Here is a 220,776-nt window from a genome sequence, read left to right as displayed (position 1 = left end):
CAGGCCAAAATATCATTACCTGGTCTTTGGTTTTGCATGCACCAGCATTTGTGTGCAATTCTGTGCACAAAAGATAGAGGCCCAGGTTATCCCCCCAGGATCTGAGACTTCAGGGAACCCCTTCATATGTAGATCTCACCTGCCCCATGAAGAAAGGAAGCTCAGCCACTGCTACAGTGCCATCCCTAGAGTCGATCCAGGGTGTTCTCTACATCCAGGGTCCACAGTGCATGAGTGGAAGGAGAATGGATGTGCTGGAGGGAGGGGTGGCCAGGCCTGGATAGGGCCAATGGGGATGCACTTTGTTCTTTCTTCAGCCCCATGAAGTTTAGTTAAGAACAGATGATAAATACTGACTAAGCTGTATTATCTTCTCTCTAGAATTCCCCAGGGATAGCCACAGCCAGTAGCACTGAGTTGAATGGAGCCAGAACCTGGACAGAGGCACAGAGCTTCTGTGTGGATGGCCTGGCATTCTTATCAAGCAGGTTGGGGGGACAGGTTTGTTGGCCTTTTGTGCAGGGGGGTCAAACTCCACTCCCACCCAACAGGGCAATGTGAGGGAAAGGGGGATCCCTGTGAAGATAGTCTCATGGAGAGATCTTTCCCTAAAAACTCACTATCTATGAGTTTTCCCACAAAAGGGCTCTGTCATAGGCTATCTGGCCCTTTATGGAGAGTTGGGCTCAGACTTGCCTGTGACATAGCAGCTATCCCCCTGCTGATCTTGATTATAATAGGACCTTAGTTGTGAAAGGGTGGACTACATAGAGAGAGAGAGTTGAACTCAGTCAAAGAAATGAGACTTAGGAGAGAGGAGAAAGGGAGATCCCTCTTCTCTGGAAAAGGCTGGATGTAGTTCCTATGATGGGCCTGTGATGGGCCCTGGAAGGGCAAAGCCCAGGTCCAGTGAGGCAGCCAGTCCAGTGGGCCAGAGTTCCAGAAGAAGAACAAGGAGCTGGAGGACTGATGGAGAAGTTTGGGCACCAGAGGAGAGGCTGTATTAACCACAGGCTACCAGGAAACAGCACAAGGAGCTTGGAGGTAGGAAGAGACCCACGGAAACAGCTGAACGCCTAAAGGAGCAGACCTAGCTGCTTAACATAGGGTCCCTGGGCTAGAATCCAGGGTAGAGGGTGGGGCTGGGTTCCCCTACTAGCCCCAAGAAAGAAGTATAAAAGGCCCAGTATAATGACTATTGGCCCGAGGGTGGAGCTGAGGAATGAGCATAGAAGAGGGTTTGAAGAGTAGCCTTGGAGAGGTGGAAAATAGCTCTTGTTAGGCTGTTTGGACATTTGCTATCCTGAAAAGAGATCTGGTGGACAAGATGTGGCTTAGTCAGATGGCTAAATTGTAGTCAGAAACAAGCCATTGCAGATCCAAAGAGATAATCACCGTTGGCACTTTGGGCAAAGACCCCTGCAATGCTATGATGTGATGCCTGGGGCAACTAGGAGGTTGAGTGGAACTTATGATATGCGTCAAATCTGCATGTAAAAGCATTATTTTTATGTGCATGTGCCATCTTCAAGTACAAATGCTGGTATTTGCACAAAAATTCTAGTAAATGCAAATAATTGTGCACAGCACATTGGAGGCTCGGTTGAGGTTCCTATGAAAAATGCAGCTATTGTGTTTTAGTGAACTGCTGTTACAGAGCTAAGAAAAGAAATACAAGCCACAGTGCCACCTTAGACCCTGGAAACATAGTGGATACGTCTACACTAGAAATACTATAATGGCACAGTTGCAGCTGCACTTCTGTTATGTAGACACTTACTACAACGATGGAAACAGTTCCTCCATCTGTATAATAAATCCACCTCTCCAAGAGGCAGTAACTAGGTTGACAGAAGAAGTCTTCCATTGACCTAGCAATATCTATGCTGGGGCTTATATCGGCTTAACTGAGCCCTGGTCTACATTTACCTGGAAATTCGGCAGCAGTTGATGGGAGTTACACAAGCTACGCAGAGTAGCTTGCATAACTCCTGTCGACTGCTGGGCTTCTCTTCTGCGCGCTGTCTTCACTGCACTGCACCGATGCAGCGCTACGCCACTTGAGAGGGTGGATTTACTGTGTCGACTTCCTGATTGATTGAGCGGGTCTACACTGACCACTCAATCGATCTAGAAAGATCAATCTGACGGCGGCGACTTTGTCTCTCATGGGTATGAATTTTTCACATCCTGAGTGATGTAGCTGGTTTGACCTAACTTTCTAGTGTAGATCAGCCCATAGCAAGCTTATGTTTTTTCTATAGTATTTTTAAATAACCAAGTACATACTTTTACCCACCCCCCAAAGAGTTTTTCCTACAAAACTACAGATTATTTTAGGCAAGTAAAATTTTGGGACTCAAATCCTTAATAGCATCCCATTAAAGATTATTTCTTCATTCTTTTTTATGGCGACATCATTATTGTTCTCTGCACTGGAAGTAAAGCCTGGTCTACACTGGGAAATTAGGTCACTATAACTGAATGACACAATTAAACCTACCTGAACCCGGTGTAGAGTGCACTAGGTGCCCTCCCATCAGTGTAGGTAGTAGCTTCACTGAAGTGCTGTACTGATGCAACTGCAGTGGTGCAGTGTTTTAAGTGTAGACAAGTCCTTAGTCTCAGAAAAATGGACATAAAACCAGAGAAGCTATGCCAAGAGAACAAACATTCTTGGCATTGCAGTGACAAACCTAAAGCCAAGGAGGTTCCGTTTTACAAAAGAGTGACTATACTGTTTTGTGCATATTACTAACCCTTTTCAAATGGCATTTTGCACTTGCAGGGTGGATAAGATATGATTGCTATAGCTATACATTGTTTCAGATATTACTGATCATATAAGAGCAGCATAAACTAAACATACTTTGTTTAGTTTTTAAGAACAAACTTCTCTGATTTTTTATCATGATGCTATAGGAGCAGCTAGCTAATCTTTCTACAAATTATTTACATGTAAGTCAATGTTCTCACCTACTCAATCTTGTTTTTTTAATGTTTGTCAATTGGATTAATACAATTAGCACTTCACTGTCCTTTCTAAAAGCAGAAAGGAATTAAACCTCTATTTTGGTCGTTTTTCTTAGTCTCTTCTGAGCTGAGGCACTGAATCTGATGGTGTCTTTTAGAGGAAATTGGAAAATGATAAAATGTGGATGCAATGTTATGGTGTTATGTCATAATATAACCCACACCCACCCACTGTGGTGCTCTTTCCCCCTGTGGAAAGCCACATATAGAAGTTCATGAGCATGCTACAGTCTTAGCTAATAGACCTGCATCAGAATAATTAAACAGAGACCTGTGGCATAGCTCTCCAGGAACTGCAGAGAAGCAATTTCCTACTGACTCTTATGCTGTAGGAAGTAGACTAGGTTGAAAGCCAGACTTAATTTCTCCCATGTAAAGCTGCAGAGGCTTCAAGTGCTGCAAGAGTAATGTCTTACCTCTTGTGAGGTGAATGGGAAGAAATCTGCCATTGTTCTCAATGGTACAGGACCAAGAGGCCTTCATCAAACAAAACTCCCATTAAAGTCAGTGAGAGTTTAGCTCAATTAGGCCCAGAGCCAGCACAATACTGAAGTATGTGCTAAATTTTAAGCATGTGTTAATTTCCACTGAATTTAAGTGCTTTCTTGGCTTGGGACCTTAAGAACTATGGAATTTTGCTCTGATGAATTATTGTTAGGCCTGGTCTAAACACAGTTGTGTACCAGTACAACTATTTTAATTAAGGGTGTGATTTTTTTTACTGATATAGCTCTACTGTTACAACCCTTAATATGAATGACCAGTCTAAAGATGCTTATTCCTGTAAGGGGAGGGGAATGAGCTTTATTTCTGTAAACCACCTTTATAACAGTATAACTGCATCCAAACTCTGATTTGTACCACTATAACTATATTGGTGTTAAAAAAATCAGTCCCCTAATAAACATAGTTATACCAGAATAAAACTGTGTTTAGATTGGACCTTTAGATCCACTACAAATATATAGTTTATATATACATACATATACACAATATATATGTATTGTGAGGGATACTGGCCATTTCCTTTGCTTTCTCATGTATTCCCATATTTCGAAAACAAGAAGAATGAAAGAAATCATGGATCAAATTGCTTTTGATTAACAGAATAATTTACTATACATTTTCCTCAAAGCACTAATTAATAGCTCAGATATACTAAAAATACCACACGGATTGCAGGCAGGCACAGTTTAAAGATCTAATCAATTGGGGCATCTTAATCATGCTTTGAAAATGTTTAATGTCAATTTCAATAACAAAAAATATTTTTCCTCTAAGAATTATAACAAATGTTGACCCTTTTCATAAATGCATTGATTCACAAAGGTCTTTGTAAACACAATCTCATGTTGGAAAATAACAATATTTACGAAAGGATTCCGACAGCTTAGATGATTAAACCTACCATCCATCCCCAAGGACTATAGGAAAATCAGAATTAGGCTTGTTTGGATGAGATAGCTGGTACTGTATGATAATGAACACAGGCAACTGAAATGCACAACCTCTGTAGATTTGTTTTTTTTCCCATAGATCTTCCATGCACTGCAAAATCTAAAGATGTCATGTAAAAAAATGTTATAACATGGCAAACTTGCTAAAGTGGCTCTTATACTGTAAATCAACTGCTGTTTGGAACTACTTTGCTACTAGACAAACAATAGGGGAACAGAAGCGTGAACTTACTGGGTCTTCTTACTGGAGCATTAACATCAAAGTCTAACTTTGCATATTTAAATTATTACAAATTAGTGGATGTTTGTTTTGTACAATCTGGCCCTGCTCATTGCATTCACAATAATTATAAAACACTGAAGTATTACTAATCTGCTATTTTAAAAGTGCATTATAAATTGTCAGAAAACTATAGTGCATCTTATGCAGTAAATAATGACCTTAGGGTCAAGTTATCCATTTGGAAGCCTGAACTGCTCTCATTTACTGCAATGAGAACATCACATGTTCAGAGGACAGAAAGCATCCTGAAATATGTATTATAGATTAATTGGGGCTAAGTAATTCTATATTTCGGATGTTTTTTTATTTGTGTTTCAACCCAGATATTTTGCAAAGCCAATCATAAAGTGGGGATCAAGGGACAGAAGTTACACATGATTAGAGATTCATCAGGGTGGATGAAAGCCATCCATAGATATCCCAGGCAGTTTTCTGAAAGTCTCTGCTTACCCAAATTCTGTTTGAGCTTTATTTATTCTTCAGATTGTTAAAGTATACTTTTAAATGTCCCTCTTTTTATTTGGCATTATGCTGGAACACTTGGGATAAGTAGGACAAATCAGTCCCCATAGACTGTCCTCAGTTAAATTATGACACTTTGGGTGCTGCATAAATAACAATAAAGATCAGTGTCAATAGGCCCAATTCCGAGATCCTTATTCCAGATTAAGGACAGAGCAAAAACTCCATTGACTTTCATAGGAGTGTAAGTAAGGAATAAGCAAGAATCTCAATATTTGGCATCACACTTTGCTGTTGTTGCCAAAGTTAATATATAAAGATTCTTAGTCTAACATATTCCCCATTGGGACTGGGGCTGTGTGTTATGTGCCTATATTGCAATGGGATAAGATCCACTGGAGAGTTGCACTGATTGTTTGAAATCCCTATTAATGGCTATTTCCTCATATCAAGGTGTGTGCTTGGAAAGAAATATGATACTAATAAAAACAAGGGTCTTGATCCTGCTCCCATCGAAGTCAACAACAAAACTCCTATTGATGTTTATGGTGCAGGATCTGGGCCCAATATAAATAATGAGTCACTCCAGACCTCCAGGTAGCAGCAGTAGCATTTTTTGCAATCTGCCCTTGGCTAGCAGAATACCTTCATTCCTTTCAGGCTTTGCTTAGGCTACCTTCCATTTTTTAATATACGCATTTTACGAGCCAAGTCAAGGCAGACTTTAACATATGCTAAACTGGTTGAGTCAAAATCTAGGGGAAGCCTAGGCTTCAGTTTGACCAGTTTAGCCCGTTAGACATCTCTGCTGCCTTGCCTAACCAGATTTAGAACATGTGAACTCTCGTGTCCTCATTAACATCTTCTAATGATGCACCTTGTAGGAAAGACAAACCCTTAAATTCTCACACCAACACAGTTTACACAATTGCTTTGGGGTCTTCACTAGCTGCCAATACACTTCTGTGAGTTCAGTGCTCTGGTTTTGACCAGAATGCAACATAGTTTCAGGGCTGCTGTGAGAAACAACATCTTTCTACATGTGATATTGCTGCAATTGTGATCAACAAAGTCTAAAGCCCTTGGTTTAAATGGGAAGGAGCTGCTGGCGGGGCATTCTCTGAAGAATCCTTAACTTCGAAATTCACGCCTTTCTGGTCCACCAGAGCTTGGATTTGTTAATTTTGGCTGGGACTTCCAAAGGAGCCTAAAGCAGTTAGGCACCTAAATCCTATTGAAATTTAATGAAAATTAGGCATCTATCTCCTTTAGGCACTTTTGGATATCGCAGCCCTTCTGAGCATACTATAGAATGCCCTTATTTTTTTCCTGATCATTTGGAAAAAGGGTTGGGTTGATGAGGTAGGAGATAGGAGCTGTTATATAATAACTTGGCAGGACTGTGATGATAAGTGAACTGCTATTACATTATTATGATAAGCTCTTGACTGCTGGTGCTGAATATTGCAACTTCTGGAGCATGATAGGTATCGTTAAATTGTAGATCAATCATTAAGGGTTCTATAGTAAATACTGTTCCAGCAATCTTAAAACAAAAATTAGCACCTGATATAAACAAGGGGAAACTCTTTTTAAATGCAGTGAGGGAAATGGCAGTGGAAAAATTCAAACAGTCCCTTTTTTTTAAAAAAAACAAAACTCTGGTATCTATATCATTCTCAATTCTTCTTACCAAAAGCCTTTTACTGTCACTCATGTGCAGGTATGTCTATGCTACAATAAAAGACCCATGGCTGGCCGAGTCAGCTGACTTGAGCTCATGGGGCTCGAGCTTCAGGGCTATAAAATTGCAATAGATGTTTGGATTCAGTGACCATGTGAGACAGGAGGATTCCAGAGCCCAGGTTCCAGCCCAGGCTTGAATGTCTTCACCACAATTTTATAGCCCTGCAACCCGAGCCCTGATTAATTAGGGGATTGCAGTATTCCATTTTAGTGTTCTGCACTAAATAGTATTAAAGTTACTGCTCATTTTGTAGAAGATTGAAGGGGGGACAGTAAGAAAGGGAGAAGTCAGGAAGGGCAAAGTCTTTTCATCCTTATTCAGGGAAGACTCCCATTGAAGACAGTGGGACTTTTTCCTGAGTCAAGATTAGAGAATTTCACCCTTAAGTTCAGATAAAAATTAATTATTTTTTAAAATGTATCCATGCAACATTCTAACTGATAATTTACACACACAAGTCATGAAATTCAAAGTTATGGTTTCCACAACAGCTATAACTTCACCCTTTAACAGAAGAGACTACATATGCGGAAATGTACATGGTGATAACCTTTATGCATTAGCATAGTGTGTTCAGTAAGTGTCCCAGTTATAGTTACTGTGGGACCCATATTTTTGCCTTGATTTTTATGCAATTAAATTCTCAGCCATAAGACTGGCATAATGGTAGGTGTAGGGGGCTTGTTGGTTTTATTTATTTATTCCATTTCCTTGGTTTGGGAAGAAAAAAAGAAGATATTGCAGAATAAAGTCAACACACAATGGTATGTAGACCAGTGTTCCCACGTATTTTTATTTCTATGTCTGGTAACTAAAATGACACAGACAAATCTACTTATTCCATTCTGCACATCCCTAGATACCACACTCAATAGTGAGAGGAAGTAGTTTTAGTAGTTAAAAAGTGGGCTATGAGCCAGGACTGCTAGTTTCTGTTCTCAAGATCAGTGTGTGACTTCAGGTAATTTGGGCGCCTCTTTTCCCTAACAATTGCTCTCTAGGAATGAAAAGTTCACGTCTTGCAGTGGAAGGGAAGAAGAGCTGGCGGAGGAATGGAATCTTGGGTCCAAACAAGTCAGAGGATATTGCCAATTGTCTTCCCTAATTATCTCTGCTGCCAGAGTAGCAAGGAGAGGAAATGGAGAAAGTGGGATAATGGTCTTCCTAAAAATCTAGTCCTGGGAGACAAGGGTGAAGGTCCACTAACATCCTTCTCTGAAGAGCCTGCTGTGGTAAAGCTTGGTGGAAATACTGTCTTGCATATATCATGTGTAAAGAGTTCTCACTGTTATGAGATTTAAAACTAGAACGGATATAAAACATATGATTTTTCATATAGCCTTATTAACTCACATGTCCTGTACCTAGTTCTCAGACAGAAGGCGCTGTCCCAGCTGACTACTTGTATCGAATAGAGGAATGAAAATCATACTTTAGATGGAATTTACAACAATACAAATAAAACCAAGATAGAAAAGCATGGTGGTTAAAAATTGAGAGTGATGGAGGTGGCACAATTTAAGTCTAGATTAGGTTTGATCAGGGTTTGGATCTGAGACCAAATCAAGGATAGGGTTTGAATTAGGCAGTGTCAAAATGTCATGAGCAGCTCCTGTAATATGCATTTATAAGCAGAAAATTTGCTCCTTGTAATTTTGTGCTGAAACCAAAACAGTAGGGACAAGTTTGGAGCTGGAGATTCAAATCTAACCTTCAGCCCCCAAATTCGAAGCATTCAGGTGAGCTGTCATGGTTTTGGCTCATCTCTCCTTAAACACCATGTTGAAAGCATGCTGAAAAGTCAGTAACTAACAAAAGACAATACCAAAAAATAGCCCTATTTTCTCTTAAATAAATAAGCCAGCATTACACAGTAATGGTCTAACACAGCCCAGCTTTCAGTATTGTTGCTACAGTGTTCTGAATCATCAGCACTATAGAATACTGGAGTTATTTTAGTATGATACCACTGATCAACCATTTTACCAAAACTAAGGGCCAGACCACGCACTTTCCAATCTGCCCACTTTGAGGTTGCTGCTGTGTTGAGCTCCAGGGGCACAATCTTTCTCTAGCTTTGTAGTGGGATGGGAGGAGAGGATGGTGTCTCGGGATAGTGTACTGATAGGCCTTATTCCTCTGGAGTGCCTCATCAGTTCTACAGGCTGGTGTGGAGCACAGTGTGCCTCCCTATCCTATGTGCAGTGTGTCAGGTGTGTCCAGGTGCCTTCTGCAAGGCTAGTTAAAAGGTGGACATGTGTGGTGAGGAAGAGGGATGCAACTCTAAACGTAGGTAGATGCACATTGCAATGAACTAACCACCAAGCAAAGAACAGCTTATGCACACAAGAATGTGTGTCATCAGAGGGGGTGTGGAATGAAAAGATATCTGACCTAGAAGACAAATGAGACATTTCAGCAACTGTCTAAGCAGGTGACTAAGTGGCCATGTTCATCCCTCTGAACCAGCTAGAACTTCTGTTCCTAGTAGCTTCCTCAAGATAGTGAGCCACAACGGGAGTAGGTGAACATATTATTGCATAAAGTGTATAATATTAAGACCCAGCCAGATGGTCAAGCTAAGTAAAGAGGGAATACAGACTTTACTCAGCAGGAGGTGAGGAGATGAAAGCCTTACTGACAGTAGTAGGGAAAAAGAAAGGAAAGCAGCTGACCTTTCTGCATCAGCTCTAGCAGCTGGGGCCTGATCATGTGATGAGATGCCCAAAAGCATCCCTGGCAGTAAACCAAGTGGAGGCACCTACTATCAGGGCAGTTTGAAAAAACAAGTAGGATTCTCCCCTGGGGTGAATGCTGCCCTGGGAATTTGAAGAAGCTATAAGCAAAACTAAATATTAACCTAAACCCAGGTACTATATCAATGTACATTTTTTCTGATTTAGGAAGCCTGGTATGCTTAAAACAGCTGTTAATGGGTTTGTTAGTGGCTCACTTTTCTGTCAGATGTCAGTCTGTGAGGGAGACTGCACAGCAGCTATCGGCTCACATGTATACTTGTTAGACACTTAGATGCTCCAGTGGTAGAAATAATGGGCCAAATTCACCCTGGTATAACTCCACTGATTCTGACGGCGATTCACCAGAGATAAATCTTACCCAATAACATTCACCATTCAGTGTCATACACTTCTTTCTCTATCCTGCACTCAGGACTGCCCATGTTTCTCTGCAAGATCAGGGCCCTCACTTGTAACTGATGGGACTGACAGTGCACAGCTTACTAAAGGCTTATCTCTATTCCACTTAGTTGAACTGTTATGCAGAATTCTTAAATTTAGTGATTCATTTTACCAGTCCCCCAAAAAAGGGGATAATGTTATTTGTCTACCAAATAGGGGTGTTGCCAGGCTTAATTTATCTATGTTTGAACAGCTCTTTGAAGATATAAATCGGTAACATTATTATTTGTTTTAGAGTGCATCTTACTAGTAATCTGTAGCATTAATGGCAAATTCTGATCTCAGACTGATATAAATCTGAAGTAAACCCACTTAATTCAGAGCTGTAGGTAATATTTGCCCTTTATGATAGACCAGACACAAGACAAACAAACAAAAAGCCTGTGTGCCTCAAAAGTATTTTAAAAAACACCCTAATAAAATGCATGCAGAACCTTACTCCTATTGAAACAGAAATTGTAACAGTGCATTTTGGCAGAAAATAATTTTTAAATTTTTTAAAATCTGTTTGGAGATGATTTATTCATAGTCTCCACATTGTCTTTTAGCTTTGCAAAGTTGTTACCCAATCCTTGGTGGAGGTTGCCTCAGAAGTAAATCTGCAGTTGGGAGAGAATACAATCTTCCAGGGCTTATAGTCTGTAAAAATGTCTTCATCTTCAGAGGAGTATGATGTGTGTGTAGGCTTGGATCCACTTCATCTTACCTACATTTGTATCTCTTTGATTTTTATTTTTAAAGGACTATTGGAGTTGGAAGGGAGTTCAAGTGTCATTTAGTTCATTCTCCTGCATCACTGTAAGATTGATTTTCTGTATTCCTGAGCCATTCCCCCAGACATCTACTCTGAGAAACCTACAGTGCTCCCACACATTTTTGGTTGAACTCTAGTGATTCTTTCAATCTTACCTTTGGTTTAAGATTTTGTATTTATTTATTTTTTATTTTTTATTTTGCTTGGGACCAAACTACATATTCTATATGTAATCACATGCAATTATCAGCAAGTGTGGTACACTGCACCCAACGTTTTTCTACCGTTGGTTTTGAGAAACTTAAATCCTCTCTGCATGAAACACAATGTATGAACTTGAAATGAGTATGTAATATGGGCTGTAAGCAATACTTAAGAATTATGGACATTTTCCATTATTCATGTTCTCAAAGTCTCTTTAGAAACAGACCTAACACTTGTTCCTTTGCATTTCAAACTAAGGGATGTCTGTGTGGTGACGCTAGCAATTTGGTTAATACTGACACAGTCCAAATGCCAGTTGGAAAATGAGATAACATTTTCATTATCCTCTGTATACTATAAAGTACTATAGCTTATCTCAAATACTGTGTGGTTTCTGTCACTGTGATATGATTACACTTCTCTGCCCAACTAACCATGTTTTAGGAATGGGATGTGCAAAAATACATAACACTAGACAGATTTTACTATTTTTATAAAATGTATTGCTGTTCTTTCTACTGCACATGATATTATTTTCTATGGCCCTCATCATAGTAGTATTTGAGCACCTCACAAACATTGATGACTAGGGAAGTTCTATGTGTAGGGGGTTATGTAAGGCTTCTTTGTGCTGCCTCAGAGGTATAAAAGGGCCTTGGTAGACTTTAGACGCAGGCTCAAAGTCTTGACTCTAATAATCACTCAAACTGTTTTTTTCTGATATTCTCTGCTGTGCACTCTGTATGTTCTTGTTTGCTTCCTTAGCACAGGGCCGTAACCAGTGTGGGGTGAGCAGAGCAACCACCAAGGGCACAAAGCTTCAGGGACAGAAAAATGGGGCCAGTAGCGATGGGGGGGGGACATGTGCCCCCCCCCGAATTTTTGGTTACACCCCATGCTAAGGTTATGCCCTATGCTACTGCATGCCCCTGCTATCCCAATCCAGACAGGCTAAGTGACCTGACATTGTATTGTTGAAGGATTTTGCATCTCTTCTTTTCCTGGTAAATCCAACAGCTTGTGTTTCTTGGGGACTGTTAATTATTGGCCTATTTGTTTTTGGTGTCCCTCAGTAAACCTTACCCAAAGCTTGGCTGAAAATTAGCTATCTAAAATAAAGTGTAGTGTTCCTATTTGATGTGAATCAGCTATCCTTTCTGAGCTGCATATCTTTGATAGGTTTGCTGTTTTTATGAACAAAAATAATCCTTTTTGTACTCAGCTTTAATTTCCCCCACCCTTGCCACAAATTTTCATCTGGCAATTATAAGGAGGTGAAGTAATATCGGAGTAAATTGGGGAGTAAATATCCTTTACTTAGCTAGCCCAGTAAAATGTGGGTCTAAAGAATGGGAGATATTTCAATTAAAGCCATCCTCCAAAGCAGTGCGATGTATAGAGAACACCGTGCCTTTGAAGTTGACAAGTAAGCCAGTTAGTCACAGAGCTGAGATAACTGAACATCTCCCTTTGAAACATCATTGATGTGGCAGAAACTGATACTTGGCAAAGACATAATTTCTTACTTGCAAAGGAAAGATGGACTGGCAGAAATAAACATTTCAGACCTAAAGAAAGGCTCTCTCCTGAAAATTACAGGTTTAAATTGCTCCACTACAGCAGAATGCTAAGAAAAGGTCTGGACTGATGTTACTGTATACGTGTCACTGTAAATTTGCTGTCCCCCCCTAAACTACCTATGGAATTAATTGCAAGTCCATCACCAAACTGAAATATTTTAATACAGTTGAGTACCTGCATTCCTTCAAACAACAAAAAAGCCCCAAGTACACTTACTATCCTGAAAAGTTGTTTGCAACATAGTGAAACTAATTTACAAAAAGCAACCAATTAAAAATAAATGTCATCATATGCATGACGAAATGCTTGTATTTTCCTATCTATAGATTAGGTGTAATTCCCACTTTCTTGCTCTAACATTACATCAGTGCTGAATGCTCTGGGGTAGGCTCTCAATGTTCATAACACACAGAATGGAAGTTAGTTCTTTTTGTTGTCAATGCATTGTATAAAGACAGATGCCTTATGTTTGGAAAAAGATACAGCACCAAGCATGGCAAAGTGGACACAGGGAGCTTAGGTCAGCTGTATAAAAATATGGCACAATCCTAAAGCAATGCAGATGGTTTTGAAGAGATGAATGGTGAGAAGAGGGAGGAGACAAAGAAGATTCTGAAATATTTTTTGCAATTAATGTTACAGCCTGTATTCCATTGGCTAAGGAACAATGGTCCTGTGACAAATGTCTAGAAATGGGAATGAGTAGATTCCTGGCTATGCAACGTATTTCATAGATAACATTGGGAAGTCATATATGACTTGATATTTAGAGGGGCTGAGTGTCTGCAGTTCCCATTTACTTCAATGGGAAGTGTGGGTTCCCTGTACTGTACTTCTGAAAAGTCAGTCTGTTAACCTTTCTGTGCCTCAGTTTTCCAATCTGTAAGGGGAAATAATTCTGACTTACCTTGTTACATTAAACTGATATTTGTGAAGTGCTTTGAGACCTGTGGCTGAAAGGCACGAGGCAAGTGCCAAGCAATAATATAACTAATTAGTCAGGGGATAGATATGTGCTGAGAGCTGCTTCTGAGGAACATTTCCTGGCAGCTAACAAGTCTACAGTGTGACTTCTTTCACTCTCTGGTCAATCATTCTATGTTTAATAAAATTAAGCATTTGGCTGAGAAAATTTAAGTGTGTGCTTTGATTCTTAAATACAAAGAACGTACAGGCCTTAAATAGTACCTGATCTCTCTCTTTCTCTTTCTCTCTCCCTCTCTCTCATGGCATTTCAACACTTCTGGTCTTCATCAGAAATCAATCCAAAAAGGTAAAGGGGAGCTAACTGGAAAAGTGGACGCTTCCAAATCGTCATAAAGGTGTGAATTCTAGAAATAGCTAAAGGTTGAAGGAATGTCTTATTTTTTTTAAATTGTATTTTCTTCATGAGACTTAACACAAAATTACCCAGTTTTAAAGCAAACATGCCAATTGCCTATGTTTTACTCAGTTCCTAGCCATCTCTGATTCAGATTGCTTTTTAGAATTCCATAATCTCACTCCATGCAAAAGTGAGAGCTCCTATTGTAAGATGGATAGAGGAATTTAATACATTCCAGTGAAGCTTATTTTAAAGCAAACTGAAGTATATATATTTCAATCGAAGCTTTTTTCTTAATTAAATGCTGTGACAATTTCATTAGCAGGGAGAGATGAAAGTAGATGGAGGAAGAATGTTTTTTTCACAGTAGTTTTTTAATGTAATGCACTATTTGTGAATGGAATCCTATTAGATGCGCAGGAGAAAATGCATCTAGTAGTTCAACCCTTTTTTTTCAAAGGTAGGGAGGAGGTAATGTGGGGGAAGGTAGTCAGAAAAAGTTATTAACATATTAGACATCCTCAAAATAACAATGAAAGTGTCCTTAAAATAGAGATTACAGGTTCTCTTTCAGCAACCAACTTTTATATTTAAAATTATGTTATCAGTCCACCAGGAAGAAGGGTTAAAACTTTGGATATAACAATGACAATAGAGATGGAGGTATACCAATCTGCTTCTGAGAGCTGGAAAGATAGACACTATCTGTAGCTATCCTGTCTTCATGGGAATTCCCCAGGAACCAGAGCTCTGTTTTGGTTTCAGGAGAGGCTCATATGTACAGAATCACCTATGTTGCTCCCTGCTCCTGCACTAGAATGACTAAAGATATGTCTAATCATGACTGCAGCTCAAGTTGACATTCCTGGGCTAGAACAGGGAGGTGGTGGCAGTGTGAGCTAAAGCACAGGATAGCCCTGTGAAGAATTACTCAGGGTTCTGGTGGGTTTGCACAGCCGACACTGAAACTCAAACTGCTGCGGCTTCGCTGTTCTGGGACCTGAGCTAGCTAGATAAAAGCTACTTGTATGTCAGCTCAAGATGAAGTCACACTTCGTAATTGTGCTCTAGACATACCCTAAGTTCCTTTACCCTCTGTATCTGGTCCAGTGGAGGGGCAATGTTATGAGAGCCATCTTGGTGTTGGCATTAATGTTATAGAGGAATTATGCATGTTTATACTTGAGGCAGTATGGGCTCTGAGTCTGAGGTCTGCAATGCTAACACCAGCTCTTGCATAACAGCAGGTGTTTTCTGTGCTTACAGGGAACCAGAAAGATCAACAGAGAGGTAATCTTATAGGAAGTCATGTAAAAATAGACACAGCCATAAACATACAATTAAATTAGAGTTGGGCAGGAAGTGTGGTGAAGGTCAAAGCAGTTACATTTTAGGCCTTCTCTGCACACAAGTTGTACTGCTTTCACTATACTAGTATAGTACAAACCCCTTAAAGTGGCTGCACTTATACTGCTGTAAAAGTGCTTCTCCTGGCATAGTTTATGCCTATACTGGAAGGGGAATAAGCTATATAAGTATAAGCACATTTATATTAGTTAAACTGTGTCCACCCTAGGGGTTATACCAGTATAACTATATCGATTAAAAAACCCACTCCCTAACCATCCTAGTTAGTCCAGAAGAAAAACTGTATTCAGAGAGACCTTAGGATCAGTACAAGAAAGAATGAAAGCAGAGTATCAGTGAGGTACAAAACTGAAAACACTAATTGCCACCATAAACAGCTCTATATGTGCATCTTGTGGGATTTGGATATTGTTTGTATGTATTTCATTGCTTTCTTTATGTAAACTTTCCACCTTACTCCTGTTTAAAAGAAATGTATTATAAGTATCCAGTCACCACATTACAGTACAGAGCTAATTCATAGAAAATAGGATTTTTCCAATTGCATAACAGTATTTAGTATCTTAAAAGGGGACAGTATTAAAAATATTGACAACTTGAGATGCTTACAAACACAGAGAAGGAATTTAAATAAACACACAGTACTAGTAATAGTACTTTATATTTATTAGAGTAGATCAACATTTTTTCTTTACATTTTTTTTAAATGAACAATGCCTCTTTGACCAAAATGAAAATTAATTTTTCAAGTTTTCTTTTTGGTTGAATTTTCTGATTTTTTATTTTCCCACTGAAAAACCAGAAACCAAACCTGATATTTTCAGTAAAATATTTTGAGATTTGGTTTCCAAAAACTGAATTTTTATTACCCCCACCTCCCAAATTACACAAATACGTTTTTGGTTTTTGAAAACGCAATAAACTCCCATGGGAAAATTTTTTTAATGTTTTTTTTTGTTTAAAGTCCTGCAAAAATTATTAGCATTTTTAACCAGCTCTAATATTTATATAGAAATTTTCATTTGAACTTTTTATTTTCAAACTTATACATACACTGAATGCAGCTACCTCTGGGATAAAATGTAGCAGCTCTTTAACAGTATTGAGCAACATTACCCAAAAGTTTAGTATGGGTAGTGAAGAAACGTACCATATCCATTCATAGCCCTCAAATGCCAGGTACAAGCACTTTTTGAGTTAGATTAGATAGACATGCATCACTCAACTATGAGAATAGCTAAATCTGGAGAATCCCCTATATAAGAGGTGCATACAACTAAACTGTTAATTTTATATTATTCAGGAGCATCTAAGAAGACTGAATGACATGGGACATTTATAATACTGTAGCAAGAAGCTGCTAGCTAGTAGAATAAATCTGACAATCAAGAACATGCCAAAAGTCTCACTGAGACACATTCAGGATGGTTAATTCTTACGATCATGTCAAGTTATTCACCTTTTGTCAAACCAAATGGATCTCCTTCTGGGGACAGCCTGTCTCTCCACTGACATCTGAAGTGTATGGCAGTATCACTGCATCTCAGAATGAAATGAAGGTACAGTACATTTGGTGAGGCATCAGAAAAATGTTGCCATGTCAATTGTCAGCAATAAGGTTTGCTCTAGTGCTCACAACTGAAAAGGTGAAAGACTAAAGAGAGCTGTAAGCTCAGAATACCAGTAATAGCCCCCTTCCTCATACTGTTACGCAATAGAAAGCTAGGCACCAGAAATAATCTCATGACAAATCTTGGTCCCTTTACAAATTTATGGCTGAGTTCTCAAACTGACGACTTAATTAAAACATCAAGAGGCCTTTGGTTAAGGGCACCAGTAAATTAAAACGATTATTAATACACAACCTTGGCAGGTCTTTGGATGCAGATGGGATAGTTGGACTCTTGAGCGGAGTAAGGAGGGATGCAATTCTATATGGAGCAAGGAGCACACTTGATATCTGTTTTGGGGGAAATTCTAAAGAGGAGGGGGTTGGTCGCAACGTTTATGGGTCTAGGCAAATTGTTCCAGAAGTCTGTGCGTGCTCATAAATAGGCTACACCTGAATAACTTGTCTCTTTTTGACTGTCACCTCATCCTCAGATCTCACAAGCTAGGAGTATCTGGTCACATGAGATATGTAGTTGGTAAATAGTTAAGAGGTACAGTCCAGGTCCTCTGGAAAGACACTACTACCTGCTGCATTTCAGAGGATCTACAACTTGACCATTAATGCCATAAGCGACTACTGCATAGCTTTGAACACAGACATTCCTTTCCTTATTTAAAAGAAATTGTGTGTGTGTGTGTGTGTGAGAGAGAGAGAGTGAGTGAGTGAGAGAGAGAGGGATTCTAATGCCTTGTCTACACTAGAACTTATTCCGGCAAAATTTTTGTCACTCAGGGGGTGTGAAAAAACACACCCCTGAGCAACATAAGTTTTGCTGGCATAAGCACTTGCGCGGACAGTGCTATGTCGGCAGGAGATGCTCTCTCACCAACATAGCTACTGCCACTTGTTTAGATGGTTTTATTATGTCAGTGGTAGAGCTCTCTCCCTTTGATGTAACACAGCTACACATGTGCTCTTACAGCAGCACAGCTATGCTGCTATAGGTTTTAAGTGTAGACTAGCCCTAAGTGAGTTAGCAATCTGAAATCCATGAACTTTCAGTGGAGGCTGGGATATGTCATTCATTAATCTCCTTTGAAGACTCAAATGGATTCACTCAAAAATTAGTAATGTTACCTGTTAATGTCACTTGTGAAAAGCTTTCAGTAAGCACTTCCAACATATTCTCTTTTAAAGAAGCCTTACAATAAGGGAAGACACCAGTATACTGGTTTGATATACATTATTAACTGCAAGCCTAAATCTGAGTTGTTGCACCACTTATAGCCTGAAGTCTGGTAACTGGAGGCACTGCTACTCAAATTTGAGTCCCAGCTGAATTCAGAAAATGTAACCATGCTATATAAATACAGCTAGATGTCAATTTATTTGGAGGGATGTCACTTTATCACATAACAAACAAATGAGCCATGTTAATGATAAGGAGTTATATTTATATAGCACTCTTCACGTAGAAGGATCCCCGAGTGCATCACAAATGATGTGTATCTACAACAAATGAATCACTTCACTCACTGGGATTGGAACGTGACAACAGTTTAACACCATCCAGCTACACTACATAACAGGACTAGAGTGGGGGAGGAGGTAAAAAAAAATGGACAGGATGTAATTATACAGATTGGAATCTGGCCATGACAGTTGGACTAGCAGAAAGAATCAAGTGATGGGATCTCTACTAAGCACCTTCAGAAGGGTCTTTGGTTTTACAAAAACTCCTGAGATTCCTAAACTTAGTCTGTCCATTTTGGAAGTTAGTTTGCTCTCTAATTTAGCTCAGTGGTTACTGCATTTCATAAATCTGTGTCTGTTCAAGTTCTTTTAAGCATAAAGTCAAACTGACTTCTGTGGTAATGACAGCTCAGATGTGAGTGAAGGGCCAAGTCAAAATTAAGTAGTGATTTCACATGACAAGGCCATTTCAGACAAAAGAAACATTAAGCACATAACCGTACACAATAGGAAATCTTGAACTTTTGCTGACCCCTGCTAATGGCACTGTACCAAGGGAAAGTTTGAAGCTACCCTAATGCTCTGTTTTGGAAATCTTTCTGGTTCTAATATCCGGTGCTTGTATACTATTATAAGAAGAAAATGAAAAGTTATTAATTATCTTTCCAGGGTACCATAGCTAATACACTAAAATGCCTGCCTAGAGTTGCTGTACTTTAGAGTCTGAAAATCCTGTGTATTGGTAATAACCCAATAAATTTATACAATATTAAACCACAAAATAGATGAGAAAAGAAGGTTTTGCAACGTAACAGCAGTGTCATCCTGCAAAGAGAATGGGAAAGTGCACGTATATCAACTTTGATGAGTATTATACCTTTAGACTGCAATTTGCTACTATCAGTGGTAACAGCCATGATGGCCTAAGACAGATGCTCAGTCTCACCTATCTGGTTATACAATAGTACTGCAATCCCCTTACCTACTGTAAACCAATGAAATCAAGTTGCCAGAAAGAGGCCCTGGCATCCAACTATCTTATGTGGCCTTATCTTCTATCTTATCAACTACCTTACTTGTGGCCTTATCTTGTAATAATCCATAGAGAATTTTCTCCTGTTAAAGAAAAACTGCACTCTGATTACTCTCAGTATTCTAATCACTATTATATGCAGTAATTGCAAAGGAGAGGAAATCACTAAAAGAAATCTACATCTCTTAAAGTATAATTAACAATTAAAACAGAAAGGTGCCATTTTGACGATCTGATGTAGATTAAAGACTCAGAAAATGCAGCTCAGCATTTGAGGGCAAAAGACTCTTGAAAAGAGTCTAATTTAAGTTCTATTAATGATCCTTTTAACTGCAGTTGGTTTGAGCATGAACGATGACACCCAGCTTTGAATGTTCTGAATGACTGAGATGTATTTGGAGACAGGGTTTTGGTTCCAGTCCATCTCCACTCTTAGCAGGATTATTTTGTTCTTCTGGTAAAAGAGTTAGGGATGGTTAAACCTCAAAGGGTTTGCAGGTTTGGTTTTGATGTAGTTGGTTGGACAATTTCCAAAACTTCAAAGTTTTGATGAAAAATGGACAAGTCTCTCTTTCCCTCTGCTGCAAGAATTGTCGCACTGGTACCTTGGGCTCCTTCTATCTGTTTGCTATATCTGTCTCGTAGACTCTAAGCTCTTTGGGATGGGGACCATTTTTTTGTTACATGTGTGTACAGTGCCGAGTATAATGTTACTGATAATACACAGAATCTTGGATTGTATTCTATTTTTGAAGAGTTCTCCCCGAAGGGATGGCTGTTTATCAGAACCACTCCTCTGCTCCATGGTATTCAGCATGGTCCAATACCTAGGACACCAGAGAGTGCTAGGTGCTCTATTCTGTTCTACGTAGGTTTTTATACTGAACTTATCAACATAATAACTGAGTTCCAGTTGTGCATTAAACCAGATGACTACTCATCTGTCAGGTATTGTTTGTTCTCATCCTCTTCCCAGAGTGTACAGAGGAGTACTGTATTTTGTTTTAGTAGTGTGGGCTTTATTTATTTATTTATTTATATGACTTCAATTTACCTGTTGCTATGTGTTTTTACTGGAGAAGGCAAGATCAAAGAAATGCATCTTGCACTTGGATTGGAAAATTGTAAGGTCCCTAGTTCCTCCGAGAGTTCATTCTATAGTCTTGAACCCTCCGGAGAAGGTTCTGTCTCCCACACAGACAAGTTTAACTCTTATAGTTGAGAGTTCCTTTGTGCCGGAGGAGCATAGTTGTTGACCGCGGTCTTTGTCCTGCAGCTTTAGATGGTCTTTTAGCTATCTGCTCCCAGGCCCTGGAGCTCTTTGAAGATAAGGATTGAGACCTTGAACCTCATTAGAAATTCTATGGAAAGCCAGTGTAGAGAGAGAGGGACAGGTCTGATATGCTCACAGTAACCTGTGTTGCTGAGGAGACATGCTGCAATGTTCTGTACTTGTTGGAGTTTTCTAGATGTAGAAGGCTTCAAGCCCACATATATTGCATTGCTGTAATTCAGCCAAGAGGTGATGGAGTAATGAATAACTGAGGCTAGGACTTCCTCTCTCAGGATGGGATGGAGTCTTCTAGCCAACCAGAAACTGTAGAAAGCATTACTCACTGCCGTTGTGACATAAGAGCTCAGCATCAGTGAGGAATCGAAGAGTACTCCTAAACTATGGACTGAATTAACCAATTGTGGATATGAACCTTCAAACAAAGGAGACTGGACTATGGCTGCAACCCCCTCTAAATATTTCCTGTATCTTCCAGCATCACCACTGTCTTCCTCAGGTTTAGCATCAGCCAGCAGCTTATCCATGAGCTGATCTCATCCATGCACTGGACCATCTAGATGGTAGTGGTGTGGTTGGTATGTGGGGAAAGAAAAGGTAGAGCTGTTTAGCATCTGCATTTTGCTGGCACTTGAGTCCACTTCACCTAGGTTGCATGTAGATGTTGAAAAGGACCAGAGTAGTAGATAGACGGTCATGTCCTGTATTGACCAGCAGTAGAGGGCAATGGTACTGAGACACTTTGCCAGAGGGTTTAATAGAAACTTGCGGAGAGCACAGGAATGGTGAAACTGCAATTCTGGGTTCCATTTCGGGCTTTAGATGGGAGCATGCTGTACCCATTCTCCCCAATCTTGAGCCCTCTGTCCCAATCCTGTCTCTGCCCCCCCCCCCCCTCCATCACCCTGAGCTTCTTATTCCCATCCCAGTCTCTTTGCCCCGCATATCTTAGTCTTGCCCCACAGTCATAGTTTTCTTGTGCACACATTCCCAGTTCCCTCCCTGTACCTTGATTCCTTCTCAGATCTGTTTCGTTTCACCCCACCTCCTTTCTCCTGACCCACTGCTTCCCATCCAGTGTCCTTGCCTTGCCAGTCCTACACTCCTCTATCTCCGCATTCAAATTTAATCCTCCCTGCCAAAACTATTGGTTTCCAGTTTCCCCCCCCACCTCAACTCCCAGTGACAGTTTCCCTCTCATCCACTACCAGTCCCAGTCTCTCCCTGCCATCTTGTCTTACTATTCACTTCACATCTCCCAGCTCTGAATCTTATCCCCTCTGCATTTAAATCAGGTAGCTTCATCCATCATGCTGCCTGGGCCCAATGCTGGGAGGAGGAAGAGGAGCATTGAGGGCACAGGAGAGACAGACTCCTTGGTCTCAGTTCTAGTGCCTGGCACCCTCCCGGCTCACAGCAGCCCAGAGCTCCAGTTGCAGGAAAAATCCTGCTCAGCCCCTGACTGGAGCACAGTCAGTGTGGTTGGAATCTTCCAGGAATTTAGCTACTAAAAATCTAAGAAGTCTCTACTGAGCATTTGCAAATTGCAATTTTTCAAAGGCTTATAACTTGGTCAAATTTGAGCAGATTTTCATGGGAACAGCAAAAATCACAAAAAACCTGGTACAGGCCATCCCCCTGCCAAATTTCATGTTCTTGCTGCAAAGCATGGGGTGCTAGTGTGTCTCAAATAAAAGGTCACTAGAATATTTTAACATGGGCAAAAGAACATATTCTTCCCTTGCCTCATTCTCAGAAACAGCTGAACTGTTTAAAAAAATATTTTTTCAGCCTGACACAGTCACCTGGCATGGAAAATTGCAGCCCTAGCAGTTGAAATGTGGAGGTTATAAACAACTGAAAACTGCCTTATAATGGAAGGTGTCAAGTCAATCTTGGTAATGGACAGTGAAACCAGCCCTGCCTATCATAATACACACAGACACCAATCAGTGCTTCCTATAAATAAGAAAGATTATTGAGTAGAACATTCCATGACTTTCACCAGGGCTTTCACTATACAGCTATAATGTACTTATGCAATGCTTATATACCACCGTGGTTATTTCAACAGAGTTATTCTGGCATAATGTTGTAATGCAGAGGAGAATCAGGGTCTAGGGATGTAAGGCGTGGCCACTGTGCAAGTGAAGAATAGACGGGGATAATATGCATAACCTAATCCAGAGCCTCTTGTTTTTGTTTGTACGAATATCTCCAGTTATTTGCCTATTTACCCCCATCAACAGATGTGATCAGGGATCTTCCCTCATTTTTTCCATGATGCCTGTCACAGGCAGTGAAGTCTCAACAATAGCTTGTAAGAGCAGAAACAAAACAGCATTTAAAAACATGTTCTGAAGCCTTGGGGATGAATTTTCTAAAGGCCTTCAAATAAATCCTTAAAACTTCTGTGAGATTTTGACATTTTGCTGTCTGAAGCTGGGACAGCAATGGAAACAGCATAGAAAATTTGGCTGTGGTCTGACTTCAAAGTGAAGTAAAATGAAAGCCCCAAATTGTTTCACTGTATTACAGTTTGCGGGTATAGCAATCGTCTACTTAGAATGAAGTTCTATAAAGAGCAGGATCTGAGCAGAAGAGAATTCTTCTCTGTTCTCTTCTTTGACCATCTGCATCTCTCTGCATGTGTAGATATATTTTTTTCTTTAGCAAAACCATAGCTCGGTAAGAGATTTATAACTGCAGCAATTCATTCCATAAAAGCAAATATTAAATTAAACAGCATGGTTTATCTTTAAAAATGTGAATGAGTAGAAGTGGCTATTCCTCCCATCTGAGCCCTTTACCATCTGAAAGAGCCTGTGTGACATGGAAAGCTGAGATGTTAGGTTGTATAGTGCAGGAGACAGTGAAAAATCCTCTAACGATCTACCCAGAGCTGCGATGAACTCACCTCTGGCCTGCACAATCACCCTCTGATAGAGTAAGAGGGGAGACGCGGTGAGCACACTAGATCTGTTAGTTTCTCTGGGAGCTATCCTGAGCAGTTACTGACAGGAGAGAGACGTTCTGCTGAATTATTCAGAGGTGTTAGCTAGAATCTAGACTAGGATGAGACCACAAAACTCATTTCAATTTAGACTAGACTGAGACCAAAATCTCGGTAGGTTAGGCCAGTGTATTATCCACTGAACCTATTACAGTTCCTCTGACTTGTCTAGACTTTTGGATTCAACAACCACAGATACCCTCTGTCAAAACCTTTGACAAAATATTTGCCTAAAATCTCATCACACCGGCATGTACTTTCATATCTTATCAATGTTACTCAGCTAAAAATGTGTACACACAACTGCTTCACAATCCACTTCCTTTTCCTTTTCAATTCACCAGCTTTTATGACATCAAAGCCTCTTCTGTGGTGACAAATTGTTACATTTCCAATCAAAGGGCTTAGGCAGAAGAGGCTGGTTATAAAGCAGAACACTTCAGTTTGCACAAATATCCTGATAAGCAGCAATAATAGGAAAAAGAATATAGAAAAAATGGCATGATTTCATGGAAGTTTTGAACTGAGATGCGTGTCAGAAGAAATGCATGCAGTGGAAGGCAGGTTGATTTGATTTTTGACTAACTGGGAGTTTAGGGGGGTGGTAATGTTCAAATTGCTGCAGGGGCAGAGAGTGGTGGTGGAGTTTCATAATTTCCCCATTTATATAAGAGAAGCCACAGAAATAAATCTCCCTTTTCCACTGCTCTTGGGATCCTGTGGATCAGTCAGTCAGTCTACTTCTCCCTGTCATTCAACTTAATTTTGAAAATATCACACAGGATCAAATCCTCATGCTGCACCAATCCCAGCAGAGGGTTCTGTTCCTGGCTCTCCCCTGAACGGCCTCAGATTCACCCAACAACCTCTACTGTACAGCTCCTGTCAATGAACTAGACTCGCTGGCTGCACGCCTATTCTAGTGACTGCTTGTTCCCCACAGCAACAGCAACATTAGCTCTACCCCGACCCTCAAAGAGCAAAACTACACCAGTTCCACTGCAACTAGAACTCTGCTCAGGTATGGAGGAGGGCCAGGCTTATAAAGGTTTTAGAAGTGATACCCTGAATTACAAAGGTATTGTTTTACTTGTGTCAAAGTGTCCAACAATTAGAGCTGGGTGAAATTTCATTTGGAAAAAATGCAGATTCAGGTCAACCAAAACATTTTGCAAATTGCTGTTAATTTTGACAAATTTTAGGGATTAAAATGACACCCCCCAATAATTTCCAATAAATCAAGATGTTTTATTTGGACATTTTGAAATTAAACATTTTTATTTTTTATTTGAAATTACTTTTTGGTTTTGAAATTTCCTTTAATTTTATTTTTTAAATAACCCTATAAATGCTTGAAAGTCAAATGAAATGTTTTTTCAAAAACTTTTCAATTTTGTGTCAACCTGAAGCATTTTGCAGCAAGTTGAAAAATACATTATTTGCACAGCTCTACCCATGATCCATATCCCCATGGGGACATAACACATTATAAAATAATATTCTATCAGGAAAAGTTCCTGAAGCAAATAGTTCAACGCAGTATAGAACATCAATCTTGGACTGGAGAACAGCGGCATGGTAAACAGAAGAGTTTGTGATTATCCCAGTTCTACTTTAACCTGGTGGTACTTTAGGAAAGGGCATGTTTCTTTATCCACTTTTCTGGGGGTCTGCATAGCCTTTTATTTCTATTTACTGCTAAGTACAGCTCAGTGAGACACATGCACATATACTATATTTGTTGGGTTTTCCCACTAAGCTTAGAATGCTTGAGACGTTACAGTTAGTATTAGATCTTTCCAGCATGACAAGCATTTTTCCAAGGAAAAAGAAAAGTATGTTTTCACATTTCATAGGCCCTGGGACAAAGCTAAGATACATGTCTGTGTGAATAAGACTTTTTATCAATTAGCAGCATATAATGGGAGTCAACAAGGACATACAACTGATGCTGATCAAATATTATATTTTATGTTTGTTATTCAGTGGATGATAAGATCCCTTTTATTGAACCAAAATTGAAAACTAATCCCAGCTATGTATAGTGATTAGAGCAAAGCACTGAGCAGCAGTTGCTATTTATTAGTAGAAGAGTTCAAGGTAGACTCCCCCTGGCTTAAGTGGGAAAGATCTGTTGGTAGGGCATTCTTGGTGAGAGATGTCATCTGTGCAGTCCAAATTCCAAGGATATGGCAAGGCCTTCCTTTTTGCTTAAGGTGGGATTTTCAGACACACTCAGCACCAACTTATCTCTGCTCCCACTGCACTTAATAATAAAGCTCCCATTGGCTCCAGTGGGAGCAACAAAAATCCAACCCTGTGGCTATGGGGAAGGAGTGGGAGAAGTTGGGCTATGATAGCTGCTTTTATTAGAGAAAGAAAGTTTTGTTGGGGATAGGTGTCTATTTGTGGTTGACTATATTTGTGGCTCAAGGTGTGTGAAAGCTGCCTGATTTCTCTTTCATTCCAATTGTATTTTCAGCTTTTGGTAGAACCCAGGCACTTAGAACCCTGAATAGCACTTTGTTTTGCTTTTTATCAGACCTATTATACATCAAAACATAATGTAATGTGTGTATATATCTATCTTTATATATAGAGAGAGACAACTACATATGTGAATGTGCAAATAATAGCCTAAAGAGAACACAAAGCATATATAATATGCACCATGCTGGAAATTATGTATATCTAAAGATGGTCCCCAAACATGGTGGATCCAAGGGGATCAGTGGAAGGCCAGGGTTAACTCTATGGAGGTTCTGAACCGCTGCAGTGATTCTGCCCACTTATTGCTCCCCTTTGCCCACCTCGCTGGCTGTGCAACTCTAGTGGATCTGCAGCTTTGGGTTTTTCCTGCAGATCCCTATTCAGCTTTCTGCAGTCAAGTCACTGATTACGTGTGGAGGAGGGACTGCTGCATCAGAACCACAGCTCCCAAAGCCACACTTGTATTTTCAGGTAAGTATTCCATTTGGGTCCTTTTATATGTTAGGGGACCACAGAAACCTTAATTATCTAAGAAAGTAAGAGGAGCAAGTCAAATCAGTTTAATGAAGGAACACCTGTTGACGCTGCCCTTTCTTGGAATAGTGAAAGTCCAAACTTCCATCATGTTGATGGTACCTGCAACATACAAGAGGTTTATATGTTTCAGTAAACCCAGAAAACATTGGATGGATCAGCTCCTAGAGGAGATGGGAAACCACATCAGATGGGAGACCCTTTTAGCATTATTCTATTTGAAAGTTCAGAGAAATATGTCATTTAGAGGGAGATTTTCAAGGGCTCCAATGGCTCCTGGGAGTTAGTTGCTGACCTGCCATTTGTAGCTTAGAAAATCTCTCCCATATTTTTCAGCTGTGAAAGCTGTTCTCATTGTAGTAAAGAAACAAATCAAGATGCATGTTAAATCCTTGTTTAAAAAAAGTCACTTACCCTACAAAAAAACATGTTTTATATGAAACTTTAACCCTCTTCCACTGGGCTACATAAATATTTTTAAACATAGCACAAATCTCAGCATATTCAACATGATTCCCAGATAAAATTCTTCAGGATATCTTAACGCTGACCACTGGGGAATCCTAATATAGCTATGCTTTGGTATGCATCTGTATTGAAGAACAAAATCTATGTAAGATTGATGTAGAACTTCCTGATTCATTTTACTCTTTGGAATCATCTGGAGGTAGTCGCTAGGTCTCGTAGAGCATAAATATTGTATTGATTCACACATCTGAAAGGATTCACACATCGGAAAGGATGGGAATATCAACTGCATTCCTCATATCTTTAGCCTGTATAATGTATTTAACAGGGCAGTCAGACACAAAAAGCAAAATTTAATTATTTTTCTCTAATTTGTTGCAACATTCAAGATTCTTAAGGCTGGTCTATGCTGAAAAGTTACATCGGCATAACAACATCCCTCTGGTGTGAAAAATCCACACTCCTGAGAGACTTTGTTGAGCCAACCTAACCTCCAGTATAGACAGCAGTAGGTCAATGGAAGAATTCTTCTGTTAACCTAGCTACTGCTGGAAATGTGGATTATATACAACAAGAGAACCCCTCCAGTTGCTGTAGGAATTGTCTACACTGAAGCTCTACAGCAGCATAGTTGCAGCACTGCAGGTGTACTACTATAGTGTTTTAAGTGTAGACAAAGCCATAGATTCACTGGACAAATAATCAAGAAGGTAAAAGAGAATAATTTTACTTTGCAGCATTAGTCTTGGCTAATGTTTCATTGATGATTTGTGTTAAAAAATTGACACTGCCCCTGCCCCTAATGTTTTCAGATGGAGACTATATATTTCATTTGTTGACCTGAACTGTGTGTAGTGCTACTGCATGCTGTTTAAAATCTGCTGCCTTCTTCATCAGAAATGTGTGCATTTCAGTGACAGGTGTAGTAATCCCAATGTGTAGAATCAGTTTAAACTACTCAAAGGGTCAGCAAAATCAGATTCCTAGAATGCCTCTGTCAACCAAAGTTATATTGGAATCTTTGGGCATACTTTAAAGTGAATGTTTAAGGGAGAAGGATACCTGTTGGATGTGTGCCTTAATGCTAGTTTCTGTGTAGTTTGTAATCCTTTCTGGAATCTTTGGATGACAGATGCTCTTTGTTAAATATACACATGCTAGCCCCATCGCTGTATTTTTTAAGTCTAACCAACCCTGGTACCAAGCCCACAAGGTTGTAACAGAGAGCTCTAGATAAAAATATTTAAAATAAACCCAATCAAGAAGCCAAAAAATCCCACCCCAAACCGACCCTCTTGGCTAAACTAAAAGCAGCCTTTCCACCTCACTATAACAGACTCTTGTCTCCACTGAACCTGAGCTAACCCAATGATACTCTCTATGTTCTAGCCAGCTATTTTATAGAGCTCCCTAGTTTAAACAATTAGATCTTGATTAAGGTGTTAGGCTCAAATCCTCAATGGTAGGGCCTAAATATCTTTGAATATCCGGGCCTAAATGTGGAACACTGCCTCATCACCTCAACTCTTTCCAAAAATAATTAAACCCTTCCTGTTAGTAGGGCAGTAGGAGATTTAGTCTGGGGTTAACTCCCCCATCTGGCAGTATAAGGAGTAGGCCTCTGCCCTCTGTCTCATTGAGTAATGAAGAATATTTGAGGAAACACTACAAAGAATGAGGAAACACAACCATGTCATTTGCATCTTTTGATAAGGGCCTATATGCATTTTTTGAAGACTGCTCATGACCAATGTGCATTTCAGCCAAGACTCAGTTCTTGGTTGTGTGAGAACATCTGTCATTAAAGTCATAGATTAATAGAAGTTTGAATGCAGGATTGTTCGTATAGTAAAGAGGAGACACCTATATCTCTCTCATCCACACAAGTTAAAGAAAGAAAAAGGCTGATCCCAAATGAACATTCCCCCTCACTCAAAGTCTGCAGTTGTCCCTTACTTACACTGCATTATCTTCACTATCATTGCAGAATTAGCATCTGATGTGTATGAACTGTCATAATTCTATGATCATCACTGCCCAGCTAGTTACGTTATATCTGAACTAGGAACGGGAGTTTCTAAAATCTCAACTCTGCATGAGACATTTCTCCTTGGTAGAAGAGGAGGAATGTATGGGACAGTGGAAGTCTGGGAAAATTAGATGAGGGATGGAAAAGATTATAGGAAAGATTTATCCGCAAAATTTTGCAAGAATTTGCCCACAGACTGGAACGATTATTAGCACTGGCAGGGTTAAGTACAGCCAGCACCAAAACAGCAGCATATTGGAGACAGAATACCAAAATAGCATGTCTCTATTCCCTTTAATATGCACACAACTCCCATCATTGGTAATAACAGGAGTTAATCTGTGAACAGAGGTCAGAATAGATCTTCCTGTAAGGAAATAGCTTAAATTATAGTTCACATGTTTGCTACAGATAGTAGCTTCTTAGATCAGTTAAATATTGGGAAATGTGACAGATATTGTCTTCTAGAAGAGCCTCTGAGTCACTTCCAGGTTTCATGTCTCTGTTCCCCAAGGACTCTGGAAACAAATGGTATTTTTCTCCTGATGTTTTTTTAACTTTCATATGCCAGGAAGTGACAAGAAAGATTGAGCACATTGTTTTTAATTTATTATTATTATTATTATTATTTTAGAAACTGTGTCTACAACTGGGAGGCAGCTCTGGACATGAGAAGAATATTGTTTGCTAGCCCATTCAACGCAGCATACCAGAACATGACTGCTGCCAACATTCTATTGGTGATTATTTGTGCTGTTAGGCGCTGCTAATATCACTGGATTCCTCCTACCCTTGCCAACACCATTCATGATCCTGACCTTATGTTCTAGTTTGAGGGCAAAAGGCCCTATTTTTTCCTTTCTGTTAATTGTGAAGTGATAAATATAGCTAGTAAAGTGACCTTCTACTCCCATAAAAATCTACTAAAGTTTAAAGCCCAGAATATGAAATTTAGCAGTACTATCTCTGTAATTGTGGATCAGCCCATCCATTAGCCTGCATTTATATTATGTGACTGTAAATTGTGGTTAATGAGCACAATGTCAACTGCCTCTTAAGAGCAACAGCAGATTTTTTAATTTAAAAACTTTTTCAGAAGTATTTATCAAAAATATTTAGTCTTCAGCACAAGGCATGAATGTTCCCAAATATATATTTTTCTTTAGATTTAAATAAACATTTATTAAACACCAAGGATGAAATTCAGTCCCCACTGAAGTCAATGGGAGTTTTGTCATTAACCTTAATGGGCCTGGAATTTTACCTTGATTACTAAGGGCCATATTCTCAGCTGGTGTAAATTACTTCAGTGGAGCTATGCTGATTTGCCTCCACTAAGAATCTGGCCCTTAGTATTTAGGGTAAAGGCCGAGGTCCTCAAAGGTATTTAGGCTCCTAATTTCTATTGAAATCAATAGACGTTAGTAGCATAAATACCTAAAAGAATCAGACCCAAAATGAATAAAAACCATGTAAGAGTTCTATAACAGGTATGTGCTGTTGCCTGGTGAGCTGGTCTTTTAAGAGGGCTGGGGCACAACTGCACCTGTGCCACACGTCACTCACCTCTTCAGGTGGAGGAAATGAGCAACGCAATAGGTGGATCATGTGACTAATGTAGGCCTGCTTGGGGGGGGGGGGAGACAACATAAGAGGAGTCTGTGGGAAGCCTAGTGAAGAGCAGTTTCTGGAGGGCTTGAATGAAGGTGGATTGCATGGAGAACAGCACTGAAAAGTCAGTGCTCTATAAGAATGAGAGGGTTAGGAGTGTAGAAAGAGGCCCTAGGAAGGAGAGCTAAGACAGGTGAGGCTCTGGTGGTGTGGGTAGGCTAGTTGTTTAGGGTTCTTAGGATGGGGAGTTCCTATAAAAAGGTGGGTGTGCCTTGTGCTGCTACCTAGGCTTAGTGAGGTGAAGCAGGGATCCTTGCAAGCAAGGGGCAGATGGAGATACTGAGCCTAACCTAGAATGGACTAAAGCTGAACCCAGGGGAGTGTTGTGGAAGAGAAACAAGGCCATTGGGAAGCAAGGGCTGTGCCCAGCTGAAGACTAGGGTGGAAAACTCTCTTTTTATTTAACAATCTAGAAGGAGTGGACTTCTGTGACTTGGTTGGAGGGCTAAATCACCTCAGCTGGAAGACTGAGAACACTAGCCTGTGTGAGGAGAAACAGATAGAAAATAGACCCAAAGCCAGACCAGGTAGGTCTTTGTTTCTATGCTTAGCATATGGATTTTAAGTCTCCTAACACTTGTATACAAATTTTAAACTTGCAGAATAAGAGCTAATCTGGATGCCTGTTTCAACACTTGAATAATTTTTAAAAGTTACAATGAGAAATCCTAATCCAGGAAGAAAACTTTGGTTGCAAGCTTTCTGAGCAAGGTCCATCTTTTCACTGTGGTGTACAGTGCTAGCATACTGACGCTGTGATCCCTGATTGGGGTGTCTGTGTGTGCTATTGTAATAAAAATCATTCTAAGAATGAGAAGACAGTGTAGGTGAAGTGAAATTTAGTGGTGACAGCAGCCCTATAACCTGGGGCTCAGGCAGTAGGCAGTGAGCAGCAAAAAAGCGTCTGTTCTGTGTGCACAGTTTGAATGCTGGAATGTGTTCAATATGAGACTTTCACAGTGCAGTAGTTTTGGGGAGGAGCAGAATGCGTTAATCACTCAAGATTGGATGGCAACATACAAATGGAAAGATATTGATGGCTTTTTTTTCTCCAGTAATGTCTATAACATTGATGGAACAAGTTTTATTTATTTTGCAATACAATATTCTAGGGCATCTTCTGGTATACTGTACTCTGTTGCTTTTACAATATGCACTATTACTTAAGAACTGGCTTACTATTTATCTGTTTGTTGAATCTAACTTTATACACTCTAGTTCTCATTTCTTAAAATGGACACTGTAATTGAAGCATAGATGCATCACAATTATGTTGTAGTTTTGCTTTTATGTATGTAATTACCACTAATTCATGTAACCAAAATGTCAACTATGACCAAATTACTACTGATTATCCCTTTAGGTAACTCCAGATAAGTGCTGTGAGTAGCTCTGCAGGTAGGCTTGCCTGCAACAGTCTTTATGTATGCACAATGTGCCTCAGGTGGCACGTGACCAGAAATCATCATTGAATTTGGTCCACTGGTTAGCTTCCTCACCCAGAAGCCATTGTTTCTGTAGTACACAGTAATATCCAGAAGCTTAAGTTCTGTGACTCCACAAGAACGTGATTGGTTTTTCTCCTTGACACAGGTGTCATTAAATGTCCTTTATTAGTCACTACTTAAAGTCTTAAAACACAAGTACACTTTCACAATTGCACAGTAAAACAAGGTTCACGTATCACAGCTGGACTCTCACTTCACTTCAGTTTGTTCTTATATCTCACTGACTGACTGGTGATGCCCCACCCCTTTATATGCCCACAAGGGCATAGCTGAAAACCTTCTGGGAGGTTCAAGGAAAATGTCCTTCTCAAAGTCTGGAAGGTTCCATGAGATTCTAAAAGATCCAGAACATTCTAGGGGGTTAGTGAAAAATGAATCCACATATGGAATCCTGAAATATTTTACTTCAAACATTCATTTTTCCCTTTTGTTGCTAACAACAAAAACAGCACCCTGAGTCTGGCACCCCCCAAGCTCAGCACCCCAGATAATTGCCTGGGTCACCTGCCCCTGAATCTGGCCTTAGGTGGTGTAAGGGCATCATGAGAGTGTTCTGGCATTGTGAGACACTGTAGCATGTGGAAAGCCGAGGGCAAATATCTGCTTGCTTTCAGGGGTCCAGGCTTCCAAAGAGGGAAAACAGTTATCTCCATTCACCCATTTCCTGCTACAGATATGTGGGAAGCTGGTTATATTCCTGATGAGAGCCTGTGAGGGTTCTCAGAGTATCCAGGACTGAGAGTCACATTGTTCTCTCCCCTCCGCCCCCACTTACAGCAAGAGAGAGACTTGCTGATGCATAACTGGGAGCCAGCTCCCAGACACCTCCAGTCTATAGGCCACCCAAACAATCTTCTCTGGACTATGCTAGCCCTTATCTTGCCTTGAAGGTTAAAAATAAGTGCACCCCAGTCCCTGAGTCCCTTTGAAGCATTGCCGTCGGAAGCTGAACACTATCTTCTGAAGAGTGTTCTCAGTAATACCAGGTCTGCAGTATGCAATCAAGCAGTGAACACACCAGCTAGAATGATTCAACCCAGGATCAGCTCCTTGTGTAATACCACAGCAGTGAGTTATGTTAGAGTGAAAGCAACCATAAATTTATTATCAGATTAAGATTTAAGAGATAGTTGGTAAGGATAATGAAAACAAAAGGATTACATAAAAAACAAAATCATAACCCACTTCCTAGAGATTTAACTTAACAGGCTAATCGCCTGTCTAGAGCACTCTTATCTCAGGCAAACCCTTTTGCAGCATTTCCAGTCTAGGCTAGTTGTGATCCTGTTGAATGTGAACACACTGTGTTTACTTCCTATGTGTAGGACTTCCTTGTCCTCCAGTGATAGTCCAGTAAATCTATGAAGTGCACCCCCACTTAAGGCTCTTTCCCTCCTTCTGTTCTCTTCCTGTTAAATCTCACAATCCTTCATCTGCCTTTAACTCAGACTGGTGCTTGTGATAATACACAGTTTATATTTCTACAGGTAGATGGATAAATGTCTCTGCTCTGTCAAGAAACCAGTTTTTCACCTCTGCTGAGGATTAACATCTTGATATAAACTATAAGAGCATACTTCCATTATGTATACAGAATGCCTTAAATAGTAGCAATACATAGATTTTTACAATGGTATTCATAACCAGTGTGAGTTGGCTCTTTTGTCCTGATTCTGGTATATACATCCTGGTTCAATCTATTTACTCCCTTGCCAGTTGCCATTGAGAGTCAGAGTTCAAGACCAGATTTGGCTAGATACTGTTTATTTTGAACCCTTTTATCTAGTTACCTTTGATCATTGTGCCCATGCCTCAGTGATGAGTAAGGCCTCAGGAGAAACGATTGGGAAGAAATAAACTACCTCCTCATTGAGTTCTTTCGTTGGACTCTTGGGGCCAGTCTAAGCATTAGTTTATTTTAGACCTCTAATACCCTGAAAGAGGAATGAAGCTCAATTTGGCTAGAGTGTTTAACAGTTTTTACTTGAAAGAGAAACTGAGGCAGCTGCTGATCATGTTAAGATAAACGATCACACTGATGTATGTGCCATAAGAGCCATCTAGTGAAGTTAACATTGTGGTTAAAAAATTGCTCACTCTTTTAAATCCTCACCTAAAAGGTGTGGGGGGGGGGGGAAAACTATCAGTAGCTCTTTCTGATAGTAGTAAGGGAATTGACCATTCTGTAACTATCTCTTGGAATTCCAGACTTGCAAGGCATAGTGTTGACACTTGATGTCTCATCGGATGAAGTGCTTTGCAACCTCAAATGCCCTAGAAGACATGAGAAATTAAATGCATTTACTACCTCTCGGAGGTGCTTGTCACATCACAGGGTCACGTTCTGAGTAAGGGCAGCAGGACTGCACTCCTAGACTGAATTACTTGGTTCAAGCTACACTTTAGCTGGTGTAAATTGGTATAACTTTGTTGAAGTCAATGGAACGTTGGGGACTTCCTTTTTGAAACAGTCTGCAGATGAGGCACATTGATCAGGCAAACAGCATAAGCCAGTGAATGTTATAATCCTGGAGAAACAGTAAGTGGATAAGATGGTCAGTGTATTGATGTCTTTTCAGAAGAGTTCTTCAGTAAGGTGAAAAGCTAGTTAAGGGTGCAAACTTCAGAGGTCTGCTGATGCTTTCTGTAGTGTTGAAGGAAACCAGGTGCCTATGGATCAAATCCTGCCCACAGAAGCATGTTCAACTCTTTTGAGATCAATAGAAACTAAGTGAACATGGACAGAGGCAGAACTTGAATTCAGTACTAGTTACAAATGCCCTTTTTAAAGCTCTTCTTTTTCCCTAGATCACTAGAACCTGTGATGTTTAGTAACTACCTGTGGTGCCTCATAAATAAACAGGGCTAGATCATCCCTGTCACTTCTCAAGGGAGGAGACTCTGCTTCCTGTTTCACTCTCTCCCTGCCTGCAGAGATCAGTGTCTTTTACAGCATTGTCCCCATTTCCTAACCCCCAGAGAAGCTCTGGTGAGGGTGTTGTGCTGGGATTGGGCTAGAGGCAGAAGGGATGGCTGTATTCTGTCTTTTCTTCTATATCCTTCCCTCCCTTCGCATATTGGTAAGAAATACTTAAGTGAGATAATGACTCTGCATTTCCCCCACCCTCTTCAAGGTTATGGAGCAATCAGCAAGGGAGCCTATGGTATTGTGGCTACTCCTGGAACCTTGATGCCCTGGAGCCCAGTGAGATGTGAATGAGGCTGAGAGCATCTGCATGGATGGCCCTGGCCTAACTCTGAGATCATACAATTTCTGTTCCTCTGTATGGGGAAAAATCCTACAGGGGATCTGGGCTGGCTCTTAGTAAGTGAATTCACTTACTGAGTCCTGTATCAGCTCCTGGACAGTCTCTCTGACTTTCATTTAAATCTTCATGTAGTACACTATTTCCAAAAATACTTGACATTTCAGTAACTCAGTAAACAAATCGCTAACTTTTGTAACAGTTAAAAGCCATTGAACAATGTGTCTCATCCATACTCAGTCCCCTATTACCCACCTCATGCAGATTAAATCTGTAAGCTGTAGACAAGTCGTATGGGTCTTATTAAAATGAGCAGCATGCTATGAGACCCTGAAAGTTCAAGCAGGTTTGACACTTTCTCCAAAAGACAAGCTACAGACACGAAAGCCCAATGCTTGGGAAGCACCAAAGCAGATCTGCTTCTGAAAAATGTGCTTGTAGCTTCTATCACAATGCTGGAAACCACACAAAATACTGTGCATCACACACCCAGAGAGAGTTTATGGACACCATGTCAGGGCCAGCAGGCAATTTTCCTTCACTTCAGAGCCTGGGGCCAAAATCCTGTATTCCCTGTCTGTGTACTTACTGAAATGATGAGGCATATATCTAAATACTGGAGGGAGGATTTGAAGAGGCTTGCTTTCTCTCTAGAACACTGCAGCATGGAGTGCAAACTTTTCAGTATCTTCATGATCAGGACCTCTGGTTGTGTGGGTCTCTCACTCCTTCAGTACATATCCTGACATCCCTGCCTGCAATCTTTTTATAAGAAGTCCTGGGCTGGCTATCGCCCCAGTATAGTCACCTGCAAATCTAAAGAGAGGAGCTACTTGAGCATGCTCATGCAGAGCCTGTAAAACACCATCCAGTAGCTGAGGAAGGCTGCAGGGTGCTCTGCTGGCCTCCACAAACCCAATTGTGTGGGGGAGAAGAGGTCTTTGCATCCAGAGAGGAAGAATATTAGTTAGGGAACTGGCCTGGGTCTGAAGACCTCTGGATTCAACTCCCAGCTTTGCAACAGACCATGTGGCCTTGGCTAAGTCACTTAGTCTCTCTGCCTTAGTTCCCCCACTTGAAAAATGGGGATACCTCATGGGAATGTTGTACTGATAAAGATATTAATATGTTCTTAGTGATCAGATCCTATGCTTGGGGGGTGGGTAGAGAAATATCAGGGCAGAGGAGGAGCTTGCTTGCAGAAAGCTTTGTTCTGGGTCAATATCCTGGATTTGGATCGAGGGCTGTATAGCTTCCTCCATGGCTCCAGGCTGCCACTCAGTTGGAGACCTCACCCCTCATTAAGAGCTAGAAGCAATCCCTCTCCCATGTCATCCCCTCACCTCAACAGCAACAGAGGCCTGGCACCCTAAAATTCCACCTGACGTGCTGGGGGTTTCCTGCCCTGCAAGACAGATTCCACTGGCATTGGATTCCTGCACCAAAGATGCTGTCCACCTGGAAGCCAAGTGGGATTATGAGACTCCAGAAACTGAGGCAGGGCTTGGTTGACAATGAAGCAGCTCATCAGGGGTCCTGTCACCTATGGATCAGATAGCACCCACTGTGGCCAGCTTCCTGAACCACAGAAAAAAAGTGAGTCAGGATTTGGGCCTAGAATTGGTTTTGTGTCCAGTTACTTGAATACCATTGCTGCACATGGTTGATTGGGAGGTTGGTGGAGGGAGTTGGAATCCTGAATTCCCTTTGCTGCTCTAGTAATGACCAGGGCCAACGCTCAATCTCTCAGGCCTCTGTTTATCCCTCTCTAAAACAGATGTACTATACAGTACTCGGAGAGATGTTAAAACTAGTGTGCAGTGCATGCTGAGATCTTCAGCTGAAAGACAATACAAGCAGACTGCAAGGTAGCTGTAAAGTCAATTACTGTAATACAGTACATTTCATCCAGCTGTAAACACTTCTCTCCAAATATTTAATTAAATGAATGACACGTGATAACCACATTAACTGCAAAATTAAAAAATTCTCTGCATTCCCTGAATTCACATAATTATGAATCTGGCAACTTCTTGTCTGCAAGACACTACTCCCGCAAGTGATATGGAGGAGAGGAACTAATTATAACCAAGTGTCTTGGATCAGAACACAGCCCCTCCCCTTCCCCCCAGTACAGTGATCCATGCTCCAGAGAGCTCTGTGGCATGGGGAAAAGATGGCAAACACCACAAGTTTCCTTAACTCCAGCTAAGCAGAGATGAGGAGGAAAGGGAGACTGATGCATTCATAGTTCCTCCACTTCTCCCGATACCCAGTTTCACAGTTCAGGGCATCTGCACTGTTTCCTCTCAGTAGTCTAGCAAGGACACCTGCTCTGTCTTCCAGCTCTCCTGGCCATCATCTTTCTTGGGTGAAGGACTGCATCTCTCTCCCTTCTGACTAAGTTACCTCCAGGCTGCACTGTTCCCTGTCTTCACTCTGTATTTCCCAGCACAGACAGAATACCTAAGGACATCTGCTTGCTTTCATTTCAGAGACAGTTAACAGTCATTGCCATAGTTATAAGGTACCACACAGCACTTCCTATGCAAACCTACTTTATTCTTAAGATAAAAAGCATTAGCGAAAACATAGCAAAAATAAAAACCTATGTGCATGCTAATCTTACCAGAATGAACTCCACCCTAATGTGGATTCTGACAGGAGCAATCTTCCAAACTCCCATCTAAGAGGGATTTCTTGTGGTTATAGGTTCATCACTGCTTCAGCTCACAATAAGCACACAGTCTTATGGGGTCTCCAGTAGGCCCACTCCTTCCTGAAGGATTGGGGCCCTCCATGGACCAGCGATCTTGTCTGTTTGCTGGATCAAGAAGGCAGCCATGAGACAGTTTGAAATCACTATTTATCCAAAAACCCTTTCTTTGTCTCCTGGTCCCTGGAGAATCCAGGTTGAACTAGTGTAAGTATTTCTTTGGGTGGGGTGGCTTCAAGTGTTGATAACAGAGGTACATTAGCATTTCCCTTGCTACTAGAGAAGGTACATACAATGCCTTAACACCTACATAACGTTTTACTACAATGTACCCAAAAGGTATTAATCCTAATCAATAAACTTTATTAAATTAAGTTAAACCTTATCTTGATTCCATCAGGTTTGTTGGAGATAGTCAATAGCTAGTAGTTGGAATCAGCAAATTCTAGCTCCCATGTCTGCTAAAACCTGTGGTTTTCCTTTTAAATGTAGGCCATTCTGTAACGTTCTGCATGGTTTGGATGGTTACTGAAGAGTGTGGTCCCCAGCTAATACTGTATAGAGTAATAGATTAATTTTGGATTATGCATCGTGTTGCCTTCCTAAAATTATCACCAGATAAATGAAGTCCTGAATGTATGGTACATATAGTCTCAGACCCATCCAGTGTCACTTCCCAATAGGCATACCATTGTAGAGGTTTGTTTTTCTAGGAATGGAAAATCCCACAGAGATCCTTCTGTGTGGGTGGGAGGAGTGTGTGTGTTTGTTTTTCTACTGCCCTTGTCCACCCAGTGAAACCTGGGCTACCTAAAATGGGGGAGGGCGGGAAGAGAGTCTGTAAAGCTAGTCTTTCCTGTAGTAGCATTGAGACTGAGCCAGGAAATCCTTTCGCTTAAATGGAGTATCACATTTGTAACAAAAATCTGGCCCATGGTATGCTTGTCCCTATTACAAAGGTAAAAATTCTGCTCTCGATTTCGATTTACAATGATTTAACTGATCAGGTTGTGACCTTAAGTGCCAGTGACATCTAGATGAGCATGGTATATGCCTATGTCTTTTGTCTGTTGATTGAACCTGTGGGAAAATTATCAGATGTGTTCTTCAGGATACCCTTAAATTTCCAGATAAGGCTCTCCTGGAGTATGAATGAAATTATGACTTCAGGGTAGCATAGTTTCTAGAGTGAGGGACTAAGAAAACAACTCATTTCAAACTTTTGCCCAGATAGATGCAAGTCCTTAAACCTCAAGAGACGGCAAGTTATTCAGTTTGCCAGTCCCGTTCCCCACCTCCCAGTGTCCAGAAGTCATGAGTCAGACCTTTAAAAAGGTGTTTTTTTCTTTGCCTTCTGCCTCTGAACTTTCATGGTTCTCATTTCCAAAATTCTCACAACCATAAGGGTTAGAAATCATTTCTTAAGAGGTGAGATTCTCATGCAATCACATAATTCCAGGAGCTGGGCCTCTTAAGAAATTTCAGTCATTAAATTATGAGCTTTGGAGACACTCCCATAGTTAACATCTAAATGTGAAGACATTAATTCAGATTTATATTCAGTATCGGTCCACTCTGAGACAAGCTGGGTTATTCCAGTTTTAAATATAAAACATTGTCTACTGATTCCAAACTAAGCAGGTAGTTACTCTGAGGGAAACAAGATATCAGAAAGAATTCACCAAATGGTGGGCAATGAAAGACTGTGCCCTGCATGCTGCTGTTTTTAAAAAGGAGCCAGACTGAGTTCTGACTGCACACAAAACAGGCTTTCATAAGGGTGAGCCTGGCTTGTAACTAATAAAGATCTGCATTAGAGGGCAAGGCTCCCTTTTTCATGGGGAAGACACAAAGTGGTTATTCTAATCTTAGGTCACACTGCTGCCAAGCTTGCTCTACAAAAAGTAGGAGTCCAAGTTATCTGGAAATTTCTTGGTGGTATTAACTATTTCAGCAATGATGTGTACATCCACTTTTAAAAAATGAGCAGTGCTCCTGACTTACTTCTCCCAGAGTAAGGTTGTATCAAAAGAAAAAATACAGCAGTGTATCAAATAATGCAAATTCTGAATCATCTGATTTGATTGCTTTGTCTGCATGGGACATTGCCCTATCATTGGTACAGAAAGCAGCTGTTAAAGCATGAGGAGACTTGAAAATTTCAAGTAGTCAACATAACCTAACAGGAAGTAATACCTGATTGAGGGTTCTTCACTTTATCCTGGAAAAAACTTATAATTTTAAAAGGTTTCATGCAACACTACCTTAAAGGGACAAATGGATAACTTACAGCATTAATTACATAATAGCAAAGCTGTGTGCAGCTCAGCAGACTGGATCTCTGGGAATGGGATTGTGTTCAGCTGAATCTCACTGTTGATTTAGATCCACATGGAGTCGTATCTACCAGTTTCGTGTTCAAATGAAACCTGAGAAGTTTTACCTGGTTCTGAATTGAGACTGAGATCCACATTGTTTTGAAGTGAAACAATCTCTTGAAGCTGGGCCCGTATATCCTTGAAATGTATGAAACCTTTAAACAAACCTGGGCTCGGCTTCATGTCTGCCGCGAAACTCAAAACCAGGTGAATATTGCTTTGGTTTCAGGTTTCGTTGAAAATATTTTACACAGCTTGGCTCCGCTGCCTTTTTTCTCCTAACAGCTAATCTGTTCCATTGGCAACTGTTACTGTTTATCCCTCTGAACTGATCATCAGTTCCTGAGTTCTCCTACTACTAGGCCAAGATTTTTGACAGGAAGAAGTTCAGATAATTGACTCCAACTACTGAGGTTATATTAAGGCATTTAAACATCTCTCTACTGAATATTAATTCTATTCCAACAAGTGTCTAACCATACAGGACAGCAACCACCTTGTTAGCATTCAGAAGCTCCATTCAACTCCATCTAGAATTAAACCCCACTAACATTTGGCTTTACCACACCTGTATGACGAGGTGGGTGAGTGAGAGAGGATAGGGAGAGCTAACATTAACTCCGGATTTTCTGCACTTCTTTGGTAAATGCTGTTGCTCATTAACATTGCATTTAAACTCTGATGATAGAATACACAATATCTGAAATTCAGCAGCACAACAGGTATGCTATTCCTGGCAATTTCAGGAATAATCAAGTCAACTAAGTGACTTAGTCATCTTCATGCCAATACCTCCATGCCAACAGCCAATGATCCTGTAAGATTACAAACTAGGAAGGAATAGGCTTGGGGTGTAGGCAAGATTTCCATGGAAAAACCAGATGCTAGTGAAAGCAGTGTTAGTGATTCAGTAGGTTGTCCTTAATTGTTGCTGAACCAACTCATGGTATAAGAGAAGGCCTCCCATGCTCTCTCAGATGGGACATAAAACCAAGGATTGAATGTGGGTTTTTGTGGGTTAGGGTGCAGAGGAGGAAGGGATACTCACAAAATAGTCTGTCAACTTCAGGCACCAATACTCTGCAGATTTTCAAAAATGTGACTGTGTGTTGTTGGCTTCTGCTTGGATCCCCTTTATTGAAGTTTGAATACACCCAGGGGTTCAGATGCACTTATTTAGCTTCTCCTGGTGGGGGTCAGAAGGCCTGATGGCTACATGGAGTTTGACTTTCTTGATGTGATGGGGGCGGAGAGGGAATAGAAATGGAAGGTCTTGGAGATGCCACATATTTGTGACATTCAAATATGTTGTCAGTTGGAATAGAGTGTAGATCTTCATATGACGACACTTGCTCATCTTTCTTAGATGCTTTGAGCAGTGAAATGCTTAGCAATGTTAATATCTAAAGCCGGACTGGCATTTAATGCCCATCTGAAGTGAGCATTAAATGGTGCAGTTCATTCCACATCTGCTTCAGGCTCTCTGCAGACTCAGACAGATAGCTGTGAATCAGCCATAAAATGTAAACCAAGTTTCTTTAGAACCATAACAGCTAGAGAATTAGCTTTCTTTTTAAGGAAGACTTTCTGGAAAACATTAAGGCAGCTTGAGAGAGGAGCTGGCATGCCATACCACTCTATTGGCCCTAATCAAGCTTTCATGAAATCAAGTCCTGGACTACAAATAATTGACATATGGTACTTAAGGTCTCCTAGCCAACTTTCAATGGAGTAATTATTAAATTGACCTTAAATTCCCTCCGTAGCTTTAAATGGATATGGTATTCTTTTTCTGCCCTGAACAGTTGTAGTGTGTTGCTGGATACTGCAGATCAGCTCCTGGCTGCTACCCTCCAGTGCAGAGGTAGGGGATATGATTCATGCATGCGCAGCGTGTGGTTTCTAAAGCTTGAGCATTCCAGGCTCATTTAGCTGAGACACACTATGTATAAATGTCAATTATTAGCTGTAGGAAAATTGCTATTTAGATGGCAAACTAGTTGCACTGTTTCCAAGTACGAAATGAGCCACTAGGGAAGAAATTGCCAAAAGTATAATTGAATGGGTTCTGATTGTGTTTGAAACCTCCACATACCTGACAATGTTCTGGGAAGAGTTTACTATAGTGCAGATGTGTAGGAGCTTGTCAACAATGAGAAATTTATACTAGTATAATTATAAGTTTCCTTGTGTAGACAAGTCCTTAAGTAGAGCTGGTTAAAACAACTTCCATTCTATGGAAAATTCTGAGACGTTGAAAGTTTTCATTCCAATTCAGTATAAGCTACAAATTTCCAAAAATTTCATTTCAGAGCAATTGAAATATTCTTGGTTCTTCCCCCTCCTTCTCCCAATTGAGTCACTGAGTTACCTAACTCCATGAGGTGAGGGTAGAGGAGGAGTCCTTTTGCTGCCATGGAGTAAGAAACCTGGGAGCCCTGGCTAGAGATGGGACTCCCAGGGCTTCCAGGATCCTGGCTCTGTGGCAGGAAGCCTGAGGGTCCCCACACCAGGGCTGTCTACATGGTGGGACTGCCAGAGGCCCTGGAAGCACGTGCTCTCCAGCAGCCCACCAGGCAAGCTGACAGGTAAGTAGAACAGAACCCTGCCAAGGTTTGATAGCTGTTCTCAAAATTCAAACACTTCCACAAAATGTTTCAGTTTTGATGAATTGGCATTTCCTGACTCCAGCCCCCCAACATTTTGTTGGGGTGATCAGGAGTTTTCCTAGTACTAAGAGCCCTGAGGCAGATTTCCCCTGCTCCCCCCCCCCCACCACCCTGAAAAAAACAAAACAAAACCCTCAAACATTGAGTTGCAGTTTAACAAAATGTTGCTTGGTAATAAAAATTGTCCCACATTGTGGCACGTTCACATCACTCACCACCACACTGGTGCCTCCTGCTGGTCATTTGGGGATTAGCTTCAAGCTGACTCCTACATCCTCTTTCTGTGCACCCATCACTCTCTTGCTGCAATTGTCCTGTAGACCTTCTCACAGCTGTTAGGACCTGCAGCATCTTCTTTGTGACTGAGCCCTCCAGCTAAGTCACACTCTATTCTCCCCTTCCATAAGATATTTTGGCTTCTCAGTAGTCAGGCCACTTTCAGTGGTAACTGCAGTCTCTCATCCCACCACTTCCTCAGTGGTGCCTATAGTTACTTTATCCTGCCACTTTCCAGCCCCACCCACTACTCCAGGTCCCAACCCAGTCTCCTGCTGCACCTCAAATTTCTCTCCCTGGTGCTATCTCCCTAGGCCACTTTCCCCAACCGTAGCACCTTCTCTTCCCATCCTCAGTGCCTGCTACCACCCACACCCAGCAGTAACACTGTCTCAGATGCCACAGGCCTCTCAGCCTACAAGAGACACAGCCTTCCCTCTTCAAGTTCCAGATAGGAACTGCTGTGCTCTGCTCTGCCCTGCAGCTTCTTTTATATGGGCCTGTTGGCCTTTGATTGGCTGTTACTCCCAGCCTCTCTCCTATTGGCTGCCTCCCTAAGGCTGATTTAACCCCTTAAGTGCCAGTGTCGGGGAGACACCCCATCACACATACACACACAAGTTTTGGTGGAGCATTGGCCATTCAAGAATTTAACTGTTACGACTACCTGTGAAGAGAGATCACTTCTATGCAAGTTGCATGAAGAACCATGTAGCAAGAGTTTATAATTGAAGAAATCTAGCTTCTCTTAACACTGACATGTTTGTTTAAATTATAGTGCCTAGTGTCCCCAACTAAGATCAGGGCCCCAATGTGTTAAGTTCTGTACAGAAACATGATCAGATACAATCCCTGACCCAAAGAGCTTACAGTCAAACTAGTCAAGACAAAGAGTGAAAGAGGAAATGGAGGTACAGAGGGGTAAAGTGGCTTGTCGAAGTGTGAGGTCTTGCTCTGGACACCAAGAACTGGAAGCCACTGTTACCACTCTGCCTCAGCAGAAGTGAGTGCTGCTGCTGCTAAAGCTGTGTGTTGGTTCTCTGACACACCAACTTGTCTGCCTTGCCAACAAACTCTTCAGGACTCTGCTAGTTCAAACCTCGCTTTGCAGGTAACAATCAGTGCACCCCAATTTTCAAAAGTTTCTCACAGATGCCACCCTGCAGTGTGCAGTCCCTCTTACTGAACACTCACAGAAGTTGTTAGATGCCTCCAAAGAGACAGTGCACACACCAGCCTGTTAGGTTTGCTGTGGGCTCACCCCCTGCCATTAATACACAGCATGGAGATATTTTTTTATTGCAAAACTAAGTTTATTAACAAAGAATGAAGATTTAAGTGATACTAAGACAAGTATGGTTACAAATAAACAAAAGTTTTCTAGTGACTAAAATTAAATTTTAGCAAATTACCATCTTTGCCCAAGCAATTCTTACTTATATCAGGTTACCAGCATCTCTTGCCTTTGAGGTCAAGAGGATCTAGTTTTCATAGGTGTCACGCTGTCTGGAGTGGCTCACAACTGTGAGTGCTAACTCAGGGCAGACATCCCACACTGGTGGTGTGTTCTATAACTAGATTTCAGCAAGCCAGAAACAAATGTGAACTGGATCATTATACCAGTCTTACCATGGCATCAAAGATGGTCCCTTTTGACACACTAGTCTATCTGGCCACCCAGACAAACTGGAGTTTGTTATTGAAAAGTCACTGACACCAAAAAATCACACCATATTCAGGTTGCTCCTAGTCCCAAGAGACCAGTCACTTATGCCTGATCAATTGGTTCACCAAATCTTACACCAAAGACAATGCTGGTAGCCAATGCTATAGTAAACTAATTAAAGATTTATTAGCTAAGAAAAGGAAGTGAGAGTTATTGAGAAGTTAAAGCAGGTAAAATACATGTACAGGTGAGTAACAGTCTATAATTCCAAATGCTAGCAGAGATATAGTAAACTACCAGTTTCCCAAAAATCTCCTGAGGGCTACCCAGAATAATTTTGGGGATCTCAGTCTTCTCGTTCAGTTATTCTGCACTGTTAGAATCCAAACAGTCCAGAGATGAAGGATCTTTCCCTGAATCCATACTTACAGCTTCTTCTCAAAGAAAACAAGCTGACGGGGTCTTTACCCCCATGGGCTTTTCCTCTGATGACTGAGAGTGAGGAATGCATTTTGAGTCTTTGACCTCCACTCATCAATGACCACTTGCTTCGAAATTAGCACTTTTCTATTGAAGTTCTTCATTTGCATTCCACAAGGCTTCTTTCTCATTTGATGCGTTATTTAGTTACAGGGGTATATACAATGTAAATGTTTGCTACTACATTTTACTGAGATACAGATAGGTAAAAACAATGCGAGTATTAGTTTTCATGAAGTTTAAATACCAAATACACTCATACATTTGCCATCTGATTATTCAAAATCGACTGTCTGTTTCAAGAGCCAGGAAGACTTCCTGGGGGGCAGATTCTGTCTCCCAGCATGCTTGTTAAATGGTCTTCTGCCCTGCTTGTTTAGCTTGGTTTTGTTTACCTTATGTGTAAATGTACTTCTGTTGTTCTCTGCCTGTGACCAAACCAGTCAGATAGATAAATACACAGATTGCTTGGCTATGGCTCTGCTTTCCAATCACATTTTAACAACATATTTCCAGCACAAAGTTATAACTTTTTGTATACAGTCCAAATATACATTTTACAATGATTTTCAGGACCAGCATGTTACGTGTTTACATCTCATACTTACCTGATGCCTTTGGGATGTATATTATGACAACAGTGTGTTGGGGGACTGAGTGTCAGGCCTCAGGAGTTACAGGAAGGGAGTCCTCTGCCAGTTGGGATAGAGGGACTGAGGGGTCACACCAAGGTCACAGAGCAGGCCAGTAACAGTGCTGGGAACAGAATCCAAGTATTCTAGTGAATACCCTTTCCAATAGGCCAAACCGATGCCTAGTCCATAATATTTGGTTGTGTCTGTACACGGTACATCACAGTGTGTATAATGTAGCCAGCAGGACATATTACTTAGGATCAACTTGGCATTCCCATCTTGTTAGTCCATGGAAGCAGGTTTAATCACATGGCATAAAAACTTACAACTGAGCAGAGCAAAGAAGTGATGAGCTGGGATGGGTAACCATTCCTCTGCTTCCAGAACATTTGCTTGTAGAGTCCAATGAGGTTCTCTATTTTCAATCCTTTGAAATAGTTACATAAAGCAGCAGAAGGAGAACTGACACTATGGTCTCTGCCAGCAGCATATACTGTTCTACACTGTTTCACCACCTGTGCAAACAGCACCAATTCCCTGTGGCCCTGAACTGGCCATCCAACATATCATCTCTGCTGATCTCAATGGTATCTTTTGAATCAAACATTCAAGGAATACCAATATCCCCTTCTGAATGGGTTAATACTGCACACACAGGGATCAAGAACATGAGTTGCTGCAGTGTAGCTATTACAGGAAAAACCAAGCCAAATGCCAAACATCAGATAGAATTTTTACATGAATCACTTACCCATGCCAAAATGACACAATCCCCATCATGTCCCCCATTCCAAAAGGATAAGTGTCAAACTTCATCACAAGAAGCCCAAAGCAAAAGCTCAGTGTTCTTATTGAAGATATATCCTCTCTTCTAAAGCTGGACAGGGAGAACGATGGGAAAGCTGATTAAATTATGTTGTCACTGTTGCCGTGGTCACTTATTTCTTGAGACATTCATTTCAGTAGTTTCAACCTTAAATAAGATGTTTCAGTTCAGGTCAATGATTCAGTTTATCATCCACTGGCAAAGCAATAGAATCAGATGAACAGTGCTTTTCCATAAGCCTTTTTAGTAGGTGAAGAAACTGCCTCTTCTTCTGTCAGATTCCCTTAATGACTTTTTATTACACTAAGTGTGCTGGTATGCAAAACTTCTGGGATAATGCCTGGTAGCTGGAATACCACTGAGACCTTGGGTTCCCTCTCACACTGTGATGCTGTGACAGGCCCACACCACAGGCAGGTTTTGCACTTACACAGCCCTCTACAGGCACTGACCACACCCATCTTAATTCAATGAATGCTTTCCTGCCATTGATGAACCAACAACAGAGAAACTCCAGATGGCACCTCAGCGCAGGATCTCAGGACCACACCTTCTACCCTGATCAAATAGCCTGACCAGTGGAGATTATTATCCAGTCCACCCTTCCCCCAAAGTGGAAAAGGCATGCAACAGTTTTTGTTACTGAGCTCTAAACACGTCACTCAAAGACACCCTAGTTAAGATAAAACATTAAACAAGTTTATTAACTACAGAAAAATAGGTTTTAAGTGATGATTATAAGTGACAAATGTAAAGCGATTAAAAGAAGTTACTAAATGAAATAAGCATAAGGTCACAGTCTAAATTCTACATACTAATAAACTCTTGAATTAGCAATATCTCACCCTAGTTAGCTGATACAAGCAGTTTCTTAAACACAGGCTGGGCAACCTTCCCGGCCTGGAACTCCCCTCCCCTCTTTCAAAGTCCTTTTGTCTTCTAGCCAACCCTTCAGGTGTTCAGTTGAATGGGAGTAGAGCGGAGCCTGCATGACACGCTCTTCCTTTTATAGTCTGTTTCAGCTTGCTAGGACAGTCAATGCATGTGATGTGGCTGCTTCCCATTGGCCAAGCCACCCCACTGCAAACTTGAATCCTACAGTGAAGCCTCCCTGTAAGCAATCCCTGATAGTGGAATTTTTTCTTGGTGGGTCATTAGCACCTCTGGCCACTTCATTGTTGTATCTGAAAGGCTGTTTGTGGGAGTTTCTCACTTTGCAGCCTGTTCTAGTAGCATTTACAACAATATTTTATATCTTCACATACTGTGGTAGCACATACAATCCAACAGGATATTCATGTTCAGTAGATCAAGACTTTTAAAATAATACCAAACAAGGCATATTTTGTACAGAACATATCATCATTATATGACATGGTTAAGATGGGGTTTTGGGATATTGTTTTCAGACACAGGGTGTCACACTAAGAAAACAAGATTTCTTGCATTCTGTCTTCCAGGTGGGATTTTATTTCAAAGATCAGTTACTTATTAGAGCACTGCAAGGTTGGAACCTTTAAAATGGAAGCTCAAACTTTCAGAGAATAACCTATTTTTCCGCACACTTAAAAAAAAAAACAAAATTTGTGAAGGCTGTCAGATTCTCCCTCTCACCTCCTCTCCTGCCAGCAGTGCAACAAAATGGCTCCCAACACATCTCAGCCAAAGACCTAACTAAAGCACTTGACTTTGAGAAACAAACAGTTCCAATAAAGCTTTTTTTTTTTATTAAACCCTCTCAGGCATTCCTAAGCTTCTCCGACAGATATTGCTTATTGCCATGTTCTGTATGTCCTTTGCTCTAGGATCTACCACGAAGCCTGCCTCTTTTCCACATGACATACTACCAGAATTGCAGACAACAGAGGCACCTGAGCTAGAGCATCATGGATATTAAAGAGAAGGACAGCTGTTGGGATGTTCTCAGTTTGGGCCCTTGCCTTTGGAACTCGTGTGTCCCCATTCCCCTTTACTTAGTCCATAATAGCCCAAACTTACTAACCTTCAGAGCATGGAAAGACCCATCTTTTCTCCCTGGTCCAGAGAAATGGGTGAAGGAGGATTTTGATGGTGCTTCTTTCAGTGGAATTTTATCTGTTACTACAAGGGTAACATTATCTGCGGGTAACTGCAGGGGTCCAGATCACTAAAAATGTGTCAAGGCTTCAGAGTTTGAGTGGCTGTTGTATCTGTACTCATTTGGGATGACCTGGAAACCATGCTTGTGACTTCACCCTCCGAGTAATGTAGCCAAGGGTTGGAAAATGAAAGCATCTCATAAATATGAGCTCCCTGGCTATCCATTAACACTAGTAAAGTTAGGATGTCTCCTGAAAAACTTAGCGCAGGGTGTCAAAATGTATGTCTTCAATACATTAAAGTCTCACCACTATGCTCTTGAGGATCCTTAAAGAAGCTTGTAAATTCAGACACGCCCCTGAAAGTGCTGGCTCCAACTCCATCACCCATAAAAGACCCCCATGAGATAATTCTGGAGTTGTAGGAGGCTCTCGTGATACTGACTTAGTTGGTGGGCTTTTAATGCCTGTGGCCATGGGATTGGTTGGATCTTCACTTGTTTGATATCCTTGATTTTTTTGCACGTTCCATTCCTCTTCTTGTAATTCACCTCTCTGCTTTCTGGAAATAAAATGTAGTTCTTACCTGTTGATCCTTGATTCCCTGTTATAACCCCTCTTGGGTATTATAGTTCATTAGTTTATGCATCTGGCCATTAGGTGGAGGTACCACACTTGAACTCAGGGCCCATTGGTCCTGAAGAGGGAGCAATAAAGGGATCTAGCACTCTTGGGGATCAGGGTGCTCCAGGAGGGTATTACATAACAGTGTCATTTCCCTTTAAGATAAATCCCAATCTTTCCTTTTCTGACCATGTGAATTTCCCATCAGCAGTTTCCCTAAGGATCAAATGCATTGGTATATTTTAATTTATAGTGACACTCAAATGCACTAAGCACTCTCATACTATTCAAGAAGGGATGGTGCCTGCTTTGAGGAGCTCATGATCTATGAGAAAGATTAATAAGTAGAAGTTAGGGGAAAGAGAACTCTATTATATAAAATACAAGTCAACAGGATTCCCTAGAGGGAGCACAGCAGTAGTGGATTTGTCTGAGGGACTTAAATGTGGACAGAGTAAGGGCCTTGGTGATTTAGTTCAGAAGTTTATACATGGGTTTGGGGGGGGAAGGACAGCGGCAGCAGTGGCATGGGAAAATGGCCTAGAGGCAATTGTGTGAGAAGCTGACAAATAGGAATCCCTACTCCTCCATTTGTAAGAGATGACCTCTCCATCTAAGTGGCTTCTCCATCAGCATTGTCTGCCTGCTAAGGAAGCCAGTATGCTCAAAGACAGCATTGTCTGTTTAATCTTGCCATTTTATATCCATGTCTGACTGAAGATGTCTCACATGAACCCTTTCTAGTACCTTGGAATGACATTGGCATCAAGTACATGTCTGCTCCACACAAGGTAGAAAGCTCTACTGCACTGTACAGTTGGGCCTTCATATGAAAGGGAATATGGTGTTGCTCTGACAATTGCATTTGGTTGAGTAGATGTGTTGCGTGTTGGATATGTGACTTCTCAGCCTTCTCTGAGAACATGGTTAGTGAGGCCAATTGCACAGTAGGTAAATGTTGTCCTTGCATTTAATACTGTCCAGCTAATCCTGATATGTCTTGTTTGGGGCTGGTTGGTAAATCTGTTTTTGAAAAGCTGATTGTCAAGTGAAAGTTTACTGAGGTAGCTGCAAAGTAAGATGTTATCAGGTCTTGCTCTGAGTGGGCTATAAGTGCACATTCATCTGTAAAGAGTACTCTAATCTCATCCACTTGCATGTGTTAGCAAAGGTGCTGGAAGCTCTCATTAAAGAATTTGCCTGTGCAAAGTCTAAGCAACTTTCCCACCTGCAGGCCACAAATTGCTTCATCTACATTTAGCAAACAAGCTCAAACTAGTGATTGGATAATAACACACCCTGCTTACTTCCGTTTATAATACTCAAAGGGCTAGATATCATTGTAACTGCCAGACTCTGCCAACCATGCCATCATGTAGTTATTGATGAATAGAGGCCACTTTATTTGGGCATCTCAAACTTCTCAAGAGTCTCCAGAGACAAGGATAGTTGCTAATATTAAGGCTTTTTTATCAGGCCAAAACAAAAAAGGACTATTTGAAGGCCTTATTATGTTCCCTGGACATCTGCAGCTACTGATCAGCAGCTCATTAGTATTGTATTGTCATTCAAAACAATGCAGCAACTATGGGAGTGTGGAATCCATGAGGTTTTCCAGCAGCTAATTAAGAATTCATTGCTAATATTTGTATACTGCATTCAGTGAAATAGAGATGAAAAACAATGAGAAAAAGCAAAGAAATGCCAGTTATTTCTACAGTTAGGGTTTTCAGTGTGAGAGTGTTAATACTTAAATTTTGATCAGTAACATAATATAGCACCAGATCTATTTGGTTTTAATGTAGATAAAAAGGTTCTTTGTGCCCTGTTACAACTCCAACAGAGTATTTCTAGGAATACGTAAAGCAAATCATTAGAAGAGCAATTTTCTGTATTATGGGGCTCTGGATAGCATAAATGTTTCTGATATACAATCTTTGATACTGCCCTATTATGACACAATATCTGCTATATATTATAACAGCAGTCTTAGGGGGAACATATGGATTGGTCAGAAGGCTAACTTTTTTCTGCTTCATTCTTCTAACTATAATTGTTTCATAGCAACCAATCTTCCAATCCTTTTTTATGCAAAAATTGAACAATTCTGGTACCAAAAATCTCTGTTCTGAGCAAATGACTGAAAGGGGACATGTTTATATTATAGATTGGAAACTGATTTGTAAAATGGCTTTATATTTCCTGCTATGTCAAAATGTTCTTCAAAACGAAGATGTATTGCAAATTATTTTAAAAGATGGAGGATTTATGAACTAAACATGCACAGGCTAACTTTTCAGTAAAAGGTGATGCCAATAAAAAATTAAACTCTTCTATCTGTTTGATCACACCCAATATTAAAATTTAGTTAACACAACTGGGAGGTGCTGAGTCAGTTGCTCTCTCCCTTCATCAGTTACTCAGTGCAGAGGGTCAGTGAGAATTAGCACATTAAGTTGAGCTGATTTCTAGCCTCAACCTGCAGAAACTCCTCTTTCAAACAGGAGAAGCACAAATCATTCTCTCTAACCCTCTCTTCTGATTTCTATCTTCCAGTGGCTCTGGTGACTGACAAGAGATAATGTTCAAAATAAAAGATCCATAAATAGTCTCAATAAGATAGAATGGTACATCTGGAGATCACAGGATTGAAAGGCCTGTTACATATGGACCCTGACCTTTCATGCAGAGACTGTCACCTATTCTATGACCCCAATTTGCATAATGAATAAGTCTAAAACCAGTGTTGTTGCTGTCCTACTCAGTGACAAGATCATAGAAGTGTTGGACTGGAAGGGACTTTAAGAGGCCTTGTAATCCAGGCCCTAACACTCAAGGCAGGACCAACCCTAGACCATCCATGACAGGTGTCTGTCCAATTTGCTCTTAAAAATCTCCAATGATGGAGATTCCACAACTTCCCTAGGCAATTTATTCCAGTACTTACCTACCCTGACAGTTAAGAAGTTTTTTCTAATGTCCAACTAAACCACCCTTGCTGAAATTTAAGCCAATGTCTTAATGCCTTTTGTCCTATCCTCAGAGATTAACGAGAATTATTTTTCTCCCTCCTTGTAACAATCTTTTATGTACTTGAAAACTATTATCATGTCCCCCGACCAGTCTTCGTTTCTCCAGACTAAACAAATCCAATCTTCCCTTATATAGATCATGCGTTCTAGTGCTCTAATCATTTTTATTGCTCTTGTCTGGACTTTCTCCAATTTGTCTACATCTTTCCTGAAATGTGGTGCCCAGAACTGGACGTAATATTCCAGTTGAGGCCTAATCAGCGTGGAGTACAGCAAAATAATTAGTTCGTATGTCGTGCTTACAGCACTCCTCATAATACATCCCAGAATGATGTTTGCTTTTATTTATTTTTTTTTAAAGCAACAGTGTGACACTGTTGACTCATATTTAGCTTGTGATCCATTGTGACCCCTAGATCCCTTTCCTCAGTACTCCTCCCTAGGAAGTCATTTCCCATTTGGTATGCATGCAACTGATTGTTCCTTCCTAAGTGGAGTACTTTGCATTTGTCCTTATTAAATTTCATCCTATTTACTTCAGACCATTTCTCCACTTTGTCCAGATCATTTTGAATTTTAATCCTATATTCCAAAGCACTTGCTTAATATCATCTGCAAACTTTATAAGTGTTCTCTCTACCCTATTATCTAAATCATTGATGAAGATATTGAACAGAACTGGACCCAGGACTGATCCCTGTGGGACCCTCTTTGATATGCTCTTCCAACTTGACTCTGAACCACTGACAACTACTCTCTGGGAACAGTTTTCCAGACAGTTATGCCTACACATTATAGTAGCTCCATCTAGGTTGCATTTCCCTAGCTTTTTATGAGAAGGTCATGCAAGACAGTATCAAAAGCCTTACTAAAGTCAATATATACCCCATCTATCTCTTCCCTTCTATCCCCAAGGCTTGTTATCCTGTCAAAGAAAGTTACCAGATTGGTTTATTACGATTTGTTCTTGACAAATCCATGCTGACTTTCTTATCACCTTATCTTCTAGATGTTTGCAAATTGATTACTTAATTATTTGCTCCATTATCCTTCTGGGTACTGAAGTTAAACTGACTGGTCTGTAATTCCCTGGATTGTCCTTATTCCCCTTTTTCTTAGATTAGCACTATATTTGGCCTTTTCCAGTCCTCTGGAATCTCTCTTCCCAGGTTGATATTTGTTCAGCTATATCAATGGAAGAAAACCAACCCCAAACAAAACCCCAAATATGCAGTGTAGACAAAAGCTAAGAACATAGTAAAATCTGCTGTAAAATTGCTACTTTTATGGCTAGGAAATATTTTTTGCTACTACATTTAGGGGAGAACAGATACTAGTAGGAAGAATATACAGTACAGTTGGGGTACATCCCTCAACACAACACACATCATCTCCTACTTTAGGATTAAAAACAGCAGACATTGCATTACTTTATGTAGCCATGTCATGTGAAGAGGTAGGAAGTGAAGGTTCTCTCTCATCTGGCCTATCTTTTCCCCTGGGCGACTACAGTAGGGACCATCTATAGATAGAAATTTAGGTTGGCCAAAAAACTGACTTGCTTTTGGGGGGCCCTTCACAAGCAGATAGTATAATACCTTAGAGTCTACTGAAAACTGATCTGGGACCCAGGTTGTCACTATTTAATTTTTGATCATAGGTTCTATATATTAGTTTTTTAAGACTTAATTTCTTTCTCTCCAGTATTATATTGTGGAATCTCACTAGTGCCTCCCGATGTCCCTAGCTGAAATATTAATGCTGTTGAACAGTAGAAAATAAATCTTACTCTGAACTCCGTACAGCTAGGTGTATGACTCACTAAACAGGCTTGCCATCACTCTAGCTATAAATGAGTTCTGACTATCTCTAAAGAGAGCCCCCAAAAATCGATTCCTACTACATGCCTTTTTTTTTTTTCTTCATGTAAAAGTCTTATAGAACTTAGAGGGGACTGCAAGAATTAAGTTATGAAGAAACTAAATAGTCTTCTAATAGGCAAACTTAAAACTGATTTAATTTAATAGAGTATTATTGGAGCTGGCTGGAAAACATTAATTTCCACAAAAAATTCAAAATGAAATCAATGTTCAGTTTGAACCACCTAGTTTGGCTCTTTTTGGAAACCAAAATGCTGCTGTTTGGTGCTGGTTCTTTCTCTCTTCCCTGTTAAGAGATGTGAAGGTGGAAACCTTCCTTTCCCGCTCATTTTTTCCTACTCTTCTACCCCTTTCCATTGGGAGGTAGGGACAAAGACTCAAACAATGAGGGGCTGTTTTGGTTTTTTGAAACTCAAACTGTTATTTTCTTGAACTCTTGTTTAGCTCAAAGCATTTTGTCCAGAAAACCCCAGCAGCTTGACCAAAATTTAGACCAGCCCTAAGAATTCTATCATTGTTATGGAATTCTGTAAGTGGTTTAACAACTCAACTTATCTTTCTCTGTCAATTCTTCTATGAGTATGACTTCATCTTTCAGTTGTGGCAACGACCCTTCTTGTGACATAAAATGCATTTTCCCCAGGATAGTGAAATGGTTAGAAGAGGCCACATGATGATGTAAAGAAGAATCTCCTTCTGTTAGGGAAAGGTTCTCTGATGCTGCACAGATTGTGCCTTGGATCAGCAGCCAGTGTTTAGTGACAGCTGGGACCCTGCATTTCATTACTGGCTGCACCACTGACTAACTGTGTGACTTTGGGCAAGTTATTTAGGCCTAAATTTATCAGCATCTCTACTAATTTTGGGTGCCTGTGCTTCTGGTTGCCTTACCTGAGATATCTACAGCCTCGTATTTACAAAGGGTGAGCTCCCATTGAAGTCAATTAGCATTGGCTGTGTAGTGCTACTGAAAAATGTGACCTTTTGTTTCCACCCAAAAGGGGCACCCCTTACTGGGTTAAGGCTTAAATTTTCAGGAGTTACTTTGTGCCTCAGTTTTCTCTCCGAATCACAGTTTTCTACCTCTTAGAAGATTTGTGAATCTAACTTAATTATAGCACTTTGACATCATCAGATGAAAGATGGTATATGAAAGGCTGTTACGATAGCATATTTTAATAGTGAAAATAAAACTGAGTCTAGTTTTTTATTAAACAGCAAAAGTCAGAAAACAAAAAGCCATAATATTCTTCCTTTTCCTAGCCGAATGGCTGCTTAAATAAATTAGGACAGGAAACCTTTTTCCCCATATGTAGCAATTCTCTTTCTGAATAGATGTTAAGTAGAATGATTCTTAATCAGATTTTCATCTGCACTGTGAAATTATATGGTGATGGTAAGAAAATGACAGGGTAGAAATCCTGAGCAATTAGTAAGAGAGCTAAAGAGACAGAGCTTAGTTTCCCATTGCCACATGAAGTCACAGATAGTCTCGTTGGGCACTCCAGTCTATCTTGCTACTCAGGCAAGCCTGCCTTTGTGATAGATGGTCCGTTACACCAAAAATCACAACAATATTCAGGTTACTTGCAGTCCCAAAGAATCGGTCACTTACCCCAGGTCAATCGTACCTTAGATTTCTCGCCAAGGACCATGCTGGTAGCCAATCCTGTAATAAACTAACTAAAGAGTAATTAACTAGGAGGAAGAAATGAGTTATTTACAAGGTTCAATCAGGTGAACACACACACACACACACACACACACACACACACACACACACACACACACACACACACACACACACACACACACACACACACACACACACACACACACACACACACACACACACAAATGAATTACAGTTTTAGGTTTCAAAAGATAATAGAAGCTGCTGTAATATGCAAGCTCTGTATGTCCTTTAGGGCAAACCCAGACTAAGCAACTTTGGAATCCCTTGCTTAAGCTTGCCCTCTACAAATTCCAAGCAGCATAGTGATACAGTTCATTCTGGGTCGGTATTTTTATTCCCTTTCCCCAGAGTTCAAACTTTTATGGAATGAGGGTTTGTGCACATCCCCTCTTTGTGGGCGTGGGTGGAGCAATGAACAAAGTCTTTTGTCCACTGATGTTCCACAACGCTGTCCATAGGCCTTCTTTTGTTGGCCAGGAGATGACACTTCTTGTGTTAAATTACTAGTTCACACTTGGCAATGCTTTTCTCTTGACTGGGGGTGTTTCCAGTGTCATAGCAAACACTTTTATAGTTACAAAGCAAACACTTAAGTACTTATTACCTTATAACATGGCATACAGATATTATAAGTGACATTAATGCATGCAGCACTTCACAAGCATTTCATAAAGTCCAAATACTAAACACATTCTTATAAACTTAACATCTCTTTTAACAATAGTAAGATGAAGGTGAGCCAAACTGGTTTCCAGCTATGCTTTTGTCTGTGGTCAGTGAGAAGTAGGGGCCTTGGCATGCGCTGGCATTGTCACAGGTACTCAGGGGTGCTGGAATAATTTTTATAGTGGGCATGCTGAAAGCCATTGAACCAACTGTGAACCCAGTATATAAAGGAATTCACTTCAAGCCAGGAGGTGCGGCACCCCTAGACTTCCGGCACCTCTGCAACTACTATGTGTACCGAGACCACACAACTGAAAGTTGTAAGGAGGAGAATGTAATTATATCTGGAACAACTTTTTGGGGAATGAATCAAATATAGATTCAAGGGCTCAGAGCTGCATTTTTTTATATAAAACAACACTCCCAGTCATGTATAATTCAGCAAAGGACTGTCAGGTTAGTTTCTAAGTGTAGTGCTTCTTTGTACTGTGTGGATTTCCTTCTGGAAATGGTCATGAGGGAGAGACTGTTACATCAATACGTTAACTCCAGAGCCATGGCACTTTTTCATGTAGTGAAACTGATTTTTTTGACAGCTAGTGTTGCACTAAGAAGCTACCATTTTTCTCTCTTTGTCTAAAAGATTTTACACTGATGGAAAAAGTTCTATTAAAGACCAGATACTAGACCTTATGTAGATGTCAGTCATCTGGCTGACACAGCTCCATAATTCCATCCTCCAAACTCTGGGTAAAATATCAACTGTCTTTCTGAAGCCTGTCCCCCAATTCAGGAAAGCACTTAAGTCCATACTTAATACTTAAGTCTACTTTTTTCCTGAATCAGGATCCAAATCTGGATGGAACACAGACCACCCTTAACACCTTCACACTTAACATCTACTGTGGATTCTGTAGTGGTTCCCTCTCTGGCAGCAATTAGCCTTTCATTGGTTCACTGTGGAAAGGCTAGCTCAACAGTAACTCTGCTTATCTTAAGCTGACATTGTCACTATCCCCGTGTGCTCTTGTTGGACAGCTCCACAGTAACAGTAGGAGCAGCAGCAGAGGAAGTAGCAATGTTCAGACCCTTTAACTGAGGGTTCAGACCCGGTGGGAGCAGGAGCCATGATAGCGTACACATGCTCACTAATCCTCTTTTTGCACCAAGATTTTAGAGTAGTCTTCAGTTCTGCACCTGTCATTGTTTGCAGGAGCAGTATGGTGTGGTGGGCAGAAACAATGGCAATTAAACACTTCAAGTACTGGTAGTCAAAAATTGGGTAGCTAGACATTAATTGTGTCCATGATTGACTTCAGTCATAAAACTGGAGATACTTTAAAAGTTTGGCCTTTTGTATGTGTTTTCCATTATGTTTGAAATACTCAACTAAAGCTCATAATAAGTTAGACACTTAGAGTGATGGGATCAGAAGACGGTAGTAATACTACTTTGCATTTATATAATGCCTTCCATCCAGGAATCTCAAAGCTCTGTGTAAATCATTAACTAGCTCAGACTCACTACCCCCTGTATGGTAGGCAGGTACTATATCCACTCTTTAGATGGGGAAGCTTTGGTACAAATAAGATAAATGAGTTGCTCAGGGTCATATAGTAACTCTGTAGCAGAGCCCAAGTAGAACTAGAGTTCCTGTCTACCAGTCTGGTGCCTTGACCCTATCAAGGTGTCATGCTTAAGCCTTTATTCAGCAAAACACTTTAACCACATGCTTAAAATATTTGGCGAAATAGGGATTGGACTTCAAGGCATGTGTGACAGTCTGTATCTTTATGTACACCCTTTTTCAAGACTATGATAAATTTTGTACAAATATGCTTTGTAAGGTATCATTTGAAAACTCACAATGTGCTGATCATTACTGTCCTGGTAAAATACGTATAGCAACATTGTATGTAAAATTATAAAATTCTACTCTGTGACACTGCTGAGACATGCTCCAAATTTAGAAAATCAGGCAGAAACCAGTCCCTCAGAGACAAAGGGCAAACTGACGCCACAGCCAGGTGCCAACGAAATCAAATGGACTGTCACCTGGTTAAGCAGCCATTCTTTGGCAGGAAAAAGGGTCTGATTGAGAAATTTACAAAGTTGACAAAGAAACAGCTGGAAGTTCCCATCCCACAGATTTTCTGTCATGTGCACTCCAGCTGGAGATGATTCTCAAAGAAGAGAATTTCTATAAGAAAGGGGAGCAAATGCCCCATATTATCTGTTTCCCTTCATCTCTACTCACGGCATCGACAACACTCGAAAGACAAAGGAAGCATCATTGGACTGGTGAGGGATCCTGGCGGAAGGATTTAGCCAGTAAGACTGCTAGAACATGTGGTGAGAGAGATCCTTTTGCTTTAAGTTCACTTAGCTAGTTCAGTTAGGTATTAGTCTGCATTTTACCTTTTTTTTCTTTGTAACAATTTTGACCTTTATGCCTCATTACTTGTAATCACTTGAAATCTATCTTTCTGTAGTTAATAAACTTGTTTTATTGTTTTATCTAAACCAGCTTATTTTGGATTGAAGTGTTTGGGAAACTTCATCTGAGATAACAGAGTTTGTGCATATCCTTTTCTATTAATAAAATGACAGACTTTCTATGAGCTTGTATTGTCCAGAAAGAGAGAGCTGGGCAGTATTTCTGGGGAGAAGTCTGGGACTGGGAATTTGCTGGTGTTGCTCTGCTATATAACTCAGCTGGGAGTAATTTACGTGCTGGAGGCTGTGTGAGCAGACCAGAAGTGGTTGCTCTCATAGAAAAGCAGTGTAAAAAACACCCCAGGTTGGAGAATTGAGGGGACACAGCTGTGCAACAGTCCAGATTGTAGTCTGGGTAATGTCACAGCATGCCTAAATCTTAACCTTATAGATGACTAATGTTAACAAAGGGACAAACAGGTGCTGTTACCCTCATTCTTTCTTCTCTATTATCTGACTTTTGTAACATCTGGGGTTTTTTGTCTTTAGACCGTATATTCTTTGGGGCAGGGACTGTGTGTTTGTACAGTGCTGACCACAATAGGGGCCCTGATCCTGGTTGGTGTTTCTTGGCATTGCTGTAATACAAATAAGTAAAACATGAGTAAGCAATTCAACCAGAAGAGCCCAGAACTATCTTAGTTAATCTCTTCTGTTGCCCCTTAATCTTAGCTTAAATGATTTGTACTAATGGGTGTGTTCAATGAAGCTAGACTCTATGGAATTTCTGTAGCAAGCGGTGATTGTGCACAGTGTTTGTTTTTTCATCTTGTATGCCAGAGAAAATAAATACTACTGCTCTAGCCTTGGGGTGCTGTTCTTTACATGCCACTGACAAACTGTAAGCTCTCCCAGGCACAACCACAAACCTTAGTGCAGTCAATTTTCTTTGTCTTGAGGAGAAATCTAATTTAGTTTTTATTTTTCTATCATAATATTATGTTTCCTCCTGTATCCTTATCTCCATTCTCCCACAATCCCACATCATTATAAATTCTTCCCCTTATCTCATTCTTTTATAATGTATGTTAGCAGGGAGGGTTGGGCAGGAATTGTTTTTATAAAGACTTCTTAAAAGTTTGCCCCCCTCCCCCAGCTTCTCCTTACACAAACACACTAAATAATCTAGTAGCACTTTCCCATCCTTAACTTTAACTGAAGTTAGGAGGTCTAAGAATTTTGTTCATCTATAGTAGTGCCACTGGCTTCTGCATGGCATTGTATTAACAAGTTTGAAGAGGCAGCATGGTCTAGTGGTGAGCGTTCAAGAGATACATGGAGATCTGAGTTGTTATCCTGATTTTACCACTGATTCGCTTTCTGACTTTCAGCAAAGTACATAACCCCTCTGCACCACAGCTTCCCAATCTGTAACACTTGGATAATGATACTATATCTCCTCTTCTAAACTGTTTACAGGACTAGGGAGGGAAGCCTTTTAGGTAAGTTGGGTTTTTATTATTATTAGATAGTTTATGCACCACAGTTTTTACAACCTAAAGGCCAGATCCTGCAATACTTAGTTATTTACACTGATTTAAACAAGATTACTTGCTTTAGTTAAGGGTTGAAGGAATAGAAGACAATCCCTACACATGGGCACACCCAGAATGTATCTATTTTAGCACATGAAACATTGCCAAGGAGTTAAAATTCTTAAACAACCACTAAAACTGCTCAACTCCAGACAATGCTGCTCTGAAGGGGACTTGCTACTTCCTTGCTGCAGAATCCTGTTTTGTGAAACCACAGCACTTCAAAACTAACCTTATCCTATTTTTGATTCATACGGCCAACCGTATCAACTAGAAGGATTGCTCAAATTGCTGTCCAATGCATTGAATTTGCTAATGCACTTTCATAATACTACTTGGTTGAGGAAAATTTAAGACTTTTTTTCAATTTTTTGCCACTGTTAAATAAAGCCCTGACTCTTTCTTCCTCCTCCAAGCCTTTAGCTGAAAGCATAGCAACATCTCCTGGAAGGGGATGGCTATTGCAAGTTCAGTTATAAAAGTGTCTTCTTTAAATGCCGATTGACAAGTTCAGTTAATACAATAGAATCTCATGATTTCTTCCAGATGTGTAATTAGAATTAACTGCATACGCAGCTACTATGGTACTGTGTTCCCCTTTCCCCACAGTACTAAACTATTGTAATAGTAAATGATTTATTTAAAAGTATATGTTCATGTTTGTGGAAAAAATGCATAAATTTAAGAGTCAGGTTGATCCTAGCAGTACAGATTGCCATATTACAGCAGTATGTGTCATAGCAAAGGATACTAGAGAGAGTAAAAAACAAAGAGCTGGACTGGACTGGTGATTTCAGACCAAGAAGGGAAAGAGCCAGGAGGCATTCAACCTAGCTAGAAGTATCAAATCGTTATCATCGTCAGATACTCAGTCAATTATCAAGGAGGAACAGAATGGAAAGCTATAGGGGACATACCACAAGGATGGTCATTAAGTATGAAGCAAGCAGCTACCAACAGAGGTGGTTCTTCCTAAGAAGATGAACCATCATGATTGACTCAATAATAAGAAGAGCAGACAGAGCATTGAGCAAGGATATGAGCACAACAGGACTGTGTCCTGTCTCTTCGATACGAAAATAGGAGATGTAATCGCAAGATTGGACAGCATTATAAAGTCATCTGACAGATAGCATCTGGTGGTGATCCCCACAGGAACCAATAACTCAGCATCATGGAAAACTACACAGATTATAGAAGTCTTCAGAATCTTGGAAGGGAGCTGAAGAAGAGGGAATCCAAGTAATCCTGTCAGAGATCCTCTGGTCCCAGGGGTGGAGAAGACAGAAAATATGGGAGGTGAACTGTTGGCTGCACAACTGGCATGAAGTTGAAGGTCTTGAATATGGCCCAATATTCCCTGGGTATGGGTGGAGGTGGAGTTGGGAAGGGGATGTCAAGGGAATGGCCTGCATCTCACAGATGGTGGGAGTGGGGGTTAATTTCTCAATCAGAGGCTAGATGGAGTAGCCAGAGGGCATTATACTAACAGCCAAAGGGGAAGCTTCTGAAGAGGCAAATGTGGCTGTCCTTCTGAAAGATATACTTTAGTCAAACAAGTTATTGGGCTCAATAAAGGGATAACAGGGCAAAATGTAATGGCCTATGATACACAGGGGGTCTGATGGTCCCTTCTGGCCATAAAGTCTCTGAATAATGGACATATAGGTAAGTAGTAACACTAGTAGTTGCACTCCTATAGAGTCTTAAATAGGATAATTGAAAGCCACTTCAGCACTCGGGCTGAGATTTTCCACAGTGTCTATGGGAGCTAGGTGATTTAGGAATCTAACTCCCTCATCCTTGTTTGACAATCCCAATCCAATTGAGTAAACGTCAGAACACCTTTCTTTGATATGAAGTATCATTATCCCAATTTGCAGATGACAGAACTGAAAAACAGAGATGAAGTCTGTATTGGGCTTGGGTCTCATGACTCTGAAGGCCTATGCATTAAAAAAGCCACATGCTTAACATTTTTCTAGTCATAATATTGTGCAGTTTTTACTGGGCAGGGAGGTTTCCAGCTGAAGTTGAACCACACTGGCTTTGCTTCAATGGGGTGGGGAGTAGATAAGGATCTGTATCCCTTGAAGCTCCTAGTGCATCCCAGCAAAGCAGGGTATGAAGTGGTAGGATGGGGTAGATTGGTTGAAGGTTAGGGTTGAGGAAAACTGCAACCACACTGGCCTTTGCAAAGCTGAGTACAGGAGTGATGGGGACTACTGTGCTCTAAAAACTATAGGATTAGCCACTGAATGACCCTGCTGCCACCTTCAAGCCTGGGAAGGAGGAGTCTTTGGTCTTAGTGTCTCTATTTCACTTTTGGCATGTCTCTAATCTTTCTCCTATGCGTGTGCGCCAACCTTTCACATGATATCCATCACTTGTTAGCTTTTTAGTATGATTGGATTAGATTTGAGTCATCTGTAATATAATATGCAATAAATGTTCCATTTGCCCTACTCACACCTTTGCACTGTGCCTACTCTGCCCCTATTAGAGAGGCTGTGTTAGTAGTGACTGTTCTAATCAAGGCTGCAGCAAAACAGTCTTGAAAGAACTTCAGAATTGCCATCCTGAATCACACCAATCAATGGTAATTCATTCTAATAGCCTGTCACCCACGGTGGCCAGTATTAGATTCTTCAGAGGAAGGTGCAAAAAGTCCTGCAATAGGCAGTTATGGAATTACATGAATTTTCCCCCTAGCCCCTATCAGTCAGAAGCTAGTTAAAGTCCCAAAACAGGAGTATTTATACCTTAAGCGCACTCTTATTTCATTTCTGGGAAATGGCTAAAGTGGTGGTGGTTGAGGGGGACATTATGGACACTTAGAACAAAAACACTTGCATTTTTGTTTGAATGTTTGGATCTCCTCCCCCCTCCCCCCCAGCAAAACTATTTAAAACAATTTTTGTCACTTTAGCTTTTGGGGATTTTCCCCCTTTTCTCTCCCAAAGGAAAGGGGAAACCCAAAACAATCAATAAAAAAATCTTTGTAAAATTTTTCATGCAAAACCTTGAAAAGAACTTTTTTCTGCACAAAAAAAGGGACATTCTGGCCAATGCACAAGAGACATCACCATTATTGTGCAGCATGTATTCCGTACCGTCAGCCACGCACTGCTGGCAAATGCGGAGGAGGTTATCTGTGATACTTAGCTCAGATTTTATCACTTAATACCCTTGTTTCTTGTGTGCTGTGACCACTAGAACTACAACTGTAGCTGCCCCTTGTGCAAAGGAAGGAAATAGTGCTTGTACGCTTTTCACGCTTGCCCACAACATAGGCCCTGTGTCTGAAGAGAAGTTTTTACTGTCTTCTCTTGTACTAACCCCTAGATCACAGGGTCATGTTGCAGGAAGATATAACAGGGAGAGGGAGAAGTAATGCATGGATTTTCATAGATTCCAAGGTCTGAAGGGACCATTGTGATCATCTAGTCTGACCTCCTGTATGACCAGGCCATAGAACTTTCCCAAAATAATTCCTAGATCATATCTTTTAGAAGAACATCCAATCTTGATTTTTAAAATTGCCATTGATGGAGAGTCCATCATGACCCTTGGAAAATTAATTGTTCCAATGGTTAATTACTCTCACTGTTAAAAATGCACACACCTTAATTCTCTAAATTTGCCTAGCTTCAACTTCCAGCCATTGGATCATGTTATACCTTTCTCTGGTAGTTTGAAGAGCCCATTATTAAATATGTGTTCCCCATGTAGGTACCTGAACATTGTAATCAAGTGACCTCTTAAAGAGAAGGTTAAGATAAATAGATTGAGTTCACGGAGTCTATCAAGACATGTTTTCTAATCCTGTAATCGTTCTTGTGGCTCTTCTCTGAACCCTCCCCGATTTATCAACATCCTTCATGAACTGTGGACACCAGAACTGGACATAGTATTCCAGCAGTGGTCATGCCAGTGCCAAAACATAGAGATGAAATAACCTTTCCACTTCTGCTCAACATGCCCCCATTTATGCATCCAAGGATGGTATTCATTTTTTTGGCTACAGCATCATAGTGGGAGCTCGTGTTCAGCTGGTTATGCGCCTCCAGCCCTCCTATCACTGCTTCCTAGTAAGTATGGCCTACATTCTTGTTCCTAGATGTATACATTTACATTTAGCTGTATTGAAACACACATTAATTGCTTGTGCCCAGCTTTCCAAAGTATCCAGAATGTTCTGAATTGGTGACCTGTCCTCTTCATTATTCACCACTTCCCCAATTTTTGTGTCATCTGTAAACTTGATCAGTGACTTTTTTGTTTTCTTCCATGTCATTAATAATAATGTTAAATAGCATAGGGCCAAGAACCAATACCTGTGGGACCCCACTAGAAACACATGCATTTGATGATGATTCCTCATTTACAGTTCTATTTTGAGACCTATCAATTAGCCAGCTTTCAATCCATTTAATGTGTGCCATGTTAATTTTATATTGTTCTAAGTTTTTAATAAAAATGTCATGCATTATCAAGTCAAATGCCTATAGGAAATCTAAATTACATCAACACCATTACCTTTGTCAACCAAACTTTTAATCTTCTACAAAAAGACCTCAGGATCTATTTCCATAAACTTGACTGGGACTTTAACATGGATCTTGTGTCTCAGTGATATAATGCAAAGAAAGATATTTCTTACAGCAAAGAGTACAACTGACCAAACTATTTGCAACAAATAAACTAACATTTTAGCTTTTCTCCTTGTCAAATCCAAATTATTCTTTAAGTACTTGCCAAATAGTTTGGATAAATAACTTTCAGCTTATCGGCTATCCACAAACTTCTAGCTTTCATTGTTTGCTATTCACTTTTCCATGTGTGTGATCACCTAAGTGACATAATATTGTTTCTCCTTCCTGACTGGGTGAACTGTCAAGAGAACAATAAATAAGGTTATGTCTATACTCCCCTGCAGTTCAGACTACAGGGATGCGCATGGCAGTATGCACCAAAGTGCTGTGCTGTAACTCCCACTTTCAGATGCTGTGGACACGAACTAAAAGGTGCCTTGTTCATGTTTAATGTAATCCTTTTCAAACAGAACTACACTAATGCAACCTAGGAACCTTTTTGTTTGTGGCTGCAGTTTCCACAGAGAGGAATTACAGTGCAGCACTTTGGTGCACACCAGCTATTCATACCCGCATAATCCAAAATGTGGGGCAGTATAGACAGCCAATTAGTTTGTGCTTGAATACTCTTATTTGCATGTGATTAGAGATTTCTTTGAAAAACAGCCATTCCCTAAAGGTTCATGAGAAGAGGAACACATTTGGGTGTATGTTTGCAAACGGGGAATAATGAAGTACAACTGTAGATGATCTGAACAACTGTTTAGAATTATAATGTGTTTTTATACCACACTTCCAATTTTCAGCTGGCTCTGCACAGTAAATATCTAGAAATACTGCTACTTCAAACACATCTTGGAGCAAGAGTAGCAAAACCAAAACTTCCCCCAAGTCGCACACATCTGATGTAGTTTTCATACCAACATTTATAATAAATGGATATTAATTAGATTACAAATGTCAGTTCTAAATTCAACTGGATTACATGAGGGAATCACTGATTCTCTTCACTACTTTTATTGAAATATCAACAATATCTCAATCTACTAAACCCAGAAATGGATCTTTGGATAAATAAGCTATTTTGTAATTGGTGTGTAAATACTGTATCACTTTCTTGTCACCTACAAAACTGAAATATGATACGTTGTCTGAATCAGTCACCAATGACTCTTGATAGGCTCGTCAGTCCGTAATGGAGAATGGTAATTAGTCAATTGGACCAGACCCTTAATTTGTGTAAACTGTCATCATAGCTCTGTTGACTTCAACTGAGATATGACTGCTTACACCAGCTGAGAATGTGACTCAATATTCCGTATGAATGGGATTTCTCGTGAATATAGCCTTTTTTCTGTTTTTGAATATTTCAAACATCTACTTTTTTATTTGAATGTATTGTGTTCCCTAGCTATGCACTGAGTAGCTTAGGAAAACAGTTTTCCATCCTTGTGGTGTTTGAACTCTTCTTCTTTATGAATGAAGTTATTGGTCACCAAAGTCAACTTATTGTTTCTGCTCCCTGTTTGGAAAACTGAAACCCTTTTCAAACAGATGAATAAATAATTTTCTGCACACAAATGCCCTTATTCACACACAGTTATGGTATTTATACCAATTTGTGTGAAGCCTTTTGCACGAGTGTTTATAGATGAATTATAATAAATAATGGGCTTGAACATGGCTGAATTGATTTTGGATTTCAAACAGAGATTCGTAAACATTGCTTTTTAATATTCCACCAGCTCCGGTGAGAAGACATGGGAATGAGAAATGTAGCATTAATCAAATCACATCAAACAAAGCAATAGTGGTAGAAGGTGGTCTAATTTATAAGTGTTCTCTTATCTTGCTCTTTAACAGTTTTAACAGTAGCCATATAAATATTTCCAGGTTCCAGTCATGATGTCACTTTTTGTTTTGAGCTAAAAATAATTCCATAATAAATGGAGTATAATCAGTCTCTATGCCATGTGTGTCTGTGATACTAATTCATTTGATAAACAGCATTTACCATACACGTTTGACCAACCCCACCGTGCAATCTGCCCACTAATACATCTTCTGACATTCCAAATCTCCTAGGAGTGTCAAATGGCTTTTTAAACTACAAAAATATTGCTTTCCTTTAAACAAGGAATTTCCTTCAAAACCATACGGGCCCAAGGCCCAGGATTGGCAATACTCAGTCCTGAATGAGCTAAACAAGTAGCAAATTTAAGGGCTAATATCTCTCAACCATCAACAAACTGGTGCTTTATCCCATGGGAGAGCTGGGGATATGCCATAGGGGCCAAAAGCAATATGGTTCTAAATCACTAACTATCAGATCTTAAAACCACAACACTGGAAAATGCAAAAATTCCGCCCCGCCCCCACTTGGATTCCCAGTTGAACTTGTGAAGCCAGATTTTTCAAGAGACCTTTGCTCCTATTTAAAATCTGTCCACTTGATTTAGGTTCCTAAACAGCAGCTGAGCTCTTTAAATAATCTGGCCCCAGTTGTGGGTGCTGAGCCCTCTGGAATATGCAGCCCATAGTTCATAGAGAGCCTGGCTTTACAGGAAGAGATAAACTAGATAGTATCAGTAAAAAATGTGAAACTCCTATAATAACACATCTAAAATAGTTTCTCCACAGCAAATGTGGCATGTGCAGAATCCTGACGATGAGATGTGCTACAAAGCTTTGTATCAGCATTTATTAGGGATGACTTGCTTTTACTTATGGCTTTGTCATTCATGACTAAAAACATTTATCCCCAAACTCATGCTAACAAAATGTCCTATACCAATATGTATTTCCTTTACAGCATGTAACATAACTGAGCAAATCCACCATGAAACTTTTTATTTGGCTGCCCTTATCCTGTGCTTCTTTATGGTAATGGTGGCCCATCATTCAACAGCAGACAAACATTTCTTTGTTTTCCACCCATTGTAAGGTATTTTTATTAACTGTTTCTCTAGAGCCTGTCTTGAAGTGGCAGAGTTCCAACTGGAATGTCAGTAGGGACTTTCTCTCTCTACATGATATAAGAGACGTGCTTGATTGGCCTTTTCCCGTTCAGAGTCAATTAGTGGTGCCCTATTTGTGTTGTGGACCAGTGTTTCTCAACCTTTTAAGTAGCAAGTACACTCTAACTTCTGAAAATTTTAATAAGTACCCCAACACTTAATTTTCCACAGGATTTTATATTTACAGACTAATGTGAGCCATATGTTGGAAGAAGGGCTGAATATATAAGGCATGATAGGACAGATGTCAGATCAAGTGTGGGTAGGGTTACCATCTTTACACCAGGAGTGCGCAACTCAAGTATGTACTTGGGCTAGAGGTGATGTTGGCCAAAGCTAGGAGGCTTTGAGTGGCATGCCAATGCTGGGGAATATAAAGCGCTGCACCAAATTTTTTGCCATAGATTTGAGAGGAGGAAGGGGTGAGAGAGAGACAGGGAAGGAGGGTAACTGGTGAAATTTGGGGCTGTCATAGTTGTCAATTTCACTGCTCAGCTAGTGCAGTGAAATTGGCAAGTTTTCTGGACACTGGGCTTTGAGCCAGGGAGGGGGGCTGCTGCCTGGCTGCCAGCCCAGAAGGTGGGTGCCTGCCACCCAATCTGAGCTGGAGTAGAGGAGGCTTCTGTGCCGGCTGGGACCCAGGGATGTGGGCAGGTGGCTGCTGACCATCTTCAAGCCGGAGCGCTGGAGGCTGTCCCTCGTCTTGGAGCTGAGGCGTGAGTGGCTGTCACCCAGCTGCGAGCCCAGCTCGCGAGATGTAGGAGGCTGCCACCGGGCTCCCATCTGGGAGCTGGGACTCAGTGGGGTGCTGCTGCCTGCCTTCCCCAGAAGCTAGCAGCTGCCACCTACCTCCCAGCTGGGAGCTGTTACTGAGCGGGAAGTGGGGGACTGCCACCCGACTCCTCCAGAAGTCAGCAGCTACCGCCTGCCTCCCCTTCACTCTGTTTTTCCCCAGGTACCCCCTGCCTGTCTCACGTATCCCTAGGGGTACGCGTACCACAGGTTGAAAAACTGTGTTGTGGACAAAAGCTCCCTAACTGGCTGAACTCCAGCTGCTCAACTCAGATCAGCTGTGGACTCCCCCCACATGGAAGACTTCTGCAATAATCTCGTGTCCTCAAGCAAGGCTATTTCTGTCCCCCAAGCAAGTTTATTTTTGCAGAATCACTGTTGTAAACTTTATTTAAATTTACATTTAAAGTGTGTATGTCAAAATACAAAATATGGGTGTATCTGTATCTTGCAATCTCTTTCCGAATAGACTTTCTGCCACTGTGAGCCACAGACCTGTGTCTCAGGGCTGAATCTAAGGCACCATGGTTTAATTTTTCCCCTACCTGGGGGTGTCTCCTTGAAAGAGAATACCAATAATGTTTTTATTGTAGCCAATTATAAACTTTATTTAGTGGGATGCATGTTTATTTTCCTTGGCTTTTATTGACCTACAGCAGAGATCTGTGGTCTTGCAGAGCAAGAAAACCACTGTGGGCTGATGCCCCCCTTTTTTTAACACTGGCAAAACTGCTGTGGATCTCAATGGGAGTTTAATTTGAATACCAATGTGACTGGGCCCTTAGCTGACTAGCTCAGTCCTAGTGAGCCACAGAAACCAGTGACACCCTAGTACTTCATTGCAATGTCTGGATCAGATTTGACATTGCGTTATCGTAACAACACTCTTGTTTACAACATTGATCTGTGCTTGGATACCAACTGACAGGCAGCTTAGAAGCACCTGAGGATGGAGAGATGAAGGGTGATGGAATAAGCTTAGTAATGAAATACCAAGAGATCATCCTACAATGGTTTGGTGGGTTCTTGTGACTCCATTTCATGCAATTGTGTCTGAAGTTTACTCCTCTCCTGGTTGCTGGGAGAATGTGGAGTGCTTCTTCTCTTTGCATCCTTCTGAGCAGTCAGGAGAGGTGGTTGGGGTAGTGGGGAAGAAAAATCCCAGTGTTTTGGTCTATTTGCTCACCAGTCCTTGTGCTGTGTGTGTGTGTGTGTACGCGTGTGCATACATAAGGCAGGGTTGGGGAGTGCTTGCTTGTTTGCTTTCTCTACCTGATATCAGATCACATCTGATGTGAACTTCATGAAGACCAGCTTGTGGTTTTAAAGCCCCATGTTGAAGGTGCTGGACTAAATGGAAATTATTTGTCTTAATGAAATGCTGATGTTTATATGATGTAAATTCATACCATTCATTCCCTGGATCAAAAGATTTTATTGTAAAAAGGAATAATAATAATGATAATTAATAGGGACATGTAGGGGTTGTAAAGTCAATTGCTTGACAGTGGTGAACTGATGGTTTGTTTTCTTGACAGTTTTCCTGTCAGGCCATAACACTAAGCCTGAGAAATGACAGAAGGAATTAGCATGCGAGAGTCAGAAGATGAATACAACCATGTTCTATCTGTTGAATAAAATGTCCCTTTCGGAGCCATTTCCATGCCAATCATTTGAAGAATTTAGAGTCTACACACTTACGTCCCTCTGATCCCATGTCTTTTGAAAAGGCTTAATGTCCTACAACTGGCCTTATCTAGATTTTAGGGTTAGATAACATCTGAAATAGGCTACTAAGTTCTCAGGACTCCTGGGCTCTGATCATAGCTCTGCAATTACCTCATTGTATGACTGTAAGTAAATTAACTTAATCACTCTATGCCTCAGTTCTCCCATCTGTAAAAGTATGGTTAGTCCCTATAAAATTAGGGTGTTGATGTTAATCAATAATGGATGCAAGATCCATTAAAATAAGCACAAAGTATTATAGGTTCAGTCCTAAACTCTCAACTCAGTCTCTATTCAAGCAAAGCTCCCACTAATGCAGCAGGAGTTGACTCATTCTTAAATAAGGACTGTAGGGTTTTGCCCCTTATATTTTACCATCTCATTCCAATTTTGCACCAAACATTTGTTCAAATTACTCTTTCTTGTTTAAAGCATTTAGTTTACCTTCAATAATAAAAAATATGGGCCAGGCATTGCTTTCGTTTACAGCATAGAGTAACTCCATAACATGCAATGAATTCATACTGAGATCTGAACTGGGCCCATTGTTTGCATCTGATAGGTAGAATGTCTGCTTAATAATCTGGTTTAACTGAAAGGCTTTTCTGACCATGTGGTGGTGGTGGTTATATCCTAAACAAAGAGTTTCACTTTCACAACCAGTTTTAGTGGGGAGAAGATATTCTGTTTCAAGTATTCTAGCTACAAACCTCTTGCCTTATTGGACTACCTTTATCCTTACTCCTTCCCACGCCTCTGATCATTATCTGGGTTTGAGGTTGGAGAGCATGACCCAAGGCTACTGGGGTAAGCTCAGACTAGCAGCAGAGCAAAAGTGAACTAAATAACTGGTGTAGTAATCAGTGAGTAGAGCAGGAAGGCTATGTGTGAACGTTACTGTTTTTAATCAGTTTAAAATGGAGCCTGAGTTTGCATTCATATTATGCTCATGTATGAAAACTGGCTAACAGTAAATCTGAACTACCCTGATTTGGTTGCCATATGCCACTCTCCAGTGCATTCGGTTTTCAGTGACAGACCTGCAAGCTACTTAAATAGCTCAACTACTTCAGAACTCACCCTCTCTGACCTGGCCGATCAGCCTTTTAGATCATGAGTTGCCATACTGCATCAGACCATGGTCCATCTTGCCCACTATCCTGTCTGCAACAAAAACAACGAGAGTCCTGTAGCACCTTAAAGACTAACAAATTTCTGCGGGCACAAGCTTTCATGGGCTGCAACCCATTTCATCAGATGTATTTCATTTCATGCATCTGACGAAGTGGGTTGCAGCCCACAAAAGCTTATGCCTGCAGAAATTTGTTAGTCTTTAAGGTGCTACAGGACTCTCGTTGTTTTTGCTGTATACAGACTAACACAGCTTCCCCTCTGGAACTTGTCTCCAACAGTGGCCCGTATCAGATCTTCAGGAGGAGAGTACAAAACAGGAATGATCTACCTCTGTTTTCCCCTCACAGCTTCTGGTAGTCAGTAGTTAAGGGTAGCCTGGAGCATGGGGTCACGTCCCTGATCATCTTGGCTAATAGCCAATGACCTATCCTCCATAAATTTATCCAGGTCTCTTTTGAACCCAGTCATACTTTTGACCTTCACAACATCCCTTGGCAACAAGTTCCACAGGTTAGTTGTGCATTGTGTGTAAGAATACTTCCTCTTGTTTGTAATAAACCTGCTGGTCATTAATTTAATAAGGTGATCCCTGGTTTTTGTATTGTGAGAAAAGGTAAATAACACTTGTATAAACCTCTTTAGTAGTCCTCTTTCAGTAGTCTCTTTTCTAAGATGAACAGCCCTAATCTTTTCAGTCTATCCTCAGATGGGAGCTGTTCCATATCCTTGATCATCTTCGTTGCCATTCTTGGAAACTTCCAGTTTCACCATATCCTTTTTGAGATGGGGTGACCAGAACTGGACACAGTATTCAAAGTGTGGGTGCACCATGGACTTATATAATGGCATAAGATGTTCCTTCTTATTTTCTATCCCTTTATGTTAGTTCCTAACATAGTGTTAACCTTTTTGACCTCTGCTGCACATTGAGCTAAAGTTTTCAGAGAACTATCTACAGTGACTCCAAAATCTCTTTTTTTGGATAGTAATAGCTAAGTTAGAACCCATCATTGTCTATGTATAATGGAGATTACTTTTTCCAATGAGCATTATTTTGTACTTATCAATGTTGAATTTAATCTGCCATTTTATTACCTAGTCACCCAGGTTTGTGAAATCCCTCTAACTCCTTGCAGTCTGTTTTGGATCTAACTAGCTTGAATAATTTTGTATAGTCTGCAAACTTTGGCACTTTATTGTTCATCCCCTTTTCCAGATCATTAATGGATATGTTAAACTACACAGGGCCCAGGACAGACTTGTAGAGGGACCTCACTGTTTACTTTTCTCTATTGTGAAAACTGACCACTTATTCATGCCCTTTTGTTTCTTATCTTTCAATTAGTTACTAATCCAAAAAAAGACCTTCCCTCTTATCTCGTGGCCACTTGGTTTCCTTAAACTTTCATGAGCTCTGTAGTAAAAATAATCCCAAGCCAGGAGCCAGGTCTCCTGGGCTTTATTTTTGGTTGTCTGTTTGTGAGACAACCAAAGCTTCTATTCTAGGCAGAGACTCAGTGATTTACAGTCACTCAGGCTATGTCTACACTGCCGCCGGAAGTCGACTTTGTTTAATTTGACTTTCAGCAGGTGATTTTTAGAAATCGCAGCAGAGTGTACACACTACAGTGTTTGTGCTGGTCTCTTGCGTTCACGCTGACCGGTCTTAATTCGAATTAGAAGGCAGTGCAATGTGGGTAGCTATCCCACAGTACAACTAGCCACGGTGGCTGTTGGGACGAGTATCTTTGTCCCATGATGCAACGCTGCTTCCTTCACCCTTCCCTCCGCCCCCCAAACAACAGGGCGTTTAAAGGGCAGATGGAGAAGTCTCCTCACTAGGCTGGACATGACTGAGAAGTACCTTCCTTCTGTGATATCTTGCTTGCTGTGTTTTTCATAATGTGTGTGAAGCGAAGGGTGAGCAGTTGCCCCCAGGTTGGGCTCTGGAGGCAGAAAGACTGGCTGCCAGTTATGAGCAGCCAGATGCCAGCACTACACTGAGAGCTAACCGTGGAGTGCTTTGCATTAGGGAAGCTTTGAAAACCAGGTTCTGCAATGAGATGCAGCACTGATTTCTGTTCCTGTATGTTGTTTGCCTTTGGTGTACCCTCTCCTCCCAATGATATCTGTGCCCACCAAATCCCTCCTAAACAAGATATGATTTAATAAAGAAACGTGTTGAAATGATGCAAAACTCTATTTCTGAACATTCAAGTCATGGAGGAAGGAGAGTTCATTCACTGTATCAAGGGGTAGGGTGGTAGCTTGCTGGCCAGCTATCAGCGTGACCGCCGCTGCTTTCTGCTCACCTCCACCGAGGTGGAGGAGAGCACGTACTGCATCTTGGACAATCTCCTTCAAGACCTCTTTGGGGGCGAGGGAGGGTGAGGGGGACAAAGCCCTGTGTTGAGGAGCATTATGGAGGGGCTGCAGCGGGACTGTCCTGCCTCCGCTCCTCCTGAACTCCACAAGCTGCCGGAGCATGTCTGCCTGGTCCTGCATGATTCACAGCATTTCCTGTGTGGTGCTGTGATCATGCTCCATCATTTCTCAGCGACTCTCCTTGTCCATGTCCATGTTCTGTGACAAGGTCAGCCTCCATGCTCTGTGCTGTCTCTGTGGCTGCTGGGGCATTCATGAGCTCTGCAAACCTGTCGTCTCTGCTTTTTTTTTACCTCTTCCTAATCTGAGACAGTCTGTCCGCAGCATTTCTTAAGGGTTGGTCCATTGCCAAGGTGTCCACAGAATGAAAGAAAAGTAACAAGGTAGCCATTGGTAGCATAGTGAAGAAAATGAAACAAATGTAACAATTTTAGATAATGATCCCCTGACAAAAATGTAGCAAATGATTACAGTGAAACAATGTATAGAATGTTTCCGTTAAAATGTTGCAAATGGTTCCCTTGATACAATGTAGCACATGATTCACTCTCTCTACTTGTATTTTAAACCAGTACAGAGAGGAACTGCAGATGGCATGGTGATGATGGGGTGGGGAGATCTCTGCTGGTATTTTAAACCCTTTTCCTGCTATCGTGAACACTGAGCAGCACAACACGACTGTGCAGAGCGGTCAAAACAGGGCATTGTAGCATGCATTCCAGAGGTCAATTAATTCAAACTAAGTTCCGTTGCATCTACACTAACACTAAATCTACTTAACAAATTCAAATTAGGCTCTACGCCACTTGCGGAGGTGGTCTTATTAAGTCAATTTTACAAGCACCTTAATTCAAATTAAGAGTGGTGCCAGTGTAGACGTGGGTGTAATTAAGTCAACTTAAGTGACCTTAAGTCGACCTAAGTCATCAGTGTAGACCAGGCATCAGCCTCTGTCTAGATTAGAAAGTTTGGTTATGTTTTAATTTAAATTAATTCATTTCCCCTTAAAATGTTAACTAACATGATTGGAAATGCTAGTGAAGATGCTCTTCAAATGCTTGCACTGAGCCCTAGGTAAACTACGATCTAGAACAAATATTTAATGAATGGCTATGCTAACATTTACAATGGTTAGTTCACTGAAATGGTAGGCCATTATTTTGAGTGACAACAGGACCAAAGCTTCTAATCTAGATAAATGGACCAAATTCTGCTCATTTGCACCAGTATAAATCTTCAGTGCCACAAACTTCTGTAAAACGATTATACTACTCATCTCTTGGGACCAGGGGGAAGGGCGGCGTGTCTCTAATAAATAGCCAATCTATGCTAAAATATCACAGATTTATCATACTTGGGTCCAGATCTTTACCTGGTATACATCAATGTAGCTCCACCAAAGGCAGCAGCTGAGGACCTGGCTTTTAATTCCTAATCCAATATAGGACAAAACCATGAAATCTCGAATACTATTGTGATAACTGTTGGCAAATGCTATATTTATAATGGCAGCTACTATTAATTAATTAAGTGTTTATAAACTGTTCTGCAGGCCTTAACTAAAAGACAAAATGCAGCAGAATATAACTGAAGTTATGCACTGGGAAGTAGGTGCAAAATGTTGGTACTATATTAAAAGAGAAGACAAACAAACAAACAAACAAACTTCTATAAATTTCCCATAACAACTCTTTTCATTGCTTGAGCGAGAAGCTTTAAGTACAATTTTCCTTCTATTATTACACTTGGTCTACTGCTTACTGCCTCTACAGCTTTACATAAGTATCAAAGGAGATCTATTGTTCCCTGTCAGAACAACTAGACCTGTTCTAATGCTGACAATCAATATTAATCTTTCTGGATAGAATTGCCATTAAAAATGAATTATTGGTTAATTTACCACACTTCTAACCTCGTTGATCATATAGTCATGACCTTTAGTAATTGTGACTGAATATTTTATAACTCATTATTATTATAATGCACTGCACAGGTGTTCTTTTCTCTAGATCAAAATTGTTTTATTTAATTTTAGGGCTGCTCATGCAAAAAGAGTGTGTCTGAATTAACATACATGGGCTATTCATTAGCAGCACCCGTAGAACTAAAAGCGAGGCTCGGAATTCCATGAACATAGTGGTCATGGACTGTATAGTGGTTTAGGAAAACTTAAGTCTGGATCTGTATAAAACTCCGCACTTCAGTAAGGAATTTCATCTAAGAATCACAAAGCAATCTAAAACCACTAATGAACCCACCTGTGAGATATGTATGAGTCCCATTTTATAAATGGGGAAGCTGAACCACAGAGATGACTCAGCTTGTTTAAAGTTGCACAATAAATCTGTGGCAGAACTGGGAATCTAATTCAGATCTCATGCCTCCTTGTCCTGTGATTTAACTGCTAGACAAGACTTCCTCTTGTCTGCGTTTGTCTGCTTGAGAAAATTGGACTAGTTTAAACAAAAAATAAATTTTTATTGAACCAATGCAAAATCCTGTGTAGATACTCAAAAGAACTGTCTACATAGTGATTTGCACTGGTTTAACTAGACAAGTTAACACCTCCTCCCCCTCCCGCACACACACACACTTGGGTGCAAGTTTGCATGCAGATAAGGCCTAGTTTTTTATATGTATGTATGTATGTATGTATGTATTTATTTGGAGGGGGCGTCTTTTCTCTCATTTTTCTTGTTACACTTTAAGGCTGAAAAAATTAAAGATTTTAAACAGATTTTACTAGCACAGATCAGGTCAATTAACATAGTTAATATTGTCCCTAGAGCTGAAATATCTCATTAGGCCTCCCATACAGGAGATGAATAAATGTTCAGGAGTAACTAGATACTGTGGTGATGGATGCATTAAAATATTTGATAGTGACCACAGGAATTCTGTTCATTACAGAGGTGACATATTTAGGCACAGAGGACTGTTAATGACTATTCATCTTTCTCAGCAAGAGATGAGTTACTACCTGAATTCACAGTAGCTTCAGAATGGTCTATACAAAGTGTTCTCCTGGGTGACACAATGAGATATCTGATGGCTCCTGTATACAGCTGAGACATAGCAGTGTTGAAAGAGAGACTTAAAAGAGATGAGAACCATTTAATGCTACAGTGCAGAACTGAACTAGTCTGGAACCAGCCAAGATTAAAGTAACACAGCAAAGTATGTGAGTACTGCAAAACAGGTCCTGGATAACCCATGAATCACAAAGGAATTCTCACTACCTTACTCTTTCATTGTTGAAAGCTTCATTGTGAATTATTCAACAGTTTTGTCTTCGTTTGCTTTCTTGTAGAGAGAAGCAGTTGAATGTCTGTATCATGCTTTTAAAGACTCTTTTTCACTCGAGCAAATAAAAGCATGGGTTGTTTTTCCTAGCCCTTCCAGTGGTCATTTAAAATATCCAGGCATCTTTTCTACAAGTGTTCTAGTCTGAAGTTGGTGCAAAAAACAGTGTAGTTTTGGATACCTGGCACTCTTAAAAAAGAGGGAAAAATGCCATTTTATTTTCATAAGTTGGGTGAGTGCATTCATATTTCTTATAATCATATACTTTGAATAAACCACCCAGTAGACTAATGAGTTACACTAGTAGAGTTACACTACTACACCCAGTAGACTAATGAGTTACACTAATGAGTCCTCACTAGCATTTGAGGAACATGTTTAACAAATCAATGGAGATAAGAGACTTCCATGCTTGTTGCAGAACAAATGCATGAAGGCTAATGGCTTGACTCTGAACACCTGGATCTTTAGAACTAGTGTAGTGCTCAAAAGTACACTAGTGAAGTAACAGTTTGGTTTTTACTTCTAGATACCAGCTTTTAGACCACTCTTGATAATGGCTCCCAAAAATTGGATAACTTCAATTCACTCCATAGCAGACTTTGCTCCGTAGCACTGTTCATTGCACTCTGGCTAAAAGTATAAGGGAAGGAAATACCAGAGTATATTTGCAGCTGTTGGAAGTGGACCAGGCAGGTTCAGATATTTCTATAACTAGATATGGCAGAATTCAGAAGCTTGAGGGGACATAGAACAAATCCTTCAAGTCTCTGACATCATGCCAGATAACTTACATACTGTCCCACCTAGAAATATGACATTCCTTCTGTTGTGTTCCCAATGAACAGAGGTGAAGTTTTGATGCTGAATGAGTAAGATATGCTAAGTGGACTTCCAAAATGGCAAATTGTAGCCAAATCCTACAATCTTTAGCTCTCCAATAGGCAAAATTCAGAAAGAAAACTCCCATGAGCTGAGTGGACAGCTCTGTGTGAGTGAGGGTCCTGGATGTGGCCTGAACCTAGCTAAAGGCCAAATGCTGCTGTAAGGGGCCTTGTATGATCTCATTGTGACCTCTCCCAACTGAGAGAAACAGGGAAATGGGCAATCCAAAATAGTGAAGGTCAACAAGCTGCCCAGAGATGTAGGAACTACTGCCAGAGAGACTCCTCAACAAAAACTGGAGGAAACATCCAGTGCAGAGAAGAAAAATATCAGATGTCACTCGCAGACTAATCTCCAGGGTACAGTAGCTATAGTTGATGGCCAGCTTGGACATCTCACAATATGCATTGCTAATTTAGAGCAAGCTATGGACTGGGTGGAGAACCAGCTGCTTAAAATAGTCTCATGTTGGTGAAGGGGTAATAAAGCAATAGTCTAGATGATGGAAAACACTTATGTGAGGAAACAGGGCTCTGAATCATAGAATCATAGAATATTAGAGTTGGAAGGGACCTCAGGAGGTCATCTAGTCCAACCCCCTGCTCAAAGCAGGACTAACCTCAGCTATATCATCCCAGCCAGGGCTTTGTCAAGCCTCAGCTTAAAAACCTCTAAGGATGGAGATTCCACCATCTCCCTAGGTAACCCATTCCAATGCTTCACCACCCTCCTAGTGAAAAACTTTTTCCTAATGTCCAACCTAGCCCCCCCCACTGTAACTTGAGACTGTTGCTCCTTGTTCTGTCATCTGCCACCACTGAGAACAGCCTAGCCCCATCCTCCCTGGAACTCCCTTTCAGGTAGTTAAAGGCCGCTATCAAATCCCCCCTCATTCTTCTCTTTTGCAGACTAAACAAGCCCAGTTCCCTTAGCCTCTCCTCATAAGTCCTGTGCTCCAGCCCCCTAATCATTTTTGTTGCCCTCCGCTGTACTCTCTCCAACTTGTCCACATCTTTTTGTAGTGCGGGGCCCAAAACTGGACACAATATTCTAAATGCGGCCTCACCAATGCCGAATAGAGGGGAATAATCACTTCCCGCGACCTGCTGGCAATGCCCCTCCTAATGCAGCCCAATATGCTATTAGCCTTCTTGACAACCAGGGCACACTGCTGACTCATATCCAGCTTTTTATCCACTGTTACCCCCAGGTCCTTTTCTGCAGAACTGCTGCCTAGCTCGTCAGTCCCCAGTCTGTAGCTGTGTATGGGATTCTTCCTTCCTAAGTGGAGGACTCTGCACTTTTCTTTGTTGAACCTCATTAGATTTCTTTTGGCCCAATCCTCCAGTTTGTTTAGGTCCTTCTGTATCCTATCCCTACCTTCCAGGGTATCTACCACTCCCCCCAGCTTAGTGTCATCCGCAAACTTGCTGAGGGTGCAATCTACCCCATCCTCCAGATCATTAATGAAGATGTTGAACAAAACCGGCCCCAGCACCAACCCCTGGGGCACTCCGCTTGTGACCGGTTGCCAGCTAGACATGGAGCCATTGATCACTACTCGTTGAGCCCTATGCTCTAGCTACTTCTCTATCCATTTTATAGTCCATTCATCCAACCCATACTACTTTAACTTGCTGATAAGAATACTGTGAGAGACAGTATCAAAAGCTTTGCTAAAGTCAAGGTATATCACATCCACCGCCTTCCCTATATCCACAGAGCCAGTCACCTCATCATAGAAAGCAATAAGGTTGGTCAGGCATGACTTTCTCTTGGTGAATCCGTGTTGACTGTTCCTGATCACCTTCCTCTCTTCCAAGTGCCTTAAAATGGATTTCTTAAGGACCTGCTCCATGATTTTTCCAGGGATTGAAGTGAGGCGGACCGGTCTGTAGTTCCCCGGATCCTCTTTCTTCCCTTTTTTTGAAGATGGGCACTATATTTGCTTTTTTCCAGTCCTCAGGGACCTCTCCCTGTTGCCACGAACTTTCAAAGATAATAGCCAATGGCTCTGAAATCACCTCAGCCAATTCCCTCAGCACCCTCGGGTGCATTGCATTCGGCCCCATGGACTTGTGTATGTCCAATCCTTCTAAATAGTCTTGGACCTGTTCCTTCAGCACTGCGGATGTTCACCTCCTTCCCATTCTGTGCCACCCAGTACAGTAGTCTGTGAGCTGATCTTGTCTGTGAAGACAGAGGCAAAAAAGACATTGAGTACCTCAGCTTTCTCCACATCCTCTGTCACTAGGTTGCCTCCCTCATTCTCTAAGGGGCCCACACTTTCCCTAATCTTCCTCTTGTTGTACTGATTTATGAATGACAAATAGGTGTGCATAATATATACCCTTTGGGGCTGAAGATGAAAATGTGACTCAGTGTTAGTGTTTGGGCTTGTTTGTTTTTGGCTCTTCCCTTCAGTGAGTCCCATCTGTATTCCAATGTAAGAATGTAAGAGGAGGGAGTGTCTCACTTTACCACAGACAAGCCTAACACAAATTTGGGCCAGATCCTCAAATGGTGTAAATCACTGTTTGTTCCATTGACTTCAGTGGGTTTAGAACCAATTGGAAGTTTGAAAAAGGATTATTAAACTAATGGACTTGAGACTGTGATGGGGTGTGCATACCCTGCACTAAGCAAGGAAGAGTTAAACACACACTATGGGCGGCAGAAACCCCACCCCCCAAGCTCTGCCGGTTATGCTCCAACTGCTGCCCCAGTATAAAAGGGAGCAGCTTAGCTCATTCCAGACTTACCACCAAGGAGGAAAGATTCTTGGTGGAGGCTCCAAGCAGAGAGCTGCTACAGCCCCCAGCATAGGGAACTAGAGGCCCCGGAGACCCAAACGGACTGCTCGGAATCAGGCGTCCAGAGAGTTATTGATGCCAGGGAACCTGAAGGCCCCGATGTTACCCAGATGGCAGCGTCAGGTGGCACGGTAGGAAATGGCCCAGGGGGATGGTACGAGTGGTATTTCCTGCCCGAAACAAGCCAGCATCTTGCGGTGGGATCCCTGCTGGCCAGGGTGGGAACCACCCCCACCACGAAAGGGCCCTTAGGTGGGATGTGGTGGAGACAGGTGGGCCCGTGTCCCTCTATCCCGGCCGTCTCTTCCTCCCTTTATGGATGATGGCGACTGGCTCTGGCCACTAGGCCTCATAGGTCTGACCCAAGGGCAGCAACTATCAGCCCTGGCCCTTGAGCCATATGCCTCGGAAACAGCCCAGTGGACTGTGCCTGCGGGGACACCCTGCCTACCCCCGAAGACAGGGTGCGCATGCCCTGTGACAGAGATTGAGGACTTGTCTATGCAGTTCATTCACACTAGTGTGTATTAATATGGGGCTACCTTAATGCACACTAGGGAACTTTTAGTTTGTGTCAGGGTCTATAGGGGCTAGTTAGTTTGCAACATGCTAGTGCACACTAGAATTTATATCCCTTTAATGCAGACTAACACACCGTGTAGACGAGCCCAAAGTGGAAAAAAAACCTTGTATAGTGAAAACTGCCAAACCAGGCCCCATTAACATATCTCCAAGGTCTCCAGGATATTTTTGTTTGACCTGTAGTCAAAGCCCACCTTTACTAAGTAACCAATTATTTTAGACCTTGGATGGTGGCATTGTATATGAAGAGAAGAAAATATTAATTGTGTTTGGATGTGGGCCAGTCATCAGAACAGAAAAAGCTCCCACTTCATCAGGTATTTAGATATGAATATTGAAATGCCAGGAAAGAACTACGGGTCAGATCCTCAGCTAGTGCAAACAAACTTACATGGGAGGAGCGTGTCTGAGATATTTTGGAACCTAGATTCAATCAACACTTTTTAGATATCACTAGATAGTAGTGCTCCTGGGAAAATCACCGAGATTCTGTTAATAATTCTGAGCAGAGAAATGTGCCTCCTGTGGAATGATGGAAATAGCAAAGCTTCAGTTATAGCAGTTATTTTTGAGATTTTTAGGATGTCTGTCTTTGCCAGTGCTTACTATTTAAGTTAAAATTTGGAGACACTATAAAATACTGGAGACATATTATGGCACTGGCTGAAATTAGGACAGGGACACTGATATATTACTAGGTCTATCTATATCCTCATTTGTCCAGTCAAAAACTGGTTAGAGAGCTTCCTTTGCTTCCAAAAACAGATACTCCTGTGCCAAGTGGATTTTGGGAGTTAAAGCAGCTTATGTTTAAAAAGTTACGGTACAGAGTTGAAGTGAAATAGTTACTGAACATCCAGACATAGTGTACAGATTATTGGGGGGTACGGAGTTTGGTTGGGAATTGGGGAGTACAACGAGAGGATAATCTGTAGTATCCTGGATGTGGGGGTGATAGTTTTGATGGTTAGGAGTACAAGGGAGCGATAATGAGGGAACATCACTTGGTGTGGGGCTTACAGGGGATGTAGTTAAGGGGGAGTAGATAGGTCCGTAAGGGGGTTGTCCCTCATCGAGTCAGGTAGGTGGTTAAGTTAGACCATCGAGCCGTAAGTTTCTCACGGTGGCGCTCCAGCCTACTCCTCACAGTACTCCCTGTGTCCGGTGATGTGCTTGATGTAAATGTCTCTCGACCACTGGATCGCGTCAGACACCATGAGGTGCTGCATCAGCTGGGCGTAGCGCTGACCGACCCCACAGGCCCACAGCACGGGCTTGTTGTGGGGGTCCCAGGCGCCCAGGGCCCAGACAATCAGGGTGTGGATCTGCACCTCGTAGCACTTAGCCCTCAGGGTGTTAGCCAGGGGGGTGTACTTCTCCTCCTTGCGGGCTTGGGCTGCGTGGAAGGCACTGTTCTGTCAGCTGCCAAGAAGTGCACACATGGTGCCTGATCCTGCAGATGCATATGCCTGCGTTGTCTTACTCATGTGAGTAGACCCGTAAAGTAATTGAAGCTACCTTTGGTGTAGTGAGCATTAAGCCACAGAGTAAATGCTTGCAGGATCAGGTTCTCAATTATGCTGTGAACTGGAGCCAAATCCTGCATGCCTTACTCACACAAGCAGTCCTATTGATTGCATTTGATCCTGCTGAATTAAGAACAGCAAGCAAAAATTGGCATTTAGCTCCCAGTCCTGCAATTGGATCTACATGGATGGGCCCTTGCGCACACACAGATAACAATGGAACTTTGTGTAGGTGCAAGGATCCACTTGAGTGGATCCAATGGTAGTAACAGGGCCTTAATGGGTATAATGTCTGGTAATTTTGTGCATAAATGCAGCACCCTTGAATTGCATCACAACTCTTAAAATAGGTAAATAGGTAAGTCATTTACATGGAAAACTCAGACTGTACCCATCTGTCTCGACTCAACAGCCTCTGAAAAACAGAGGTCCCAAGTAAGCCCATTTTCCCCACAGGAACAAATTTGAACATGAATATGTTTTCAATACAATTAGCATTCCTGAGTGTTATCACTGGAGGCCATCTTGCTTAAAAACAAATGGGTCACTTGACACTGTGTCTACAAGAGCTCATTGTAGAATCATAAGAATAAGCCTACAGGATGCATGCTACTGATTTAGCAACTGAAACATGAACTTTACTGTGAGATAAATAAACAAAATAAACTTTCATGCTATAGTTACATATGGTCTTGTTCTTGGATGAATGCCATCTGGCGAGGTCATCATAATCGAAATGAAAGCATGTTCCCCAGAAGATCCATTAGCAACACAACTCATGACCATTTTAACAACATAAATGTGGATTTCACCAAGGAGCAGTTGCTTGTGTATATGTGGAGCAGCCTTGCATCCAGGTGCTGTAATTATCATCTGAAGAGAACTCCATTCTGTGAAAATGGGGCCTTTAATTCCCCCACACACTCGATAAATAATTGTATACACATGAAATGTACAAAACATGCCTTCAGGGAGCTTGAGAAACAAAGCAGCAAAACTAGGAACACATGGAAAAATCCTAAGGGTGGGGTTCTCAAAATTGCTCAATGTTGGCTTAACTCCGTTCCACTGAAGTAAATGGTAAAACACCCATTGATTTCAATGGGAGCAGAGTTACCCTAAGGTTTTTCTTAATCTGGAAAATGACTAGGATGTTGATGTACTAGATTGTAATATATCTGTAGAGAAAATATTTTTATAGTGGGGCAGTGTGTCTGAAGGAGAATGAAATCTAAAAAAAAATCAGATCCATAGAGAACTGGATCAAGACAAAAATGATCTAAATAAACAAAGATGATAGGAAGCTGATCCTTCAGGGCAGAATGAAGGAATATACATGCAAATAAGTGGAGTCTGCAAAAAGGTGTAGAACACAGATCTCTGGTGAATTAGATGTGGCAAATGAGTTGAAAATCAGTCATGCAATAACCAAAAGAAGGATTCAGGTCTCTTTTCCACCAGTTTGTTGGCAAAGTAGTGAGATCAGAAATTAATCTGGATTTAACACTGAGAAATAAACCAATTTAGATGATCAGAAAGGAAAGTGGTAAAGCATAGACAACTATTCATACAGTCAGTTATCTTGTTGCTCACCCCTTTTCTAATCCTTTCATTTGTATTAGATCTATTTATTTAAAGGCAAACTACTATATATGAGACATAAGATACCCAAAGATACTTGAGACTATATGGTTTACAATGATCTGGATGGGCTGAAAGAAAAATAGTTTAGTGGGCATCTTGTCTCTTACTAACTGATAAGAGTAATAAAGAAACTTCCCTGATGGACAGCTAAGTATTTCTTGAACCTTCCTCAGAAGCAGCAGATGCTGACATTGTCAGAGACTGGATGCTGGATAGAACACTGCTCTGAGCAGGTCTGGCAAGTTCTACTGTCTCATGCAGTTTTGGCCTAGGGTAGAGAACAGGGAATCAGTGGCATGCAGGAAGCTGTAATCTCCCTTTGTAAACAGGGCTGTAAAGAGAATTGCAAGGGCCAATGTGGGGATGGTGAAAAACAAATGACCTGAAAAGTTCTGGGTGCTGTACCTAAGGTGAAGAAGTGTATTTTAAGAATGTGTTTCCCCAGCAATCGCACCTAGATTCAAAATACTGTAACATGCTCAGACTATGTTCTTTAATAGCATTCTCCTGTCTGTAGCTGTAGCATCTTGGATGAAGTTCTCATCCTGAATCACTAACAGTGATCATTACACTGCAAAGTAACCCCAGGATTAATAGAATTTGAGTTAGCAATTGCTGGGTTTGTTTACCTAGGGCTTGAGTGTCTATACTTGTAACCCCAGATTAGGAATTGTTGAACCCTGGGTTCCAACCTGGGGATCCAGCCGCTATACTGCATGATATGGGCCTTAGTCCAACCACCCACATCCCAGACTTCCCAGCATCCTCCCAAAATGTGGTTGCTCTAGCCCTTTGTGCATGTTGCAGTGTGGGAAAACTTGACTGTCCCAAGAACGAAGAAAGTCAGCCCATAGGATTATGGGATACTCTTGATGGACTCACAGAGCATGAGTCCAGTGTGACTGTCTATGTGGCAAAGCAATAGGGCTTGAACCCTCGGTCCCGGCTTGACTCAGGCTCAGATGCTCCACCTCTGTGCAGTCATGGCTTAGCAAGATTTTTATGTACACGGAAGAGGGGTTAGGTTTGAGCCTAAGTTTGAACCCTGGGCTTACATTGCAACATAGACATACCCTAAATTAGCCAGATCTACTTAATACATATGCTGCAGACAGGTGAGGTAGGTAAGCTGTAGTGAGCCATGACTGCAGCATGGTGCACTGGGTTCCTGTGTTGCTGGAGGTGCAGTATTTCAAGTTGTATGTAAATCCAAAGACTCTGGACAAGTTTGGTCATAAACAGCACCTTCTTATGCCAGCTCTCAGTTAGGATGGAAGACTACTTTGTCAAAAGATATACTGCTGGTGATACTTGATATTCATTAGAACAGTAATCACAGTACTAGCTAATATGCCAGTGAAAATGCTCTGGGAAGGTACCTTCGTATACTGCAGTGTACCTACTACATACTTCAGCCAGCAAACATCCACATCAAACCTGGAGATATTTTGCCCTCATGCAAGCAGGAGAAGAGCGCCCAAAATTTCTACTTTAAACTTACTGCACTAATACATTAATATTTTAGCTGCTTCATTCATTGCTCAAAACTGAGCATGTGGGTATCTCATTGCTCTCTGCTGCTGAGATCTGTCGGTGCAGAGTGACTATCCGGTTATAGCCAGTGCATGTCACTCCAGTCTGAGTACTCAGGTTAGATCACAACATTGTGTACATTAGTGCATGTGTGAAAGCAGCCCAGGCAGCTGCTGAGGGTTAAGTACACTTGTATTGATCAGAGGTGGTGAAACAACAGGAACACAGTGTCCAGACTACTACACAATGCAGACTATGTTTGTGTAGCATCCTCCATATAAAATGCCTCACCGAGAGCCAGGTATAATGCATTCATAGAACTGCATTCTGTAGGCCTGACTTCATTTCCCCTCCCCCACCCCCCATCTCTAGTGATGCACATCAGGAGAAACTACACCAATGTCAATAGTTACAACATCTGAGAGAAAAATCAGGCCCTTGATTTCTACACTGGTACAAAGGTTGGATTAAAAACCAATAATAGGTGAAGTAGAGAAAAATTAAAAGAAGGGCTTGACTTAAAGATGCAAGCAAGGATTTCTTGAAGACCTATTACAGTGCAGATTCAATAGAAGGAAGCTGTATAAAGAAGCATTTGGAACCCATCATGGGCTATCGCTAACAGGAATTATTAAGCAGAGATGGATCTGATCCAAACACCCTGAAATTAGGGAATATTCTCTGAAATGGACTGAAGAAGAACCCTGGTTCTGATCAGCCCCAAATTTGTGGAGAATAAGTCTGGATCTGAACATAGGATTTATTTACAACAAGAGCTGAAGCTGATATGGGAAGAGAGAAAGTGATTTAATAGCTCAAAAAGGGCTCCAAGTGTACCAGGTTGCACATCCTCTGAAATACACTTCCAAACAATGGATAAATTAGTGAAAGTCTGTCCATGGATAACTCACAACGGAAGAAAGGAGTAAGTGTACTGAATGAACTGTTTGCCTTCTCTATTGAACATAGTATGTCCTACATGAAAGTGTGTTGAAGAGAAAATTTAAATTAGGCTTCAAAATGACATTGTCAGGTTAGATTTCAGAAAAAATGGTCCTTATAAATAACAAATATATGTCTTAGTTATTTCAGCTGTAATAACGTAACTTTTAAAATCCAATTAACTTGTGTGTTCTACATCCATTGATTTTTGGCTTGGACACTAATAATATATAACTCAATATTGTATTTGTGTACACCATAGTCCATTTCTAGTCAATCCTTCAGTCCCTACTCAGTGAATGGGACTCTTCTCTGTCTGCACTGTATTATTTGTTTATTTATTTATTATCAACCTCAGATTTTCAGATTCTCATGCACTAGCCCAGCAGTTTCTCACTATTCATTGCTTTTTATGGACCTCCTCATTATAGTGTCATGATTTGGTTATAGGAGAATGGTTATTTTAAAAAAGACATGAGACTTTCCAAAGGATTTTTTACAAAACTAAATTTTAACCCAAATGTGACATTCTAGTAATATAACTACATTCTGAGGCTTCAGCATCTAAATAGTACAAACCTCCTTCAGTTGTCTGAGAACTACAAAACATCTACAAAGACTGCAGCAATACAGATCTAAAGAAACAAGTGTTTGGATGGAAGGCCATTTGCCCTTGACACTGAACCCCTGTCAAATAGCACAAGTGCAATCAACCTTATATCTGTTGATTCAAATCTGTCTCCCTCAAAACGTCTAGCTGTCTTTTAACTTCCATCATTTGTGCTATTTGCTTCAATGGCTTTTTATTTGGCAAATTATTCCATAGGTTTACTACTCTTCTGGGGAAATATCTTAGCCCACATTAAACAGTAACATTTGGGGATGGGAGCCAGCCTCGCAGCAGTATCTAATCCCATTTGTGGAGCTGATTGGTGTGTGCTCCCCAAAATGTGTCTCCTCTCCCACCTCTGACAGTTCTCCTTTGCATAGTCTGGGCTGCAGCTTTTCTCATTCATGCAGACTGATCCAGTCTCATACTTGTCTCATGCAGCCCAGGCTGACTCATGATGAAACTGCATTATCTGAGCATGGCTGTGGGCACTGGTTGTCCTATTTTATTATTTCTATATCCTCCTGTAAGTTTGCATGGCAGTTTACTGAGAGAATAAAGACCTAATCCCTTCCTTAAGGACCTTATAACCTAGGGCCCTGATTTTGCAAAGATTTTTCCCCTGTATTTAACTTGAAACACATGTAACTCAGTAGGACTACTCAGGTATAATTGTGACTGTTTGGGAGAACAGTCTGTTTACTAGTTTAGGATTTTATGAACTCTGTATAGCCCTCAGTGTGTATTGGATCAGCCATTCGGTGGTCCGGACCATGCCATGTATCTCACACCCTGTCTGGAAGCAGCAATAGGTCTATCAAAGATGTTTTATGCAGTCTCGTAGCTGTGAGTATCAGGATATTAGAGAGGCAAAGTGGGTGAGGTAATATTTTGTATAGGACCTACTTCTATTGGTTAAAGGGACAAGCTTTTGAGCTTACACAGAGTTCTTCATCTGTGTAAGCTCAAAAGCTTGTCTCTCTCACCAACAGAAGTAGGTCCAAATCAAAGAAATTGTTAACATGGAGTGACTTTGTTTAGTATATGCATTGCATTGGCAGGGCAGACTGGCCATTCTGCAGGAAAATGGCTCTTCTCCCCAGGTTTTTTGCAGGTGGAGGGATTGGAGCAGTGGAAATTCCCCATAAGAAAAGAAGGAACAAAGAATCAAGGTGATAGAATTGGCTTTTAGAAACAGACTCTGGGAGGTTCAGAGAATACAATGGGGCTGTTCTCTGAGATAGGGGGAACCTACTGATTGCCTGGCCTGAACAAGCAATAGGGAGGTTGTTGCAGGGGCAGAGAGAGAATCTGAAGGCTGGGCAGGAGAAGAGGAGGGTATTGGAATCTTGAAAAGTGCTGACTGAAACCCAGTGGCTCTTGGAGTAGTGAGGTAGTGGAGGAAGGGTTTTGCATATAGATTCTGTTATTTTTGTATGGATCTGTAAGTCTCTGTGCTTTCTCTTGGAATAAAGTTGTGTGTATTTTAAGAAGTTACTCTGCAAATCCTCTGAGTTCCTTGGTATAATTGTCATGTGTTCCTGAACAGTTAAATCCAAACTGGAGTACCCAGGAAGATGGAGCATGGGGAAAAGCTGTGTTTAAGCTACTGGGGAGACTTGGAGAGGGGGTTCAGCACTGGTCCTGGGGCCCAAGGCAGCTGAATCACAGGCTCGCACTTCTGAGAAGGGGTACTAGATGGAAAGCTGCCCCCTGGGAGTGAGCCTGAGAAGCCAGAGCCTGTGCCTGGATACTGCTCAGACTCAGTGGGCTTAGAATCATTCAGGATCTAATATATGGCTCCCAATATAGCAGCCTTGTCAGCATCTAGCATGGGGAGCTCCACTAACTCTGTCACAGGCAATCCCATGTATAACTTTCTGCAAGCTCAGGGCATAGCAGGATACATTCTGATTGGTTGGTGCATTGCTGAGACCTCAACAGCCTCTTTATGCTAAAGAGCTGGGTGACTGTACGGTGATGGGTAGTGGGGGCAGGAAAACAAAACTGCACTCTGGGCCAGGGCAGGGAGGAGAAGAGGGAGAGTCTGGAGAATAAGGCAATGACTCTTACAATCATGTTTAAACGGGGCTGCCTAGAAGGACAGGTTAGGAACTACAAACAAACAAACAAGCAAAAAAACCCAAAGGGCCCAATTATGCAGCCACCTGGAAGTTTGGCTGTTGACTTGAATGGGAGCAGATTGGGCCTTAAAGTGGGAACTGCTCAATATTACAAATTTCATACAAAATGGGTGCTGGGGCATAATCCTCTGCAGAAAGGGCAGCAGGGCTTGTGGGAACTAGGAAGGGGTAATCAGAAGATGGGTGGGGGAGGGAAGAAAGGAATAAGTGAACATCTCTTCCATTATATTCTGTATATATTTCAGGATTGTGGCTTTGGTTCTGGTATTGTCTCCTCTTTCCACAAGGAGCTGTTTGCATATCTCAAAACTCTCTCTGAGTCATACTCAGACAGCAATAAGCCACGTGAGGGCTTGGGTTAGGAAGCCAATAGTTTGCTGCTTGAGGACCCGAACTCGCTAGGCTGAACACATCTGAGTAACATGCTAATATTAAAGCCCGTTGAGGCTTATTGCTATATTAGGGTTTTGAATGACATTAATCTTTTATTCCAGTCCTCCTTTGTGCTTCATTTACCATAGCCATCTGCCTAAGACTTCTCTATTCAGTCCAGTAAAATGTTCCCGTTTTACCCCACACCATAAAACATTTGAAAGGCTTTGCATAACACTATGCTGTTGGGTTTTTTTAAATTGAATAATGAGGTACCTAATAACCCCAAAGAATAGTCAAGTGTGTTGTGCTGATCTGTATTTCAAGGCTGTATTAACCTAACTAACTACATGCTTATAAAAAAGCTCTTTCCTTCACACTACATAAAATTCTGTTGTCATAGTTACTGTCCTGGGAGAAAGATGTTGTGCCAAAGGCAAAATTGGCTTTGGTAAGTAGCGGGAACATGCCCAGAGGGTAGACAGATGCCTTACTGTTGCACTTGATTAAAGTTTCTGAATTGTGCGCCTTGATCTAGTTATGCCAGTGCTAGAAAATGTGTTAATGTGCAGTAATCTTGAGATGAAACCAATACTGATGGATGTTTTTGATGAATATGGGATATAACCCCAGTCCCCATCTCTGAGAGTCTCTGTCCATTGCCATCCTAATAGCAAATCCTCTCCCTAGAAGTGACTAGTCTGACAGGAAGCTGTTCCTGCTCTGTTTTCATGCTTATTATGGGATACTCAAAGCCTTGCTTTTCATTTGCTCACTGCTGTGATATCTGAAGGTACAGCCACCAAACAGATGAAAAACTGCTCCTCTCGTCAAGTTATTGAGCATGCCCAGGCTGCCATCTCCCAGGAAGCACTGCTTACTCATTTTCAGTGGGTGACAAGTCACCAAACACAAGATGAAATCCTTATGGTTCAAGCTGTTTATTAGGCTTCACAAAATAAGTTGGGTGGCGTGGGAGAAATCTGGCCAGTGAAGGCCCCCAAAACACACTTTGCTGGATGGTTGGTAGCAATGTCAGGACATTGGGTGAAAAGTCGAGGATAAATACTTCTGGCAACTGGCTGATTCAAAAGCAGTGGTGGAAGCTCCATTACTTGAGGTATTTAAGATAGATCTGGACAAATCATTAGCAAATGTCCAACAGGGAACACTTCCTTCACTGACAGATGTTTAGATTTATAGAAATACTAAAACAAGGCATCTATCTATAACTTAAAAATACATCCAAAATGGTGCCCTGATGCTTAACATAACTCGCTACAGAGAGCCAGGTGACTTAAAATCCAGCAGCTCCAGCCACTCCCCACCTTTACAATCCCTGAACTCTTCCTTTTTTCAAATGCATGGTGAAAAAAGCTGAGTTTTGGCCGAACAGGGTCTCTTTCATATTTAGATTCCATTATCCCCATTGCTCTGTACTTATATGTACAAAGTACTTATATGGCCACATTCCTATCGCATCTGAGCGCTCCACAATCTCTAATGTATTTTCCCTGACAGCATCCCCATGAGGCAGGGAACTGCTATTATCCCAGTTTTAGAGATGGGGAACTGAGGCACAGTGACTTGTCCGGGATCAGATAGGAAGCCTGGGGTGATGCTGGGAATTGAAACCAGTTTTCCTGAGTCTCAGGCAAGCCCCCTAATCACTGGACTAACCTTCCTCTCCTCATCCCTATTGGAATTACAAAAGCACGGCAGGATGGGCCTTATGCCTTTTAATAATAAACCTGAGGGAAAAGCTGATTGAAGTCCTGTCTTCCTAGTAGCTACCATGCTGACCGTTGTCTACTAGGAAAAGACCATTACTGTAAGCAGAACATGGTATCCCTGGCACCTTAGTGTTCAACTGTTGACACACGAAAAAGGCTATGCTCACAAGCTACTTTCGGTATGGCTGATTTTGTTTTGTACAACGTATGTTTCATTTTCTTATGCACATTTGTGGTTTTTAATGACTAATGCAGATAGTGTTTCCAGGCAGTTAACCAAACCGAAGCACTGAAAGGACCCTTTGTAAATGAGGGTCTTTAACCCAGCTGCTCACCTCCTGAGAGGATGCCATCTCCTTTTGTCATGATTGCTTAAATATGAGGCACGTCTCCGGCACACTCTCGAAGGCCTGATCAACTCCCAGGGAAATCCAATGGAAAGAATCCCAGGGACTTCAGTGGGAGTTGGATCAAGTTCGTCCAGTGCACTTTGATTATGCACAGGCTATCCAAGTTCAAAGAGCCATAGTCCAATAGATTGAGCATGGGACCAAATGATGGAACCTCCTGAGTTCTTGTCCTAGCTCTGAAACCAATAAATCATGTTTCTATAGACAAGTCTCTGGCCCTCTGTGTCTGTTTTCTCATCTGCAAAATGGGGATGTTGTGAGCATTAATTAGATAATACATGTAATGTGGTTTGAACATGAAATATACACACACTAAGTATGCTCATAACTAGGGTAACGCCACCATGCAATAATGTAACTATCAGCACCAGGCAGGGTAGCTGAAAAGGAGGGATTTCCTGAGGGCATCATGGTGTATACTAATAAAAACAAAGCAGACCTCCTACATCCAGTGAAGGGGGGCGTGGGTTTGTGTGAATCAAACACTGCAGTGCTAAAATGTCATGGCTGGAGCAAACCTCTTTGGTTGTGTCTCTCTGGCACTGCGTGCTGTGGCAATGCGCAGATGTGCAAGAGGATAGAGCAGGACCAGATTGTTGTCCTTGCCAATCTGGAACAACAGTTGAGCAGTTTAATAGGGAAGAGGGATACAGTCATTGTATATGCATCTGAAGGATGTAAACACAAAGGAGCTGCAAGGGTATAACTAGGAATTGTGGGATGAAGTTAAGCAAAGTAAAACAGGGAGCCCCGTTATTAGTCACACTTAAAACTGGACTGGACAAAGCATTATATAATATGCACTGTATGGGACAATCCTGCACAGACAAGGAGATAGTATAAATAACCAAATCAAAAGGCCTGAAAGATTACCCATCCATATCTTACCTACACAGCCTTGCAATTTGGTCGGGCTGTGAATAGCAGTGCCTATCAAAGTGCTGTGCTGGAACTCCCTCATGTGGATGCTGTGGGCAGGAACTAAAAGGTTCCTAGTTCACGTTAACGGAGTTCTCTTCAAACAGGACTATGTTAGTGCAAACTAGCTACCTTTTGGTTCATGCCCACAGTGTCCACATGGGGGAGTTGCAGTGCAGCACTTTGGTATCCACTGCTATTCACACCCCTGTAGTCCAAACTTTGGACATAGCCACAGACAGCACACAGTGGGTAGTAGAATGACTGGATAAATTCTGCTGAGTATCTGCAATATCCAAACCATACAGGAGTCATACACTACTGACAGCAACCGACTATCCTGAGAAAACCTTTCAGTAGCATTTTGTGGCTTTTGAGTACATCTTGCTTTTAAGCATAACATTGGGCTTGATCCAGGTTTTTTTTTGAAATTGAGGAAAGTTTTGCTATGGAGTTCAGAAGGTGCCGGAGTTGGGCTCCTTCTCAGTGCAATGACAGCTCCTTGTTGACTTATGTTTTAGGTTGGACTGAAGTTAGGAAGAGTTGCCATCATTTCCAGATCAAGGCAGCATAGGGCTGTTTATCCATGTGTTAGTACAATAATATTGTTGAAAACTGGAGGTGGATCAGCTTCATTAGCATGAAGTGCCATTTACAAAAATACAAGTTTTAAAATATCTCTGCAGAGCAAGCTAAATTCAGTCGTATCGACAGATTGGCCCCCAAAGCACAGCAATTCTTATTCCAAGGAAAGAGAAAATAAATGTAGCAAAAGCAGAGGATCAGTTCCTCAGTCGGGGCAATGCATTGCTATATGGAAGTGAAAGAGAACGTGTCAGGGAGCATTGACCTCACAGGGAACTGAGGGAAAACTGGATTTAGGGACTGCAGATGCCATTACTTGGAGAATGCTAGCTGCTAGCATGAATTATAGAAGTAGAAGAGCTGGTCAACAAATGAAACCCTACTTTTTGTCTTCCCCCTCCCCCAAAATATGTAAATATCAGTTTTTCATTTAACGCCTTTTTCCCAGTCTTCCTCTAATCCCCCATCCCAAATTTTGTTATCAAATATGATTGAAAAAATTATTACATTTTTTTTCTGAAAACCCAGGTTTTGGTAAACAAACTGAAGTTTGATACATTTTTTTTAAAATTGACAATTTTTCATGACACTTCTTTTTAAAACAATCAATTTTTATTAATTTAAAAAAAATTAACTTGGAAAATTTTGACCAGCTTTAACAAACTACGAAGGGCCAATCCTATTCCCATTGACATTAGTGGCAGTGAGGTTAGGCAGCAAAGGGAGGGACGGCATTATAAAGGGAAAAATGGTAGCCCAACATGAAGAGAGGGAGGGGAATGGTTTGCAACTTTGCCCAGAGTAGCCTATTGATACCTTCACCAAAATGGGAGGGGCAAAGCAATTCAAATAACCAGGTTCATTTCACAAGGATAAGTCTCATTTGACCAAGGGTTTAAAGCTACAAGAAGAACAGAACTCTTCATCTAGCTTTACCCAAACAGGAAATCTAATTTTACAGTTACCAGATTGGAGCCTTTCATGTGGTTGCATCAGGCTCTTGATTATTTTAGTCTGGGATAAAATCTAAATTATGAAAGGTGACCTTAAATAATCATTTGTTTCAGCAGTATGTTAGATGTTGGCAAACTCTTCCATAATGTTGGAAGACTTTTGCAAATCACCCTTGTATTGTAATGGGAGACGACACTATGTGGAGGAATAAAAGATTTCCTATCTTAATGTTCTCAGGATAAGAATGTCCTAAGAGCTGGAATGCAGTAACATCAGAATGTAACAATTTCTGCTTAAAAGAGACAAGGGAACAGTTAGAAGGTTAAACAATTTTATTATAGGCAGAGATGGTATTGCTGCCTGTAGTTATGATTGCCCAACACGTCCTATTATTGACCCTGTTTTCAGCTGCATATAGCTTTGCCAGACATTAACTGATTGGACTGGAATTTTCCATGCCAGGTGTCTGCCTCAGGCTGAACTTTTTTGGCAAGCTTTCAGCTAAAAATCCTCAGACATATCTGAGAACAAGAGTAAAGGGGAAATAAGTTTTTTGTCCATGTTAAATTCTTAAAACAGTTGCATTTGGAAACTCTGAAGTGCCTCCATGTTTTGGATCAGAGACTTGAATTATGGCAGGGGAACCACGCTGGTATCTGTATTTGCTTTTGGACGTATTTGAGAAATCCACCCAAATTTGACCAGATGATAAACCTCTCAAAAATCTCAATTTACACACTCAGTGATGAATTTGGCAGCTAAATTATCAAAAGATTTCACTTGCACTGAGCATGCCCCAACCCCGGCCTGCTGGACCAGGTAGTACTTTTCCTGCAAAGGCTCCTTCTGCCTGCTAGGTGCCACTGTGGTGCTGGGCACAGGAACTGAGAGCAGGGAGACTCTCCCCTGTGTTCTGAATGTGGTGCCCAGGCAATGAGGAGGAGAAAGCAGTCACAGAGAATGCAGGGGGTGTGAAATGGAGGGCGACAGCTTGAGGAGCCAGGAGCTGAGGGGTGTGTTGGAGGGAAAGATAGCTGAATAAGAGCAGGGAGGAACAATCAGGGTAGGAGCAGAAGAGTCTAAAAATTGGGTTTCACAGCTGTTTGTTAAGTATGTCTCATCCACATCTCCTCTAGTCCACACAGAGAATAACAGCCTACTTCTGCTGCCACATAGTCCTTTAGTTTTAATGCTAGAAATCTGTGCTGTGGCTGTAAGGGCTCTATACCTGCTGATGATCCAAGTTCATACTCAACATGGTTCCATGTGATGGAATTTGTTTTTGTTTATTTGTTTTTAATTAGGATATTACATTCAAAATCAATTACATTAAAATAAGGCTAAGGTTGCAATGTCAAACACTCAGAAATTAGGAAATGCCAGAAGTAAGTTTGCCCATATAACCTTAATTCATTCCCCTTGTGCATGTGTATTATCATACAGCTTTTAATTACGTGATCACATATGATTTTTCCCCACGACCCAGGCCTCATTCAGTGAATGGATAACTGTTAAATATTTCTTGTTATTCTCCTCATTCCATATGTAGCCCAGTGCATTATTTACTGCACACTATCCGATCCCTGCACCGAATACAGAATTATGAATTTCTTTCTGGGTGTTCCTATACTGATCTCACCAGATTATCCAAGTGCTTCATAAACATTTAGCTCATATATTCACAGTGGCACTGGGAGATTAGATGATGACATTATCCCCATTTTACTGCTGGGGAAGTGAGGCACAGAGATTAAGGCCAAAAGTGTTCATTAATTTTGGCCATCCAACTTGAGACTTTTTAGACTTCGCCGTTAAGCATCATTTTACTAGTTCAAGGTGTTGTAGAAAAGCAACCTAAATTAAGCATATTAGCACCCCTGTGAGTTAAAGTTATTATTCCCAATTAAGAAACTAAACTGAATCCCAGAGAGGTCAAGTGACTTGTCCAAGGCTAATATATATTCCTACTGCTTTGAGATGAGAAAAAATATTTTTCCAAAAATTAGAACAAAAGCTATTGACTCCATCTCAACTTAAATTCACCATATAACTAAGGCCTTTTGCTTATGTGTTTTTTTTTCACCAAGCCATCTTCAGAGCAAACAAAGACCTGAGTCTGCTCAGAATGTGGCATTTTGTTCCCTTCTGTTGCTTTCACTTGGGCAGAGTCTCCACATAACATACTTGAAAGTACTTGTACTTTTTTGGTATCTATTTAAAAAACATGAATAGACTGGCACTTTTACGGAGGGAAGACTATTGTATCACAACTGTCATTGAGAAATAGCTTTTGGAATACTATTAAATCACAAGGCACCTTTTCAGTGGATTGTCAGCAGGGATGAAACCCCAGATCTTCAGCTTCAAGGCACCCATCTCTCCCACTTGAACTAGCCAGTAGACTCTTATCCTGTGTGGACTCAACATCCCACCCTATCTTTATTTGAACAGAAATCTCTGTACTCCCATGAGTGAGGAGATACTGCTCACTTAACTGGACTGTTAAATTTATTCTATAAATCACAACTCCCATCTGTATCAATGTATACTATCTCCATTTTGTTTTAAGTCTTTGAAAAGGGAGGGCAGGAGAAAGTTTGTTGGCTGCTTCCTTCCCTGCTTTTATGTTCCAAAAGCCATCCTAACTTGCACCAGTTCTGCGTGTTGCTGGTTACCATTTTAAATACCTTTCTATTTACGTTATTTTCAGTCTGACTCTGAGAGAGTTAACATCATGCCTATTTTCTTTGCAGGCTTAAATATTTTGCTAGGATCTTTTATCCCTACCACTCCAAGAAATCTGATACATTACATCACTAAAGACTTTTATGTCCCCTCTGAGGCGAGCCCTAGTTCCTTTAATCTTTCCTTCTCTCAAACCTGTCCAGTGTAATATTCTGTTTCCCTGCCCTGTGCTCCTCCAAGGTATCTAAGATGCTCTAAAGGGAGGGGACGTACCATCTACAATAATAACTTTGGGATGGGCTCAAACCAAACCCCAGATCTGAACACTCCCAAATCTAGAACTTACAGAAACAGAACTGGAACCAAATCTGAATTTTGCAAAGGATATGTGTGTTATTTTTATGTATATATTATAAAATAAACTGACCCAAAACCTGAATCAAGGCACCTGTGAACTATAAAGAGCTTACTTTGAATCTGATTTTTTTGAGACTTGGACTCATCTCTAAAAACAATGTAACTTGTTTTGATACCTCCTACAGTAGCAAGCTGTTTCTCTTTTTCCAGTGTCTCCAGATGATATTGAAACCTTTAGGGATTGTTTTTTATTTGTTTATTTATTTATTTATCATATTTAGATCTACATTCTGATTGTGCCTGCACTGGATTATATGTGTCACTTATTATTAATATCAGTGATGAAATTATCTGATTATTTAATTATCTGTTTTCTGGATCTCTTGTCATTCCTCCTATTCCCAATATAATTTACAAATATGTGAAGTCTTTGGGTCAGTATCAAGGTCTCAGTTACATGCATGCAGAACCAATCCCACGAATAATTATTATTTTAGTGCTAGCCTCTTTCAATTGGAAAATGTTTCATTAACTTAATTATCAGTCTAATGCACTTCATGTCTATATTTTTAGAATTTCTTATTGGCATTTTAGGCTCCTTATTCTTAAAAGATATAATCCGTATCTTTGACAGATGGGTCCAGTAGGGTTTGTCTCTACTAGAGATGAGCTTGTATCAAAACCCTTATTCTAGCATTTTTGAAATTTAGAAAAAATGGAATCAGAGCTGAACTCTGGAAATTAGGGCAGTCTCTGATCTCTGCATCTAGTCCAGGTGCGTTTTTCATTGTGGAGCAGTGGTAACTATTCCATAACTAAGGTTGAAGCTACCTTTTCACTAAAAATCCATTTTTAACCCTCTTCCCAAAATAAATCTTCATGATATCTTACATGCTACATTTAAGTCAGGCTAAAAACGTTCTCAGAAGTTTGGTAATAAATGATAAAAGCCTTTTTTTCAAAGTGAACTTCAAATACATTTGCAAACCACCATAATTTAAAAATGTCTGTTTTCTGGTTTATCTCCTAAATGGCTTGGCCTAGAAACACTCAGTTTCTGGTTTTTGGCCTTCTTGAGAAGTGCTTGCTAGTAATTTTAAGGTGTTCATGGAATAATTTACAAAGATTATCTGGAAAATCCAGATCTCTTGGTTCTGAATAAAAACAGGACGGGAAGTCTTGCAAAAATGGGCTTCATTGCAACATTTCAGGTAATTCCTGATTCCAGTCTGACTGGAAATAGTTCAAGAACCTTCCTCATGGTATTTCAGTGCTTACTGTCTGTCCCAGGCAGTGTAGAGACGACAAGAAAAGGTAAACTAAAATTTCTCAGAGGTATTTGAACCTCCACAGTGTGATTAAGTTAGACTCTTCGGTCAAGGTTCAGGAGCTAAAACTATGTTCAGACTGACGGCTGCAAAATCGCCACTGCCAGATCGATCTTTCTTGATCGATTGAGCGGTCAGTGAGACCTACTCAATTGATCAGGAAGTCAACTGAGTAAGTCCACCCCCTCTGTGTAGTTTGTGTAACTCCTGTCGATTGCTGCTGAATTGCGCGGTAAGTGTGAACCAGTCCTGAGTCTTATTTGATCTAATCCAGTTTTCCTCTCCCTATTCCTTATTCATTTTGAAGGCAAGGGATGCCAGCTAACAGTTAAACCACAGGATTGAATATCAGGAGTTCTGGATTCTGATATAATCTGTCACTGATGCACTGCATATCCTTGAATGAGTCACTTAATTTCTCTGTACCTCAGCTACCCATTTGTAGAGATGTAACAGGAAAAAATGCTTGCCTACCTCATGGGAGTCTTCTGAGGAGCAGCTTGGGGTCCTTGGGGATGCTTTAGCAGTGTCAAGTATATCTTCCCAAAATCTGGGATGAAATTCTGGCCCTATTGAAGTCACTGGCAAAACTCCCACTGACTTCAGTGTGGTCAGGATTTCACCCTTGGTTTCTCTGTAAAACACCCTCTCTCCTCCTCCTCCTCCCCCCCCCCCCCCCCCCGGTAAAAGCAAATAAAAATAGTTGCTCATAAATAGACTCCTTCCCTGCATGCTCCACCTTTTGCCATTTTGTGGCATGTTATCTATCTTACGGGGATAATCCTTTTCTGGAATATCCCACTAATATTTTTAAGGACTGATTTGGCTCTGTATGTATATATACCTTGTATGTATATCTTGTTTTTAGTAAGACTTTTGACACAGTTCCACATAACATTCACAGTGGATCACAGCTTGAATGAGTCAATAATGTGATGCAGTTGCAACAAAAAACTAATATTCTTGGGTGTATTACCAGGAGCACTGTATGTAAGACATGGGAGGTAATTGTCACACTCTGCTAGGCACTGGTCAGGCCTCAGCTGGAATACAGTATCCAGTTCTGAGTGCCACACTTTAGGAAAGATGTGGGCAAATGGAGAGAGTCCAGAGAAGAGCAACAAAAATGATAAAAGGTTTAGAAAACTTGACCTTGGAGGAAAAGCTAAAAAACTCCTGGGCATGTTTAGTCTTGAGAAAAGAAGACTGAGGGGGGAATCTGATAACAGTCTTCAAATATGTTAAGGGTTGTTACAAAGGAGGACGATCAATTGTTCTCCATGTCCACTGAAGGTAGGACAAGAAGCAATGGGCTTAATCTGCAGCAAAGGAAGGTTAGGTTAGATATTAGGAAAAGCATTCTAACTGTAAGGATAGTTAAGCTCTGGAATAGGCTTCCAAGGGAGGTTGTAGAATCCCCCTCATTGGATGTTTAAGAACAGGTTGGACAAACATCTGTCAGGATTAGTCTAGGTTTACTTGGTTTCATCTCAGTGCAGGGGGGAGGGACTTGATGACTTCTCAAGGTTCCTTCTAGCCCTACATTTCTATTATTTTATGCTTGATGTAGGGCAGTGATTCCCAGCCTGCGGCCTGGGAGCCAAAAGTGGCCCACGGGGGCTTTCAAAATGGCCTGCGGCTCCTCTCCTGCTGGCTGCAGAAGGGAGCTGCTGCCTAAGGACCCAAGCAGAGCGTGTTTCCGTGGGGCTAAAAGACTAGTGCAGGCTCCTTGCTGCAGCCAAGGGGATGGGAGATCAGTGCTCTCCTCCCCCTGGCTGTAGCAGGGAGCACAGCAAAGCGCTCTACCTGGGTCTGTAGGTGCCAGGGTCCCTGCTGGAGCCAGGGGGAGGGGAGCACTGATTTTCTTTCCCTCAGTTGCAGAAGGGAGCCACTGCCTAGGGACCCAGGTGGAGTGCATGGAGCTACAAGACCCATGCAGTTTCCTTGCTGCAGCCAGGGGAGGGGAAATCAGCGAGCAGGCTGCCTCCTCGCTGAACTCCTTTTTGTCTGGCTGCAGGCACGTGGGGGTGTGCTGGTGGAGACTGGTGGCCCTTCAGGGTAGTAAAAATGATGCCTGTGGCCCTCAAGCCAAAAAGGTTGGCAACCACTGATTTAGGGCTTTGAAGCTCCATGCATCTAATTGCTCTGTATGCAGATCCTTAGCTTGTCAGTGTATTTTTCCCTACACATTTGTTAACATGACCCTCATGCTGTTTAAAATGAGAGATTAAATTTGTCCTTTTTCATAGGGTGAAATCATTCACTGCCTCCTCTATGAAGGTATGCCCACTTCCCTCTGCCTTTTTGCACCAACCTTCAGTCTGCTTCCCTCATTGTTTGGGAACCTCCCAGATCATTTCTGCCAGAATTCTGTAGGGCTGGGGTTCCATGATCTTTGGGGTTGGAAACCAGGACAAGCTGTTCACTGTACCATTGCGCCTAATGCATTAACTGCTGTTGAATCCCAGCTGCATCTCTCCTATCATAGCTGTAGGGATTGGGGAGGTGAATGTCAGATGACAGTATGGAAGATTAATGCATAATTCATATATACTATTGGAAAGGAAAGCAGAGCTAAATCTCTCAAAGTAATAATGTTTATGTTTCTTGGTTTTAAATACAACCAGCAGTTTGCAACCCACTGTGTAGTATCATATTTCTATGGAGAAGAAGTACAGAGGGACATCCCCTTTGTGTTCTCTCTTCTGCAGATCCCAGGGATCTACAGGGGATGGCTCTTGTAGTTTTTATGAGATTGCCTTTGTAGTATTTGTATTTTTCTCATGACTACCTCCATGGGTGTGATACCCTCTGACCAAGCAGTCCTAAGCAATCTAGTCACAATGGGAAATGTGTGTTTAAGCGATGTATATTTAATGTATATTAAAAGTCAAATACTTTTTCATAATGCAGTGCAGAAGCAGCATTCTCACAGCTATTTGAAGCACTATGCTGGGGACCAAGGTGAGATGGGTAGGGAACCTGAATGTGTGGCTTAAAATTAAAAAAAAAAAAAAGTGGCTATTTTTTGGCTAGAAGCAGGGTTTTTTTAATAGTCAAGGCCAAGGCAGATGCCAAATACTAGCATGCCCAAATGAAAGGCGATCAAGTGTATAGGGGCAGGAACAAGTGTGATCAAGAAAGATACAAAGAAGCAGCCATGAAGAGGCAAGTAAAATATAAGAGTTACTGTAGGAGTGGGGAGCTCGCAGCAAGAGGATTAAAACTAAGCAAATTAATCTAGAAAGCATGGTGGAAAACCAAGAGTGATCAAATAATGTCACTTCAAGGAATTCTGCACAACATCTCTCTGCAGGAGAAGAGAATGATTAATCATAGAATCACAGAATCATAGAATATTAGAGTTGGAAAGGACCTCAGGAGGTCATCTAGTCCAACCCCCTGCTCAAAGCAGGACTAACCTCAGCTATATCATCCCAACCAGGGCTTTGTCAAGCCTCAGCTTAAAAACCTCTAAGGATGGAGATTCCACCACCTCCCTAGGTAACCCATTCCAGTGCTTCACCACCCTCCTAATAAAAAACTTTTTCCTAATGTCCAACCTAGACCTCCTGCCCTGCAACTTGAGACCGTTGCTCCTTGTTCTGTCATCTGCCACCACCGAGAACAGCCTAGCCCCATCCTCCCTGGAACCCCCTTTCAGGTAGTTAAAAGCCGCTATCAAATCCCCCCTCACTCTTCTCTTTTGCAGACTAAACAAGCCCAGTTCCCTCAGCCTCTCCTCATAAGTCCTGTGCTCCAGCCCCCTAATCATTTTTGTTGCCCTCCGCTGCACTCTCTCCAACTTGTCCACATCTTTTTGTAGTGGGGGGCCCAAAACTGGACACAATATTCTAAATGCGGCTTCACCAATGCCGAATAGAGAGGAATAATCATTTCCCGTGACCTGCTGGCACGGGATGATTCAAATGCTCTAGCAGTTACAGGAATCAACGGGAGTTTTGCCTGAGAAAGGAATGCAGGATTTAACTCTGTGGGAATAAAAGAACACACACAAATATCACTATCCCGAACAGAATTTTGAACTCTGAAACGTGAGAAGAGCCAGAGACTCCACAAGTTCACTACTGCCAATTTGTTGTACATTTGAAGCACTCAGATTTTGTGATTTATTCATAGATTCTAAGCCCAGAAAGGATCATTATGATCATCTAGTCTGACATCCTGTATAACACAGGTCATAGAACTTCCCCAAAATAATTTCTAGAGCAGATCTTTTAGAAAAACATCTGATCTTGATTTTAAAAATTCAGTGATGGAGAATCCACCATGACTCTTGGTAAATTGTTCCAATGACTAATTACTCACCTTTAAAAATGTACACTTTATTTCCAGTCTGAATTTGTCTAACTCCCAGCCATTGGATCATGTTATACCTTTCTCTGACAGAGTGAAGAGCCTATTATTAAATATTTGTTCCCCATGTAGGTACTTAGAGACTGGTAATAAAGTTGCCCCTTAACCTTCTTAGATTGAGCTCCTTGAGTCTGTCACTATAGGACATGTTTTCTAATCCCTTAATCATTCTTGTGGCTCTTCTCTGAACTCTCTCCAATTTATCAACAATATCTGTCCTGAATTGTGAGCAGCAGAACTGGACACAGAATTTCAGCAGCAGTTGTACCAGTGCTAATTATTGAGGTAAAATAACCTCTTTACTCCTGCTTGAGATTCCCCAGTTTATGCATCTCAGAATTGCAATAGCTCTTTTGGCCACAGCATCACATGGAAGCTCACGTTTAGCTGATTATCCACCACAACCCCCAAATATTTTCAGAGTCACTGCTTCACAGGATAGAGTTCCCCGTTCTATAGGTATAGCCTAAGTTCTTTGTTCCCAGATGCATATGTTTACATTTAGCTATATTAAAACCCATATTGTTGCTTGCACGCCGTTTACCAAGCAGTCTAGATACTTCTGAATCAGTGACCTATCCTCTTTCATTATTTACCACTCCCCCAATTTTTGTGTCATCTGCAAACTTAATCAGAAATTTTGTTTTCTTTCAGGTTAAATAGCAAAGGGACAAGAACCAATCCCTGTGCAATTCCACCAGAAACACATCCACTCAATGACTATTCCTCATTTGCAGTTACATGTTTAGATCTGATAACCACTTTTTAATCCATGTAACGTGTGCCATGTTGATTTTATATTCTAGTTTTTTTAATCAAAATGTCATGCAGCACCATGTCAAATACCTTACAGAAGTTGATTACTCCAACACCGTTACCTTCTTCAACCAAACTTCTAATCCCATAAAAAAAAATCATTAGTTTGACTGAATCTATTTTCCATAGATCCATGTTGATTTGCATTAATGACATTACTCTCCTTTAATTCTTTATTAATTGAGTCCTGTAACAGGTGCTCCCTTATCTCACCCAGGATCAATGTCAGGTTGACAGTCTTATAAGTACACCCGTGTCATCCTGTTTACCTTTTTAACAATTGGCACATTAGCTTTCTTCCAGGTTTCTGGAACTTCCCCAGTGCTCCAAGACTTATTGAAAATCAACACAGATGATCCAGAGAGCTCCTCACTTGCTCTTTTAAAATTTTTACATGCAAGTTATCTGGACCTGCCAATTTTAAAGTGTCCGCCTTTAGTAACTTCTGTTTAACATCCTCCAGAGATACTAGTGGAATGAAAAGAGTGTTCTCACCATATGATGAGACTGAATCATCTGTTTTTTCCCAAATCCAGAACTGGTATATTTATTGAACACCTCTGTCTTTTCTGCATTATTATTGATAATTCTACTATTTCCATCTAGTAATGGATCAATGCCATCATTAGGATTCTTTTTGTTCCTAATGTATCTTTAAAAACTCCTTATTGTCCTTAACTCTGTTGGCTATAGACATCTCCTCGTCTCCCTTGGCTTCCCTTATCAATTTCTTACAGTTACTAATTTCTGATTTATATTCATTACTGTCACCTTCCCCTTTCTTCCCTTTGTTATAAATAATTATTATTTTTATTTTGTACAGCTGCTTTCACTTCCCCTCTAACCCATGTTGTTTTTTAACTAGCACAGCCTTCTTACTCAATTGTGGGATTATGGCTTTTTGGGCATTTAATAAACTTTTCTTAAATGATTCCCAATTATCATACACATTTTTCTCATTAAATTCTTCCTCACAGCTGATTTGGCTCATAATTGTTTTCAGCTTTGTGAAATTGGCCCTATTAAAGCACTGTGTGTATGTGTGTATAATATTACATATTACTAGTCTGGACTTTATTTTGCTTGCACGTTATAAATGTGATCAAGTCATGATCACTTGTATCTAAGCTACCATTAACTTTTGAGTTCTGTGATCAGTTCCTCTTTTTCTGTTAGGACAAGGTCTAATGTAGAATTCCCCCGCGTTGGCTGCAACACTTTGAGTTAAGAAATTGTCATCTATAATGTTTAGAAATTCCAGCAATGTTTTAGTACTGGCAGCATGAGACCTCCAGCATACATCACTCAAATTGAAGTCCCCCATGATCAGAGGGTTTTGTTTTTGGTTCCCCCTCTCCTCCGACACAAACACATGTTGTAGATGGGTACATAGGGAAGTGGTCATCTTGTTCCCTACTGAGATTTGGTGGTCTGGAGCAGACACCACCTAATATCCCATCTTATACTCTATCCGTTAGGACGTTGATCCATAAGCATTCAGGGTCACTTTCTTCCAAGTTATCAATGACTCAGAAACAGGTAATGCCATTTTTGACATGGAGAGCCACTCCTGTCCTTTTCCCCACTGGTCCTTCTAGAATAGGTTGTAAGCATTGATTTTAACATTCCAATTGTGTGAATCATCCCACCAGGTTTCAGTCATACCAACTAGATTGAATTTATGCTCATAAATGAGCAATGCCAATTTCTCTCGTTTGTTACCCAGGTTCCTAATATTGGTGTACAGGCAATTCAAGAATTTTCTTCTCTTCGTGCCCTTTGGTTCCTTGATTTATTTTGTTTTCAGCATCTTAGTATTATGCTAACTGAGTGCGCTAATATCTTCCCTCCTTTTACCCTTTATGTCTTCAGAGACCACTTTAGGACCTCAGTTTTTTAAAGTCTTGTGTAAATCCCACAAACAGTCTACCACTGGGAACCCAACTCATCTACCATAAAGTGGTGAAGGCTGCTTGAATTTGAACTTGTGGGAACAGGGAATCTAGGTATTTCAAACCTGATGATTACGCCAGTAAGCTGTCTGTCCTCTCTAGCTACTACTCCTCCAATTTCCTGGAACAATGGAACTCAGTAGTGAAACCCAAATGCAGATGTTGGAACTTTCTCTGAGGCATGTCTGGGAAGCTGGAATTATTCTCCCAGAAGAGATGGGCATGAACTTGAGTACCTCCAGAGCAACTGTTATACCAGGTACTGCTGCCTGTCGGTTCTGGATACCAGGTAAGGAATAAAAACACACCCACACTGGTTAGGTACACTTATCTTTAATCACGTCTTACGCTCCAAACAGCAGAGGGAGACCCTAGGGCTCTGCAAAGTGGCTTCAGGGGAATGCCAGACACTCCTGGTGAGTTCATGGCAGAGTCTCTGGCATTGCTCGTATTTCAAGCTCTTATACAGCATAACGTATTTACTCTAGAACATAGCGGGGATTGGCTTATTTACAGCAGGTGGCTTTGCTAACACTTTCACTTTCCTTGGCACAGAACACAATTAGATAACGGGAGGACAAACAGGTTACATAATTGTGCTTTGCTTAACCGTCCTGACCAGACCCGCCGCGTCACTATCTCAAACGCGTCACAACATCTTCCGCAGCCTACACTACAGCAACATGAAAGCATTCTTCTTCATCTGAGCCCTCCCATAATAATGACAACAAGAACAAAAAGCTAACTAAATAAAAAACAAAGACAAGTCTCTGCCGGCTGGGAAGAAAAGAGAAAGATGCCTATCTATATTAATATCTGTATTTCTTTATGTGCACACTTTTGTGATGTCTCAGGTACCACAGATGATTATCTGTCTAGGTTCTTACGCCAAGGTCAAGTTTGTTCAAATTTTTAAATAAATTCACTTTGCCAAAAAGATTGATATTGTGTAACTTTCTGTGAACATTCATGCTGTTGTGTTTTCACTAGCACCAATGTTCAGTAATCAAATTTAAGTTCTCACACAGGCCTACCTACTCAAAACACTAAAAATTTTCCCCACAAAAAAATGGAAAATTTGTTTAGTTTCAAATTCAGCCTGTCATTTCTAACTCAACTTTTCACTTTGGATTTTCTACTTTGAGATGGTCCCCACTGCCATCCCACACTGGAAAATAGAGGGAAAAATGTGTGGTGGAGGTAGTATTCCCTTGTGCACCCCAACCCCACTTTCTCTCATTTTTTACTCCCACCCCTTTTTACAATGGGGGAAGGGCTTTTTAAGGGGGATGCCTAAAACAAAACCAAAATTAATTGTTAAATAGTTTTTATTTGTTTTTAATCTTTTTGTCAAATAAAAAAATATCATTAAAGTCAAATTGCTTTTGCAAAAACATTTTGACAACTATATTTGTGATGCACAACATTCTTTGGTCAAAATTTCAACCAGTTCCACTCCCAGCATGAAATACCAATCTCTCTCTCTCTCTTTTCCATGTGGAACATAGGGCCTTTACCTTTCGCCTTCCATCTTTGCCGGACTCCTGCTGCAGTCTTAGATTCTTTCCAATTAATTTTGATAGCTTTCAGTTCTGCTTCTGTTATGTGTTTACATGTTATCCTTGGTCTACCTCGTTGCATCCTGCTGTGGGGGTTCCAGCCTAACTTCTTTCTTATTAGGTTATTTGGGACTTTCCTACATGTATACATATCCTACCCATCTCCATTTTTGATCCATAATTTTCTGTCCTATTGATAAAATACCAATGGTGATCTTTTAAAGCAAGCTACCCAGAAATGTAAAATTTTATGACTTGAAGGTTCCCAATCTAATAGCTGTGCCTTCAGTTTTAGCTCATCCACAACAATCCCCCTTGTCATTCATGTAGAATTTCAAATGACAGGTACAAGTCAATAGCATCAAACACTTGCCTGATAGTTCACATACTTCAGCAATTCATCTCCCTGTAAAAACAACTCCCTAATACCAACATAAGTACCTTATATAAATAGCCTATATGTGGGAACTTGTTTTGTTCATCCTTGCCACCAAAAATGGGGGGGAGGGGAGTGTGCACGCGTGCATGCAAGCTATGGCAGATATGCATTATCTCTACCCAGTTATAGAAATCCTTCTGCAGAACTGAGAGTTAAAGTGTTGGCTGAATAGCCACCCACTGTTATGCTGCTATCTTAGGCTCTTCTTGTACATCCAGGATACATGGTATCTTTGCATCTTGATTTCCTTCATGGAGTCCAGAGAGGGATGGCTTTGACTCCCTATGCTTTGGGAAATGCTTTGGGAAATGGTCTGTCAAATGATTTAGTTGCTGGTGGAAGCCCCTTTGGAGAAGTTTATGCCTTCTCTGTCTCCTCTCATTACCAGGCTCTTAATAGTGGGAGTGGAAGCAACTGTAAAACTTCAACACACAAGATGAAGTCAGACTTGGCTTTGAGCGTGAATTTTTCTGGAAAATTCAAGCAAATACAGTTTGGCTCTTTTTGAGAACAAGAAGGGGGAGGGAAGGAGTGGAAATACTTTTCCTTTTTTACTTTAAAAAAAACCCCAGTGTGGTGGAATAAAAATTCAGTGCTGAAATGGCTAGGAATACAAACATGAAATTTAGCATGAAAATAACCCTAACCAAATGATTATACGTGTTCCAGTGAAAATTGGTTTTGATTTGACAATTAGAGCCTTTGAAAGAAAAAAGAAAAATCTTTCTGCCTATTCATAGAACATCTTTGCATGGAGTTTTCTCATTTGTATGTTAGAAGAGATGGTCTACATATGTGGACAGGGGGATTTGAAGAAGCCCCACACTTATCCCCACAAGTTGTGAGGGCAAGGGAAGGAGGGAAGAGAGGAATATGGCAAAATGGTAATGGAATGAAATGACATAATTCCAATATCGGTAAACTTCCAAGACTAGTGTTTAAAAAACCAAAACCAAAACAAACACCCCTTCTACACACCACTGGAAAGTTTGAGGAGTTGGATTACTTAGCTTTCTTATATTGTAGATGGCTAGTTTCTATCCTACAAGCTCTCATGGCTTAAAATGGTCACTGGTCCTTTAGCATTCCCATTCATTCTCTGCCTGTGTGCTTGAATAATATATGTAGAGCTTTGCAAAGCAAGTTTTGGGTAGCATGAATTTGAATAATTTTTCCATTTCATGTTGTATGGGTTTGATTTCGAATATTGCTCAGTTTGAGATCAGAGTTTATTCAAACTCAGTAAAAACACTATTTTATGCCACTGGTCACACATTTTCCACCCCAAACCATAAACGGGCCCAGCTTTGTTTAAATCCTGGATTAGGTTCCTTCAAAACAAACTTGCTGAAACGGTGTGTGTTTGGGTGTGTTTGTGTTTTTTTTGGAACCTCTGTAAACCTGGCCTAGGCTCCAAGATTATGAAAAGCTGAACCAGGTCAGTTTTCTCTGGATTTGGGTTTCATCATGAATTTTGCACAGCTTTAATCAAGGTGTAAATAAGCTTGCTGGTGGTCATCGTGCTCCTGGTAGATACATTCTCCACATAGTTTGACACAACTGGGTATTTTTATGAAGAAAGACCTAGGACACAACAACATTAATGTTGCCAGTGAGGACTGAGGTGTATTGATGGAGAACAGTGGGTGAGGTGAGGTGTAAGGGGAAAATTAGACCAGTTCACCCACGTATTATACAATATCTGTTCTAAGACATCTATTTAGATTCAAAGCTCTTTAAGGCAAGAACTTAATACATGTCTGTACAGCACCTCACACAATGGGGCCCCTATCTCTGTTAGCACTTCTAGTATACACAAAGTATGATCACCAAATCTATATCCTAAGTCTCTGTTATGATCCATGTACGAAGCCGCTGTGGCCTCCCACGGAGCCAGAGCCTGGGGAAGAACCCGAGAGCTCTGATTGGCCCCACTCACACCCTGCCCCAGAGTCTGCCCGGCAACAGGGGACCTGGGCCGTGATAGGGCCACCCGGCCAGACCAATTGGCAGCCCCGGGGCGGAGCCCTAACAGGAAGGGGAAATACAAAAGCCTGGCCCCTGAGCTCAGTAGAGGGCAGACTGCCGGCAGAGGCAGATGTGCTGCCCCGCCAGCCGAGGCCTAGGCCGGAGCCTAGCTGCCGCCGCCGACGAACCCCGGCCCCACCTGGGCCCGGGGATTGGATAGGGCCCTCGAGGAGCTGGACCAGGCAACCCGGTCAGGACGACTGGGCTGAGTTACCCCGAGCCCGGGGCCGTGCTCTGGGACCACCAGACTGGGCTGAGACCCCAGAGCAGCCCGAGTGGCGGGCACCCCCGGAGGCCGGGCCGGATTTGGAGGAACTGCCGGCCACTGAGCCCCTCCCTGCAGCGGGGCAGGACTTGGAGGAGCTTCCCGAAGCCGACCCGCTCCCCTCCTACAACGACCTGGAGGAACTGCCCCCTGAAGAGGAGTTTCCTGCCTTGCCCCCGGTCGATGAGGAAGGACTCATAACGCTACCCCAGGTGGACCATCCTTGGGACACGGAGGCAACAGGTACTATGGTCAGTGGGGAGGAAGTAGCCCAGGGACAGCCACGGCCTGTGGCTGAAGCCGCCGTATTGCCGGTGTGTTGCGGCGGGAGCCCCGCCGGCACAGTGGCAGCCGCTTCTGCCACTGCTAGGGCCCTGGGCTGGGACGCAGTGGAGACGGGTGGGCCTGCGTCCTCTTCCCCTTTTCCCTAGCCACCCCAGGAGAATTGCTCTCCTGACCCCACCTGAAGCTGTTGCCTCCTCTGCTCACCCTGCCTAAGGGTTGGAGCCATAGACTCCTTGTTCGCTCACCCGGCCTGAGGGCCTGAGCGATCCGCCTGCTCACCCTGCCTAAGGGTTGGGGCCATAGACTCCTTGTTCGCTCACCCGGCCTGAGGGCCTGAGCGATCCGCCTGCTCACCCTGCCTAAGGGTTGGGGCCATAGACTCCTTGTTCACTCACCCTGCCTGAGGGCCTGAGCGATCCGCATGCTCACCCTGCCTAAGGGTTGGAGCCATAGACTCCTTGTTCGCTCGCCCTGCCTGAGGGCCTGAGCGATCCGCCTCTGCTCACCCTGCCTAAGGGCGGACTATTAGGACTACTTACTTGCCAAGTGCGAGCTATTCCCTGTCTGTAGGAAGCCGCTGTGGCCTCCCACGGAGCCAACACTTCTACAATCCACTTATATTTATTTTTAATAAACACAGTAGCATTAGTCTGGCCACTGTATCAACTGACCACACTGAAACTGGTATATACCGCATGCTTTTAAGCGAACACATTTATAAAGGCCTGGCTACTAGTAAGTCTCTTCTTAGAACAAAATAGCATTGTAGTTTGGGCGCTTAAGTTCCAGCCCCATCCTTAGTGTTTTCTCTCAGTACCGCTGTATGAATGGCTCATATGTTACGTACAGTTAATGCAATATTCTTCTTTTTGAGCGAGTAGGAAGCTTTCCTGGGAGACCTACCACTTTTTTGGTTGCCCTGATAGTTTCTGCAGAATTTACAATCACTTTTGGAAAAATTTCTTTTTCTAGCCCTGATGACTGTGCAGGTGAACTTCCAAATATGGGCCAAACCAACACTGGCCTGGGGTAGATGCCCAGATACAGTGGGCTATAGTCATCTCTGGTCTGAGACCACTGCTGGCAATGGAGTCACAGCAGGGATGAGTCAGGCTTAATCAATGGGTCTGAGGCATGAAATACCCCTATTTTTTCTCAATGTGTTGGTGACAGTTGGCTTCAGCGTTAATTGTCTTATAGCTGATCAGTGCTTACATCTGGCTATTTGGGAATTGTTAGTGAATTGTGGGATTGGAGTTTAGTGAAAATATCACCAGTTTTGTTCCCTCTCCATGCATCTCTTCTTGGGGACTACTCTGCCTCCTTCAAGAATTTGACCCAACATTTTGAGTAGATGATGTCCCAGCACAAGACATAACATTTTCTTCCCAAATAAACGTTTATTGGCTGACTGTATAAGGGAAATTGTTAAGGTGTGAGGTTTTTTAAAGCCCCTTGCTAGGGTTAGCTTCATTTTGTTTTATTCTCCAAGGATATTTAGCATAAATGAGAGCTTTCAGTTAAATATAGGTGTCTCTAGCACTCTTATTACAGACCAGAAAGACTATGCCAAAACCAGATACATTATTGTGGTGGGGTATCTGCCCCACACTGTCGCTGAAGGGGTTAAAAGGAACTACGGAGAGGCCAACAGAGGAGGGGCTGAGAGAAACAGCCAGTCAGGACCCAGCAGGCCCATATAAAAGGAGCTGCAGAGCAGAGGCAGAGCAGTTACTGCCTGGAGCTCAAGGAGGGAAAGCTGTGTCTGTTGCAGGCTAAGAGCCCTGCAACACCTGAGACAGAGCTACTGCTGGCAGGGACAGTGGGACCCAGATGAGTTCCTGACTAGCTGCTGATAGTGGATAGTAGCAGGCCCGGAGGATGGGCAAAGAAAGTGCTAGGGCTGGGGAGAAGTGTTCCAGTGAGACAGCAGCAGGGAGAGGAATTTGAGGTGCAGCAGAAGGCAGTGATCCACAGGATACCTGGTCTGGGATCCAAAGTAGTGGAAGAGCCTTGGTCCCTCTTCCCTCTCCCTTCTCCCACCTCACCACTGGGGAAATGGCAGAATAAATTGCTGCAGGGGCACTGAGGAAGTGGCTGGACAAGATACTGCAGTAGTCACTAGGGAAAGTGGTTTGATGACTGAGGAGCCAAAGCTCCTCCGGAAGCGGGGAACACGGATTATGACTCGGTTGGAGGGATGAGTCACAAAGAGGACACTGCAGTTCCTGGCAGCTGCAAGAAGGGCTACAGGTGAATGGTGGGGAAAGAGTGATGGTGTGCAAACCACAGACTGGGGTGTTGGCCTGGAGCTAATCCCCAGACAACCAGCAGGAGGCGCCAATCCGGTGGTGAATGGTGTGAACCATTACAATTATCTTTGTTATAGGCAACTCATCCTATAACACATTGCTACCAAGATTATTATACAGTGGCAAAGCTTAAGGAAGATGTATAGATACCATCCATACCTTGCTATAATAATATAAACTTGACACACACTGAGGAATGTGAGGAATGTGAGCAATGGCACTGCCATTCATGTGAATAGAATTGTGCTTGCTTATACCAAGTCTGGACTTTGGGCCCACACAGCTGTATACCTCCTTACTTACAGTGCCTAAGTGGCTCTTTTGGGGAAGATTTTTAAGGGAAGGGGACCACTATTGGAAAGAAAGGAATTCAATGTAGTGGCTATTTGTTTAGAGCATCCCACAGGATAGGAGAGGTGAAATGCGCTTGCTAGATAAAAGGATCTTTTGTGGAGCTTAGCTGTAAAGCTTGGCCAGGCCTCCCTTGTTGTATACTCTGTTCCCCTCGCAGAGGTGCTGCAATGGAAAAAATCTACTTGGGAGCATAGACAGTTTCGAGGACGCTAAACATTACAGTTTCTTTTATAATGTTCGAAGATGTGGAGAAGCCTCCTGCACTCAGTGTCCCAAACACTGTACTAGGCAGCCTAAGTTAGGCATGTTCTGCTGCTAGAAGCTTCTATGAGGCTATCATTCTTGAGATTACATATCCACATCCTCCGATTGCATTGTTCAAAATTAAGCAGTGATTGGAAGTCACTACCCCAGTCACTCTGTGGTGGCATCTGTGGAATAGTAATATCAGTCCAGCTCTTAGGGGACAAGAGACCCTCATTCATCACAGAAGCCAAGAATTGAAGGGAGATAGGGCTTGTCTCCATGGAGATACAGTACACAGCAAGCGTATGCATGTACAGTGCACTAGCTGGCCGCATACTGTCAGCATGTGGATCTGGCTTTACACACACTAAGTCTTCATGTGGACAAGGTCATAGGCTCCAAACAACCCTCCCCCACTCTCAAAGGTGGTCTCAGTCAGGTTTGAGGCACATTAGCAAGGCAGGGGTTCGGAAGCTTGCCATGCTGCTGCCCTTGCTGTACCTGTTCTGTGGATGAACCCAGGTCTTTCGTATGCTGGGCTGTCAATCTTGCACCTCTCAAAAGCAAACTTCACTTTTCATGAAGATGCAGATTTCAAAGTTATAGGACCCTTACACTCATCTAGTCTGGCCTCCTACATTACACAGGCTGTAGAATTTCACCTAGTGAGTCACCACATCATCAGGATTTGGATGGACGAGCACCCCCCATCGCTCTGCTGTGTAGACCATGACCTGAGCCTGCTCGGCCTCCATCCAGAGAAGGATGTACTGTAATCTGTAGCTTTCTAATTTAGGATTTTAGAAGGCACAGGACTCTAAACATAAAAGCCTTCTGTAGAATAAACCAAACCCATTCCATTTTTAAGGCTAGTAACCATGACTCAACAACTATTTCGTATGAAGAGGGACAGTAGTTTTACAGCTACATTCCAACAGCAGAGAAAGAACGGATACAAGCACTTTACGATATTTCTGCCTTTTTCATTTTTGTGTCTGTATTGGAGATTCCAAAAAATTAATTAAATTGAAAAATAGATTTTTTACAACCCACCAAAATTCCCCGCAAGTTGGCTCTTGTTCTCTGTTAGCTGAAAGCGCCCTCTGGTGTTGATAAGGAATTGGTACTGTGCCATTTGATACAGTGAGTTTTTGTAGCTCTGAAAATCTCAGTAGGTATGTTTGATTTGACTTGTTATAGACTGTCTAGTATTAGACCCAAGCAAAAATAATCAGGCACAGCATGTGGAACAACCTCTGAAGGTAACAAAGATTGGCTTTCTACTCTTGGGTCTTTTGCTTCTAGCCTAAGCTAAGTGCAAACTGTATTAAGGCTGGTGGGGCCTCCGGGAACTAGGCACCCACTCTCACTTGATTTCAATGGGAAATAACATCAGTCCAGGGCAATCCCGGTTTCAAAGAGGGCCCAGAGTTGGAGGGAGCAGGAAATTAAAATACCATGGATTGTCTTGGTCTTTTTAGTGATGGAATGGGCATTTCAGAGAGAGCAACAGCAGGGGAGGGGAGTTGAAAAGCAGGAGGCCTAAAGTGATATGATTGGTGAAGAAATGTGTGGGGAAATGTAAACAGGAACAGCGTTAAGGTAAATTACTCCAGAGAGAAGAGATGGGAGGGCAGAGAATGGGGAGGCAGAAACAGCTGGCAAGATGACTGGGGCAAGGATACTGGGAAATGAAGATGTGAGAAAGATGGGGTGAGGCAGTGGAGGGTTAGTGAGATGTACACCATGGCCAGATGAGAGGCTGATGGATGATTAATTAGGTGACAAATCAACAGGGCAGTATATTGCACAGCTGTAGTTAACTGTAGAGCTCACAGTAAGCAGCATGGAGATAAACAGGAGTTATGCAATTCATCCATTCAGCTGAGAAACACAGGCTGCCATTCAGCATTGCTGAAATTATCATTTGACACCTGCATTAACCAGAAACCGGGGGAGACAAAGGGTCTAAAGGGGAGTTGTGGAATGACATGACTTATGTCCATTTAAAAAAATTAGTTGATTTCAAGTTGGTGTCCATTGTCATTATATCCTTGTAACTCTGAGTCCTGACATTATGCATATATATACACACATTGACCAAGGCCTTACACTTAGGTGACTTCAAGGGGAGGAGCACCAATTCCAAATCCACATGCAAACATTTTTGCTTGCTCAGCATTTAGAAGAGCTCTTGTGGTAGTTATGCCCTGGAGCAAATAGCAAACTGCCTATTTCTCAACCACATGTAGCAAGTGCAGCCCGTCTTCATGCATTTAAAAACAGTTTGTCTGAATGGTAGAAAACAAATGGTATTTTCACATAAGTTTCTGTACACAAGACAGCTGCATTACATGGTCATATAAAGTACATGTTTGGGCGGTGAAGCCAACTCCTGAAAGAATCTGACACTCCATAAACCAGAATTGATACTTACATTAATGAACATCCAATTACAGTGACAAATCCATGAAGAAAAATTGTTTTTCCCACTATTGTAACAACATCTCTCAGTTCTGAGTAGGCCTGAAAGCACATATCTCTCTGAAGAGACGCACGAATTGATATAATAATCTAGTGAAAGTGTACTTTTGTTCCAGAACATTTACTCTATTGGTTTAAAGTAGCCAGTTAAACTGCACTTTGTGTATAAAATTGCTCTTTCAGAAAGCAAAATGTAGACTGTAAAAGTTATCTTGACACCTATTAAAGGTTAACTTGAAAAGCTGCCAAAACAACAGCTCAAGTTTCAGAGTTTCTTGTGCAACTGAGATATTCTCTCAGACACTTAAAGTAAAAGCAAGGAATAAAATATTTTAATGTGGCATGTATAGTGTCTTGGGACCTTTAAATAATAATGGCCAGATCCTCAGCAGCTGTCAATCAATATTGTTTGAGGGACAGTCTTTTCATTATGTTTATACAGTACCTGGTCTGTATATTACATCAATACAACTTTCAGTGTTTACCTTTAACCCTTAGAGCCAGAATGGAAAGCCCAGTGATGCTTCAAAAATAAGTTAACTCAGAAATGCAAAAAGCAAGCTATATTATACAGGGTCTGGATAAAGGCCTATATAGTCATGCTTTAATAGATGTGGCATAAATGTAAGTCTTTTGGTTTTGATTTATTTGGGGGTGGGGATACTAAGTACAGAGGCCGAAGAAATGCAGTTTGTTGCTAAAAGTCAATTTCTGAAGGTTGGGTACTTTTCTATATACAGAGGTTTGAATTACCCTTCATTTGAATAATTTTTAGCTAAAGGAAAAAAGCCAAACTAATTTATTAGTTCTGCAGCAAACCACAAAATACAAGTGCTTTCCTGAGAGCAGGGCAAATGCAAGAGAAATAGCTATGGCGTTTATAGCATGCAGCACCAGTATAAATTCAGCATTGTGCAGAGTATGTTGCAAATTTCTTTACATAAAACTAAAGGTTTTTTTTCCAGTAGATACCTACACTGGAGTTTAAGTATTTAACTGCATATACAAGGACAATTTAACCAATGGTATGTAGCCAAAGGAAGTGTGAGATTTACTTTATGGACTAACAGCAGAGTTAATAAAATATGGGTGTCATAGCCAGATGTAGCATATCAGGAATCAATAAAGAGCTACCTTTTAATGCATTATGGCTTCAGACACAAAAAGAGAGAGATTGCTTTTTCCTCATGAGCAGAGCAAGCTTTAGCATGATAGAAATTCTTGTGCTGCGGGAAAGCTGAGTTAAATCCTCAGTAGATGCTAGTAGATCCTCAGTAAATGTTAGATCCTTCTGTAAATTACTGTAACTCTAATTACACCAATGGAGCTACATTGACTTCCACCATATGAGGATCTGGCCCTAAAAAGCTGTGTAATGCACATGAGCAATGGATATCCCCAGGGGCAGGATTAAATAAAGATTTGCCTTTATTAGCACGTTATAGTCAAGGATTACATTATAGATTGTGAGGTGCTCTGATACTACAGAACATATAGGTATCTTGGATAGACAGGCAAGTATTATTAGCTCCATTTTAGAGGTGAGACACGGGAGTTGCAGAGTTTAAGGCTGATTCAGCAAAGGACTTAAGCATGTATTTAAGTCTATCCCTACACAGCAGAGCATGTGCTGAAGTGCACCTAAGTTGCACTGACTGCAGTGCGGCTTCAGCAAGCGTTTAAGTTCTTTGCTAAATTGGGATCTAACTGCATTGCTCAGGGTCCCACAGCAAGTCCTTTGTGAAGGCAGAGATAGAATTCTGCTGTCCTTATTGTCCCATGCTTTTCTCAGTAGATGCTGCAGCTGCCCTAGCCTGTTTGACCAAGCAAAATTAAAAATATTGAACTCTAAATTCACCATGGATTTCTAATCTGTCATATCACGGCGGGACTAAGGTTTTAATTAGCATTTCCTTCTGAGCCTGAAATTGGATCCTCTCCCATTCCTGAACCTATCAAAAAGCGAGGTCTTTTGCTTGAAGTTTTCCATGTGTGGTCCTTGACCCCAGGTGAACTTTTAGGTGTACCTGACCAGCCATTTCTGAGATATGACACTTGCATTAGAAAGCCAAAAATTCCAACGTAAGGTTAAACTTAAAAGAAATCTACTGTATGAAAGCATGGGAAATTCCCACTTAAGTAACACCAACAATTTTAATCATGTTTCCCTTAGCCTATATCCAGCTGAAACACCATTCGGGCAACTAGGTTAGCCAACAGAGGCTACACTGGAGATACAAATAATGTGGGTTATAGATAGGGTGGGGGCCCTACAGTACTAGGTGCGGACATAGGCGGACAAGGAGAAAATGTTCAGACTGTGTTGAGAGTGGCTGGCAGATGCATGAATTGGCACACCAGCTGCAGCATAGTTTGTGGTATGGAAAAGTGTCTAATTACTAGCTCCTAAGTATTGTCTTGAGCTCCAAAAGACTTTAAAGATCGGGTAATAGAAATCATCTTTAAAATGGGATAACTGAGGCAAAAAGAATAAGGAGCCATTCACATAGAAAAGTTAACTGTGTTAAGAGATCATGTTATAACACAAGAGGTCCCTGAATTTCTCATAAAATGGTTTGTTTTTTACTGTATAGATACAACCAGACCCTATTACTGAACCCTTGATCTTTAACCTGCTAACCCTCCAGTTTTCATTCACGTGGATAATAAACAGCATTATAACTTAACTGGAGGACTAGCTTATTATACCATAATCTACTGACATGGACATTTGCTTACGTAGATTGGACCTGAGTGACTGGCCACCTATCAGATGCAGGATTTGATTGCAAGAGTTGCTGAACTTTGTCTTGGGCTTGAATGACTAGACCATGGCTCTTTTTCTCGTAGCATTAGGAATTATCAGCCATTATAGCAGAGGTCTTCAAAATGTGGGGCATGCTGCCCTGTTGCTTCCTCTGGCCCCAACTGCAGCCCTGCTCCCCGCGTCAGCTAGCGTATACATACGGGGGCATGGACCAGAGAAAGGGTGGGCAAGGGTTAAAATTTGGGGACCACTGCATTATAGTGATGTCGCTTTTCCAGTTGCAATACATTCAAACCCAAAGAAAATAATCCTGGACAAAACCTACTGTTTTACTCTAAATCTGGTGTAAAGTAGTGGGTGCAATTTATATTTTAAATGCTCTTGGCACTATGGTTAGGACAAACTATTGCCTTTTTAACTTTTGCAGATGTGTGTTTGAAGACCTTCACTCCAACCAAACTACACTAAAGAACTGCTTATTTTATTTAAATATTTACCTTTAAAACTTATGCCATAGGTCTTGCTCTATTCAGTCTTTACTTTGCCACAAATGTAAGTGTGTGTGAATAAGGGACAAACTTTGAAAACTACTGCTTCTCAAAAAAAAAAAAGAAAAGATTAGGAAAAAGGCATAAGCTGTGTTGTGTAAAAGTCAGGTCCCTGAAACATGTTACATACCATTTTATTTTGAAGTATACTGCAGAAGTCTGAGTTCTCCAGAGCAAGTGAAGATTTGCAAGGCAGCAGTTAAGCCCCTGTACCTTCTAATTTACATACACACATTACTGCATTTGTTTAGAACTGAAAATAAGGGGCCAAGAAACAGTTCATCTTTGTCTTGGTCATCTCAAAAGCTTCTTTCTTTTCTTTCTCCACTGTTTATTGTCCATGTCTTCAGTATCATCAGGAGGGTCTGGCATTATGAAACCGTCTGTCAGTTTATAATAGACTACTGTGGAATCTGACTCAACTATAGCCAGGATGACTGACAGTGGGGAATCTGTTTTATCTTGTGGGACACATGCTTTCTTCATGATCTCTCTGAGCCTGAAAGGAAAATACCCAGTTAGGAATCTATTCACAATCATTTCAACATAGCACAAAGCTAAAACTGCAACACCACCTATTTCCCATGGTTTATAGGGTTGAGAACATCCCAGCCAGTAAATGATGAACACTTCTGCTGTCAAGAGAATTTTCTACCTTTAAAGGACATTCCCACAAATGCACTGCAGTGGCAATACTGCTTACTGGCTAGTCTATACCACTATCCTGCCTAGAGAACACATTTTCCTCTCTGCAGCAAAAGGCAGAAAGCTAAGAGCAAGCAAGAAAGAGAAACAGTGGGGACAAAACCTTGCATTTTTAACACAGCTCGCTCTCTTTTATCAGCTCTTCTGCTTACAAAGCCTACAGTATTTCATTTAATTTATCCTTAACGTTGCTAGAGCAATGATCCTTATAAAGTCTTTTATGCTCTAAAGCTCATAACTATCTGCCTTCAGTGCACACATGTTTAACGCGATGATTAGTATTAATTCAGAGTAAGCAACAAAGTCCTATGATCCACTCCCACTAGTCAGCCCTGTTAGTGCTCATATTTCTGGAGTTAAAGAAATGCATTTAAATGTCTGAGGAAAAGTTAGCCTTCATTTTGATTTTAAAATTCTCCAATTGCTCAGACCCCTGCTGGAATTGGATTAATCACTATATTAACAGGTAGTGTCCTCACATATATAGCACAGCATAAACCAGCTGACTACATTGTCACCTTATTAATCATTTATAGTACCGTAGTCCCAAGAGGCCCCATTCAAGTTGGGGCCAAATTGCACCAGACACCGTACACACGAGACGGGCCCTGAACTGAAAAGTTTCCAATCTAAATAGACAAGATGGATGAAGGGTGAAAAGAAGCATTATCTCCATCTTACACATGGGTGAATTGAGGCACAGAAATTGAGTGAGTCTGTGACAGAGCCAGAGAATGAAAGCTAAGAGTTAACTAACATTCGCTGTCAACTACTTTCCACTTACTACTTTTTTTTTTTTTTAAATCCAGGACAACATACACAGAAGAAATGCTTCCATCTCCGTTCATTTTAGGAATAACTATTTACTTGTCCACTAACTGAATCAAGGGTGTCTGACTTTTTATTTAAAAAAATAAAATAAAATAAAAGGTCATTTTAGAATCCAAAAATCTCAGCACAAATATACAGGACTCTAACGGAAAACATTTAGTCTCAGAGTTGAGGACGTTCGAGCGGGGACATGTAATGGATAAGAGTGCATAATAGCTTAAATGACTGTGGTGGTAACATTTGTAAATGAATATCACTGAAAACCATCTCTTTTGAGAAAACAAAGCCTTGTGTGGCGAATTTGTCCAGGATATTGTGACAGAGCCTGCCTGTCCTTACAGTATGCATGCCTCCCCCCACCCATCACCTAATGTATCTTTGGGTCCCCCCTTCCAAGAGATGTGTAGAGCCGGTAAGTCAGACACCGTTTCTCAAACTCTGATTATCTTCCTCCACCCCATTTAAAAGGTTAGAAGATCCAAGAGGAATCGAATGGAAAGTGGCAGAGGACAAAGCAGCAGCCTGGAAGACAGAGGATGTTTTAAGCACATGATCCTCCCAGTGCTCTATTAGCAGTCTCAGAGTTTTGCAGAAATCAGTCAGACTTCAGCTTCACTAAACAAGAAAAACAAAGATTTTCTTGTAGGTTTCACAGTTGGGCCCCATGCACAGCAGGTGTCACACAAGGGGAGGCCTGCCAGCCATTTCACACAGCATAGAAATTAAAACAATCATAGTAACATAGGAGCATGAAAATATGGATCAGAAATGCTGATGATGACAAGGCAGGCATGCAAGGAGATGCTGTATGCCTAGGGCAGAAAAGGGCTGCCTTCAAAAGGCTTATAAATCAACCATCTTAAATTAGCTCTCTCCCTACCCCCATATGTTAGTACTATTTTGACTGCCAAGTTGCTTTCAGTTTGGGGTCTCCCTGCCAGTGTGCATGGTGGTGCAGCTGTACATCAGTGGCCCCGGGACACCAGCTGAAGTGCCGATGTCAAGCACAGATCAGCAGGTAGGGGGAAAAATACCAGCCCCATCACTCCAGATTGAAATGCTCATTTATGATTTAAAATGGGTTGGAGCACCTGGAAATAGATTCCATTACAAATTACACCTTCAGAACTGCAGGCTTCTACTCTTCTTTGGCCTTCCACAGTACAATCAGTAATTTTCCATAAGACACACCAAACTGCTATAGGGAGGAGTGGCAGAAGTGTCCTTTTCATAGAAGCACATTGAATAATAAAGTGTGAGAGAGGAGATGAATAGGGTTCTACAGTTAATGAAGGATTCTACACAGTTGCCCTGGCATTTGCAACGCATCTGCCCTGGCGTTTTGCATATAATAGTAAGTGCCCCATACTCTCATCTTTGCTGCAGACATGTGCCCTAAAAGTACTGCACAATTCAAGAAACTGCCCTGGCACTTAAGAATTCAGTAGCAGGTCAGAAGGTAAACAGAGATCTGGTCTACACAAGGCAGCCTACATCGACCTAACTATGTATGTGTCTACAGTAAAATTTCACTGCCGTCCTGCAGACGTAACTGCCCCACTACGCCAACTTAATTACTCCACCTCCATGAAAGGCATAGAATCAACGTTGATGTAATCAGGTCAACACAATGTAGACATCAACTATTACTGGCTTTCAGACACCATCCCACAATGCTCCACACTTGATAGTACAGTTGGTATGGACACGCCCTGCCAATACAAGGAGCATAATGTGGATGCACAAAATCAATTAAAATTACTTTGACGGCTGCATGCAGATAGAACTCAGGTCAACATAATTCTGTATTGCCCAGAGTCCAGTTTGAGAAAGTAAAACAGCATCCCTGGGAGAATTGTGGGATTGTCTCCCTGCTGAGAATACAGATTATGCAGGATGGTGGTAACGTACCTTTGGCTGCAAAAGGGATTTCAAGACCCATATAAATTAAACTAATGCTCATTTTAAGAGTAGCCCTGGAACTGGATTGAAGCCTCTGTTGTTTGTTGGAGTGGCCTTTACTTAGCTCCAAACACAGAAGGAGCTTCTTAATGTATATTCTTGAGTCGTCTGAATCATTTAAACTAGACTAGACAATCCATGGGACTGCCACCATCTAACTCCCTGGGGAGGATATTCTTCTGCTTAGTAGGCCTTAGTATTAGTATTTGTTCCCCTGATTGTCTAAGCTCCCCTTTGCTCAATTTCATGCCTTGGAGAGCCCAATAAGAGTCCTCTCTTTACATCCTTCAAATGTAGATGGTTTTCCATTCATCCCTCCCAGCACCTTAGATACTGTTCAGCCAAGCTATACATGGTAAATTCCTTTTAATCTTTCCTCACATCAATACTCCCACCACTCACATGTAGTTACAAACCAATTTGGAATCATGTTTGGGAAACATTTATGAACATTAACATTGGCAACAGTTCTTGACATGGCCTTAGTCATTTCCAACCTCCAGCCTCACGTTATATATTAGTCAGAACAGTTTTTGCTCAGGAGCTGGGGAAAAGGTTGATGAGAAGGCAAATGAAAGCATTTGGGAGATTGGTATTCATTTGTTTTCGGCTCCTGAACTACGCTAAACATGGCCTCAGGCTCAGTTTGAAATTAATTTTTATCATCAAGAAAATTTTGCAATGCTTCACCTACAGATCAACAGTAGAAACCCACTGTTGTAATGCAAGGTTCAAAAGTAAAAGATTTAACTGCCTCTTGCACGGAAACAGATGCATTAGCTACCCTGCAGCAAGCTCTGAGACCAGCCTTAGAATCAGTTTGACCATGTGTTGCACCTCGATGACATAAGCCATTACAAAAAGCAGCATGAATAGCTCAGCTGAAGAGTTTGAACTTTACCCCCTCCACAGCAACAGTTAGACTTTAAGGATGTAACAACCCCAGGAATATGGTCAGGCATTAATAACATATTCCAACAAGGACTCGACTTCCCACATCCGCCTTTCAACTTGAGTTGAAAATGGTTTGGCCACTTACACAGACAGAGCCAACCTATTTCCAACACTTGCTTCAGGAAGTGTGTTAGTGGACTGTCTAAAACATTTTCAGCAACAGGGCTATTCTTCAACACAATATATTTTACCAGACAAACCATCTTCAATCATGGCTTAAGATGGGTCATCCTGGAGCATCATTGGACTAAGTCATTTTCCTAATTCAGACGGCCAAAAGGAGTCTATTGCATCTTGTGGAAGATACAATGTATATCAACTAGATGTAATGCAATGCAGCACTGTTGGAAATTATCTTGAGGAGAGCCTTTAAAGAAATAAGTCTCTGGAATTCAGGAAGTCCGCATCAGATGCCTGTTTCCTGTTTCCATTCAAGGCTTGATTGTTGGGACCAACATACAGCATTTCTGATTAAGTTCCTTTTCAGCCTTGATTATTCACAAGAGGAGGTAGGAGGATAATCAGACTGTTTATCCAGATTCACAGGGTGAATTTACTGTATATCAGATCTGCAATGAACAGAGACACAAATAAACAGTGCAGTATGGTTTTTTTTGAATAACGTAGATACAAAAAGGATTTTCTACTTCAAAAGGATGCTTGGCCCTAAATAAAGGAATGCCAAAAACTGATGCAGCCTCTCTCCAGATGTCCACTCTGCTCCCGGCCTTCTGAAATATTACTAGATAGGTTTGCCAGATCTGGCAGAGCTAGTAAACCTTCTCTTCGATAACTTAAGAGCCTAAAAAAAGATATTCTTTGAATAAATGCAGTAGTTCATATGGCTGTGACTACAGATTAGATCAGTGCTTCTCAATTTTATTTCCCCCCGGAACCCTTGAGCGCCCATGCCATACCCTCTGCTGAAAAGTCGAGGAAATCTTCCTCTTTTCGGTGGCGCGATTTTTGGTACTTTCGGCAGCGCGGTTCCGCTTCTTCGCGGAACCCTTCAACTCAGCCCACGGAACCCTGGGGTTCCGCAGAACACCATTTGAGAAACAGTGGATTAGATCATAGGAAAAAAGACAAACCACCATCTCCTGTTAAGGATTCACTATGAGGGGTTTCTACTCCCATAAACATCTCTAACTGAAATCACTGGTATATAAATGATAGCTTTTTCTTCTGGGGATAAAGAAATTCAATTATCCACAGCATAACCTAGTAGATCTTTCCGTGTGTCTTCAACTTCATTTGAAAAACCACACACCGGACTGAAAGCATAGCTCAGTATTCAGTTCATTCTTGACTCTTAGCATGAAAGAGGAGACTCACAGATTTTAATACCAGAAGAGTCCATTATGATCACATATTTAGACCTTTTGCACAATACGGGCCACAGAACATCACCCAGTAACTTCATATTGGGGGGGTGTGAAGGACTGTTTCCCTTATTTGCAGTTGCCATATTTCCCATATCCGTCTCCTCTGATGGGATTACTCTTTGCTCTTTCCAATTTAATTTTCTCTTCATATCCAGAAACGGTTCTTCCCCAAGGATTGTTGACAGTGCTCAAGATATACTCTGATCTCTCTCGAGGACAAAGTAGTGTTAAACAGTTCTTGAAGAATGGAGAATTTGATTCTGGAGTATTATCCCCCTGCTTTATCCTTTCAGAACAGTTTCTACTGCCTCCATTTCTCAACATCCTTAGCGGGAGCAGAAGAGACCAGTCTTGTGAAGTACTGAGCAGCCTCAAACATTGTCCCCAGTGAGATCAAAGGAAACAGAGGATGCTCAGCTCCTCTTGAGACGAGGCCCCAAACATCAGAGCTAATATTTTAATTCCTTAGTGCTGAATCCTGCATTGCTGATTCAGATACCTCAGGAAGTGATCCATCACCTGGGACCAGAATGATGACTATAATATTTTAAGCTGAACCAGTGCCAGGAGGCTGTCTTTATTTCCACTGTATTACTGATTTCCCCCATCCTCACCCAGACTCTTGTGTTACAATATTCAAAATGGACAGCAACGCTGCACAGTCTTTCCATCTTTACTGATGACTTGAGTATACATCAGTATCAATGGTACAATGCTGATGGCATGCACTGTGTATAGCTGGTCATTACAGCTATTATTTCTCATTGTTAACTCTTGTGTCTTTTGAAGTTGATAACAACAAACTCTGTGCACTGAGCTTCACAAGCCTGCAGATGTCCTGGCTGTTTCAGCCCAAACCCTCCTCCCAAATATAAAGCTCACTTAGTTCTAGGACACACAATCTACTTGCATGACAACAGATGTTGCAGAAGAACAAAAATTCCAACTCATGAAAGTTAACATAACAATATGACTGAAGTTGTAAGCCAGTCACCTCTCTCCAAAGGACTTTTATAAGCACCCTTTGCCAAACCAGCTTTTAACTTTAAGAAACTCAGTATAATCCACTACCAGATTTCAGTAAAATGTAGCCTATAAGTTCAAAGCCAACGGAGCTGTGGTTAACCTGAAACAAGAGGAATTTTGAATTTTTTGCTATTTATTAGCAACTTTATCCAGTGCCTGTTATAGTCGCTGATGACGTCAGCATTAAAAGCTCCAACATCAGGCTCATAAACCAAGAAACTTAACTCACAATGGTGATATCCTGTGATAGCATTTGAAGTCAGAAACATATATCATGACTTCTGTTTCGCTCTGCAGCATGCAATGTCCCAATAAACACCACTTACCAGATTAGTGAATGCAGTCTTGTAAATGAAACACATATACAATGCCAAAATCATTACAGTGTTTCACCTTGTCATGCTAAAATGAAACTGTGCAATACAAAACATAATTAACTTGGTGCCTGAGGCTCCAGAATAGCCCTGTTCATCCAGAGGTTCAGTGACAACAGATACCCTACACATGCCACCTTCAAGGGATAAATGCCAGTGACTGCCTAGTAAAAACGAAAGGCAGCTAGAGCCCCAAGAGAGCTTATAGAACAATCAAGCATTTGTGCTGCTGGGAGCACAGTGAGAAGTCTGCTGAGCTAAAATATCCTGCAAGGTTTTTTTTTTTTTTTTTTTTTTTAAAGAATAAAGAAAAGTCATTGAATGTTAAACAGAGACTGCTAAAGTCTGGGGTTTCACCAGCAACCTCTCTCAATCTTCAGCAGAAGCACTATGATGGGAAAACCTAGGGACTGAAAAAATTCAGAGAAACTGAAGCACTGCAAAAGAAGAGTCAAAATCTACTGAGAATTCACTCTCATGCAAATAGTCCCACAAAGCAATAAAGATAATCCCACCAAACATTAATTTTTCTTGTAAAAGGGGTGTTTTCCCTTAGATTTTAAGGACCAGATTCTCAGATGCATGAATTCTAGAAACAGAGTTCAAGTTCTTTGACTCTGCATGCTCACAGCAAACAAAGCTCCTATTGAAGTCAGCGTGTCGCAAATCAAACCCTAAATTTGCACACGAAAACCCCCTATCCACTTTCAATCCACTTTGTACAAAATTAATTGGATTTCATCATGAAAAAGGCATTGCTATACAAATATACCACATCTAACAGTTTGCATTTCTAAACCACCTACCCCAGCAGAAGATCTTAGGATAGGTCTACACTACTGTTCAAAATCCATGGCTGGCCCATGCCAGCTGACTCGGGCTAAAGAGGGAGCTATTTAATTGCCATGTAGACATTCAGGATCGGGCTGCAGACCGAGCTCTAGGACCCTGCGAGATGGGAGGGTGCCACAGCGTGGGCTGCAGCATAGACATACTCTTAAAGGACTTTGAACTAAGCCCAATCCCTGTGAAATAGATATTTTCTCCATTTTATAGAAGAGTCAACTGAGGCAGTTGCAGGAGTATTATCCAGATCTCAACTCCCAGTCAAGAATTATAGCCAATAGGCCAATACCCCTGCTCAATAGTTAACCCAAAACAACCATTCTTGCTGCAGCCCAGTCCTCTGATCACTGACCAATAACTACACAAACTGAAGAGGCACCATTGATTTTTTTTTCAATTCCACATTTGTCTGAAGATATTTTACCTGCTCTTATTACAAGTAAGGGAGAAAAGCATCATTGCTGAGGTTAGACATAAGTATTTGCTCAGCTGGCATATGTGACAGCACTTTGCATGAAGCACAGTTTCTCCTGCTGGGGGGGGGGAGGGGGGGGAATCTTTCACACATTAGGAAAACAGGATAGTAAAATCACAAATATTGCGGGGGGGGCGCCTGTGTCACCACATGACAGATACTAGTCATTTCATTTAGTGCACTTCTGGGATATTGTTAGATATTACACCAGTGATGGGCATGATCCCGAATAAAAGGGGCAGGTGTAATGCCTAAGACTATTTTTAAACTCACTTTAACGCTATTAAGATCTCAAGTTGACAGTGTCCTTTTCAGTGGGTTCCCTTTTGAAGGGCAGGGTGGAGTGAGCATGCTTTCTTTGGAGAGGGAGGGACAGAGGAAGACGTGGTGGTACCAAAGCAATAGACTACAGGTCACTGAAGAATTGTTGAGTTGCTCAAACCATATTCAGGGAAATCCTCAAAAGAGCAGGGCGGCCTTCCAGGAATCTGGACATGGGCAGCAAGGGCAACAAGATGAAGAAGATAACGTTTATTTCTATTAAATTCTCTCTGCAAAAAAAGTCTGAAAAGCAAAGAGAAAACGCTCAGCGCTATGAGCGGTTTGTAATAAATGGGAGAGGCATAGGGCTCCAATTAGCTGAAATGAGCCATAACCTTTCTATGCCATGGAAGCTGAAGGTTTTGAATCTCTCCTTTATAGCTGGATGAATAATTCATCAGAAGCTTGACCAAACTGAACAGCTTCCTCCACTCCAAGCATGTGAAGAGGCAAGTCAGGGCTGGAGAGTTAATGTACGTTAGTCTCTGTATGCAGAAATCAGCACTTCACCCAACTCGTGCAGGAAACAAAAGTGCCGTTACTCACGACAACCAAAAGAAAAGTTCTCTACAGTATTGCAGTCAGTGTAGCAGAGCTTTCAAGTAGTCAGCCAGGCAAACAAGTATTACACCAAACATCTGCTCCCAGATGACTGCCTTGAAACCAGAGAGAAGATAGATCTTCAGCCAAGGTGTGCATGAAAAGACAGCCCCTCTGGTCCCCGGCACTCTGCCCTTGATCCAGCTTGGACTTTCAAATTTGGGCAGAATGAGGCAAAAGAGGAAGGTTAAAATCACATACAATAAAAACATTCACGGTCCTTATTGCACATGATAAAAAGTCACTCTCCTGATGTTTGTGGAGGATCCCGCAGGGGAGCCTACAAGTCTGGTTTTTACATTGTTTATTTAAGTCTAATGGACCTCAGAGACCGCCCTCTCCCCCTCCAGGAAATAACTAGACTTCTGCAAACTGTATTTGACTATAGCAACTTTGAAAACATGAACACAAGTGAACTGAGTGGTATAAGCAGTAATTACTGACTTGTTAAAAATAAGTGTTTCTCTCTGGATGCTAATCAAATTACAGTTTTAAGAAGTTTAACATTTGAAGTAGCTTAAATCACAAACTGCCTTTTTAAGAATAGCATCACAAGTGAGCAATTTGCAACTAAACTGACAATTACAGTTGAAGAGAATGTTTAATTTCACTTACAAGTTAAAAGTGAACCAGAAAAATTACAGTGCTATTGTTTCTATGCAAAAAATTCTATAGGTCATTAGAGAAAAACGTGTTGCCCAATTACAAATTAGACAAATGTTTAAAAGGGACATCAACCCACTTCTAGCCCCCAAAGTTTGTACAAATTGTCTGTTGACATAATACCAATAAAACAATTTTTTAAAATGTCTGTGGAAACATAAATTTAGTTTTGAACAAATAAACCCTCCTCTGCTTGAAACCCAAACACTGCAATACTAACAATCTGAGAGTGAAACTGGCTTCATTGCATATAATCTTGGACAGTGAAAACCATAGAGTTAAAGAGCAGTGACAAATCACTTAATAATCAAAGGCTTTTTCAGTTAAAGATGTGTTTGTTTAGAGAATGTTGTTAAGGTGACAGTGTCCCTTTAATTCTGTAAAGTCTGGAAAAAAATCAAAGCTTTTAACAATACCCACAAGATTCAGGCACCATTCCTGCAAACACTTACGCCCATGCCAGTAGTTTCATTGACAGGGACTACCTGTGTTTAAATGCTTTACTGGGCTGGGGCCTTAATTCTGGAACACTTTGACAATTACACACTCAGATCTAGTACACTGGTGGACATAGTTGTTTGTCAGTGGTAAAAAGGGAACATGATAGAGCCAAGGGACCACATGTGCTAAGGTCCACAGGTTCCCCTCAGATACGTAAACAAGTGCAAATCACTGTTGAGTTCAGCAGGGCCAAAAACAGACTCTCCACATCCCAGCAAGGTATTTTTGATTGAAGGGGAGGAACAAGAAGCAGAATCTTGTTCTATAGGTGTTTACTCACAGAAGCCTCAATAAGCTGCATTTTAAGCACTCACACATTGGGCACATCCTCCCCAAATAGAGTCCCACATTTTCTCAGCTTGTGTAGTAAGATCAATTTTTGAAATGCTGTAATTTTGTCTAGATCCCACTCACACTGAAGTCAGTAGTTTTGCTGCTGACTTCAGTGGGAGTAGTATTGAGCTATTTAAGTTGTTGTGGTTCCATGCTGTCACAGGAGTATCTACTTGCATGGAGTGGCTTGCAGGATAGTGGCCTTAGTTTGTAAGGAGAATTGCTTTACCTTATGAAATGATTTCAATTAACACAATAAACTTGATATCATGAGAAAATGTTGAAGTCCTCTAAAATTCAGTATCAAAAGGCCAAAATGGGATTTAAGATGCTGCTCAGAATTTTAGCCTAAATCAAATTCCAATTTTATCATTCATGTTATTTCTTTTGCTAGTAATTCTCACTGCACCTTCAACATGGCTCCTTTGAAGACTCACTCCCTCACGACTGAGTCAGCCAAAGAAGCTATCTAGGCAGAGAGGGGATGCAGAGCTGCTTTGGCCATGGGCAAGCCCCTTTTGAAGTTGCTTTGAAAGGCAGGTCACCACTCCAGCAACCCCCACCTGCTCATTGATTAAGTTACTGAACATCATCCATTTGCTAGCTTTTGTATTTAGCTTATGATTTCCAGACCCAGTTAGCAATAGTGCCAGTACATTTTATTCAACAGTTTAAACCCTGGTTTCAACACTAACACAAGTCAAGATTAGCTCATTAAACTGATAAATCAGAACAAGGGATCAACACTATTGCAACCTGATGCATTTCCAACCTGCTCTACAGTTCACTTTATTGTTTACAATATGGAAGAGTCATTTTCAAAGAGTGACATTTGGGATACTTATGGGTTATTTAGAGCCTTTACACGCAACATTACCTTTTGCCCCAAATATCCACAGAAACGGATCCTTTGGATTCTCACTGCTCAGTGTCAGCAGGAGGGGGCAGGACTCATGTGCCTGTGAAATTCCATCCGCAAGGATGCACTTGTTGGACTCTCCCTGTGGCTGTTTACAGAACTGAGGTCATTGTATTTGGGTCCTTTTAATGATGATCATTAAGACACCAGTTACTGTATACTGGAGACACCAAGAATCACGTATCTACATTGTGTTCAGCAGTATCCATACCATTCTCCTGCCAGATACCTCCAATGGCTATTAAACCAGCATTAGGGACAGGCATATGCACAGCTTTAATGGAGTCATATGGAAGTGAAGATCTGTATTCACCCAGAACACATTTTAGTGACGACATACTCTCTCTATTTACTCTATAGGAAAAGCTGGTCACAAACTGTACTTTTAATCAATGTAATGCATTCACTCTAACATTCGACCATCCTTCCAGTAAAAGATTCCATCCACGCTGATGCCAGAAACAGAGCAAACAGTGCCACCACAGTACAAACAAATTCAGAAAACCCATGAACGAAAAGTCCAATGGGGTACAAATGTTGTACAGGATCTCCCAGCAATAAAATACATGTTAGGACACAGAATTGCTGGCACTGGCTCACCACAGGGAGGCAAAGGTTTCCATTTCAAGTGGAAACTCACCAACATGTGAGCAAACAAAGAGACAGCATGTAGAAGCCTAGTTTGCTATCAAACTACCCACACCAATTTTGGATCCATCTCCAACCCCAAACCACAAGAAGCAGAAATCCCTCCCCACATAGAAAGGTCAAAATATTCACAAGAACCAGAACAATAGTAAACACTTTGTCTTCCATCTTTTCTTTCACTAGCTTTGTGATTATATAGCAGAGCAACATGTCATCTGACAATACAGTTTTGTGATATTTCTTTTTAAAACCAAATCCATAACAGCAGAATGATTGGTTTGTTGAACAGTAATTGAAAAATCTTATTATAGACTCAGACTCTAAGGTCAGAAGGGACCAATGTGATCATCTAGTCTGACCTCCTGCACAATGCAGGCCACAGAACCTCACTCACCCACTCCTGTAATAAACCTCTAAGTTATGACTGAGTTATTAAAATCCTCAAATAATGACTTAAAGACTTTAAGGTACAGAGAATCCACCAACAAGTGAGCTGTGCCCCATGCTACAGAGGAAGGCGAAAAAACCCCAGAGCCTTTGCCAATTTGCCTGGGGGGAAGAAGGGGGGAATTCCTTCCTGACCCCAAATATGGCGATCATTTAAACCCTGAGCATGTGGGTAAGACTCACCAGCCAGACACCCAAGAAAGAATTCTCTGTAATAACTCAGAACCCACCCATCTAACATCCCTTCACAGGTCATTGGCATATCTATCACCAGTAGTCAAAGATCAGTCAATTGCCAAACTAGACTGTCCCATCATACCATCCCCTCCATAAATTTGTCAAGCTCAGTTTTGAAGCCAGCTAGGTTTTTTGCCCCCACTGCTTTCCTTGGAAGGCTATTTCAGAACTTCATTCCTCTGATGGTTAGAAACCTGCATCTAATTTCAAGTCTAAACTTCCTGATGGCCAGTTTATATCCATTAGTTCTTGTGTCCACATTGGCCCTGAACTTAAATAATTCCTCTCCCTCCCTGGTATTTATCCCTCTGATGTATTTATAGAGCAATCATATCTCCCCTCAACCTCTTTTGGTTAGGCTAAACAAGCTAAGCTTATTAATTGTATTAATTTCAACTAGAAAGCTTCCAACCACATGACTAGTTGCCACTGTACACATTTCCCTCCATAAATATATTGCTGCTGAAGATACACCCTTGGGATAACCTACAAACACATTTATTATTGGGAGGCAAAGTTGTTTCCTTCAGACAAGTCTGTCATCTATAAAGTCCCTGGAAAATGTAAATGTGTCTAAAAAGACATTCATAGAGCATGCATATAAATGAAGTTCACTGTACATCAAGTGCAATTAATTGTATGATCTGTTAATAGCTCTCCTGAAATCACAGTAAGAAATGACCAAAGTGACACAGTAGGATAGGATGTCAGGCCTAGGGGGCAGAGGAAGAGAAAGAAGACAGCTATTATCAGATGGGGAGGAATATTGTACATTTTACCTAACAATTAGAACACACCCAAAAATGTTTAAAAAAAAAGTTTGATCTAAACAGAATTTTTTTAAAGTAACCCTGAAAATACTTTCCATTACAAAACCCAAGTCATTAGAAAAGCACATCTTTCTTGCCTCCGCCTCCTTGACCAGCGTAAGAAATTGTATGTACAACTGTGAAAGTAAAGGTTTATAAAGCACCTTCCTAGATAGATCTAATGCAAAAGCATAGCTCTGAGAACGCAGTTACATATAACTGTTTTCAGCCTGTACAAGCAAATTTTCAGATTGACAGTGGGCAGGATTATATTTAAATTTAAAAAATAGAGAGTCCATTCCTGGGATCCAGTATCTAACAAAAGCAGTAGAGAATAAGTATGTTTCATCATCTTCAAGGTACTTGAAAAGAATTATCTGTATAAACCCCATTAGAGGAAATCATCATGAATATTTCAGATAGGGCTTTGAGCAGTATAAAGTGTTTTTGAATGGACATACACCCAAATGCTGTGGAAATTGTTACATTAACGGGTTATGATTTCAAGTGAAGAAAAAGCAAAAGAAACCGATCAGGGTAAGGGAAAAAAATACCAGCCTCAATGTTCCTAATACTTGAAATAATTCAGCTCATGTTTGAATTTGTTTTTCCCCTGCTTTTTTTCTGTTGTGTTTTGTTTAGTAGAGAATGTTTTTCTAAAGTTTTATATGAGTTGTCAGCTGCTCTTTCAGTATTTACATCCTCTGTTTTTTCTTGCTGGTAATTCAGCACCAAATACTCTGGTATTACTTGCTCACCTCTCATGAGTGAATGACATGTGGACAGGTGTTGGCACCACAACCTGTAAATTCTCAGCTTCTCTCTCACGCCCATGGAGACATATGAGCTGGAGTTCTGCTACTCCAATGTATGTCACTTCATGCCAGTTTCTACCTGAAAATAAAAGAGATGGACCAAAGCACAACACACTATTCTTATTCTGGTTGCATCATTAAGGAGGCTGTAAATTTGGGAAGAAAGTCAACTTATTGTGGTCTTTATTTTCCCCGTGTGTAAAATTTCCCCATGAGATACAAAATTTTCCTAGTTCAGCACAAACGATCACCTTGTGAACAATTCTTTAATGTAATAGCCACAAAGGATTAAGGTCCAGATTCTCTATAGTGTAAATTAGCATAGCTCTGCTGACTCCAGTAGTGCTATGATGGTTTACACCAGATGACAATCTGGCCCCCAAATTTCAGTTTTACAAAGAAAAAAAATCCATGCAGCTCTTTTCACGGTTCTCTTTAGTGCAAGATTATAACCTAATATCAAATTTGAAAAAATATTAAGATGCTCAGAAAGTGCTTGATAACTAGATTAACAACAACACTGCACAGCTATATCCTTGCAGGCAGAAGATTAAAGCTAAAAATGTTTATTCAGGATTACTATAACTGCACTAATACAATAGTATTCATTCTGCCAATGATCAATCATTTGCTTTAGAGGGATATAATTAATGATGACAGGTCTGAACTAACTCCTGGGCCAAAAATTACATTTTCCTCAATATCTGAAAATACCAGCCTTAAACAAAAGTTGCAATACTCTTAATATCCCATCTGATGGCCTGTGTGTGGCCCACTCCTATGCTGCTTGTTTGGTGTAGCTGATTACTCTGCTAAATTTGGGATAACCAGAGCATGGAATGGGTGCTACTAGCATTTAGGTCTTCAAAATCAGAGAATATATGTTAGTTTATTTGATTTCTCAGATTGCTCAGTCTCTCAAGAAAAATACTTTCATTAATTTACCTTCTAAGAGGTCCAAGTAAACTAAGAAAGCAGCATATACTTGAGTGCTGTCAGCCACATCCAACGACATCATCTCCATGAGCTGAAACATGGCACATAACAACAATCAATCAAAGAATGCAGAGCAGAAGCCAAATAGGTGCAGATATATAAAGCTTTTAAGAGAACGAGAAAGCATGCAAATTGCAGTCTGTTTAAAAAACTGCTATTAAGATTAAAAAAGATTAAACCCCAATAAAAATACTGACCTCTTAAAATATTTTAAAGTTACATTTCCACTTGAACCAGATAAAAATGCATTTAAAGAATCCTGACTGTTTCTGGAACAGAGCTATTTTTGTGGAGAAAGATTCTGCATTTCATCTATTTCTGCTACAGTTCATCATAAGAGCATAAGAATGGACATATCGGGTCTTACAATTGGTCCATCTATCCTACTATCCTGTCTTTTCTGACCGTGGCTGATGCCATATGCTACAGCAGGGCAATTATCGAGTGATTCATCCCGTTATCCAGTCCCAGCTTCTGGCAGTCAGAGGTTTAGGGACACCCAGAGCATTGGGTTGCATCCCTGACCATCTTGCCTTTGATGGACCTATCCTCCACACATTTGTAACACTGAACCAGCAAAGGTTAAAAAAAAAAAATCAGCAAGCAGGGTGACACGTAAGCAACCCTTAAGGACATATCAAAAGCAATGGTAAAAGGGGCCATTCCTTGTAGATAGCTATCAAACAGATTAGAACCTTGAATCTGTTTGCCAGTATTGTTAGAGAATCAAAGAGAAAGTGCTAAATGTGTCTGTTTAGCTGCATCCTATTAGAAATCTAACAATGTGATCTAATTAGCTTGTAAACACTGAAACCTGTTCCTGTGTTATAAAGGTTCATTACTGTATTCTATTGACTCTGAGATCAAAAAGGGATATTATCATTAAGATGGGACTTGTTGTGTAATAATATTGTCATTTCTCTTCAAAACTTATAACTCAACATAGTAAACCACCTCTGAACTACCTGGATAATTTGAATGGCTTTTGCTAAGGGTAGGCTAAGGTAAGAGGAAGGGCCCATTGAACACAGATCACAAACTGTCAGCTCACTTTCATCAAAGCCCATGTGGTGAAACTGCCTGTCACCGTCCAGCCTGCTTCAACTATAAAAGATGCTTTGGGCCTGATCCTTTCACCTCAGGTCTGTTTAAACTTTAACAGGGAAGGTTTAAGACATAGGACTGAGGTCTCCATGAAAATATCTGGATTACCCTGGAATTCTCATGGAAAAACTAACACTCTGCACCTGAACTGGTATTGGACTATAACCCTTTGAATTGTTTCCAGAAAGACTTTTACAAATCAGCAGCCTCACCATCTCTGCTATGCAACTGACCTAAGGACTTTATAGGCATTTGAATATATATATTGATCTCTTAACTGTTTATAACTCTCTTCTTTCATTTTCCTTTTATTAATAAATCTTAGATTTAGTTATTAAGAATTGGCTGACAGTATGATATCTAGGTAAGATCTGAGCTTCATACTGACCTGGGAATAAGCGTCCAGACCTTTGGGATTGATGACCTTAAGTATGGGGAGTAAGGTTTTCAATAACCCCTCACTATATTAGACTTGGTCATCTAGATGGGAGCCAAGGGGTAGAATGCCTAAAGGGGATTGTGTTTGGCTTCTTATTAACCAATGAGGTACTACAGAAGCTCGTGTTACTGGCTTGGTGAATCTAATTATAGAATAAACCACCAGTTTGGGGCATTTTCTGCTTTATTTCTTGCAGTTTGTCCTGAGTGTGGCACTCTCGTTGTGGCCCATCCAGGCATCCGGTCACACTTCGTTCATTCTTTTTTTAATCCAGTTATACTTGGGACCTTCAAAACATTCTCTGGTAATGAGTTCTGCAAGTTGACTGTGTGTTGTGTAAAGAAGTACTTCTTTATGTTTGTTTCAAACCTGCTGCCTATTAATTTCATTGGAAGATCCCTGGTTCTTGTGTTATGTGAAGGGGTATATAACACGCTAATAATACTCCTCAACAGCTCCAATTATAAAATGTAAGATAAGGTCTCTCAATATGCCAGACTCTTAAGAAGTGTATTACATTAAAATCACATCAATCCATGTAGTTCCTCTTCTGACCAAGAGACTTAGCAGTTTCAACAATTCCAAAGACTAGGAGACACATTATTTATATAGATCCATTGGTGTGCATGGGGCCTATGGGGCTTTACAGATATCCAAGACGACAAAGGTTACTGTCCTAAGGAATTTACAATCAAATGCTTTTCAGGGCAGAAATTATGCTTTTTTTTTTTAAAAAGTTTCTTGTGAGGCTCCATTCAATTTAATAATATACAAATAAATAACAAAAACCTATCCGGTAAGTGGAGAGTAAAGTCTCTCTCTGTCTACCTAGTCATCCCACTCTCTTTATCTGTCAGTCTAGGTTTTTATCTTTATGCTCATCACACAAATAAATATCAGGTTGACGCCTCATTGAAGTTGAGTACTCCTTTTCTCCTTCCTCTCCAAAGTAAGGTAGATCATAAGTTGTAGTCTTTTGTGTATTTCTTGGATGTGTTTATTTCAATGGTGAGGCTGAGAGCAAGAGAAAAGACTAGTGGTGAAAAGCTACTATAAGGGTCTGAGCTTGAATTTGTCAGCTTGAATGATCCCTTCAAGAACTCAGGCAAAACTTCTTGGGAAATTAGTAAAAAGACCCCAAACCTCCAGCCATTCTTGGTTTTCAAATGACAGGGCTTTCAGCAGCCTAGGGAAATTAACAGATATGAGATAAGATTCAAGCTAAAGATATTTTTTAAATAGGCAAAGGTGGCTTATTTTATTTTGGATAGTCTTGGCTATAGACCTCAAGTGTCAAACAAAGGGCAAAAGCTGCAGAGGAAGCAACTTGAGAGAGGGGCGTCCCTTACTTTACTTTAACACGACCTACGACTCTTACAACCTCGATCTCTCAGCTCGCAGACGTGTTTGAGCCTCATATGACACCTTTGCTCTACATGCAAAACATGCATTGTGCAGGCACGAGAGGAGGGGCGGGGGGCCTGACTAGCGTGACTGCCAGCGCTGTTACTGGCAGTGGCACCGGTCCCTGCATGGCGAAGAAAGAAGCGCGCCGAACCTGGCTCGGCCGGGTCCCGCGGAGTCAGGCTGTCCAGCCGCTGGGTGGCTCATCTAGGCCACTCCGCGCGCGGCAGCTGCAGGACCAAACACACCAAGCCTCGGCCCTAAGCGGCCGGCCGGCTGCACGGCGGGGCTGACTCTGGCTCCTGCGGCGGGTCCGCGGCTGGGCGGGGCGGGGCCCGACCACCTACCTTAGGGTGAGTCGCCATCCAGTTGCCGCAGGGCGCCCCCTGCTCCGGTCCGCGCGGGGGGTTGCCCCGAGCCACGCAGCCCGGTGCCTCCATGCAGCTCCGTCGCGTCCCCTGCAGCGCAGCGCGGCTTCGCTTCGGCGCCGGCGGGCGGGGACAAGCAAGCTGCCCGCGCGCGCTATAGTTCCGCTTCCTCCCTTGCACGGCCGCGGCCCAGCCCCGCCGTGCACGGCTGCGGCGCGCTCCGTGGGGAGCCTGTGAGCAACGCGGCTGCCCTGTCACGTAGGCGCGGGTACATGCTCCGCCTCTGGCCGTGTCTTCCCGCCCCGTGTCTGTCCCATCTCGGTCACCACGCAAATAAACTGCAGGTGCCATTAAATAAACGCTACCCACAGAGAGAGCGAAACGCGTGAAATAGCATGAAATGCAGCAAGTAAACTTCACCGTGGAAAGACAGGAAGAGGGGGATTCGGGGAATTGAAATTGGTGGAGGAAGAGATTGGGGAAGAGTCTATAAATATTAGTTATATAAAGTGCTTTACATTTTCAGTTGCCAGACAAATATTTACCAATCCGTTTTCACTACGCCCATGTAAAGTAGTATGGAAGTGGGACTTAAGGGAGGGTGGATGGGGTGATGAGGATGGGAAGTAGGGAATAGAGGATGGTGATTGAGGGATGGGAAGGAGGTAGAGCGATTGAAGGTAAAGGGGGAAGTGAATGAGAGGGAAGCAAGCAATGATGCAGAAAGGAAGGGAAAAAATAAAAAGGAAGAAAAGGGGCAGAAGGGGGGAGGGGGAAGCAAGAGTGAGGAGGCTAAGGGAGGCAGGTGAAGAAATGCTGAAGGAAAATAAAATAAAGAGGTTAAATTGAAGGGGGGATGGCACAAGTGTTGGTGAGATGAAAGGAGAAAAGTAAAGACAAAACCCTGACAATGTGCATAATAATAGTCAGACTGAAGACATTACTGGGAAAGAGAGACTGTATGGATGGAGAGAAGATATAAAGTGAGGGAAGGATGAGGAAGGAAGAACCTGATTAAAGCTAATATGGTATATTTTATTAATTTATTGATGTTTGTATAATCAGTGCAGATTCAAAAAATATATACATAATCATCTCTAGAAATAATCATCTCTGACTCCCACTGTGAATGGGGCTTCTACACAGTGCTTGATTTGTAATGAAAGAAGTGCCAGGGCTCAAGCAATTAGGTGCTTGGGCTCAAGCAATTTTTTTTGCATTCGTAACTGATGCAGCAAATCCAGGGGTACCGGGGCTATGAACTGCTAAGCCTAAAGGTGTTGGGGCTCAGTCCTGGCAAGGCCTGGCAAAATTTAGGCACTGCTTCTGCAGTCCAATGCATGTCAGGTTTCACTTTGCAGAGGTATAGATGCCCCCCTCTCTGGGGCAGCTGGGGGGGCGGCACCAGGACCCCTCCTGCCACTGCAGGTGGTGAGGCTGGGGGCACAAATGCAGGCTTGGCCCCCGGGTGCCGGAGACCCACGGCACACCACTGCCTTTGCAGAAGTTGCAAGTTCCTTGCTTGGAGCCTGGCTTTTAAAATTTCAAACACTGACCCAAACTACAGAGTCAAATACATCTCTGGTTCAGAGGCATTAAAGCATAGCTTAATGCTGGTGTGTGCTCAGTATGCTGCAGCATTTAAAAACAAAGATATGCTTGGTGCATTAAGGGAATAATAGAGAACACATAGCAATGACATAAATGAAACAACAAAATGCCCCCTCTAAGGCACTGTGCCCGGTTTTAGTCAACCTACCTCAAGAAAGATCTGGCAGAGACTGAAAATGCCCAGAGACAGGCAACTACAATGCTTAGAGGGAAGGTACGGAATGGAATTACTTAGCCTGCGGAAGAGAAGAATAAGAAGGGACTTGACTGAGGTATTCAGATTTAGGCAGAGCAGAGTGGAAAATAAACAGTCCCTTCTCTTATCTTGTTATGATGATATTGTAACAACTGGGTCCAGGAACGAAGGTTAAATAAAAGGACATCTTTATTTATTCAGCATATAATCAGTCTGCAGATTACATGGGTGCAAGAGGTCACTGAGGAACCAATCCTGCTCCTCTTATTCTGGCTATTTTCAGGAGTTTTGCCTATCTAAGAAGTATAGCTTTGATAGGGCACATATACCTTATTCCTTTGTAACCAACAAAGAGGCTAAAGCCTTCAGTGTGCATAAAAGAGGTGGATGGTTTTCAAAGACTGTCTGAGCTACCAGACCTGGAGGGAAGAGCTGGCAGCTGTAGCTTGTTTGGCTTCTGGAAAGAGGAATGGACAACTGTGCCTCCTAGGTAAGGAAAGAAATAGAAGACAATAGAGGCTTCCCAGGCTTGTGGGTGGTATGTTCCTAGTAGGGGAAAGAAGCTGCTCTCCAGCTGATCCAGGAAACAGCACACCTGAACTAGGTATCAGGGGATTTGCTGCCTGCCTGAACTAATGGGGACTGTAGTACTACCAGAAAGAATACCCATTGTCAATCTGTTCCTATCTGTTTGATATGGACACCTGGAATAAACTCAAGGAAGATGCCTGCATTTGTTTTATTTCCTTGGGACCTGGGGCCAAAGGAAAATCTGTTAGTTGCTTCCCCATGACCAGAATAGTTGTTGTCCCCTGCCTTTTTTGAACCTGACTTATAGGGGCTAGTACCTCAACCATTGAGGTGACTAACAGTTCTGTTACAGCAGGATTGGGCCGTGAGCCAAATGCACTGGCTGGATTTTAAAAAACAATGGGATATTTTTTGTCCACTAATAAACAACACAATTATATGAGTTTGTAGCAGTAGCTGCTGCCTCCCACCATGTATCAGCAATCTGGCCTTTTGTAACCCTGACCCATATTATTGGGAGTAGGAAATAAAGTTGAATGTCTGATCACTACTCCAGTGTCAGACCCATATTATATGTAGACAAATATGCCTCATGCATCAGAGTGTAAACTAATGTCCTACAAGAGTTGGAAAGAATTATTCCCATATACCAGCACAACACAACTGGCCAGGGGAGTTTGTGTGGATAGATGGGGAGTGGGTTGGGGAAAGGAGCATTGAAGAAGAGCTGCCTTCGTTGAAAGCATCAGATGCTGCTGGAAGCAGGATACTTTGCTAGACAGTCTAGCCATGTCTACACTACCACTTATGTTGGCAAAACTTATGTCATTCAGGAGTGTGAAAGAGTGTGCACAGTGCTATATCATCAGGGGAGCTTCCCCCCTCACATAGCCACTGCCACTCCTGGAGGTGGTTTTATTGTTGACAGGAGAGCTCTCTCCTGTCAGCATAGAGCGGCTACACAAGCAATCTTACAGCAGCACAGCTGCATCGGTACAGACGTGCCACTGTAAGCTCGCTAGTGTAAACATGGCCTCTGATTTGGAATGGTAACTGCTGTTCCAAAAGGTCATTTGTTGTCATTAACAAAAGACAAAGAACCAAGTAATGTGAAAAGTGTTTAAACATGGCTTCTGTTAAAGCTAGTGCATTGTGTAGCTAAAGTCATGTTCAACCTTTTGAAAACATCCCATAGTGAATTAACTAAAATAGGTTAGAGCTAGGTTGTCCCTTTACATTTAGCTCTGTGTGATGGAGGGGCTGCGCTGCCCAAGGAAGGAGTTATGTCTCTTCCTTCCCTACCCTCCACTTCCTTCTGGGAGAGAGTGATCTCTATTACTGACCCTAAGACTATAGGGGGTGTTAATGGGTCACTTCACATTGAGTGGTCCCTTAGAAAATATGCTAACTGTTTATGGGAAACTCTGTTCAATCTTGTATTTTGCTGTGACACTTTGGCCTTGTCTACACTAGAAAGTTTCGATGACGATAGTTTTTTTGGTTATAAAAAAGCGCTATAATTACAGCGCTTGCGCCCATCTGCACATCACTCATTTTGTCGCAAAAACACATCCACACTTGGTGCTGTAATATCGACAGTGAGAGCAGTGCATCATGGGCAGCTATCCCACCATGCAACTCGGCAGCTTCTGCCACTAGGAATTCTGGGATGGGGGAGAGGAGCATGGAGCAGCATGGATGCAGATCAGCGGAGTGCAAACAGATGTCCAGAGTGGTCAGGATTGGCATCGTGGGACATTTCTGGAGGTCGATTACTGTGACAAAAATATACAGCAGCGTCTACACTGATGATTTGTCACTAAAAGTGTCTTGCAAAAAGCTATACACCTCTCATCAAGGTGGTTTTATTTTGTCGAGAAAACACAGCAGTTTTGTCGACAAAAGGGTCATTGCAGTGTGTATACCAGGATTGTTTTGTCAACAAAAGGTGACTTTTGTCAACAAAACACTCTAGTGTAGACCAGGCCTTTGAGTACCTTTCCCAGACCTGAAGCAGAGCTCCGTGTAAGCTCGAAAGCTTGTCTCTCTCACCAACAAAAGTTGGTCCAAAAAAAATATTACCTCATCCACCTTGTCTCTCAGATCCACAAAGATATTTAGGCCCCTAACTTCTATTTAAGAGCCTAAATACCTTTGTGGATCTGGGAATATGTTCTTTTTAAGATCATGACCCCCAAATTTAAATCATTATGGTGGGAGCTGTGGATGGTGTTGTTAAACTGTAATCTGTTGCATTGATGGTCCTTCCAGGGTTATTCATGGGAACGTTTTGGAGATGAGGAAGGGGAATGAGTTAATGAAATGCAGTGAATATTTTAGTGTCCTACCTAAATTCCAACTTGGATAATTGCATTCTGCTTATCTAAATTTTCTCCTGCAGTTTCTTTTAGTTACAGAATACTAGCCTACTTATCTGGATACTCCAAGGCACCTATTTGTAAAACACTGTACAAAAGTGCAAAATAACTTCCTTTCCTTGATTGCTATGAAGTATGGCTGTGTGCTGTAAATTAGTGACTGCCTTCTCTCCCAGAGATAGCAGCAGGTAAGTAGTGGAGTAAGAGAACCCTATGTACCTATTCAGGGTCTGGGGATGGGTGGGCACAATCCCCACCCTAAGGGGAGGAGCTGCTGGACCCAGACATCCAAAGATTATGGGGGACAACAAATGAAAAAAGAGGGATGAGAGTGAGACTCACACAGGTTCAAAAGGAGGGAACCAGAGGGGACATTGAGCAGAGAACCCTGGACAGCACCCAGTGCTCCTTGAAGATGTCCAAGGAGCCAGTGGACACAGTCCAGAGGAATTCTGCCTGGAGACGTGACTTAAAGGAGGATCAGAAGTAAGTCCCACAGTCACAGAGTATCTCCCTGTCCAGATTCCTCCTCCTGGTATGGTGGACGGCCACCTTGGCTAGTGCCAGGAGGAGGTTGGCAAGGAGGTCTTGTGATTTCTTGGGGCCATGGATGGGGTGTGCATAGATCAGGAGGTGCAGGGGAAACTGCAGCCAGAATTTAAGGAGAAGATTTTGGAGGAGCTGAAGAAGGAACTGCAACCTGGTGCATGCAACATGGTAGATGTGCCCAGGGTCCCCCTTTTGCTGCAAAAGGGACAGGTGTCGGGGAAGATGGTGAACTGTGCCAGGTACATGCCTATGCTCACAGATCCGTGAAGGAGTAGCCAATTAATATCCCTGATGGCTGTGAGACCAAGGTGGAATATGGCCTGGCTCACCGAGATTCCTCACCCTCCATGGGTGAAGGATATGGAGCACAAGCATGTATAAGTGTTTCCTAGGCATGGTTCAGAGATGGACCGGCTGCATGTCATGCAGTGGGCTCAGGTGGTGTGTAGGGGGTAGCTGGGGAGGCTCGTGGGGCATTGGCCTGATGGTAAGGTCTGGAGGGCCAAGGGTGAGGTGTGGGTAGAAAGCACCCTCCTGCAGGACCCGCTCAAGGAAAGCACAAGAGGTGGGCGATAAAGCTGCCATCACTTGCTTGAGTACACAACCGGGGACCCCAGGGTGGAGTGCCCCATGTGCCAGCTGAGAGCCAGGGGTCCACCCAGTCCCTCCAGTTGTAGTCCCAGAGGTCTCCGATCCTGGTGGTACCAGCCAAGACCAATTTCCAGCACACTGAGGTGGAGGTATTGTGCAGCAAGGGCTCTGCAAGGCGGTCCTCCCCTTGGCATCTGCTGTGGATCTGGTTGCTGAGACTAACTTCCAGGTCCTGAGTAGGTCTTGGTAAAAGACCAGCAGCTTAGAGAGGTCTTACGGGAGATCCCTCAGATGGAGGTAGAAGAGTTGCTGGTCATATCGGAGCCCTTGGAGATAGCGGAGGAAAGCTTGTGCCACCGTGTTCAATGCTACCTACACCATAAAGGAATCTCTGCAGGACCTGGAGGTGGAAGATGGATGAGACCTGACTGCGGAAGCAGAGCAGGTCTTGTTCACCCTCTTCTGTGGGAAGAGATCCCTGTGTATGTTGCTTTAACTGTGTAAGGCTCTTTTCAAAATGTTTCTTTTCAGTATTCAAATTGTTGGGTTGGTATTTTCATTGTTAAACTAACCTTTTTTAACTCTTGCCATTCCACAGGCCGAAACTCTGCAAAGCACTTATCTTCAATGGGATTTAATGGCTGTGCTGAATGGGAGCCATATTTTATAAAACGCAGGGTGCAATTATAAAATAATCAACAATTGTTAAGTAGGTGTATAGATTACTCTATTGTAAAGCTATAAAAGCTGGATACATACACTTAATGCACGCAGTACTTTCTCTGAAGTCTTCATGAATTTTGAGTGCACAGGAAACAGGGATTGCACACTTGATGACAGCCTTGCAAAATTCTGCTTGCCCAATTTATGGGGCTTTGGTTTCATTAATTTTTTACTTTTCTTTTTTGGACAGGCTGTTAGTACAAGATTAGATTTTGTTATGATCATCAGGAGGGTGGACTAGTTTTGGGGGTTGGTAAATGTTCAAGATTCATTTGGAAATCTGCTTTCTGGGGTTTTTTTTGTTTTGTTTTTTTGTTTGTTTGTTTGTTTGTTTTTTGAGATGGAGGGGGCGGGACAGAAAAAGGAGTGTTTTCGTTGCTCAGAGCTGAGGGGCTGTGCACCGGGATGGCTCCTGGCAGCCAGAGGGAGCTTAGGTTAGCAAAGGGGCGCGTGTGCGCGCAGCCCTACTCCCAGCTCCAGCCCGCTGCAGGCAGCACACCGGTGTGCGCCGCGCAGCGAGGACCAGCATTTCCCCTCATCGCCAAGGAGCGAGCCGAGGCTCAGCTCAGCCCAGCCCAGTCCAGCGCTACTGCTGCCTGCTGCAGTCAGTCTGCAGACTGCCTGGGGGGATTCATTCTCCGACCGAGGAGCTGCCCACCCGCTCCGCACCATGGCTGCCCGGCCCGCTCTCCTCTCCCGCTCGCGGCTCCGGCTGCTGCTGCTACTGGGCAGCTTGCTGTGGGCGAGGAGCGGCTGCGGCGCCAGCTTTCCCCCGGAGCAGCCGGAGGGCTCGGCCCCGTTCCCGGAGTCCGCGCGGCAGAAGCCCACCGTCTTCATCGCCCTCATCGCCCGCAACGCTGCCCACGCGCTGCCCCGCTGCCTGGGCTGTCTCGAGCGGCTGCGTTACCCCAAGAGCCGGCTGGCCATCTGGTAAGGCGGGCCGGGGTCCCGCTCCGCGGCGGGGTGCCTCGCCCCTCGCCCGCGCTAGGGGGAGCCGAGCGGGGCCTCTGCGGAGTCCGGGGGAAGCGCTGAGGGGCCGGAGGAGGGGGGTGAGGGGAGAGAAAAGTTTCTAGGCAGTTGCCGGGCGGCGTCTGTCTAGCGAGTGCGGGTGGGGCAAGGCCAGGATGGCAGCGAAAGGGGGTGGGGGCGGACACGGGAAGGGGGGCAGGGCAGAGGTCGGTTGAGGGGGGCGGACACGGGAAGGGGGGCAGGGCAGAGGTCGGTTAAGGGGGGCAGGTTAAGGGGGGGACAGGGTAGAAGCCAGGACGATAATAGGAATAAAGCAAGGGAACAAATGGCCGGTTGCCTCCTGCACTGCAGGGATCTAGGACAGTAGTTTTCAACCTTTTTTCATTTGCGGATCGGTAAGACATTTCGACTAGAGGTGCGTGGAAAGCTTAGACATGGTCTTCAGACCCCTAAGGGTCTGCTGCTCAGAGATTGAAAACCATTGATCTAGGGCAAGGGGTCTTTGTCTTTGCTGAACATGTGAGGGGTCCCTGCGTTTCAGGACTGCTGATAACTTGAGCAAGAGAAACTACACCTCTTCAGGCAAGAGGCATCAGCCAGGGGCTTCCAACTGATCCTTCTCTGGGCTGTGATTTCCTAGCCCTACCTGTTCTACTGGAAACGAGGATCTTTCCCTACTGCCTTGGTTGGGATAAGGATGAGAGCAAAGCTTTGTCTAACCCTTTGTGTTCTTAGCTGTAAACTTTCCCTGGAGCTACTGCTTCCTATGGAGAAAGGGTTTTCTTGGAAGAAGCTGACAGCGTGGCTCAGGCTCTAGGAGTAACTCCGCCCCATTCATGCTATGTGGGGACGGTTCCAAAATTAATTCCCTTCTCTACAACCTCCCTAGTCCCCACATGGCTCAATACATTAAACCAGGAGCAGATGTCTACTAGCCTTTCCAGTATGTTGCAGGCAGCACATGCATCCCAGACTATGGAATATATGTACTGGCTATAAAAGCCATGAATGTGTTGGAGGTAGATAGGCAATGGTGCATTTGGGAGGGCAGAGCCTGGCACATAAAGCAGAAGTGGGGATTATGGCTCACGTTTTTACAGTCAGGAAAAACTGACTGAAACCACAGTTTTGTTGCAAAATTGCAGGTTTTGATGGAAGCTTGCTCACCTGCACCGTTTTGATTGTTGGGGAAAATGCTTGATTCCTATGCAAAAATCCAGTCCCGGAGCCTAACTGTAAAGCCAAAGTCTTTGTAGAGACAAATTGCTATTATATTGTTGCCCTTATTCTACCAATTGAACTGCAATACTTAAGTTATTAGAGAGAACAGGAGGGAGAGGTAATATCTTTTATTGGACCAACTTCTGTTGATGAAAGACAAGCTTTTGCGCTACACAGAGTTCTTCTTCAGGTCATGTTCTTTAGTTACGTTGAAATAGTTGTGTGATATTAGGGGTGCTTAAAACATATGAATAAGCACCTTTCAGTATTTGTATAAATCCAAAGAAATGTACTGAAGTTAGGCTTACTGGCCTATAATTGCCAGGATCATCTCTTGTGTCTCAGGGAACTACAATGCCTCACCTAGCTCCTGGGCAGCACAGTCTATTTTATGTAGGTGGGTGTAATGGGAGCTCACTAATGCAGCTGGCCATATCCCTGCTTCCTTTCCTACTTTCTTTGCTCCTTTGGGAGAGGCTAGTGCCTGTGGAGGTGCTATCAAAGAGAAATCCCCAGGACTGCTGTTGGGGCTACGTCTTGTGTGGGAGGCATGAAAGAAGAGAGTTTTCTTGAGCCCTCTGCTTAAGCACCTGTTGACAGGCCAGACACAGTTGGGCCCCCCTGCAAGTACATAAAGTTGTGACAAAAGTTTCCAAAATCCAGAGGACACAGTGCTTCCAATGCCCAGCCACATGAGTGCCTTCAGAAAACTGGCTGTATGTAAGTGTTGAAGAATATTTATGGCCATTCCATTTTAATGGCCATTTTTCCTTGTTTTTCTCAGGCTGTGTCAAAAGTTAAATCATCTTCTCATGTAGTTTTTGAGTGTGTACACTTACTGTCGAAGTTTTTATGGGGATGGAATGGGCTTTCTCAGGGCTGAGCCAATTGCAATATGCTGTAAATCTAGGAGAAACTCATTTGTGTTAGGAAACTTGCATGTTAGGAGGATTTGCTAGCACAGTTCCATTAGAATTCTATCCAGTTACTGTTAAAAGTGAACTGCAAATCAAAATGCCTTCCTTTGTTCCAGTGCTTAATTGGTGGTAAAAGAAGTGCTGGGGCTCAAGCATTTTTTTTTTTTAAACTTTCATAACGGATGCGGCAAGCGGCCAGAGGTGCCGGGGCTATGAACTGCCAAGCCTAGAGGTGCCAGGCCTTAGCCCTGGCACAAATTAAGCATTGCTTTGTTCCCTTTTTACCCTCCTTTATCATGTGTAAAGAGAAACTAAAGCTCTGATTTGTGTTTGTGGAGCTTTTCTCTGCTTATTTTGTACATTTGGAGTATCACATCCTGACAGTTTCTCATTTTGTTGGAAGATCTTTGAGATCCTGTCTGGGGACATCACAGGTGACTGACACATGAGCTGCTGCTCTCCCAGGTCAATTTGATGTTGAAGCTAAAATCTTACTTGCAAAAGCCACTTCCCAGTGGTGCTGAGATGTTTCTCTTATTTAACTCAGCTGTGTCTACAGCTGCTGCAGTCAAGTCTCTGGCTGACTGTGTAGATATCCCCTTAGACGGATCAAAAGGCATTTTCTAAGGATCAAATTTGAAACTATGGGCCTGCTTCTGATCTCACATATAGCAAGTTTACCCCACTGTATTTCTATTGACTTCAGTGGAGTTACTCCCAATTGATATCAGTGTACATGTGAAGAGAATCGGGCCCTATTTCTCTGAGGTCCTCTCAGCTGCAAGTAAAAAATGTATAGTTTGTAAGAGTGCTAATTATGGCTAGTTAGAATCTGACTGACCAGCCATGAGACTGTGTCGAGTAGAATTTGAATTAGAATGGCAGACTCAGACAGGTGGCACTTTGACATGAATAGTTCTTAATTCCTTTCTAAAGCACTTTTCAATATCTTCATCTCACTGATTCATGGATCTTCCAAAGGTCATATTGATAACTACATTGCCAAGAAGATTGGAGATCTCTGATGTATACACTTAAAGTGTAAAGAAAGCAAATGTCCTTAATTTCATCCATCAATTGCTATTGCTTCCAAGTCTTGGACCACGTCTCACTGTAGTCGCTGAGAGTTCCCTTGACTAATCGAATGCCTGCTGAAGTCAATGGGGATATTTTCATTGAGTTTTGTGGGCAGTGGACCAAGCCCTTTGTGCTTAAATATGCATGAAGCTAAGTCTCTGTACTGCAGAGTACAATTATATATTGTGAGATGCACTTTTACAGGTCTGCTTTGGAAATTATAAGAGTATACAATAGCTGTGGCCATTGTTTGGTAGCAGCTTGAGATAAGTCCCAGATGAGAGGAAGTAACTCACTGCTGATGTATTGTGAAATTGGCAACGCTAAGAGAATGGTTTACCTTTAAAGGTGCCAATGATGTGGCTAGCAATGGAAGTTTATAAAAACAGAGTAATGGTGATGCAGTTTTCATAATGTCAAGATTGGTACAGTATTAGCCTACTACTGGCTGATGCCAATAGAATATGAATATTTTTCTATCATGTGAGTTCATAACATTTTTAAATGTGAAGGAATCTACATATATGGGAATTTCCTTTAGTGAAGCAAGGTAATTTTAACTTCAGCATTCCACAGTGAAGAATATTTAACATGGGGAGTTCAAAATCTGCTGTTTTATGCGCTCACTTCTGTCTATTGATACTGTTTCGATATATCTCTAAAATCCCTTTTCTGTGTTACAGATAACACGTCAGATTGTTATAACTGGAATAATTTTGTAAAATGAATTTACTCTTCACTATGTTTACTTTTTGCACATCACTCAGTTTGGATAGTGAAAGTTGACTTGTCAGTTTTAGTTTCTTAGTTAGTTTCTATAATCTTTTGTTAGCTTGACATACTGACAGATGGGTTGGCTTTTACCATTCATATAGTAGCTCTCTCTACTATCTTTCATCATGAGGAATGCCGCCTCATTTTTTTAAAGTCTAATTTTTTCTTTGTCCCACAGGAATTTTGTGCTATCATGTAATAAAAGTTCTACTTGGAACTTGCAATAGCACTGAGATCAAGGACCCATTGTGAAGCACTACCTGCCCCAAAGAGCTTATAGTTTAAAAAGACAAGATAGACAAAGGATGGGAGTATACAATCATCTTTTACAGATGGGGAAACTGAGGCAGATTGGCCTGCACAAAGTCCTCATAGTTATCAGTGTCAGACCTAGTATTCGAAAACAGGAGTTCCTGACTCTGATTGTGTTCCTGAGATTGTGACCCATCCATGCCTAGGGTAGCCGCCTGAAAATGTCAAGTTCAGGGCAGGCTGCAAAAGGAGAGCCAGATTCTCCCAGCTCTGGTGGGTGACACTGAAGTCAGACTTTCCAACCAGTCACAAACAATGCTTCTGATTCCCCACACTGGTTATCAAGAAGCTAAAACAAAATATACACAGCCCTCTTTACTGCATTTCAGTCTCTGGCTCCCAATCAGCCACTAGGTTAAGTAAAGAGATAAGTTATTTAAAACTCTACCCTCTTTATCCACAAGGTTCTACTGACCCCAAAGGGTCGGCCACATTATCAAATCATTATAAGTTTGTATCTTACCCAAAATACCATGCTGCCAGTCAATCCTTTAGTAACTATAACTAAAGGTTTATTATAAAAGGAAAGAAACAAACTATATAACAGGTTTTCATTAGAATTGTGGAGTTTGCAGGATTGTATAGTCCCTCTGGTGTACATCCAGTACCAGCATGGGTCTCAGTCCTTTGTTTCCCAACTTCAGTTGTAAATAAGTTGATACATTCCAGAGGTAGATGAAGGCTGAAGAATAAAGACAATATGATGTGTGGTGCAGCTGCCTTTTATGTTCCTTGGCCTTTGCCATACTGCTTCTTGTGGAAAAAAATTTACAGAAATAAGATGGAGTCCAGGTCACATGAGTAAGTCCTGGTGACTAAAGTCCTAGGTTATTTCACTGGGCTTATTGTACCTTTGAGTTCTTTTCGTGGGCTTATTATACCTTTGAGTTCTTTTCGTGGGCCATCAAGCATCTAGTGCTGCATCTAGTGTCGCCCAGAAACACAGCTCAAGTTGAAATACAGATACATCAAACATATCCATAACTTCCAATACAAATATTACACATGCACATAAACCATATCATCATGCTTAGTAAATTATAACCTTTCTAATGGCACCTGACATGGCCTATCTATTATGAATTATTGTAATTTTGAGATATGGATGTTAAATAATATCATAAAGGGTCCCCCTAATCCAGCCAGCATCACAGAGATCACTTTCTCACTTCAGTACTGTAAATTATTCATACCTGAAATATGGAATCAGGAAACAGGTTATAGAAGATCGCCTATATATCCTGAAGAAACAATTTTTTTGTTTTGTGTGTCTCACCTTTGGGTCTTGGCAGGCTGAACTGTATGACATCATGAAATGCTTCAGCAGAAGCTTCAGCATTTGAAAGGAAATCTGAAAATTACTGCTGTGACTTCAGTATGTACCACTATACTCAAATGTGTTGCAGCTAAACATTTTGAAGAATTATGGAGAAACGTTGAGTAAGAATATAAACACACATTTACTTGAGTTCCAGAGGGGTAGTCGTGTTAATCTGTTTTTAGCAAAACAGCGAGAGTCCTGTGGCACCTTACAGCCTAACAAATTTATTTGGGCATAAGTGTTCGTGGGCAGAAACCCACTTTGTCAGATGTATCCGACGAAGTGGGTTTCTGCCCATGAAAGCTTATGCCCAAATAAATTTCTCACACGTTTACTTGGTGTTACTAATTTCTATGGATCCCCTTTTTGGACTGGAAGTCTCTTAAAGGGCCAGATTCTGATACTCTTACTCATGCTGAATAGCACCATATTCCGTAAGTGGTCCCACTGAAAACAGGTGATACTCTTACTCATGCCTAATATCAGACACTTTCCCAAAATGAGTAAAGGAAGTAGTGAAAATAAAAATTATGCACCGCTGTTGAGGTGTATAGTGATTATGAGATCTGTTTGCTAGTTACATAATGTATCAAATTTCAGTTGGACTTTAATGAGAATTATGGGGTTACTTGAAGTCACTTATTTAGGTACCAAACTTTTGGCAACTAAATTGTGGGATGAATAAAAGTGGGAAACAAAACAGACATTTGTCTGTTTGTCCAATGCATCTGAATGCATATCCACCCCTTTATATTTAGGCACCAACTTAACAATATACCACTGTCAAGCAGATGCAGTTTTAGCAATCGGGTTGTGTAATAATCAAGGATCACTTTCCAAAGGCCAAGTCCTATTGATGCTGTTTTTCCCCCTGTTTACACTGGTTTTAAATTTTGGTTTTAAGGGTTAGATTGGAAGTAATTTTTTTGGATGTTCTCGAAGGTCAGAAAGAGTTGATGTTTAGACGCTTTGTATATAAATGTACTGTCACACCTTTCTGAATCCCATTAGACTGTATATAGCTAAATAATGTTTGCAGCTGGTTGGTGCCTACTAGGTCTAGTTAAAGCCTACACTGTCTCTAAAATGTCACAATTTACTCTGTCCTTGCTAAATGGAGACTTCTGCTTCTGGGAACCCAGCAGATTTTTGGAAGGTTACTCTCTTATGGATCTGGATGTAGCACTCCGTAAGGTATGATAGGGGTTGCCCAAATAGATTTTAAATTCAGGAGTATATAACTAAAACCACAGTGTGCTCCCACCCCTAATCTGCCAAACATAACAAGTTTCTTTATGTAGTGTTTCTGCTGAAAGAGATGTATCTATTTGTGAGGTTGTTGTGTGAAACTTGTTAATACATCCCAGGTTTTTAAGTATAGAGTGTGAATCTATGTTCTCTCTCTGGGTGAAGAGCCTTTCTATGAATACCTTGATGTTTGCTCATGTCTGGTCCACTTATGCTGTGTCTTATGTATGCATATGTTTAGTAATATTTAATTCTCTCCCTCTACCTCAGATTTCTCCAAAGTCTGAAGGTTAAAAAGCTTCTCCCTTTGGGTCTGTAGGAACAGCCACCGAAGGTTGTCTGTTTAAAGGATTATGTTTCTAGTCTGGTAATACCGAGCAGCTGTTTACATTGCTGCATTCTTCTGTTGCTTTTAACTGTCATGTTAAAAGTCATTCACAGGCTGATTTTTGCTGAGTTAGGCTGGTTATAAATCAATGCTGAGTCTCATTAAAAGCTCACAGGATCCCAATGATGTCTTCGCTTATCCCCATGCAAAATCCATTAGACCACATTCCATGGGTCTACATGTGTATAATCAAGGACAGAATTTGATCCATCATATGTTTCTATATTATAGTACTATCATATAATGGCTTTGTAGTCTTAGTGTGACAGCTGGAATTAGAGTAGATTGAGTCAATTGTACGGTTCATATTATCTAGTACAATACAACTTTAGAGATTGAGCCTCATATATAAGGAGTGCCCACATCTCTCACCGACTTCAATAGGAGTTGGAGGTGGCCAGTACTTTTTGGGATAGTGTCATTATTCTCGATTGCATCTTTGATACAAACTGTAGGATACTTTGGAATAAAGAATTTTTAAATAAGATGGTTACAGAGGTAGAATAAACACAGAACAACTAAGAGGTATAAGTAAGGGAGAATCAAGTATCATAACTTTTATAAATAACCAGGGGCTCCAATAGAAAAAAAATGAGTCCAATCCATTGACCTCAATGAAACTATTCTAAGTTACACCAGCTGAAGTTCTGGCCACATAGGTTGTATGATGGATTTGGAACTGGTCTGCAATCATTTTTGTATGGATATTGTTTGTTGTCCTGCTTATTCGGATGGTTGCTGCAGTAATGTGTTGGGTTAGCTTGGTAGAGGGCTGTCTTCAAATGAAGGCAGGAAGGAAAAGAATGGCTCAGGATAGCCACCTCTGAGTAAATACTTGAGAGTTGGTAAGGGAAAATGCCAGAGCTATTAGCTTTGATGTTTTTGCTTCCTTTCCAGCCAAGCAACAAAACTGGTTTTGATCAAAAGGGCCAAAGCCTGGGAATGCAGAACTCTGGCAGATTTAAAAAGGGCCTCTTTTTGAAGAGAATGGGGTAGTTTGGGGGAACCAGACTGAGACATAGGCATCCTCTGGTGTGTCTGGAGAAGGTAGGCCTGCGTAGGTCACCGTCACAGGATGGTAGAGCTTTAGATAAGATAGACATGAGTGCAAATTGTTGTTTCAAAATCTTTTCTCTCTTTGGTTTATTTCTTCTCCTAAAACAAACAATACTAAGGTTTTAAGAAGGTCATCTGTTCACTTACATCGCTGGTCACAGATGCGTAAAGGGAAGAACCACAGTCAGACCTGCTGGGTAAGTACAGTTCATACATAGGATAGTCTATCCCAGGGCCTGGCCTAAGAGTGGGAAAATTGCAGAATTCCATCCCAGGAAAAGTAAAGGCACAAGGCCTGATACCTGTCGGGGCGATTCAGAGACCAGTGAGAGGGCAGAGGTGCAGGTAGCCCTGTAACTGTGACAGGTTGAACACCCTCCATCCCCAAACCAATCCCCTCTCAAGACCCTGCCATGCCCTGATATAAAATTACATTAGAGCTGAGAAATAAATCCCCCAAAGCAGTGGCATTCTTAGTGTTGCTTTCTGCCGTGTATATGCCTTGCAACACGTGTGGTTATTTATCTGAGAGCCCGATGAGACTGGATGACTTCATGTATCCTGTGGGGATTCTTTATAAATGGATTGTAATGCTGCATTACACATGGTGAACCAAGTATTGGGAGTTGTCCACACAGCTGTCTGCAACGATGGCCAGTGTTGTGGAATGCTTTGAAAGGCCATCTGTACTGCAGTGCATAGGAAGCACTAAGCAAAGTGCAGGGTGCCATGTGTTACTTAACTCACAATTTCCTTCCTTTGGGATGATATCTCAGACCTAATGCTATTTCAGCTTGTTTGTTTGCCTTTAATTTCCTGTGTTTGTGAAAGTCCGGTGTGCACTGACAGTGGTTTTGTCCTCATTTTCGTGGTGGATTAAGGCTAAATGTGGTCCATATGCATCAGAAGTCCAGAGTATTGAGACAGACTTGTCTTCCTCCAAAGGGGTTAACTTGCTGTAGCAGGCATTTGGCTGCCAGCGGTGTATTGTCATTTGCTACTCTGCCTCCAGTTTTCAGTTTCTTCCAACTGTTAGATTCTAATCCTGATAATCTTGCCTTAATAACTCTCCCTTCCCAACTTGAGATAGTAACATAGTCTTTGCAGACCAGTGGCTGTCAATGTGTGAGTTGTAATATCCTCAAAAGAGATGCCAGCAGCTCTTGGTGGTGGCCAGAAATCTGCTCATGGTTTTCTTTTTTTCAGTCTTCATTCATTTATCCACTTTGTAATTCATCCTCCCTTGACACCAGGAGGGTAAGATAAACTCTTGCATTAAGTCCTGTGGTACCTTCTTTGGTGCTAAGAATTCTGGAGTAGATCTGAGAACTAATTGTGATTGACTAGACTTACAGCTGAGAACCCAAGTCATAGATCATTTGTGTTGTTTTGCTATTATAATCTAGCCATAGAATGAGGTCCCCGTAGATTTTCAGTGATGTTATAACAAGATAGAGAGAGTAAGGCCCACATTTTTCAAAAGTGTCCAGTAACTTTTGGTGCCTGAGCTTTGGGTGGCTAGTTTGAAACAATTTGACTCGAGCACCTACAACACTTCTATTTCATGTAGTTCAAGCATTTGTAGTTCCCACATCTCTGAAAACCAGACCCTAATTTTCACCAGCTAAATGTAGACACACACAGTTAGCAGACACTTTTGGCCTGCATGTCTTGCCTGAGGTCACACAGACTGGTGGAGCTATGAACTGATCACCTTATTCCTGGTCTTGGGTCTCAACCACAAAGCCCACCTTCCCTAATTCTAATCTTGCAGACATCCTTGGCAGTCCTACAGCTAAATCCCTCACATCAGGCTGAAAATGCACCCAGCACTTTCCTGTTTGAAGATTTCTCCAGTTCAGTAATAGCTGATGGAGTTAATTTGAGTGAATTAGAAGCTCTCTAGTAGAGAGTTCCTGGGTCAAATTCATAGTTACATCAGAAATTAATTTGTCTCCTTGTGTTCTTATTGGCTTTTAGGGTTATTGACTGTGGCCAGGTTGTGGGCTCTGATGATGAATCTTCTGTTTAAGTCTTGGCTGATTAGTAGAATACCCATAAGACACATCCACCCTTCCCAGTATTCTGTCAGTTTTCTCATTTGAGATGCAGTGGTCTTCAATCACAAGGTGTGCTAATAACAAACGGACACAAATGAAAATATTTAATTATGCTGCACTGGTGTATGCCATCTCCTCCATAGGCACTGCAGCCAGCCATGTCCTCTCAAGCATTTCTGCTCTCCTTTGAGTGTGTTATTTTTTTGTTTAAGAATGTCACAGAGGACATAAGGCTTTCATATTCTAATGATAGATTTATTTTTGTTGCATTTATGTAGTATCTTGTGATGTCTGAAAATTTGAAAGTGCTCTATAAACATCGATTAAGTCTCATAATGCCATCTTGAGAGGGTAATATTAGCTCCATTTTATAGGCTGGTAAACTGAGGCATAGAGATTAAGTGATTTCCTCTTTCTACTTCTGATCTGATCATTTGCAAAGGTAGGAATAGACTTCAGAACTCCTGACTGCCAGTACCTTATTCTAATGACTTAATTATGGAGACAGTATGTTTATCTACAGTTAAGCCTCCCTGGTACATGCTGCCTTCAAAATATGGTGATGGACATAAATAAAGATGTAGATGGAACTTTGTTTCAGGTTGCAACTACAGTTTTAAATAACAGGTCAATCTGTTTCCACCTGCCTTAAGTATAACCAGTGTCCCAAAGCATTTGATAACAAAAGCTTCATTTTGTATCCTGCAGGAGAGATGGCTGTGTTGTTTTACAGACTTCTATTCTATACCCTGTTCTCTGGGCAAAGATATAATGAATTTTTAAGCAGCCAAAGTGCCATCTGAACTAGTGGGCATAGACATCAGCAGCCAAGAGGACAATGCATATGTATGGAAGATTGGGGGAGGTGACTGTGTTTGAAGGCAGGAATTCCAGCTAGGAAAAACTCTGTGAGCAGGCGTCTTTCCTGAAGCTGCTCTACACACCCATTCCTCACAGTATGGGAAGTTCAAACTTGCCCCCTCCTGGCATTTGGCTTTATTAACAAAGAAAATAACAATAGGAGAAAGATCAGCACAAACTTCCCTGGACATGGTTGTTGCTCTTCAGGACTACTCAGCTCAAACCCTCTCTCCCCAGAAAGTCTAGCCCATCTCTCTTATATCCAGGTGGACTAATGAGGCACCTGCTTCAATGAGTCACCAGAACCCACTTAGCCCTTTCCTAGAGGATCAACCTGTTGTTTGTGTGTTTTGGGTTTATATGACAGTTTAAAGGGGGGATATATTCATTCATAATCCAGCTCTGGGCTATCTTAACTTTCAGTTTTTTACAAACCTTTGCTTTATTCAGTGTCTGAATCAGATTTAACAGTGGATTGTTTTCAGTATTGTAATAAACTGAGAATCTCCCGAGCTTGAGAGTAACGCCTCATCGTTGTCACTGGATGTGAGCACATTTTGGATGTGGTAGAACATCTTCACTTTTCTTTCTGAAAAGTCAGCAGGTGTGTAGTAAATCTGTGGTGGTCTGAAATTCAGCTGAGGGGAGACTGGTGCATGTGTATAATGGAATCATCACACATTAGATAACATTGACCAAACTGGAGTAAAGGTGACTTAGTTATAAGGTTTATTCATTGAAGAGGCTTGAGAATCATTATATTCCCCTCTTTGGTATGTAAAATGTTTATTCATTTATAGCCAGATCCTGCACACAGAAGAAAATGAAAGTTGGATCAAGTCATTAACTGGTTTAGTTTTGTATCAGGCATTCACAGATGATGTTTCATTGTAGATGATTTGAGAGGTGTATATTCTTTAATAGTTTTTTATATTTAGGCAAAGTGTTTGTGTTTAGAAGATTATTCATCTACTTTGGATAATCATAGAAGAGTGTTGTAAAGTAAGAGACTCCATTATATTTAAGGAGCAAAGACCAGTATATCTCTTAATATCATCCCCACCAGTCACTTGCAGCTAAAGTGTCTCTTCCATTTACCTGCTGTAACAGATGCTTTCAGGAAAGGTGATACAAAAAGATGGACATCACATTGAAAAGAGAATGTGTGTTTGCAAGAGCCTGTTATGGTTCCTGCAGCAGTTCTACCATTGACGATGGTGAGGATGTCAGCTTCCATGTCATCAGAGCTAAATGTGTAATTGGGCTGTACAGAAACCAGTGTATCCCAAGTTCTTTCCGCTTCTCTCTCTTTCCACTACTTCCTACTCTGATAGGAGCCAGGCAGCTCTTCAGAAATGAACAAATGCCTCCAAAATATAAACAAACTCTCTCTGGCCTGGAAACTAGGTTAATTTTGGGGTATGACCACTACAACTTTGAGGCTTGTATGAATCCAACCTTCTTGTAGTGAGGCAAAAGGGTGAGGGGAAAGGCATGTAAACCAAAACCCCAGGGCAAGCATTTCATAAGCCCCCCCACACAGCCAAAATGCCTAATTTCATGCAGCTTCAGTTACATTGGGCCCGATTCTTAAAAGTTCTCAGTACTCACCACTGGAACTGGATTTTTTTTAAAAGGAGCTCAGCATCTGAAGTGCTGAACTGTCTGGGATCTGAACATAGGTGTCACAATGGGTGCTTCTGGCTGCTGAGCAGCTTTGAAAATCTGGTGCTTAGTTAGGTGTCTAATGGGTAGCTAAGCTCTTTTGGAAATCTGGCTTCATGTCCTGATGTTATGCATCAAAAGATGACTCCTATAGCCTGAGCTGAATGGGGAAAGGAAGAGGTGTCCAAGACAAGCAGTGGTGGAGGGCAGTATTCTGCAATGGAGAGGACAGGGCAAAATGCTTTCTGGGCTAGAATGGACTCGCAAGTGCCTCCAGCAGCATTTTTGGAAAAGGTCTAGTGTGCACTCCCAAAACTCAGCCCTTCAGGTGCTGTCCAGGCAGGGCAAAGACCACACCCCTCAGGGCTGTTTTGTGCTGCCAGCTGTTCTAGCAGCTCCCTCCCTGCTTGGGGAGTGTAGAGAGCCACAAAGGTCCTTTTCCCCTCTCCCCATTCAGGATGGCCATGATAGGGCAGCCATAGTCTGGCCCTTTGGCCCAAGGGCAGCTAATCTGAGGTGTGTTTGGGCTACTGTCCCAAGTTTCTCCCTCCCTACCACCCCACCCACAAGCCCTAACCCAGCTGGTGTGGTATGTGTGTCCTAATTGCTATATCTCTGCGGCACCCAAAAAGTGGGTTGGATTTGTTTTGATAGCATGAGAAGGAGACGATTCGGTTTGCCATTTGAAAGAAAGGGTGGGCAGTTGTATTCTCCCGTGAGCCACAAGAGAAGGAATATCTGATTTTTTTAAAACCAGACAGGGTAATTGCTCCCTTCTCCCCAAAGGGATGTTTGCTTTTTCTTTTCTGTGGTCCTATTGCAGAGGAAGGCTGCACATGGCTGCAATCTGTTTTTAATTTAATGCACAGTGGCTAAATAATAGGTTGCAGTAACCAAACTTTAAAATGTTTGGTGCTCTGCTGCAACTGTTAGCAGGTGATCTTCTCTTGTGTCAACAGATGCAAAAACCTATTTATCCTGCTTGTACACTACCTGTTCTTATCATGGATGTTGCCTCTGTTCTGGGTGAGAAGCATTGACTATGAGTTCTTTAACACTGTTGTTTGACAAGTATTCTTGACACTTTTAGTCACTCCAGTCCTTAGAAGAAATTCTTTCTTGGGCAAATGAGAGAAAAAGCAAGTGCTACATTCTCAAACCCTAGTAGTTTGAACAGCTAATTGTGAAGCTGGATGTTAAACTTTGCCAAATGCAAACACTTCCATTTATTCTGGTTATAAATTTGACTCCATGAATTAATCACCATGAACTCTCTGCAAAGTAAATTTAAGCAACCTCCCATAAGTAATAGCCATGCTGATTCACACACTGTGGAGGTATGAATCAGAAGAATATGAGTCTGAGTCCCAGCAAGGACTGAAAGGAGGTCTCTGTGCCCCTGTAGTTTATGCAAGCAAGACAAATATGTATGTGTAAAATACCCCTTTGCTGCTGTGCAGCAGAGGTAATTGAATCTCTAGGCAGTCTCTGATATTCATCCTGTGCTTTCTATCTATAACATTGACAGTCTGAGGCTATGTCTTCACTGCCCAAAGAGATGCCTCTTTACAGTGAGGTAACTGTGTGATAGCTATCTTGCTGTAAAATCCTAGGGGAGACAAGACGTCTGTAGCTATTACTTCAACATATCTAAGTAAATCCCAGGCATGCATAGGGATGGGTATAGGGTTCATCTCAACTAGCTATACTGAGATCGAACTACCTGTGAAGTAGTGAAGAGTTTGAGCTGATCACATTTAGTTTACATACCTTCTCTGCTGTGTAAGAGTGGGTCGGTTATTAACTTTCGGCTTCTTCCTCATGCTGCTGGGTGCTGTGAGAGTTGCTTTTCGGGTAGTTCTCTCCTCCAGCGGCAACTCAATGAAATGAGAAGATGAGTACATTTTGTAACAGTAGCATCAGCAGCAGTTTCACAGGAGCAATAAGAGCACATTTTGGAGTACTGTTTTTTCCCCAATTTGCTTCTTCCGTCGCAAATTCACTTCACTGGTGCTTGTGTGTGGTCTGCAGAGAGTAGTGTTACCTTTGTATGTATTTATATGCTGTATAGCTGTATATTAACTCCACCTTAACAGAGCTTTTTGTAAGTGCAAGTTCTTGCCATTAGTGTGTTCTTAATGTGGAAAGCAGGAAGGAAATCAATATAGCAGAATCTGCTCCTCTTTGCTCTTCTTTCTTTTGCTGCTGCTAAAGTTGGGAGAAAGGTCTTTTTTTGGTCTGCTTTCTCAGTTCTTTGAATTGTTCTGTCCTTCAGAACAATCCAAGGTCCACACTCAGTATACTCAGTGGTAAGAGAAGGAAGCTTGTAGTTGCGGGTGAGATTTGAAAGCTACGAATGGTAGTTAGGTGTCTAACTCCCAATGTCTTTCATTTTGAGGTTAGGTGCCCAATTGAGTGTCCCTGAAATGAGTGTGAATATCACTTCCTTTTATCTAATGAGAGCATTGTCTCATTTGCAAATATCACATCATATTTAGTATAAGATACTTTTTAAAAAGTATTGGATTCTGTAATTTACAATATACAAACAATAACAAACAAATGTAAAGGCAAATCAAGACCTAAAAACCAGGACAGAGCTTATTTTAATATACATGAATATATATATATAGAATATACAGAGATCATTATGCAAGAATAACTAAAACCATAGTACACTTTCATAGTGGAATATGAAAAATAAATGCAATTAAAAGCACAATGGCACTAAAAAAGGAAAAATTTAGGAGATGTGTAAAATATGTGGTTAAAAGTCTGGGAAAATATCATAAGTAACCAATCACAAAATATCAGATTTACTTTGAGATAAAATAACTGTGGACAAAATTTTCAGAAGCCATCACTGATTTTAGTCACCTCCATTTTTGGTTGCCCAACTTGGGCCAGATTAAAGGGGCCTGATTTTCAGAATGTGAGGTGCTCAGCATCCTTTGAAAATCAGGTGTCTCAAGATGAGCACCCAAAATCATTAGTTACTTCTGAAAATCTTGGCCTATGTGTCTAATTATTAAAGGTTATATATATTGTGCCTTTAAGACACAGTCCATAGTAAGGGGCAGTGCACAATTTCACCGCCATGGGGTAATGCCTCCCAGAGGGAGCTCCCTAGCCATGCTGAGGGGAGAGCAATTTGCAACACCACTTTAAGGGGCTCCCCGGGCAACCAGTTCACCAGGTGGTAGAGCCATGACTCCCTCTTGCTGCCCCCTTATTACTGAGTTGTTCCCAAGGGATGTGGGGAAGGGCAACTCCATTTCTGCATTTGTGCTTTCCTGAGCGGTGCACCAGGACTGCTTTTCTGGGATTCTCCTTAGTCCCTGCCCATTCTACTGCATGGCTATGTTAGCCTGGATCACGTTCTAGTTCTAAAGGAATATTTTAAAGAGTAGAACACACAAGTTACTCTGAAAGTATCAGCTTTTTATCTAATGTATTAGAATATATTGATTTATTACAGTTTCTTTCAGTATGAATTTCCCCAAGCCAAATGAAACTCAGTGAGTTCATTTTCTGTTTTATAAATCATTCATACGAAGGAGACAACCTCAGCAGGATATGTGCGTAAATCTTTAAGTTGGGTGATGAATTTGGTACCTCGTGTACAGAAAACAAGCCTTTCATCATTGCATAGAGCTGCGCACAGCCATTTATAATTGTACCTTTAAGCTTGTTGATGAATCGTCTACAGCTTCACTCAGTTGGGGTTTGCTGAGAAGTCCAAATACTGGGTCTCCTGTGGAAAATGGCTTGGTACATTTACACAGCCTGGAACTGCAGCTGTCACAGGTGGGGGTGGCAGGGTTGGGAAGAATGTTTGGAATGTTCTGAAAAGGAAACATCTGATTGGCTGAAAATGAGGGACTGCTGCCTATGGATACACAACAGATTTCCAACTCTGTCTGATAAATTTCATGGGTAAAAGGCAGTCACTAATGGCAGTCATGCTTACACTTTAACTCAGGCACATCTGCTTAAATATTCTTTATGTAGCTTTGAGACAACAGTGTGAAGTGGTATCAGAAGAACTGGAGATGATGGCAATGGTTTGGTTTGGATAAGTGACTGATCAAAGTCTGAAGCAACACCACACAGCATGTAGTAATGCAGCATATGAATACAGCTTGTCTTTGATCTGACAAAGTTGCTTTCAACAACTGTTTTTCTGGTTCTTTAAAAGCATTTAATTTCATTATCACCTACACAAACCGGAAAAGCCTGGTCTGAAGCTCACGGAGGATTATAATTGTCCTTGGGTCTGCTGCCTCTTCAAACATTTTTTTCCTACATGGGAAGGCTGTTTTTGAAGTTTTGGTTTACACTGTCTTTTCAAAATACTAAAATGATGTAAATGCAAAGAGTTTGACTTGAATACAAAAGTCTGTGCTGTTAAGCACTTCATCACAATTTTATAATTTCCTGATTAATGCAGGGGCTAAATCATGTGGTACCGCAGTTAAGCTATGGAGGGGTGGAATGATTATTGTGAGAGAAATATTGGAGTCTTGTGTCTAGCATTAACTAATTTAGTTACCGTATCCACAAAAAATTCTTCTCGATAAGTTGCTATTTCAGTCTGGTGAGCTCATAGCTGTCTGCTTGGCAAAGCTCAGCTCTGACTTCTTCCTACAGAGTAAGATTGCTGCCAGGTTTTTCACCTCAGACCTAAGCTTTCAAGAAAGCACCATTTTGCAGCACAAGAGAGACACTTCTATCAGTGGCATTTCCTTCTGTCTTTGACAACAAGCTGCCCAAGAGGACTCGGAGTCTGCTTTTTTGGGCTAGCAAGTCATTGTTTATGGTACAAGTTTAAAGACTAAGCGTTGCCTGGAAAGATGGAGTTTGCATCTAGTTTATGGTGTTTTCAAGCCAGATCATGGCTAGGGTTCAAATGAGGATATGATGGCATAGAAATGTCACAAGCTGTTCTTGTTAGATTTTGGTCCCAAATGATGGGAAATTGATATCTACCATCTTGAATTGTAATGATCATGTGAGATTATCTGTTTCTATGTAATTTCTGCCATCTTGGACCAGACTCTTATTAGAGTGGTAATTCTTGTGAAATTTCAGCTGCATCCCTATAGGAGACAGGGTCTTTCTAGTTTTGGATCTGATCCGGAACCCTAAGTGGTGTGGATTTGGGTTTTGAATAAAAACCACTCATTTTTCTCACCCACCTATATTCAGAAGTTGTGATTAATGGTTCTGGTTTTGAGCCAGCTCTGAGGAAAAAACCTGTAGAATTCTTTTATACAATACACTTGTTTATATCTGGCTGAGATAGTAGCTGAACTTGCTGCCCTCATTTTGTGGGTGGGTGTGTGGGAGTGAGAAAGAGAGAGATTCCTGTTTCATGTGTTGCTTACTTTGTGTGTGTGTGCATGCTCTATATTGTATATCATAATTTGTTGTGAAGAGTTACTACCGAATGATATCTGTTTACAACTAATGCCCATATTTGGAAACAAATTGCTGAAGCTTTGAAAAAGCCAATGGATCTAAAGGATGAACTGCTAGTCTGAGTGGCAATGAAGTAGCTATGTCGTGGGACATGAAAGAATGACGAGCAGAGTCTGAGTGTCCTAGAAGAGGACTCCTGTGCAGACATCCTCCAAAATGCACATGCCACTGGCCTGTGATCTGTGATTTGTGTGATCTGTCTGTACAATTTATGAATTTATATTGGTTGATTTTATGAAGTTGTTACTATGAAAATTGCTATCCATGTATGCTTCTATTGCTGTGTATTCACCATGACCTACAATCCTGAAGTTATGTCTCTGCCAGCCCAATAAATTGTTAAGGACTATCTGGATCAGGATAATTCTCATCTGGAGAAAACCAAAGAGTGACTGCATTCTACTACAAATCAGTTCTTTCCACCTTTCCTCTGCAGGGGCTGGTGTTACGGAGAATGGAAAAAACCCCAAACCCAGGAAGAAGACAGCAGGGTGTTGATGCTGGCTTTTAAAATCACAGCAGGGGAAGATTTGAAGGGACAGGCACAGGAAGTTTGGACAGGATAGAGGGGTAGGGGATGGACTGGCTGGGATCAGAGAGGAAGAGCTCGAGGGGAGAAGGGTTCATGTTTCAGAACACTGCAGCTGCTGGACAATGGAGGGCTCTGAAGAATGCTCTGGAGTGGTGAGAAAACTGAGGCAGGGAAATGCATGTTGTAGGTTTATTATTTTCTGTATATCTCTGTATTTCTTGTGTGATTAAGTAAAGAGCAATAAAGTGTTACGCTTCTGCCCAGAGTGTACCTGGGTGTTATATGCTACACCTACCACATGGCCCCTTGGAGTGTTAAAACAGAAGGCTCATGCCTTCGAGTGGAGTTCTAGAAGAGGGTGTGTTTGAGCTATGGGGGTGGGGGCATGGGCAGTCTTGAGGGGCCAGCACTGGTTCCAGGAACTGGGCAGTGGGCTGTTTGGTCTAAGCTGTTATATCGGGCATCCAGTCCTATCTGCACCCCAAGGGTGTGCTCAGAGACCCTAAGATAGGGGCTGTGTCTGGGCTCTGTTGAGACTCAGGAAGCTTAAAGCTTTTGGGAGTTCCGTGTTTGGATCCCCTCATGGCAATCTGGAGAGTGGCTAAGAGAGGACACTTGACTGGACCATTGACACAGTTCCCGTAGTAGCAAGGAGAGAATTCCAAAAGAAAGTAATTACCCATTTCTTCTGCAGCCAAGTAATCACTGACACAACTGACTCAACCAGCCACTGCTGGAGAACACATTTTTAGGTGACCACAAACACGTTTTCCAGTACTGCCTGCAAACTTTTTGTCACGTATATATAGAACTTTAGGTACACAATGTGATTAAACACTCATCTTTTTGTGTTCTCGAAGACACTCCTTCCAGATCTAGAAAAAAAACAAAAGATTCCAATTAATGTCTAGAATGGGCATCTAAGGAATACATCCACTCACAAGAGACAACTCTGCAATTACCATGTGTCCAAACAATCTGAGAAATAGGAGACATGAATACTAGGAATTAAGGCTACAGAGTCAATGAGACACAGTCTGAATGAGTTAAGCATGCATTTAAAAAATAAAAACCCTACCCAGCTAGGAGTCATAGAGCACCGCCAGTTCATGCTGAAATGAACTACTTAAGGTAATGTTTTTCCTCCATTCTCCCAAGTGATATTTTCTGAGCTTTGAAAATCAAGTGACACTAATTGAAAACGGTTGCAGTAGAATTAACGAGTACCTTTTTCATTCATTTCTCCTTTGAATCTTGTAGACAACTACAGCGAATAGAAGGCTATTTAGGAGGCAACAGAGTGACTTTCAACTGAGAGTCACAAGTTTGTCAGATAAATCGTTTGGTGAGGGAAATCAGTGGCAGAATCTTTCGGGTTTTTTAATCTGTTTATGTAACAAATCCCTCTAGTGGGCAATTGGTAAAACAACATACCATACAGTACTGATTAGAGTTGTGAATGGGATTTGGCTGAAAAACAGACCCCCATGTCCCTTAATTTTTTAAAAAATATTAACCATATACCAAATTAGTAATGATAAAGCTATCCATTGTCACGTATTATGTTCTGTGTTGTGTTAGTGAATACAGCGCCCCAATAAACACAGTGGCTATTGATTGGATGGTTCTTTCAGGGAATACTAAGTGTAGAGCATTGCAGTTTGCAGTGCTGTTGTTAGGGTGGGGAGGAGAATGAGGAAACTATTGGAGCTGGGGAAGGAGGGAAACCAGACCCAACAAGATGTTGGAACCCACATTACCACAACTCCCAGCTCAAAGTAAGGAATCAGGACCTGAGCACTTCCTTTCTTTCTCCCCTATTGTTCTGTCTGTATAATGGGACTACCCCTCCCCTCCTTAATCCCCAGAAAACCATGTGTCTGCCAACAAACCTGGCAGTTCCCAGGGTCTGCAGGAGGTCAGGACCATCTGTGTAGCGGTCTTGTGCCTTTACACCAGCTGCAAGCCACAGACCCATGATCCTGGTCCCCGGCAGTTCAGTTTCTTTAGTGCTCCAGTGCTAGAGATTGCCCCTGACTGCAGCTGCCCTAAGTTGCCTGGGAGGTGGGTGTACCGAAAAGACAACACAGCTCTAATGTCTGATTATCAGAGATGCTGACAGCCTGCAGCCTCCATTGACTTACACTAGAAGCCTATCTACTAGCACCTTTAGAATTAGGCTCATAGTGTCTCAAACTGGGCACCCAACAATAGTGGACACTTCTGAAAATGTGAGCCTCAGTGTCTGCCTTGCTCAGGCCCTACAATGAATTAGTGGGAGGACTGAGATCAGAATCCATGTATCCTGATTTCCCATTCCATGCTATGAATACTAAAGAGACTAGACACCATTATTGGTATGCTCATTAGCCTAGATAATTATTCTAAGATGCAAATTTCCCCCTTTCTGCAAATAAACAAAGTGCTGCATTTAACTATTCTTATTTTTGTAGTATATTTATTTTCAAATGCATAGGGAGACCAATCTCTGAAGCACTTCGGAGTGCAGCATTTATAAATGAAGCTGTCAGGTTGGTAAGTGCAAGGTGTAATACTGCCTTGTACTTAACCTTGTATCTTATGGCTCTGTGCAAAGTACACTTAATCCTTTAGATTTTTTTTCTCAAGTGGAAATGTTTCAGTGCTCTTAAAAATAAATCTAAAAACACAATCAGTGCCTGAAACCAGAGCTCAGCAAATGGCACCTGTAAATGATAGAGACAAAATATTTTGGTTAGAAAACAAGGTTTTTTTTGAGCTTCTGAAAAGTTATTATAAACATGAATTACAAATTTTGGAAAAAATCATGACAGTGCCCTAAATTACTGCTGTCGTGACAGGTTGTCTATGAATCAAACAAGCAGCCATACAATCTGTGTTATAGAAGATTCTTTTTGCCATGTCTAGTGGACTGAGCACGAGACTGGAGTGCCAATCCCAGCTCTGACATTGATTCCGCCTCTTGTGGTCCTGGACAAATCCATTAATTTCTCTGCTTTGATTTCCTCATCTATAAAAAGGGATGATAATGCTCCTGGACATCGAGAGCTTTTCCATTGACTTCAGTGGGCTTCAGATTAGGCTTCTAATTTGTTTATCCAGTCCTCATTTTCCATGTATCTACTTCCCAGAGATGTTGTGAAGATTAATTAGCAGAGCTGATTTTAAAAATAATGTAACATTCCCGCCCCCCAAAAAACCAAAACCTCTTATTTGTTGAAATTTTGAAATTCAGAAAATGTTGACCAATTAATTAATAATTTTGTGGAGTGCTTTGAGGATGGAAAAATACTATATGAGTGCTAGGTATTATATTACCTTTCCAAATTATTCTGCAGTTTTTTAATGTAGTGTCCAAAACTATTCTTCACATTGTCCAGCAAAACCATCCACTTTATATATAAATTTTGAATATTGCTCTTATTTTCATCTAACCAGATTGGCTGAGATGGGTATTTCTTCTAATTGCTTGATCACTATATATAGCTTTTAGAAAGTTGCCAATAGTTATGATACAGTACATTTATTTCAGCACTCTGCAGTATTCCGGCCAATATGCACTAAATTCTATTTCATAGCAATACTGGTTATATGAGAAGTGTTAGGCCAAATTCTGCACAGCTTCCATTTGAACTCATGGTCAACATTCTGCTGTCATGTATACAGGTGTAAATCCAGAAGAATCCCACTGACTTCAGTAGAGTTACTTTGGATTTCCACTGATGTAACTGAGAACAACATTTGGCCCAGTGAAGGTATGCCAGCGTGTGAAACCGCTATTCATGAGAGGAGAATGAGACCCATGGTATCTTACTTCACTCCTGATGTCTGCTTCCTGGCATTGAATTAATGAAAATGCATGGCCAGCCAACACCACATGCTATATGTGGATAATTTCTCTTGTTGAATGCACAGGAAGTATTTGTTGGGCTGTTAAACTGTCTTTCTCTAATTTAATCTCCAGCATGAATACTTCGGTTTCCTATGCTCCTTCATTACCAAACCCTTCTTTTTGAGGTATAGAAAACTAAATGTATCCTTTATCTCTGGTTGTTTCTTCTGAGTCTTTAATATCTGTGTTTTTTCTGTATTTTCCATTATTTAAAAAAAAAAAAAAAAAAAAAAAAGGCCAAACCTTTGGGGGCTAGCTGGGGGCCCATATAGAGCATTCTAAGGGCTGCTCTAAATTACTCTGGCAGTTCCATTATGCCAGGTGTGGATTGCTGGAGTGCAGTGCACTCTTATCATGCCCCTGGCCCACTTTTGACATGTCACCTACACCACTGTGTGGCAGGAGAGAAGGAATAGGCTGGATGCAGGTGATGTAGAGCTGACTGTGTCAACAAGATGACACCCAGAGATCTGCCCGTTGTCGGGAAATCCCCAGCTGCTCCTTTATAGGGCCTGAGGATCTGGCCCAGAATTTTGGACTAAGTAGATTGGTGGGTCTGTCCTGTTGATGCACTTAATGGGGATACCTGGCTTTAGGAGTGAATGTTACCATTTGTCAGATATCTCTAAACAGAGAAACTTCGTGTTAGTGAGAATCTAAATCTCTTTCATGGTGACTAATGAAGTTTAATACCAGAGATATGGGCTTCACCAAACTTTTCACACACACTGAAAAATTAATAAAGAGAAAATGTGAAAGACATAAACCTCCTCTTCTGCCCCCTGACCCTGTCAGCTTATCTTGGCCTTTCCAGATGGAAAAATTACCATTCTTTAGCCACTTGCTGTTTCTTATTTCTGAACCTGTTTTCTAGCCAACAGTGTTTCTCCCTTTTCTTTCTCAAGCTTTCCTTCCTTTCTCAAGTTAACAATCTCCACCATGAAATTGCATCAAATGCTTTTCAGAAACCTGTCAGCTCACTTTTTCTGCATGACTCTCATTAACTTTAATAGGAGTCATGTGGCCAGAACCCTGAGAATAGCTTTGAAGATGGACTCTTCTGGCCTGGACCCATCACTGCTTTTAATTTGTCTACCATGTGGCAGGCAATGATACATTCCTGAAGCAACCATCAAAGTATAGTAGATACTGTGATCTCCCTCTCACTTAATATTTCAAGGTGCTTTTCTTTATTAATTCCCTTACCTTCCATCATGGCTCCTGACATCTCACAGCTTTGCTGTAACTGACATTGCCGTGATCAATGGATTTTTTTTTTTTTTTTTTGGAATTCAGTTACCACCACCAAGCAATATTCAGTGCACAGCCGATTTGTTAACGTAATAGGCCAGGTTATGCGCCTGCTTATCCCAGATCTGAATCTGAGTTGCTTAAAACATAACAAGAGGTGAGCGTTTAAACTCATACATGTGCAGAATGGCCCTCCATGCTAAAATATTTGATGCACAACCTACTGGCAGACTCTGTACTTTTTATCTGTGAGATTGAATATTGCTCCCTTCTTCCAGAGCTCTTGGCCCTGCTGCTGAAATGTGACATTTCTTATACTAGAGTTGGCAGTAGACCATCTGCTCCTTCCTGCAGCCTTCCCTCAGCCTTTGTTCCTTTTCTGTCTTACTTTGGCCAGGTACCAGAAGCTGCAAAGGTTCTGTGCCACATCTCTTCCTAGCGGTTTCCATCCCTGCTTTGTTGTACTGCTTGTGTGCTGCCTGACTTGTATATGCCCCGCAGTCTTTGGGCTAAATATCCACCTGTGGGGGGATGTTAGGAAGAGGGAAGATGTTTTTGGTGAAGCTCAGGAGATGAGTTCTGTCCCTGATTCTGCCTCAGACTGTCCTCTGTGACTCTGGGAAAGTCCCTTGACTTCTGTGCTTTCTTCTTCTCTATCTGGAAAAAGGAGATGATGATACCTTGCAAAACTTACGCCTGGCTCTTGCCTAACTCTCCAACTACCTTGGTGTGTGGGTGGGGTTTTTGTTTTTTGTTTTGGTTTTGTTTTGTTTTTATTTATTTTTTAAATTTTTTTAAGAACAACACCACTGGCAGCTCTCCTTCAGGTGACTCATTTGCTCGATTCCCTGGTTCGCACTTGGTCCTGAACCACTTAGTGTATTTTCTGGGCTATTTTTAAACACTGATGCCTTATCAATATTTTCTGTTCCTCAGGAGATGGACCTGTCACCACAGAATAGATAAAAGCATCAGAAAAGAGACTCCACTCACTTTTATCCTCTCTAATTCATGCTTGTTCCATATCTTCTGAGCCCCCAGTGCTTTGTCTTCCTTATTCGTGTCCAGTCTCCATTGCCACATGTCCATTACCTAAAGATTAACCTTTCCCTGATAGGAAACATAATCCCAGTGGAGAAAAATTTGGATAGAAAATTATTGAGGTATTGAAAATTATGAAGAGAATAATATTAATCATAGAAAAGTTCTTAATACTGTGCTCATCATCATAGTATCTGAGCACCTTCTAGTAGTGAGTAGTGCGTTAAGTAATGTGACTACACATCTGTCACATGTTGTTTGTTCCCTCATCCTCTCCCAGACGTATGGCACCAAAGGATCACCTGAAATTATAGACAAGCACATTTAGAATAAATAAAAGGGAACACTATTTTATGGTTTGTATAGCTATCTGTGGAACTCTTTGCTGCAGGACAACATCTAGTCTAATACTGGAGCTGGATTTCTTTGAAAAGGGCTGGATAACTTTCCAACTGCTGATAACATTTGTAACTGTGGAAGCTGACAAGGGTAATCAAACCTTGTGCTCCAGGCTGATCACCATTGGGGATCAGGAAGGAATTTTCTCTCCATAAAATATTTGTGTGTTATTAGGAGCTTTGGCCTTTCTCTGAAATATCAGGTATTGGCACAGCTGGTGGCAACAGTCAAGACTAGGTGGGGCAATAGTCTGACATGATATAGTAAATCCTAAATGAACCTGTTTAATCTTCTACCTTCCATGTAATGCAAGTATGGAGCTCTGCCTTTGAGTCTGATGCTCTAGCTCTTACTTAAGCAAAACTCGGGGTTAGAGAAGCTTGCAATATCGGGGCCCCAGTGGTAGCTATAATGTTCTCTGAATCTCAGCAACAACACTCAGGATTACTTCTTGCTTGTCTAATCTGTTCAACTGGGACGTACTCCATCAGATCTCACAGCCCTTTCCATCCCCAAACAGTGATTTCTTTCATGAGGAAGAAATGCAGAGTCATATTTGTGAATGCAAATGGGTGAGAGAGCTTATTTACAGTGCAGGGTCCACCAACCAGGTTTCTTCAAACAGCTGCACCACAGCAATACATACAGAGCTGTGAATGGCAAGTAGCACACAGACATACACACTCTGCCAACAGAAATGATGTTGGAGGCCTGATCTAATCTGCCAACGACTAGGGAGCGCATAGCTGTTTTATCAGCTTTCCACAGGCCAGGTCTTGGGAAGGGCCAAAAATTTCCTGCAAGCAGCTGAGCACCCTCCACACTGACCTATTCTGCACCTCCCAGGATCAGGCCGTTGGGTAGAGTTTTGCAACAGACGTGCAAAGATTTGCAATGTTCTGAAACGTCTCCAGTCCCAAGGATACCAAGATGTTCTCTAGTCCCTTGGAAGCTGATACAAGCTCTTTTATTGACATAAGTGGGAGTAAGAGTTGGCCCCCAGCCAGTGTCATTGTTAACTGGAGATAGGCCTGAGTGAAAATCTGGATCCAAACACTCCTGAACTTGGAACTGAATCCAAACTTTGCTACTTGGGCCCATCTTGAGCCTTAGCATCCAGTTGCGATCTGGTGGCAGATAAGACCAGGCTGTTACCATCCCTTTCTGCTGGTGGTATTCATAGTTGTCTGGATGACAGCTCTCTAGATGTTGTGCAGTTAATGAAAAGTGTTTCAAGCACCTGTGGACCAGAGTTTGGTGTAAAAGCACAGGGTCTCCATTCAGATGGCACTCGCATCCCTGGGATCCATGTCAATTTGCTAGGGTTGTGGGCAATTCCTATATATATGTTCTGTGAGGGAGCAAATCTCCACTCTCCCACCATGTAACTATAAGGGACTAGTGAGGATCCTTTCACAGCATTGAGATTTCGTCCCCAGAGCCCTTCTCCCGTGGGTTTTTTTAGCGCAAAAAGGTATGACCTGTCCTGGTATTATGTGGCTGTTCCTAGCATTTCCCTGCAGAGACCTCTCCACCTCTGACGGAAGAGATGCTTCCACTTCTCTGGTATCCAGGGTGGAGTTAACAAGCACCATCCACCACACTGAGTTAGTAGAAAGGAGTCACCACTACAGCTGGGCAAATTTATTTTTTCAGTGAATAGTAAATTAGCTGAAAAATGCACTTTGGGGGGCACCAAAACGATTTGTGAATGAGTCAAATTTGGCAAATAGTTTCAGCAGGAGGAAAAAAAAGTGGAAAAAAATTCAGAAAAGTCTAAATAGTTTGTTTTGACACTTCACTTTGAAACAGTATTTTCTTAGTAGTCTTAGCACTCCTTATCCAACACCTGCTAACAGAAGAGCCCTACTTCTTTGTTACACCTCAGTGATGGACCAGTTGATGGTATGGTGGTAGCTTTTAATGTGGAATACAGTAGAGCTCTGGGTACATCCCTGATGTGCTAGGTGAGAATGAGGGCTAGTTTTAAAGGGGCCATGCTCCAGCTAACAATGACCCCTTAAAACCAGTCACTATGTGAAGCTGGGCAGCGTTACCTTCACTGCACTCTGGGAAGTGGGGCAGCCTTTTCAAACTTTCTGGCTTTCTCCTCCCAACCTCCAAAGGCTCATTTATCTGAAAGGTTGGGGCCACCACCACCATGGCGGTTGGAGGAACAGGGTTGCTGCTGTAACATAGATACGGTCCTGAAATCCAGCAAGATGCTATTCTGCAAGCTACTCCATGACAAAGCGCATACCTGAAGCCTGACAAGTGTTGAAGTCAATCAGAGCTGCTGGACTGGAAGATGCCTCCTGGCAATTATTCCATGTTTTGGAACGCGCTCTACAAAACATTGCTTACACACTTTTCAGCAGGTCCCAGTGCACCTGGAGCATAGAAGCAGATAGCAACATGCTATGCTGGCTGGTAGGACTGGAGGGCTCAATGTTGCCTTTTTAGGAGTAGATTGTTCACAGTCCTCCTCAGCCTGCAGCAATGACAAAATATTTAATATGCTGATTTTGGGAGAGGGAGAGAGTTTGGCAGAAAATCCCCACTGACCCTGCGGTTGACCTTGTCTATGTACCTGGTGTTAAAAACTAGCAGCGCCTTGTCTGCACTACGATTTTATAGTAAGATTGCTAACTCGAGCTTTTGGGTGGTGAAGACATAGCAATAGGTGAGCATGCTGATGATTGGTACATGTCTTTTTAGTTCAGATATATAACTATCTCCAACTGCCTCTCCACCTAGCACCTGTTAGGTTAGCTTCCTTCACTCATCCATGTATATGCTTGTTTCTGCCAAGCACTCTCCAGTTGACTGTAGCTGTGTTTTGGAAAAGACATGCTAGTTATTTGTAAGGAGTCTTCACAAGACCAGAAGCCACTGATGTCTCAAATAAATGAGGCTTTGTCTACACTAGCACTTATTTCAGCAAAATGTTTGTCGCTCTGGGGTGTGAAAAAAACACCCCCGAGTGACATAAATTTTCCTGGCATAAATGCTTGTGAGGGCAGCACTATGTTGGTGGGAGATGCTCTCCCGGCAACATAGCTACTGCTGTTCGTTTAGGTGGTTTTATTATGTCAGCAGGAGAGCTGTTTCTTGAGGACATAATGGGACTACACAAGTGTTCCTACAGCGGCACAGCTGTACTGATACAGCTGTGCTGCTGTGAGTTTTAAGTGTAGACTAGCCCTAAAACACAACCCCACATCTGTTTCTCAGCTTGTTCATATACAAATAGAAGTCCCTTACCATGCATTAATTAAAGTCCCAGCACTTTCATTATACCCAGTACATATTTGTGTTCTGCAAAGGACTCAGGAGGAAGTCTTGATTGGAAAATGAAAGCATTTCCTAATGCAGTTCCCATTCAGGTACTCTCTTTATTACCCCTTTGGCCTCTCTGTCTGAAGCACAGTTTGTTGCCTGCTCTTGCATTCCTTTACTTCACATTTGCAGTTTGAAGTAGCTCTCTCTCCTCCAGGTGCTATATTTGCTTTTGTCCTCTGGAAGTACATTGTAACAGCACCCTGTAAATTCTTTTACCCTGTACAGCTGCGAGGGATACAAATCCTCTTATTTCTGATTTCTTTGCGGCTAAGTGCAAGTGCCATAGTTGTCTGTGAAACATCAGGAAGAGTCTTTTGATGGTTATTGTATATCAGCAGAATGTTTCCCTTTGGAAGGGTTATTTGTTCAATCTAAACAAACCCACCCATATCCTGTAAAAGGACACTGTCATCTTAGAAATCATGGGCCAGATCCTCAGATGGCATAAACTAGCATTGACATCAAAACCATGCTGATTTACACCTGCTGAGGAACTGGTCCCATATATTCTTAAATGAACCATTTCCTTTTGCTATCAGTAAACCTTTAATTAGTAAAACTGAATATTCAAAAATCTCATTAATTTTCCCTAATTAGATTTTGTTTACTTGTTCCAAATCAACAAAAGCCACTTTTACTTTTGTTTGTAATCAGTTTCTTAATCCTGTAATATTTGGGTTGCAAACTACAGTGTTTGTGGTTTCTTAACATTATTTTTAATATAGTATAGCCTCTGAGATTTATGATTAAGTTATAATAGAATATATTATATAATATATATATAATAGAATATAATAGAAAGCAAAACTGTTTAAAAAGAGCCCTAGAAGGCCAAAAACCCTTTTTCCTGCAAGCAGGGGAGAGATGATTGCAGGGCAATTAGAGACACCTGGACCCAATGAAGGGCTAGTCCAGGTGTACTTAAACCCTGCCTTCCCTAAAGGGAGGGGGAGAAGCACAGGAGAAGGAAGCTGGAGCAAGGTACCTCCAAGGGGAGACAGGGTTACTGAGGACTCCCTGTCCCACTACAAGGGGTTGAAGCACGAGACCCACTAGGGAGAAACTGGCTGTTTGCCACACCATTCATAAGGATATTTTGCCTAGAGTCTCACAAATATCTTAATGAAAGAATTGAATGTACACAAAGCTTAGCTTCATTGTGTTAATCACATACAGCAAATATCATTGTTCAAATTGACATAAAGATAATCCTGAAATAGATTTTCAGTAACAGTTTGCTGTATCAAAAGATGAATAGAGATGTGTTGGATCAGTATTGAAGCCAATATCCCTATTGACCTGAACTCTCTCATTTGAGAAACAAGAAAAGGTTTTGCGTTACAAGTATAAAACTTTTGGTCTTCAACTTAAACTAGGAGAGGAACCAAAAAGAAGCAGAAAAACCAAGCACAGCAAATTCTGCCTCAGCCAGGAACTGTTTTCCCCCCTTTCACTCCCACCATGTAGAATGTGCGTGTGGGGGAATGTATATATAATTGTTTTACTTTTCCCCCTGAGAAATTGTAAAACCCACTTTATATTATGAGAATCTAAATGTTACATTTTTGATACCATAAGATGTATGAGATTTAGCTATAGATTTAAATATTTAACTTGCATTAGGTATCCTACATTTTTTTGATAGCTGGGGGGAATATTCAATCTTTTGCAAAAAAAGACAAAACCCATAAACGGAATGAGTTAGATCCTCATTTCTCCAAATACCAAAGGTTCAGTGGGCATGATCCAAAGCAGAGTCAACTGAAAGTCTCCCATGAATTTCTGTGAGGTTTTGGATTAGGTCTAATATGTGGAGATTAGAAACTTTACTCCAGTTTTCTAGATTTTACTATTTTTGGTGTTCTGTAATTAGAACACCTGTTAATGTTTTAGGGGGAGATTTCCAATGAAAATCTATGGGAGTTGGGTAACTAATTTACAAAGTGAACAGGAAATGTTCAATTTCCAGAGCCAAAAATCTTTTCAAATTTCTTCTTGCCTCTTTCCACTTCATTATTCATCTGAGCAGTTTAATTGCTTAGTGTCTCATTTAGGCATCAAAGGAAATAAACCATCCCTCGAGCTTTAATAAAGGTAGCTATTGATTTATTAACCAACTTAATTGGTTCAGAGGTCAACAAAAGCCCTGGTCCTTCGAACACTTGCAAATGTGATTGACTTTATCCCCATGTGCCATCCCTATGAAGTCAAGCATGCACATAACTTTTTTCAGGACGGGAGTCAAATTTTATCTGCATGTTGAACGATTTATAATGTTGGGGCAGTTTATGGAGAACATGGGAAGGAATGGAGCCAGAAGGAAGGGGGCCTGGAGTGAAGTGACTGAAGACCCTATGGTTCAGTTGCACCTGGGGATTCCTTTACGCAAAGGGAATGCATAGGGAGCCACTTTTTGGCTGCTAGTGCACAGCAGAGGTGAGGGGGAGAATCAGAGGCCTCATTTGGATGGGCTATCTCTGGGATATTGATGCCATTGTTATGTTTATTTCTGAGATGTGACCTGTGCCCTTGGAGCTTAATCACATTGAATACCCTTGGCCTGGATCGATTGTTAATAAATGTAAATATTTTATACAGAAGTACACGGAGAAATGGAATGGATGCCTGACAAGAGTATCCATAGGGCCAAGCTCCAGAAGGTTCTGTCTGCAGCAGAAACAGGTTGCTGCACAGAGGAGGGGAAGGGTTTGAGGAGGCCATAGTGGGGCCACTCATGCTGTGCATAGCTCTTTTCTGTGTGGGGTTCCTTTGCAACAGGATTTGGGGAATAGGCAGGAGTGGGGCCAGTGCCTCTGCTATGAGGATGCATTGGCCACATCCTGCTCCCTCTAGAGCAGGAGCACAGCACAGGCTCTTTGAGACTCCCCCTTAAGATGTGGATAGCGTTACTATATTCAGCCATTCTTCATTACAGAGTAAAATGGTATTTTTCCAGTTTTATATTAAAGAGATGGTTGTTAGGGAGGCAGCTAATTTTATCTTTCCCTCCATACCGAGCCCAGGCACAGGTCCACCTCCTGCTATGACAATCTCTGGAATAATAGAAAAGTAAGAGCCAAGACTGTTTGAGCGATTTCTCCACCTTGTGCCAAAACAAGGAACCCCTTGTGCGTTTCAATATATGAATCATGCTCACTTTTGTTTACAACGCGTTTCTATGTTTTGCTGCTGTTAGTGAAACACACCAACTACAAGCCGCTAAAGAACATGAAAAATGGCTTATTGAAGAAATGTACGTGTAGCATTCCTTTTCTCTAAAGTTATACTCTTGTATTACTGCCCAGCCTGGGGAGTGTGTCTGTCCTTGCTGGCTCAAAGCTCTAACAATCCTTCGTTCATACAATCCCCTATGATTAACCTGAGACCCAGACACTCTCTCCTTCAGGATTATCCTGAGACTTCAAGGTGAAGTGTTAAAGTGAAAACCAAGTTATGCTGAACATTATGGCCTGAATTCAGCAATATGTTTAAATCCATGAGAAAAGTTAAGCACATGCTTAAATCTCATTACTTCTGTTGAATTTATGCATGTACTCAAGTGGTTTGTTGAACTGGAACCTGCGAGCTGATGCCTGCAACTCTAGGCAAGGGATTGATGAGTTGCAGCTAACATTTTTAAAAACTCTTCATCAGTTCTGTGAAATCCATTGACATTACCTGGCTTGCTGAATGTGTCCCATAATGCACCACTCTCTGATACCATAGACAACCATGGGACTAATGATATCTGTGACTTCACAGAAGAATGGATTCGGGCTGTGTTAGCAAACCAGGAAGGAATACTGGATTTCCCAAAAATCAAAGAGAATTTTAAAGGAGGTAAATTGTTCTTTAGCTGAGCCCCTTCCGCAGTCTGATGAGTAAGGGCATTTGGTCCATAGAGCTGGACTTCACTCATTTTTCCTTGCTGTTCACCTTGGCAAGTGCAGTGAACATCATATGACTAATTTGGTTATATTACTGTGTAGACAGATGCTACAGCTACTGTGATGGGAGCAGGGGAATTTTGATTAATCAACATTTGATAATTTTATTTACTCCTCCCTAATAGGAAAGGATGGTTCTGTAGCTGAAGTAAAGGATTGGGAATCAGGAGATCTGTATTCTTCTCCCAACTATGCCACAGAGTTCTTGTGAGACATGGTGTAAATAACATAACCTCTCTTGGCTTTGGTTACCCTCTGTGTAAAATCCCATTTAGGTGTAGTTAGTTACTATTTGGATAGTGTCCTGAGACCCCTAGGTAAAAGGTTGTATAGCTGTGATATTCCTGAAAAATTTGCATGAGTCCACTAAATTACAATAGTTGCTTCCTGTTAATTCTCTGCTTGCTCTTGGAAAAGTCCTCTTCCTGGGTTTCAGAAATGTTCTGCTTTAGCCATGTTTTGGTATTTCTTCCTTTAGGTACCAGAAATTCTCTTCTAGTTTCTTTCCATTCTATAATGTCCTAGTCAAGATTCAACTTTGGTTTGCAGAGAGATGTGCCGGTTGGTTGTTTGGGGATTTTTGAAATGGGATTCTAATTCTGGCAGCAGCAGTCACACCTAATGAAAAGGGAGGAAGACTGACTTGTCTGTTCTTTATTTACCACTTGTTATGGGAATTCTAAAACCAAATTCATATTTGGCTCATTTTAGGACTCTATTGCTTTTTTGGTTTTTTTTGGGTTACTTTCAAGAGGGCTCGGTTTACCCTAGAAATAAACAGTATGATTAATCAGGACAGCATATTAGCTATTGGGCCTGCGTCTCCTCTCACACACGTGGAGTTACTTCTGATGGGCACCATTCATTTGAAAGATGAATCAGGCCCTCTGTAAATGCTCCAGGTTTATAATCCAAACTGTTTAGAGGCTCCGTTACCTTGGACAGCTCATATGAAGCAGAAGCCACCTAGCTCCCATACCTACCTTGTTTTAGTTGGCCTAAAACTATCATAATTAAAATTGTATACTAAAAATCCTTATCTCTTACCAACAACATTGTAGATTATTATCACATAAATCATTTTTAAAATCAAATGTACTTTTCAACAGTGACACTCATTTTAGCATATTATACTTTGCTAAAGTTGGGTGGTGAAACTAAGCCAGTCAGTTTGCAGGAATCACTGGTAAAATTCTCTGACATTTGTTATGCAGGAGCTCAGACTAGATGAGCATAATAGTCTTTTCTGCCTTAAAATACATAAATTCATGGGTTTCACTCTCTGCGTATGGGGACTGATCCAAAGTCCATTGATGTCAATAAAAAGACTCCCCTTAACTCCAGTGGGTTTTAGATCAGACTCAGTTAGCTCCATATTCTGGTTCTCCTCCTGTATCTTAGTGCATTGGAGGACAAAGTTTAAATGGAATAAAAACCTGGTTTCAATTTAATTGATGGCTTGTATAGAATTAGAAAACATTTCTGTTGCTCTCGGGTTTTATAAAATCCTTCCCCTTCCTCCAGAATTGCAGAGAGTCCCTCCCATGGCGGGCCAGGCAGGTAGTATAGACCCCCTATTGTGCATCTTCAAATCCTGGCATCTGCCACGTTGGTTCTGCTGCCAGAAGGCACTCTACACCTATTGGGGAGTGGTAGGATTTGTCCCATGTGCTTTTTCAGTTGACCTGTGCCAAGTGGCTTACCAAATTTGAAGCTCACTGGATGGAGGGCAAATTCTGGATTTGAGCATGCAAACAAATTGGGTGACTACACATCCAAATACCCCTTTGCTCCTGGAATTACCTGATTTGTGTGTGCTACCAAGGACAGTTTGTTCAGTCACATACACAATTTGTGGCTACAGGGGGGCTGTGCACAAATTTTGTGGGCATAACTTGGGAAGTGACTGACTTTTTTCATTTAACAGTTTTCTCTATATTTGATCAGAGTATGCAGAGAAACACTTCAAATGGAGCCTTCCTCAGTACTTTGTTGCAAACAGGAAGAACCCTATATAACTGTTTTTTTCAACAGCTAACCCCTCCATGAACACTTCGTCCCTGGCTCATAGTCTCTTAGGAGATGAACAGGATGATTGAGCAGAGCCTTTCCATTGCTAGCTTCTACAGTATGATTGTCATCAGCACCTCATTAGGGGCTTAATGCAAACTGCATAGAAGTCAGTGGAGTCATTGAATATAATACACTTTGGATACAGCCCCAGGTTTCAACCCTGCTTCTATTGAAATGAATAGTAAAATGCCAGTTGACTTAATTGGTGCAGGATCCAGCCCTTGGTTAACTGTCCCATTGTTTGATTGTTACTGTAAAAGATCTAAAAACCTCAAAAGCAGTCATGTAAAAAAAGAGGAGACGCTCTTACCGCTTTCCTCTATTTTGGAAAACCAGTTGCCTACTCTTGTTAATCTGCTTTCCAATGTAATGTAAAATTACAGCGTACACCATTGGTAAAAGTTCTTCCTCCCAGTCTACCCAAGTGAAGAGTTAGTGAATATTAAATGTAGTAGGAAAATTACTGCCGGTCACTTGTATTGGATTTTTCCACAGCATGTGTGCTGTATGAAACACAATGCTGTATGGAAACTGGGAGGCTAAAAGGCACACAGTGTTCCTTTTGCCCGACAGTACCTTTCCTGCAGTAGTGAAAAACAGCAAAATATTCTCTGTGCTCCTCTCATACCACACTTGATGTCAATAAACTGAAAATAATTTGGGAAATCAAAATAGGGTGCTAATGGGGTGAAGAGCTAGTGGTGGAATTTTTTTGTAACTTCTCGTTTTTTTGTAGGGAGAGGGGCAGAATTACCAGAACCTAAATTCACACACAAAAACTAAGTTTAAAGAGACATCAGGCTAAAAATACTATGCAGTATTCAAAACAGCAATGTTATTCCTTACCTCTGTCAGTAATATGTTATTTAATGAAATCAGTGAATGTTTTAAATGGCTTGCTTACTTTCACTATCTGTGGTTTTTTGAGGGTGCCGGGGGTTGTACTCCATTTAGCTTGGACAATGAGGGCTGATCTACATAGAAAAGTTAAATTGGTATAAACTAAGTTGTAAACGGAATCCAGTATAGTTTATGCTGATCTAACTCCCCATGTAGACACTCTTATTCCAGTGTAAGAGCAGGGGTTATATCAGTATAACTGTACTGGTGTAACTGGTAACATTTCCCATGTGGACCAGGCCTGAAAATAGAGTAGTCAGTTTCACTTTTATGACTTGTCACTTTCACTTTCTGGTTCTCTTGCATTAGCAAGCTGCTTCTTCATTTGAGCTGTAGGCCCTGCAAGAAAATGTTTAATGTTTCACAAAACCTTTCTGTTAACCAAACCCAGATTTGGACTTTTAAATCTCCATTTTAATGTAAGGGTGAATGATCTGACTTAACCCCTTCAAAACTTCAAAAGAAAGGACATGAAGTGTTAAAGCTTCTACCGTTATTGATAGTCATAAACAGAGCACTTTACTACTTCAATTGAGGGAATTGTCTGTCAGATGTCTGATATCAGTGCACTGGACAGAACTACCATAGTTAGAGTGGGCCTGTTCCCATTGTACTAAATGGGAGTTTTGTAGTTGACTTCAATAAGAGCATCATCAGTCTTGTTATTGCCATAGTCTTAAAGCATTGAGGGCTGATCCAAAACCTCTTGATGTCAATGGGAACCTTTTGAAAAGGGAAAATGATAGTCAAGGGTTTTTCCCCTTTGCTCTTGTCCATTCTTGTGAGATCCATGATAACATCTCCCAGTATTTTATGCTTTACTTAAAGCCCCAGCTCCTGGAGACCTTTCATTATTATGGAAATATCTTATTGATATGGCTTGGGATGCAGTCCAGACCAGTAAGAGGCTGTGTCACTACTTGCCCTGCAACCTTTGGTGCCTTACAATTCTTTGCTGCTGTAGCTGTCGGCCTGGGACTCTCATAACCAGCCTACAAGCAAGCAGGCAGGTCATACCCTGAAGTGTCATGTGCTAGAGTGGCTCTCAACCTTTCCAGACTACTGTAGCCCTTTCAGGAGTCTGATTTGTCTTGTGTATGCCAAGTTTCACCTCACTTAAAAACTACTTGCTTACAAAATCAGACATAAAAATACAAAAGTATCAGAGTACACTATTACTGAAAAATTGCTTATGTTCTCATTTTTATCTTATAATTATAAAATAAATCAATTAGAATATAAATATTGTACTTACATTTCACTGTATAGTATATAAAGCCATATAAATAAGTCATTGTCTATATGAAATTATATTTTGTACTGACTTTTCTAATGCTTTGTATGTAGCCTGTTGTAAAACTAGGTACATATCTAGATGAGTTGATGTACCTCCCTGGAAGACTTCACTTTGGCTTTCACCAGCCTTGGTTCTAACCAGCAAGGAGACCCCAACACATTCCCAGTCCTGAATTTCCCCAAAACTGTGTGCTCTGCTATGTCCAGCCCTCTCCTGGGCAGAGAAATAACAAGGTTCATTTATTCTTGTAAAGAGACAAAAGTACATCACAGTTCATTAACCTAACTGAGGTAAGTAAACCATTCTATTTAAACCCAGCACTGAGTTGATTTATAGTAAAAATAAATTTATTAACGATAGGACATAGGTGAAGCGATGCCAAATAAAAGGAATAAAGTTGGAAAAGGTTACAAGCAAATAAAAGCGAAAACTCGTCTAAAACTTAATCTAGCAAGGTGTAGGCTTTTGTTCGAGATGGTTTCTCACCTGTATTCAGTTTCCAGAGGCTTCAAACCTCCCACCTCCCTTGGTTGAAGGACTCATCTTTCTCAACTTCCAAGAGCTCTGTTCCCTTGTGTCTGTCTAGTGATGGATGCCAAAGATGACTTCTGTCCTTGCTTATATCTTCCAAAGTTCAATGAACTTGTTTCAGGAGGCAGTATGACCTCATGCTGTTTTTCCCTTCATGTGGCCTTCCCATCCTCCCACTGACTTCTATGTAAATGAAGCTTTAATTCTTTCTGGTTACATCTTGCTTAATTTCATTAGAGACAGGTAGATAGCTGCCTTCCCTCCAGCCTGGGGGAAAGCCCATTTCTCCCTTTGTTTGGTCATAGACAGGAAGCTTAATATAATTAAGTATCCATATTTCCTCATATAGTGTTAATACATTCATTTTACACTGATCTTAACCCCCCCACTGGTGGTGTTCTGAAAAGACCTCACTCTATACGCTTTTCTAATACGGTAATATTGTATACAATCAGTTGATTCAGTTGCTTATCACTTGAGATTCAGATCCCTTGTGTTTATAGACCAGTACACCTTTGAAATGGATTCTTTTGAGGGTTACCCTCAAAGTAAAGTTTATTCAAGCTGTGAGGAAGGCGACATGGAGTCTGGTGGCCAAGGATGCGCCAAGCTCTTTCTTCCCCCACTTGTTAGCTTAATGGCATTGTTTGCCTAGTATGTAAAAATGGACATTCAGTGTCTCCGCCTGAAGACCGGGATGGTCAGCGAATCAAATACACGTTCCTTTGTCTAGGGCAGACCTGTTTACCAACTCTCCTTGACATGGCTGGTTTTAAACACAACTTTATTGGTAATTCCAGCATATATCCATAACTTGTACTACACATTGTGCCCATATATCACCAAAAAATACTAATGATCAGTGAGTTATTAGTTTTCAAATGATATCTCATAAGGCATATTTTGTAGAAAATTTGTTACTATAGTTTGTAGGATATGAATGAATGGTGCTTATGGTCACACTCAAGCTTACTGTCTTTTTTTAAAGGAAAGTTTCTAGCCCTCATGGTTTCAGAAAAATCCTGAAAACATGACCAGAATGCACCCTAGAGCTTGTGAAACCAGGAGAACAAGTTTCTTTTTCCTTTTTTTAAACATCTTGTGACTTTTCAGCCAATCTCAAGAATTTGGGGGGGCCTGAATCATGATTTTTGAACATCTGGGGTTGGCAATAGTGTATATGCTTGTTCTACTACCATTTAGGTAGATCAAAGGCTGGGGTGGCTGAAAGGGCCCAGTGACTTCTTCAACAGCGATGCATGCCATGCAGACTACAGGTCCCAGCAGGCAATGCTCCAGCTCTTCTTGAGCAACTCAGTCAGCCTGATCAATTGGATCAGGATGGGGCATTGTATGCTGGGAGCTATAGGTCCATGCTAGCATGGCCATATCAACATGGAATAGGGGCTCTTGCCTTCTGCTCCATGGCATGCAAATTTGGTGGAATTCCTGAAAACTTGTTTCAGTGCAGCACTTGGGCAGAAGCTGAGTGCCCCTGATTTAGAGTCTGTAGATAGCTGTAAGAGTTGCTATTTTTTTTACTATGTTACACCCGCAGGGGCCAGTCCAGTCACCATTCTTAATATGACTTCACTGCTGGTCACCGTTGAATTTTAATGAGGATTATGTGCTGAATTGTGTGTGAACTGGGTGTGAATTGTGCTGAAATTCTGAATTTAAAAGTGGTCTATCATTCATGAAACACCATTGAAAGCTGGGGTCAAGGCAACACCAATTCAGCCATGTAAGTGCTGCTTTAAAAAAAAATCAAGCTGTTTGCTCAGTGTCAGTTTTCAAAAGAGGCTTGTTTAGTGCTGAGCTGCATTTGGGAAGCATTTTTAAAATATTGATTATTTGAGCATAGTGAAGGCTTCTCTACACTGGAATATTGTGTATAAATGAAGCATCAGGACTGGGTAGTGTGAAACCGTGCATCCTCACTATAATATAAATCTTCTGTCAGTTGCATTTATCCCTGCATCACCATGCACTGTAGAAAATTAGTCCATGTTTGTCCGGACAGACCAAGTACACCAAAAGCTTTTCTCACATTGCCCTGTCAATGTGCCTCAACTCCCTTCAGGCAGGAACCATTTCTAGGGAGCAAATGATGCTGGTGTTTTTTGTGATTTGGACACCTCTGTCCTCTTGAAATTGGACTGAGACCACCAACTTCCTTTCCCTTATGCCACAGAAAACCATCAGAGAGTAACCTCTACATTAGAATTAGGGAGCTGAGGTTAAAAGGCTCTGGATTATATTAACAATCTGCAAAGCCATTCAATCCTACCGGATGTCCCATTTGCTCCTGAAAGGTGACCGTTGCAGACATTGTCTGTGTGATTACAGAAAAACAGAGTTTATAAGGGAGACCCTGGCACTTCTTTAGCTGGATCAGGGCAAATGGTTGCCAGTAGAAATCTGTTGGTTTTTTGTTTTATGTGGTGGTTCTCATAAAATAGTCAATATTTCCCAGCAGTTTCCAGATAGTGATATTGGAGACGCCACAGTCACTTCTTATCTCAAGGACACATGTATACTGTGGTAAGATTCCACTTCGTGGTGATAATGGTTGAATGCTGACTTTTAATGGTCTTAAATGTAAATAGTTCTGAGAACAATAACAAGAATAGCTGTTGGGAATGGCTTATTTTTTAAACTCTAAATTGGAAAAAATAAAGGTTTGCCAAAAACACTAGTCATCGAGCATGTGTAATCCAAGGAGTGACTAACTTTGTTGTATTTGAGTGTTTAAGGCTTATAAATGCCACTGGACAGACAGTCCTAGAGGCTGAAATTCTTTATCTGAGCCAAATCCTTGTCTTCATGAAATCACTGGCAAAACTCCAATGGAAACAGGATTTAGCCCCTAACTCACAGAGTAGGTACAGCATAGGCTTCAGTGGTGCAGTTGTCCTTCTAGTGACTTCTTTGCTCTGACCTAAAGATTGTACTGGCTTCCATTCCATTTCACCCCTCATTCTCCCTTTGGCGACTGCGCGCTAGTGCAGGTTTTTATGGAGGTTTTGTGAAGAGGACACTTATCCAGTAGAACTGGACAGAGATCACAAATATATTTTTTCACATACACTGTTATAGGCTCGTAAACTATAAGGTCAGAAGGGACCATTATGATCATCTAGTCTGACCTGCACAATGCAGGCCACAGAACGTCACCCACCCACTCCTGTAATAGACCCCTAACATAAAACTGAGTTATTGAAGTCCTCAAATAATGATTTAAAGACTTCAAGGTACAGAGAATCCACCAGCAAGTGACCCGTGCTCCATGCTACAGAGGAGGCGAAAAAACCCCTGGGCCTGTCTCAGTCTGCCCTGGGGGGAAGATTCCGTCTTGAGCCATACTGAACATGTCGTCTATGTGGCTGTGCCTCTCTTAAAGATGAGGACAGTTATGGACCTCATTATAGAATTCCATAGGCTCCTGTAGTTGAATCCCTATACTAACAGACAGTGTAAGCAGAATTCTGTCTCCATGCTTGGACTGGAGGAAGCAAGGAAGAACTATAGATATACCTGTGAGCTAGCTGCTGAAGGGAGAGTTTCTGTAATTCTGTAAAACACAGCCTTTGCATCTGTCTGCTTAACCCATAAGAACGTCTGTTCAGTTAGTCAACATTTAATTCCTAGGGGGAGTTGCTTTTCCAGCCTTCAGGGAACTGTCCTCGTTTCTGTAGATCAACAGCTGGGAAAGGGAATGGCCCCTTGTATTAAGGTTTTTTTAAAGGAAATTGCTTTTCCATTGCTAATGACTGTCTTGATCTCTTCCTATTTCCTACCCTTTGCTCTCCCTGTGAATGTTGATACTTCTGACATTTTGGGTTGTGTGTGAGGCAGCTGGGTTCTCAGGACAGAGTGAAGAAAGAGTTCACACGGGGCATTGGCTTAAAGTGAGAGAGCAGCCCCATGATGATAAAGGGGCTGGACTGACACCAGAGCCAGAGCTTCAGCTTCCCTCTCCGAACTAGAGTCAAACCCTTTCCTTGTCCCCTCCATTTACTCAGCAGGATAGAAAAATTGGGGGATGTTGTGAAACGCACAAAGGGGTGTTAGGTACCTACCCAATCTGTCTTGACCATATGGTGCACCTAACTCCCTTGAAAACCTCCCCTATTGCCAAGACTAACTAAGGCCTTGTAAAATGTGCAGTGAAACACACTTGGAAGCCCTTTGGGAAAGGCATGTCTTTTTGTTCTATCTCTGTACAGTGCCTAGCAAAATGGGTGCCTGACCTATGATTGGGGCTCCTAAGTGCTACTGCAACACAAATGATTTCTAATGCAGGGCCACTAAAAAGAGTGCCCTGATATTTTAGGGATGTGGATTGTAAATGTTAGACAAGCCCTTGAAGTTATTGGTGCAGCTGGCTAAAACCACTGCTTGCTTTTAAACAGGAATAAATGTCCCATAAATAAATAATACTGTCTTGAAGCTAGTTAATTCTTTTTCAGTTTATTTAGCAATAATTAAAATCTGTATCCTTGATTTTCCTCTCACTCAAATCAGGTAAATCCTTTGGAGACAAAAGTTTCTCTGGTATGGAACCAGTGGAAACAAGAGGAGAATCAGACCCTGTTTGTGTCTCATAAGATCATATAATATTTTAAGAAAAATACCTAAAACCTTTTTGTCCTGAAAGATCTCAAAAGCTGCACACATTAAATATGGAGGTTGCAGATCCTCAACAGGTTCAACAGAGTGAAGTCCATGGAGCTTTGCTAAATTACACAACTGAGGATCTGCCCATGTAGTGCCACTGAAATGTGTCTGTCTCTGGGACCATGATGTTAACTAGGCAGTGCTCAGCACACTGCATGACTGTGAGGATAGAAGATATTTTCCCAATGTCAGTGGGCAAATTCCAGCTCTTAGAAAAAGTTCTGTGGGATCCTTAATTTTATTGTGAATCAGTCAGGATTTCAGTCTGTGAGGTTTCATGCAAAAGATTCAATCATAGTAAATTGCATTCAGAAATAGATCAATAGGAAAGTGGTGCTCAACTCTAGAGAGCATCAAGAGCTGAATCCACTCTGCTGAGATTTGATTCCAATTTGGGGTATTTTATACCTGATTCTTGCAACACAAGTGCACACATGCAACCCCAGAAAAGCATGTGCTCCACGAGCCCATTCCTAGAGTAACAGTGGCAGAAACAGTTGAAGAAGCCTCTGGCCTTCTCCTATGGGCTCCACTGGGTGGGTGGACCATCATCGGGGTCATTGCCTCATGTTAGCTGCATGTGACCTTCACTCACACTTGGAGTAAAACAGAATGAAGTTACAAAGCACTGGCCCTCAGGAGCAAGAAAAGGGAAGTGCTACTGTCCCTGTGTACCAGCTCCACTGGGTGTCAGCCTGTCCTGCTTAGTCTTGCTTAGCTCACAGGCTGTAGTACAGATGGGTAGCAAGGTGCATTGTTGCCCAGGGCCTGACATGCATTTTCACATTCCCATGTGACTTTGCAAATATCTCCACACCCAGCCTGTCCATAAAGGGAGTGTTGGTGAAGGACCCCATTAATTACAGGTTACAAGTTGGAAGTGAATGGCTCATTGAAGCCCTGTCTTTAATGATCCCTGTCATTCAGCAGAAAGTGAGGAGTTCTTTCCCTTCAGCTGACTGAGTGTTAATTGGGAGCAACTCTCGTATTCGTAGAGTCCACTGCATTCACTTACGCAGTTCCTACATGGCAGGCAAGGCAGCATAGGTAGCCCTTTGTGAGGCTATGTCTACACTGACCGCGGCAAAGTCACCGCCATCAGATCAACTTGTCTGGATCGTCTGAGCGGTCAGTGAAGTTGATGCTATTAATCCATCCCCGCAAGTGGTGTAGCACTGCGTCAACGGGAACATGGTTCCCGTCGGCGCAGTGCAGTGAAGACTGCACACAGAAGAGAAGCACAGCAGTCGATGGGAGTTAAGCAAGTTTTCTGCATAGCTTGCGTAACTCCTGTTGACTGCTGCCGAATCGCCTGGGTAAGTGTAGACCAAGCCTGTGTGTGCCTGGGTATGTCTACGCTGACAGCAGTATAGGTGCACTTTACTATTTATACGCCATGTGGGTCTGCCCATTTGAGGTCATTTCTTTGTTGAGCTAGAATTTGGTCCTGCCCTGTTCATGCTCTGCCTGCTATTTAGATTCTTTGTGTTCTTATTTCTCCAGGGTAGCCACCGATCACAATGTCGATAACACCACAGAGATCCTCAGAGAGTGGCTGAAGAATGTGCAAAAACTGTATCACTATGTGGAGTGGAGGCCTATGGATGAGCCTCAGTGAGTATCATAGCCAGTGATTTCCTAAACTGTTTTGGCGTTTAAATATCATAATTATAGATAATATTAATCTTGATATTTAATGGAGATAACAAATTTATAATACATTGAAGTACTAAGATGATCGTTGCAGGATTTACACTCACGTTCTTTAAGGCCCTGTCTTTGCAAAGCACTTAAGCACATCTTTAGCTTCAGTGCGAATGCTCATGTGCTTAAAGTTAAGGACTTTGCTGGATGGAGACCTATGAACAGAAAGCAGTTCTATTCAGTCATTTAGCATCTAAGCCTGCATTCCTTGCACACCCAAAAATTCTCCCTGAAAGCACAACAAATTAAAGATTGGTTCCTTATTTTCCAGTGGTCTCAGGGAATTTTGCTCTATCTTCCCAGCCCTTGTCAAAACTCTGTCTCTGGCTTTAAATGTTCAGGAATTTTCCATCCAGGGAATTAGTGCAAACCATAGGAAGGATATGTTGAGGGAACCTATCATTTACTTAAAGGGACACTGAGTTTAAAGAAGATCTTAGAAATATAAGGCTGGAAGGGACCTTGAGAAGTCTTCAAGTCCAGCCCCCTACACTGAGGTAAGATGAAGTAAACTTAGATCATCTCTGACAGGTGTTTGTCCAACCTCTTTTTCAAACCTTCCAGTGATGGGGATTCCATAATCTATGGAAGCCTATTCCAGCATTTAATTACCCGTATAGTTAGAAAGTTTTTTCCTAATATCTAACTTAAATCTCCCTTGCTGCAGATTAAACCCATTACTTCTTATCTATACCTTTTGTCCTACCTTCTTTAACACCTGTATTAAAGAACAAAAAGCCTCACCTAGTAACAAGATTTCATGTTATGAAAGTGAGAGGATTTTTAAAAATCTAATTTAATTTCCATCCTTTGTGTGGTGTGTTTTAATTTTTTGCCTTTCTCCCAGGCTGGACAAGGCCACCAAATTCACATTTGTATGCAATCACTTTCGCTTTCAGGGTCTTATGTGCCAACATAGTGCTCTGGTGTTTATCTTGCAAATCCTGCAGGGGAATATTTGCTTAATTTTCAGTAACAATCCTTTTTTCACTGGATTGTTTTTTAATCTTGGAAACCTACTTCAGGTTTTTTTGTTTGTTTGTTTTTAAACAAAAAGTTTGCATTTTACTGAATCTGAGTTTTTTGGAGCCAGCTCCTCAGCTGTTGTAAATTGATACAACTTTCTTGAGGTCAGTGGAGTCTGATCCGTTTGTCAGCTGAGGATCTGGCTCTGGGTTTCTTTCTCTCTCCCACGTCCTCATCCTTAATGAAGATTCTACTCTCAGAACACAAACTGCAAGTCTGAAAACAATTAAGCACATGCATAACTTTACTCACAAGGTTGGTCCCACTGAGCTCAGTGTTAGTATTTGTCAGGATGGGGGCCCAGTTTACAGTGGCTAATGATGTACAAGCCATAATAGAATGCAGATCGCTCTCCATTAGCTGTGTTGGCTCTGATGGGCTAAGGGGAGTAATGTGAACAGATGTGACTCTTAAGATTTAATAGGGAGTAGAGATAGGAGGTCAGATTCTCAACTGGTAAATCCACATCATTCCACTGACTTCAGCTGAATGAGACTGGTTTTCCTCGGCTGAGATTCTGGGCTACTGAATGAGAAGTTGTTTTGACATCATCCCCTTTTACCATAGCCACGTGAGAGGCAGGAAATGCTGTAGCACTGTGTGTTCTGTGGTGCCTTGTGTAAATACTCCAGGAATAAACTTGGAATCACTTTTCCTAAGAACCTGCCTTTTTTTTCTGCTCTCCTACCGCTTGGGTCGGTCGAGGTGACTGTCTGTTTTCCTTTTATGCTGAAGTCAGAAGGGAAATGAAATGACCAGGGGTGCTGCAGCATGGACAGAGTAAGGACGCAGTGACTGTTTTTCTTTCTTAGGTCTTACCCTGATGAAATTGGGCCAAAACACTGGCCAAGCTCCAGGTTTACCCATGTGATGAAACTCAGGCAGGCAGCCCTACGAACGGCGAGAGAAAAGTGGTCAGACTACATCATGGTAAAAGAGAGGTTTGGTATTAACTGCAGTTGGGCAGAACATTTTCAGGCTGTCAGAAACAAACCATCTCATGGCTCTGAGCAATCCCCCAAATGGCTGCCAAGAGTTCTTCCCTTTTAAAAGAAGAGCTCTTTTTTGCTCTGAATTCAGCTTGAGAAACACCTGTGTCATCAGCTGATCTGATCAGCAAGCGACCATGTGTGTGAGGCTCCAGTACTGTAATTAGTTCTATGGGCAGAGCCTTGCTGACCATAGTGGGGCTTGCCTGGGCCCAGGGATCCACCCACAGAGATCTGATTGCAGGCTTGGGACCGATGTTTGTCAGCAAAGGTAGTCCTGTTGGTGATAGGTTAGAGTCCTGCTGGCTGACACCCAGGCTTTATCAGTGAAGTTTGGTGACATTGGAAAGAAGTTTGGCAGAACTGCACAGAAGGGCGTGATCTGAGCCACATTACATCAGTGATCGATGATCTCGCTGTGTCAGACTCCAAGCAAGTGGGCAGTGCCTGCTCTGAGGAGCAACTGCTGCTGTCTTTCCACATAATACACAACATCCAGCATGGGCACTGGCAATGCAAAGCTCCCCCATAGTCTCCTCACCTGCAGAGTAATCACCTGTAGGGGGAAGAAACAAGTTCAGTTTCTCTTCCCATTCAATGGCCTTTCCACAGAAGCTACTAATTAGTGCCATTGCTAATTACATATTACATATTGGACACTTGTCCACTGGGAAATGGACTGAACCCATCAACTCCTTTCACACAGGCCTTTGAGGAGCCATCAGATGGCACCAATTTAGTGACTGTCAACCCAGGTTGGATTCAGACCAGTAACTTAGAGGCAAAAGTGTTTCTAACCTGTTGTTGGTTCCGTGAGCCATCCAGCCCACCTCCTCCCCAGGAAGGGACATTATAAGAGTTTATTACTTTATTGACTTTATTTACTTTGTGTTGAAAAAATCCCTTTTCCCTTCTGCTTCCCTAGTTTATAGATGCAGATAACTTGCTCACCAACCCAGAGACTCTGAACCTAATGATCGCGGAGAACAAGACCGTGGTGGCACCGATGCTAGAATCTCGCTCTCTTTACTCTAATTTCTGGTGTGGCATCACCCCTCAGGCAAGTGACATCATCAGTGTCTGAACTCGAATTAATTCAGCAGCCATCCATTATTGTAGACGTCCAAGAAATGGGCTGCTGCTTCCTGGGGTTCTTGAAGCTGATCCCAGGTGGACATTACAACATTCAATACCACAAACCTTTCTGAGGTGCTGATCTTGTGTTATCAACAGGCGACGGCAATGAGCAAAGTGGACTCTAGCTTAGACATAGAGTGCAGGCAAATTTCTAGGGCCTGTCTCCTCAGCTGGGACTCCTCAGAAAAGGCTAAATTCTGAGGAAACTGAGTATGGTTTATGAGTGAGGCTGTTTGTAACTAAAAAATCCTGTGTAATGGCCCAATCCCACTACATACGTAAGAAAATACCAATATACCCACAGTTGCACTGATGTCTATTTGAGGAGATTCCATATGTTCTGTGTAATCTGTATGATGTTAAATACCAGGGATACGTAATTTGAGCCTGGGTTTTCCAGTATTCTGGCACAAATCAATTAAGAATTTGCTCTTCTCCATTGTATGAGCCTGTCTCCTTGCACTTCGACCAAATTTATACAGTGCAATATTCTATTAACTTCAGTGTAGTTAGTCCTGATTTATAGTGAGAAGAGAATCAGGCCTTGTTCTGTTATTGGCACTCCTAATAATTTATTTCCTGTCTATGCTTTGGTACATATTAGTAACAAAAATATTGCACACACTAGAAATTATTATATTTTTAGGGCCATAATGAGACTGAGAGATTCCAAAATTGATAAATGTCCCCTGGACTGTAAATGAGTTTTGCAAGAGAATTAATTAAACAGAAATATCCTCAGATCCAGAGAGGGAAATTTAATTTCAGGTTCCTTAATTGCTGTGAGCCATACATAAAAATATCTCCAATTCTATAGTCCCGCCCTTACCCAACTTTTCGTTTTAAGATTCTGAAGGGCCCTGCAGAAATTCATTATTAATTTTATTGATGCTACTGGGAAAAGAAGTGTAGAAAGAATTCCCTGCTCTTCCTTACTCTATGGCCAATTTTGCAAGTCGTTATTCTCCCAATGACATCACTGGGATTACAGATTAAAGACTACTCACGTAAGTAAAAAATTGCAGGACAGCATCCGAAATGTCTTCAATTCTTGAGTTTGTTATTAGAAATTATTATTAGTAAACATATGGATAAAGAAAGTTTAAAAATACATGAGTATCCTGGTGGTAACATCCCTTTAAGATTTCAAAAAGAGGGGGTCAGATTCACAGCAGGCATAAGTCAGCACTGCCCTGTGACTTTGATCACAGCCAGCTTGCACCAGCAGAGGATCTGCCACAGAATGCTATAACTCTGGTAACAAATTTTCAATTTTCCATGCCATCATTATTGACATTAGCTGAGAAAAGCCAGTAAATCAAAGAAAAACAAGAAAATATGATCTACGGACTTCCTGGTAAATAGTGGTTAGAGTTTGTTGTTTTTTTTTTTTTTTTTTTTTGGCTGCTCCTACTTTTTGCACTTCCAGCCCAAGGGTTTCACATTCCTCCTGGTCAGTTTCCTTCTGGAGATTAGTGTGGAAATAGCAGCTAGAGCATGCATTGAAAAGCAGTGCACCCCAACAACAGCAGCAGCCCAAACACAGAGTTGTAGAGCACAACATCTACTGGTCAGGAAAATAACTCTTGGGAGGCTTGGCAGCAAAGCTGACAAGCTGGAGCCTTTCCTGATGATGCACCATTTATATGGAGAGAGAGAAAAAAGGCATTGAAAGATGTCTACTTCCATCTATAGCTGGGAGACTTGTGGAACATTCAGTAATTGTTGCTGTTGTTTGATTTTATTATTATTATTTTATTAAGACCAGAATTTGCTATGGATTCACACCAGTACTTGTCATTGTTCAGACATCTGATCAATGTATTAGGAGTGTCTCATCCTGAGTATTCGGCCGTTATTTCCATCACGGATAGTGTTAGTAGCATTTCACCTGCAAAAGCCAGATTTAAGGCACCACAAACCAGGTTGAGAGCCCACAATGAAGGAAGGTTCACCTGGGACAGGGACGCAGTGGCATGCTGATCAAACACCCCTCCTAAACAAATTCCTTTGGTGGAGCTCTGTGGAATCCCAAGTGGACATTAGAGCTGTTCTCCACTGGGGTGAATCCACCATCGGGCACAGCTAGCCCAGAGATGCAGGAAGGAGATAAATTGAACCCTGTTTTTAGTGGGAGGAATCTGTGTCCGACTGATGACAAAGGGCCTCTTCTAGCTGCTGTTGAGGCAATAGGAACATTCCCATAGACTTCAATGGATGCAGCATCAAGGCCAGCATCATGTTTGCCTGACAGCCCTGCAACAGAAAGGGGATTTGATTTTTAAAGGGAGTGCCATAATTCTGTAAGGGCCTGATACCATGAGATGCTAAATACCCTCCTTTCCCATTGACTTCAGTGGAAGTGGAGGGTGCTCAGCACTTTGCAGGATTAGTGCTGAAGATGTGTGTGCAAATGAAGGTTTCAGAGTAAGGGAGTAATACCACAGGCCAGGCTGGCTTTGAAACTTTGCTGCCAGGGGCTTTACAGTGGTACAGCTCAGGTCTGCTAGCTGCCTAAAAGAGAAAATGGGTTCAAGCTATAATGGGCTCAAGCTGGGGGGTGCTTGTTCAAATTTCAAACAGCCCCGAAGATTGGGAATGAGAGGACCTGGGATTTTGGCCCTGGACAAACTCTGCTGAAAAGAGTCGAGGGCTGGAATTCCGTTAGGCTAGAAATTTGAAATGTCTCAGGGTAATGCACTGCTGGCTCTTTGCATTTCAGGGCTATTACAGAAAGACACCGGATTATGCCCTGATCAGGGAATGGAAGAGGTTGGGCTGTTTTGCTGTCCCGATGGTTCACTCCACATTCCTCATTGACCTGAGGAAAGAGGCCTCAAACAAGCTGATGTTTTACCCCCCACACCAGGACTACACCTGGACCTTTGATGACATCATTGTCTTTGCCTTCTCAAGCCGCCAGGCAGGTATGTTGGTGAGCTGACAGGCTGACCATTGGAGATGTGCAGATTCCCTTCACTTTGGAGGCTAATACTTAAAGGCAGTGTGTTGAATTCTACCCTGACTTACACCCCACACCTCAAAACTCAATGGACTTCGGTAACATGTGATCAATGTGTTTTTATTCTGTTGTATTTCTCAGAAACTTTTTTTAAAACTGGGAGTTTCCTCTCTCTTGGTTGTCTTGGACTCTTGGTTGTCATATAGCTGTGCCTGACTGTGACTAACTTTAAGGCTGCTTCTGAATATCCTCAGTCTTTTTATTCTAGTGACCACTATCTTCACTCGTCTCCCTTATCCCATCCCTTTAAGTTTCCTGAATGAAATTCCATTGACAAAGCTGGAGACCTTAGCCCACAGAACAAGTACGGCCCTGGGCAGCAGCTGTGTAAGCCTGATCTGTGCTGCCAAATGGCCTCAGTTCCATATTCTCCCCTTCATGCTCTTTTGTCACATTCGCCTCCTTTTGCCCTTTCCTCACGACCAGTTATTTCCCAGGCACCAAACCTGTTCCCGGTCCTATTTCAGGTCCAATCAGGTAACAGAAATAATACGATGTGATAAATGTTCTATCAGAGGTAACCAAGAACTGACAATGAACAGCTCATTCATAGTTGATGGAGCAAGGGTTATCTGTTGAAATGAATCACTGAGTAATTTCAAATCACAGACAAATCCAAGGAGATCACAAACTACTTGGGCATCGTTCACAATTTAAAAAAAAAAAAAAAAAAAAAAAGGCAAACTTCTTTTAAAAATACCAGTGAACCAACCTATTCATTCACCCACCTCTAATAATACCAATATGACCTATTTCACAAGGAAGTTGTGAGTATTAAGTAGTGCTTTCAGAATGGGAAGCACCCTGAGAGTCTTAGGTGAAAGATGCTACATAAAACCGAACATGGTTAGTATGTTTTTCACGGGGAGATTTACAAAGCTCTGTGTGCATGATCTCTGTTAAAGACACTGGGATTTGTACTGCTTAGCGTTTGGCCACCAAATGAAAATTCACTCCCTGGGCATCATTTGTCTCCATTCGGAGATTATATTTGGAGAAAACCACAAAACAACTTTGCTTGACTCTCTCCTTCCTGTTGGAAGTGCTGAGTTGCATAACTCAGAGGTCTTCACAAATATGTCTCTACGTGAGCAGCAACTCATCAGCTGGTGGGTATGGAAGGCTTCCTTCACTAACAGGTTTTCCCTGCTTGCATCTGTAACAGGGCCGCTTGGAGGTGGGTGACAAATAGGGCAGTTTGTCTGAGGCCTCCCATTTGAGAGGGCCTGAAACTGAGTAGCATTGCAACCTTGTGCACGGGATTGCAGCATCACTCAGGTTTGGCCTAGCCACCCATCCATCATGACAGGCCAAACCTGAGTGGCACTGTGCCTCTGTGTGCCAGGAGTGAGGAACTGGGCCCAGCCCCATGGGACAGGAGCTGCCCCTGTGGAGTGGACTTTGCTCTCCAGCCCTACCACCCCAGGGCTTCCCCTCAGTGCTTTTGGAAGAGTGGGAAGGCCTCAGTTTCAGATTTTGCTCCACGCCCCCAAAAAGCTCTGTCATGAGGCCTCTGTCAAGGGGCACTGAAAGATGCTCTGACTTACATCTTGGCTCCCATAATGAAGCAGAACAAGCACTTGTTTTTAAATCTCTTGGGGTGTCATAACACTGGAAGTGCAATAGCGCAGGTGGTTCTGCATTTAATCAATGGAAATAATTAGAGCCATGTGTTCTGCAGCCCCAAATGGCACTAAATCTGCCCAATTTCAGGTTTCCTTAGAAACTTGACTCTCAGCCAAGTTTCATTCCAATGTTCTTTCCAAGTTTGTATGTAGATTGTATCATGGTTGACTCCACACACAGGACCAAATTCTGCTCTGCAAATTCCCATAGAAGTCAACAGCTAATGCCAGGGCTGAGCATGGCCCTCTGTTCCTAGCCATGAGGGTGTGCTATATGCAGGGCTGCCACACAGCCCTGGTCTACACTTTCTGGGTGATTCGGTGGCAGTCAACAGGAGTTACACAAGCTATGCTGAGTAGCTTGCGTAACTCCCATCGACTGCTGTGCTTCCCTTCTGCGCACCGTCTTCACTACACTGCGCCGACAGGAACTGCGTTCCCATCGACACAGCGCTATGCCACTTGAGGAGGTGGTTTTACTGTGTCGACTTCTGGATTGATTGAGCGGGTCTACACTGACTGCTCAGTTGATCCAGATAGGTCAATCTGATGGTGGCAACTTTGCCGCCGTCAATGTAGACATACCCATAGTATTCAGGCTGGAACTGGAGTATGCATAGTTCTTGTGCACTGTACATGGAACTGCCTGACTGTGTCTGTGTACCTGGATTAGCCAGCTCTTCAGCCGATCAGGTCTCTGTATGAGAGGACATCCCAAAGCATAGCCCCTGGCATCAGCCCCTGAGGGAGTATGTAGTAGTTGCATGGACTTTCCCAGAATGCACTTGAAACAAGCATGGAGTGTGTGGATAGGCCAATCCAATACATACAGTTGTGCTAGGAAAAATGCCTGCCATGTGGATGTGCTGAACGGTGGTAGCTGTGGCCATATCAGATGAGCATGTCAGAGCCTGGGTATGCTTAACGGTGACACAGAAAGGGGAAAAATAAAGGTTGTGCATGTGTGTGCTCTCTTGCTCTCTTTAGATTAATCCAATATTTTCTAATTGTTTAGTCTTAGAAACATCTAAGTGTCAGGTGTGATCTTCCTTGTTTTTGCTGGAGAACTCCCTAGGGAGTTTCTGTAGCCCTTAATTGAAGAAATAGGGTGCTGACATTTTAACAAAGAGACTGTTTCTCCCAAGTGTTCAAGTTAACAAACAAACAACCTGCACCTCCCCCCCTCCTTACCGCCAAAGAATTTTAAATCATCTGAATAGTCTCCCATCTTGGTCAGGTTTCTCTGATGCCACCTTCTGCAGTCATCCATAGAATCTTGAAGATAGGCAAGAACCTGAATTTCTGATGTAAAAATCATGCAGGAAAAGTTCTCCAGCAAACCCTCTTAGTCCTTCTTTCTGCTTCATAAAGAAGTAAAACAGGGCAGCCCCACAGTTCTTTTTCTGTTTCGCATTCCCCTTAATGCATTTCTAATTGTAATGTGGATGAGCCCCTGGATCTGCACAATAGGGCCAGTTTCAAGGCAACATATAGGGCAGCTTATGTAATTTTGAATCCATCTGCAACTCAGAAGTTTCTGCAAGATTTCATGTCCTCTTTTTTTCCTGCTGCGGGGGCCTAAACTACTTGACAGTGTCCCTTTAGGCTATGGATGATGTGATAAATAGAGAAGATCATGAAATGCTTCCCAGAATCTTGTTGCTTCCCTCTTATCTCATCTATGACAATAGTTTATTGGCTTTTCTTGATTTCAGGGCCGTAAAACAATCTGATGATGCCCATGTGCAGTGAGCTCTAGCTAAAGGACAAAGCAGAATGGATAAGATGCTCAGCTGGTGTACATTTGTGTTGATCCACTGACTGCAGTGGAGCTAGTCTGAATTACACCACCTGAAGATCTGGCTTCATGGGACTTTCAGGACTCTAAAGATTGATGTTAATTGTTAGAATTCCCTGAGACTTTGTGGAATGGAGGGATTAGTGGGGAGGAGACATATGCCTCCAGACCAAAATGACAGCCTCCAGGGGACACAGTAAGAGGGGAACTTAGAGGCCCTTCAAGGACTCAGTGGGCTTCTTGGAAAAGAAAAGGTTGGCCAGGAAGAAACTCACGTCCCTCCTAGCACTGATGAGGCCCTCATCAAAGTCACTCAGCAGGAATGTTCATTACATTTGGAAAGGGAAGTCTCCTACTCAGCATGACTTTCAGCTTAATGATGTGGAGTCAAGTTTCATTACTCTTCAAGAGCTATGCTGGTAAATCTGTGTCTGGCATTGAATGCACAGGTTGGTAGAGCTAGGAGAACAGCGTTCATTAGCATATGGGCTGTGATTGTGCAGTCAGCGTTTTAGATGCACAGGTCAGATGAATGGGCATGTTCGTGTCTTGAGACATTCAGAGCATAGGAGAAAGGGAGTTCCATGTGTAGCTTTCATTGATGTTAATGAGATCGGCTCTGTTAAATAATGGGAGGAGTGTTGTCTAGTGGTTTGAGCTGAACTGTGGGAATGGGGACTTCTGATTTCTTTCCCTGGCGCTGCCCCAGACTAGCTGTATGATTTAGTGAGGGGGAAAGAGGGCTAAATCACCAACTCTCCATGTTAAGTTTCCCTTTCTGCAAACATCTATAGTGACACCCAAGTCACAAGGCTTCTATGAGATTTCATTCATTAACCCTTATAAATTGCCCTGAGAGCCTCATACGAAATGCTGTATACAAACATGAAATAGTCTACTACTACTGTCCCTAAAGATGGTAATAATGAATCCCTTCTGTGTGGAGAATATACCTTTAGCAGCAGACAAGTGCTACACTAGAGAGAACTCTTTATTTAATATTTGGTGATAAGTATGAGTAGCAAAACTATGCAAGGCAGAGTCTGGATTAAAGGAGTTTTTTGCAAAGGTTGGTTTGTCTTGTATTGAGAGAGAGATGGTTTGGAACAACAGAGACCTGTACAGCTGAAAGCCTGTTAAACAATGGAGGGTAAGGAGTGAAGATCAGTGAGGCAGATAAGATTGGTTGATTAGATCAGTGTCAAATCCATTAATGTCAGTAGGTAGTGGTTTTTTTTTCACTCTTCCATTTGCCTTAATGATTCCTGACAGCTGAATGTGGTTTGGCAAGGAATCCAGTCATCTGTTTACTTGTTGAGAGGAATTTATAACTGCAGAAACATAATAGTCATTAACACAGACAATTCCACTTGACCAAAAATACTAGAGATTATGGATAGCCACTAATAATCTAAAACATTGACTGTCTAAGTAGTAACTGCTTTTAATATAGTTTTCAGCTATGAGCTTGTTTTTTAAAAAAACCAGAGCTGGAAATTTATCAAGTTTAATTTTTCCACTGTTGTGAGCTTCTGAATTTTAACAGCCTTCAGACAACAGGTAATTGACAAAGGCGCAATTCACAATCCATTTAAGGCAATGGGTCTTTTTCATTGGCTTCACCCGGCTTTCGAACAAGCCCCAGCGCTCTAAGGCAAGATCTTTGTTTTGACGCACAGAGTTGTATTCACAGCCTATTGTCTAATGAGTTACTAATGACATTGGGCCATATCCTAGTCCCATTAACGTCTCTGACAAACACCCATTGAATCTAGTGGAATCAGGATTTTGCTCATAGTGAATTGCTAGAGACTCTAAAGTGAATGAAATCAGTAATGTATTTGTTTTTTCCCTGCCTTTGAGATCTACTGTGAGGTTCATCCCTGGTGCATTCTACCCTCCGGCTGCCCCCTTTTGAGATCCTTATAAGAAGATAAGGAAACCTTTGAGCAATACAAAGCCATACAACATTTTATTATCTTTTGTTAATAAAAACTGCGTTTTTTAGTATACTCCACTTGCTTCTTTCTCTCGCTATAGAATACTCTTTGGGCTATTCCTTTACCCTCCATCGTACAGTAGGTTCTTGGCTATGGTAAGAAATGGAGCCTTTATAATAATATGCGTAGCACTTCTGTGCCATTTTTCATCCATAGCTTTCAAAGTACTTTACAAACATAGATAAATATAATCATCTCTATTTTCCAGATGAAAGAAACTCAGGCTCAAGGAGACTATAATAGCAAAGTGCAAAATGTCACAAAGCAAGTTGTTTGCTGAGTCAGGGATGGAATTCACATCTGTATCCTGTCGGTGCTACTTTACAGCTTAATGATGTCTGATAATGCTGTCTGGACCAGGTTCTGCCCTTAGCTGACCACATGCTGCTCCCACTGAAGTCAATGGATCAAATTCTGTTCTTGTTTACTCTATGTACATTTATAGTAAGTCAGTAGAATTGCTCCGGATATACACTAGTGTAACAAAATATAATTTGGCCCAAATGGAGTCAGGCCAGGGCAGAATGTGGTCCTTGTGTATATGGACTGTGTATTATTCCATGCTTGTGTTTGCCAATGGATCTGTACAATTTCCCAAGTGCAGTCCAGGAGAGACGGGAAGATGGATTCCCCTCACCAGCTATATATATTGGATGCTCAGAATTACTGGTTTACGCTGTTTTATTCCAGGGAAGAAATTGTAACCTTGCAGATTGATAACAACAGAGCCTTGTGCACTGCCAACAGGGAGTGCTGCTCTGTCGGTAGCAGGTGGAAACGCCTGCAGCCCAGCAGGGCATTCAGATGCCTGCAGCCTAGATGCACTTCTGATACTTGGGCATTCCCCTGCTTCTTGAGCCATTTTCTCCCCCTAGGCATGGACGCTATTACTAAACCCTCAGACTCTGCATCAAGAGAGACTCAAGGCCTGCAATATGGGATCCTCTTACTTTGCTGCTGCCTTGCAGTTTGAAAGTGTCCTGTATATTTAGACATTGGGGCCCCATCCTGCTGCCCTTGTTTACATCAGTCCCTTTGACTGTGAGTAAAGGCTGCTGGATCGTGCTCTGGTTTTGGAACCAAGGGTTCACAGGAGAGAACGGAGGATATTTGTGAAGTTTAAAATGTGTTTTTAGGAGAGGTGCCAGGTGTGGGCTGCAGCATCCTTACTGATACCTCCCCACTCTCTAATGTGTTTTGCCCCCATTCTGACCAACAACTGTTTTCATTTAGCATTTTCCATTGGAATGTAACTGTCTGAGACTTCAGCTCTGCTCTTCTCTTTGATTCTGATCCCAAGCCAATGGAGTGACTCCCATTTGATTTCAGTGGGCACTGGATCAAGTTGCCAGACTTTGCTGCCTACCCAAGCCATATGAAAAGAAGAAGAAGAAGACTGGCCACAGAGGGGAGCACTAAGCAAGCAGATCACTCGGGGTTTTGGGGAGCAGAGAGCTCCTTGTGTCTCACCGCCTCTGGTCTGTTTGGGGGTGGCATAGACTGGTTTTGGTAGGAGTCACCGCTGTCCAATGCTGTAAGGATGGTCTCTACAGTGCATGAGATGCTGAGAGTGAAATGAAGGGTGTGAAAGTGAGAAGGATGACTCCTCTGTACTCCCCCTCCCCCAGGAGAAAACAACAGGTTGGCAACTTAAAATACCATGAAATCTGCTCTTATGGGATGTGGAGAAATTGGTTGCCTAGGAGAAGTTAGTCATTAGCTAAAAGTCAAACAAAATAATATTAGGAACTGCACTGAGATGGTTTTTAAACAGTTGCTTAAGTGACGGGACCTGTTGGGGCTGTGGTCTGTAGCTAGGGTTTCAGTATAACCAGATAACCTCCTCTTTCTCCACTTGCAAAGCCAACAAGCTGCCTGGTAAATTACCTGATTCTGTTTCCATTTTCTCTTTATTCCCAGGCATTCAAATGTACATCTGCAACAGAGAACGCTACGGCTTCCTCCCCGTGCCACTGAAATTGCACCAAACACTGCAGGAAGACATGGAGAACTTCATTCACGTGATGATCGAGGCAATGAGTAAGTCAGAGCCTGCCCCATCTCTGCAAAACCATTCTTGAGACACTGAACACTTTCTTGTTGAATGGTGGACCTTTGTCACCTACCTCAATGATGCTTCTGTGCTTGACCTGCAGAGCGATAAGTTGGGTGAGGTAATATCTTTTATTGAACCCACGTCTGCTGGTGAGACAAGCTTTCAAGCTACACAGAGCTTATCTTCATGCCTAGGAAAGGTGTGTTTAGCTGTGACGCTCAGAGAAAGATCAAACAGATAGTTCAGCATAAGTAGTTAGCATGGGACCATTCACGGTGAAGTGAAACGCATCAGGTAAAATGTTCACTGGGGTTCTGTAAAAGTGTTGTTAGAAGTGTGGGGGAGAATTTGCTCATCAGATGCCCAACTGTGTTCTCCTGGGAGTCGAAGGGAGCAGCATCCTATGCTAAGAAGATCCTTAAAGACTCATGGCTTGGATTTTCAAACCCACCTAAAGGGATCTGGGCATTAGAAATTAGTGGGAGTGGGGCATCCAAATCCCTCCTTTTTCTCCCTCAAGTGATAGCTGTGTTCCCAGTGGTATTGCAGGGAAATACCAGATGATTAGATTAGATACAAGAGTCAGTCTCCTCCCAGCCAGGGGAGCAGCAATCTGGACTGGCAACTGAGCAGCACAGGCAGGACTCAGGTCACTGGCACGAAGGTGCTTGCAGGAGCTGTGCTGCCCGAAGTTCAACACATAGGCTTGGTGGGGCAACCATATGTGCAAGATCATGAATCATAGTCCTTCCATGTGAATCCCATAGGTCTATGGTGTTTAGGAGACCTTGCTTCCTGCCCACTTCAGATCACCTTACCCACCTCTGCCTCCAGCTGAAGGGCACGGTTTCCTTAAAACTCTGTGGGACTGTCCTCAAGGAGTTCTGAACTCCCTCTGTCCCAGTCCTGAAGGTTGGTCAGCAGTAGGGAGGGGCAATCTGGCCCCCAAATCATTATTAGAGCTGGGATGTTTACTGGTCTTTTAGCCTATGATTCCCTCTCCTCCTCCTCCTGGTAAGTTCACCACAGCAACAGAAAGCTCTGCCAGCAGCAAGCCCCCCACCAAACCGTTGTTTAAATTTTGCCAAAGCTGAAACATGGGCTTCTGTCTTCTCCCAGTCGGAAAGTCGTGCTCCAGCACGTGCATTGTTACACTGTTCTCTTGGGTGTTTGCAGTCACGTGGCATCTGGCTTTCTGCCTCTCTGGATGCTCCTCTGGCGGGCGACGCTGGCCAGGCCGCAGCATCGCAGTCCTTACATCTAGGTTAGGTGCCTCACTGTTCCAGGGGAAACAGTGACAAGTAATGACTGTGAATTTGACTGGACTTCTTTGCCACTAGGGAGTTCAGTAACCAGCCCCTGTGCATGTTTCTATTCTCTCTCTCTCAGTTGATCGTCCTCCAATCGAGCCCTCGCAATACGTCTCCATTCCCCCAAAACACCCAGACAAGATGGGATTTGATGAGGTAGGAGTGCCTATACGAACCTGTATTTTGTTGTGTACATATGCCTCGTATAGTGGTCGCACCCGCTACAGATAAGGCTGCAAATCAGTTTTCATTTCTATCTCATCTTCACATGTTCAGAACTTTCCAAAACATAGATCTGCTTGGCGGAAATTTTCCATAGGGGGATGGATCCTGGTGTCTTTATTCGGCTAAAATGCCCCCTGACTCGATGGGTGCTGGCAGTGCTCAATGGCAATTGAGATCCTATTGAGGGGTCCAAGTGTGGTTTTTGTTGCCTGATTTCACAAGGGATGAGCAGCTACATTAGACGTCAGTGGGAGCACCTTTAGACATCCGGCTTCGGGTGCCTAACTTCAGAGGTCCCAGGTTTGAAAATGTTGGCTGGATCCAATGCCAGGGATTCTAGTGGGGGAGTCTCTTTCCATTGACTTAAATGGTCACTGGGTTAGAGGCAACAGCGATTTTGGCTTCACTTCCAGTCCCTTGCTGCAACCACTAGGCTCTGCTTTTTCTGTAGGTTAGGGTTCCTATGAGTAGGTCTCCCTGCCCTCGGGTTAGGGTACTTGCAGCTAGGGTTAGGGTTCCTATGAGTAGGGCCTCCCGCCCTAGGGGTAGGATGTCTATGGATAGGGTACTTGGAGATAGGGTTAGGGTTCCTATGCATAAGATACTTGGAGCTAGGGTTCCTATGCGTGGGACTCCCTCCCCTAGGGTTAGGGTTCCTTTGGGTAGAGCTCCCTGCCCTACTGTTAGGGTTCTTACGGGTAGGATACTTGGAACTAAGATTAGGATTCCTATGCATAGGGCACCCCGCCCTCGGGATGGGGTTCCTATGGATAGGATACTTGGAGCTAGTCTTAGGCTTCCTATGAGTAGGAGTCCCCACCCTATCTTATGGTTCCTGTGGGTAGGGTACTTGGGGGTAGTTTCATTATTCCTTAAGAACTTTAGCAGATGTTTTTTGGGGTTTTTTTGTGTTCAAGTTTCTCCTGCTTTACCACTAACAGAAAGGCACACTATTTTTGTGATCTGACAAAGCTGTTAGAGAGGGTGACTTGAGAGCTAGATGTTTAAACCGTAACTACACAATACTTTGGATCACTAGGGTTATGGGGTCTGCATGTATTCACTGAATATTCTATAGTGTTGGTCCTGAACTTCTTTTCCTGTCTGGGAGCCACATTTCCATGAGCTGGGAACATGTTTGAAGCAAAATCCAGGAAGTTTGGTGGATAAATAATCCCACTAGCTATTCCTGTTCCCATAGTGCTAGAGGTGGCCAGCTGCAGTCAGAGGCAAAGCACTAACAGAAAGACTGGGGAAGAAAGAATCAGAGAGAGACTGTGCTGTGAATAAATGGGATTTACATTTTGTGTAGAGCCAGAAAAACCCTGTGTAGGACCCTGTAGTGCCTGCATGTGTAGCTACCATAGACAGTATATAATCACGAAGGGAGCTCTGAGATGGGGGGCGAGGAGGGGCTTGTTTTTTGCTTTTAAAATATTTTGTTTTCTTGGTTTGGTCTGGAGTTTCAATTTACACGACTTGTGTCATGAAGTCTGGATTCTGTTGACTGTGTTTTGTTTGGTCATCTATGTTTGGAGTCCTGTGTGTTTCTGTGCTGTTTCCTTGTGGCTGCACGTTAATTGCCTGATATTTGATTAGTATCATTGCCTTTGCACCATGCTGGGACTCAGTCTGGTTTTTATTTGGCCAAGGTTAGCTCCCCATGCTGCAGGGCTGCACTTGTTCTTGCCTGCCTGAGGACAGAAACACGTCCCTGACATTCTGTGTTTTACCTGACAATGTATGTGCCTGGCGGGGCCTGCAGTCTGCCCTTGACCAGGCAAAATCTGTCTGCTTAGCTTGGACTAAGTGCTGCCCAGAAATCTCTCTTTCCCTGTCCAGGATGTGTCTCAGGTGCACACCTATGATTCTGACTGACTCACCAGAAAATTTCCAGTGTCTGCAGTGATTAAAGATACTCTGCACTGCAGAACCTGCTTCTACTTGTGTCCAGTTGTTAGGGTGGTAGGCACATTAGCAATCCCAAAGATAGACGCAGCACTTGGTAAAGATCTGTGCTCTTTACTACATGCCAACCACATCTCCCCTCTGAATGCGAAAGGGATGTATTGTGTAGGGTAGAGATTGGCCCAAACAAAAGCCTGGATACAAACATCCCGGTGTTTTGGGGAGGTTCAGATCCAGATCCAAACTGCACAACTGGCCCCTGGCACCTGCTTTCTAATTCCATATACAACTATGCATTAACAGAGCATTCTAGTTCCAAAGTGAAGCATTTAAAAGTCAGGAAATACCAAATTGAATGTTGCCCACACAACCTTAACTCTGCTCCCTGTGCATATATGACCATATGGTTTCTAATTACTCTGTTATACAGTTTTCTCATCAGGGCCCCTCCCTCAGTCAGGCAGCGTGGACAGTGCCCAGGGAATGTGGCTCTATTCATTTAGTTTTTTATTCTCAGTATATGGAGCCCTGCCATACATGAACAGCAAAGTGGATGTGTCAGGACCAGTATTTTGGCCAATGTAGGGAGCAAGGCAGGTCTCTCATGCCATACACACACTCACAAAACGTATTCCACATGCACTAACACGTTAAAAATTACCTTTCTAACTCACCTGTGCAAAGGGCCAGTCAGACATTGAGGGAACATGCAGGGCTTGATCCAAAACCCATTGAAATCAACAGGAGTTTTACCAGTGACTTCGAGGGGATTTGACTCAGGCTCATACAGAATGGGTAGTCCATACACATGCCTTTGCAGGGCCAGTGGAACATTGGCAGAGTAAACCAAATATTTTACAGTGTAACAAATCCCAGTGCCTGTATGCATTGTATGTTTTATAAAACTCTCCATTTGCTCAAATCAAGGTGGATTTTTACCAGTGCACAGACGTAGTACATCTGTGACATAGGGATTCCAGGTAACGTTTTCCAACGCACCTAAGTGATTCAGGAGCCTAATTCCTATTTTCAAAAATGATTTTGGCACTTAGGACCCTAAGGGTAATATTTTCATAACTTCTTAAGTCTTTTCAAAATCACTTAAGTCCACTTTATAGTCCCTGCCAGATTTCAGGTTTCTGCTCCAAATTGGTGAGGTGTTAGAATTGATCCAAAAAGGTCAGATATTTAATGTTTTTTTTTTAATGAGGGAAAAGTGCTCTCTCTCTCCTCCTCCTCCACCCCCCATCACTCCCCAACTCTTCATTCTTGAAAATCACTGAACTTTCTTTCCTCAACCTTTCCCTACAAATCAGCAGCTGAACTGAGAACAAATATTCTGAATTCCAGCTCAAAAGATAAATCTGACAAATTTATAGCAACCTGAAAACGACTCTTTTAAATGGAAATGCTCCTGGAACTTTAACAAGGCTCAAAACCTGCTGAGCTTTGGCACAAGTTTGGATCTGGATTTTGCATTGAGCCAGAGTTTTCTGATGCTCTTCTTTCTTAACCCAGATTTTCATGATCAACTTGAAGCGTCGAAAAGACAGGCGGGATCGAATGCTGTGGACACTCTATGAGCAGGAGATTGAAGTCAAGATAGTAGAGGCTGTGGATGGAAAGTGAGATCTGTCTGGTGTTTCATGTCTTTGGAAAGATCTGGTTCTGCATAGCAGAACTGTTGATTAGACTCATAGACTATAAGGTCAGAAGGGACCATTATGGTCATCTAGTCTGACCTTCTGCACAACACAGGCCACAGAATTTCACCCACCCACTCCTGTAATAGACCCCTAACCTAAGACGAAGTTACTGAAGTCCTCAAATAATGATTTAAAGACTTCAAGGTACAGAGAATCCACCAGCAAGTGACCCATGCCCATGCTGCAAAGGAAGGCGAAAACCCGGCAGGGCCTATGTCAATCTGCCGTCGGGGAAAATTCCTTCCCGACCCCAAATATGGTGATGAGTTAAACCCTGAGCATGTGGGCAAGACTCACCAGCCAGACACCCCAGAAAGAATTCTCAGAACCCACCCCATCTAACATCCCTTCACAGGCCATTGGGCATATTTACCGCTAGTAGTCAAAGATCAGTTAATTGTCAAATTAGGCTCTCCCATCATATCCCCTCCATAAACTTATCAAGCTCAGTCTTGAAGCCAGCTAGGTTTCTTGCCCCAACTGCTCCCCTTGGAAGGCTGTTCCAGAACTTCACCTGCTCTGATGGTTAGAAATGTTCGTCTAATGTCAAGTCTAATCTTCCTTATGGCCAGTTTATATTCATTTGTTCTTGTGTCCACGTTGGTGCTGAACTTAACTAACTCATCTCCCTCCCTGGTATGTATCCCTCTGATGTATTTATAGAAGTGCTACCTTGATTAATTTCAGTCAATTCTCTTTGATACCCTATGATTGAGTTACCATTTTTAATGTACTATTTGGCGCAGTTTTGCAAAAAAATATTTTCATGCTGTTGTTTTATTCTTCTCTTACTCTGATCAGTCTCCATTAGAGATCTGGTAAGGTAGTGTAGGCCCAGAAGTAAAGTTCTCTTCAAGACAAAGTTCTCTGAATAGAAACATCATGAAATTAAATAGAGGAATGATAATGAAAATATTTTGGAGCATTTAAATATTCCTTGCCATATGTCCAACCCCAATGCTGCAGCATTGTGCTACATTATAGTAATATATAAACACTGATAACTTTTGTTTTTAGTTGTGACTCTCAAAGCAGTGTACAAAAACTCTATTTTATAAATGGGAAAACTGAGGCATTGAGCTTAAGGCTGGGGTTTACTAAGGGAGTCAGGTGTCCATTTGAAAATCCCAGGCTGTGACTTGCCCAAGGCTGCTCAGGAAGTCAGTGGCACAGTTAGGAACAGCTCTTGGGACTCCTGATGTCTCTCTGCCTTGGCAGCCTCTCTACTGCTAGAACTGGAAAGTGAAACTGACCATAAGCCACTGTTCTAGTGTTGTTGTTCAAGGTGAGAGAATTGGAAAAGCAAACACAACCCCACAATGGTGAAAAGTGAGCTAGATGTTCTGTAGTCTTCTAGTTTGAATATATCAAAAGTGTTGTTAACTATATGACAATGACCCTTTGAAGACTCTGCAGTTCCTTGAAACTGTTGGGGGTGAGTGTCCTAAAGAATCTCTTATGTTCAGCATGATTTAGATCAAATTAAACTGCATCCAACTACAAATACACAGCCTATTTTGGGAACTTCCCTAGCTCAGGGAAGTCTTTTCACTGCTAAACAATTTCATTGTTTCTGTGCCTGAGTAAAATATAGTAACATATATAAAGTTTTTAATGCTGAAAGCAGCTCTCTCTTTCTCAGGGCATTGAATACAAGTCAGCTGAGAGCTCTGAATATTGACATGCTACCTGGTTATCAGGATCCTTACTCATCCAGGCCACTAACGAGGGGGGAAATTGGCTGCTTTCTTAGCCACTACTATATCTGGAAAGAGGTAAATAATATCTGTGCTCTGTAGGTTGTATTACACTTGGATGCGGGGGGAGGGAAGTTATGTTTTATTTTTAGATAGTCTCTCTGATTTTGGTGTAAGTGACCCAGGATCTCAGCTAAGATTAAGATTATCAAAAATGGGGGCAGCAGTTCGGCTTCTGAGTTCATAATTGGGCACATAAGTGGCCTGATTTTTTTAAAAGTACTGAGCAGCTGCTATCATGTTATCAGCTTGCAAACAGCTCCCAACCTGTGCAGCTTTGTCACACGTCTGGACACTGTCCATGACATTTTTCACAAAACCTTTTGCCATCCTGTGTGGGGCAATGTTGTGCTTGGGGAGAAAAAAAAATATTATAAAGAAATTTTGTTGCAGGATTTCACCTGTCTGGTTTCACCTATGTGATTCTAAACCTGTGTAGAATTGAATGTCACCAGTTTTGATGACCATTGATCTTCATACTGATCAAAGAGCATGGGGCTCACTCCTGCTCCCAGCGGTGTCCGTGGCATAGCATGAGAGTGCAGAACTGGCCCCTTGATAGGGTCTGGGCCATTTCAGACCCTTTTTAAAACATCCCTTTCAGGTGGTGGACAGAGAGCTGGAGAAGACTCTCGTTATTGAAGACGATGTGCGCTTTGAGCATCAGTTTAAGAGGAAGCTCATGAAACTGATGGACGATATTGAACAAGTCCAGCTAGACTGGGAGCTCATGTAAGTAGTCTTGTTCCTAGACCTTTCACTGCCCTAGACCAGCTAGAATCTCTCTGTCCTGCTCCCCCTGGCACTGACCATTTCAGTAACATGGACATAACTTCATAATAATCAGACAGGGCTGCCTGTGGGGAATTCAGAATGGAGGAATACAATTTCAGAGAATCAATAAGGGGGGTTAATTTTAAAGGGGCACGAGTAGCTAAGACCTCCATCAAATGAAGCACATTGCAGGTACTCTTTAATTAACAGATGCACATAGTGATACAGCCATAGTCTCCCAATAACCCCAGTCTCCTAATCTGAACTAATTCCTGCGGTACAGGGTGCATGTGCTCACCACAAAGACGGGGGGAGGAAGAGGGTATTTGAATCCTTTTGTTTAGTCATTTAAATGAAAACTCCTTCTCACAAAGAGAAGCGAGAAGGGGAATGGCACTGTCTAGCCAATGAACAGACTGAGCTGGAAATCTTTATATCCTGTTCCTGAAAACAATTGCAAGTTCACTGCTAATGGAGCAGAGAGTTTGAACTGGCAAGTTGAAGAAGGGAGGAAGATAATGTTAGGGGCTTCTCCCCCAGGCAGTTTTTAAAAAATCTCAGCTGTTTGGTGCTTTCTGGTGCTCTGGTTATGTGGGTACCTGGATCAGTACCTGTTACAGTCCAAAAGCAATACATTTGCTCTTCAGATGTATTTTTACGCGCCACAGGTATAAGCCATCTCTGGTGGCACAGATTTGTCTGGACTGCATGTAGAGAAGAGATGACTCTATCAGAGGCCGGGGAATCACCCCATCCCTCCTGTCTGTAGGGTGATGGAGTTTTCACAAGAGGCTCCTGAGAGGCCTCCAGCACATCACTGGATACAGACTGTAGATAATTCAAATCCTTACTCAGATCAGGATGGCGCACTGCATTTTGGGACCTATAGTCTCCTTGAACTGCACCTCAGGATTAAAAACATGGGCAGTTGTGGCACGGGAGAATTCCTTGAGTAGCATTTGACTTGTGGGATGCACTTTGGGTCTGACCAATAGTTGAATGAAGTCAGTGGAAAGACTCCCACTGACTTAGAAGGCTTATAGATCAAGTCCTTTGCTCACCCCTGGTTGAAGTGGAAATGGCTGATGTCCCAGTTACAGTATAATTGCACTATAGAACTGATCATGGAAACAAGCCTTAGTTTCCACTGTGGTGGGTTTTTCTCTCCTGCAGCTACATTGGCCGGAAAAGGATGCAGGTGGAGCGCCCTGAGAAGGCAGTTCCTAATGTAATGAACCTTGTGGAAGCAGATTACTCTTATTGGACCCTGGGGTATGCAATCTCCTTTGAAGGGGCTCAGAAACTAATTAAAGCCAAACCTTTTAGCAAGATGCTGCCCGTCGATGAATTCCTGCCGGTCATGTACGACAAGCACCCTGTGTAAGTAAAACCCCTTTGTTGGTTGGGAAGCCAGCCAGCTTTGTGTGAGCTATATCTTGCTAACTGATCTTAAATTGGAAGTTGTGCTGCTGTTTGTACAGTGCATCTCCATAGCAAAACCTGTAGGTGGAGCAGGGGACTGAAAACTGAGATTCTTGAATATTGCCAGACCTGCAGCAGATGTTGGGCAAATCTGACCTTTCTGTGCCTGAGATTTTGTAATAATAGTCTATCTCAGAGAGGTCTTTTGGAATTCACAAATTAATATTTTTGAAGCAGCTGGAGATCTTTGATTTGAAGTAACTATATATGTCTATTATTCTGATTATTTAAGTAGTGCCTGCTTTGGAATACATTACCTGTCATAAGACCTGGGAAAGATCTCTGTATAATTCAGGGCTTTTCTTTTAAAAAATCCTGCTTTTAGGACCTTTTCAAAATCTACATGGCACATTCCTACTTCTCTGCGTTGCAGAATCCAGGGTTTTCATTTCAAAGGTGTGTGCACCAGGGAGAAGTCCAATTTTTTAACCAGTTTTCAATGAGATTTATCAACATTGTCTCCTTCGTTGTGGGGAGAGCTCTTTGTGTTAGCCAGAAGCTGCCAGGCTCTCACTGAGTCCCAGAAAGTGGTGTGGGTCTCAAGATACAGGAAGAATCTATTTTCAAGGGTGGATCTCCTTGTTTTGTAAAAGAACCAGTTTTTTTAATTCTCACCTAAAACTCTCCCCAACTTTGTTTCCAAAGAGTCCAGTTACCCATTATGACATCTCCCCCAAAGAATTTGGGGTGCCACATCATTGGTCCCTGCTTCCAACAGGTACAGCAGAGTCCCTTTGACCATTCTCTTCCAGTCCTGTATACAGCGTCATTAGACTCAGTGATCTTCTAATAACACATCTGAGACAGGCCTTTGTTCCCTTCTGATACCCAATGCCCATAATTGGCCACACCTCTGTCCATGATGGCTGTGTACATGCTTTGGCTCTATCTGCACCAGTAGAAGCTCCTCTGGTGGAAGGGACACTGGGAGCGCTAATGTAGGCAGACAGCCATTGTCTAATCACTGAGTTGCCCACAACAGGTCTAGATGGGGATGGAAGATGTGGCCAATTCACCACCTTGCTAGCACTGTGGGAGCTGTGCTGGTAGGGATGTCATCGGGGGAGATTTTAAGGGAACTGCTAGTATAGACATAGCCTTTGTTATCACTTGGCCTAACTCTGCTCCCATTGGAGTCAATGGGAGTTTTACCAACCCATAACTTTTCTAAAATTCCCACCCCAATAGTGCAAATAAGAAATGACCCAGGGGCCCAGCAGTTGAATACCAAATGCCAGCTCACATGTCCAGATATCTCTGCCATGCTGGGTCTACAGTCACGTTAGAATTTCCAAATGGATCTGATATGCTTCCTGGCCTGCTCTCTCGTAGAGCATTGCTATTAAAATAGCTGTAGTGTCTGCTCCAGGGGGGCTGCTCTCTAGTGGGAGGTGAAGTGTGCGGTTTCTGAAATACTTTGGGATTCTTTAGGATCTCCTACTTTATTGTATAAAAATCATTTTTCCAAAAGGGCTAGTAGTGTCCTCAAAGCTCAGTTCATCTCAAACCTTCAATTATTTGTCCAGGTTTCACCATGTGATGAGCATCTAACCCTACGAACTAGTCCTAGCTCAGTAGATTGGCTCATAACCCATAGAAAGGCAAAGCAAGCGCCATGGTGCTGAGCAAGAGTTATTTCTGCTAGTGATGTTTGTTTTCCTTTCTTTAGAGAGAAGTACAAGGAATACTATGAGTCCAGAGACTTGAAAGCCTTCTCAGCTGAGCCCTTGCTTGTTTATCCAACCCATTACACAGGGCAGCCAGGTTACCTCAGTGACACAGAGACATCCACAATCTGGGACAATGAGACTGTGTCAACTGACTGGGACAGAGCCCATTCCTGGAAGTCCCGGCAACAGGGTCAAATTCACAGCGATGCCCAGAACAAAGATGCCTTGTCACCCCAGCCGTCTCTCGATGCGTCGTCGTCGAGGGACGAGCTATGACTGCCCACCTTGCTGAGTGACTGACAACAGCAACGGTGGAACCTGCTCACAATTTAGCTTTCACCTAGAAGCTTCTAGAGATGTTAATATGGTCTCCTCCTCGCCATCTTTAGTGGCAAAGCAAATTGATTGGATCCGATTGACTTAACTTAACCATTCTTTATTTTTCGGGAAAGGTGGCCTTGAAACAGAATGTTCCAGATTGGTAGAAAAACAGACTACTAAAAAGCGTATCGTAAACTCCAGTCCATTCTCACGTGGGTTCATAACTTTGAAGCCTCTGTGGAGTGGCAAGCTGGCACCAGGGCGTGCTGAGTTTACACCAGTAATTACAAAATTCCTTGAATGACGTCTTTCTACAGTTCCTTGTGTAGAATACTAATATTTATAAAGATTAATATATATAGGGGTTCTGAGGTAAGTCCTTTCCAGATAGCTATCACTGTGCTGCTGCATAACATTGACTGTTGTTGGTTTGTGTTTTTTAACCCCATTCTCTGAGAGAAGATGCAGGTGTGCGTGCGCGTGCGTGCGTGCGCGTGCGTGTGTGTGTGTGTGCGTGAGTTCGTGTGTGTGTGTATATTTAAAAGGATCACTGTCAAGATCAAAATGAGTTTAAAAAATGGCCTCATCTGTGTTGCTATCTACACCTCTTCCATAACGAGAGCCTCCACCCCACGTTGCAAAACAAAACAATTTCAGGAACTCTTATATGTTTCAAACGCCCCTCCCATCTCATCTAGCCATAAAGAAAGAGAGGACGGTCACGATCTCCAGAGATGTGTCTGAAACCTCCTAAACTCATGCCTTAGATTGAGAACTGATGCCATAGTTGTTTCAGTTTTAATAATCTATTTAAAAACCCGATGTGCTTTTACCACTTATGCTGTTTTTCTTTTTTTTAAATTTATTTAATTCACACTAACCCAAGAATCTAAATCAGACAGTGCTACTTCCTGTTAATGGTCAGTTTCGCTTCCTGTTTTTTGGCTACAAACCTTTTGGGTTTCCTTCCCAATTAATATGTATTTAAAAAAAAAAAAAACATTTCAATTTCCTCACAGATAAGTTTGGGCCTAACTACTTGACAGTGTCCCTTTAAAAAGAAAACCATGAAAATGTTAATGGTGTCAAGTCTGCTGTTCTTTGTTGGACGGCTGCATTAGAATTGTATATTGCAGGACAAAAAGGCAACTTGCTTTTTATGTATTTTTAAATGCCAGAAGCAGGCTTGTCCTGTTTTGGATGAGTTTTTATATACTCAATGTTGGGTAAGATGTCAGCATAGTAAGTTGTATTTTTTTTAAAGTGTCCCATAAGTCAGGTGATCTTGTGTTATACTTCTTAGATTTTGCTGATGTAGATTTAGATCTTTTTCAGTACAACATGAAGTTGAAGAAAAAAGGAAAATCCTCCTGGCGTAAAATCTACAGAGATTGTTTCACTTTCTGGATGAACTGTACATTGGAGTGTGTGGTTGGTTTCTGTTTTTTTTAATAATTGCTTATAATGTGCTCTCTCCTGAAGAAGCCATGTTACTGTCTATCAGCAGGTCTGATAATACATAGAACTGGATGCAAGATGATTATCTGTGCGTAGTTTTAATTTGTGTGGCGCTAACTCTAAGTGCTGGAACGCGAACACAGAGCTCTTGGACTGAGAATGCTGGATGAGCAGGGCTGGAGTTTGTCATGCTGCTTCGGGGCATCTTTGCAGTGGTATTGAAATGAGGCACAAAAAGGGAATAAAGAGAGACAAAGATCATAGCTAAACCTGATCTGGCTCTCATTGGAGTCAGTGGAAGCACATCAATGAGGACCAAATCCACCATGGATTTAATAATTTGTGAGCCTGTTCTCTTGGCCCCAAACTGCAAACACATATTCCGCAGCTGCCACATGTGGTGCACCCCAGGCTGAAGAAACTGGCCTACTCATGAAACTTGGCACAAGTGGAGTAAGATTGTGGGTCGTCCTTGGCCCACAGTGAATGATTTGGGGTTTTCTTTTTCCTTTTTAAAAAGCCTCCATCCCCCTAATCAGGTCTTTAATCTCCAGCCAGCAGTGCAGGCCTTACCTCCTTTTTGAGCCTGGCTGACCAGCAGGTGTCACTGTTCAGTAAGACACAGCTTGCCTTCTGCTCTGCTGTTTTTAAGCATGATCTGAAAGTTACAAACGTAGAACATGTTGGTAATACAGTTCATCAGGGGGGGCTCTGTCTTGGCCCACTGACGTCCATGTCAAGATATCCATTGACTTCAGTGGGAGCAGGAGCAGGCCCTTTGTGCAATCTACCTTGAAGAACAACAGTGAACCTAAACATCAGTTTTAAAGTAACCAGGACTAGTGTGGGTAAAATAGTCCCAAAGAAAGAGAGAACTATGCAAGAATTCAGATTTTCACATTTCATTATAGATGTGAATACGTCACAAAGGTTCCACATGCTTCCCTTGGAAAAGGGGCAGGTTTTGAGTATAGGTGGCTTCGCTCAGGAAGCATATAGAAATGCTGATGTCAGTATGCCTCACATTGTGAAAATAGCCATTTCTCTTCAATTCAGGGGTAACACTGCATTTGATGGGCGCAATCCCCGGAAATACAATGGGAAGGACATTTGGCAGAAGGAAAGTCCCTGGTTTGGCACCTCTCCATTGTACGTATTCAGTATTTGCATAACTGGGCAGAGGGAGGTGGATAGCTGGAGGTTCTTGAGGCTAGGTAGCAGAAAAGAGCAACTGTGGGAGAGAGAGCGAGAGCGAGCTTGGTGGAACAGTGCTCTGTTTAAGTGTTAGCTGCGATAACATGGTCATCTTCTCTGAACATAAAAGCTGTTATTACTGTTCCACAGTATTCATACACAACTGCAAATCTGGCTGTGTACTGTCTTTAGATTTCCCCAAACTGCATATTACACTGTGCACTGATTTGCGTATCCAAGAGATTTATGACAATTTCCATCCAACCCACTTACCTGATGTTTTTCTGTTTGATAATAAATCAGGCTTGAAGTGTAATGTTCTTGGCCTCAAGCTGAATCAAGGGTCTATTATGGAGGCTTCATTCAAGGGCATTGTATGTATACAGTATCCTGTAAGCTTTCATACACACACAACTTTGCGAACCCAAAACCTAAACTCAGTGCCTAGAGCCCCCTCTTATGTGCTTAATGAGCTGTTACTGAGAGGTGTGCAGACACCCATGGCAGGCAACTGTGTGCCAGTTAAGGAACTCAGACTATGTGAGTTGCCCAAACTAGGGGTGAAAATTGGGCCTCAGCTCTGCACCATTTCATGATGAAGTTGGGAGTCAGAAAAGATGGCAGTCCTTTGGAAACAAATAAATAAATAGCCACTGCCCAGGCTACCAGGCCCTGCATCCTGTTGGGCTGGGGGAGATTCAAGCTTTATTATTCATTCTCTGTTGGGGGTGGGGAGATGTGGGGAATGTGTTTTCACTCGTGGCTGGGCTGGGATGAGCCTCTCCCTGGCCTGCCTAATCTCAATCCCTCCTGCTGCAGAGATGCTGGACCTGCAGATTCCATGGAAGGGGGGTTGGATGATGCTGATTTACTCTCTTCCCCCCCCCCCCCCCCCTTAAAGAGGAGTGATTTACACAGAGAGGCTCTAGGGCAACGATTCATGCCTGGTGTAGGGCTTGAACCATGTAGTTCTTACTCAAATGGGAGAGGTAGCCAGCTCAGGTGCTCAGTGAGATGGAAACATCACAGCATTGGCTGACTGTAACCACATCAGGAACAACAGTCAAGTCAGGCAGATTTTGCTGGTCAGTCAAAACTTGGTTTCAGCATCGTAAAACCACATGTATCAGGTACATAGATTTCCACCATAACATGGACTGATCTTGCTGCTGGGTCAGTGTCCGCAATAGCACGGTGTGAAGTGCACCATGTTGTTCATTTCCTGTCTTGTGTGCTACTGTTCTTTGGCTGTTTGGCTGCAGTCAGATTAGTACAATGTGATCTACCCTGGGGGGGGCAAGGTCCCAAACTGGGTCATGACACAGTCTGGGGTGGGCTGCCAGCAGGGACAGAGCTTGGGGTGGGGGACAGAGATGCTGTAGGGGTGTCGTCATCCCCCCCCCTCCCCAAAGTGCATCTTTCCACTCCCTTCCTGACCCTCTCAGTGCAGCCCTGGGGGGGCAGGGGTGGGGGTGTTAGGCCCTGAGGTGCAGGCCTGCAGGGGGCGCCGGGCTGGCCCTTTACAATGCACGGTGGGGGCCGAGGGCATAGGAGGCTGTGAGGGGCAGCTCTCAGAGCCTCCTGTGAGCCCCCCCTCCCCGTGTGTCATGAAGGGCCAGCCAGCGTGCCCCCATCTCCCTCCCTTCCCCTCAGGCCTGGCTGTGAGGTCGCCTCGACTGCGTTGGTGCTGGGCTGTGGGGCTGGAGCAGGAGAGGCGGGTGCTGCATGATGGGTAGGCAGAGGTAAGCGACGTTCCCCCCCTGCAAGTACAGACCCC

The 220,776-nt window shown here is 41.9% G+C and overlaps 2 protein-coding genes and 2 long non-coding RNA genes across 7 annotated transcripts; 3 read left to right on the top strand and 1 right to left on the bottom strand.

Moving 5' to 3' along the window:
- Nucleotides 1-31,019: 31,019 nt before the first annotated feature.
- On the top strand, nt 31,020-108,873 carry LOC137144720 (uncharacterized). 2 transcript variants are annotated; one of them, XR_010917466.1, is made up of 4 exons: nt 31,020-31,160; nt 31,441-31,554; nt 107,677-107,863; nt 108,130-108,873. It is a non-coding gene; the product is annotated as an uncharacterized lncRNA (long non-coding RNA). The 2 variants fall into 2 exon arrangements; XR_010917465.1 differs by lacking the exons at nt 107,677-107,863; nt 108,130-108,873 and adding an exon at nt 71,397-71,510.
- Nucleotides 108,874-120,979: 12,106 nt separating this feature from the next.
- TSEN15 (tRNA splicing endonuclease subunit 15) lies at nt 120,980-141,789 on the bottom strand. 2 transcript variants are annotated; one of them, XM_067535185.1, is made up of 4 exons: nt 141,783-141,789; nt 136,658-136,739; nt 135,656-135,791; nt 120,980-121,360 (listed from the first exon to the last, which is right to left on the bottom strand). In XM_067535185.1, the coding sequence occupies exons 2-4, from the start codon at nt 136,734-136,736 to the stop codon at nt 121,156-121,158; spliced, it is 420 nt and encodes a 139-aa protein (XP_067391286.1). In that variant the 5' UTR covers nt 136,737-136,739; nt 141,783-141,789; the 3' UTR covers nt 120,980-121,155. The 2 variants fall into 2 exon arrangements, with proteins under 2 accessions (XP_067391286.1, XP_067391285.1); XM_067535184.1 differs by lacking the exon at nt 141,783-141,789 and adding an exon at nt 140,003-140,389.
- A 418-nt stretch (nt 141,790-142,207) lies between these two features.
- Nucleotides 142,208-216,894, top strand: COLGALT2 (collagen beta(1-O)galactosyltransferase 2). Of its 2 annotated transcripts, none has more exons than XM_067535105.1 (12): nt 142,208-142,320; nt 191,341-191,451; nt 193,380-193,497; nt 194,482-194,616; nt 197,416-197,620; nt 205,059-205,178; nt 206,584-206,660; nt 210,156-210,262; nt 211,986-212,118; nt 212,705-212,832; nt 214,048-214,254; nt 216,026-216,894. In XM_067535105.1, the coding sequence occupies exons 2-12, from the start codon at nt 191,438-191,440 to the stop codon at nt 216,300-216,302; spliced, it is 1,521 nt and encodes a 506-aa protein (XP_067391206.1). In that variant the 5' UTR covers nt 142,208-142,320; nt 191,341-191,437; the 3' UTR covers nt 216,303-216,894. The 2 variants fall into 2 exon arrangements, with proteins under 2 accessions (XP_067391206.1, XP_067391205.1); XM_067535104.1 differs by lacking the exon at nt 142,208-142,320 and adding an exon at nt 146,853-147,532.
- Nucleotides 156,004-166,741, top strand: LOC137144661 (uncharacterized). The gene is made up of 2 exons (XR_010917449.1): nt 156,004-156,082; nt 166,389-166,741. It is a non-coding gene; the product is annotated as an uncharacterized lncRNA (long non-coding RNA).
- Nucleotides 216,895-220,776: the final 3,882 nt, after the last annotated feature.

This window comes from Emydura macquarii, unplaced genomic scaffold (genome assembly GCF_026122565.2).
Source record: "Emydura macquarii macquarii isolate MOO-44397 ecotype Brisbane River unplaced genomic scaffold, CSIRO-AGI_Emac_v2 contig_3477, whole genome shotgun sequence".
In the NCBI taxonomy this organism is placed as follows: domain Eukaryota; kingdom Metazoa; phylum Chordata; order Testudines; family Chelidae; genus Emydura; species Emydura macquarii.
Note: the sequence above shows the minus strand (reverse complement) of the source record. Positions and strands in the feature narration are given on the sequence as shown.

Excerpts from the sequence above, each read along its gene's own strand:
- COLGALT2 (XM_067535104.1), top strand. The coding sequence starts at position 147,273 with ATGGCTGCCCGGCCCGCTCTCCTCTCCCGCTCGCGGCTCCGGCTGCTG. Across the intron at positions 205,179-206,583 it reads CGTGATGATCGAGGCAATGA|TTGATCGTCCTCCAATCGAG; the intron begins GTAAGTCAGAGC and ends TCTCTCTCTCAG. Across the intron at positions 212,119-212,704 it reads ACTACTATATCTGGAAAGAG|GTGGTGGACAGAGAGCTGGA; the intron begins GTAAATAATATC and ends CATCCCTTTCAG.
- TSEN15 (XM_067535184.1), bottom strand. The coding sequence starts at position 140,374 with ATGGCACCTGCAGTTTATTTGCGTGGTGACCGAGATGGGACAGACACG. Across the intron at positions 135,792-136,657 it reads TTACTTGGACCTCTTAGAAG|GTAGAAACTGGCATGAAGTG; the intron begins GTAAATTAATGA and ends TTTTATTTTCAG. Across the intron at positions 121,361-135,655 it reads ATGTCATTCACTCATGAGAG|GCTCAGAGAGATCATGAAGA; the intron begins GTGAGCAAGTAA and ends TTTTCCTTTCAG.